The 284,494-nt window shown below is 47.1% G+C and overlaps 8 protein-coding genes across 17 annotated transcripts; 4 read left to right on the forward strand and 4 right to left on the reverse strand.

Moving 5' to 3' along the window:
- Positions 1-18,478: 18,478 nt before the first annotated feature.
- Positions 18,479-44,662, reverse strand: Adprhl1 (ADP-ribosylhydrolase like 1). Its single transcript, XM_051182039.1, has 9 exons — positions 44,272-44,662; positions 39,341-39,505; positions 37,255-37,380; positions 36,665-36,805; positions 33,693-33,820; positions 33,415-33,547; positions 30,420-30,573; positions 21,000-22,798; positions 18,479-20,933 (listed from the first exon to the last, which is right to left on the reverse strand). Exons 1-9 carry the CDS (start codon positions 44,480-44,482, stop codon positions 18,619-18,621), a joined length of 5,172 nt encoding a protein of 1,723 aa, XP_051037996.1. The 5' UTR covers positions 44,483-44,662; the 3' UTR covers positions 18,479-18,618.
- Positions 44,663-46,216: 1,554 nt separating this feature from the next.
- On the reverse strand, positions 46,217-74,595 carry Dcun1d2 (defective in cullin neddylation 1 domain containing 2). 6 transcript variants are annotated; one of them, XM_051182032.1, is made up of 8 exons: positions 74,490-74,595; positions 66,679-66,895; positions 64,327-64,495; positions 61,494-61,624; positions 52,058-52,140; positions 49,283-49,379; positions 48,238-48,294; positions 46,217-47,484 (listed from the first exon to the last, which is right to left on the reverse strand). In XM_051182032.1, the coding sequence occupies exons 1-8, from the start codon at positions 74,490-74,492 to the stop codon at positions 47,453-47,455; spliced, it is 789 nt and encodes a 262-aa protein (XP_051037989.1). In that variant the 5' UTR covers positions 74,493-74,595; the 3' UTR covers positions 46,217-47,452. The 6 variants fall into 6 exon arrangements, with proteins under 6 accessions (XP_051037989.1, XP_051037991.1, XP_051037993.1 ...); XM_051182034.1 differs by having other exon boundaries at positions 46,217-47,546; XM_051182036.1 differs by lacking the exon at positions 49,283-49,379.
- Positions 74,596-74,814: 219 nt separating this feature from the next.
- Tmco3 (transmembrane and coiled-coil domains 3) lies at positions 74,815-117,191 on the forward strand. Its single transcript, XM_051182041.1, has 13 exons — positions 74,815-75,072; positions 81,024-81,539; positions 82,112-82,291; positions 83,349-83,540; positions 84,483-84,611; positions 86,875-86,967; positions 100,070-100,256; positions 105,915-106,032; positions 107,805-108,000; positions 112,261-112,411; positions 114,547-114,626; positions 115,480-115,629; positions 116,460-117,191. Exons 2-13 carry the CDS (start codon positions 81,096-81,098, stop codon positions 116,571-116,573), a joined length of 2,034 nt encoding a protein of 677 aa, XP_051037998.1. The 5' UTR covers positions 74,815-75,072; positions 81,024-81,095; the 3' UTR covers positions 116,574-117,191.
- A 10,809-nt stretch (positions 117,192-128,000) lies between these two features.
- On the forward strand, positions 128,001-168,191 carry Tfdp1 (transcription factor Dp-1). Of its 2 annotated transcripts, none has more exons than XM_051182022.1 (12): positions 128,001-128,130; positions 128,823-128,898; positions 146,410-146,476; positions 154,336-154,442; positions 159,172-159,293; positions 160,320-160,485; positions 160,704-160,847; positions 161,175-161,243; positions 161,799-161,950; positions 162,309-162,475; positions 163,438-163,516; positions 166,876-168,191. In XM_051182022.1, the coding sequence occupies exons 2-12, from the start codon at positions 128,887-128,889 to the stop codon at positions 167,021-167,023; spliced, it is 1,233 nt and encodes a 410-aa protein (XP_051037979.1). In that variant the 5' UTR covers positions 128,001-128,130; positions 128,823-128,886; the 3' UTR covers positions 167,024-168,191. The 2 variants fall into 2 exon arrangements, with proteins under 2 accessions (XP_051037979.1, XP_051037980.1); XM_051182023.1 differs by lacking the exon at positions 128,001-128,130 and adding an exon at positions 128,193-128,637.
- Positions 168,192-175,362: 7,171 nt separating this feature from the next.
- Atp4b (ATPase H+/K+ transporting subunit beta) lies at positions 175,363-182,637 on the reverse strand. Its single transcript, XM_051182038.1, has 7 exons — positions 182,526-182,637; positions 179,341-179,469; positions 178,567-178,680; positions 178,257-178,456; positions 177,246-177,302; positions 176,151-176,261; positions 175,363-175,524 (listed from the first exon to the last, which is right to left on the reverse strand). The coding sequence occupies exons 1-7, from the start codon at positions 182,635-182,637 to the stop codon at positions 175,363-175,365; spliced, it is 885 nt and encodes a 294-aa protein (XP_051037995.1).
- Positions 182,638-189,352: 6,715 nt separating this feature from the next.
- On the forward strand, positions 189,353-200,558 carry Grk1 (G protein-coupled receptor kinase 1). Its single transcript, XM_051182021.1, has 7 exons — positions 189,353-190,051; positions 191,282-191,409; positions 192,651-192,808; positions 193,197-193,280; positions 196,782-196,906; positions 197,994-198,195; positions 200,260-200,558. Exons 1-7 carry the CDS (start codon positions 189,353-189,355, stop codon positions 200,556-200,558), a joined length of 1,695 nt encoding a protein of 564 aa, XP_051037978.1.
- Positions 200,559-217,526: 16,968 nt separating this feature from the next.
- Positions 217,527-239,555, forward strand: Tmem255b (transmembrane protein 255B). Of its 4 annotated transcripts, none has more exons than XM_051182028.1 (9): positions 217,529-217,709; positions 221,765-221,907; positions 223,028-223,090; positions 230,675-230,764; positions 231,760-231,840; positions 232,714-232,799; positions 233,986-234,145; positions 234,980-235,123; positions 239,308-239,555. In XM_051182028.1, exons 1-9 carry the CDS (start codon positions 217,655-217,657, stop codon positions 239,473-239,475), a joined length of 990 nt encoding a protein of 329 aa, XP_051037985.1. In that variant the 5' UTR covers positions 217,529-217,654; the 3' UTR covers positions 239,476-239,555. The 4 variants fall into 4 exon arrangements, with proteins under 4 accessions (XP_051037987.1, XP_051037985.1, XP_051037986.1 ...); XM_051182029.1 differs by lacking the exon at positions 223,028-223,090 and adding an exon at positions 223,166-223,228; XM_051182031.1 differs by lacking the exon at positions 223,028-223,090 and adding an exon at positions 223,166-223,228 and having other exon boundaries at positions 217,648-217,729.
- A 3,593-nt stretch (positions 239,556-243,148) lies between these two features.
- Positions 243,149-275,341, reverse strand: Gas6 (growth arrest specific 6). Its single transcript, XM_051182020.1, has 15 exons — positions 275,069-275,341; positions 274,654-274,820; positions 265,586-265,610; positions 260,925-260,987; positions 256,083-256,205; positions 255,327-255,449; positions 254,079-254,201; positions 253,106-253,227; positions 251,970-252,088; positions 251,571-251,760; positions 248,493-248,657; positions 247,432-247,600; positions 245,707-245,879; positions 244,360-244,588; positions 243,149-243,635 (listed from the first exon to the last, which is right to left on the reverse strand). Exons 1-15 carry the CDS (start codon positions 275,145-275,147, stop codon positions 243,481-243,483), a joined length of 2,025 nt encoding a protein of 674 aa, XP_051037977.1. The 5' UTR covers positions 275,148-275,341; the 3' UTR covers positions 243,149-243,480.
- Positions 275,342-284,494: the final 9,153 nt, after the last annotated feature.

Raw genomic sequence — 284,494 nt, forward strand, 5'->3', positions numbered from 1 at the left:
TGTTTTGTTTTTTGAGACAGGGCCCTTCTATGTAGTCCTGTGTCCTGGAGCTCACTATGTAGACCAGGCTGGCCTTGAATACACAAGAGATTCTCCTGTCTCTGCCTCCCAAGCCTGTTTTCTGTTTTCTTCCCTGAGATAGGCTGTTACAGTCAAAACAAATAAAAGACAAAACTCTGTCAATTCTGACAGCCCCCCCTCGTCCCTTTTCTATGTACTACTGGCACCCTCTCTCCAGCAACCCAGCCCAAATGGCATCTTCAACACCCCTCTATCTGCAACTCTCGTCCTTCTATTGATGGAGCTTGGGAGTCCCATCTCAGTCCTTCCTGTGGTCTTGGAGAAAAGCCTGGCCTGTGGCTCTGATGCAGACTGGGAAACATCCATGATCCTCCGTCACTTGAACTTGAGAATAAAGGCATAATCTCCACTGTGAGAGTTTTGTGGCCAGCTATGGCCATAGGGCTGGATGAGGCACTAGTCAGTGAGATAAGAATATCTGTCCTGTGGGAAGGCTGGGGAAGGAAGATACAGGGCTCCAGTAGAGGGTGAATATGACCCTTTTGTCCCACGAAGTACCCACACGGAAACCTAAAGGCCATGTGCCCCTGAGGGAGCCCCATCCCCCACACCAACTATCTTAACATAGCCTGAGCCATGGTGCCCCACAGTGATAGTCCATTCCCTCCCTCCCCAGTCCTAAGCCACCCTTTGAGGCATGAAGTCACTCTAAAGCCTTGGATGGGCAACACTGGGCAGTGAAGTCTGAGAGAGACCTAGCCTTGCTTTAGGAGTTAAGCATTTCTGAGGCTATTCCCTCAGACAGGTCCAAGATGGGTGGGTGGATGGTGGGTGGCTGGGGGTGGATGGTGGGTGGCTGGGGGTGGATGTTGGGTGGGTGGGTGGGGCCCTGGTGTAGAAGAATGAAGATGGCAACAACTGAATCCACTGGCATATCTTCAGTTCCAATACCTAGATGGCCAGCCAGGCATTGTCAGCTCCTTGATGCCCTCCCTCTCCCCTCCCCCTGCCCCATCTTCCTTCCCTATTGCTGTGAGGACACCATGATCACAGCAACTTATAAAAGCAAGACTTTATTGGGGTTGCAATGCCAGGGGGTGAGCCCGTGGCCATCGTGATAGGGAATATGTCTGCAGGTGCAGCACTGAAGCAGTACCTGAGGCCTCACACCTCACAAGCAGGACGCAGGGAGCTTGCCAGGAAGGGCCTGGGCAGGAATCCTGGAGCCCACCCCCAGTGACACACCTCCTCCAGCATGGACAACCTCCTGATCCCTCCCACAGTCCCGCCAACTGGGACCAGGTATTCAAATATGTGAGCTTCTGGAGGCATTCTCATGGAGAGCCCCCCCACCCCCTCCCCCCCCCCCACGGGTGGAGGAGGCAGGGCTGTGGGGACTGAGGGAATCGGAACTCCTAGGGCTCCTTGAATCTGGGGCCAGTCTGTCTCTTGTACACCAACCATTACAGAACTTTCAAAACAGGTAATGGGGTGGGCTGCCTATATTTTCTTCATATAAATTACAGAGTAAAATGTCTGAAACCCTAGGGGCTACAGGTTACATTGTGTGGCACCGTAGGTCCTTTTCTTCCTTCCTTCCTTCCTTCCTTCCTTCCTTCCTTCCTTCCTTTCTTTCTTTCTTCCCTTTCTTACTTTTAAAGATTTATTTATTTGTCAAGTATACAGTGCTGTGTGTGCATGTACCCCTACAGACCAGAAGAGGACACCACATCTCATTACAGATGGCTGTGAACCACCATGTGTTTCCTGGAATTGAACTCAGGACCTCTAGAACCCCAGCTAGTGTTCTTAACTACTGAGCCATCTCACCAGCCTGGCACTGTAGGTCTTAATGCTATAGTGTTACACCAGGGTTTGGGGATCTGTAGAGCCTGGTTAGCTGGTCTTTGGACATACTATCTATGACAGGCTATAGGACCTGTCAGAGGACCGATGGCATAAAGGGAGGGGCAGCTATTGTAGCTTAAAGGAAGCTTAAAGTGCTGTGTGTGGCGGTGGGAGGGGAGGCTACAGAACCAGAGGCAAGATTTACTGGCCCTTGGAGACATGCCATGCTGGACTCTGGGATATGGGGCTTAAGGAGCCACACATCTCTTGAGTGTATGGATGGTGCAGAGACAAGGTATCCAGCCTGCTTATTTGGTGAGTGTTTTTTCATGTGTGGGACTTTATTTTTGCAGTACTGGAGGCTGAATGTTGGGGTTCATGCTTGCTGAGCTGATGCTCTACCCCTAAGCTATGCACCCAGATCACTTTTTACTTTTTCCCTAAGTTGGCCAGACTGGCCTTGAGCTCACTCAGTAGTCCAGCCAGAGGTGCATTTGTGATCCTTCTGCCTCAGCCTGGGATGACAGACCCAGCTGATTTTGTTGTTGTTGCTACAGTCGGAAGAGTCTGTTTTAGCTCATGGTTCCAGGTATAGCCATGATGCCTGCAAGTCAGGGCAGCAAGGATTTGAAGCAGTTGGTTACATTGCAGTGAGGAAGGAGAAAGCAGTGAATGTTTGTACTCGGCTTATGTGGTGGTTTGAATGGGAATGGCCCTCCAGAGATTCACCTGTTTGAGTGCTTGGCTCCCAGTTGGTGGAACTGTTTGCAAAGGATCAGGAGGTGTGGCCTTGTTGGAGCAGGTGGGTCACTGGGAGTGGGCTTTGAGGTTTCAAAAGACCAGGCCATTCCCAGTTAGCTCTCTCTGTCTCTTACATGTGGATCAGGATGGAAGCTCTCAGCCACTGCTCCAGTGCTAAGTCTGTCTGCTGTCATGGTGCCCACCATGATGATCACAGACTCTAACCCTCTGGGACTGGGATCCCCAGAAAACTCATCTATAAGAAGCCTTGGTCATAGTGTCTTATCACAGCTTACTTTCTCTTTTTTAACAAGAAAGTATTTGTATTAATTCTTTGAGAATTTCATACATTCATGCAAAATATTATTATCATATTCACCCATGAGGACACCACACAATTTTCCCACCCTTCCCAACTTTGTGTCCTTTTTTTTTTTTTCTTTTAAGACAACCTCACTACATCACCCTGGCTGGCCTAGAACTCTCTGTGGAGATCAGATTGACCTCAAAATAACAAAGACCCACTTGCCTTTGCTTCCCAAGTGCTGGGATGAAGGACATGTGCCATCACACCTGACCTAAAGTTTTTTTTAAATGAGCATTTTGCACATACATACATATGTATGTATGTACATACATACACATGTAGTGAGATAGTCCGTCTGTGGCGCTGACCACGCCCATTGGGGGTGGAGCGATGGGCGGAGTGACCTGGGGAAGGAGGTCGGAGGGGAGCCACACTACATACACATGTGTGTGTGCACGCACACACACATAGAGGCATCCTATTTGGATGGGTATCATGCATGTGCAGGTTCCCCTGGAGGTCAGAAATAGTGCTGGATCCCCTAGAACTAGAGTTACAGGTGATTTGTGAGCCACCATGTGGGTGCTGGGAACTGAACCCAGGACCTTTGCAATAGCAGCAAATGCTCTCAACTTCTGAACCACCTCTCCTGCTCTCCCCCTTTCCTTATAACCCCCCAGACTCTATTTTGTACTCATGGGTGTGGGGCCATCCAGGGAGTGTGACTGACCTTCAGAAACTGGTCATCCCTCCTCCAGAAGCCATTCACCAGCTTCTCAGCTGTGGGTGGAGACTTGGGACCCCTTCCTTCCTCTTCAGCTAATTATCTTTAATAGAAATTGATGTTGCTGGACTTCATCTGAGCCCTTAAGCTTGGAAAGCAGATGGATAAAGAGTGACCCCTGATTTGTGTTATAGGAAACATCTTGCATATATGCTGTGGATGAGCCTGGCCATGGGTCATGTGACAGGCCAGACATAGTCCTCCAGCCTCACCCTCTGCTTCATAAAGCCCGTGTAGGTGTCTTTGCTGATCCACATGCCTCTCTGTCCCTCACGTTTACCCTTCCCTGAGCAGGGCCCCTCTGGAGAGCAGGTTCTCTGCTAGTCCTTCCCCACCCCACAGGCTGCTCTTCTGATTTTGAATGCCATTCAGAAGGAATCTCTTTCTGTTGAGCCTGTGACCTTACAGCCAGGATGGCTAGAGCCTCCACAAACTACTGTTTTCTTAAATTTATGTTGATCCCCTACTGCCCCAGCGACCAACCACCTTTAGCTCTCAGCATCTGTGGGGTTGGCAGGTTCTTTAAAAACTTGACGAAAAGCCAGGTGTTGGTGGCACACGCCTTTAATCCCAGCCCTCAGGAGGCAGAGGCAGGCAGATCTCTGTGAGTTTGAGGCCAGCCTGGTCTACAGAGCTAGTTCCAGGACAGGCTCCAAAACAATACAGAGAAACCCTGTCTCGAAAAACATAAACAAAACAAAACAAAACTTGACAAAAGAGAAGAATGTAGAGACTACATGTGGCTTTAGAGATGTTCTGACTGATGGCAGCTGGGGACAGTAGTGGGACAGTGGGGTCAGTGGACAGGCCAGAGGGAGAACATTTGTCTATGACACCCAACATTAGGACAAACAAACAAACAAAGACAAACATGAAACCCTTCATCACCCTCTTTGAGGCTGGATAATGAGCATCTGGGAGATTTTTATCTGTGTTTGGAATTTTCCATCATTCTTCTTGGAACAAACCATTAACTTCCACTCCAGCCCTGGTCCCTGGACAGCTTCCTACTGTAGAAATGAGGCAGAACCCCAGAAGCCCAAATGCTGGGGCCCTGAGGATTAGGGCAGACATCACACTTTTCTCTGCAAAGGGCTCACTGTGTTGTCTCATTGCTGCTGTGACCAGTGCAGTAGGGTTAGAGCAGCACCATGAATAAGGAATAAATGGATGGGCATAAGGAGGGCATAAGGAGTAACCTTAGAAAATTCCCAAATTTTGCATGTCTTTAATCCCAGCACTTACAAGTCCCAAGGTAAGTCTGTGAGTTCTAGGCCAGTTTGCTCTATAGTTCCACATACTGAATTCCCAGAGCCTGGTAGAACTTGGGCCTTTCCTTCAGAGCCCGGGAGCTCCCTCTTAACACTTTACATAAGGTCTAAATAGGAACCAAGCTACAATCATTGGGGCCTATGTGGACTGGCTTAGCTTAGCTACCTGTGAAAGTGGCTTCAGCAGGGTCACCTGGCTCACAGACTAAGAGCAGTGGTGGCTGTGTGGCCAGCCTTGGGTCTCTTGAGCTGGTGGCTTTCTCCCTGTCAGATGCTCACCTCTTTAAACTCAAGGACTTCCCCATCTGATGTGATCCAGAAGGAACTCGCAGAGCCTGACAGCCCCTCCCTGGGGATTGAATCCTGGAGTTTTCTTGGAAGTATCTAAGAAAACAGGTTTGGAATGGTGAGTGGGTGGAGCTTGGGGAGGATGGGTGGGTCCAGACCTGCCAGTTCCCTGAGCAGAGTTCATCCTGCACCAAGGAACTGGCTCCACATGGTGCTCGTAAAGCAGACTAAGCCTTTCTTTTCCATTTATTAGTGTATGTTAGTCATACAAAATCATGGGTTTTCTTCTGATATGTCCATTCTGTGTAGAATGTGGACTATAACCTACTGGCCCAGAGCCATGGAAGCAGACCCCATTTCCCATCAGCCTCATGCAGCCTAATTATCCCTGAGGTAGAGAAGGAAGGAGGCAGGGAACACGCATCAACCCCCTTCAAAGACACCACACTGTTTTGATCATATTGTCGCCTGGGCTAAATATCCCTGACAGCATCTTGAAGGCCCTTGATAGAGATTTGAGATGAAAGTCCCAAAGCTGCTAATCCCGGACTTGCAAGGCAGAGGCAGGGGGATTGCACGTTTGAGATCAGTCTGGGCAAGACCTTGTCTGGAGAAAAGAAAGAGAAGAAAGGCAGAGTTGTTCTTCCTAGGAACGGGGCGAACAACCTCTTGAGAATTCCTTGAGGGAAGGAAGACCTTCCCTCTCGCTCAGAGTCTGAGTCACCGGGGTTTCTCTCCTCTGTATAGCATGGCCAGACAGACCAGAGGCCAGTGACCAATTTTCACCCAAGCCAGAGGAAGAGCAGTTTGCCTGGTGGCCCAATGGAAGGCCTAATCTCCAAATACTTAAGCCACACACTTAGCACCCCCTCCCATGGCTCCAGGGTACCTGGAAGATACCATATTTCTGGAAGTTGAAAACTACTCTAGTGAGTATGTGATTTTGATAATCTTTATTTTCATATGAACTGAGTTCATTCTGACAGAACATATGCTTAAAACATAAAGGTGGCACACACCTTTAATCCCAGCACTCGGAGGCAGAGGCAGGTGGATCTCTGAGTTCGAGGCCAGCTGGGTCTAGTGATTAAGTTCCAGGACAGCCAGGACTACACAGAGAAACACTGTCTCAAAAAACCAAAAACAACAATAATAAAATCGAACAATAACAAAAAACATTAAAACCCTAAACATGCTGTATTGAACAGTCTGCAGTCCAGACGTTACATTCATTATGAGACATTTCAAGTGTCTGGAGCAGCAGATGGATGTTAGCTCACTCCCCCTCACTCTATGACTTATTTCTTTCTCAAGAGCAGGCATAAGCTGTGTGTGGAAGGAACCACAGTTGAAGGCTAGCCTCAGGTACATGTTCCCTCTGGAATGCACTCTCCAGCTTCCAGCAGCAGCAAAGCTGAAAATGCCTAGAGCAGGGCTTTTCCATGTTGCTATAGCAGCAGCCTTCCCATGCTTCCACCAAGGTATTTGAGAAGCATCTTGATTTGTTTTTATGACTTTCACTTATTTACTTGTGACTTCACTCTGTTACTAGACAAACTTCATAAAACTGCTTCCACCCTGTTACAGGGGATTTAGAGTAAGTTGTCCTCTGACCTTCACGCGACTGCTGTGGCATCCACACTCACATGAGCACACACTTGTGCACACATAATAATAATAATACAATAATATGTTGAAATAGATTATGCATAGCTGGTCATGGTGGCTCATACCTCTACTAAGGATGCTGAGGCAGGAGGATTATGAATTTGAGGCCAGCCTGAGCTATTTAGGTGTGCCCGGATAGCCTGGGCCATGTAGTGAAACTGTATCTTGAAGACAGAAAGTACTGAGAGGAGCAGGGAAAAGGCTTCAGCTGCTATCTTCTGGGGCTGCGCAGCCAGCCTTAGCAGTGCATGTTTAGACACAGGAACAGCACTGTGTGACAACATTGCATCTGGCTTTCTGGCCCTGCCCCTGAACAGTGACTAAGCACATTGGAGATGGTAGCCAGTGGAAGAAAATACTATTTGTGTGATACTTAAATATGAAACCAATCATGTTGCAGTATTTATCAGCCTTGAAAATGCCATAAAGAGGCACAGAGTAAGGCTTTACCCAGTTCCTGGGCTGGGTCTGTGTCTGGGTGGGTTTAACAGAATGACGGGTGATGTCAGGCCTCCAGAAAATGTGGCATTGTCAGCCTCGCCCTGTTCCTTGGAGAAGTCACCTGCTCCTCCCTACAGTGAACATCAGGGCCGGGTCCAGGGGCTCCTCCCACACAGAGAGCACAGCTTTCCTTGCCCCTCCTCTGACAGCCTGCCAAGCATCCGGCTCCTGTCCAGCCACACACTTTCCCTTCCTTCTCCATTTGGCGTAAGTGTAATTGAATAGTTTTGACTTGCGTGTAAAGTGACAGGTTTCCTCATGGCATTTTCAAGCATACTTATTTTTGGTTGACCAACACCTCAACCTATCCCTGTCCATCTGCCTGATTTATTTTTATTTTTTTACATTTATTTGCTTTATGTAATTATTTTGAGTGTATGCGAGTGAACACATGGTTCATGCCCAAGAGGCAAACATGCACACTCACAAACACACGGAGGTCAGGGGACAGTTGACAGGAGGGCAGTTCCCCTTCCAGTTCCCTCTCCACCTTGTGCCTTTTGTGGATCAGACCCCTTGGGTCAGACTTGGTTGCAGGTGTCTCTACTCAATGAGCCATCTGGCCTGCCCTGTTTTGGTTTGTGTTTTTGAAGTAGAGCCTCACTATATAGCCCCGGCTGGCCTCCAACTTTTGGGGATTCTTCTGCCGCTGACACTTGAATGCTGGGATTGCAAACATGCACCACCATAGCCAGCTGCATCCTGTGCATAATCTTGGGAATAGGTGAGACATTGAAACACCGTCCAAACATGGTGGACAGCTTGGCCATTTGTCTGGGACCTGTAACAGCAGCCTGGACTGTTCTTGGTAGAGGCTGGAACTGGAGCTTGGAGGCTGACTCAGATGAGGCTGAGTTGATGTGGGTTCCTGTTCTTGATGAATGGTCAAAGCATGATGCTCAGGGCGCCCCACAGGGGCTGCCTGCACTCCCACAACTTGCCGAGGCGATCTCACTGGAGACTAAGCGCACGAGTTCTGAGCACCAGGTTTCTGGGCTGTTTATTTTTAGAAGCTGTTGACATTTGTCAACAGCCAGTTCCACCCCTGCCACTCCTTAAGCCAAAGTCTTACAGCTGTCCCCATGCATAGGAGGAGATAGTGTCAGCCTTCCCCAGGATAGAAGATAGTTTCTGCTCCCTTCCTCGCCCACCCCTGCTCAACCCTGTCCACCAAAGTCAGCGCTGCACTGTCCTTTTTTTCTGTTTTACATGTGTGTGTCCAACCCTAATCAGCCCTGGCTACCAATGTCAGGAGTCAGGGCTGTACTCTCTCTCTCTCTCTCTCTCTCTCTCTCTCTCTCTCTCTCTCTCTCTCTCTCTCTCCCTCCCTTCCCTCCCTCTCCTCCCTCCCCTTCTCTCCCTCTTTTCTTCCTAAATATATTTATATGTGTGTGTGTGTGTGTGTGTGTGTGTGTGTGTGTGTGATGGTGTGTATGTAGGTCTCTGAAAAGGCCAGAAATGAACATCAGATCCCTTGGAGCTAGTTACAGGTGAGTCACTCAACATGGATTCTGGACTCCAAACTCCAGTCCTCATGGCTGAGCAGCATGTGCTCTCTAACCACTGGGCAATCTGTCCAGCCCATGCCCTCTTTACAACTGGCAGAGAACATCCAACAATGGGTGGAGCCTCCTGAGTGTGGACTCACACAGCTGTGCTGCTGTCGCCACCATCCTCATCTTCCCATGTTGCAGCTGCCAGCATGGCCACTCCCGTGTGGTGTGTCCACACCAAGAGGCTCACACGATAGAACTCCACTCACTTTCTCTTGTCTCCCGCACTTTCTTCTACCTCCTCATCTTTTCATTATGAAGCGTGATCTAATGCTAGGCCACAAGGCCTGAGCACGCTTCTGTGGTTTTGTCTCAGGGGGCTCACCAGATGCACACTAGCTGGTCCTTTCCTTCTGAGTTATTGGACAAGCTCCGCTTGGCAGGTAAGTGAAACCTGCATCAGAGGAGACGGTGAGGAATGTCCCCAAGGGGTTCAGTGACCCAGGAGAATGCTAAGTGTGCAAATAAAATACTCCAATTCTCCTCTATCAGAGTCATCAAAAAGACAGGCATATTTTCATCTTTAATTTTTTTTATTATATTTATTTGTTTTGAGGGGACACACTAGAGTCTTTGGAGAAGTCAAGAAACGACTCTCAAAAGTCACTTCTCTCTTTCTGAGGGAGTAGAAGCTAGAAAAACACCCTGGCAGGCAGGCAGGCAGGCAGACAGACAGACAGGGAAAGGGTCAGAGAAAAAACCAAGATGGTGAACTTCCAGCTTTTTTCTCATCCTCCTGACCTGAAGACAAAGGCCTGGGGGTTGGGGCAGGGATGGGGTCCAGCTGGTTAGATGTGTACAAGACCTGTCCTGAATATGTTTACCTAAAGCTGTTGGCCTATCAGCTCCCCTTTCTTTGTTTAAACAGACCAACCCAATATGAAGGGAGGGGAACTTACCCTGTGCTAGCTACCAAAACAACAAAAAACCCAGACCATCCCAGGGGATTTGGCTGTTGAAGGAAAAAAAAAGAAATAAGAGGAAAGGACATGACTGCTCCTAGGGATGGTGGAGGAGAAAGTCTATCTCAGGGGCGCATGTGGGAGAGCATAGTTAGAGTTAGGGACATCTGGGAGAGTCCAGAGTGGACATGACCAGGCTGAGCTGGGCCATACGGGAGTGGGGTGAGGAAGGAAGGGAGGAGAGCAGGGAACCAGGTGCAGCCGCCAGGAGGCCAAAGGTCCAAAAGTGCAGGGAACCAAAATGTCTGGATTATACAGGCAAGACCTCTGGGGAAGGGCAGCCCAGCCCCAGTGCTGGAGAGTTCAGGGTAGAGGACGGGGTATGCCAACCACACCCTGTGACAGGGAGGGACTGAGGGATGCTGGGAGAACCTGGAGGCCAGGCCCGCTTTGATTATGTTAAATAGCCACCTCAGATGTTGGTTCTTGGTTTGAAACTAAACAGCTGTCAGTCTCCTCTCTGTTTTGCAAGGAGTCTTTCTCTCTGTGCTTCTCTCTCTCTCCCTCTCCATGGCATGCTGTGTGTGTGTGTGTGTGTGTGTGTGTGTGTGTGTGTGTGTGTTTGTATTCCTCACTTGTAATAAAATTTGTTACTTCTTGCTGTGTCTGAGACTTTTTTCTTTTATGAGTGTTTTAATGTGTGTAAGTGCATCACAGGCATGAAGTGCCCAAGGAGGCCAGAAGAGGGCATTGGGTACCCTGGAAGCACAGTTGTGAGCTGCCATATGAGTGCTGGGAACTCAATCCAGGTCCTCTGCAAGAGCAGCAAATGCTCTTTGCTCTTAGCCACTGAACCATCCATCCAGCACCCTCCCTTTTAATGCCAGCAATTCCTCACAAACTCCTAGCAGAATAGAAATTCGATTCTTACACAATGAAATTCACCCACTAGGAGCTCCCAGTTGCAGGGTTTTGCTGTGCCTTTGCTCTGTGAGCGTCAGCAGCAAAGCCTGGAGTGCCTGTCATGACAGTACACCCTTCCTCACCGATGGACGGTCATCACACAGAGGTCTTTCAAGGACAGCTGTGCACACTGACCAACCTGTCTGGGGTACTGTGGTTTCTGCAGTCACCAAGGCTGTGTCTTCTGTTTTCCTCCAACCACAGTGGCATTGTCCTAGCTTGTGATTTTGTCTTCTGAAGAGCAAACTCCACACAGTCCCTGAGCTTGAGTAAGTCCCCTTGGTAGTGAAGTCCCATGGCCATTTTTGCAGTCTCTCCCATGTAAGGACTCAGGCATTATGCTGGTCTGCCCTGGGACCTTGCAGAATACACCCAGGCAGTACCCTGGTCAGCCCAGGGTTCCATGACTACTAGTCTGCACGCAGGTGCAAAGGGCTCCTTTAAAAGAAAGACCACGCACACTTGTGCTCTCTTTCCCTTTCTCTGTGGTTCGTCTGGGGCAGACAGGACTTTCCTCTCTCCCTCTTCTCTTTTGTCCTCTGTCTCTCTGTCTCTTTTCCTCTTTTCTCCATCCCCTTCCCATTCTAATAAAACTTCTCTCTTAAGCTCTGTCTGCCTGGCATGTTTGTTCCCTGCCTCAGTCACCCTCGCCTGCCATGAAATCCAGCCTGAGTGCATTCTGCTAGGTGACAGGCAGGCCAGCATAATGCCTGAACCCTTACAGTCACCATGACCTAGCGTATCTGAGCTTGGCTGTCTCCTCGTTATTCTCTAGCTACCGTGTGGTACCTGCTCATTGGGGTGCACAGTGGCTGCAGACCTCAGACAACTACTTCTGCCGCTCTGCCTTATCTGTGGTGGCTTCACCTCATCCTGTGGCCTTCTGCCTAGCCGCTCTGGGCACTGAGGAGGCCTGCCAGACATCAGGAAGAGGTGGGTAAAAAGAGAGGACTTTTCCACCCCCCTCCCATGGCAGAACCACAATACTCACATCTTCCACAGAGGCCATCACGGAGGGCCAGGAAGCATGTCCCTCCACAGAGAGGCGGGTAGCTCTAGAAGACAACATTGGGCCAGGAAGGCCCAGCACTGTAGTGAGTGCTGAATCCTAGGTATTGCACCGTCTCCCTAGAAACCCAGGCAATCAATGACCTTCCAGAGCATAGAGAAGGGGCAAGAGACTCAGATGGCAGCATCATCATCAGAGGAGTCCTTGCCTGGTTTGGGGGACCTTAGCTGAAAATAATGACACTGACATGCTGTGAGTTTGTGTGCCATGCCCCCCCCCAATGCATTCACTCCTCTCAATTTTATTCTGGCAAAGCCACTGGGCCATGGACACTGGTAGCAGCTGAGTGTCCTTGCTTGCTGAGTTTTCACAGTTGCAGCTGTCCTGGATGCCTGCCAATGCTACCATCTGGAGGCTAACAGTGCCCCCTGGTGGCACCGGTGCAGAAACGATAGCCACAGCTGGTCCGCCACATGACCTCAAGGCCTGACAGGCCCTTGTGATGTCCCTGACTCCAGCTCAGAGAAGACAGTCCAGATGTAAAGAGGCTGAGGAGAGGCTGAGGATGTGGATGTGGAGGACTTTTCATGCCCTGCGTGGCAGTGGGACTGACCCATTGAAATAGTCCTAGCCAGAGTCCTGCGATGCTGCCTGCTGTCCTTCGTGCTGTAGGGCAGGTGTCTCAACACATTCTCAGCAGGGACCCGCAAGTGGACTTCCTAGTCAGTTGTACTTCACCCGGTGGATTTAGAGATGACATTCATGGATGAGTTAATTAGTGGTGGGCTTTTGGCTATATCGAGCACCATGCCAGGTAGCAGTGGCACACACCTTTAATCCCAGCACTAGGGAGGCAGAGGCAGGCTGATTCTTGTGTGTTTGAGGCCAACCAGGTCTACACATAGAAACCCTGTCTCAAAAAAAAAAAAAAAAAAAAAAAAAAAAAAAAGTCCTGTCTGAAACTCATCACAATCATAGTTAGCTGAATCGTAGCAAATGGGCCAGAATTCAGCAGACAAACACATACATGCACAGTCCCTGGTGTGGTCAGTTCTTCTTCATACTGTTTAGGAAACTCATTACATCAAGTGTGAAGACTTCCAATAAGAGCATTCAAACCCATACATATCCTATAGAAAGTTTGTATTGTGGCTCAGTCATGGGCCTTTCCTCTTGGAGTAAGAAGTCCCCAGATCTTCCCAAGCTCTGGTGACAGATAGGTCCTCAGCTCCCAAGGTGCTGTCAGGCACAGGTGAGGGCTCCCACCCCGGGAAAGAGTACTTTCTCATTTCAGAGTGAAGGGTCCTGCGCCCTGTACTATCACAGGCAGGGTCTGACTGTCTTGGAGGAGGGTTACATTCTGTGGACTTACTCATCTGTCATTCTTCTCACTCCTAGTGTCTCTTTGGGTGGCCTAGGCTGCATTGATGTCATTGTGTCCCCACTGAAGCAAGCATCCTGCACCTAAGTGTGGCCTTGAGACATATCAGAGGAGCCTGCCTTTCTCTGGCTAAGAGTTAACACTGTCGAAAGTATTGTCAGTTGATGATAAACTGTTGATGTTGTCTTCACTGTAAGCACCCCTTTTGATGTTGAGAAGAGAGGTCCCTCCTCCCCCGTTCCCCTGTTGACAGCTGTTCCCTGGCTAAATTGAGGAAGGCAGTGTCAGTTGCATAGCCAGCTGGGTTTTCCTTATGCAGTACCAGCTGCTTTAAGCACTCCAAAGAAGGCTGGAGGAGGCCATGCGACTCTCACAGATGCTTTCGGCTGAGGTACAACTTCATGCTCCTGAAGACAACAGCCTCAACTCCAACTGTTCTATCTGTGACAGACTTTATGCCATTCTAAGGGAATTCTGCAGCCTCTCTAACCTACACCAGAGAAGGAGCACCTCTGCTGGTACAGCAGGCCTGTGACTGGTGAAACTCTCCCTTGTTTGCATGGGAGGACTGCTGTGATTGGTCCAGGTGTATGTTCTCATTTACATGAGGGGCCATGCTACAACTGTCTCAAATACTGTTCTTTTCATAGGAGTACAGATGCCCTTTCCTTGGCTATCTAAGCAGGCTGGGAGGTAGCTTCCTAAGTGAATTCCCTGGAGATGCAAATTTAGGCTTAATAAAATGCTTTTGATACGTGGTCCTGTTTGCATTTAATAGAGTTGGCTGAGCTAAGAGAGGAAGAAAGAAGCAACTGCAGAAAGATCGGTGACCACAGGCCCAGAACAGTGACATTTGCTTAGACAACTGTATAAGGGGTAGCGCTATAACATCAGTGGCAGCAGCAGCAACAACAGGGTCCTGATACACAGGCCCAGGAGCTTTGATGCTAGTCGCTGCCAAGGGCTGAGGGATCGAGACTTTTCGCAGCGATACAAGACCTATCATTCTTGTAGAGCTAAAGGTTTATACCCTAGGTAGGGCCAAGAGCTGTTAACATTTGTCACCCTGGGGACAAGGGACTCTGGCACCCACACAGGGTTTCTTCTTCTAGTCCTGTCTGCTGCCAATGTCAAGTGCTGAAGTGTGGGTCCCACAGATTTGACTCCATTCAAGACTTAACGTCAGAGAGGTCAAACCTATTAATGATTCTCAAGACCAGATAATAGGATGTTTGATCTAAGGTGTGGTTACTAGATGTTTTACTCCTCAAGGCCAAATGGTGTGGGATTGTTTAGCAAAGGGTGTGGCTACTGAATGCTTTGAGAATTAAGGAAGTAATTACACTTGTTTCTTCCTTGTATCATGGTAAGGAAGTCTTTTGTTCTTCCCTTTTACTTTGGGTATAAAAAGCGTATAAAAATAAAATCTGAGGCTGCTGCAGTATTTACTGAGAGCCCTCCTGACTCTATCTTCTGTCTCTTTCTTTTCTCAATCCTCACTCCCCATTCTAGGCATGTTCAAACAGACCAGCAGTAGGAGAAGCTTCCTGTCTCCCCACAATTTCCTTGCAGGCATCAATCAGTCAGATGCCTGCAGAGCAGCCATATGAGCTCTCTACACAGGCCCAGGGAAGATCCTGGCATGGTGTTGCTCTTTTCCCCTCAGAACACGCTGAGGACTTCTCTTCCCACACATGTCACCTCTGGACAGAGCCTCCATCACCTGCTGGTCTGGGGCCGATATATCATGGAGTCCTTCATGCCATGCATGGCCCAGGCTTTGCCATACTGAGTTTTCTCCTCCCTTCATGGCCATTTCCTATGCCATGCCTGCTTCCCTTGTGCAGCACACCCAAAGATAGTAAGAACTATAATTGCTATGGTCCACTTTTAGTACTTGGTGTTTGTAGAGTTCATCAAAGATTCATAGATTGGCAGGAGGAAGCTGAGGCCTCTCTCCCCTGACTGAAGGTGCCTGCTTGTCTCAGAACCCTGAGAATTAGAAGGTTGCAGCCAGTCTACTAGGCTACTGGGCCCACTGTGAGGAAAGAGAGATCTCAAGTCCTCAGAACATTCATTAGATAAGGCTCTGTGTCCTGAACCAATAGGTTATGCTAGGGTTGTCTGAATGACCCCCACCTGGAGTGCCAGTATAAGGGAAAAGAACAGGAATTTACCATGATCTGGGGCTTAAAAATATCAATCTTGTGCCAAATCCATACTTGTCATTCCCCCCCCCCCCCGGTATGCCAGTGTCCCTTTATACAGAGTTTAAAACTTTAATTTTCTCGTCAGGTGGTGGTGGTGGCGGACACCTTTAATCCCAGCACTCAGGAGGCAGAGGCAGGTGGATCTCTGTGTTCGAGACCAACCTGATCTGCAGAGTGAGTTCCAAGACAGCCAGGGTTACAACAGAAATAACAAAACAAAAGCCTTTCACTTTCTCTAGTCTCAAATTTGTTATTACAGAGTGAGGATCTTGTTTCCCACAGATAAGAGATTTATAATTGGAAATATAATTTATTACCTTTTACAAAATTCCAGCTATACAAGGTTAGTACAGACTCAAAGGAAACAATATAACAAAATGTTTTTCCTTACTATTCCATTTTAGAGTTTTTATATACAAAGGATAGAAACAAAACTTAATAGGTAGTTATGGGTTGACACAGCACTAAAATGACATTTGCTTACAAGAATGAATGGTGTTGATTCTGCCTAATTCTGAGGGTGACAGTCCTGAGTGAGTGTCTTACAGTGTACAGCATCTCCTGGCAGGCTGCATAGCACACTGAAGAGCTCACTCACCAGCTATCCTCCCTGGGCTGCAGGTCAGTAAAAGCCTTGAAAGCCTGCAGCAGGGTGTGAGTGAGCCAGTGGCTCCTGCACCTTAAGTGACCCGATGAATTAGGAGCTGAAATGAGTGGCTTTTAAATTTTGGATCTTATGGGGGATGGTCTGCACACCACCTTAGGCATCAGCTGTTTCCACCCAGGAGTGCTGCAGGTTTTCCCCATCTCAGATAACCAACCGTCTGCCTGACAGATATTGCATTGAGCAGCCGGCTGACTGATTTAGACTTGGCAATAGGGACTTGCCCTCATTTCCATTAGAGCTGTATCAAATCACTCACAGTCTTCCTGAACACTGGGCAGAGCTGTGTCTCCCTCAAGTCTAAAGGCACAGGCGATGTCACAGTGGCTGTGTGACCATCAGGGACAGGCTGACCATCCTGTGCTACTGGCAAGGGTCCTGTTGTACGACTTTACTTGCTCGTGCGTCACAACTTTCAGGCTTGTTTAAAAATAGCAGCAGAAAAAAATCTTGAGGGTTTTTTTTTTTTTTTTTTGCAAAATTACTCCAACTTTAAAACAAACAAATGAACAAAACCCTTCATCAAAGTCCTATTACTGGTGGTTTTTAAAGGGATGCCCATTAGCACGCAATGTTTATTGCCTCTGTCTCTCATGTGTTTTATCAAATATTGTCTCACGTCCTTTGTGGAACAAAGTCTATAAAGAAAGAAAACAAACTAGTTTTGCACCTGTCTGGAGGGAGAGAGCCATACCTGGGCATTTAAGGGCTGCAGCCACTTTCTAACTCCACCGTCAGTGGTGTGAGTAGATCTTGTTGATAACTGTGAAAAAGCCCATAGGAGCTCTGCCTACCCTCCTGTCTCATAGTCCCTAGGAGCTGGCTTCATAGAGACTCTGGGTAGGACAGGGAATCACTGCACAGAGACTCCTTTGTACCCTCAGTATTGACTGGGCTTGAAAAACAAAAACCAAAGCATCTATCTCCTCAGGACCCCAGGATACAGGAGATGACCCAGGGTGGAACACAAGGGGCAGTGTTCAGGAAGTTCACATAACACCACCACCACCCCCACCAATGTCAGCAAAGGCTCAAGATGAGTGAGGACCCCTGCCTCCTGCAGAGGGAGCACTGAGCTCGATACACAAAAACCTTGTGCTTCCTGCTTGATCAGGAGCTCAGGTTACTGTGCAATGTCCCATTTGTTCACTCAGGTGTCCTGAGCTGGGGTGAGGACACCCATAGTCAGCCTCCTCAGGGGCAGGGCAGGACAGGACATTCTTGTGGATATTTGAGTTAGAAAACAAAGGAAGTCCCAGAGGGTAGAGGGCTGTCTCCAGAGCAGAAAGAGCATTTTAGGAAATTTCTAGTTGTGGGGAAAGCAAACAGTGAGTCTCCAAAGGGCAGGAGCTGAGGAAATCACCACCCGAAGGAGAGCATCCTAGGATGCTGATCACCACCTCAGCTCTTCACTGTTGTTGTGGAGCGTGATAACCAGAGCTTGAGGAGGGGCAGACGCTCAGATGTGTACACAGAAACGCCAAGGGGCAGTCTGGAGATTATCTGTTAATGAAACGATCCTGGGCGGTGTTGCACCAACTGACTGTCACCATCCTCATATACTTCGGGAGGCAGAGGCAGGCAGATCTCCATGAGTTCGAAGCCAGCCTGGTCTACAGAGCAAGTTCCAGGACAGCAGACTCCAAAGCTACACAGAGAAACCCTGTCTCTAAAAACCCAAAACCAACCCCTCCCCACAAAAAAAAAAAAAAAAAAAAAAAAAAAAAAACAAAACAAAAAGAAAAAAGAAAGAGAGAGAGATAGAAATGCAGTCAGCAGTTGAAAAGTGGAATCCCATGCAGCGTGGCCACTGGCGGGGTGGGAGAGCTGCCACTAGGGGTGCTAGGTGGTGACATAGAAGTGACAGTCCTTTTTTTAAATTACCACCCAGTTCTAAACAAAAGCATTCATGAAATCGTGTGCCCCAAATCAACATTGGGGAAGCCCCCATTGGCTCCTTGTGGTCTCCTCTCCTGATGTTAGCCGAAGGGATAAGCCAGTCCATCAGTCTGTGACCCCAAGGTTCTGCCTGCTGTGATCGGCAAGACTCTGGTACCAGCTTAGAAGTGGAACATGGCTTAGGCACTCATGGCATTTCCCACACAGGTAAGGTTCAGGTTGCAGGTCATAAGTTACAGGCACTGACTTTGGGGAGTGTGTGTGGGGGCATTGGGAAGCTTTGGGGACCAGAGGACAGACCATGGCTCTGATCTCTCCTCTGCCAAGACGGGAGTGAGTGGGCTGTGTCCTCCACGTCACAGAGCCGGTCACACATCACTCATGAAAGAAACGAGCCACAGCCAGCAGCCTTGGGTATCCGACTTCTTCCTCATCTTAAGAAGCCTCACAGTTGCTTTGAACAGGGGCAGGCGCCTCCCATGTGCATCCCAGGAGTAGTTCATGTGAAGTGGGGGGAAGGGAGGGATGCTAACAGCTATGTCCTCTCTGTAGGGCATGCTCAAAGTCATGTTCATCTGGAGACAAGCCTGTTGGCTCAAAGTGAGTTCTCACTTCGGGGGCTCAAAGGTATCACCGGCCCTGAGGACTGTGGGCCTAAAGGACAGCTCGAAGGCTTTCTGGTCACTGAAGCTTTGGGCAAGGTATTTTGCTAAGTGCACCGACCTGCGGTGTCTATGGTCTGGTAGGTCCTTTTCTGCCCTAGGGGCATTTGTGGGCCCATCCTGGGCAAGGGTTTGGAAGAGCAGGTGATCCCCAGCATTAGGTGTGAGGGAGGGAGGGTCAGCTGCTGTGTGGAGGGAGCAGACTGTGGTCCTGCTTCTAGCCAGGGACTGGCCTTGGGGCAGATGCAGGGCACCCAGGCTCCGCTGACTGCCAAGTATGGGGCTCAGACTTGGAGGCTCCCCGCCTGTGCCAGCAGGGGGTCCCTTTTCAGTTGTGCTGTCAGGTTGTCCCCAGGCTGGAGGTAATGGGTGGCTGGCCTCTCCCTGAGGCATAGCCAGGCCACAAGGCTTCCTTGGGTTCCCAGGGGTGGCTATCTTATCGTCATCCTGAAGGCTGTCTCTTTCAGTTGGGCTCCTTTCCTGCTTCCCCAGTGGCCTCAGGAGATGCTCCTGACCCCTGTCCCTGTGCTGGTAGGGAGTCTCTTCCACTGGCATCTTTTCGTTCACTGTGAGGTCCCGAGAAGCCCACACCTGAGGCTCTGCCACACACAGCACGTCTAACTGTCCAGTTTGGTGTAATCTTGCATATCCTGAACCAGTTTCCTCTGATCCAGTTTGACTCTGTGGCCTGCCCATGTCTCCCTGGGTTGGGAGACTCTCTTTGGCTTTATTCCCCAAGCTTTTTGCCTGGGGGACACACCTGGGCTCTGCCTTCTGTGTGGGGATAGGAGGTTCTGAATCATAGGCTGGCTCCACCTGCCTGGTCCTCCCCTTTGTGGCTGGCCTTAGAGGATACGTAGGGGAGTGTGCTGCAGGGAAGTGTTGTTCTCTCTCAGGGTACTTTCTGTCCAGTGCCTGTTGGCCCACAGAAGGCAGTTGTGAGTGGCTCGGATACTCTGCTGGGTACTTTTGTGGCCTTGGGGATGCCATGCTCTCCATGGCTGTAATTTTGTCCTCTGTTCCTGAACTGCTTCTCAGTGCTGGCTCACTTGAAAAACATACTGGAGACTTGACAAGCCCTGGGCAAGAATCTGCAGCTTCCCCTAGCTGAACAGTTGGGGCTGCCGACATCAGGACACGGCTCTGCACCAGGTCTTCTGAGATGCTTCCTTCAGTGGCTCTACTCTCGCCCTTCGGGGACCTGCTTGACACCAAAGGATGGCTTCTGGGTTTTTGTGTTTTCTTGTCTTTGTAGTCCGAGACACTACTTGACCGTGGCGTTGTCTTGTTTTTGGGCCTTTGTTCACCATCCTGGCCATCACTGACCTGTGCTGTCATCTTGTGCTCATTGTCTTGGGTACCACATGCTTGTGGCACTGTCTTGTGTTTAGTACCCTGGGTACTGCCTGGCTGCGATGTTGCCTTTTGTCTAGGGTTTTGGGCATCACCTGTCTGTGACACCACCTTATGCTCAGGGTCCTGAGCATGTGGCTGTGGTATTATCTTTTGTTCATTATCCTGGGTACCACCTGGCCATTGTGTCACTTGTTTAGTGTCTTGGGTACTATCTTGCTGAGGTGTTGTCTTGTGTTCAACGTCCTGGGTGCCACTTGGCCACAGTGCTGTCTTGTGTTTAGGCTCTTGGGAAGTACCTAGATGTGGTGTTATTTTGGGTTCAACATCCTGGGAATCATGAGGCATTTTGCATGCATTGTTCTGGGTGCCGCTTGCCCATGACATCTGCTTGTCTTTGACATCATGGACACCACTTGTCTGTGGCATTTTCTTGTGCCCAGCATCCTTGGAATCACCTGTTTGTGGCATTATCTTGTGTTCGATGTCCCGAGTACCAGCTGGCCATGCCATTATCTTGGATTCAGGGTTCTGGGTACTACTTGGCTGTGGCATTGTGAGGCCAGTGACAGCCCCTATAGTTGTCACCTCTCCAGAAGCTTTGATACCTGTAGTAGGCTGTTTATCTAATGTGGGCTGGCTGCTATTGCCCAAATCATGGCTGACATTTTCCTGAGCAGTGCTTGGGGGTGAAGCTGATTCGTTCAGGGTCCGTTTGCACTCTTCCTGCCCAAACTGGATGTTCTTGCCTGATGCTATAGGACCCATAGACCTTATGCAGCCCTGGGGTGGCACCGGCGCTGTGGGGGATATCCCTTGCTGGAGGTCAGTGGCCAAGCTGGTGCCCACTCCTGCATGGCATCTCCCAACATTGGGATAACTTGAGGTGCCATTGCTAGGTGTAGGGGCTTTGTTTGACTCTGGACATAGGTGCCTTTCCCAGTTGAGGTCAGAGATGTGCTCTCCCCCAGTGCCAATGCAGTTCCTGATGTCACATGAGTCCTCAAGGCTGTGTTCTTTCTCTAGCCCACCAGGAACAGTCTTTGAAGGAAATGGAATTAGGAACGTCTGTGAGGCATCACCATCCACCTGAGCGTCATCTCTCATGTCTTCCCGGAGTCCGTCTGCTGCCACAGGCTGGAGGCTCACTGGCATCCCACGAGGTTTACTCAGTATTGTTGGGGCTTGGCAACCCCTCCCATCCTCATTCACAGTGGAAAACCCTGCTTGTTTATTTTCAGTCACATCCTGTCTTCCTGAAAGTTGGGAAGGTTTGTCTTCATGACTTGTTGCATGCCGCAGAGGGCTGGGACAGGCAGGCATTTCGTGAACAATGGGAAGCTGCACTGTTATTTTTGGAGGCTTGATGGCGGGCTGTGCTCGCCGCTCAGCCTGGACTGCTAAAGGGGCTAGGAGGGGGACCTGTGACACTGCCTCCTGCTCTGGCAGGTGCCACTGGAAGGCAAAGAAGGGCTCTCTTTCTGAGCCTGAAGGTGTCCTTTCTGCTTCATCCTCAGAACTGCACACAGTCATGGTGATTTTAGGGACCCCCCTTGCATTTTCCTTCTCTTCCTGGGTGTCAGCTGCCGCCTCTTGTGTATTGGGCTCTGCTGTCCTGTCCTTTCCGACTAGCCCAGTATCTCTGGGGCTGTCCAGTCCAAGTGGGTACAACAGTGGTACATGGCCAGGCAGGGCTTGGCCTTTGGTAGACATTCCAGAGAAACCCATGTCCACAGCCATGTGACCATCCACATGAGCCACTGCCTGGGACACTGAGGACTGCACTTGTTCCTTGTGGCCCTCATTCATGAGTCCTTCTGATTTGTTTCCTTCGGGTTCCAGGTTTTCTGAGCTGGAAGACGTTCTGGTTTCTCCAATGGGCCAGCGTCTGGACTCTGAGTGACTAAGTTTTGCACAATGGGACAACCAGCTCTGGGGGCCACAGACAATGGTGGCAATGCTGAGGGCTGGCAGGGGCTCGGCTGTGCAGGCCAGAAATCGGGCAGGGGGAGTCCTAGTACAACTGGTGGCCATGGTAGCTATGTGGAGTACCCGTACTTGTGGCCTGTGCACTTTCTTCTTCTGTAGGCCCTTGCTCTTCCGTCCTTCCCTGTGCAGGGGCAACACTCCAGCTTCTGAGTGCAGGCAGCCACTCTGTTCAAATCTTTCTCTCAGCTTGGAGAGGATGGAGTTCCGGCCCACAATTCTTGGCAGGAGGCCCCTGGCAGCTCCAGGCCGAGGAGCAGGAGGTTTCTCACAGGCTTCTTTCTCCTTAGCTGCCTTCTCTTCTGCAGCCAAGAACTTCTTCAGGATGTTTTTCACATTGCTCTTCCCACCTGTGGGACTCCACCGGGGCTTCTCATTGGCTGGGGTCCTCTGGCCGGCACGGCTGGCTCCTTCCTTAGTCTTCTCTAGGAGCTTGTTGATAGTCGCATTTACAAAACTCCTACCAGGTCCTTGCTTGTCCTTGGAAATCAGCCGGCCCACTTCCCGGGTCTTCTTGAGGTGGGGCTCCCGCCCAGTGCCCATGAACTTAGCCTGGAGAAGCTGGAAACGTGTGGGTCTCCGACCCACGTCCTGGTGTTGGGATGGGTGGATGGCCCTACTTACTCTGTCTTCTGCCTTCTGGGACCCATCTGCACGGTCCAAGACATAAAGCAGGAGGCTGTTGAGGAGAGTGCGGGTTGCCTCGTCACATGTCCTGCTGATCTTTTTCTTCAAGGTCTGTGCATCGATGGCCATCTTCTCACGGAAAATCTTGCTGTTCTTGGAGCTGTAGGAAAACAAACAGAAAACCTACAATGGTCACATATTTTACTGTCATTTTCATAAGATTACTCTTATCCTGGTTAGGTTTATGTCAACTTGACACAGCTGATAGAAGGGAACTGCAGTTGAATAGCAATGGCTGTAGGTAGACAAATCCATAGGGCATTTTCCTAATTAGTGATTAATGGGAAAAAGCCAAGCCCATTGTGAATGGTGCCACCCCTGGGCTGGTGTTCCTGAGTTCTAAAAAAAGCAGGCAGGGGCAGTGGTGGCACTCAGGAGGCAGAGACAGGTGGATCTCTGAGTTCAGTCAGCCTGTTCTACAGAGTGAGCTCTGGACAGGCTTCAAAGCTACAGAGAAACCCTATCTCTAAAAACAAACAAACAAACAAACAAAGCAGGCTAAGCAAGCCATGAGGAGCTGCACCAGTAGTGACCCCTCCATGGCCTCTACATAAGCTCTTGCATCCAGGTTCCTGCCCTGTTTGAGTATCTGTCTTGACTTCCTTTGACAATGAATAGTGATGTGGAAGTGTGGGCCTAATAAACCCTTTCCTTCCCAAATTGTTTTGGTCAGGTTTATTTCATGACAGTGATAGCCGCCCAAACTAAGACAGCATGAGAGCCCCTGGAGGACCCCTAGGACTGGGTCTTGGAGTTAGGACGTATTGCGCCTTTGGGCTGGTGCTGGCCCTGAATACTAACCAGGGACAAGGAGGTCTGTCCACACCTGAGACCAGCTCACTCAGAGAGCTGGCATACAAATAGGGGTATTAACAGGAGCTGCATCGTGAGTACTTGAAAAGCCTTGGCGGGGCATGAGCAAGCACGGTGCACAGCAATGACCACGGTGTAAAAATAACTAAACCAAGCAGCAGCTGTGCTGTCCACCACTAAGAACGCCATTGTTCTGAGTAATCGGGACATGGAGGCCAATCCTGCCCACTGGGAAGTGGCTGCTCTGCGTCCTTGCAAGAGTAAACCAATCCTGGGGCAGCCCCAACACTCCCTTGGGCCCCCGAGTGGAAAGACACACCATTGGTCTGCTTCAGAGTTGAGAAGCCAGCAGACTCAGAGCTCAGGCTTAACCTGTGACAACTGGTTTTCACAGTCCTGCCGCCTGAACTGTCTCCCATCCAGATGGCCTGTGGACATGTCTCTCCAGACTTATCTCTCACCCGTGGAAGCTGCCCTGAGTAGAGAGAGACCTCCTTTCACCTGAGGGTGGTCAGCACCCTGGGGGCAGTATCAGCTGAGTGATTCTTAGGGGTTTGTGCATCCTGTAAAACCACCAGCTCGTCTTCACAGCTGCGGAGGGAATGGTGTGGGGGTGGGGCTGGCTATGTGTCGCAGCTGGGCTTGAGAAAAATCTATGCACAGTTGCACAGATGTGAGGGGTCCCAGATTTCCTGCCTCTGAGGTAAGATGGTACTGTCTTGGAAGTGGGTTGGTTTTGGTCCCGGGTGGCATCTTTTCCTTTTCCAGGGCATCTTGGAACTGGTGGCCATTAATTTCTACATCTTGGGGTTGGCCTTTGGCAGCTGCTTAGATACAAGCTTCTGTCTGGATATCTTGGGTCTCACTGGCACATTGCATGCTCATGAACTAAGCCCTTACACCTCAAATTCTTCTATTAACCTTCCCCTGGGACACACAGGATCTTTCCTAGCCTACACCCCCTATAGCCACAGGGCCCTACAGCTTTAAGACAGGTCAGACTGTCACTGGCCCCAGGAAACATTCCCGGCCCCTCTTGAAGGCTTGCCTGCCTCACACGCACACAACTGAACCTGACAGCCTGACAGTGTCCATGCTCTTGATGGCCACATGACCAGAATCATCCTCTGCCAGCCACATCCAGCAGCCTCTGCTCTCCTTGGCTAATCTTTGTGCTGCCCAGAGGACACCATCTCTGATCCATACTGCTCTAGATTGGGTACAGTCACACTCTTCCTGTGTATCCTTGCTGCTGCCACCATCCTTTGTGGGTCTGGTTTCAGGATGTGTCCACCATTAATTCCATCATGAATATCTGCACATACAATCTCAAGTGGGGTCTGGACTGACCTATACTTACTTCACTCTACAGTCTCCATATGGAATTACTGACAATTATTGACACCAGCTCCCAACTAAGTGCCCCCACCAAGCCACCACAGCCTCCTTGTGTGAGTTCCTAGGAGTCACCGAGCTTGTGGGGATAGGAAGGTCTTGCTCCCCAGGCCTGGGATGTGGACAGACTCACCTGGCTCAGGCGATATGAGGAGGCTCAAAGGCCCTGGTACCTCTTGGATCTTTGTGGTCACACAGCTTGTGAGGCTGGCTAGACTATTTCAGCTGTCTTAATGACTTCAGGTGAGTCATTAGGACGACTGAAATAACCATAGGGATGACATATAGTGAGGTACTCTGACCCACTGACTAACGGCCACGAGCCCAACATGCAGGACATTGAGTGTCATTCCCAAGTTCCTCTCTGGGGCCTCCTGAGCCTGTGGTCTAAAGGGAGAAATGAGAAAACAGGGGCATTAACTGTCCCCCTTCTCCCACCACAGAAGAGACAGCCTGACCTCTCCACACATCCCATGCCAGGATTCCACAGCGCCTTCTGCTCTGGGCAGTGTGTGAGCAGGACACTTTGAGGGAGGCTTGCTGAGTGTCTCAGATCAAGAGATTTGTTGTTTCTAAACACATCCTGCTGTCTGGACCAAAGCCACACCGCATCACATGTCAGCTCATAATCAGTTAGAAGCTAGCATGTTGCCAAAGTGTTGTCCAGCAGCTCACCACCTGCCCATCACCAGGGACCAGCACTGAGGCCGCTTGCCGCCTTCAGTTTGACTTCTTTGGCAGACACGGAAAGGGGATTTAGCAAGCGGCCCCAGATGGAATTTCAGAAAGTTACCCCAAAGCTCCCATGATCATCTCAGATAGTTCAGTCAGGGCAGACACTTTCCTAAGAGTTATGGGCCAGGATTAGCAGATTAGGGACTTCAGTTCTTTCCTAGTGGGCCATGCTTGGTCCTTTCACACCATGGCCCTGTCACACCATGGCCCTGTCACACCTGGCCCTGTCACACCATGGCCCTGTCACACCAGGTCCTGTCACACTTGGTCCTGTCACATCTGGTCCTGTCACACCTGGTCCTGTCACACCTGGTCCTGTCACATCTGGCCCTGTCATAACCTGGCCCTGTCATACCTGGTCCTGTCACACCTGGTCCTGTCACACCTGGTCCTGTCACACCTGGTCCTGTCACACCTGGCCCTGTCACACTTGGTCCCATCACACCTGGTCCTGTCACATCTGGTCCTGTCATACATCTGGTCCTGTCATACACCTGGCCCTGTCATACACCTGGCCCTGTCACACCTGGTCCTGTCACACCTGGTCCTGTCACACCTGGTCCTGTCATACCTGGTCCTGTCACACCTGGCCCTGTCACACCTGGCCCTGTCACACCTGGTCCTGTCACACCTGGCCCTGTCACACCTGGCCCTGTCACACCTGGTCCTGTCACACCTGGCACTGTCACACCTGGCCCTGTCACACCTGGCACTGTCACACCTGGCCCTGTCACACCCTGGCCCTACAGCAGAAGATTTCTGTACTGTAAGTGCTGAGTAAAGGGGGTTTTCACAGCTCACTCCAATGAGTCAAAATTGTGTTTGACCATCATTATGAACCAGAATTCCCTCCTTTGTGTGGATCTTTGCTCTTATCATCCCCCAGGCCATGCACTGTGGCTGTGAGTGAGCTTCTGTCCTCTTCCAGGACACACCCTCTGATCTTTAGGCCCAGTCTTTCATGTACTTCAAACTCCTGCCAGACTCAAGATGAAGTAAGCCTCGGGAAATGGGTTCTGGCCTGGTCTCATCTCGATATCTTTGCTTTAGTGCATCTGCCTGAGGCACTCTGTTCTTGAAACAGCCAGTGCCAGTGCCAGTGCCTGGGGACACAGCATCATTGTGCCCTTGTCAGGGCAATTGCAGGCTCATAGCCCATGGCTGCTCCCAGCACACCATCGGGCAGCCAGTTACCGTGTGACCGCTTTGAGTTCCTACTTCAATTTTAAGAGCCATTCTGTTTGGGCCCACAGCCCCCTGCTGCACGTGGCCTCACGTGGGTAGATGTTTGTTTTCTTTCCAGTGCTCACACTCTTGCCAGAACCAGGGACAGCCTTGGCAGATGACTGTGGTGGGAGTAGTATGGCCCCTGTGAATAGCTGGCTCACCTGTCTCTGTGGCAACTGTAAGCTGCACACGGGGCGGCCCTCCTACCCCTCTGCTCTCCTTGCTCTGGCACCAACCTTACAGATCTGTTCCTCCTGAGTGGTGTAGCTTCCCTCTACACTGGCATGTTGCAGCTCACCCTCTGCATGTCACTTCAGGGCTTCTTTCAAGGTGTCTTTCCTAGCTGTGTGTCCTCTGCCACAATCCTATGGGGATTTCTCTGTGCTGTTTCCCGAGGCCACACCATCTCTTGTGGTCTCCTCCCACCCACCCCAGGCCTGAGCTGCTGGCACCCTTGGCCTAATCTATGCCAGAACATCCCTGAATCCTCACACACACACTGAAGCCCCAGGATAGCTTGTGGGGCCTTGCACGGCCTGTGTGAGACAGTCTTCACTCAGCCGCCGTATGTAGACATGACTAAGCCCATTTTCCACGTTCTTAGGTACTTGGATGAGCTGGTAGAGCCTGGCCCAGGAGGGAACGCAGTCTTCTCCTCCATGGCCAACACAAACAGGGGGCCCATAAACCTTCCTAATTTAGGCATCAGTGGCAGGCAGGCAAGGTCGTTTAGGACAGGACATTTGTCTCTGGACACACCCAGGCTGATCAGCCCTAAGGAATGCCACCATCGCAGCTTCCTACTGAAGAAAGTGGACAGCAGACCTCAAGCCCTGCCTATCCCTATTTGAAACCATGCAGTCTTGGGTCAGTCCAGTTCTGCATCATGAATCTAATTGGTTTTAATAATAAAAGCCTGGAGTCAGATATAGGGGTAAACACTGAACGATCAGAGAGACAAAGGAGTAAGCCACAGCCACTTCTTACCTCAACATCTCCTCAGCCTGAAAAAGGGGGTGGGCTCCTGTCTCCTCCCGCCTTGTATTCCTCTGTTTGCCCAGCCACATCACTTCTTGTTTCTTCCTCCCCAGTGCTGGGATTAAAGGCGTGTGCCTCCCAAGTACTGAGATCAAAGGCATGCGATCCCAACTGCTGGGATCAAAGGTGTGTGCCAACACTGCCTGGCTTCTATGGCTAACTAGTGGCTAGCTCAGCACTCTGATCTCCAGACGAGCTTTATTTGTTAGAGCACAAACAAAATATCACCACACAGTTCCTCATCAGCTATGGTAAGTTGAGCCTCATTGGGCTACCCATGCTCAGGGGCTATGCCAGGGTAGATGGACCTCACTGTGCTGCCCCACAGTTAGAGGCTATGCCAGCATGGCTGGACTCATAGCATCCTCTGGCAGAGTGCACCTCTGCCTCAGTTTCCTTGCAGGAGAAGAGAGGGCTCAAATAAACGTCAGGGCTCAGAATAGCTACCAACTATCCATCAGAGAGACTCCTTTCTTAACCTGCTAGGTCACCACATCCTGAACCATACCACTACTGCAGGGCACACAGGGGCCATGGCAAATCATAATTTATAAAATATGTTGTGGTCTCTACCAATTGTCAGGCCATGATGCTACCATTTCCTACCCCCATCTGAAGAAGCTGCTTCGTATGCATTCCCTCCATAGTGACTGAAGCTGCCTTGCAGTCACTGTACTAACTTGTCTATTTGCCTGTCCGTAGTCTCTCCTTGTAGCTCAGCATGAGACATCCATGTCAGGATGCTGTGTGCCCAACAAGGGGACATGTCTTCATCAGGACACATCTTCTATGGATTGTTTTCTCTGTCTCCTATTTAGCTTCTGCTGTCAACTTCTGCTATAGAGCCCAGTGTTATCTGGGGGAGTCTGAATTGTGGGATTGCCTCAATCAGACTGGACTATGGGCATGCCTGTGGAGCAATTTCTTGATTAATAATTGATGCATTAGGGGCGTGCTAGGAGGTGCCACCCTTGGGCAGGTGGTCTTGGGTTGTATAGGAAGCTAGCTGAGTGTGACCCAGTGAGAAGGTCAGTAAGCTGAATTACACCATGGCTCCTGCCTCTGAGTTCCTGCCTTGACTTTCCTCAATAATAGATTGTGATCTATAAGCATAAGCAGACAGTTCCCTAGGATCGAGAAAGAAGAGAACAGGGTACCTGGGATGGAGCAACTTCAGAGGTCCCAACACATCCTGTGTCAGTGACCTTTGCTAATGAAGTCTGCAGCCACTTGTCCTGCTGTCTGTCTGGACATTTTATCACAAGGGAACCATATCCTGTTCAACCATCCGACAGAAGCACCTGAGGCCCCTGGAGAGTTTGCATCCTAGAGGCCCTGCAGAACCCAATGGTGAAAGCTTTCTGCCCTAGCCCCACCCCCATGCAGAGCTTCCCGGATCCGCCAGCTTCCCTTAGCAGACAGTGTTGGCTCTTAGAGACAAGGCCTCATGTGAGAAGAACGCAGCACCAAGACAGCCCAGCTGTGCTGCCCAGGCCCAGCACAGCCAGCTATCATCAACGCCCACAGAGAAAAACCCACATCAAAAGCCATGGTTGGAATTGGAGCGTGTGACCACCTTCCCCACACTCCCAGCTAACCCCTGCTGGTGAGTCTCTGTGGAGCAGAATAGGGTGGCTAAAGACTTCCTCCTACATGGAAGATGCATCATGCGACACAGGAAATTGTCTGGCTTTCTCAGGCAGTTAGTTGTTCAAAAAGATTTCAGTAAAAGCTTAGTGACTAAAACATGGTAAGGAGGGGCTGGAGAGATGACTCAGAGGTTAAGAGCACTGACAGATCTTCCAGAAGACCCAGGTTCGATTCCCAGGACCCACATGGCAGCTCACAACTGTCTGTAACTCCAGGGGATCCAACACTCTCACACAGGCAAATAAAAATAATAAAAATAAAAATAAAACAAAACACACACACACACACACACACACAAAATGGCAAGGAGGTTGAATGACTGCCTTGGGTACATCTTGAAGTCACCAAGCCTCTCTACTATGAGGCACAAGCACATCTGACTGCTGAAGAGAGATGCCCCACCCCGCATCGTGCCAGCGGGTAGCAGGTAGAAATATATAGCTAGGAGGCGGAAAGACTGAGGAAGGTTCTCAGCTAGAGGGCCACGGCTATTAGTGTAGTTCCGATAGGTGAACAAGCAGCACCCAGTTTTTGGGGCAGAAGAAAATATACCAACTGTCCAGGAGACAGTTTGTCACCAAGCATCTGGTTTGCGAGCAGCAAACACGAAGCATTGGCAGCGGTGTACCAGGCTTCAGCGAGGGTAAGGAACAATGTTCTCTTAGGACAAACAATGTATTTTATATAGCAAACGGGGCTTGGAATTGGAGGGAGAAGTTACAGTTGGATTACGGCCCATGAGGCATGTGTTTCTTAAGTGGAAACTGCACATGTATACCCTCTACTGGAAGGCTCTAAATCTGAGTGTGGGCACTACTACGGGGCTGCCCTCTGGGAGGGAAAATGGCAGAGAAACACTTTACTTTTCTTCTGTGGACAGGCGGTGCAGGGCTGTGCCCAAGTCCTCTAGTCTGCCCTTGTGCTCCAGTTCCTGGTACAAGCCCCGTGGAACGGTGGCCAGGCCATGCAGCAACCCGAACAGGCAGCCAGCGATTGTCCCTGTGGCTCCGCTCTCCCCTGAAATGGCAAACACAGGTGTGTCCTGGGTGGGGTGTCCCCACTGACTAAGCCTGCTCCCCCTATATCTCTGAGAACATCCTGGAGAAGACAGGCCTAGTCGTGGTAGACAAGTTGTAATCCTAGTACTCAAGAGGCTGAGGCAGGTATTGACTCATGTTCAAGGCCTGCCTGGCCTAGGAAGTATCAGGCCAGCCAGCGACATGCTGCGGTGCCCTACCTCAAAAAAAATGGGGCTGCCCCGCACCCTGGCTGCCAGCTACTGAGGCAGCCACAGTTCTAAGCGTTGCTCCCTTCTTTGCTCTGCTCCTGCTTCTCTTCTCTCCCATGTAGGTGACATCTTGCCACCACAAACCGACCCAGTGATATTAGGTAGCAGATAGCCGTGAGCAGTCAAAAATGGAGTATCAACAGATAGCCCAGGCCCTGTTCCTGTTTGTACAGCCTGGAAGTCTGAAACGGCCTGGCCTCAGCTCCCATAACAAAGCCTTGAGTTCCTTAACTGATCGACAGCCATGGCATCCATCTTTGGACTTCGAGCAATCTCATAAAGGAGTTAAACTTGAGTTTGTCAAGAAAATGTGCCTGCATGCGGTAGCTGTCTCCTGATGGTCAGAGCCTCATTGTGGTCAAGCACACTTAATATACAGTTAGTTTGTTCCTCTGTATCAGAAAGGCAGGCACCAGGGCACTTTCCCAATTGTCACACATGTGAGTTTGGCTTCATCATACTGTGCTTTTCATCTACCTTTTTTTGGACTTTTCTAGTGGGTTGTGGGAAGAAATCTCCTAAAAGGGCGATCTGGCCCATCATGATTGGGAGGAGAAAAGAGTTATCTTACTCCATAATATGCTACTTACCTCTGAAATACTCATAAAATTGTCCTTAAACTGAATCTGCAGAACCCACTGGGCCGCTGCCTAGGTCTGACAGCTGTGTGCTCTCTGCCTTTCCATCTCTGCTTGGCAGTCAACACACCCACAGCCACTTTCACTTGTGGTTTTTTAATATTTGTTTTTATTTTGTGTGTTTGAGTGTTTTGTATGAATGTGTGAATGCATGAATGTATGTGAACCATATGTGTGTCTGTTGCCTGTGGAAGCCAGAAGAGGGTGCAAAGCCCCTGGAATTACAATTCACGATGGATGTGTGCTACTACTATATGGATGTCAGGAGCTGAACTCAAGCACACTTAACTGCTGACCATTCTCCAGTCCATTGTTTTCAAGTCAGGGTCTTTCACAGCCCAGGGTGTGAAACTCACTATGGAGCAAAAGCTGGCCTTGAACTCCTGATGGTCTTGACTGTACCTTCTTAATGCTGGCCATACAGGTATATGCTACTACCACACCCAGTTTGTGAGGTGCTGGGGATTGACTTGAGGGATTAGTGCATGTAAGGCCAGCAATCTACCAGCTGAGCCACACTGCCCTTTCTTCTCCCGTTTGTAAAATACTTTTAGTACATTTATTTATTGATTGCTGGTGTGTGTGTGTGTGTGTGTGTGTGAGAGAGAGAGAGAGAGAGAGAGAGAGAAAGAGAGAGAGAGAAAGAGAGAGAGAGAGAGAGGAAGGGAGAGAGAGAGGATATGATTGGATGAGGCTGGGACCACAATGGTGGATGGAGTGGGAGAGTCAGGGAAGTTGTTCTTGGCATAGATATACCTAGAGCCCTGGGGGCTGGTCCCAGGAAAGGCCTGAACACAGATATCCAGGAACAGCATTACAGCAAAGAGCCACTCTAGCCTGACTTCCCACAACTGTTCTTTCTCTCCTTCCAGTAAAACCTGCTTCCAGGATAGCTCTGATACCATCTGTTCATTCTCAGAGGAAAGCTGAGAGAAAACCGAGGGACACAACATGGTTTGTGGAACAAAGTTCTGGTCCCACACAGAACTTCCCATTGGCAGCTTAGGGCTCTGGCCACACACCCAATTGTAGCCAGATGCATCTGCTTTGGGACAGTGGTCAGTGGCAACAGCAAGGGCAGTGACTTCCTTGGCAGATTCTCTCAGCCATGCAAGTTCATCTTGTCTCTCTTGGCCATGCCAAGCCCTCTTTGTCTCACAGTGTGCCTCAAGTGAGTGAATTCCAGATACTCTGCGTTCACTCTACCCCTGTTTGCAAGGACAAGGGGATGTAATTGTGTGCATTTTACCTCCCTGTCTGTACAAGATGTTCTGACCATATGAAGTGACTCCACCAATTTTACCCCAACCCCTTTTGCCCTCCTCCTAGCCTGTCTCCTCCGGATGCTCACAGATGGCTCCAGCAGTGTGGGCTTGGGTTATCCTAGTTGAAGGACTGCAAACACTAGCGAGCCTTGTATTTGTGGAGTCCTGCTTAGGCAGGAAAGTAGACATCTAGTCTCACCACTTGTTTTCACACTTGGCAAGCCCCGGGAGTGGGGCCACCAGGGAGCTGTGGGACTCAGGAAGAGAAGATTTTCACCCAGCCCCCAGAACCTGGCTGTAAAATGTGTGGCTACAGAACTGTAGTGGGAAGGAGCCTGGAGGAAGACCCACCCATCTGAGTGAGCAGCTGGGAAGGGAAGAGTCCCTGCACCTGCACCTGGTCCCGTTCCCTCTGACAGTGGTCCCCTGTGAGACTGGCAGGCTTGTGGGCCATACCAAAGTAGGTTACTGCAGCCATGTTTGTGGCCCCGATGCTAGTATGTGTGCTGTAATCAGAGACTCCAGAGTGTGTCCAGCAATGGAGATGGGCCTGTGTTCTGGGTCTGTGGCTGAACCCCATGTCTGTGGACCCTAAACACCTTAAAGAGCTTCAGGGCACAGGGTCTGTACCCTCTGGGAGTATCCACCACAGAGGAGGACATCTTACCTCCATGAAACATGGCCCGCTGGCACAGTTCGGTCCAGTTGCTCCCTGCAGCAAGGAGGGCATCATAGGCTATCATGGGGGCATCGTGGCCACGTCGTCCCCCTCGGCCTTCTGAGCTCCACTTCTTGTATGTCTGAAGAGAACCATGGATCAATGTAAGTCTGGCAAAAGCCCCAAGTCTGTCCCTGTGGCTGCTGCTCGCCCACTTGCTCACTCACTCACTCTGCTGGCTGAGTTCCATTTGCTCAGGCCCATCCCAGGCCTGGGGCTAGACTTACTTTGTCTCGCTCCTCAGCATCGTAGTTGTCAGGGAAGGTGGCTTTGTTCTCTGTGTCCTCACTGATTTTTCTTTCCTCCAGATAAAATTGCCATTTTGCTTCGAAGTAAAACCAGTGCTCTTGGTACTCTAGGTGCAAGCACAGAGCAGATGGGCTGATGGTGCCTGGTGGAGGTGGGCATGGGGGTGGGAGAGGTGGGCAGTGCCTTCTCCCTGCTGTGGGTATGGGGGGACAGAGTACCTGTACCCAAAATAAGCAGCCCTGAGAGGTATGGCTGCTTCCATCAGCAGCACAGAAGATTAGGAGAAGCCAGAGTTATCTGCTCTCTGGGGCAGAGAGTGATCATGGGATGAGTATGAGCCTATGATTTTAATTAATTAGGTGTGGCAATGTAGTTCAGGGTTAAGAGTGCTTGTCTGGTAAGCATAAGACACTGAATAAAAAAAAAAAAAAAAGAAAGAAAGAAAGAAAGAAAAGGAGAAACAAAGAAAAATTTCCCAAACAAAAAAGACCCAGAAATCCAAAGCAAAATCATCAGGGAATTCTGTATTCTCATTAGCTTAAAGCTGGACCTGTACAATAAGAAGAGAGGTTTCATTATTACTGATAGCCTGAAACCCAAGTTGCAAGTAAATGGCTACAGGGCGGTGAACAGAGGCTGCAGCAGAGAGGCAAATCAGAGGTGCTGGGACAGCTTCTCCGACTTGCACACTGGGATTCGGGATCCACTGGGCTTCACAAAGCTGAATACTTGAATGCATGTCTACCTGAATACCACTAAAGGCAAAATGCCTGCATGGGCAGCACTGGCCCCAGCACCACCTCCACCCAGGGAGCAGGTGAGAGCAGCTGGGGAAGGCAGATTTCCAGACCCAGAACCCAGGACCAGCTAGGTCTGTCTTCAGGGAGGGAGCTCCAGAGTACGCTCTCCAAGGATGCTAACAGAACAACTTATTCTGGGTGAGCTTAGACTCTATTGAAAGCTTGTGTCTAAGGAGCTCCTAAAACTCTAGTTAAGCAAACTTTAAAAATCAAACAGATATAACAGGACTGTTTCTCAGGGGTCACCTCCCAGAAAAAGTTAAGTCCCCAGATGACCTGGCAGTGAACTCTGTTTTCAGGTTCATGTCCCCATGGATGGCATGCTTCAAAAATAGCCACCCAGGTTCTGGACTCCTGGGTATCCCTTAGCAATTCGATGCTGTACTGCAAGGGTTTACTCTATCATAGCAACTGCCTTCTAGTCTTGGGAGGCATCTGGTGACTCTGCTCAGATGAGAGAAACAGTCCACTCTCTGTAGGCAGCATTGGGGGATCTTCAGGGGACATCTGAGCCCATTTGAGACACAGGAACCAGGGAACGATTGTCAGGGAATATAATGTTAAGGGGTGTGACTTTTGTTTATGCTGCATTTGTTTAACTCGGTGAGGCTGTGATTCTTTCCTTGTATAAAACTCCTGATGGCCCTAATAAATAGCTGAACGGCCAATAGCAAGGCAGGAGCAAGGATAGGCGGGGCTGGCAGGCAGAGAGGATAAATAGGAGAAATGAGGAGACGAGAAAGAGCAAGACACAAGGAGAGGAGGACAGCAGGGGCCTGTCACTCAGCCAGCCATGGAGTGAGAAGAAAAGTAAGCAACACAGAAGTAAGAAAGATAGAAGCCCCAAGGGAAAAGGCAGGCGGATTAATTTAATTTAAGAAAATCTGACTAGAAACAAGCGAAGCTAAGGCCAGGCACTCATAATTAAGAATAAGCTTCTGTGTGTGATTTATCTGGGAGCTGGGTGGTGGGTCCCCCAAAAGCAAAAATGTAAGAAACATAATTCTACAAATGATGGCTTAAACTAAGCAAACATAAATGAAATAAATGTCCCCCAGAGACCAAGTGAGCAGGGGATGGACAGTTCAGAGATGAGCTAGCTACAACGCCAAGCGCCGTCTGTTAGGACCAATTTCCCCCAGTGCTGAGGCCAGTGGTTGTTCTCCTGTGTGTTGTGCATCCTTGTAAAATTGCCCAGGAGATCCTCAGGAGCCTCCCTGCCCCCCATCCCCCATCTTGTGGTGACTTTGATGACACTCAGCTTCATGCTGTTTTGGAGAAACAGTAGCCTTGGGCTCACATCCTTCCTTCTTTGGATATCCTGGATGGCTTGTTTTAGAAAGTCTGCTCCTACTTAGGTGCAATGAAAGACACATGGTGCAGCCCACACTCTCCACTCACACACATCCCTCTTAGAGGGGGAGCAGCCCTGGGGTAAGAGGGTCTTCCATATCCTCCCTGACTCGGGGAGCCAGTCCTGAGTTTTCTGGTCCTGCATTTATGTCTCTGTGTCTGTGTCTATTGTACAGCGCTCCCAAGTCAGGTCTGGGAGGGTGAGGTGTATTTTGGTCTTGTGTGTCTGAACACTGGAAGCCCATAGTGTTCCCAGGGATTTTGAGTAGCAGGTTAACCATGTCCAAAGGGTGACAGGCTCTGGATTAATGAGGGCAGATGGAAACCTTGTGGTCTCTGGGGACTCGAGGCATGGGGACCCACCTTGGTGCAGATGGAAGGGTGTGGCAGGGGATATATCTCTTTGGTCAAGTAAAGGTTAGGGTGTGACTGTGCGAAATGTAGGTGCAATCTATTCCTCTATGAACGCAGAGATGGTTCTCTATAGCACTAGACACTTGGTGTCAGCTTGGAGATGCGGAGGGTGTAGGTGTCTCAGAGACCTTAGGCTACTGGGGAAGTAAGCCACCCATGTGGTTCTCCTTGAGGTCCTGGTACCACTTGGAGCAGGTGTCTGCCCTCTGCCAGGTGAGGACTTTGTGAAGTCAGATCTTCCCATACTGACCAAGGACTTCTCTAGGCATTGCCTTTGGGTGAGCACCTAGAGTTGCTGGGTGGCGGGTGTAGGACTTGAGTTGGAATGTGAGCACATGTGCTTTGGGTGAGTGGAGAGTAGTAGGGCAGGAAGACAGGCTCACCTGCCATGTGCCGGATGGTCTTCCTACAGTACTCCTCGGCCAGGGGGACCACCTTCAGCATATCTCTTCCCCATTGTACAAGTGGCTTTCCTTGTACTGCATAAGAGGCAAACAGAGCGGTGCACATGGACCCAAGAAAACCTGGAGGACAGCAGAAAGAGAGAGAAAGCTCTGTTACCTGGGCCAGTGGCTGCCTGAGTCCAAACAGACTGTCCCCAGAGCTGTGAACTCTGCCTCTCTCTCTCCCCCCCCCTCTTTCTCTCTCTCTCTCTCTCTGTGTGTCTGTATATAGGAGGCCAGACATTTACCCTTTCAGGCTTCTACAGGACCTGGAGACTAAGCAGAGAGGCACAGGCCAGGCCATGGAGAAGGGTGGCAGCCCATAGGACTGATGTTGACACCCACTTGGCCTGGAGCCCAGTTTCCCCTCAAGATCTACACCTCCCCTCTTCTGTTCCGACATGAATGATATAGGAACCTTGAGGATTTTCCCCTAGTGTGGCTTTGTTAGCACCACACATAATGGCAATTCTGTTTTCAAGTGGAATGCATCCCCACAGGACTTGCCCTGCCCCCAGCACCTGCTTTACCTGTGGGATGGTTGTGGGTCATTCTTCCACACTCAATGCTGACTTCAACCAGGGTCTCCAGCCGTTCTGGCTTCCAGTACCGCATCCCGATGCACATTGCTTTAGTGGCAGCTCCAAATCCTGAACCTACACGGGTGACAGACACCTGAACTCTGATTTGCCCACATAACCCCTGGAAGTCTGGCATTTACAATTCCTAAAGTATGACATTTAGGTAACAATGTGCCATTAGAATAGCTTTAGATGAGTGAAATAAACAAGCCACCCAAGTCCCAGACAATAGAAGAGAGATCTGTGGGTCAGGTTGCAAGAAAATGGAGCTATTTAATCCCTGAAAATGGGCAGGGTTGTAATGAGTGAGCATCTACTTGAGGAACATCAGAAGTGGTGTTGCCCAGATATTGCTGTTTCGTTCCTTCTTCCCTCTCTCTTTAGTTGTTTCCTTCCACTTTCGAAACAGTTTTGTTATACGGCACTCTTCCTGGGAACTTCTCTTTAAAAAGAGTGTTATTAAGTTATAATTGAGTCCTCCTCAGGCACTCCACCTTTGTGGTCATTTCCATACATCAAGACTCTAACGTTGTTTATTTCTGTTGTCAAGGCTCTCTGGTCTTTTGTGGAGTTTCCTGTATGGACACTCATGCACACTCTATGAACTCTCTTCACATGCATATGGGAATGATGTAGAGGACTGCTCAGAATCTTGCTTTTTCTACCAATTTATAGCAGAGAATTTCCACACCTCAACATACAGATCTGCTCCATTTTTTTAAAGAGCTGCATAGCATTCCATTGTGTAGATACAGAGTTTACTTTCCCATTCTCTTACTGAGAGACACCAAGCTGCTTCCAGGGTTTTCCTAGCACAGATGATGATGCCAGGGTCATCCTCATACACACCTTTCTGCCATTTGCTTTTGTGTGTTGTCGTTGTGGGTCTTTAAGACTTTTAGAAATAGAATAACACACCAAAAGGCATTTTCATTAAACAACTTTGACAGATAACGCTGGATTTCCCTCTCAAGAACTTGTATCACTTTTGCTCTGCCTGGAAGGAAGCCTCTTGCAACACAGTGATGACCCTGAAGTCCTCCTGTGCTGTAATTGTGATGGTCAATGTTAACTGTCAACGTGACACAATCTAGAATAACCTGGAAAGAGTCTCAGTGAGGGACTGTCTACATTGGGTTGGTTTGTAGGCCCATCTGTGGGGGTTGTCTTAGCTAAATTAATTGATGTGGGAAGACCCAGTCCACTGTGGGTGGTACCATTCTTAGACAGGGCATCCTGAACATTTAAAAATGGAGAAATCAAGATGAGATGCAAGCAAGCAAGCAAATATGCATGCATTCATTTCCGTGTGCTCTTGGCTGTGTGATGTGACCAGCTGATTAAAGTTCCTGCCTTGAGTTCTCCATATGATGGAACTGCAGCTGAAACAAACCCTCTTCCCCTCTAAACTGTGACAAGGGTGTTTTATCACAGTAGCAGAAATGAAACTACAACACCAGTCCTGCTATACCTGCTTAAACTGCTTCTCTTCATAGTGACACGTTTATACCTGTTCAAATGATCTCGTGGTGGTGGCATCTACACCTCTCACATTGAACCTTCTATTGGGTTGTTCTCTCTTGAAATTCCTGGGGTTTCGGAGCAGCTGACCTGGTCTTGTCTGTGCTCTGCTCCTCTTGTCCTGCCCTTCAGAGAGACTCCAGGCTTTAGCACTTCCTCTTCTGTTTGGGAAGAGTGAGCCCAGGTCCCCAGATTGATGGAGCTGGCCATAGGCTGACAGTTGTGGCCACCACCGGGGAACAGATGCACTCTGTCCCCTTCAGGTAGATACTGAGCAGTGGTTTCACTATTCTTAAGGGGTCCCAGGAGACCTGGCCAGCAGGGGAGGAGGTGGGAGCTGGGGCTGCCTACATGCTGAATTGTGTGAACAAAGAGAGTGCTTCTTGCCAAAATGCATGCTTCAAGGAAAGGCAAATATCCCTTAAAGTAAATTGGAGATGGGTAACAAAAGCCCCTCTGCGCTCATACCCGCCAGACCCCTAACAGCAGCTCTGTGAACAGAAAGCTCTCTGACCCTTTTCACTGAAAGGCGTATGCCAGGCGAGGAGGTAGTTATCCGGTTTCAACTTTGAGCAGCCCTCAATTGTGGAAGGGTCTGGCCGATGTTCTGCAAGCTTTTCCACTGTCTCCACATAGCGCTTTACCATCTCCCGGTACAGGTCATCCAGGCACCAGTAGTCTATGGAAGAAGGGGTGGGGACAGATGTCAGTGAGGACAGAAAGTGTGAGGTGCTGGGCGTGGGAATGGCTTCCATCGATGCCAAGGACGCATGAGCAGGCTTAGAGGAGAAAGTTTGATATCTCTGCTGCTGCCTGGATGGATTTTAGGCCTTAAGCTGACCACTAACTCCTATTCTGGTTGTCTTAGGGTTTCTGTTGCTGTGAAGGAGACACCATGACCACGGCAACTCTTATGAAGGAAAACATTTAATTGCGGTGGCTTACAGTCTAGAGGTTCCATTCGTTGTCATCATGGTGGACCATGGCAGTGTGCGTGCAGAGACGGTGCTGGAGAAGTAGCTCAGAGTTCTACATCTTGCAGGCAACCAGAAGTGAATTGAGTGTCACACCAGGCAAAGCTTGACCAGAGGAGACATCAAAGCCTGCCCCCACAGTGATATACCTCCTCCAACAAGGCCACACCTATTCCAATAAAACCACACCTCCTAGTGTGGGGGAGCGTTTTCTTTTAAACCACCACACTGGTGTCCTGAGGGTCTAGGGAACACCTACCACCCTCATTTTTACTAACGGTTTTGTCCACTCAGAATAAACGAGACCACGCTACGCTCTGCAGAGCAGTGTTCTGAAGGGACACCAGGAGACAGGGTGATTCCTCTGAGCTCTTGCTTCCCCTCCCCCTTGGGGACCCCAGGCTCTGTATGGCTGCTATTGCCAAACTGTGCCTTGCTCCCTTGAAGTGTGTGTGTGTGGTGTGTGCGTGAGACCAGAATGAGTCAAACCCTGAACATCTGCCTTTGGCCAGCACGGGGCCTGGCCCAGCTCTGCCTCCTGTAGCCTAGAGCAGCCATCATTTTCTCCAGGAAGACACTACCTGGCTAGAGCTCAGGAGACTTGACTGCAAAGCCAGAGATTTTTGGTCACTAAGTTAATCCGTAGCTTGGTGGACAACAGTCACATACACCCAGGTAGTAGAAGCCAAGGAGTTTGATCATCTGGCCATGGGGGATCTGTCTTTGCTGAGGGCTTGGTAGTTAGAGATGGATGGGATACAAGGGGCTGGTGGTCCTGCTCCAGAGAAGAGCAGGCTGGAAATCTCAGACTCCCTTGTTGCCAAGAGAAACAAAGTGCCCATCAGAATTGCTCCCCGTGTAGGAGTAGGAGCTGAGCCTCTACCCCTAGCTGTAAGCTCCTGGAGAAGGAGCCTTTCTTTCACCCTGCCCTTGAACAGAGGCAGCCCCCTGCCATTCTTCTTCTAGGGCCAGGCCTGGCTAGGAATTGGGGCAGGAGAAAGGATGGGCAGAGTTTTGTTTTGGAGGAGGGAGTGCCATATGTTCCAGCCAAGCTTCTGGTGGCAGCCCTACAGGAATAAAATTAGCTTTGTCTGCCGGCAAACCCCTGCTGGGAGGCAGGACCTGTCCCGTGGCCAGGCTGTTGGCCAGGCACCCGGTTACCAGTGCTATCTGCTTACCGACCAGGGCAGTTTCCTCCTCCGTCCTGGCAGCCCAGGCCTCCCCAAGCCCTCTAAAACAATTATTATAAGACCAGATGCCACGAAAATCTCTGCCTTCAACTGGAACTGAGCTTTTCCAAAGTAAAAAAGGTTCATGAAAATCCAGCACCCTATTTTGACTACTACACTTATTGCCATCCTCCTGAAAGGTGAGTCACTTTAGAAAGCTGGCCAGCAGGGGCTGGAGAGATGGTTCAGAGGTTAAGAGCAGTGGCTACTCTTCTAGAGGTCCTGAGTTCAATTCCCAGCAACCACATGATGGCTCACAACCATCTGTACACATAATACACCATATACATAATAAAAACACTGTATACATAATAAATAAGTAAATCTTAAAAAACAAAACAAAACAAAACAAAAAAGACCAAAACACAAAAAACTGGCCAGTAGCTCTCAACTGACATGATTAAAAAAAGCAAAACTGAGTTTGAAGCAATATACCTATGAATTCCACAAGATGGCATCCACTTCCCCTCACCCTGGCTCTGACCTGTGTCTGCTCTAACTCTAATCTGAAGAGAAGGAGTATGTCTGGCACACCAGTGTTCTGCTGGTCTCAGTTTCCCTGCAGGCTGCACACTGAGACACTTCCTGCCCTCCTCCTGTCCCTGCCTTACTGATTGGCCCTGAAAGTCAACAGTCAGCCAGAATGGTGTAATTACCCTCAGTGGCACAAGATCCTCTAGAGCCTGACCCCAGCCTGGTGGCCTTGCATCCTGTGGCTCTGTTTGACTCCCACACCCACAAGGGTTTTAAGGAGCATGGGTGTGAGCACCTCACCACTTTTCTAGGCTCAGCAGCAGCTAGTGGGAATGTGGAGCTTCGAACGCAAGCCCCAGAGCAAACGGTCCTAAAATGAGAAACACTCAAAGCCTGGTGCTTGCCTGGTGACCGAGGAAGTCGCCTCGGTCTTCGCACTCCTGAGTTGAGGTCTCAGCTGCCGCACCACTGACGGGTCTTGTAGAACATCAGACAAGGCCTTGCCTTTGTTTCTGCTTTCATGTCCTGAATGAGCTGTGGTCACAGTGGCAGCTAAGCCATGGCCTATAGACCACATAGCCACTGCTGGGTGATGGAATCATGAGTGACACTTGTTTAAAAGTGCTAAGAGGGGATCCATTCTGGGAAGCAGCCATAGGGCATCCAGCACTGTAATTAATAGTTCTGTGGCCACCTTGACCTTAGGCAGTAGACAGGGTACATGAGAACATGGCCTGCAGCCAGGTTGCCTGGATGTGCTCTCACATGGCTCCAAGTGTCCATCTCACCTGTGGAATGGAAACCCCGAAGCCACCTTTCAGAATATGAAGATGACATGACCTTGGGACAGTGCATGTACGTCAGTTGGGGCAGCTCATTATGAACTTTTACTGAAAGGAGTTGGGTCCTAAAGTGGGCCTGGGCTGTTTAAAGTCAAAACCTTGAGTTTAGTGAGCAGAAAAAAAAAAAAAAAAAAAAAAAAAAAAACCATGCTTGGTGTCTAAAGTAGTGTCTCTCAACCTTCCTGACGCTGACACCCTTTAATATACTTCCTCATGTGGCGGTGACCCCAACCATAAAATTATTTTAGCTGCTACTTCTTAACTATGATTTTGTTACTCTTATGAATCATAATATAAAATATGATATTAAGATGATCTTAGGCAACCCCAGTGAAAGGGTCATTTGATCCCCAAAGAGGTCACAACTCACAGGTTGAGAACTTCTGGTCTAGAGGATCAACTAAGGGGGTGTTCGACAAGTGTTTTCTCATGATTTACAACAAGAGGCTCGATGGGGCACAACATAGCAACACATGCTTGGTACTCCTGGTGACTGGCAGGGAACTCACTTTTCCCTCAAAGCCAAACCAAAAAAAAAAAAAAATAATAACAATGCAAAATGGCCCAAACCTTACCAAATATGCATACTTCATCTTGGGTGGACTTTGGCCCATAGATGATCTCAAGTCCCTGTGTCACTACACAAGACCTACCTTTGTCAGGGGCTCTCCAGAGAAGACAGATACAGGCCTAGCACTTGGCACTCTCAGAACACCCATCAGAAACAAGCTGTGCAATGGCATGCACACAGCATCAAGGAAGCAAATGTCAAAAGTTAAGTACCAACTGCAGTTTTGTTGGAAAAGTCATGTTCTCCAGAGGTGGTAAGATGTGGCAGGCTCTGAGCTGTAGTATTGACCATAAAGGCATGTAAGTAAGGCCAAAAATATCAGAAGACATAAATAGTTGGAATTGATAACTGTCTCTTACTGATGTGTTTTACTTTCCCCTAGTTATCTGGGACTAGCTGGTGATATTCCTATACAATGACGGCAGAATCCATAAATACTGGCTCCCATAATTATGCCCACTCAGAAAGATGCCTCACCATTTCAACGAGCTGTGACACCGTATCTTATCAACGTACTTCAGCTCTATTTAGGGACATGACATTGGTGGCATTCCTATACAGTGACCACAGAACTAAGCTGGGCTTGTTCACAGCAGATGAAAAGAATGGTGAATGCATAAGTGAGATCTGTTGGCTTAACTGCTGCCCTCAGATCTTAATTTTGAATTGATGGCATATGAGACCTGCAGGACATTAGCATGCCTTGCATAGCAAAGACACACTGTGTTGGTATATGCTCTATCCTCTGACATCTAGGTAACGTCTTGTTGATCTTAGCACCATCTGCTCCTTACTGAACACACTTTGTTTTCCTGAATTCAAACTGCTCTTTCTTATAACATTTACACACAGTCTCCAAACTGAATCACTCCTATGGATATTTTCACCTTAACTCTTTGGAATTAGGATGCAATCCCCAAATAATGTTATTTCAGTGGGTCCAAGTTTCAAGCTGGGTAACACATTCTTTTGAAATAAATTTAGGACAAGACACTCACTCATCCTCTGCAGTGTGAACCTCTGCCTGTGCTTTGATCCCATCAGAACAGGCAGCGCCCAGACGTTTGTGCCACAGCAGAAGCAAGGGAATGTTGCTGTTTAGAAGCTGGAACTTAATTGTCTGCAAAGTGCTGCTGTGCCCCAAAGACACACACAGGAGAAACATGACCTGCTGCCTGTCAGGCTCCAGGTCTTGGGTGAATATTAAATCACCACCTTCAGCGGCAGTGTCAGGTAACACAGCATGAAAGCACCATCTTCAAGGTTCTTGGCGCTGCTTTGCTGTCAACACAGGAAGCCACACACCCATCTTTCTACCCCAACACACCTGTGGGGGGGGTGCCAGTCAGTCCTACCTGTGGTGAGGGCCTCGGCGGTTGCCATGTGCATGATGGTGTTGTCACTCACTGGCCACTTTCCAGGTGAGAGCACAAGACTGTCCAGTCCTCCCGTCTTTTGCAGCTCCTCCTGGATGGAGCCTAAAACACTGTTCTCCCTGCAGACGTTTCCATAGCCGAGTGCATCACCAACACTCCCCAACAACATTGCCGCCTTGAACTTCTCCATCTTAGAAGAAGGTGACTCCTCTTAGCCTGCAGTTGCCTTTGTCCTTTCCTGGCCACTCTTAGCCAGCCCGACTGACATTTATAGTGGTCATTGTATCACCATCCAGCACTCTCCAAATGGCCAGGCGTTCCTTCCCTGCCTTGGCAGGTGGCACCAATGAGATAAAGCTCTGAGCTCACCACGTGGGAGCCGTTTGCACAGCACAGGCTCTCCAGCAAAGTAGCCTGCTGGCACGGGTCCACACCCAGAGCCGCTCAGAGCCCTTGAGCCACGCTACTGTGTCAGCTCCTTAATGGAATATGCCCCCTGCTGGCAAAGAAGTGCATGTCACCATGTAAACATTACTGCTCTGTCTTTGCCATTGGCTCTTGCCCCCCCCCTTCAACTAAACACACTTGTCTTGCCATTACAGTAATACATCATGTGGCCCCTTTTCATCCGCCCTCTCTCACTCAGTATAATGTTGAGATTCATCCATTGTAGTTTTATGCTTTTAGAAAACCTTTCTCATTATGAAATCGTGAGGGCAATGGGAATAGCACCATGACAGAGCAAGTAATCTGACATACATGAGGCCCTTGGTTGAATCCTCAGCACCATTTAAAAAAAAAAAAAGTCATGAGAGAAAAGTTTCAAAGATGCAGCACTCCTAACTCCTGTGAAGTGTTGTCTCACACTTTAGTGTTCAGTAAGGGGCTCCAATGCTGGATTTGAGACTGCGCATGTCTCAGCAAGCTTGGTCTTGTGCCACCTCAAGCTTCATGTGTTGTGAACATTCCTGCCTGCTCGTGGAGTTATTAAATAATGAGACTGGGTACGTAGGACACACTTTATAAAGCCAGGCCTCTTGGTTTGAAATGAACTAGGAGGAAGACCTCCCTATTCCCTCTCAAGCACAAACCCTGCAGGCAGACCCCAGTTGGCCTTCCTGTGACTTGGTCTGCTGCATGGAGAATTGGCAGGGGACCCCTTGGGCTTACAAACAATTGGTAAGCTCTTTAGTGTGTAGCAAGATGCCTTTCCTGCTGGCACAACTCTCAGTGTAAAGCAATCCCTCACAACCAGAGTGGAAATGGTTTCCACCCAAGTAAGACCAACAGCAGAAGTCAGCAAGAGACGCACTTCAGGTGGGACAACTAATGAGCTAAGTTCAGGGACTCCTGGGAGAGGGAACTTTGTTAAGGACATTTGGGAACAATGTCCACACACTACTTGGCCAAAGTCACAAGATAAGGTGGTCTCACAAGTTTGTCTATCTGACAAACATTCAGATCCCTGCTATTACAGGATGCTGGACACAGCAAGAGATGCCGAAGGCTTCCTTTTGTGCCTGCAGAGCGTCAAGTTTGAAACACAGACAACACTGCACTGGTGTCACTTACATGGGGCGATGTTGTCCTGAAAATCATGGCAGGTACTAAGCAGAGCCGATTACATACATTTCTTATACCTGTTGTGTTCCGTAAACGGGTTTTAAACGCAATTATAGCTATATTAGTATTTTCTGCTATGCAGCTCCCACTGCCCAGCACACTGAACTGAGAAATAAACCTAGACAAAAGAAGCTGTCTGTCTCCAATACACTTATTTACTGGTGGGACGTTAAGAGGCAGTGTGGCAAGGGCTTGCTGTTGCTGTAAGGGACCTTACTTCTGGTCCAAGCCAAAAAAAAGACCAGGGTCTTGATGTGCACAGGTGGGTATTTGTGCAACCAAGAATAAAGGACACCACGACACCAGGGAAAATACTTTATTTACTATTTCTGAAGTTTTCAGCATTTCTGTAACATGCACAGTTCAAGTGTAAATAATAGAACAGAAAGCATAAGTCTCTGAAAAGCCTTTATCAATCACTAGTACTTCACAGTCTATTGACAATCCCATAGAATTTAAAATTTTAAAGTTGCATTTATTTGTTTAGTTTATTGTGTTAAGTACATGTGTGTAGGGGGAATACATGCATTTCATGGCACATGTGTGGAGGTCAGAGGACAACCTATGGCAGTCTGTTCTCTCCTTCCACATTGTGGGTCCCCTGGACTGAACTCAGGTTGTCAGGCTGGGCAGCACATGCCTTAACCTGCTCAATCATATCACTGGTCTTCCTGAAGAATTTTAAATCTTAAAAATAAGAGCATATTGCAGGCCTTCAAAATTTAGTTATATGTATCTATAAATTTCTCTGAATAGAGGTTAAGTGCATGTCAGGGACCCACAAGACCTAAAAGGACGCTTTGTTTTCCAGGTTTTTGTTCAGTCAGTTTGTAATCATACATACATTCCCAAAGATGTTCTAGTTTTCCCTTTTACAGATCTACATTCACAGGTCCCTAGTGATGTCATCTCACACAGTGAGGGTTGGCTTTGTGGAGACTGTCCTCCTGTTCCAATCCTCCACCTCCTCTGTGAGATCCATGTTCATCATCAGTCCATCTCACCGTAGACTGTACATGCCTCAGAATGTTTCCTAAGTCAGGGGCATGTCCCATTACCAGAAGCTGCCCCAACAGCACATCTGGGACAGGCTTTCTGAGTGTGGGCATTTGACCAGTCCCCAATTCTCAAGTGGGTCCAGCACATCTGCCCCATGGCCACGTTGTAGGCTGGGCAGCAAGGCACGCTTGTGACACCAAGTCTTGGCAAATGTGAGGTAGGGTCAGCACAGTGATGTTCAGAGCTTGACATCAGATGAGCAGATAGTATCCAGGCCCTCCATGCCTGTGTGCATGAGTGGATCTTGACCAGAGAAACACCAGAAAAGCAGACGGTGACACGGCACAGTGACCTGGTGCAGTCCCATGATGCAGACAAATGAGACAGAGGCTTTGGGTGTAGACTCTTTTGGATGACATGTTTTTGCTTGCAAATGCATATGGCTATCCAAGGGCTGGACACTGGGCACTGGGCACTGTAGACATTGTAGACAGGTGAAGGGAACCAGTGCATTTGATTTGTAAATCTAATTCACCATTCAAAAAGAAGTATTTCTCATGGAAAAATGTCCTTTTAAATATAATAAAATATATTAAAAAAATAAGAAACTTCTCAGGAGGCAGCATCCAGGCCTAATAATAATAATAATAATAATAATAACCTTATTAGAAGTAAAACAGGCCCACCAGCTTGTAAACAGTTTGAAATGAACCTGCTGGATTACATCCTGTAACATCCCTGTGCAAACTGCAACAATGTCTTCTAGAGAAAAATAAAACAAACATCTAGTAAATCTAGAGATTCGATAATTCGAAACTATCAATCTTGAATACCAAGATTAAAAGCAGTAGGCTTGACAAGGCTGTCTTCATCAGGGCACGTTTTTAACAGCTTCGACTTGTATAGAAGATACATCATTCTGAGGACACAGATGCTATTTTGAAGCATAACTGCAGTGTGATTCCACAGCTTTGGAAACCAGTGGTGTTCACCTGAGCATCATGGACTGACTGAACAGCATGCTTTTGCTCTGCAAACAGGCTCTATGCTGCTCTCTGTAAAGACAAGTAAGTCATGCAGGCATCTCCTAAAGCAATAGCTCTGACGACGGGCCGGGGCCGTCCCTAACATCCTGAGGGTTTCTCCATTCCTACATGGCAGCCTTTAAGCGGAGTAAGGATTTGTTTCATGAATGGACGAGGAAGACTTCTGAAGTCAGCAACAAATGCACACAGCAACCAACCCAGTTGTCTCCTTTCTGGATCTGTCTCATTCACCTTCCCCTATCTGATGTTTCCATTTAGAAAGGGCCACGTTTCCCACCTGTGACCACTGGTCGTGCATACTCTACAAAGTCATCAATAAGGACAGGCCAGGCTCCTAAAGGAAAACAAGCAACTTTTTAAAATAAGTCTGTGATAACACTATGTGTACATTAAAAATGTTCTTTCCCCAAATCTAACATCTAAAGAAGCAAAACAAATCTGAAGCTTATGCAGCTTGTGTCGAATCAAATGCCTTGCTCAAGTCACTCGGTTCTTCTGCTGCAGGAAGTAGGACCAGTGAGTGGTGTGTGTAATGGCCTTGAGGCCATGCTCTGGGCCTACAGGGTGGCCTCTCAGGCCTCAGCCAATTTATGGGCAGTTAGACCCTGCCGATTAGGAACAGAAAGAAAAGGACTTACCGCTTCCTAAGGGCTGAGGAGCATTACTCCTTAGTCATGGGCATTCTCTCTGACTCCTTACCAGACTCCCAACCAAATCTACCCCGTGCAGGTCACCATAGCTCCTCAGCCACACTGGCTGCCTCATATGCCGTCTCCTGGCAGACAAGTTAGTTTTACCAGGGACAGTTATGGTTCGTGAGAACCAAGTTGTTTACATCTATCCCTCCTTTTATACAAGACACTTTCATGAATCATTTGTACGGGCACTGTGTTGAGTAGAAAGGACATACAAATGAGGGACATGACATGAACCGGATGCTGTCAGTGAAGGGTAGTGGCCGAATACATGAGTGAAGATGTCCTGGACAAAGTCCTGGTCAGGTACATTTAGAGGGGAGACAAGGTATCCAGGACCAGGCCCCTCTCAGGGAACAGTGCTACTATATGGAAGGACCTTAAATGTCTCTAATGTGGGGTTCTCTGGCATTAAGGGGAATATATATGGATTTATGATAACATCTCCAATCATCCTAACCAGGTTTTATGTGGTTCTAGAAGCTGATAAGCAAGTAAGTCCCTGTGGGTGGGTGGGTGGCCCTTCTGGGTCAGTGTCTGCCCCCTCACTCTGGAGGTAGTCCATTAGCATCCATAGGAGGTGTGAGCATCTCTGGTAACCCTGAGAAGTCCTACAGCTTCTAGTACCTTCTTCATCGTAGTTAGACAAATCATCTGCAATCATGTTTCCAAAATCTAGGAGAAGGTTCCAAGTATCCCTTGGAATTGATCTTTTGTGATGTTCCTAATACATAAGAGAAAAACATCCACCAGGTTAAGGTTCAGATCTTAACTCTCAGATACGCTAGTGGCTGGGCGCACTGCATTAGCAAGTGATCCTCCTTATGGTACAAATTCACAGCTAGTCCTTCACAGCAACTGCATGTGCTCTGTGCCGTTAAGTCCAGATAAAGAACACTGACTCGTTTTTAAAATATTTTAAATATTTGGCTTTTTTTTTTTCTTTTTAAAAATAAGTACATACAAATACAGTTAGAAGCATTTGTTTGTTTAACCTTTGTTTTTTTTTTTAAGTTGAAGGTGATAATTTTCTATATAAGATGAAACTCATGTCTACTGAAATAAGCGTAATTTTAGCTATCTATCAACATTATATTTTAAAACCATGCTGTGGAAATACCACCTGCGTTCTGTCATTTGTCAGATTTACAGTACATTTTTTTTCTTTTAGCATTAAATGAAGATAAAATAGGGAGCAAAAATATTTATATATTTTAAATATTAAAATTACATATTGCTGTCTGGTCAGACAAAAGGCCAGTCTCCAATGTCCTTCCTCCCCACTTCCCTAACCCTGTTCAGAGATGATGCAGGGCAATCTGGAGTCCTATTTCCACTTATTTCCTCACATTTACACTTCTATATCAAGGGTCTCTTGGGTGGGTAGAGGTAGTTATCTAAAATAATCTTTGTTATTCAATATTCCGGTCACATCAAACACATGGAGATGAATACAACGCCCGTATCACAGAAAGGCAAGTTCCGAGGCAAAGCTGGGCCTCGGTAGCACCTGTCTGAGCAGGTACTCCCCTCTTCACCTAAAAAGCACTCATTTCCTCGAACTTACCACTGTCATGCCAGCTTTTACATGCCAATACATGCATGTAACATAAACAGCTTCTATGCTTGTTATGTGTGTATGCTATCTTTAAATTTTTTCACATTTATCTATTTCTATGCATGTGCACAGGTTAGAGAACAACGTGTGTGTGTGTGTGTGTGTGTGTGTGTGTGTGTGTGTGTGTGTGTGGTCAGTTCTCTCTTTCCACTATTTGGGTTCTAAGGATCAAACTCCAGTTGTCAGACTTGGTGGCAGCCACCCTTATCAGCTGAGCCATCTTGCCAGGCCTTATTTTGTATATTTATTTATTTGAAGCCTGTTGTTTATTTACTTGATTCTTTAAGAACTTCATATCGTATATTAAAACGTCAACTGCTAGATTGTCAGTTGTTCCTACAATTTGTTTCCCCAGCACATTAGGCCTGAAAAGTGCATCTGACATGCCAATCTCGCCTCCCTGCTCCGCCATCCTCTGTTCTACTGGGAAGCCTCTCATCTCTCTCCGTCCTCCCATCAGTGGCACTGGAGTGCTCTAGCACCCTGCTGACTCCATGATGCAGCAGCATTTTCTTACTCCTATACACATGGCAATGTCTTGTAGTTTGTTATGTAACCCAAAGATGAGAACCTGGTGAAATAGGCCAGTAATCCTAGGCACTGAGTAGTCTAGACAGGAAGATCCCAAGTTCAAGGCCTGCTTGAGTTCAGCAAGACCCTGCTTCAAACACAAAGTGAGCTGGGGGTGTACTTCAGCTGTAGAGCACCTATCTAGCACGTAGGAAGCTGCAGGTTCCATCCCAAGTGTCACAAAAAGTAGAGGAGGAACTGGGTGCTGCTTTATCAACCACTGAACATTCTATAAGACACATGACACATGATGGGATGAGCCCCTTGACAGGAAGGCCTTTGGGCTACTAAGACATTGCTTGTCTTCCACAGGCCATGCTCTTGAATACTATCACTGAATAAAGAAACTGAGGCACATAGAAGCAATGTTCCCAAGCCTACCAAGCCAAGGCAGAGCAGGGTGCACGCCAGCTAGGGTCACGAATGGAGAAGAGGGAGGGGTACGGCCAGCCTGGCTATAGGGTGTGCTGTGGGAAGCATGACCTTTTTTCATGGTTGTGACAGTGTGGGCGTGGGTATCTCTGCTGTGACCAGGACCGTCTTTTGTGGATCCAGGACATGTCCTTGCACTCCACTCACTTCAGATAGCTCACAGCTAAACTGGCTGTCCCTACAAGACAGGGCCTAGCACAGACACAATGCCTTCCTTATGGCACCCCAGAAAAGCCCCCTGTCCATATTTGTGTGGTATAGTAGATTACAGTCACATATGATGACAGGGTACCTCTGGACAACAAGATCTGGTCCACACTCTAGAGTCCAGAGCAGTGTGCAGCAACTGTGGTCTTTCATGGATGTGAAGTTCCTCAATAGCAATGAAGAGTGACTGAGTTTGGGAAGTCCTCAGAGGAGATCGCAGGTTGAGAGCTGTTAAGATCAGCTGAAAGCTTATTGACAACATCCTAGAAAAAGTAGCTGCCACCTGCAGGCGGCTCTGCTGCTATGCTGTGGCATTCTGCAAGTGGCGAACCTGTGCAGCCCTTTGCCTTTATATTCATCCTTTAGTCAGGTGACTACGTTCAGATGTAGATGTATATATATTCTCACTATGTAGACCAGGCTGGCCTTGAACCCACAGAGATCCACTGGCCTTACCCTCCTGAGTGCTAGGATTAAAGGCATATACCCTTATTCGGGGCTCAAACCTTAGCATTTTAAATAAGAAAAACTTCCTCTTGATTGGGCAGCACGCAAGACAAGAAACAGTCACTTACCAGTAGAAATGTGTTCCAAAGATCTAAAAATTTAAACCTTCCAGACAATACTAACTTCCAATATGCAACAGCCATTTCTAAATCTGTCAGAGAGAAATGGGAATGGGGGGAGAAAAAAAGAGGAAGGGAAGGACAGAAAAAGAGAAAAAGAGGGTGATTAATAAACCTCTTTTTTCTCCTATAGAATAAAAATAACTACTTGGCAATCTTACCCAATCTCTATGCAAGTGTTTCTGGAAATGACATATATCTAAATTTATGAGTCAGGAAATTTCTTAGGAAGCACTTGTATATTATTTGGACATGCAAGTAGTTGCCCCCAGTTAACTAGTTTTGGAGACTTGCATTCCATGTGTGTCGGACATAGCTGTGCCTGACCCAATCTATTATTACTATTAGTGTAGATCAGTTATTCAGAAAGTAGACCGCTGCTCTTTCCAAGTGATAAGCTGAAAATTAAAGGACTTATTTCCAAGGGAGGGATCAGTTTCCTCCAGCAGACCTGCCTCATGGTCATGTGAACTAAGAAAGATCGCTAACTTAGAACTACCGATTCTCAATCAAACAGGATGGTCTAAGGACTACGAATTTCTCACTGCACAGTTAAGACAGATTTCTACATACAGAGAAAACTATTTTCACTGCTACAAAGATAAAAAAAATTTGGGTTGTTTATCAATCAAAGCTAATGTCCTCTCCCTCAACTAGAAAACAGTGAGTATTTCACCATTCTTAAGCTCATGTATGCTATAAGGTTTATCTAAAGCTGTGTATCTAATGGAAAATGAATGCTGGGTTTCCAGGAGGCTCTGGGACAGACTCTTGTCAAAGTTTTCAGGACTAACTATTCCCTGCTCACTGCAAACGTTTTCGTACTTCTTTTTATATGTTGGACACAGCAAGCCTATCTATTTTAATCATGATGAGTACTGCTCACCACAGGCAAAAAACAGGTAGCTATGCCAAGATAATCTCCTAATTTTATTTCTGAACATATGTCAGATAAAGCAATATGAAAAGCAGACCAACAACTACATTAAAAGAACAGATTAGTTTAAATTTGATACCCACAAAGAAGCACCTTCCTAGACTTTCTCCCACATGGAGAGAAATGATTGATGTAAGGGCTCCAATTAGAGACTTCAAGGGCTGGTCACTACTAACGCTAATAAGCTAGAGACGAATGGCTAGTGACCAACATTGAATAGGACTCTCATTCCCTATGGGCTTATGTGGTACGCTACAGGCCTGATCCGTTCTAAGCACCCTGGAGTCTCCACAGAAAGGAGAGCATCAGAGAGGTCTAGTCATGGTGTGTGGAGGGCTTACTAGGCCTTACCTATGGGACCCGCAGTGTAAGGCTAAGACGATTAGTCTTGTCCTGCTTATAAGTCTACATCTTTATCCCTTAGGAAGAACATTAAGTGAGATCTAGATTCAACTCATCTTAATGATGTAAAGCGCTCACACTGGGAAATGGAGGAGAACCTGAGGAGGAAAGAAAAATAAAGTTTTATGGCATACTTTATAATCTAGTTGAGTCTGGGTTAGTTTTGGTCCTAGAAACCCTTCTTATAAAGTACCTCATCTGGAAGTGCATGAGTTACATGACTATAAAGTAAATGTATAAATTTCCAACATTTAAAAGTCCTATGTAAAACATGTCATGCTATCCAAGTGAACTTGGGCCATCTGAAAAATAACAAGTACAAAATTACCCAACAGTAGACCTTGAGACTGAAATCAGGGGCCATAGTTACTTTGGAATGAGAATGTTCTGGCATCAGTTTCTTTTCAAGAACTTCTAACAAGTCCAACTCTTGATTAAGAAAATGCTAGAAGGCAAGGCTAGTTAGAATTATGTGTGTGATGCTCCTCTAGACAAAGAAGCACCCTCCGTTCAGAAGAATAAAGTTAGTAGGAAACTTCATTTCCTCAAAACTCAAGATTCTCCAAGCTAGCTGATTTCCAATGTTAGCGGCATAAAATCACTTAAGTGTCTGTACTGAAACGAAGTCCTAAGCTCAGATGCAGCTCAGCAGCTGGGTACTCACCCTAGCACATGTGAGGCTCTGAATGAACACAGGAGCAAGCAAATGTGTGCTCAGGCATGTGTGTGTGCACATACACAGTTAACTATCTGCTGTGTACAGAATGAAGAATGACATCAGGGGAAAACATTGCAGCTGGGTGCAATGGCAGTAAGATGGCTGAGCTGGGAACTTTGGGACTGGTATGGCCAACTAAGGAGCATTGTCTCAAAAAACACCAATACTGTACACATACTGTTGGCATGCACAGCCTCAAAAGCACAAGGGAAGAAGAGAACCAAGCTCTCTTGATGTCACACCCCACAGCAAGATGTGCCTCTTGGAAATGCAGAGCCATGCCTGCCGACCTCTTCTGCTTGCGCCAAGTCTGTAGTAGACAGACAGACTACACAACAAGCCTGACCTATAAAGGACAAACTGACAGTTCTATTTTTCATCTATAGACATAAAGTGATTCATTTTTTTAGTTCTTTTGAAAAGGCCCTCAAAAAACTTTGTCAGATAATGTGTACCTATTTGATGAGTTCACATTCCCTAATCATGCTCTTGAAGAGGTTTTATATTTCTTTTTTTTTCTTGATGTTTCTTTTATTGTCTTCATAACAAGATCAGCTTAGAACTGGATCACTTGGCCCTTTCTCTTCTTATCACCTCCCAGTTCAAAATACTTGCATCTCTTAATAGCCAGCATCCGCTTAGATCTGCAGTTAGGCTCAACACACTCAACCTCAGCACAAACTTCTTTGTAGTTTTAGCCATTTTGCGGAAAATGGGCTTAGTCTGCCCACCATATCTACTCTGTTTCCTGTCATACAGAGAGTCCTTGCCCGTCTTGTACAGCCCCACTTTATGGGGCTGGTGCTTTTCACATTTCTTGCAGAACGTCTGGCGGGTCTTAGAAACATTCACCATGTTGGCGGGAGCGATATCGGCACAGAAAGAAAGAGGGCGAGGTTTTATATTTCTTAACACAATTTTGTTTTCTCTCAATTTGTAAAAGCAAAGACACAAACTCAGTAACTTGTAGCTTTCTGGTGAATGATTCCAATAAACAACTCAGTGTTCCCTAAATAAGCAAGCCGGTCCTGTGTTCTCAGCAAAGGACTCGTTAAATTTGTTGTCACTTTTGCTGACCAATTCTGCCATCAAAGGCTATGAAAATGTATAAACGGAGGAACGAAACATATTAGACCTGTGACTTTAAAGCTTTCTGAAGACCCCTTACCCTTATAGTGAACTTTTCTGAAATATTCACAAATAGAGAAAATAAATTTTATTATATTTATTTCTTAGTTGTTGCAATGCTGGGGAAGGAACTGATGGCCTTATGCATGCTAGGTAAGTGCACTACAACCGAATTACAATCTTCTGCCCTAACTTTACAGGCTTGAAGTGGGCAGTGATTTTAGATTCTAATTTATGACCACTTCAAAAATACTAGGAAATTAGAATTCATATTGAATATGAACACACTGACTAGAAGTGATGCTATCTATAGGAGTAGCTGCCTGCTGTTAAAAAAACTGGTGGGAGGCACATGGGAAGAAAGCAAAATCTATCAGCCCAGCCATGGTCACCCAGGCAACAGGCAGACTCTAATTGAGTCCTGCCTGAATCCCAGACCCAAAAGACTAGGAGCTCTAGACAATGACAATGTGAGGCCACTAAGCTTTGAGGCATCTTGTTATGTGTTGGTAACTAACCCAAACAGTGCATCTGTGGGTTACTTAACTCAAACAGAATCTGCATCTCTTTCTTTTTTTTAATTAATTAACTAATTAATTAATTAATCAATTAATTAATTAATTAATTTTGAGGCAGGGTCTCAATATGCAGCCCTGGCTGGCATGGAACTCAAAATATAGACCAGGCTGGCCTCAAACTCACAGAGATCAGCCTACTTCTGGCCTTCTGAGTGCTGGGACTAAAGACATGAGCCACCATGCCAGGCTGGATCTTCATTTGTTGTTTGCAAGGACACTGAGGTTGTAGTCCTATAGGAAACCAAACACAAGGGCCTAGAAGAAAGCCTGAGACTGTACTGTATTTTAAAGTTAAAATGACATTATAAGACAGAAATTAAACACATGAAAGTTTAAATGAAACACTGACTTTAAAAATACTTTTACTTCATTAAACAGAAGGAATCTGCTAAGATTGCAGAGTATCAGTAATATGATTTCTTTATTTTTTTTCCCTTTGTCATTTTGAGACAGGGTCTTGCTATGTGAAGCCTGGGTTACACCTGACATGCAGCAATCCACCTGCCTCCCAACTACCCAGATTATACATATTTAAGTCACCATGCCTACCTTCAAGGATTTATTTCAAATAGGAGCTTAATTACTCTAATATAATACTAAGTTACAAAACAGAAGGAAACAGAAAAACAAAGAAAACCAAGCCTGACATGGACTGAAGCCTCAAGTGTCCTTTTCTCATGACCACTAACAGAAAGTGATTGCTGTTACTTAAAAACCTGGACTAGGCTAATTATCATTCTGCAAAATAAAACTAGATAAGCCTCTAGGAATTAAACTGCTGGAAGTAAAGCACCACCTACTTTCCCAGCTGATGAAGATGGGAATAGCACTCTGACTGTACTCATTACCATAGGGGCAGGAAGCTGGGCAGGCAGGACTTCCTGTGCAGGCTAAACATGACCAGGGAAGCTGGGCTCAGGAAGAAGAGTTGGTGAAGGATAACTAAACCTGGCAGTGTAGGATGAAGCAACAGCCCAGCAGAATCAGTTCTGCTCCAAACACAGCACTGCCCCTTGAGGAGTGACCAGACCTTCCCTTAACCGCTGAGCTGTCACTCCAGTCCCCAACATTTGCTCACAGACAACCTAAAGCCTGAGGGAGCCCCAGCCCAGTCTTCTGTTAAGTTTCTAGAAAACTCCAGCAAATTCTGATGATACTGAATGGATGACTAGGTCCAAATTAAAACAGAATGCAAACATAACATTCTTCTTAGTCCTTAGTAAATTGGGGAGGTGAGAGAAAGATAAAAGCTAAGAGTTTTGGCCCTCAAAGTAAAATCTCAACTCCTCAAAGCAAGGATTCTAGAGCGGTGGTACCCACCTTTATCCCAGTAATCAAGAGGCAGAGGCTGTGGCAGCCAGGGCCACATAGTAAGACTTTATGTAAAAGAAAAAAAAAAATCTGGAGACATAATAGGTCATCAGTAAAGCACATGTTAGGAATGTGTGAGGTCCTACGTTCAATCTCTACCATTGGAAAACAAATCCCTTAAATATTATGATACAGCTGAATAAACAGAAAGTTCCAAGCTATCAGTACATGCCACAAACAGATCCACAAAAATGGTCAAATGAATAACTTTCAACTGTAAAATAAGCAAAAAAGCATTAAGAAATAAAACACCATAAAGCATAATTTAAAGATTAGATTAAGGGACTGTGTACACTTTAATGATAACTTGACAAAAGCTAGAGTCATTTGGGAAGAGAAAACCTCAACTGAGAAAGAGCCCCCATCAAACTGTGGGAGGGCACAGCTCACTGTGGGTGGGGCCAACCCTGGGTAAGTGAGCAAGCCAGGAAGAGCAAGCCAGTAAGAAGCACTCCTCCACTGCCTTGAGTTCCTCTGCTCTGACTTCCCTGGATACTGGACTACAAGCTATAAGACTAAACAAACTCCTCCCCAAGGTGCTTTTGGTTATGGTGTTTTATCACAGCAACAGAAGCCCTAACTAAGATAGGGACAAAACCCAAGAACTAGAAACAAAGGGGAACTGTCCCTGAGATCTCAGGAGAAAACACCCCTGAGCAAGTAAGTTCAGACACAAATGACTTGAGAGAAAGGACACGCTGACAGGGTTAGTCTCTGTGAAGACCAAAACTGTAGGAGCAGGCCCATTTATAAAAAGGATTAATTCAACACTCTTTTCCTGGGGAGGGGGTCCCAGCTCCCTGAAAGAGCAACTACAAACAGGAAACCTACTGATTCTATTGTTACCTTAAGCCTTGTCACCAAAGCACAAGAAGGGACATGCACTCACAGTACAGAGAAAGATCAGCTGAAAACTGTAGCCATAATTTGCAATCCGAAACCAGAATTAAGACTGTTAGAACACAACTACTGAGACAGCAGCTTGTAAAGGTGCTTGCCACTGTCAAACTGGTGGCCAGAGCTTCATCCCTGTAACCCACATAAGGGTGCAAGAGAAAATAACTCCACAAATTATCTTTTCACCTCCAGATGGAGGTCATGTCACATGCCATCTCTCTCTCTCTCTCCCCCTCTCTCTGTCTCTATCTCCCTGTGTCATAAACACACAAATAAAAATTGAAAAAAAAAATAAGGATGCCATCATAAACCAGTAGCTATCATGGAAAGCAGTACAGAGGTTCCTTAAAGAATAAAAAATAGAACTACTATATGGCCCAGGGAGTGCATTTGGCCAAAGGAGTCAAATCCGCTTACAGTAGAGACCGCCTACCCATGTGTATACTGCATGGTTCACAAAAGCTGACACGTACCTATGAAAAGATGAAGGAATGTAGAAAAGATGCTATACGTACATAGTGTTAGTAAGTCTTTAAGAACAAAATCATGTTTTCAGGTAAACAGGGAACTGGAGATCATATTGAGTGAAATAAGCTAGACTCAGAAAAACACACTTTATCTCATTTGCAAAATCTACTTTTTTTTTTTTTTTTTTTTTAAAGAAGTGGGCTGGGCATAGTGGCACAAACCTTTAATCCCAGCACTCAAGGACACAGGCAGGGGGTATCTTTCTGAGTCTGTGGTCAGCCTGGTCTATAAAGAAAGTTCCAGGCTAGCCAGAGTTTCATAGAGAAACATAGAGTCAAAATAATAAAAATTTAAAACGAGGAGGTGGTCCAGAGACTAAAGTGTGAGGATTATAGGATTAGGAGGTGTGGTCTTCTTGGATAAAGTATGTCACTGGGGGTGGGCTTTGGGGTTTCAAAAGCCCATGCCAGGCCCAGTCTCTCTCTCTGCCCACTGCCTGAGAATCAGGATGCAGAATTCTCAGCACCATGTCTGCCTGCACACAGCCACACTCCCTGCTGCGATGATAATGAACTAAACCTCGGAACTGTAAGCCAGCCCAATTAATGTTTTCCTTCAGTAAGAGCTGCTGTGATCAAGGTGTTTCTTCACATCAGCAGAACAGTGACTACGACAACCAGTAAGAGGGGAGGGCGATATTGGGGTAAATAGGTCGTTTGTACGAAAATTTCACAATGAAACCCATTACTTAGTACATTCAATATATTCTAATATAAGAAAAAAAAGCACCAGCATGAGGTTCTGCTTGTCAAAGAGGTATGGAAATAAAGGTCAACCAATCATTAACAGGTACTAGTAGTATTGAGACTCAATTTTTCAGATCCTGGTATAGATGTCTGAACGGCAAGAGTCATGGCTGAGGAGGACTGGTTGGTAAGATTCTTGTTGCCCCAGTCTTATTCCTAACACCCAAATGCACCATTAGGATGACTATTGTTCTGGCCCAGAGTTTTACTTTGTACCAATACCACTGGGAACAGCCAAAATTCTAACGTCACCAGAATCTTGTTGTCAATGCCTTGGTCTCCAGACATATTGCCTTGAGGACCCCTGGCCTCCTTTTGCCACCAGGAAGACTATGTAAGAATTTTCCTGGGCATGCACTGATTGGCCATAGGACACCTAGCCAAAGAGCTGTGTCATCTGGCTGGCTCCTTTTTCTCAGTCAAATAAAGGCTGGTCTCTACAAAGGGGTAAAGGGGCTGCAGAGATGATCTAATGGTTACCAGTACTGACGATTACAATCCTAGAACCCACATGGCAACTGGCCACCATCTGTAACTCCAGTTCCAAGGGGACACGACACCCTCACCGGGGCACTGCATCAGTGTGCACAGATTTACACGCAGGCAAATCACCCAAACATATAAAATAAAAATAAATCTCAAAAAAATGGGAAAAATCAGAAGAGCAGAATATAGGACACCCCCTTTTCTTCCCCTGACCTGTGACACTGTGGGCTTTGCCATGCTTTCCTCCTTCGCTATGAGGACCAGATCCTGCAGTGCAAGGTCAGGGTACACTTAACCACAACCACCTCTTGCCAAGTGCTTCACTTGACTGTGTTGTATGACCCATGAGTGTGGGATGGTACCAGCCTCCTCTCTTTTGTTTACCCGACTCTCACAGTTTTCATGCTGTGTCCAGGCTGAGACGGCAATCTACCACTGCACCACACCCCTTAGCATCTTTTGGACAGGGATCAATACATGGTTTTCCCAGCAGCTATTTGACAGGAAGTGGTGGCATTTCCACCTTCTGAAATTCCAGTGTATCTGTTCAGACAAAATTCTAAATGCAACTCTGAAGGCTGGCCCGTCTTTGGCTCCTGAAGCACTGATCTGAGAGGTGGTATGATCTCAGAAGGGGATCATACAAGCCTGGAGGAAAGGGAAGGTTGGCCATGGCCCAGTACATTAACGTTAAAACAGCAACACCAGAGAAAACAAACAAGGCCAAGAAAGCAACCCTAAGGGACTGCTCTAGGAGATGTAGGAAGAAAATCTCTTGGCTGCTGATTCTTTGGACCTGTGCCATTCAGAGCAGGAGGCTGGGGGAGGACAATGATGGCAACAGGACAGGAGATGGAGCAGGAAAGACAGGTGTGAACACGCACAGATGCACACCCGTGCATTGGCATGTGTGGCAGAACAGGTTTGAATGAGAGGCCTTGCACAGGCTCCCACCTGTGTGGTTTTTAGGCCTCCACGGTACTGCTTCTATTCACCAGTTTTATCTTCTGAATACACCTTCTCACATGTAAGAGATTTCACACAAATACACAGGGCCTTTTATACATCCCATGCAAGTTAATCATGGGTTGATGCATGCTATTCTTAGGAAGAAACAAGCAGAAATAAGCCAATACTCAGATGCAGAACTAAATAAAACCCCCCAAATAAATCCAAACCTCAAACTGGAATTTTCAGCTAAAAACTTCCCAGATGTGTACGTCTGCAGTAAAGTGATACTGACGGTTCTGGAAGGAATTGTGATGCACTTTGGTGTATGGCAGAGCTGTTTCAAGGCCTGGCTGGCAAACCACCATGCAGAGAACATGGCCCATACATTCAAACTGTTAGCTGATTGACAGTAACAGAGATTACACGAAACACAAACTAGTTCATATTTTAAATTTAAAATATTTATATTTAGACGCCAAGAGTCATTATCAACTGATACTTCTAGTTATACAAAGGTTAAGTGGAACAAAGAAGCTAAAATAGTGACGGCATCGTCATAGCCATCTGTGCTGGAATCACAGATTCTGTCCACTTACAACAGGAGTCAGTTCTGGCACCTTGCAAACCTGGCATTCATACTCACCTAGACCCTTCTGCCCAGGGTTCTTGGCGAAGGTGAAGGTAAACTGGTAAAAGTCCTTAAACTTCGCCGGGTCCTTAAGCTCTTGCTCCAGCTTAGGAAGAAGAGATTTTAGTTTCTCTGTGCTGTCACACCTGCAACAACAGAGAAAGGCGTGTTACTTGTGATCTGCCTTTCTATCACTCCTCTTCATTTACAGAAACCTCACATCCCAGGCTCCCTTGCCAATGCTGTTAAGATCTTGTAGCTGTAGGGCTCTGATAGCAATAAAGCTTCTGGCTGTGCACACTGAATGTGTGAAAGAAGGCACGTGCTGTGTTTGCTTGTTTTTGAGACAGGGTTTATCCATGTAGCCCAGCCTGTCCTGGAACTCACTCTGTAGATCAGGCTGGCCTTGAACTCACAGAAATCCTCCTGCCTCTGACTCCTGAGTACTGGGACTAAAGGCATATGCCACCATCACCTGGCGGTACATGCTGTAAAGTTAGGATAAACCAAACAAAACGTGTGTACTCTTTAAAGGGTGTGGCTCATGCTGCAGCTCTGTCCACAATGAGGCCATGTTCATTCTCTGACCACAGAGCTGGGACACCCTGTCAGCCTAGGCCATCGCCACCACTGTACAGCAACGAGGGAAAGAAGACTTACTACTTATGCATTTAACTTTAACTGTTCAAGTTTAGTTTGGTTTTTGAACCAGAGTCTCTCTATGTAGTATTGGCTGTCCTGGAACTCACTGTATACATCAGGCTAGCTTTGAACTCACAGAGATCCACTTGTGTCTGCCTTCCAAGTGCAGGGATTAAAAGAGTGCACCACCTTGCCCAGGCTGTACTGTTTTAAACATTGATTCAGCCTTTCAGGAAGTGCTGGTTCACATCTCTCATCTGTCAGATCCTCTAAGAGGTGGGAGCCTTTGTCAGCAGGCAGCTTTAAAGGGCTCTCACCTGCAGTTTCACTATTACCCCGACTTCCCAGTTCTATTTTTCTACTTAGAGATGGATGGATATTGTGCTTACTAGTTTTATGTTTACTTGGCAAAACCCAGCATCATTTGGGAAGAGGGACTCTCAATTCTGAAAGTACCTCCTTAAGATGGCCTGTAGGCAAGTGGGTGGGGTATTGTCTTCGTTAGTGAATGATGTGGGAGGGCCCACTGATGTGGCACCATCCCCAGAAATGTGGTTTTCATGGTATAAGAAAGCAGGCTGAGCAAGCCATGGGGTGTAAACCATTAAGCAGCACTCCTCCATGGTTTCTGCTTCGGGCCCAGCCTCCAGGCTCCTGCCCTGCTTGAGTTGCTGCCCTGACTTCCATCAGTGAAACTCTTTCCTCCCCAAGCTGCTTTTGGTCATGGTGTTTGCTCACAGCAACAGAGACCCTAACTATGATAGATAACTTTGTTAATTGCTCACCATTGTTCTTTCTTGAGCATCTGAGAAGCAGAGCTCTACACATTGTTAACGCCAGCACTGTCTTGATCATTGTGCTGGCTAGCTATTATGTCAATTTGACACAAGCTAGAGGCACCTGAGAGGAATGGACCTCAATTGAGCAAATGCCTCCATAAGGTCCAGTTGTAGGCAAGTCTGCAGGGCATTTTTTAAATTAAATTAGTGATGTAAGTGTGAGCTTTAGGAACAACTTTACAGGTTTTCAGTTTTTCAGCAACTCAAAACAATTGATTCTAAAGCATCAACAGTGAATCAGAGTGTTAGAAGTATTGGCAAGTAGAACGAGCTGACCTTTATACCACCTCACAAAGTAGCTCAATTTTTTTTTTTTTTTTTAAGTTTTTCGAGACAGGGTTTCTCTGTGTAGCTTTGGAGCCTGTTCTGGAACTCACTCTGTAGACCAGTCTGGTCTCAAACTGAGATCCACCTGCCTCTGCCTTTCAAGTGCTGGGATTAAAGGCATGCACCACCACTGCCTGGCTAAGTGCATTTTGTTTTTTAAAATGATTTATTTTTATTTTATGTGCACTGGTGTTTTGTCTGCATCTATGTCTATGTGAGGGTATCAGAACCCCCTGGAACTGAGTTATAGATAGTTGTGAGCTGTCATGTGGGTGCTGGGAATTGAACCTACGTCCTCTGGAAGAACAGCTCTTAACCACTAAACCATCTCTCCAGCACTGGTGTTCAATAAGTTTAGTAATTAAAAATATTTCTTTTGGGTGTTTTCATTTACTTCTGTTAAATAAGCAACATCTTAAATCATTAATCAATAGAGAAACAAAAACCAAAATGCTATTTTATTGGTATTTAATACAACCATATAACAAATTATACATTTACTAAAAATATAAGTAGTTAAAATTTTCCCCTGCTATCCACTGTTAATTCAAACTTGAAAGAATATTTGTTTTAAAAATTTGAGCTTTGCTTTTAGTAATTTAAATTATGTACATGTGCGTGTGCACACATACATATGTGTACATGTATGCATGTATACAGATACCTGAGGAAGCCAAAAGGGTCAGATCCCCTGGAGCCTGAGGTACAAGCAGTGAGTGTGAACAGCTTGACATGGGAGCTAGGATTGAACTATGGCCTCTACAAGAGCACTGCAAATTCTTAACCACCAAGCCATCTCCTCTCATCAATCCAATGGAAGGGGTTTTTTAAATTTAAAGAATAAGAAGATTGAAAAAAAAGAATAAGAAGATTTACTGTGAATAAAGATAGTAGATTAAAAACTTGTGTTTGAAAAGAAACCAATGGCTTAGAATACACAAAGAAAATACATGTATATGAAATGAGTACTTGTAAGTAATGGAAAAATGATCCAAGTATTGTTCCTTCTGAAAAGTTTAAATTGAGAATACTGTACTTACCCAAGCTCTGCCATGCCATCCACAAATTCCTTTTTGCTAAATTCACATTGAGTGGCAGCCCTGAACTTCCATGCTATGACCAAAACACTAATACTGGCAGGGTCCAGGTTCAAGTCATCACAGAACTGCTGAATCCCATCGACTCCGATTTTGTTTTCATCCTGTGGATCTGTTGTTGAAATTGGGGGGGGGGGGGGGAAACATCATACTACATTGAAAAGCAACCTAAACTAGCTCGTTAGAATCATGCTACTCTGTTATACAGTTCTATCAATCAGTGAACAACCATTTTCTATTAAGTATGAAACAAATATGGAGCATTAAAAATCTATCCAGAAAACAGTTGTGTCCTTAAGATCTAGGTTTCTGTATTTTAGGGAAACAAAAAACAAAAAACAAAACAAAACACTGAAACTCTTGTGAAGAGATGTCATCATCAAGAATTAATTAATTAATTAATGTAAGGGTGGAGCACACACATGCAGTGGAGGGACATTTGCATGGTGTGCTTGGGTTCTAACATCCACACCAGACAAACTAAAGCCAAAGCCAAAGCCAAAACTCTGATCTAATTTCTAGCTAGGATGAAGCTAAGTAGCAAATGTTTGCTCCGCATGCACAGGCTGGGTTTATCTCCAGCTCCGTCACTGGAGAAGGGTGGAGAGGGAAAGAAGAGGGTTCATATTCTGCCAAAGCAGAAGTGATTGGTTGTTTTCTTTTTAAGTAATTTCACTGGCTAGCTCTAATGCTGTGGGACAATAATTACCCAAGTTAGTTAGCTTAGGCACCCAAATTCAACAGCTTAGAAATTCACATTCCCTATCTCACATGTCTAGTTTAGAAATAAAAGAACTTGGAGTCTGTCTATAAAAAAAAAAAAAAAAAAAAAAAAAAGAAAAAGAAAAAACAAAAAAGAAAAAAGAAATGGTAGATTATATTAAAGACACTTCAGCAAGATTTCAGAAACTACATTTTGTCATTTTTGATGACATATGTATCATAATACATCATCATAGTATATGTGTGAATTCTGTTGGTCCAAAGATACAAATGAAAAAAACCCATCTCCTTTGCCCAAATAAAGACTGTCCTTCACAGAAAACTTACCTTTGCTAACTCAAGTATTATATACAGCACTGATTTTTATAAATGATGCTAGCAAAGAAATTTGTGTGTTGTATACATGGGCATGTGTATGTGGATGCTGGCAGTCAACCTCAGGTACACCCCCTTACTGCTCTCCATGTATTGTTTTTAATGTTTTTACTTTATGTATATGAATGTTTTGCTTATATTAAATCATGTGCATGCCTGTGGCCAGCAGGAGCCAGATGAGGGAACTGGAGTTACAAAGGGTTGTGAGGTACCACACAGATGCTGGGAACCAAACCCCAGTCCTGTAAGACCAGCAAGTCTTATCTGCTGAACCATTCTTCCAACCCCACCTCCTTATTTCATGAGACAGGACCTCTCACTGAGCCTGGAGCATGAAGCTCTGTCTGAGTTAGCCAGCCCCTGGGATCCCTCTGTGTCTACTCTCCCAGGAGCAGGGCTCCTGGCGTCAGTCTCCACACTTGGCTGTCACTGAGCCATCTCTCCAGCCCTACTCCTCTACTCTGATGTACTTGTCTTTTAGGATAGGGTTTTGCTGTGTATCTAGGCTGGCCTTGAATTTGCAGCAATCCTCTTGCCTCTGCTTCCCAAGTGCTGGGATATGTATTCCACCATGCCCAAAGGCAAAGGGAAATTGATGACAAGTGAAATGAATGAAAGTAGACATTTCTAACTGCACTATTTCCCCCACCATGCTTATGGGACAAAGGTTCTATTTAAAAACAAATAAATAGCTGGGCAATGACTGTGTACACCTCTAATCCTAGCACTTGGGAGGCAGAGGCAGGCAGATCTCTGTGAGTTCAAGCACAGCTAAGGCTGTTACACTAAGAAACCCTGTCTCAAACAAAACAAACAAAAAACCCAAACCAACAAAAAACTGTTTCAGCAGGAACAGAAGAGCTTGAGGGGGAATACATTAATAGGTACAGCATAGCTGACACAACAGCCTGCAAAGTAGGTGCCTGCTTAACTGTCCTCAGCATGGCACTCACTGCACAGGAGGACAGGGATTGAGTGTTTAGGTGAAGGCAAGCCTGTTAATCTCCAGCCTTTCTGCTAAGGAGAGTGGGCCCTGGAACTATTCACCAGAGGAGGGCGTCTGGAACTTGTCCACCCATGAGCACCATCCGTGCTATCCATCCAACTAGCATCATGCGAGCTGCTCATCCCTCCAGCGCCACCCGTGCTTATCACTGCAGAATGTTCGGTCAGCTTTGCTGCCATTTCACGCCTTACCTTTGTACCTGCCATACAGCTGCTCCAGCTTCTTCTGGTCCACAGTGCTCTTCATAGACTCTCGGTGGAAGGCCTCTGGGTTTTGGAAGAAACTGTCTGTAGCCTCGTCTAGTTTCCATTCATTCTGTGTCAGGCAGTAGATAGCAGTTTTCTCGCTAGTCTGGGTGCATGACATGAACTGGCGGACTTTGTCCTTCTGAGTTGATTTAAGTTTATGCTTTGGGATGAAAAAAAAAAAAGGTGGGAAAGCAAATGAAGTCATGTTTGCTCAGCCTATTTTCTTTTTGTTTGTTTTTTTGAGACAGGGTTTCTCTGTGTAGCCCTGCCTGTCCTGGAACTTGCTCTCTAGACCAGGCTGGCTTCAAACTCATAGAGCTCCACCTACTTCTGCCTCCTGAGTGCTGGCACTAAAGGCATGCAACACCACCACCTGGCATGCTCTATTCTTGACACCTACATTTTAACTGGATTTATTTATCTTGTTGGACTCAACTTTCAGAATGGCAGGAACCAAAACCTTGCTCTTCATCAGTTCAAAAGCCTGCAGTCTTCTGGAAATGGAAATGACAGCATCTCTATAGTAACAGATAAAACTTTAATCTCCCAAACTTTTAATCAATCTTTTATAGAAAATATACTCCAAGCCAGGAGTGGCTCTGCACATCTGTACTCCTAGAACTTGGGAGCCAGAGGTAGGAACACTATGGACAGGTTCAAGGCCAGCTTCTATGCAATGAGGTCTAAGGTTGTCAGGGACTATACTGGGAGACTCTGTCTATAAATAAGTAAGTAAGCAAGTAAATAAATAAACAAGCAAGCTAGCCAAGTATGGTGGTGCATACCTTTAACCACAGCACATGGGAAGCAGAGGCAGGTGGATGTTCAGAGGCCAGCCTGGTCTACAAAGAAAGTTCCAGGACAGCCAGAGCTATGTAGTGAGCCTGTATTAAAAAAAAGGAAAGAAAAACATATTCTTATCTACTCAGTTCCCTTTGTATAAAATATAGCTTTATTTTCCCTTTAAAACATTAGCATAATATCTGGTCCTCTGTCAACAACACAGGTACCTGATGCCATCCCAGGGGCCCACCTGCAGAGTCACTAACTTCCATTAAGTTCAGGCTCTAGTGAATAGGGAGAATATGGACAGTTTGGAAGCACTACTGTTTCACAGCTTTTCCTAGTTTAATAGTAGGACTGTGCTGATGGAAATACATAAATAACTAAGAGTTACACTGGAGGTAATTACAAAAGTGCCACAAGTGCCACAAGTAAGCACAAAAAGTGTTCATGATGAAATGAAAACGATTACTGTATGTAAGAGGAAAAGTAGGGCAGAGGCTGTGGGTAGGTAATAAATAATAACACTGCCAAGTGATGGTGCTATATATAGTTTATAGTGAAACAGGACAGTGTCTTCACATTTGCAGACTAGCACGGCTACTTCTCTCAGGTAAGAAGTGATTAATTAGTTCATTTCTAGAAATCAAAAGAGTCCATGATATACAGGTTTCTTTCTTTCTTTGGCAGTACTGGGGCTCAAACCCAGGGCCTCATGCGTGCTATGAAAGTGGAGAACCACAGCGGTGTATCACCAATCCTGAGGCTTTTTTCTAAACAAGAAGCTTTATTCAATAATAAAGGAACAATTTTTACTTAAGAGGACTACACTCATCTTGTCTAAATAAAGATGAGAATTTATAGCAACACAGAATAAAATTTAACTTACAGAAATACACAATGAATTGCAAGATGCTGGTGAAGACATAAAGGGGGAAAGGCAGGAATGGAACTAGAATAAAACACATGCATACCATATACAAGAATTGAAAATGGGCCGAAAAGCAGGCTCTGAGCCTCCTAGCTGCCACAGCAAGGAAGAAAATGTGACTGAGTTAGGGAAATCTCTTGTAATAACATATAAAAATCTGCCAAATGGATCCACCTGTGCTCCTGGCCTCAATCTTGAGGAAATGGTCCTTACAGCCCCTTATGAAATAAGACATGTGCAATGTCCCCTGTAAAGACACAAATACCAACACACAACAGAGCACGCCCTGGAGTCGCTCTAAGCAAAAAAAAAAAAAAAAAAAAAAGAATGCTCATGTCAAAACACCAGTGTTGGCCCAGTGGGCAAATGAGCTAAGTGTGAAATACAGCCTGCTTGAGTAGGCACTGCAGATCCTGGGTGCTGAGACCCTTTAGGGGCTCACAATAACAAAACAGACTCTAGAATATCACCAGTCTCATACGCTTCATGCTAATTAATCTCTGTATGGTTCCAATTTTACTATATGTGCTGCCGAAGTGAGCAGAAGAACTTCTCTCTTACAATCCTGGACAGTAAGATACTTTCACAGATGTGAGGCAATAAAAATGTGTTCACTATTGTAACCCCTTCCCCCCAAAACAGGGTCTCTCTGTGTGTAGCCCTGGTTATCCTAGAACTGGCTCTGTAGACCAGGCTGACCTTCAACTCACAGAGATCTGCCTGCCTCTGCCTCTAAGTGTTGGGATTAAAGACAGTGGCCACCACCTCCTGGCTGCAAATTCTTTTTCAAAAGGTTTTGGACATTTTATTTATTCTTTCCATGTGTTTTGCTTACTTTATTTCTGAGCACCATGTATGTGCTACACCCATAGTGACCAGCAGGGGGTGTTGAACACCCAAGACTGGGGTCCCAGCTGCCAGCTGGGTACTGGGAATCAACCCCAGGTCTTCTGGAAGAGCAGCCAGGTACTCTTTCTTGGCAGCTGAGCCATCTCTCCAGACCCCACTGTTACAAATCCTAAAATATGTTTATTTTAAAATTTAAAGGAGTATATATTCATCTAAATTTCTGACATGGTAAATTCTGATGAAAACTATTACTTATACACTAAAAATACACAGGGTTCCTGAGTCAAAGGCATAGATAGTGAATATCACAAGCTATAATCATACAGTCTCTCACATATACTCTGCTTTACAGAGTATAAATCAACAATTCAGATATTATGTACATGCAAATAAAACTTTATGCAGGCCTGGCTTGTTGGCTCTCATTTGCTATCCCAATATAGGTTCTGGGGGAATACATTCCACATACTATTCCTTAAAGTTGAGCCTTTAAAAAAAAAAGGACAAAGAGTCCAAGATACATTCTTGACTAAGATCAAATTTAGTTAAATTAGGACAGATCTTATACACTATCATAGTTATCTGACAATCTTTTTTATGAATCTGACAATCTCCCTAAGGGAAGACTAACAAAGCCAGAAATACTTAAAAAGCCTTAAGAGAAAGACAAATTTGCCCTGCCAAAATGGCCCCCTATTAAGTATAGACATGTTATCTTTACTGTGAAATAGTCATTAGTGCTAGATTCAAAACTTCTGTCATGGCCATAAAACTAAACTTTGTATATGTGTATAGAGTATCATTCAGTCATAAAAAAGAAACAATGACAAATGACACAATGTGAGTGACTCTCAAAAACACTGTGCTCAGTGAAATGAGCCAGACACAAAGGGCCACATTGTATAGAAAATGTTATATGCTATATGGAATGTGCAGAATATGCAAATCTGTAGGTTAATGAATACCAGGGGCTGAGGGGGAGGGAGGAACTGGGACATACTTATGGGTACATGGTTTTCTTGGAGGTGATGAAATGTTTCAGAACTAGATAAAGGGGATGGATGGCTGCACAATATTGGGACAATGCCAATCACTATAAATTTGTATACACGCGGGCGCACACACACACACACACACACACACACACACACACACACACACACACACACAAAATCAGCATAGGAAGCAAGAGCATATAAAACAATCCACCAGTTATAGCCCCTGGAACAGCTGCACCATGTGACAAGTGTAATATCACAGTTACACATCAAGAAACTGTAGATGTCTGAAAGACAAGATGATGCCTGTTTTTGAGCGTATGACTCCTGAAGTCACCTCTGTAGGCCTTTTCCAGTGTATGACAACTCAGCTTTATCTAGTGCAGTGGTTCTCAACCTTCCTAATGCTGTGACCCTTTAATATGTTGTGGTGATTCCGCCCATATAATTATTTTGCTGCTGCTTCATTACTGTAATTTTGCTACTGTTATGAATTGTAATGTAAATATCTGATATGCAGGATATCTGATTTGTGACCCCTGGGAAAGGGTTGTTTGACTCCCAAAGGGGTCATGACCCATGGGTTGAGAGCCACTGATCTAGTGCAAAAACGTATGTGATAGATGCAAGTATACACCAGGCACTCAAGAGGTGCTAAGTGACCTCCACATTAGTTAAAGAGTGGGCAGCCTGCAGACAGGGGAATCTATTAAAATTGGCCTGTCTGTATAGGATACCCCCACCAACTGCAGACCTCAAGGGAAGGCCAAGGTGCTTGACCAGCAGGAGCAGCAGCAACATCCACCAAGGAAGGGCAAGGCGTTGGTAGCATAGCCATGGTTTGATGTTAGCCCTTACAGACCTCGGTGTTAAAAAGGATACCCTGATGCCTGTCTGGCAGTTCAAGCCTCTAATCCCAGCACTTACTTGACAGGCAGAGGATAGAGACAGCCTGGTCTATATAATGAGTTCCAGGCCAGTCAAGGCTATACAGAGAGACCCTCCCTGTATCTGACCCTCCCTTCAAAGTGCCTGGCAAAGGGGCTCAGTGTGCTCACCACACAAGGCTGACAACCTGCGTTCAATCTCCAAAAACCATGTAAAGGCCAAAGGGAGGAACTGATTCCACAGATGTCTTCTGACCTCCATATATCTGCCTCGTAATAAGAAATATTTCTTACAAGATTTATTTTTATTTTATGTGCATAAATGTTTTTGTCTGCACATCTGGTGCCCATGAAAGCCAGAAGAGGGTGATGTCCTGCAATCGGAGCTGAAGACAGTTGTGAGCTGCTGTGTGGGTGCTGGCAACTGAACCTGGGTCCTCTTAACTGCTCTGAGCCATTTTCCAGCCCCAATAATAAATGCTTTTAAAAACCAATAATAAACAGCTAAATCTAAAGAGTGTTTGCTTTGTGCTAAAAACTAGCTAAGAGAAACCAGGTGCACGCCTTTAGTTCCAGCACTTGGGAGGCAGAGGCAGGTGGGTGGATCTCTGTGAGTTCAAGGCCAGCCTCATCTACAGAATGAGATCCAGGATAGGCACAGCTATACAGAGAAACCCATTCTCAAAAACCAAACCAAACCAAACCAAAAAAAAAAAAACCAAACAAACAAACAAACAAAAAAAAAAAAAAACCAACAACAAAAAAACCCAAAAACCAAAACAGCTAAGAGAACTCAGGTTCAAAGGGAAGAAAGGGGAATTGGTAATAACTTTCTTAAGAAAAATGGCTTACAAACTAAAAATTTACAGGGACATAAGAGCATTCCAAGTCTATCCATGTAAGCAGATGAGAAACTCATGCCAAGATCTACTCAGGCAAGAGACTTTAGATAAAGCTTAGCATGTTATAGGAACCAAAGTACTAGAGGGAATTTTTCTGTCTCATTATTTTAGTGTTTAAGATGCACAGAATATTTTAGTGTAAGTTTTTCACATTATTTATTTTGTGTGCATGTGCTTCAATGTGTTTGTGCATGTGCATGTGTGTATAGGTCAGACAACAACTTGTAGTCTTCGGCTGTGTGTGTGTGTGTGTGTGTGTGTGTGTGTGTGTGTGTAGGTCAGAAAACAACTTGTAGTCTTCAGCCATACCAACCTGAACAAACCCAATCTTGTCTGATCTCGGAAGCTAAGCAGGTTCAGCCCTGGTTAGTACTTGAATAGGAGAAAACAACTTGTACTATTGGTTTTCTTTATTCACCATAAGGATTCTGGGGATTGAACTTAGGTCATCAGACTTGGTGGCAGGTGCCCTCATCTGCAATACCATCTCACTGGCCCCTAAAATGTACAAAATTCTTGAAATAAAAACTGGGAGAGTCCAGATGACATGACCTCAAGAATTGGCTGTTATGATTAGAACTATTCCTGGAAAAGACATTTCAAAAGAGATTTGTTTTATGTTGAAGAACACACACACAAGAGGCGCCATGCTGAATCACACACACACACACACACACTCATGCACGCACGCACGCGCACGCGCACACACACACAGGTGCTCCATAGATGCCAGAAGAGTGCATCAGATGCCCCGAAGCTGGAGTAATCAGCAATTAAGCAGCCTGATGCTGATCCTGGAAATTGAACTCAGAGCCCCTGGAAGAGGGGCAATTACTCCTAACTGCTGAGCTATCACTTCAGCCCATAGTGGTAGATTTAACTTGTGTTAACCCTTCTGGTCAACTAAATTGCAGTAAGATTTTCATTCTAAGAAAACCATCTCAAGAAGAAACTAATGGAACTCCTTCAGGGACACCCTTTTGGGTGCATGCTCTGCCTAACATTTCCAATGGCCCATCTGCACCGCTTTCAGATGTTTCAAAACCACATTTACAGTAGACCACTGTTAAAAACACCTGAAGCCACTGACTAGCTTTCATAGTCTCCCACGGAGCTCAGCACAGTGCCTCACATACAACAGTAGCCGTTCAGAATTGTTTCAGTGATAAACAGTGAGATACACAGAAAACGGGACAGGGACCTTCTGAACAGCGAAAGCTGGAATGAAAAAGCTTCCAACACTTTGTGTTATCTTGTGAAGAATAACAAGAAATTTAGGCACAAGGGTGCTCCTATATAAGATTTTAAAAATCATCTGTAAAATGTCCTTCCAGGGACACTTAGCAAAATACCTCCACTTAAGGTTAACTTACAAAGGATTCACAGGACAACTGTTTGGACAAATAAATAAACCTGTGGCCCACTTTAGGGTGACTGTACTTTGGCATGTGCAGGCCTGGAGAGTGTGTCATCAAATTCAAATGCTTCCGGATCTTCATCCTCCCAACATTTCCTTCTCAAGTTCCTTGTTCACATGTATAGGTGGCAGCTGGGTCTGCTAGCCGCTGGTCGGAAGAGTCCTCGGCCGCTCTTCTGAATTATTTCTTGGTTTCTGTGTTCTAGTTTTCCAGCCTCGCCCTTCTCGGTACTCGTTCCATCCCCTCTTGCCTCCCTAAGAAGTCCTCAGCCCTCTACTTTCCCCTACACAAACTCCAAGCAGACATCTCTCTAGGGACAGAAACAAAACTTGTCTTCCTAGGCTGCTATCCGCTCGCAGCCTCTCAGAGTACGGTTACCCCAAGGTCCAGAGAATGGGGTTGTCCTTTGCACAGCTCTACTAGTCTAACTCTCCTCTCCCTCGGGGTCCTGCCCGTCTCTCCTGTCTCCAGGATCCCCAGCCTGATCGTGGCTTTGGAAGAGAGCGGACAACTGGTGACATCCTCTCCCGGCTCCAGCTGCGCGGATCGCAAACCATCCTCGCCCTGCAGAGCCTCGCGCACCACCTCCCCGGGATCGCTTCCTTCCATCTCTCCTCCCTAAACCTCCGCGGACCGAGTTTGCACAGCTCCGCCAGCTCCGCCCCAGTCGGCGTCATTGTCCACTCAGACGCGGATCTGCTCCTCCCATCAGGCAGGTGTCACCCGTCGCACTCCCAGCCCTGTCCCGCCCTCCGGTCCGGTCAGCACTGGGCTGACCGGGGCACGCTCGACCTCCCGGAGACCCAACTGGGCTCCTCACACCCTCCAGGCAGGGCCATGCCTCTCCGAGTCAACTGAGCCCTTCCCGCAACACCCCGGCGGGCGCACCCGGCCTCCTCCGTTCAGTTATCCTGAAGCCAGCACAGAGTGTTGACCTCCGCGCCTGGCCCTGGCCGCACCTGCCAAGCGCAAACCCAGCCACCTACCATGCTCCCCAACGCTGCCGAAGCGGCTTCAATTTTCTGCGCAAGCGCACGCCGCTCTCCGCTGCGCAGGCGAATGCTGCCGCTGCCAGCAGCAGATCCTCTACGCAGGCGCGGTATACTGACGCTCACTTTGGCAGACTGAGAAATTCGCCCAGGCTCCGGCTCTCGGCGTGCGGCCCAGAAAGGCGCCCTTCAGGCCCGGGGCACGGCGTTTTGGGCAAACCGTGACCTCCCTTTCGGAGGCTGTTGCGGTTTTCTACCTCTTAGGCTACGCGCCCCCCGGAAGGAGATTGGCCGAGCGGCTTTAGAAACTCCAATTTCCAGTGTACACCGCGCCGCGCAAAGGCCGATGGAGCTGTCCAGCGGCAGCCTGCTTAAAGGGGCCGCTACTAGTTTTCAGCTGCACGTCAGAAGAGCCTGAAATCAGAAGAGGGCGGTGCCGTCCTCCGTGTCCTGGTCCCACGCCCGCAAAGGGGATGTGGGCAGGCCCACGTCTGTCCTTCTGCTCGGTGCATAGGGGAGCTCCCGACCGGGGACAGTGATGCTGAGGTCTCATGTCCAGAGAGCGGCCTCCTCCATCGGGGTGAGCTCTGCGGGAGGCTCGCTCCACCGGGTCCCCATCCGGAGAGCGCAATCCTGGGGACTCCTATCTGGGGATCATTCATGGTTTGGCTCATCCAAAAGTGGGTGCTCCCTTGGGGGCTGCTTTTGTCCACTTTCCTGTGGGGGGGGTTCCTTCGGGAAGTTCCCCATTCTAGTGGCTTCTTTCCTCAGGCGCGGGGCGGGGGGCAGGGGCTCCTCTTTCCAAGATTTCACCTAGACTCGAGGGTTCAGCTCTCCGAGCCTCCCGTTTTTGCTAGTCCCTGAATTGCTGGGCCCTGCCTTGTGAGGTAGTGGGACAGATAGCCTCTTTTTAAAGGTATATCTGGAAACGGACACCCGAGAATGTCTCTCATAAGGTAGTGCGGTGCCCTGCAACACTCGATTTAATCTTAAACAGCATGGGAGGTGTCTTCGTCAACAAGCAACTGAGATGGTCGACCTATTCTCGAGGGAGTCTTAATTTAGAGGGTGTGTGTGTGTGTGTGTGTTCAAGTTGAAAGTAACCTGAAAGGTCACTCTAGCACAGTAGGTTTGTGTGTGTGTGTGTGTGTGTGTGTGTGTGTGTGTGTGTGTGTTCAAGTAAGTTGAAAGTAACCTGAAAGGTCACTCTAGCACAGTAGGTTTAACCTCTGGCTCCAGCCTCTTGCTGCTGTTCTTAGCATCAGCCAACTCTGGAAGGAAGGGAGGACCACGTAGATCCTAGTGGCTTTGCATTCGGCATCCAGCTCATCTATCTGGGGCGCAGTGTAAACTTGCTTACTTACCAGAGAAACATTTCCTGCTGATGAAAGGGACTCTTTCTTTACAGTCTTGTTCTCCTCCTTGGCTTCCCTGACTGCAGAAAGAAAAAACACTAGCAGCTGGCTAGGGAGTAGGCGTTGTCTCCTTTCTTTGTGGACTTGAATCGGTACCTCCGGAACAAATAAAGTAACTATTTGAACAACCCTTTGGACACCTTCAAGACGCTTTTGTTGATAGGTTATAAGGCAAATAACTGCTCAGCCTCTTTTTCTCGTCTTTCTTGGACCCATGACATCTTAGTCCTCTTCCACATTATGTACTTTAGAATTTAAAACGGGCTTTGCTGTTGGTGGTGCACACCTTTAATCCCAGCACTTAGAGGGCAGAGACAGATGTGAGTTCAATGTCAGCCAGGGCTACGTAGTGAGAACGTCTCAAAATTAAGCAAATAAATAATAGGCTTTAAACCAGAGGGTCAAATTCAGTAATTACTTTTCCCATTGAGACTTTTTCTTTGCTATCTCATCCATCTCTTCCTCTTTAGCTTCCTCAAATACTGTCTTATAAAGAACTTCTACCTTGGAGGCTGAGGTAGGAGAATGAGAAGTTTGAAAGTAGCCTGACTTATGTATTAGCACAGTGTTTCGATACTAAAAAAAAAAAAGATTTTTTCTTCTTAATAAGTTTTGAAGTAGATTTTATGATTTTTTTGTTTTGTTTTGTTTTATAGTGAGATAGGGTTTCACTATGTAGCTCTAGCTGTCCTGGAACTCACTATGTAGACCAGGCTGGCCCAAATTCACATAGCTTCACCTACCTCTGCCTCCTGAGTGCTGGGATTTGGTTTTTGTTTTTGTTTGTTTTTGAGTCAGTCTTGTTATATTTCTCAGGCTGTACTTAAGCTCGTGGCTGAGATGATAGAAATGAATTATGATGCCTGAAATATTATGTGATCCTTTTACTGGAAGTACTGGTGTTGCTGTTCTAAATGAATAGTAGCCATAGATTTGACTCTCAGAAAGTTTTTTCCTCAACCAAAAAAAAAAAAAAAAGTAATCACCCACCTTAAATTCCAGAGAAGGGGGGCGGTCTCTGAGTTTGAAACCAGCCTAGTCTACAGAATGAGTTCCAGGATAATGAGAGCTACACAGAGCAACCCTGGACCCTGTCTCAAAAAGAAAGAAATCAGAAAAACAAAAAAAGAAAAAAGTCAAAGTTTCCTCATGCAAATGTAAAACTGTAGGGAGCTTAATATTTTGAGTTGAATCAGCAGTTAAAAAACACTCGCTGTTCTTCCAGAAGACCTGGGTTCGATTCTCAGCACCCATATGGCAGCTCACAGCCATCTGTAACTCCAGTTCCATGGGATCTGATATGCACATCCAACCTCCATGAGTACCAGACACACATGTGGTACATATACATACCTGCAGGCAAAACACTCATACACAGAAAATAACAAAATAAATAAATCTAAAATTTTAATAACTAATATTTTTAAAACTCATTTTGTGCTGACTGTAGATTCCAGCATGGCTTTAAGTCTAATAAGAGAAATTAGGTGGAGGAGACTCTTCACTTGGTTTCTCCAGGAACAGTATTTTGCCCTCTGGTCTGTATATAAGCAGAAAGTTGTCAGGAATCAAGTTTGGGATGTTGTTCAACTTGCCTAGTTGTGCGAGCCCTAGGTGAGTAAGTGTGTATAGCATCTTTGCCTTTATCTGTTCCAGGCTTGTCTAGCTCTTAGGAATCCCTCCTACTACTTTCAGCAGCCATAGCCACCATCTCTTGCCCCATACCCTAATGACCACTCATCTAATGGGCATTCCTGTCATACTTTCATTTTGAGAACATTAAGTGGACTTTACATCCTTTTGTCTTTGGGGGATCTCTTCAGTCAGTGTTGTGATCTATCTAAGCCATTGTATATGGCTGTTCAATATTACATTACAAAAAGCCAGAGTGTCTTTTCATTTTATTATTATCAGTATTGCTTTTTGGGGGAAGTGCTCTTCTTATGTAGCCCTGGCTGACCTAAAACTTTCTATGTAGTCCATAGTGATCTTGAACTACTTCTGCCTTAGCTTAGCCTCCCGAGTATTGGGTTTACAAGTATACACCATCACACCTGCCATTTTAGTAATTAAGAATAACAACAAACTAAAAATGTTTACTGATTTACTCAATTAAAAAATACTATAATTTACTAGTCCATAGGATTCTCTAGGCAGATTTGAAAGTAAAATAAAAGGAGCTTATGTAAAAGGTGTTATATGTATTTAAGGTTATCTAGATAATCAATATCGTTTTTTTATGTTATAAGTATCTCTTATGAAAAATGTTACTGTTCTCACAACTGAATCCTCATATGTTGTCATAAAAATTAGCTCTCTCCTGTGAGCTTGAAGGGATAACTGATTTCAGGAACCTGGCTAAGGAAGGGAGCAGAAATGAGTGTAATATGCCATACTCACAAGCAGTTTTCCTGAAGCACGAGATCCATAAAATAACCACATTTGGAGACCTCTTTGGGGGTGAGTGGTGAGAAGCATGAACAAGGGTCCCATGTTCTTACCCTAGTTCTGGAGAAGCCCCTTGGGAGCAGGAGAGGGGTAGCCACTGCAGGAGGCTTAGAGGTAATAGATCCGGTTTAATGCCATGTAGGAGGAAATAGTCAGTGTGCTTTTGAATTGGTAACCGTGTGGGTAGAGTAGTGTTGACACAGGCACAAAGTAAAGCTACTGCAGCAGCTACTGCAGCAGTGAATTCTTTCTCCGTGCGTCCCCAGCCAACCTGAGCAGCCACACCATTCAAGCCCTGCTGAAATCGGACAGTTTGCCTTCAACCAGAATGTGGTCTTTTCTCAGTGATTCCTATTTTTATTCTGATCACAGTGGTTCTCCTCTGGTTTAACAGTGTGCTGACTAGTCTTATGTCAACTTGATCCAAGCTGAAATCATCTGAGAGGTATGAGCCTCAATTAAGAAAAAGCCTCCATAAGACCTGGCTGTAGGCGAGCCAGTAGGAGATTTTTTTAAATTTATTTATTTTTATATGCACTGATGTTTTGCCATATGTATCAGGTCCCCTGGAACTAGAGTTAAAGAAAGCTGTGAGTTGTCATGTGGGTGCTGGGAATTGAACTCAAGTCCTCTGGAAGAGCAGCCAGTGCTCTTAACCACTGAGCCATCTCTCCAGCCTAGGAGATATTCTTAATTGGTGATTGATGGGGAGGTTCCAGCCCATTGTGGCTGGTGGTCCTGGGTTCTATAAGAAAGCAGACTGAGCAAGTCATGGGAAGCAAGCCAGTAAACAGCATCCCTCCATGACCTCTGCATCAGTTCCTGCCTCCAGGTTCCTACCCTGTTTGAGTTCCTTCAGTGATGAATAGTTATTTAGAAGCACAAGCTAGATAAACCTTTCCTGCACACGCTTCTTTGGTCATGGAGTTTAAGAGAAACTGTGTTTTTAGAATTAACCTGTTGACATACCTGCACGCAGTAGCCCTCTGTAAATGACCAGGTTCTGGGGTTTTTGAGCTCTCATGTTTTGTTTTATTGTTTGCTTGTTGTCTGACACAGAGTTCCTCTGTGTAGCCCTGGCTGTCCTGAAACTCACTTGGTAGATGAGGCTGTCCTTGAACTCAGAGATCCAAGTTCTCATGTTTGTGTTTTGTTAGCTAGTCTCTATTGGCTTTCCTGCCTGGTTTTTTCAGGATGCAGTCTCTAGAAATGCCACCTTTTATTTTTGTTACATCTAGCCTGCTTTGTTTGGAAAATCATTGAGGTTAGCAGGGAGATGAAATGTTGGTGTGTTTGTGAGTAGAGAAGTCTTATAGGCATGACAGTCAGTTGGAAGTTCTGTTCAGAGATTAGGTGGTGTATATCAATGTTTTATGGGTTCCTTTGAGTGATAAATTGTGTGAAGGGGTTATACTTGACTTTCTCTGTGGGCATAGCTCCTTGTGACCAGGGACCCACATTTAGCTGATTCCTCACTGGACCTCTCTAATCATTGTTTCTCTTTGGTCTGTTTTTCAGCCTCCAAGGTTACTTTTTCCCAGTGATTGTTACTGAGCACTGAGCCACCAACTTCTAAGACACTACTCCTACCTGCCCTGGGCAGGGTTTCTAGTCTCTCAGCCACAGCTGGTACCAAGACTTTTCTCACACCTCAAAGCAAGACATCAAAAACCAGGTCTCTGCTCTTTTTGCTGTACACTGACATATTTGTGTTAGGCCTCCTTTCAAAGGAGAAGAAAAAGAGCCTGAATTTCAGTTGTGGAAAAGGTTTGAACTTTTGATCAAGTCCTAGAGTGCCTGGCATGGTCAGAGTCTTGTGAATTTTTTCCCTTGGTTTTTCCAGACAGGGTTTCTCTGTGTAGCTTTGGAGCCTGTCCTGGCACTTGCTTTGGCCTCGAACTCACATAGATCCACCTGCCTCCACCTCCCAAGTGCTAGGACTAAAGGTGTGCACCACCACCACCTGGCCTCTTGTGACTGTTTTTAATCCTCATGTCTTACTTCATTATATGGTTGACTTTGGAAAGTTGACAATTTGCTAGAAGGAACTGGAAAGCAGACAGAGTGGCTGATCATAGCACTCAGAGACCCAGAAGACGGTGACTTCCCATGAGATAGGAACATTAATTTTTCTTTTCTTTTACTTTTTTGTTTGTTTGTTTTTTGAGACAGGATTTCTCTGCATAGCCCTGGCTGTCTTGGAACTCACTCTGTAGACCAGGCTGGTCTTTAATTTCACAAAGATCTCCCTGCCTCTGGCTCCTAAGTGCTGGGATTGAGGGCGTGCACCACCACTGCCCAGCAGCATGTGGTCCCTCTTAAGAATAGTTTTTGTCTTTCACACATGGTCAGTTTGTGAAGCTATGTGTGATTTACTTACTGTTTTAGTTGTGTTGTTTTGAGACCAGACATTATGTGGCATAGGCTGGCCTTGAACTCCCAGTCCAGTCTTTCTCTTTTCCTCTCCGGAGTCCTGGGATTGCAGGCATGTGATTGCAGGCATGTGACATCATGCCTGGAGAGGCTGTGCTTCAAACTTTAAGAGCCATCTCCAAAGTCAGACAAAACACCTTTTCTCTCCGCTTGTGGTTCCTTCGTATTCAGTAATTAATTGTGATCTGAATGCAATAATCTCAGAAGTCAATGTGATATCCTATTTCTTTTTCAGCTGAGAATGTGCATGTAAAATGCAAGCTGGATGTAGCAGAAGACTCCGCACCCTGCTGCTCATCCTTGGACCATGAAGGTCCTGGATGAGAGTCTCTTCTGGATGCTGCTTCCTTTCTTCCACCTGATAGCCAGTGCTGCCGAGCACGAGGAGGTAGCAAAGCATGCCATCAAGTTACACCGGGGGAAGGGTGCCACTGCCACTCAGAGGAAACAGTGGGTCCTGGACAGCTGCAGGAGGCTCACTGGGCTGCTACGGCAGAAGAATGTCGTCCTGAACAAACTGAAGAACGCCATCAGGGCAGTGGAGAAGGATGCTAGCCTGTCGGGGGAAGAGAAGCTCTTCCAGGTGCACACTTTTGAAATTTTCCAGAAAGAACTGAATGAAAGTGAAAATTCAGTCTTCCAGGCCATCTATGGATTGCAGAGAGCCCTGCAGGGGGATTACAGAGATGTGGTCAACATGAAAGAGAGCAGCAGGCAGCGGCTGGAGGCCCTCAGGGAGGCTGCCATTAAGGTTAGCCACCACTCTGGGGGAGGGGGGACCTGCCCTGTCCAGGCATCTGTCAGAGGATGGGGGTTAGGGGTGCGGTGACACACAAACTTAGGAAGGCTGGCTGGAGGGAATGCCTTTCTCGAAGTCTGTCTGTGTCATCATTGCTCCTAGGAGGCACCTGCCCATGTCATGTTAATCCTATTGCTCAACTTAAACTGTGTAGGATGGAATTGTACCCACCTGTAAACTCAGAGAATGCATCTGTGCTTTCATGCATGGCAGCACAATGCCTCGCAGCGCTGCTGTGCTCAGCACATGGTTTCTTGTTAGTAGAGGACCTTCATGGGTGGTGAGCAAGCCCCTTTACAGTAGGATGCTTTCTTCTTCGCTATGTTTCCATGTTGCTGGAAGCTCAGCAAAATGTTTAGGATGCTTGACTCCATCTGCTGGTCAGAGTTAGAGTTGCACCCGTGGAAATGGCCCATTGACCTAGAAAACTCCTAGGTCAACTCCAGATCAGAGCCTTCAGTGAACTTGAGGAAGTCATATCTTGGTGTGACCCTTACCAATTTTCATTTCTTACAAATCATTAGGAAGAGACAGAGTATGTGGAACTTCTTGCTGCGGAAAAACACCAAGTGGAAGCCCTTAAAAACATGCAGCATCAAAACAAGAGTCTATCCATGCTTGATGAGATCCTTGAAGATGTGAGGAAAGCTGCGGACCGTTTAGAGGAGGAGATAGAGGAGCATGCCTTCGACGACAATAAATCAGTAAGCAGCACTGCAGAATGACTCCTCCTCTGCCTGCTAAGCCAGTCTGATGAGCACGGGCCCTAGCATGCTCAAGATGCACACAGAAGTGTGTCTCGGTGAAGCTGAGAGTGAGGATACACTAAAATGCTTCTGTGCTATATTGAAACTCATATGACATGTCCTCAGAAGTGAGCTCTCTGTTCTGCTTTCTCTTACAACAGTCACAGTCACTCCTGGATGAATGGCTTGTCTCATGTCCTAGCTCTGCCACTCAGCTTGGGTTGGAACTCTAGACTCAGGATTTGGGGTGGTTGAATTTCAGTGCCTCCCTATTGGGGATTCTGTTAAATCTTGCAAAAGACAGGCTTCTAGCAGAAATATGACTCAGGCTTCTCGTTTGTCTTATGTTGAGATCATAAGGGAAAATTCATACTGATGCCAAGAATTGTGGGTCTTGGGTGGACCTATAAACGGTTACAGAGAAAAAACAAATCAGAGTAAACACACAACTGTGTAGGGAGAATAGAAAGTATGGAGGGAAAGGGGTGCTTAATACATCCTAGGTTTTCCTAATTATTCCTAGGGCTATAAACATTTGAAAGAATATACCATAAATCAAGTAAAGCAGACATTTGGAAGTAGCATAAGTCCTAATATTTTTATCCCTAAATTTTTTAGTCAAAAATTCCCTAATTCTAGCTAGTGGATACTGTTTGGTTTGTTTGTTTGTTGGAAGTACTGGGTATTGAACCCAGGGCTGTATATCTTACTAAACAAGTGCTATACCCCTGGACTACACACCCAGACTTCTTTTCACTTTTATTTATCATGAGATGGGATTTTGCTAAGTTGCCTACTCTACCCTTTAGTTCACTCTAGATTCCAGGTGGGTCTTGAACTTGGGATCCTTGTGCCTTACGGTCATGAGCTGGGATCATAGACCCTGGCTCCAGACCTAGTGATGTTTTTGTCACAGGACACTAAAACGTTTTGGTTTTTCTTTCAGCCTTTACTCTGTAGTTGTTGGTGTGAAAACATTTAATTCTAATTGTATAATACTTGGTCATGCTCCCAGGTCAAAGGAGTCAACTTTGAAGCAGTTCTGAGAGTGGAGGAAGAGGAGGCCAGTTCCAAGCAGAATATCACAAAGCGGGAAGTGGAGGATGGCCTGGGCCTCAGCATGCTTATCGACTCCCAGAATAACCAGTATATTCTCACCAAGCCCCGAGATTCGACTATCCCCCGCGCAGACCACCACTTCATAAAGGCAAGCCGTAGTCAGCAGCCTGGGCTGGCCAGCGAGGTCGAGCTGTCTCCTGCCTCAGACCAGATGCCACCCTTCTTGCTGTCACAGGCCCCACTGGAACACTCACATCTGTTCTTTCAGAAGCCTGCCTTGTCTCACTTTAATTTTTTGAGATCGGCTGTTACAGTGAAGCCTGGGCTGGCCTGGAGCTCACTGTTTGGTATAGTTTGGCCTCAGATTCTCGGCAGTTCTCCTGCCTTAGCCTCCTGAGTGCTGGGATTACAGGCAGACAGCACTACTTTTGAATTTTAAACAGCCTCTCTGGATGGGTAGAGAAGCCAGGATGCCCAAGGGCTCCACCCGGGTGCTAATTCTTACTGAGAACCATGCTCATGGCAGGTGCTGCTGTCCATGGTTATGACCAGAATAGGTCTACAGAGCTGATTTCACAGCTGAGACCATCAGTACCCTCCATGGAGATCGGGGTTCCTCTGAAAAGTTTTCTTCCCCTCCTTTTGTGATGAATAAAGAATTTCTGTGAAATGCTGGAGGCTGGATAAATACCCTGTCCCAAGTCTCACTCACCTTGGGGTTTCAGCATCATGCTGGATCTTACTGTATCAGTTATTGGATGGTGAGAAATCCAACAGTGAAGGTATCACAAATTAACACGTGATCTCTTAGGACCCTGGGACCAGAACACTCAATGGAATTCATATATTCAGGGGTCATAGAATGTTTTTTAGAGAGGTTAAACAAACAGACAAACCTTTTTCAGAATTGAACTTCATCTCTTAGAACACGGTCCTCAACTTCTGTGTGAGATATAGCAGTAGTGAGAATTCTCCCTCTGACTTTGATCGCAGGCTTTTTATTCTCATGAGATGAGATGAAATTGAGGCCGTTGTCAAGTTTCACCCTCACAGTCAACCACGTGTTTATCATTTTTTCTTTCTGTGTTAGGACATTGTGACCATAGGAATGCTATCCTTACCTTGTGGCTGGCTGTGTACAACAATAGGATTGCCTACGATGTTTGGGTATATAATTTGTGGTGTGCTTCTGGGGCCTTCAGGACTGAACAGTATTAAGGTGAGAATAATTCTCTTTTAGTATCTAACAAGATACAAAAGAAATATGAACAAAGACTCAAGACCTACGCTTGAGTCAGTGAAGGTACCAGGCAAAGATGTCCTTGATGCATTCTTTAGCCCATGCGTTTCTTAATGCAAGGTAACTTGATGACAGGCTGTCTGTCTCTTTAAATTATATTAATATTAAAAATTCTGCTGATGTGATGGCCTGGATTGTCCAGACCAACATTCTGACAATAAATCAACAGGAAATGTTGGTCTCAGTGTAATGGTATGCAGCTTCCATGGTTTGGGGAGCTGACTGAGTCCCAGTCTCAAGAGGCAGTAGAGCTCAAGGCTTCATGTGTGGGACAGGGTGATAGTCCCTGTCATATGGAAATAAACACACTTCCGGCAGGAGAGAAAGTGTTCCTGGGCATTTCTGAGTACGTCCCTTACGTATACTAGGGCAGACAGTGGGAAGAGGATGATCAGAGAGGGTGCTATGAGTTTAGCATGAGGGAACAACCAAAGAGAGCTCAGGACCAGGCTCAGAATGATCCTCTTGTCACTGAGACCCTAAGGGAATGGAAGGAAGTTGTGCGCAGGGGACTGTAGGGTGCTCAGGTCTACAGCTCTTCAACCAGGTTGGAGGAGCTCAGTGACTTCCCAGGGCTGAAGTTTGACAACCACAGGAGCTTGATCTTAACAGCAAAGGATCTTTGGCCAGAAAAAGGGCTGTCTGCCTAGCCTGCTCAGGCTCCAGGCCTGGTGCCTTCCAGGAAGAAGTCAACCTGATACGGAGGCAGCCCTCCATCCGGGGAGGGTCTCAAAGGCTTCACAGCAGTGAGCCATGCTCCAGGTTCATATCCTGCACAGATCTTTCCATGACTTAGGACAGTATGATAATATTAAGGAGACAATCCCTTTGCCTCATCCCTTGCCCTTCTAGAGTGTCCAGGCTAAAAGCAGGCACTCAGGAGCAGAGATGGCTGTTAGGTCAGAGTGACTGGGCCATACAACCCCTGAGTACTGGGGGCACTCCATCAGCTATACCACGAGAAGGGGATGTGACTGGGAGTAAAGATCCAAGAGCATCCTAGCTAAAAGTGGGATGTGTTCAGTAGGACCAAAATAATAACCTTTTCCTATAGGAATTTGATAGGCTTTCATTACCAAGTTGAGAAATGGACATTTAAGTATATTGTTTTGGCATCATAGCGATGGTCTGACCAAGAAAAGGGAAGAGAAATAAAAGGAAAATAGAAGTAAAGTAAGGAAGCATAAAAACAAGACGGTGTCAAGGAAATAACAACATCTGGCATAACAGTAAGTGGAACAAGTTCCCATGTTGAAAGGTAGACTTGATTAACAGCGGTATCCGAACAAAAGTACATGGTAAAAGTAGAGCAGTAAGAAAGGTTGAAGGTGAAAGGTGCAGATAAGCAGAGCAGGACACTGCAAACTTAGTTCATGCTGGGTTTGGTATAGCACAGGGATTCAGGAATACCATACCAACCACATGAACACTTTTAAAAATTAAAGCCTAAATATATTGTCCTGATTCTTTTCATTTAATAAGACAGTATTAAAGCCAAATGACAAATATATATATATATATATATATATATATATATTCATATGTTTACATAAAGATACATACATACATATTAAACCTTATATAACAAAACCTGTGGGATGTGGCCAAATGTGAAAGTTCACCTCATGAGAAAAACTTGCCTACTTAGACATGCTCATATACAAGAAGTCAGTGTGAATTGGTCTTAAGTACAGCTTTGGTTCCTTTTCCTTGTCCACGAGGTGATGGGAGGATAGGAGGGGTGGGGAATGGGGTGGTGGGTGCAGGTGGTGGGCGTGAGGAAAGGAGTATCGAAGACAAAAGTGGCCACGTATTTGAAAGTCAGTGAACTCAGTGAACCCTCACAGCTGCTTCTCAATAGAAACTGTAATGAAAATAAATATTCCTCTGGCAAGTCAAGAGAGAGAGAGAGAGAGAGAGAGAGACTGTGTGAGTATATGTGTGTGTATGTGTGTATGCGTGTGTGTGTGCACACATATATGTGCACAGTTAGGAACTCAAAAAGACCTCAGATATAAGGGAAAGTCACAGAATTTGTTTATTTTTTTTTAAAACATAGTTTTCTTGCGGTGGGGGGGGGGGTGAAGGGCTAGGGACTGTGCCTCTATATATCCGAATGTGTTCTTTATCAATGCATGCTAAGTAAATAAAGCATTCAATAATAAGCTCCCCTCTTTTTCAGTCCATTGTGCAGGTGGAGACCCTGGGGGAATTTGGGGTCTTCTTCACCCTATTTCTTGTTGGCCTAGAGTTTTCTCCAGAGAAGCTGAGAAAGGTAAGGACCCAACCCCTCTGCCATTGCCTGGGAGCAACTTGCTCTACTCACTTTTTTTTTTTTTAACTCACAGAACATCCACTTGGATATTAAGTGGTTTTTGTTTGTATTTTAAAGTAATTTATTAAAAATAATAATTAAAATAAATTTTATTTAAGAAGAAGTAAATTTTAATTTGATTTTTTTTTTAGAAAATGAATTTGAAAAAGTTAAAACTTAGTAAGTGGTTTTTATGGGTCCCTCTAAGAAAATGTGAAACTGAGGGTAAAATATGATAGATATTGAATATTCATTGTATTTGTCTAGAATAAAGTTCTTAAGATAGAATATGAATTAGAGATTTTTCTTTTACCTCAAAAAATGAGAGAAGTAACTTCTTAAAGATTGAAGGTATTGGGGGATAAAATCTAATACTCTCGGAAGCTGGGCATGGTGCATGGAAAGTGAGGGTCCTTGGACTTGCTGACCAGATACTCTACTGTAATTGGCAGCCTCCAGGCCAGAGACAGACCCTGTCTCCAAAAGTGTACAGATAGTACAAGGAATGACACCTGAGTTTTTCCTCTGGTCAGTGCTTATATGGGGTGTTCACCTGCACAAATGCATGCACTGCCTCCCCTCCCCCTAACTTGTACACCCATATGCATACAACTTTACCAACAAAGGAGTTTTAACTCCTCATAGCAAGTAACAAGTTCAACAAATGTTGGAGGTGTGGTGGTGCATGCCTTTAATCCCAACACTCAGGAGGCAGGAACAGGTAGATCTCTGTGAGTTCAAGACTAGCCTGCTCTGCTTAGTAAGTTTCAGAGCAGTCAGGACTGCACAGTGAGACCCTCTTTCAAAACAACATGAAAAGCTAAACAAAACAGTACTGTTGGGGGCTGCTGAGACAGTGCAGCATGTGAAAGGTGCTTGCCACCAATCCTGACCATCAGTTAGAGTGCCAGGACCCACATTGTGGAAGGAGAAGATTAGTCTTCAAGTTGTCCTCTGACCTATATAGGCAGGCTATGGTACCTCACCACAAATCAGTTGTAAATAATCTGAGTAACCAATGGCTGAGCAGTAACTGCCTGATGGAATGTGATGTAGCCACTAAACCACTAAAGGACAGAAACAAAGGAAAGCGTCTGTTATAACATTAACCTTAAGCAGAATTGAGGGGCTGGTGAGATTGCTCAGTGGTTAAAGCTCTTCTGCCCTTGCAGAAGACCTGCATTCAGTGCCCAGCACCTACATCAGATGGCTCATGGACTTGGAATCACCTGTAGGAGGATCCAGCATAGAGTGCAGGTGCACCCATGTGCACATACCCACATGCAGACACACATAATTAAAAATAAACAAGCCTTTAGAAGAAAGAAAGAAATGAAACTGTGTACAGCAGTATGAACCTGTAATCCTAGCTATTTGGTAGGCCAAAGTGGGAGGATTCTAGCCTGAGCTGCAGATAGTCATACCTAATGCAGTGGGGGGGGGGGTTTGGAGCACATTACTTGATAATAGCATTATAGAGAGGCAAGCACACATAAGGAGACAATAGGGAATAGCCATGGTCACGGAAGCTGCTCAGGTGATGTCATTAGGAGTCAGTTTAATGCTGTGTTCACTCAACAGAGTAACAGTAGTAGGTTCTCCCCCATAGCCTATGTTCTGTCTAGCCACAGGTTCTTGGCTCAGTAATGGTGCCAGGTTTGGGTTGCATCTTCTGGGATGGGGCTTGAGTCCCATCAGAAGGTGGCTGGTTACCTCCATCATGTTTATATCACATTGCACCTGGGCATGTCTTGCCAAGCCAGTGGTTATTGTGGTTTGCGTGATTCACAGTCGTTTATGATTAACAATTTATCTGCTCTCCCAGTAGCTTGCATAGCACCTTCTAGCACTATGAAAGTATGTTGAATTTTTGTTGTTGTTGGTTGAGACTCCCCTACAGTCTCTTGATAGAATCTGATATTCACTATGTAGCCCAGGGTAGCCTTGGCATTGTGACAATCCTTCTGTCTCTGCTTCCCATGTACTGGAATTATAAATGTGTGCCACCACTTTACTGCAGGCCCTGTTAATCCCTGATCTCACTGCTTGAGACTGACATCTCAAGATATGCTTCTTCTTGAGGAGTTCTGAACTGTGTTAGTGTCACCTTCCAGGGACTTTGGTCTCTTCACGTGCTTCTTACATCATAAGTCATATGTGTTAATTTCTAAACTCAAAATTCAAAAAAATTAATCATTCTTTTAGGTTCTAAACAAAAAACAGCATCATTTTTCCTATGCATTCTCTTGAAGAAGATGGGTAGGGAGGGAATAAGCTTGGGTAGATGGGATTTCTGGGGTGCCCTGCTTTGTTAGAGTAAGTCAGGACCAGCTATCACAGGTGCCATCTTGGGCATGCCTCATGGAAACGTGTGACCTCTGTTTCCAAGCACAGTTTGGGATATTATAACTAGAGACATTCAATGCAAACAGTGATTCATAGAAAGCAAGGCAGGTAAAATTCCATTTCTCTGTAATGAGCAACAAAATCTTCAGCAGGGCTCTGACGCTTCTTGGATTTCAGTTTGGGACATCATCTGTATAGTAGAATTTTGTTAATGTTTCTCCTGGTTTTCATAATTAAACTTTTTTCTGTAGTGTTCAAGGGTTGATGGTGAAATGACATTCTGTGACACATTGCTAATATCATAGTTAATTGTAAGTATTTCTAGTTCTGATTAGTGATATCTGGGGGCTTTTGCCCTTGTGATCCAGACATGGGGAGAGCCTGAAGGAAGAAGGGCTTAAGCAGAGGGTGCACCTGATGAAGGAGAAGAATGTTGGACAGAGACCTGCGTTTTCTTGAGTTCTGATTTGCCTTCAGTGAATGGCCCTATGCAGCTCTCCTCTCCCCTGTTCCCGGAGCCCTGGACCTAGACATGCACCTTGGCTCCACAGCTTCTTTGTCAAGATACAGCTTGTTACTACAGTTGCAGTTCCTGGTTTTGGATGCAGCAAACCACAGTAGAGAGGACATTTTCACCTTCCCTACCTTCTCATGAAGCCACAAATGACAGGGGCTTTAGGACAGCCTAAAGTAGGGAGAGTGAGCATTTCTCACCAGTATGTCTCTTCCATGTAGGGGCTTATGTTTGGTAGAAAACATCTGATAGTGTTTTCCAAAAAAACAGTAGTAATTGCGGGGTGCTCTCTCAGGACTCTTGAGTCCTCAGAAGGGCTGATTAGAAACAGCTAACGTTCCTGGAATCTGGAAGAGCTTCCCAGAATGTCAGAGAATGCAGTCTTCCTACCATGAGTGCCCATCCCTGCTGACTGCTGGTTTCTTGAACCTGCCAGGACCTTCCTCGACATCCTGCTTTGAAATCGATTGTTCTCTTTGTTCTGAGACAGGGTCTAACTCTGTAGTTAAGACTGGCTTTGAGCTCTTCCTACCTCAACCTCCCTGGTGCTGGGGTTAGAGGCATGTGCTACTATACCTGTCTTTGGACCATTTGTGTGTGTGTGTGTGTGTGTGTGTGTGTGTGTGTTAATCTTACGTTCATCAGCTTCTATCTCTTGCTGAATAAATGATGACTCATGGAGAGGCAGAGTAGTTTTCTTCTTCTGTCTTTCTTCTGCTCTTCTAGTAGGTTCTTACTGTACCGGTGGTGCTCAGCCCCTTAGCAACTGTGGGTATGTGCATCATGCCCTGCCTTGTTGCTTGACTTTAGGGTTTTGGAAGAATATGCCCTGAGAAGGAAGAAACAGAATCCTAAAATATCCTGTGGGGCTGGTACCCAGTTGTTTAGGGATTAGAACTATTGTGGGAAGTTTGCCAGTATTAGCTTCCTAATTCTTTTTTGCAGAAGTCACCTGGGGATAAAGCCCACATGGTCTGCATTCAAATACATTCTGGATCTCATGCTGACTGGGAACTTCTGACTGAACTCACTTGTACCTGAGTCTATGAGCTGTATTGCCCCCCCCCCCAACCTCCCAAATGCTGGAGAATTGCTAGGGATAATCTACTCTTGACAGGACCCCAGAGTCCTTCTGTCTGAGAGATCAGTCTCATTGTTCCTCCCTCTAGATATGGAAACTCAAGCTGAAGAGTCTGTTACCTGAGTTCATGGCTAGTGATTGACAGAAGCAATCTGAGGGTGGGTAAGACTGTTTAAAAAGAAGTGCCAACTTTGCTCGAAGAAATAACTACCCCAAATTTATGAGCCTGAACTGCTGAGTTGGCTTCCTAAGGGGCTACATGAGATGCAGCCCAGGACATTCCTACTGTTTGTGGCAGGAGTGTTATGGAGTGAGTTATCTCAGAATACTATCATGACTGTCAAGTATAGGACTGGAGAGAAAGGACTCTGAGCATCCAGGACCAGCCTGTGTGTGACTGTCCATCTCTATCCATGAGTCTATTTGAGCTACACAGCAAAGGAGACCAAGCAGCTCTTAGACCTAGTCATTTGGCATTGGCCTCTGTGGTAATCACATGATCTATATGTGGGCTTGTTTGGAAATCTCAGAGACCTTTATTTCTGAGTCAGCCCAGCAAGTTGGTGCTGTGCATTGTGGGAGGTCAGGTGAGTGCTCACTTGACTGCAGTCGGAAATCTTAGGAGTATCTCCCCACCTTCCCAGTTCCAGAAGAATGAAATTGTTACCCCAGGAGTAGAGCAGAGATAGGGAGATAATAGGCTGCAAAGCATTTGAAGGAAAGCCATAGGAGGCTAGCTCTGTATAAAGCCTCTGTTGGCCCCGCCTTACAGCTCCTCCAAAGAAGCAGGAGGATCTTTGTGAGTTCAAGGCCAGCCTGGTATACAGAGTGAGTTCCAGGGCTACACAGAGAAAGCCTGTCTCTAAAAAACAAACAAACATGTCTATATACACACTGGAGGAGACAGAGAAGTCATGAACATAGATGACCCATAGTCAGTTTTCCCAGTTGTGGTTTCTTCACCCATGTATTCAGCCAACTGCAAAAATGAACATATTTAGAAACAGATTATTTCTGTACTGAATATTCAACAGACTTATTTTGTCATTAAATCCCTAATTAATACTATATAAGCACTTGCATATCATTTATATTGTTTTTTTTTTACATTAGGGTTTTTAGTTTATTTTTTTAATTTTTTAATTTATTTTATATAACAAAGTCCATTTAAATGAAAACAAACATTTATAGACAATATTTGGGAATTTGGGCGTCGTTCTTTCCAAACTACTTCCTGCTTGTAAGGGGCGCTGTCATGGGGGATTTGAAGAAGATTCAGAAATCCTGGCTGTAGTCTGTAGGGCTGCTTTGTCCAGCTGTTTTGAATGTAGGATCACCTGGTACTCTGTTTCAGGCGGTCTGGCTTGATCAAACCACATTAGTCTGGAAGGAATCCACAGCTTTTCATTTTCTGTGGAAACAAAAATAGAAATCCTTTTCCCCAGTAACTTGTCCTTGAACTTAAATTTTGGAGTCAAAGCATTTTTTTTAATTTAATTTATTATTTTACATGTCGATCCCAGTTCCCTCTCCTTCCCTCCCTCCTTCCCTCCCTTCCTCTCTCCTTCCCTCCCTTTTACCCTCTCTGCCCTGTCACATGCACCCTAACCACCCTCCCCTCCCATCCCCCCATCACAATTCCATATGTAGGGGAATGCCATCCAGTTAGGGTCATGTAGATCTGACAGGTCATGTGAAGTAGGGACTAGGGCTTTTCTCCTGTCTCTAGATTAAGGCAGTTATCCCTCCACGGGGGATGTGTTTGCAAAGTCCTTTTGTGCACCAGGGATACATCCTGGCTCCACTGTCTGAGGTCCCTTAGACTGCTCAGTCCTTCTGGCTGAGACCCATATTCAGGGGCCCTGAGTCAGTCCCATGCTGGCTTCCCAGCTCTCAGTCTAGTGGCCATTAGCTCCTCCTTGTTCAGGTAAGCTGTCTCTATGTGTTTCTGCCGCCTGGTCTTGTCCTCTCCATCTGCATCTGGGTTCTAGTTCGACTCAGTGTTTATATATGGGTGTTTGATCCTGTTTCCAACAGGCATTAGTTGAGGGCTCCATGGATAAGTTAGTTGTTGATCTCACTCTCCGGGAAGGGCATTTATGATAGCCTTTCCACGGAAGCTCAAATTGTTAGTTGGGAGCAGTCTTGTAGTTCTCTAGACCGTTCTTTGTGTTCAATTTTATCTTCAAACCAATATTGGCTCCCTCTTTTATGTTCTCTCTCTCTCTCTCTCTCTCTCTCTCTCTCTCTCTCTGTCTCTGTCTCTCTTTCCTGTCTTCTATTCCTAACCAGGCTCAATCTTGCTGGTCACACATGTTTTCCTTTCTTCCCCCTCATTTTCTCCTACTTCTCTCTCCATTCGCTGCCCCCCCCCCACTTCACCTGACTTGTCCCTTCCCAGTTCTGTGAGGGACTTTATATGAATCTCTTAGAATACACCTTGTATCCTAGTTCCTCTGCTGGTGTGAATTTAAGGCTGGTGATGCTTTGATCTAGGTCTAAAATCCATATATGAGTGAGTACATACTGTGTTCCTCTTTTTATGACTGGGTTACCTCATTCAGGATGGTTTCTTCAAGTGCCATCCACTTGCCTGCGAATTTCAAGATACCATTATTTTTTTTTCTGCAGAGTAGTATTCCATTGTGTAGATGTGCCACATCTTCATTAACCATTCTTCAATTGAGGGGCATCTAGGTTGCTTCCAGGTTCTTGCTATTACAAATAGTGCTGCTATGAACATAGTTGAACAGATGTCTTTGTTGCATGGATGTAAATCCTTTGGGTATATGCCTAAGAGGGGGATTGCCGGGTCCTGTGGTAAACTAATTCCCATTTTCCTGAGGAACCGCCATACTGATCTCCAAAATGACTGTATGAGTTTGCACTCCCACCAGCAGTGGAGGAGTGTTCCCCTTTCTCCACATCCTCTCCAACATAAGTCATCATTGGTGTTTCTAATTTTAGCCATTCTGGCAGGGATAAGATGGTATCTCAAAGTTGTTTTGTTTGCATTTCCCTGATAGCTAAGGATGTGGAGCATTTTCTTAAGTGTCTTTCAGCCTTTTTGATTTCCTCTATTGAGAATTCTTTCTTTAGTTCTGTACCCCATTTTTTAATAGGGTTATTTGGTGTTTTGTTGACTAGTTTCTTGAGTTCTTTGTATATTTTGGAGATCATCCCTTTGTCAGATATAAGATTGGTGAAAATCTTTTCCCAGTCTGTGGGCTGCCATTTGGTCTTGTCCACTGTGTCCTTTGCCTTACAGAAGCTTCTACGTTTGAAGAGGTCCCATTTATTAATTGTTTCTCTCAGTGTCTGTGCCCCTGGAGTTATGTTCAGGAAGCGGTCTCCTATACCAATTTGTTCAAGGGTACCTCCTACTTTCTCTTCTAAGAGGTTCAATGTGGCTGGATTGATGTTGAGGTCTTTGAACCATTTGGACTTGAGTTTTGTGCATGGCGACAGACATGGCTCTATCTTCAGTCTTCTACACACCCTCATCCAATTGTGCCAGCACCATTTGTTGAAGATGCTGTCTTCGCCCCATTGTATAATTTTAGCTGTTTTGTCGAAAATCAGGTGTTCATAGGTATGTATTGCGGTAAATAAGGATCAGGATAAACAAATAGGCCGAATAGTGTTTATTCAGGGAGAAATAACTTACAACCTAGACAGATGAACACCAGGAAATTCAACCCGATCCTCTCCTGTCACACCAGAAAGAGAGAGCGCCTTCCTGGCCCCCTCCGACCTCCTTCCTCAGGTCACCTCCACCCATCGCCCCACCCCCAATGGGCGTGGTCAGTGCTACAGAAGAATTATCTCACTACAGGTATGTGGGTTAATATCAGGATTTTCAATTCAATTCCATTGGTCTACCTGTCTATTTTTATGCCAATACCAGACTGTTTTCAGAACTATAGCTCTGTAGTAGAGCTTAAAGTCAGGAATGGTGATGCCTCCTGAAGTTTTTTTTTTTTTATTGTATAGGGTTGTTTTGGCTATCCTGGGTCTTTTGTTTTTCCATATAAAGTTGATTATTATCCTTTCAAGGTCGGTGAAGAATTGTGGTGGGATTTTAATGGGGATTGCATTGAATCTGTAGATTGCTTTTGGCAAGATTGCCATTTTTACTATGTTTATCCTACCTATCCAAGAGCATGGGAGATCTTTCCATTTTCTGGTATCTTCTTTAATTTCTTTCTTTAGAGCCACAAAGTTCTTATTAAATAGGTCTTTTACTTGTTTGGTAAGCGTTACACCAAGATATTTTATGTTGCTTGTGGCTATTGTAAAGGGTAATGTTTCTCTGATTTCTTTCTCTGTCTCTTTGTCATCTGAAAAAAGTAGGGCTACTGATTTTTTTGAGTTTATCTTGTATCCTGCTAGTTTGCTGAAGGTGTTTATCAGCTGTAGGAGTTCCCTGGTAGCGTTTATCAGGTCACTTATGTAAACTATCATATCATCTGCAAATAGAGACAGTTTGACTTCTTCCTTTCCAATTTGGATCCCCTTGATCTCCTTTTGTTGTTTTATAGCATTAGCTAGAACTTCTAGTACGATATTGAAGAGATATGGAGAGAGAGGGCAGCCTTGTCTTGTTCCTGATTTTAGAGGAATTGGCTTAAGTTTCTCTCCATTCAGTTTGATGTTGGCAGTTGGTTTGCTGTATATTGCTCTTATTATGTTTAGGTATGTTCCTGTTATCCCTGACCTCTCCAAAACCTTTATCATGAAAGGGTGTTGAATTTTGTTGAAGGCTTTTTCCGCATCTAGGGAGATAATCATATGGTTTTTCTTTTTCTGTTTGTTTATATGGTGGATCACGTTGATAGATTTTCGTATGTTAAACCATCCCTGCATTCCAGGGATGAAGCCTACTTGGTCATGGTGGATGATTTCTCTGATGTATTCTTGAATTCGGTTTGCCAGTATTTTATTGAGTATTTTTGCATCGATGTTCATCAGGGATATTGGTCTGTAGTTTTCTTTCTTAGTTGTGTCTTCGTGAGGCTTGGGTACCAAGGTTATTGTGGCCTCATAAAAAGAGTTTGGCAATGAACCTTCTGTTTCTATCTTGTGGAACAGTTTGAGGAGTATTGGTGTTAGCTCTTCCTTGAATGTCTGGTAGAATTCTGCATTGAATCCATCTGGCCCTGGACTTTTTTTGGTTGGAAGGTTTTCGATGACTGCTTCTATTTCATTGAGGGTTATAGGTCTATTTAAGTTGTTTGTCTGTTCTTGATTTAATTTTCGTAATTGATAGTTATCCAGAAATTTGTCCATTTCCTTTGAATTTTCAATTTTTGTGGAATACAGATTTTCAAAGTATGACCTGAAAATTGTCTGGATTTCCTCTGCGTCTGTTGTTATGTTCCCTTTTTCATTTCTGATTTTGTTAATTTGCATGCTCTCTCTGTGCTTTTTCATTAATTTGGATAAAGGTTTGTCTATCTTGTTGATTTTCTCAAAAAACCAACTCTTCGTTGCATTGATTTTTTTTTTTTTTTTTATTGTTTTCCTGGTTTCTGTTTTGTTGATTTCAGCCCTCAAGTTGATTATTTCCTGGTGTCTACTCCTACGGGGTGAATTCGCTTCTCTCTGTTCTAAGGCTTTCAGTTGCGCTGTTAATTCTCTTATGTGACTATCCTCTGTTTTCTTCATATGGGCACTTAGTGCAATGAACTTCCCTCGTAGCACTGCTTTCAAGGTGTCCCATCAGTTCGGGTATGTTGTATCCTCATTCTTGTTGAGTATGAGAAAGTCCTTAATTTCTTTCTTTATTTCTTCTTTGACCCAGGAGTGGTGCACTTGCACATTGTTCAGTTTCCATGAGTTTGCAGGTTTTCTGCTATTTGTGTTGTTGTTGAATTCCAATTTTAAAGCATGGTGGTCCGATAAGATACAGGGGACTATTCCTATTCTCTTGTATCTGTTGAGGTTTGTTATGTCACCTAGTATGTGATCGATTTTAGAGAAGGTTCCATGTGGAGCAGAGAAGAAGGTATATTCTTTTGTCTTTGGATGGAATGTTCTATAGATGTCTGTTAACCCCAGTTGAGACATAACTTCTGTTAATTCTTTTGTTTCTTTGTTGAGTTTCTGATTTGTGGTCCTGCCTAGTGTTGAGAGTGGTGTATTGAAGTCTCCCACTATAAGTGTGTGAGGTTTTATATGAGCTTTGAGTTTTATTAGTGTTTCTTTTACGAATGTGGGTGACTTTGTATTAGGGGCATAGATGTTCAGAACTGAGACTTGTGTTGATGGATTTCTCCTGCGATGAATATGAAATGATCGTCTTCATCTCTTTTGACTAATTTTGGTTTGAAGTCTAACTTGTTAGATATTAGGATAGCTACACCTGCTTGCTTCTTATTTCCATTTGATTGGAAAATCTTTTCCCAACCCTTTACCCTGAGGTAATGTCTATCTTTGAAGCTTAGATGTGTTTCTTGTATGCAGCAGAAGGATGGATTCTGTCTTCGTATCCATTCTGTTAGCCTGTGTCTTTTTATAGGTGAGTTAAGACCATTAATGTTGAGGGTGAGTAAGGACCATTGATTGTTGATGCTTGTTTGATTTAGGTTTGTTGTTGGCAGTGGTAATGTGACTATATTTGTTCTGCTTTACCCTTGGTTTCTGGTGTAGTTGGATTATCTGTTGCCTACATTTTTGTGGGCGTAGTTACCTTCCTTAGGTTGGAGTTTTCCTTCCAATACTTTCTGTAGGGCTGGATTTGTAGATACGTATTGGGAAAATCTGGTTTTGTCATTAAATATCTTGTTTTCTCCATCTATAGTGATTGAGAGTTTTTCTGGATATAGTAGCCTAGGCTGGCATCCGTGTTCTCTTAATACTTTTAGAACATCTATCCAGGACCGTCTGGCCTTGAGGGTTTCCATGGAGAAGTCAGGTGTAATTTTGATAATTTTGATAGGTCTGCCTTTATATGTTACCTGGCCTTTTTCCTTCACTGCTCTTAATATTCTTTCTTTATTCTGTATGCTAGGTGTTTTGATTATTATATGTCGAGGGGTCTTTTTTCTTTGTTCCAGCCTATTTGGGGTTCGGTATGCTTCTTGTACTCTCATGGTCATGTCCTTCTTCAGATTTGGAAAGTTTTCCTCGATGATTTTGTTGAATATGTTTTCGGCACCTTGAGCTGGACTTCCTCACTTTCCTCTATGCCTATTATTCTTAGGTTTGGCCTTTTCATGGTGTCCCACATTTCCTGGATGTTTTGTGTTAAGGATTTGTTGGATTTATGATTTTCTTTGGTCAATGAATCTATTTCTTCTAGTTTATCTTCTGCGCCTGAGATTCTCTCTTCCATCTCTTGAATTCTGTTGATTATGCTTGTGTCTGTAGTTGCCGATTTTTTTTTTTTTTTTTTTTTGCCCAGTTTTTCTATTTCCAGCATTCCTTCAGTTTGCGTTGCCTTTATTTTTTCTATTTCAGTTTTCAAGTCTTGAACTGTTTCCTTCACCTGCTTAATTGTTTTTTCTTGGCTTTCTGTACTTTCCTTAAGGAATTTGTGCATTTCTTCCACTTTTTTGTTTGTTTTTTTCCTCCATTTCTTTAAGGGATTTTCTCACATCTTCTTTGAGGGCCTCTATCATTTTTATGAAGGTAATTTTTAATTCGTTCCCTTCTGTTTCCTCTGCTTTGTTGTGTTCTGTTCCAGTTGGTGTAGATTCCCTGGATTCTGGTGATGTCATGCTTGTCTTTCTGTTGTTAGGTGTTCTCCTGTATTGCCTTCTTCCCATAGCTTCTTCCAGTAGGTGTAGGTGGGGTCTCCCCCTCTCTCTATGGTCCTTCCCCGATGGGCTTATGTGGGTCTGAGATTCAATATCTGTAGCTCTGTGTGGTCCAAGCTCTCTAGGAGGTTTCTCCGCAGACAGGGACCCAGGGATGGGGTCAAGGATGAGGATCCAGTAGAAGATGCCAGCAGGTACTCACAGTGGTCCGGCAGAGATAGGCGGATCTCTGGGAGGGGCCCGGGACTCCAGCAGAGGACTGGAGGTGGGGTCAGAGACCAAGCAGGTGGAAATTACAGGTGGTCCGTGGATAGTCAGGTTTCCTTTGTTCAGTGTTGCTCCAAGAAGTCTCCAAAGTAGGGTGGACTGTCGGCTCCACCCTCTGTCCCTGTGCTCAACCAGAGAGGCAGGACCGTGGGTAGGGTAGGGCACAGGGTAGGGGGGGGGTAGGCTTGCCGTGGGGATGGGTGGGGGTGTATCAGAGCTCCAAGGGTGCTCTTGATAGAGACAGGAGCAGCAGGATCAGGGGCCAACCCAGGGAGTTCGGGCAGGGGTGGGGGGGGGGGAAGAGGTTGTAGGGGACAGGCAGCCCCAATTGGGCCTAGACTCACCTCTGGGCAATAGCTGGCGGAAGAGGACAAGGGCTGAGCTGGAACTTGGGAAGGTTTTGCAGGACAGTCGGATCTCACTGGAAACTGGAACTCTCCAGCTGAGGCCTCTTTCTTTAGCAGAGGCCCAGATTTGGGGGTAAAGGATCTTGCCCGCAGGAACTCCGCATATCATTTATATCGTATTGAGTCTTTTAAGTCATCTAGAGATGATTTAAAGTCTATAGGGAGGAATAAATGTTACACATTCTTAATAGGAAGATTTGAGCTGGAGAGATGGCTCAGTGGTTAAGAGCACTGGCTGCTCTTCTAGAAGACCAGGTTCAATTCTCAGCATCCACATGGCAGCTCACCACCTTCTGTAGCTTCATTTTCAAGGCACCTGACATGCTCTTCTGGGCTCCATGGGAGTCTGGCATGAATATGGTGCACCTACAAACATGCAGACAGAATACCCATACACATAAAAATAAACAAATAAAATTTAAAAATAAAAGATTTGAGTATCAGAGGATTGCAGTATCTGGTATCTGTTGGGGTTAAGGGGACTATAACCAATCTCTAGAAATACTGTGAAATGACCGTCCATGGTACCTGTGTCTGAGTGTGTTGCAGTCTGGGATGTGTGTTTATTATGTTTGGGTGTGTAGTCTTCGAGTTCCTTCCTGAAATATCAGTTCTCCACCCTGTATCTCTAGTTCAGAGATGGCCTGTTGTCCCTGGAATGTGTATGAATCTGTGTGTTCTTTTCAAGGTGTGGAGGATATCTTTACAAGGACCTTGTTATATGACACTACTGATGATTGCCTTTGGCTTGTGGTGGGGACACCTTCTGCGGATCAGACCCACTCAGAGTGTCTTCATTTCCACCTGTTTGTCCTTGTCAAGCACACCCCTGGTGTCCAGGTTCCTCATGGGCAGTGCCCGGGGTGATAAAGAAGGTAGGTAAGCATCGTGCTCTAAGTATGTGTGTAGTTAATGTCTGTGTGTAGCTCACCTGCCGACTCATGACTGGAGGCCTGTAAAGGGAAACTAAGTTCTCCTTCACAGGGTTGCCCAGCTTTACTGGCTCCTCAGGTACATGTTCAACACTTCAAGGAACTATCATACTGCTGTGTTCAATGCCTCCAGGCTCCCACTTCTCAGTTGGGTTGAAAGGAACACCCATTGTGTGCTCGTGTACTTAGCATCCTTACAGAGGTGGTGGCTTGTCAGAGAGGCCGGTGTTACTGTTGGTTCTTTTAGTTATGGCAGCATTAGGAGCTAACACAATTGCTGAATTTTTCTGTAAAACCAGAATGCTATGGCAATGACAAAACTACCAGCTCTTGTTCTTGACTCGGTTTGTTCTCTCTCTCTCTCTCTCTCTCTCTCTCTCTCTCTCTCTCTCTGTGTGTGTGTGTGTGTGTGTGTGTGTGTGTGTGTGTGTGTGTGTGTGAACTGTGAACTGTTGGCATCTCAGAGTCACTGCTTAGTATGTTGAGACCAGAGCAGCATGAAGTAGTCACAAGTGGCCTTGTCATCAAGCTCTGCATCTTTGGCAGCATTAACATTTTCATATATATTTGGTCATGGGAAGTCACTGTTTACTTTTTACATTGTGAAAGCAGAAAAACACAAGGCCAAAAATGTCATGGCAGGCAGCATCGTGTTGATGCCTTGAACATATCTGGAATAGAAGAGGAGAAGTAAGAAAAACAGAAGACATGGCTAACTCCTCTAGTGAGATTGGAACTGTTGTGCTGAGCACAGGGAGCAGTGTGGGACAGTGTGTGGAGCCAACCCCAGCCTCCTGAACTCTAAGCTGGGTGGAGCTCTGGAGTCCTGGCATTGTCCCAAACCCTCATAGTATGACCTGGGGGTAAGGGGCGTCTCACTGGTGAAAGAGGAAACTGTCAATTCTACCAGGCCCTATGGAACTCATGAGATATGGGTGTAACACATCCTTGGGTGACTCACCTTGCCATCACTACCTTAGTGGCCACATCTATGGTGATCCAGCAAGAGGTCCAATATCCTTGTGGATGATAACCTGGCGTACAGGACTGAGAAAGTGGAGCGAGTGTTGAAGTGTGAAGTAGCCTCTGACTGATGTCCTACACACAAAGAGCTGTCAGCCTCTGTGAATCCCTCCCTCACAGAAATGTTCACAGACTACAGTGGGCAGGATCAGATGACTGAGAACGTAAACGAAGGTGTCACATCTGTGTTACTGGATCACATTCAAAAAGCTTAGAACAGACAAGAAACATTTAGATGCCTGCAGATGAGATGGGAAGCGCGGCATGTGTGTAGGAGAAACTAGTGTGTAAAAGCTACAGAAAACGGCTGGTGATTTCCAGGCTTGGAGAAAGACAGGAAGCTTGGGTTTAAAGTACATCTCTAAAACTGAATGGGAAAAATGAAAAGTTTGCCCTAGTCATGTCAAAATACAGAAGCATTTCCAGTCCAAGGAGATCTCAGCACTCACCAGAAGAGACAAGTCACTTGAAGACATAGCATGTGCCTTCTCTGTACCGCAAGGTCACGTCAGAATGTGGAGAACCTGCGGCTGTCTTGGAAAACATGTCACAGATGCAGAAATGCAACTGAGGGCAGAGCTGGTGGAGGGTCTTCTAACATCCTCACATCCCACGCTACAGGAGAGCAACATCGGAAGGTCCAGAGGGGTGGGGAACAGGCCAGGGAAACAGTGAGGAGCATGGGTTTACAGAGCTGGACTACCAGGGACTGCTTGGAAAGGAAGCTGTTTTTGTTTTGTTTTAAAGGCCACAAAGGTCACACCAAAACTGCAGAAAAGGTCAAAGGACATGCTGCTCTTGGTGCGTGTGACAGGGAGGCTGATCCACCAAGGGATGTAAACTTTAACAGGAAGTTTATTGTTAAAAAGGTGGTGCACCTGTACTGTCAGGAGGTGTGATTGAGGAGGGGCCAATGTCTGGGAATACAGCTCAATTGGTGGAGTGTTTGCCTAACATGCATGAAGTCTTGGGTTCAGTCCCCAGTACTGTGTGAACCAGGCAGAGCCGATTGAGCCTGTAATCCCTGCACTAGGAAGGGAGAGGCGGTTGGTGTGTGTGTGTGGGGGGGGTGGAGATGTGGGGATTGGTCAGAAATCCAAGGTCATTTTTAGCCACAGAGGCCAGCCTGAGCTAAAGATCTTGTCTTCCTTTTTAAGTTTTAAAGTAAAATAGTAATGAAATATATAAGAAATTTAGGGATACATCTCTCAAAAGCTGTGTGTTATCCTTGAGTGAGGAAACACACACACACACTGCAGTATTACTGAAGATTTAATCAGGGAATTTGTCTGTGTTCATGGATAAAAAGGCCTAATCTGTAAGATATTATTTCTCCTTGAATGTATAAGCTCACAGCTATCTTAATAAAGCAACCTGCCAGTGTTTTAATGAGATTTGGCAAAAGGAACTTCAGATTCATTAGAGGCCAAGAGGCCAGAAATGGCCCTTGAAGGTTTGAGTGAGGAGGGGCTGGAGAGGTGGTTCAGGGGTCAGAGCATGTGCTGTTCTAGCAGAGGACTGGGGTTTGGCCCCCAGCACCCACATAAAAGCTCACAGCCTTCTCCTTAGCTTCATTCCTGGGATCCAGTGGCCTCTTCTGGCTTCCTAGGGCACTGTGTGCACACAGCAGAAATACATACACACAGGTAAAGCACCCAATGCATAAATCAAAATAAATGAAAAAGAAAAACTCAGTGAAGAGCCCTCCAGGTAACTGGACTTTCCATGGCTGTGACAAGGTAGTAAATAGAACCTTGCCGTGAGCAGGTTAGGACTGAACAGCCGAGGTGCTGCAAGTTCGAGGGAGGAACTGGAGGGTCACTGGTGAGAACGGCTGCCCTGATGGAAGGAATGAAACCAGAGCCCTTCCCCCGCCTCTGGAAAAAGGGGGTTCGGCATGGGTTAACAGCAGCACACAAGGGCAGAGCTCGAGAGAAGGACAGAGGGTTATCCCATGACCTTAGTGTACAGCCCCTAAGGTAAAAACACCTGAAAGAAAACACTGATATCCATGAGCAGAGTAAACTTAGTTTTCTTTTAAGGCTTTAAAATGTAGTCTGGGCATGGTGGCACATACCTTTAATCCAGCACTCCGGAGGGAGAGGCAGATGGATCTCTGTGCATTAGAGATCCTGGTGGTGAGTTCCAGGACAGCTAGGGCTATTACATAGAGAAACCCTGTCTCTAATTAATGAATTAATTAACTAACTAACTAATAAATGAGCGTAGGCTAGGGGAAGACTTTGGCTCACTCATAAAGCACAGGTTGTTTGAGTTACCCTCCTTGTTGCTATGATAACAATAACCCTGACAAAAGCAACTTGGCAAGGAAGGGTTTATTTTCGCTCACGGTTTTGGGGTTTTCGTTCATGGTAGCTGGTTGTGTCCACAGTAAGGAACAGAGTGCAGTGGATGGTGCTGTTCAGTTCCTTTTGCCCTGTTTTCAGTATAGAACCCAGCCAGAGAGAGGTCTGTTCACATTTGGGGTCGAGTCCTGCCTCCACCTTATCAAGCTACTCCTTCACAAGCATGCCAAGAGGCTAACCTCATCTAAATAGTTTCCTGACAAGCATGCCTAGCAGCTTGTTTCTTAGTGGCTCTAGACCCTGTCAGGTTGACAATGTAAACCACCATTGGGCTCAGAGCAAGAACTTTTCTAAGTTCATGCAAGTAACTACCCATGGGAAAATCTGTAGAACGCAGCTTGTGGGAGAGGATACCCATGTGAATAATTAGGAAGATTCCGTTTCTTATGAGAACCCTAGAGACATAAGCTAACACCACCATAATGCTGTTTCTACTTTTGAGTGGAGAAGATGCCGAGATGGTATTTCAAAATGTAGCACAGGCTGTCCTCAGATTCACAGTCTCCCTGCATCAGCTCTCCTAAATGTTGATGCTAACCAGAATGGATGGAATGTTGAATCTCAGGAGCCACTGAATTCTCAGTGCAACTATAAGTGGACCCAACCTCTTTGGAGAATGAATTCAAAACAGAAAATTCTCTAATTGTGTTCCCTAAAAAGGTCTTATAGAAGAATATTAAAGACAGCATTACTTTCAATAACCAAAAAACAGCTAATAATGTTAAATATTCAGTAATAGGCCATGCCATCAGTGGTGTATTCACAGGAATACTTGAATCCAGTCTGGACTAATCTCAGGATCAGAGAAGAAACAGAGATGCAGAATGTGTCTGTGTTGCTACTATGTAAAGTTTGAAAGCAACCTAAAAGAGACAATGGTAAACCTGAATATTGAATGCCATGGCTTTTCAGAGAGGAGAGGGCTTGAGACAACAGCAGCAGCTTGGACGCTGGCAGCAGATGCCACTGCGCATCGGGAGGCACTCTGCTTTTCTCCATCCACAGGGTTTTGCAATTGCTTGTAAGAATGAAAGGTAACCGCTAAGGTGGAAATGCAATCTGTAGTTCTGTTTTACTGCTGTGTTTAGGAAGAGCCCCTTCCTGTGGAAGAACATGCTGGGGGAAGGGGAGGAGCTTACTCTAGTGGCATGCAGAATGTGGGAACCTATCACAGAAGGGCTGAGTCTGGCTTATTAGGGGCTGGGGATAAGGGTGGAGAGCTCACATTTCTGTTACCCAAGCATGTCACCTTGTTTGCCACAGAGTCTTTTGGTAATGATATTTTGCTGTATTATATTAACAGTAAGCCACAGAAATAAAGTTTTGTTTTTTGTGTGTTTTTTGTTTGTTTGTTTTTAGCTTTTCGAGACAGGGTTTCTCTGTATTGCTTTGGAGCCTGTCCTGGCACTCACTCTGTAGCCCAGGCTGGCCTCGAACTCACAAAAATCTGCCTCCTGCTGCCTCCCGAGTGCTGGGATTAAAGGAGTGCATCACCACCGCCCACCACCACTGCCCACCACTGCCCACCACCGCCCCGGCAGTGATTTTCTTTATAAAATGTTATTTGGGCAATGGTGTGTACTTGTAGTTCCAGCTACCTGGAAGACTGAGGCAGGAGGATTGCTTGAGCCTAAGAGCAAGACTGGGCAACATAGTGAAACCTACCTGCCCCCATCTCAAGCAAAACTAATACAAATTTTTTCTTTTAGAGTAAACACTGATTTTAAATGTCATAAACCTTCTAAAATTTGTCTTGAGCTAGGCCTTGTTATATTGCTCACGATGGACTCCAAGCTCTTGTGCTAGGTCCTTCTGCCTCGACCTTGCAGTAGTTAGGACTACAAATGTGTCCCACCTGCTGCTCCAAAGAGATTTTTGAAGTCTTTAATTAAATTATGAAGATTTTTGCTTTTAATTTTACTGTTTGGGTGTGTGTGAGCATGTGTGTATATATGAGTGTGTGTGTGTGTGTGTGTGTGTGTGTGTGTGTGTGTGTGTGTGTGTGCGTGCTGTGGCATGCTTGTGGGGCTCAGACAACTCTGTGGGGTCAGCTCCCCTCCCGCCTTGCCATAGGTTCTGGAGGTTGAATTTGGGTTGACTGGCTGGTGTGTCTTGCCTTTGCCCACTGAACAGTCACAGTTGCCAGGGCCTGGGTTTTGACTGGGTACTTTGAGCTGTTGAACCTTGTTCTGAGCAGCTGTGTCACCAGCAGGTGACATCGACTACAGCACAGTGCTGCTTGGCATGCTGGTGATGCAGGATGTGCAGCTGGGGCTCTTCATTGCCGTCATGCCAACGCTCATCCAGGCAGGAGCAAGCACATCTTCCAGGTAAGTGTCCAACTCAGATTCATTTGTTTATAAAAAAAAGAATTGCTGCATAAGGAGGGGTGGGGTGGAGTGGCCCACACCTTTAATCCCAGCACCCGGGAGGCAGAGGCAGGCAAAGCTCTGATCTCTGAGTTTGAGGCCAGCCTGGTCTACTGAGGGAGTTCCTGGACCACCAGGGACACAGAGCAACCCTGTCTCAAAAAGTCAAAAATAAGCAACAACAACAACAAAAAAAAAAAAAAAAAAAAAGAAAAATGAAATAAAAAGGTATTGCTACACCAAACCTTCCCCAATGTGTCCCTAACTCATGTCACATATGTCTCTGAGCTTAAGCTGTGGTGACACCAACAAGCTGATTCTGGCTTTGCTGTATACCAACTCTTGGACTGGAATATTACACAGCCTCACTGCTCTCCACTGAGACCATGGAGGGGGGTGGTAGCTCATCTGTTCTAAAGCAATTCATAGAATTAAATGTGTCAGTATGTGCACATGCTGAGGATAACCTCTGGAAAGCAGGGATACATGTGTATCTGTGCACACATGTGTTGTTCCCTGTGATGATGCATAAGGTGTTATGGTGGATGTCCTTGCCTGCCATTGTCACTACGATGTCCTCCATCCTTTTTTCCATTGTTTCTCCAAACAGCCCCAAACCTGCCTGCCCTTGCTTAGTCCATATAGAAGGAAGAGTCAACTGGGGAAAATTAACTTGACCAAAAAGCTTTTGGTTACATTACAAGTTCAGCTGGCCTCTGGGAATGCCTGCCTGCCAGGATATAGGGAGCCCTGCAGAATGAAGAGGGGAGAGGGGGAGGGGGAGAGGAAGAGAGAGAGAGAGAGAACTTGATCTTGCCTTGAACAGACATGCTATAACTTATTCTTGTAAACTGTGTTTATCTCCAGTAGACAATTAAAATCCTTCTGACTATTGTTTTGTCATAACATCTACAGAAACAAAAAGCTGTCAATTGAGATGGTGTGTGTATGTGCATATGCATATGTGTGCATGCACACATATGTGTCTATGTGTGCATGTGAATGTATGGCATGCATCTGTGTATGGTATATGTGTGAGTGGTGTACATGAATGTATGTGTGTGCAGTGTACTTGCACATGGGGAGGGTGTGCATGCAGAGGAAGATATCAAGTGTCCTTTATGACAGACAAGGCCTCTTACTAAACCTGGAGCTAAGCTGGCACCAGCAAGCCCCAGCCCTCCCCCATTTCTGACTCCCATAGCACAGGGGCTGTGGGCATGCACATGGCCAGCCACACCCAGCTCTTGAAGGTCATTGTTGTTTGAGGCAGGGTCTTGCTATGTAATTTTGGCTGTCCTGGAACTCACTTGTAGAACAGGCTGACCTGGAACTCCCTGCCTCTGCCTCCCTAATGTTGGCATTAGAGGTGCATACCACCACACCTGCCTTTTTTAAAATGGGTGTTAGTTGTTTGAGCTCAGGTCTTCATGTTTGTGGAGCAAATGTGCTCCTCTGCTGGTCTCCCCAGTCCTAGTGGAAACTCTTTACATCCTCAAAAACTTCTTACTACAAAGCAAAGATCCCAAAACAATTCACTTTTGAGTTACATGACTTCATTTTCTAAAGTAATGTAATGTATAGATTTTATTGTAGCAGTTAAAAATAAAAAATGTGTACGATTCAGTCATTTATTTTGTAACATGTTAAAGAGAAATATTTTAAGGTTTTTTTTAATTGACTTTAAAGAAATATGTTTGGAGGTGAAATGCCATCTCTCTTTTTTTTCCTAGCGTTGTCATGGAAGTACTACGGATACTGTTTCTGATTGGACAAATTCTCTTTTCGCTAGCTGCTGTTTTTCTTCTCTGTCTGATCATAAAGACTTATCTCATAGGACCATATCACCGAAAGCTGCGTGTGGAAAGCAAAGGCAGCAAAGAAATCCTTATCCTGGGAGTATCCGCTTTCATCTTCCTGATGTTGACGGTAACTCTCAAATACCTGTGTGCAGTCTGTCTCACTAAAGCCTGTGATAACTCTACCTTTTCACTTGAGAAGTGGCTAAAACATTACAGTTAGGAGTGTTTATTTCATACACAGTTTATCCAGTCATGGCTGAACCTAGCATTACCAAGCACTCTGAAAATACAATGTGTGAGTGCTGCATGCTTTTGTTTTTTGAGTCTGCATTCTTAGAAGCAGATGTGTGCTCATGAAAAGGCATATAAGTACATTACTGTGTGAAGCTTCACAGTCAAAATAGCAGATCAAGTTTCAAACTACTTTTTATCCTTTCTGGTAAGGATGGACTTGGCTGTGACTTCCGTTGCCATAAAGAAGACCTTAAAAAAAAAAAAAAAAAAAAAAAAAAAAAAACAGAACCTATGTATGTATTTGAAAGAGAGCAAGGGAAGGGGTAGTAGAGGGCTTAGGGGAAGGAAGGAGAGGGGAAATGGTATAATCTTAAAAGAAATAAAAATAAAAACAAAACAAACCAGATTTGTGTTAGAAAATAGACTTCCCATGAGAAAGCCAGGGAACACCCAGAGACATCCCTAAATAGTCTAAATAGTAACAGTGGCATTGCCACTAAATAGTCTAAATAGTAACAGTGGCATTGCCCCTAAATAGTTACAGTGGCATTGCCACACCGCCACTCTATTGCTCAGCAGCTATGCCACTCAGCATTGACCCCAGGAGAGTGAAGGTGTGTATTCACTCAGAAATTCATGGATGGCCATAGCAATCTGGATTATGATAGGCAAATCCAGTGCAATTGTCCTTCGGGATGAATGATAAGAAACTGTAGTATATCAGGCTGGGGAGACAGTTCTATTGTTAAAGTGTTTGCCTTGAAAGCACAAGGCCCTGAGCTTGGATCCCCTGCACCCACTCAAAAAGCCAGGCAGCGACTAGTTCTGTAATCCATGAGAGAAGGCGCAGTGGGGCTTGCTTGCGATGCAGTCTAGCTGAACAGGTAAGCTTGAACTTCTGTGACACACCCTGTGTCCAAAAAAATGCACGAAAAATAAAAGGGAGCGGGAGTGAGATTTAATAAGGCACCTGATGTTGACCTCTGGCCTCCATAAGTACACATTTACTCACATCAGCATACATATACTAAATAAATAAATAGAAATTATGTCCGTAGCAGTTAATGTTGCCCTACAGTAAAACTGCTAGTCTACACAAAGCACAGGGAGCCACGCAGAGTGAAAGCCATTTTTCCAAGCTGTGTGTGGCTGAGTGAATCTATGTGTACAGTATTTATTAAATACCAATTTCAGAAATTGAGGAAGGAAGTGATCGCTAAGGATTGGGAAAGGCTGGCAGGTAGTCTGGCCAAGCCACGGAGCTAGACAGGATGCTGCCCTGGGGAACCTAAGTATTCCTCTTCAAACTGTATCTATCTTGAGAGGAAAAGTTTCAGAGTTTTAAAAAGTAAGTCAGCAACCTCTTTCTATAGGTGCGGTGTTATTTTATAACCTTGGGGAAGCTTCCGCTCATGATGACTAAAATTATTTCAAGAATGTTCCTTATCTAAGAATTTCCCCTGGTTTTATCCATTCCAGAGTATTTTGTTTTTGAAAGTAACTGCCGGCAAGGTTGTCTTGTCTGTGAGGTGTGTGTTGCCTTCCCCAGGGATGTAGCAGCCAGCGTGGCTCTTCATAGGCACTTGGTTTTTCCCTCTGTTCACTCAACATTGTTTGTTGGGCACCTGCTGTCAGGTTCTAGGCGGGACATGCAGGCCTTTTGCACTTGGGGTGTTTGTACAGCACTTGCTGCTGCTGCTCCAGTTAGGGATGGTGTGAGAGAGCTGATGTTAGTCGTCCCCCATGGTTTTGCTCCCAGATTTAATTTGTAAGGAGGTGAAATTGCTGGGCTTGGAATGCACATCTTGGTTACCTTCACTGCTATTCTTGTTTGCCCAAAGCCTGATCTGTGACGAGATGGATGGGACCCAGGTTCATCCACACCCTCCCCACGCTTGGTGTCGTCCGTCTTTTATCTTAGCTCTTCTGTTTTGTGTGTTTGCATACACATGTACAGTGGGTTCTGATTCCCATTTCCTTGGGGCTGCTGTACTTTCACATGATACAAGACACCTGGGATCTGCTCTGGGATGCATCTTAATGTGGTCTGGTTATTTCTCTATGGGACTGGTAATTTTCTTTCTCATATGTAAAAGATATTTTTGGCAAGTTTTTGCCCCATTAAAATAAGCAGCTATGAAATTATTTAACATAACCTTCACATTTAAACATCTTCTGTGTGATTTGGTGGATCCCAGGGTGCTAACACTGCTGTGCCGCTATCACTGCTGACAAGTGGCAGAGCATCCTCCTACTCTCCTCTCCACCCCATCCCCATAAGCACTGGTCTATTGTCTATCACTGTGGGTGCTGCTGCTTCCCCATCTTCAAAGGCCTGGTCTTTTGTCCATCGCTGTGGACTTAATGCTGCTTCTTGGCATTTTTATCTAAAGTTGAACAGACATCAGACAGCAATTATCATGTGGCATCTTCCAGCCTGATGCCATATTCTGTGTAGATGTTTGCTACTCTGGGTCCATGAAGATGTTCTGTGGTATCTTTTGCAAGTATCCTTGCTCCTCTTTTCTTGTTTTGATCTACAATCCACCTGGGGTATGAATTCCATCCTTGGTGTGAGGTTTCTCACACATATGAAAGAGCCTTTGCCCATTGCCTTGTAGGGTAGCCTTGTCAGAATCCAAGTAGCTGTGCTGTGAATTTGTATGTACGTGTGTTTGAATTCATTCTTGTACCTGTTGTATGAGGTGTACGTGCACATGTGTGCTTTTGTAAATACAAGCAGGTAGAGTATGTATATATTTGTGTGTGTATCTACTGGGCTGATGTGTACACATGTCTTTACTAATGTATCTGGGGAGTTGCTCATACATGGGTGGGGTTGTTAATTTGATTTGCTGCTGCTTTGCCTCTTAATCCGTGCCTGCTCTCATACTGTGTTGTAGCCTGACATCCAGTATCGTCTTGGCCCAAATTTGGTTCTCTGTCAGGATCATCATAGTTTCACTTGTGATTTCTTCAACTTCCTCTTTCATTTTTCCTGCATGTTTAAATCTCAAGGGCATTCCCAAGTCTGTCCATGAGTTGAGGGGGTCCCAACACCTCCTTGGTGCAGAGTGTCTGTATCCTCACTGTTGGGCCCTTTTGGCACCTCAGTGGTATCTTGTGGTGGGTATGAAGGTCCCGCCATTTTGTGTCATCTGTGTCTTGATATTTGATGGTGTTTTTGATGCCATTGTAAGTGGTACTTCATTTTAAAGGCTTTTATATTGGAATGTTGCTATTTTCTATAGTTTCAAAATACCTTTGCAGCTGCAAAGGTGACCTTCCAGAAGCCAGTCTTGAGCTCTGTGCATAACAGGGCAAGAATTAGAGAGCTGGCCCATGATGACCATCTGCTCTGTCTGAGCTGGTTCGCTAGTTTATGTTTCTCATCTTCTCTGTAATGGAGCGTTCTCTGTACCCTGTCAGTGTAGTTGCCTGCTGGTGGCTATCTGTCCTCTCTGTGAGGATTGAGGTCAGTAACAGTCTTAGTGCTGAAGTCTGGCTCTCTCCTTATGCAGATATTCAGAGTAAAGGTTGGAGGGGCTGGAGAGATGATTCTGCAGTTAAGAGCACTGACTATTCTTCCAAAGGACCAGGATTTAATTCCCAGCACCCACATGGCCACTCACAGCTGTCTGTAACAGTTCTAGGGGACCCAACACACAGACATACATTCAGGCAAAACACCAATGTATATAAAATTTTTAAAAATGTAAAAAACTAAAGGTTGGAAAATATCCTCATTTAAAAATAGACAGTGGCCAGGCAGTGGTGACACATGCCTTTAGTCCCAGCACTTGGGAGGCAGAAGCAGATGGATCTCTGAGTTCCAGGCCAGCCTGGTCTACAGAGCAAGTTCCAGGATAGATACACAGAGAAACCCTGTTTGGAAAAAAAATTTTTTTCTCTCTCCAATTATGTTTAACTCAACCAGTGTTAGTCTGTTTTGTGTGTTCTCTCTGGCCACTTGTGGGCTCTCCTGGGGCCACATGTAGGAACCTGAATCTGTGGAGTGGTGCTTGGGCACTAGCCATTCTTGCTGTGCACTGTTGGGTTGAGGAGTGTCAGGCAGAGTACCCTCTGCCCTCTGGCAGTGAATAGACTGGGCCATAACATGTGTTCCTGAATGAAGCTGATTCCTCACTCTCAGGTCACAGAGCTGCTGGATGTCTCTATGGAGCTTGGCTGCTTCCTGGCTGGAGCACTGGTCTCTTCACAAGGGCATGTGGTCACAGAGGAGATCATGACTTACATCGAGCCTATTCGTGACTTCCTGGCCATCATCTTCTTCGCATCCATAGGTACTCCCCTCAAAGCTGCAATCTCTTTGATAAGAATGTGAGAATCATCTGTTATGTCTGCATATAAATAGGCTTATTTTAAAAGAGGAGAAATGGGCAGGAAAAGAAAAAGGCAAGAATTTTCTGGCTGCTTGTCAGGTTTCATCAGTGCAAAGGTGAGACTATGTATAGACATGTAAGGTGACCTTCAGGAGCCTAAGCTTCATCTTCTGATCCCAGTGACAGGGCCCTAAGGACGCCATGCAAACTGTGGGAGTGCAATGGGCTCTGATCCTAGAGCCAGGCACCAGACAGAGGGCACCCTGGCCTCTCTCCTGTCCATGCGTTATTGTTGGAGGTTCGTGTGCTCTGCCGTGGTCTGCAGATTGAGTGCAGGCTTTAAGATTTGGAAAGCCAGTCCTGAGATTCACATGGTAATACAAAAGGCTATACTTAGCTATGTCCATCTTGAAGGAGAGGTTCACATTGGGTCAGCCTAGCAGCTGTAAGGGCTGCAATGAGACTGTTTTACCAGTCTTAGTGCTCTTAGGTAGGCTTTTGGTTACAAGACATCAGCCAAGTGCAGGACGATCCACACAGAACTCAACCCATCTCTCACCTCTCATCAGTACTCCAGCTTCACCCTGTGACACCCACTGAGCTTGCTGACAGCTGGCTAGTTCCGACTCTCTGGACTTCTGTTCCCACAGGATGATCCATCTTCTTTGAGGCAGGCTCCAAGTTTTATCTGATGCATTTCCATATTCCCCCAGCTCACCTGGCTCATGTGTGCTCTGCCTCCGTATCTTGTCATCTGGAATCATTGAGTATCCATATTTTGTTTGTTTGAGACAGGGTCTCTTTATTGTAGCCCTGGCTGTCCTGGAACTCAGTCTGTAGACCAGGCTGGCCTCATACTCAAGGAGATCCTGCCTGTCTCTGTCTCTTGAGTGCTAGGATTAAAGGCTAGGAGTAAAATTGAGTTTCTAAATTTTGATTTGCTTTATTTTTATTTATGTCTTGTTGGTATCTGCTCATAAGTACAGGTGCTCATGAGGTCAGAGATGTCAGAAACCTCCAGAGCTAGAGTTGGTTATGAGCTACCTAATGTAAGTGCTGGGAACCAAACTCAGGTCCTCTGCAAGAGCAGTAAGTGCTCTTGACTGCTGAGCCATCTCTCTAGCCCCAAAGTATGTCTGTTTAAACCTAGAGTTCTGCCAGGATGTTATTTGAACTCCAGGGGCCTGTCATGGGCCTAATGGGCCATGAGGACCATTCAGGAATGTGGTGGGAAGAGGGAGGAGCCAGTGACAAGTTAAGGCAGCAGTCTGACCACCAGGCATGACTGACAACAGATCCCTAAAGGGGAGCTACACCAGAGGGAACCAAGAGTTGGGGAGAGAGCCCCAGAAGGGCCTGGGATGTCCAGCTGGAGAGGCTAAAGGGCCTGGTAGATACATACCAGAGTCTGAACCACTTTCAGGAAGCATCTCCATGTCTCAGGAAGAGGAAGCTGTCTAGGAAAGAAAGGGAGCATTTCTACCTTCATGTTTGTGAGTAAAACAGAAACATGGTCTGTAGGAGCTGAGGCTGTGGTGTCTGCTGAGTGGCTGACTCCCAGGCCAAGAGCTTCTGATGGGGAAGGAGGTCTTCAGGTACTGGTGTTTTCCTGAGAAGATAACAAAGCTTTGAGTGGGCAGAGATGTTTCCATCTATAGCCACCTGTCCCTTTCCAGAGGGATAAGGACAATGAGAAGTACCTAGGGCGAGTTGTGCCCATGTTTCTTCCTTGTGTGAGCCAAGTGAGAAATTACAGAGACTGTGTAGATGTGGAACCTTTCCGGACCCTTCCTATGGCTGCCATGTACACACAAGCTGTGTGTGCCCTAGTCCCCATTCTACAAGGAGTACTAGATCCTGTGTCTACCTGGGAATTTTGCTGCATTCTCTGCAGATGTGGTCTGATGGAGGAGGGCTGACCTCTCTCTTTCCCTAGCAGAGGGAGAGGGTTTTGTTTGCTAAAGCATTCAGAAGGACTTGGGCTTTAGGTTAATTCTTCTGTAAGATCAAGTTTAATTAGTATGGCAGAGTGGTAGATATGCCATTGAAAGCTATCTGGAGTGTGCTCTAAGGTGTCCTGTCTCTGTCTCCCACAGGGCTTCATGTGTTCCCCACCTTTGTGATCTACGAGTTGACTGTGCTGGTATTCCTCACCCTGTCTGTGGTTGTCATGAAGGTATGAGGCTGACTCTTAGCACTCAGAGCTGGTCGAGTCCACACTGCTCTGTCACTTAATACACAGCAGAGCACTCCCCGTTGGCCCTCGTTTCCAGCCGCCACTGCATAAATCCTGCAGAGCCCCAATGACACCTGTGTCTCCAAGTTGCCACTATGCAGAGACGCTCCCCATCCATGCCCTTGGCAGAGCCAAGGAGGCAGGTCTGGGCCAGTGGTTTGGATGCTAGGATGATGTGGTGTTTCAGAACTGAGGTGTTGGGAATTAGCACAAGCCAGGTTGAGGTCTGCAGGTTTTGGGGTCTTCAGGCTTGTTATGGATAAATCTGATGGGCTGCCAATACCTCCTTCCTGATGGAGGTGTGTTTCAGAAGACAGGAAATCCAGTGGGCACTTCCAAATGTCCATCCTCATGGCCACAGATTATTTCGTGACCTGTACTGGAGCCTAAGTCACAGTGTGGCTGCCTGTTTAGCAATATCTGGTGAGTTGTAGTCCTGTGCTGCCTGCCAGTTCCAGGCTGTTCACCAGAGAACATCTCATGTATGGAATGAACCAGTCTTGAACACTTAATATTTAATGTTATAAATTGAATGTGATAGGGGAGGCTTATTTTCTGTCAGTGAATCCAAACCTTTCATTTTGCCTTCCTATTCTGTATGGATTTAAGATAGTTTCTCTCTATTTGGTGCCTTCTGACTATTTGGCATGCTTCTGTCTGCACTTTCCTTCTTGATTCACGACTAGAAGCAATGGCAGCCACTGATGGTTTCCATCGAGGTTCTATATTATGAGCATAATTTTGTCTGGCCTTTGGTCATGAGTAATGACTTGATAAACTATTCTTCTTACAGTTTGTATTGGCCGTGCTGGTCTTGTCTCTCATCCTGCCAAGGAGCAGCCAGTATATCAAGTGGATTGTATCAGCGGGGCTGGCACAGGTCAGCGAGTTCTCCTTTGTTCTGGGGAGTCGAGCACGGAGAGCGGGCATCATATCGAGAGAGGTGAGTCTATAATTTAACAGGTGTGACAGGCCCATGGGGCACATCAAATGCCTCAGTGCAAGCATTTTCTGGCAGAGTGAACACTCCCCATGACTCCCACTGTGCCTGGCTTGGGAGTCCAGGCATACCAGGCCTTGGGGACACAGAGCTGGCCTGGAAGGAAGCCTTTGATGGGAGTCATGGAAGCTAGACCTGTGTGCTTCCTTTTCATTTAAGGTGTTGAATTTCTTGATGCAAATAGCTAGTTAATCCTGCTATCGTCTTTTATGCTTGATATTAGCGAAGATGTGATGCCATTGTCTTTTACAGTAATTATAATTAACAGGCTGAGGAAAATAAAAGATGGGCTGTTATCTTGAATCTACAGTAGATGCTCCCAGTGCAGGACAGGGAAGCTTATAGAGCATATACTGTTCAGTGGTGGTCTCTGTGTGTGAGCAGTGTGAGCACAGTAGAGGCCTCCCTAATGAGTGAATGAAGCATCTCTGAACCCAATGCACAGCTGTGTCATGGGGAAAGCGTGGGTCCAGTTTGAGTCTTCCTGACTTGTGTGGAGCCCTGGCAGGTCACTTTCAGGCTAGCAGAGAAACTAGGCTGCTACCCTGGAATTTTTCAGAATTCCCCACAGATTTCCATCAGTGGTCAAATCCCAGTTTCTCCCACTGCAAATGTCCCCTTATTCCCTCTGGTTGTCAGTGTACCTCCTGATACTCAGCACGTCGGTTCAGTGTGCTCACTGAAAACCAGAACTTCCTGATGCTTAGTGAGATGTGTGGGCTGAGGCTTTACCTTCTGGAACTCCTGTGACCATGCCCATTTATCTGTTGCAGGTGTACCTCCTTATTCTAAGTGTGACCACACTGAGCCTCTTACTTGCCCCAGTGCTGTGGAAAGCGGCCATTACAAAGTGTGTACCAAGACCAGAGAGGAGATCAAGTCTCTGACGGCACCAGATGACGGATGAACTGTGGGGTGGGGGCCTTTCGGGAGTTTGGAGTCCTGAGACGGTCTGTTGCTGCACCATCCTGCTGGCCTGCTGTCAGAGACCAAGCAATGTGGTCAAAGAGGCACTGTCCTCATGTTTGCTTGCCATTTCAAAAACTCTCCTGGCATGTTTTTTCCGGAGTAATTTATTTGCAGTCAGTTGATTATGTACAGAGTTTTGACACTGCATCTTACAATCACCTGAGCTATTTTGCCTGGATGTGCCTTTTTTAAAATGAAGATTATTAACTTCCTATTGTTAGTTCATCAGCCCATGAGTTTTTGGTAAAGAAGAAAAATTAGAAAGCCTTTTTTAATTTATTGTACAATTATAATCTGTTGGTCAAATATTTGTTATTAAACATAATGGTGATTCGAGATTTTATTTTTGAGCTTGGAAGCTTACTTTTTGTCTTTAAAGACTTACTGTCCTCATGCCTCTTGTAACTATTTTAAGTAAAACATTTTCATGTTGGTTTTTATTAGTTTCACTTTAAAGATATTTGATTTTGAATCATAAGAATATGCATTCTTAAATAAAGCCCACTTGTGGTCAAGGCATAATTACTTGAAACTCACTGAGAATCTTGCTTTTTAAATTAGATTTCTGTGTTGAACTAATCATTTCACAAAACCTAGCCAATGTTTTTTAATTTTAGATTTGTTTACATGTGTGAGTGCTGCATGTATGTATTGTGTATATATGTATGTATGAATGTATGTATGTTTATATGAATGTATATGCATCATGTGTGTTCCTAATGCCTGAGGAGGTCAGAAGAAGGGGGTTAGTTGCCTTGGAACTGGAGTTATGAATGATCATGAGCCACTATGGAACCAGCACAACAAGTGCTCATAACTACTGAGCCGTCTCTCCAGCCCCATCAGACTCTTTCACAAGCAATATTCATGTGTCATCATACTGTTCTTAAAGACCAAGTGAATGCATTTAAAAATGTCTAACTTCTGACTTTGGAATTTAACTGGTACATTTACTTATTAGTGCCCTAGAAATGAAGTCTGGCCCTTGCCAGAGCGTCCCTGAGTGGGTATAGTCAATCTCTCCGTGAGGACAGCATGGCCTGCGGCTTCGTAATATCAGCAACTGAAATCTGTCTTTTAATTTCAGATACTCAGAAGCACAGGGAAGGAGGCTCTGTCCCTTTGCCTCTGGGTGGGTGCCTCTGGGGCTGCATGCTGCATAGGGATTGCAGAGGGAAAGCCCACTCCCAGGAGCTTGTGTATAGCATAATTAGTCCATCCATGAGGGAGAGTCCTTCCTGTTTTAAACTTTCCTGGGTCCTACCTCTCAACACTGTATTGAAGATTTAACTTGTTAACACTTGAACTTTGGGTTTGGGTACAAAAATAAATGTTCACATATGGTAGGTACTTTATTTTTTAATTGCATATATTTTCTGTTTTAGTTGACAGTGACAATTTTATTTATATGTTTGTATGTATGCATATATATGTGTGTGTGTGTGTGTGTGTAAATGTATGTATGTGTGTGTCCTGTAGAACATAGCTGTTACTGTTAACAAGAATTTCTCTGTAAATACTGTTTTTAAGGACAGATTGACTGTCATACCGAGACAGAGGGACAGAATATTAGGTATGATTATGTATTATGTATGCATATTATGGATTGCCATAATATAAACTAAAGCACTGAAGTCAGTTGAAATAAACTGTGTCTTCACTAAATGGAGAACAATACAACAGAGGCTTTTAGGAAACGGTTTGATCCTCTTTCTAAGTGGCATCAGATTGCTGATCCCACCCCTCCCCCATGTGCTTGAGATGTGCTAAAGGAGTAAGCTGGTGCAGGCGCCGCCTACAGGTGCCTAGAGAATGTTTTGTGACATCTGAAGAAGCCAAGGGTTGCTTGGAGAGACTGACTGGGAAGGGGCAGAGTCAGGGATCCAGAGAGAACTCAGAGAGGTCATGTTCACTGCCTTCCAAGAGCTTGGTCATCTACTGCAAGGCATCAAGACTTCAGAATAAAATGTATCCGTGGAGATTGCCATGGCAAACACTGCTCCTCCAGTTACAGGTGTGGAGGCACATGCATCCAAGAGCCTATGTTCCCAGAAGATGGGGTGCTGGTAGAGGAGGACATATTTCTCTAGTGTTCACCAGACTATATCACCTTGGCGCCGTCTACATGCTTCATACTGATCAAGACAGGGTTACATAGATTCAGAGTTAGAAATTTTTTTCTGTCACCTATTTGGGCCGTCTTGAGTAGCTGAGGGGATGGAGCTGACTTACTAGCCTTCTTGAAGTTGGTTCCAGAAAAGCCAAGGCTCTTGGAACACTTGGAGTCCCCACTAAGAAGATAAAGGGAAGGAAGGAGAGATGTGTGTAGGTCTAGGATGGAAAAGAAGATGCCTGTAGGCACTTTCCTCCTGTGTTCATGAGGTCTGGTGATGATGACATGACCCCTCACGAAGGACTTCATGTTCTGGAAAGGAAGGGATGATAGATGGAGCTGCATCTAGCAGCTCCAGGTAGGGAGGAGGAGCCTGGCCTGGAGGGACAAACGCAAGGCATAGTGTTCCGGGATGTCCCCTACCTGGCTGGACTGGGCAGGTCCCTGTCTTTGGAGGGTAGAAAGGACACTGCTTTACACAGTGAGAGACTGCCAGGTCCTCGGGCAGATAGGGCTGTGGAAGGGCTGGCCCAGCCGGTCCCTTCCTGGGGCTGAATGGGATGGAGAGTGTCACTGATCCAGACCCCCCCTCCCCCCCCCCCCCCGTCACCACTGGAAAGAACCACACTGAGTCGGGAGCCTAGCAAAGCAGTGTCTCCTTTTAGTGCATCAGGCATGCACTTATATAGCATTGAGAAAGAGGGTGGAGACCTCAGGGGTGAGGTGTAAGGGCCAATAACATTTCACCACACTAGCAGTAGCTGGGCTGAATCACTCCTATGTGGAAGTGAGAGGCCAAAGACAGGTCCACAAACTCTAGCCAGGCTCCGGAAGTTCCACTAGGCCTTGCCTCTGCGCCTTTTTATGCCCAACAAGAGACATCATTCACCGAAGGGGATTTACTGTGTGATGATGTTACAGAGAAACAGGACAACGGGCATGGGAGATAGCATCAGATTTAAAATTCTGTCCTTATGGTGCTGAACTTGTATTGGGATCTCTTTTCCTCAAAAGTATGTTCTTGAAAGGTAGACTATAGTTACATTTCAGAGTTGAGAGGTCGAAGAGGTAGAGCATGGTGGACAGGCTGAAGTGGCGGCTCACTGAAGGGGGTGGTTTCTGTGAGCGGCAGGTAAACAAGCCAGCTAGCTAGAGCTAGTCCCACAGCTCTGGCTGTATCTCGGCTGGTCCTCAGGCTCACCACGGAGAACACCCTGATCCCACGAGGTTGTCAGTTTCTGCTTTGTTGCTCATTTCAGCCAAGTGACCATTGGTCCGGTTGACCCAAAAAGTTCAAGGGACTCCACTGTGGGCTAAATCTCAGGCCCACAGGAGTTGCATCCATTCTTGAGAGATTTCCAAACAGATACCTTTGGGTAAGTTCCCTTAGCACCCCCAAACACACATACACATGTGCACACATGCACATAAGCATACACATCTGCACATATGCACACACACACACACACACACACACACACAGGAACAAGTTGATCTGGAAGTTTACCTGAGCCTAGTTTTCAGCTCCTCATATCCTTCACACCTCTCACAATACAAAAAAAAAAAAAAAAGAAAAGTGAGCACATGATATAAAAATTTCTTAGTTTTTTTTTTTTTGCTTGATGTTTTCCTGCAGTGCTTTTTTTTTTTTTTTTAATCTATGAGACTATATAAGCATGACCTCAACATTGCTGCCCATGATAGGTATCAAGCAGAACAGTGATTTCTATTTTCAAGTTTTCAAGCATGCATTTGACCCACATTCATGTTTGCTAGTTAGAATAAAATCTAATTTTTGAGGTACCATCTTGCAACCCCTTCCCCTTGGTGCCAGTGTTCTTGTCATTTATATTTTCTCTGACCCAGCTATCAATTATTCTGAATACACACAAAAAAGATTTAATTTCCTTTCAAAGAAGGTTTGCAGTTCCTGCTAAAACCAAGCATAAATCACCATCCAACCCAGCAGTTATCTGCCACTCACCTAGGTAAAATGAGAATTGTGTCCACATAATCTGCAGTGGTTTAGAGCAGATATTCATAATTGTCATCTTCAGTGAATCAATAATCTGTGATGCATCCAGAGAGTGGAACATTCATCACACAAACAAACAAAAACAAAAGAAAAGAAAAAAAAGATGATCAAATTATAGAAATACCTAAGGGAACTTTAAATGATGTTAAGAGAAGAAACCAATTTAAAAAAACGCTGCATACTTTGCATGTTGTCTCATTTCAGCTATATGACATTCTGAAAAGGTAAGACTATTGGGACTGTAAAAAGGTCTGTGGGGCCTGGGAAATGGTGTGTGAGGGTGGGAAGCAGGCAGTGAATGGTTTTAATAAAACTATTAAGTATGGTGTAGAGGTGGTTCCATGTCAGTGTGTATTTGTCCAAACTCAGAGTACATAACAGCAAGAGTTAGAACCTGCTAAACTTGGTGGTACACATCTTTAATCCCAGCACTCTCAAAGCAGAGGGAGATCTCTGAGGTGAGTTTGAGGCCAGCCTGGTCGACACCACCAGTGCCAGGGCAGCATACTGACACACTGTCCCAGAGGGAAAAAAAGAGTAGAACTTGTTATAAACTATGAACTCTGGGTAGTAATTACAGATCAGTGTAGGTACTGATTGTGACAAATGTACTGTTCTGAGGCTACCTACTGGGAAGACACTTTCCTATGGGATGGCCATAGGAAGATATTCTGAATCTAACACTCTTATAAAACAAACAAACAACAAAGTGGGTTGGGGATATAGCTTAGCATGTTCAAGCAGCATTGCCATTAGAAAAGCGAACAAACAAGGCATTGTTATTCTTTTGAGAAGGAGATCACCCATTGCCAAAACTGTTTTCCTACCTCCCTCTCCCCTACTTTGGATCAAAGGTACATAGGACCACACCTAGCACATTAAAAAAAAAAAAAAAAACAGATTGCTAAGTTTTAGCAAAACATGCAAAGGCTTTATTGAGATATCATGGAGCCTCTAGGATAGTTTAAGGGCAATGGCCAACTTAACAACAGAGAGTCCCCAAATCCACCAATGTGGTTTGTGTTTATATTTTGATTTTTTTTAAATCAATGTTTTACATTTTTTTAAAAAAAATCTATGAAATTTTACATATCTGAATTAATTTTAGAGTTCTCTTGTGTTATTTTATATTTAAAATATACTCCCAATAGATTATTGTTCAATAGAAATATACGCTATTTTATATTTATTTATTTATTAATACAGCAGACTGGGAACCAGGGGGCTCATGTATGCATGGCAAGTGCCCCACCTCTCAACTATGTTCTGGCTCCCTAAATGGCTCTCGTATCACAGAAACTGCTTAATTAACTGATGGACTGTAATAGATTTCTTAACTTCCCATCTGAGAATCCAGTATTTATGCCTTTCACTTTTTGTCTTTTTGGTGGGGTATCCCCCACATGTTGGCGTAGTCTATCCCCTATGGTGTTGGCGTGAGTGTATGATGGATATGTGACAGAGAGAGCATGGCGTGCCAGGGTCCTTGTGGGCAGGTCAGAGGACAAAGGGGTCTGTTCCCTCCTTCCCATGTTAGGACGGGTCTCCCTGGCTGGTCCCGTTGCTCACTCTTTCTGCCGAGGAGAGCTGGCCTTTCAGCTTCTGGGTGATCTTCCTGTCTCTACCCTACCACTGCAGGAGTGCTGGGGTTACAGACACAAATCTGTGTTTGGCTTTTGGGGTTCTGGGGATTGAACTCATGGAGTCAAGCCTGTGCAGGCAACATTTTTACCCACTAAAGCATATTGCCTGCCCCCTTTTCTGTTTAGGACTTCTTGATGTATGATGTAAAGAAGAAGTTGGAGCATAAAATACCCACATTTTATTTTAATTTTCTTCTTTTTTTTTCTTTTTGAGAGACAGGGTGTCTCTGTATATCTCTGGCTGTCCTGGATCTCTCTTTGTACTAATAGAAATCCGCCTGTCTCTGCTTCCTGAGTGGCTGGGATTAAAGGCCTGTGCAACCACTGCCTGCATCATATACTCACATCTAAGCAATTATTATCATATTTTATCTGAACATTTGAAGATAGATTGTCAGTATCATGACACTATGCTTAATTTCATAACCACGTTTTTGTATGAGAATAATGTTACCCAATGAAAATACCACTGTTATACCTAACAATTGTCCTTTATAGCTTTAAAAGGTGTGTATTGAAATACATTTAATTAAATAATTGTTATAATAACTAAATTCACTTATTTAATGTGCATATTGGGTTTTTCCTTTTTTTAACTTTTAAAAACTTTGATACAAATATATATATATTTTATATATATATATTATACATATATATATATATATATATAAAGCTTATCATTTGTTTTTAGACAAGGTATCTCTACATAGCCCTGGCTGTCCTGGAACTCACTCTGTGGACCAGGCTTGCCATGAACACAGAGACCTGTCTGCCTCTGCCTCTCAGAGACCTGTGCTGAGATCAAAGGTATGCACTGTCACACCCAGCTGAAGCTTAAGTGTACAATTTACTAGTGTTAAATGTACAATGTTGTGTAAACATTACTATCATCTGCTCCTAAAAACATTGTCATCATTGCAAACAGAAACTCTGCAATTACAAGGAGGGACTACACATTTCTTGCTACTAACAGTGCTAGTAGTTATTTTGACTTTACCTATGCTAGTAGACTCACACAATATTTATTCTTTTGTGTCTGGCTTATTTTACGGTATAATGTCTTTAAGTTCCATCCATATTGTAGCATATGTCAGAATTCCATTACTTTATATGGCTGAATATGTTCTTTGTGCACATATACCCTCTTTTGTTTATTCCTTCATTTGTCAATGACAGGGCTACCTTTGTATATCCAGGATAAATTTAAAATGGTCATTATTACAGGAGTACAAATAGGGGGCATGGAGACCTTTGTGCTCACCAGGGGGACCTGGAATGTTAAACACAAAGGGTTGTTCCTTCCAGGAAAGGAATGCAAAACCTGTTTTACACCCAGAAGGCTGGAGTGGACATGTTTTGTAGCTTGGTGACCTTTGCGCAATCGGCATGGCCAAAGACTTTCTGGCACCAGCCCCTCCTCCAGACCCTTCTTGTAACCTGGTTTTTCTTAGTCAATGCATGGAACTCATCTTTATACAGTTAATCTATAGAACCCATCTTTAGGGAAGGTCACATTTGCCTTGCAAAGAGTTTCATTGTAGTCACTTCTCTGTATTCAGCTGGCTTTGTTTCTCAAAGAGATTTAGACATGCTTTATTTTGCACTTGGGACTGAGTAAATCTTCATAGGAAAAGTTTTCACCAAATTGTGCTGAGTTTAAATATGCCCAAATTAAACACCTGGGAAACAGACTCGGCCACTGAATCGTGTCAAGCTGAACTGCCTCCTTGCCTTCTGTGGTTCATATCTCTGTTACCTGTGAAGACTGCAGAGATACCTCCCTGAATGACCCAAAGACAGCTACATCATTAAAGACCACCTCGGAGACAACTCTTGGAAACTGGAATCCCACAGCTCATTGCACAGCTTACAGGCATCTCAATGGCTGAAATGTGTACGTTCCAGTAGCTCAGTTGGTCAGGGTCTCATCCAGACAGCTGGGCTTGTCCGGGGTTGTCTCTCAGCAGTCCTTGCTGCTTATATAAGCCTGGGGAGGAAGGAGCCTAGTATTTGATTTCAGGGACTTCCTGAAGCTCTGCAGTTGTTTACTGCCTGACTTTTTTAAAGATTCATTGTGTGTGCGTGTGTGTGTGTGTGTGTGTGTGTGTGTGTGTGTGTGTGTGTGTGTATGCACGCATGGGTGTTTTGCCTGCATGTATCTATGTGCAGCATATGTATGTCTGGTGCCTAGAGGCCAGTAGAGGGTACCAGATCTCCTGGACCTAGAATTACAGATGGTTGTAAACTGCCATGTCCTCCACAAGAACAGCAAGTGCTTTTTAACTGCAGGGGCATCTCTCCAGCCCCTACTTCCTGAGTCATAAAACCCTCCCTTCAGAACATTAGGGATCTTCCCCACTGGTGGAAACACTATACAACAATCCCATTTTGTTCTCTGCCTCTCAGGGGTGAAGGGCAGCTCTCCTCTGCTACATTCTTCTTCCTACATGTGTTTGGGGCCAAATGACCATAAACTGAAACTTCTGAAACTAAGTACCGAAGTATACACCTCCCTGCTGAAGTTAATTCTCTCTGGTGTTTTTGTCACAGTGAAGACAATGGTAACTCAGGTACATATTGGAGAGTATGTCTTCTTTGAAGTCCAAGAAACAGGTCTGTCTATCGCAAATTATAAGCAGAAATCAGGAAATCAATCCATCTTGACCCTTCCCCCAAGATCACCCATTTCAAGCGATCTCTGGCTCCACTGTTCAGCCTGATTTCTAAATCCTGTCAATATGGCTTCCAGAATGCTTTGAGGTCTGTCTGCATCCTCCAGTAAATTGAGTTAATGGCTTTCTGGAACAACTGCTTGTTGAAGGCTGTTGTCATGTGAAGTCACTCTAAGTAGTTAAGAAATTTGTCCTTGTTAAATGTACACGGGAGGCAGGTGCCACTTCCCATCATAGACTAAGATAGGTGGTTTTCTTGTTTTCCTGTTACCTGGGGGAGGGGAAGACACAGGAGGGGAGGAGACAGAAGGGGAAGAGAAGGGAGTGAAAATTGGAGGACTCTTGGCCATTTGAAGGCCTCCATGCATGATTTCAATTCTGGCACGCAGAACCAATGTTAATTAAATGCTTGACAGCTTAAGAAGGTGGGGCTTGGCTGAAGTGGTAGGAGCAGGTGTAGTCAGCACAGAGGTGGTTAATTGTAAAGCCACGCAAAATAGGGGTGTCCAGTAATGATACGTTGCATACGTCTGAGAGAGGCCTTTGGTCTGTGTTCCTCAAGGCTCTTCAGAGATGTTAATTAGCCCAGCACTTGGTACATACAGCTCTTACCTCTCTATTACTAATCAGCTGGCTGGGGTCATTCTGCTTTATCCAGATCACATGATTGGGCAAGGAGATTCTCCAGCTCTAGTAATCCTGGCCCTTACATGCCCAAAGTTTATGGGATGGACTGGCAGATCCAGAGGCTTACAACTCTGTCCCCCAAGAGCAGGGGGCCTATTGCTACATGCCTCAGAAGCCAGTTACTGAAGTTGGAGGTTGAGTACTCTGTGCTTTAACCACCAGCAGCCACTACACTGGCAGCTCCTAGAATCCTTAGCTCCCATCAGCAGCAATGGGCAGTGTCTGCTAGCACTGTAGCTCTGCATGGATGCTAGATGCTGGGAACCTCAGCACCTAAGTGACTACTGCTGCAGCTTTCAACCCTAGATTAAGACTGCTACCCTTCTTCCAATGACTGGTACCCAGTTTCTCCTCTCTGCCTTGGCATTGCCTTCGTCGTCCAGCTCTTCATCTTGTGATTTCTGCTGCCTCTTGCCTCCACCAAGTGAGTATGCTGTTGTTCTTGCCGCACTCAACTGTCCGGAACTCTTCAGAGTTCCCCACATGGCTACCAATGCTCCATTGGTGCTTATAGCTTATGTCATCATATTACCAGTCTACCTTGTAAAAATAAAATAAAGAAAATGTGCATGAACACCAGAGGGAAGTCTTTATTGGACAAAAGACTCACCTAACTTATTGAAAAAGTGAGCCAACTAGCTTGTATAATTATATAGTCAGGAATGGGGCGTGGCAAGGACGTTTGCACCAATCATAGTCCTGCTGGGCCACTAGAGGAAATACTCCCCCACGACCCCCAACTCTTATCATGCCCTGGTTGAAAATGGTCACTAGGGTTTAGCAAGGCCTGTGATGAAAGAAATCTGGTGCAAGCTATTGAAGTAGCCATGCCTTGATATTGCCTTCTGGAATCATGGTTTTGCTTTAGCAATAAGCAGCTGTGGTTGCAGTGTAGCTTCTTCATGCATCTAAGAGGTACTCAGAACAGGTTATTAGCCAGGATGGTTCAGGTCCAGTCTCATGCTAAAGAAGAGCTGTTTGGCTGAGTCCCGTGGCCAAGGCAGCTAGGCAATAGAGAAGGATGTGTCAGTCTGGGAGTCAAATTGGCTTGGCCCTCAACAGCTTATTTAAAGGAAAAAGGAACATTTAAAGGGTGCTTACACTAACATCGTGTCACTCACTTTCACAGTTCTTTGACAGTATTTAACAGCAATCTGCTCTTGAGTCATATATCTTGGGCAAAGCTTGGTTACTTTACCCGAACCATTTGGACTGATTTGCGAGGCCTAGCCTAGTCTCTTCCCAGGTTCTCCAGCTTTAAAGTAGAGGTCTCCAAGATGGTCTGTCTTCAGGGGCTCAGGGTCTACCAGACCCCTCCTGGAATGAAGCAGACAGACTCTGAAATGACAGGAGCAAATCCACTGGTGGTCTTTCAGCCTGCTTCCTGCCCCTAATCACTGACAACCCACTATCAGGCCATGTGGCTGTGGACATCAATAGCTGAGTACTGGCAGGGTCTCCAAGTCTCTGCAGTGTCCAATATGTGTGTGCATCCCAACAGTCTTCTCTATGACCTGTGTAAATGCACAAAATTCCTCAGCTAGGGGTGCACATACAGGTACTATAAAGCACTCCCACAACTGACCTCTTTTTCCTCATGTAAGCTGGCCCTTGTATCCGTGCAGACATTAAATACAAATATACATATTTGTTTGCACAGAGGGTTCTCTGTATATATGTTCATGCGTGCACACACAGCTCATACTTAACGCATTACCACGTGTATACAGCTATACTATGTGCATATACACAAGTGTTCCCACACGTGACCCTTCTATGTGTACCTGCAGGTATGGCACACACCACAGATCTTTCTCCATTGGCAGGTATCACACACACACACACACACAGAAGCAGACACGTGGCCCTCTATTCCCTGCGCATGCACACAGATATGCATACAGTTGGCCCTTGGTGTACACATAGAGGCGCGCACACACGTGGCCTCCATGCGCACACCCATGCGCGCGCAGAGCTTTTCAGTGCGGGCGGTCTCCAGCCGAGTCCCGCCGCACGCGCACGCGCGCACAGGCCCCTCCCCTATCCCAGGGCGGGTAGCACCGGCGAGAGGCGCGGGAGATGAGCGGCGGGAGGAGGAGGAGGGCGCCGAAGGCGCGAAAAGGCGCGCAGGCGCGCTGCGCGGAGCGGGCCCGCCGCCGCCCACGTCACCGCGCCGCGCGCACGTCACGCCGGCCCGACGCTCGGCCCAGGGTGAGCCCGCGTCCCGGCGCCGCTGGCTCAGGGCAGGGACCGCCAGGGCCGGACCTCCGGGCCGGCGCCCCCGCGCCCCCGTCGTCCGCCCCGCGCGCCCCGCCGGCCAGCCAGGTGTGGCGGGGGCGCCGGCCGGCTGAGCGGGAGGGCGCGGGCTGGGCGCGCGGCCCCGTTCCCGCCCCAGCCCGGTTCCCGCGTCCGGCTGCATCCCGCCTGCCGCCCAGCCTCAGCCGGGAGTCGGCCTCGACGCGGCGTGGCGTGGGCGGCGGGCAGGGGTCCTGGCCACCCCCAGGCTTTCTCCGCGCCAGCGCGCGGGGCTGGTGGCCGGGCCTAGTGACAGGTGGGGCGGGCGGGCGGCGGGGAGCCCACCTGTCAGAGTGGTCGGCGGCTCCTTAGGGTCTTGGCAACCCGAGGGCCTGCTGCGGCCCGGGCGGAGCCACGCAGTGTCGTGTGCCCAGGCTGGGGGCCTTGTGCCTCGGTGGGGCCTGCGGTCAGACGGGGCCCGCGCGCCCAGGTGGGGTGAGCCTGACGGCTGCACCTCGCTCTGCCAAGGGGTCGGGGTCTGGCCCCGCCGCGAGTGGGAGCTGCTGGTGGCCGCAGGGAGCATTTCCATTTGGAGAGGTGACTTAAAATCCCAGTGTGGGACCTGCTTGGCTAGCTCTCTCCTGTCGGGATTGTGCAAGAAAGGCCCCTGCTGCCTGGAGGCCTGCCCGGTGCTGGTGGGGAGATGTTTCCTTTGAAATGCGCTGTCTGTTCAACTTCTTTTTTCATTGTCACTCATTAATTGTCTCCTTCCTTTTTGCCAGATAAGTCCGGTTTTCTTCTGTGGAGGGTACGCAGTTACAGTCTTGATTTCCTGGATCTGGTAACATGGCAAAAGATGTAAGTATGATTGCTTCGTGCTGCAGACATGTTAACTAACTGCTCATTGCAGTTTTCTCTTTATTTCAGAGTGGCCATGGGTGTATGGCCGTGGTTTATCCTCACATTTTACTCGCAGGAGCTGGGATGGAGGTGAGGGATGGAGAGTCAGTAGGTGGGTGCCTCCCCTTTGCACAAGTGTTCTTTGTCATCTGTGGTTGGATGATTCGGTCTTGATTTTTCCCTTAGCCTATCTAAACTGTTTAAATTAAAAAAAAAAATTGAATACACCTCTCAGTTAAAATGAATGTGTGAGGGGGTGTTGTGTGTTAGTGGGTTTCCACACAGGACAGCTGTCAACGTGGAACTTAGGCTGTACTTGTTTTATGTAGTATGTAGGACCATAATTTAGCTTTGATGGATTGAATAGCAACAACTTGTTTGGGCATATTTTTCTCAGCAATATGACATCTGGTGATTAATGAAATGCTGGTTGGTTTAGCTTTATATTCATCTTGAAGCACTGGATATTTTGAATAATTTTTTTTGAAACAGATGTGGAGAGCTAGGCTTTTAGGCCACAAAATATAATCTGTGTTGTTGGTCACATAACATTTTTGTAATATCATTTTAACTCTTTCCAGCACTAATGGTCCCCATTTTAGTGTTTCTCAGCATTCACTGCCCTGTGGTTGTTGGGTTCATGAATTCTCTGTGCAACCTCCAAAATTCAGGCAGACACGCTTCGTCATCTGGAGTTGTGCCCAGGTGCAGTGAAGCTTCATTGATGGTGTGGGGCCAGGTACGGGTGGGTGCCGGGTCCTGTTACTGACTTGAGGCCCTAAGGACTCAGTTATGCTTAATGAATGACCCACATGGGTCATATGGTGCCTCTCTCCCTGTCATCAAGCACTTGGCCAGCTCTTGGGAGTCATGTCACACCCTGGGAGACCTTGTATATGTCATCTGAAGTCACAACTGTGTGTGATACTGGCTTGATCTTGTTATGTCCAGTTGTTTATACCCATGCCCCCACTCTCTTCCATATGTGTGCCCTAACACATATGTATGTGTGGGCTCAGCACATGCCCACAAAGTAACCGGATTTGGTAAATGGTTTGTAAATGGGAACTGGCCACCATTCTTTGTGAGGCCATGGTACCTGGCATGGTATCATTGCATTTTCAGTGAGTCAGCCTGCTCAGAGACTTGTCATCTTAGTTTTCACATTATTCACTCCCTTTCCATGCGCTGTGTCCCTAGGGAAGGGGGTGGTGCACTGTAGTGACAGGTGGTCAGGACCTCCCTTTACCCTGAGAGTCTGGGGCCAGCTGGTTTGGGGTTATCCATTGTGAGTTTGGGCTGGTACTGGAGCTGAGTCCTGCAACACATGCTCACATACCATGAGCACCCAGACAGGGGAAGCAGAGACTGTACAGTCAAGGGTGGGCCTTTCCTGTAGCCAAGCATGTTGTTATGCAGGATGCAATACTTGTGTTTTAGAAAGAGGCTCTGCAGTGTGTGCTGGAGGAGAGGAAAGAGACACCACTGAATTAATTCTCTAAGCACTTGATGCTCGATGAAATCCAGTTAGAAAGTATAGGCTGACACCTGTGAGAGCAGAGGGACTGAAGTTAAGCTCTGGGTCATGAAAGAGGACCAGGAAGGGTAGAGAGAAGACAAGGAATAGATAGCATAGCTTAGGGGCTTCTTTCTGCCCTAGCAGATGCCCAGGTTGGGGGTGGGGGGACAGCAGGTGAGTCCAGTTCCCTGTGAACTGCAGGTTGTGTGGCACAGGGCTAGCAGTTACCAGTGAACAGGATGGGGACGGCAGGAGCCAATTGTGTTTTCCTGGCAAAGAATTTCTCCCATGAAGGATAAGAAAGCTGATCGGAGAAGGCGTGGGAGTGGGCAGGAGAGTGAGGAGTGATGGTGGAAGGGGTGGTGGTGGTGGTGAGTGCCTGCAGGTACTCAAGGATGCCTGGCTGCAGAGCTTTCCTGTGATGTTGCAGGTTGTCCTTGTGGAAGGCATGATGACCCTGCTGTAGGGACTGGAGAGCCTGGTATATGGGGGTATGTTTTAGAACATGAATGTCTTTTCCAAGGTCAGACTAATGCTCACTGCCTGGGAAGTTTGCTGTCTTACTGGGAAGACTGCATTCTTGGACTTGGCGGTCTTCAGAAAGTTTCCCCCTCATAGTCATGCCCAGAGGAACGTTTCCCAGATGACTGTAAATTCGGTCATATTGACAGTGAGGATTAACTATCACAGGTCTATCCCTTGTCAACCTGACACCGGACTCATTTTAAATTTAACATTCCATCTTTAGAGGTTCATTTCCTAAGGCAAGATACTTTTATATAGTTCATTGGCATGAGTCTTCACAACCTTGACATTTCTAATGTTCAAAATTCTAAATCCCAGACTGCTGAGATGGCTGACTTGTCAAACTCGAGTTTGCTCCCTGGGACCTACATGGTAGAAGGAGAGAACTGACTCCCATAAGTTGTCCTTTGATTTCCATGTGTTCACTGCACCCTCCAATAGAGAAGACCAGACCAGTGCAGGAGCAGTGCAAACAACAAACTCTGCATCTCCATGCCTGCTATCTCTGGTGGTGATGCGCCTGGGTCGCCTTGCCCCTTCAGTACCACTGCCTGGAGCACTGGAGGCTTTCTTGGGCCTGCTCCATTTTGTGCCCAGCAGCTTGCCTTGACAGATGTTCCTTGGTTTGCTCCTAATACATTCTGTATCCTGAGGTCTCTATTGCAACCTAGGTTTTACCTTTTCAGCGCCATTTGGTGGCCTCTCAGACTATTTGCAAGGACTTTAGCCCTGCCCCCACCTATATTTTGCATGCTGCAAAAACCTTCCTGAGGACAGTGTCAGGTTCCGACACCAGCTTGAGATAGGTGGCCCTTTCTACTGTGGCTGCAGCAAACTTCTGTGTCTTGGGAAAATACTTCCCTAAGTGGTTGTTTTCATTTGATGACATTCTCAGTTCAAGCTCTTTCTTTGAAATAGTTTTCATTTTCTTAAAAACAACAACAACAAAACCCCACTATTATTATTGTGTGGGAGAGGATACTAAGACATGGATAACTTTGTAGAATTATTTCTCTCCTTGCCTCTGTATGTGGGTTCCAGGGACTGAACGCAGACTACCAGACTTTTACCTGCTGAGCCATCTTGCCATATGGAGTTGGCGTTTTTAGCAGTTGGATCTTTCTGGGAGTGAGTCTTGCCCTACGGATGCTTTTCTTACTGTCTCAGTGCAAAGTGTGAGATGTCTTCTCAGTTACAGATGTTCTGTGTGCATCTTCCTGGCCTGCAGCTTTAAACTCATTCATGTTCTTTATCTTTATGCTGCTTCTCATCATCTGACTAAAAGCAGTTAGCAGTGACGTTGCCATAGCCTTGATGTCATGCGGGCTTGAAATCTCCTCCACCAGACAACTTAACCCATTGCTTTTATATTTGGCTTCGCTCTGATTTAAAGGGCATGGCCAGATTGTTTGCTAGAAGGTAACACAAGTAACCTCTAGCCCAGTTCCCAATAGAATCCTGGTTCCTCTCTGAAACTTTGTGAGCCTGGCCCTCAGTGTTCACATTTCCATTGACATTCTGCCCATCAGAATGGACTAGTAATTTTTGCATTCCAGGCATTCTCTATACCACAGGCCTGCAAGTCATGGATCGAGTTTGCAATAGCCAATTCCTCAGTGCCAGTTTTCTTATTAGTTACTTTCCTCATCATTGTGACTAGGCAGAGGTTTACTTGGCCTGTAGTTTGAAGGGACCATCATGCCGGTGAAGGTATGCTGGAGGGTGTCTGTGGTCAGTATGCAGAAAAATGAATGCAGTTGCCAGCTACTTGTCTTGTCCCTTTTATTCGTTGTGAGACCCCAGCCCGTCAAACGGTCCTGCTCACATTCAGCCTGTGGCCTCTAGTGAAACCTCCCTGAAAACAGACACCCAAAGGAGTACCCCTACGACATTTCAGATCCAGTCACTCTAACAGTGGCAACGAGCCATCCCAGTCTTCCTGCAGGCAAACTTCATCATTGTAGCCTTGTTCTATACAACTATCATACCTATCCTTTCTGTCTTTTTAGTGGTAGTTTGACATGTTGTAGAATTGTAGACAGTTGTTATTGAAGAAAAGTTAATATGGGGAAAAAAACTACAATGTAGTTCAGACCAGTGGGAGCTGCCACAGCCTTTATTTGCAGACCCAAAGCTGCTTTTTGGAGAGTGAGTTCACTTGCTTCAGTTTTCTGCATGCATTGTCCCTAAGATATCCAGTTCTGATTTTGTGGATGGGTAGAGAGCAGAAAGACACTTGGACATGGCAGACCCCTACACTTCAAGTGATCCAGGCTCTTGATAGCGAAGAGAGCTGGTGTTAGGGTGGATAGGGCCAGATTTAGCTGCTCAAGTCTGGTGTGTAGACATTGTTCAGGAGAGGGCCTGTTGACATTAGCATTCTGGGAGGCTGGGATTGAGGAGGAAGACCCCTGGCCATTTGCCATGAACATGTACATTGCTAGGGGTTCTGTGGCTTCCAGGGTCAGTCTCAAAGGGTTACAAATCCATTGTGACCCTGAGGATAAATCCTTGGAGGGTGAATGTGATATGTGTGCACATCTGTACATGTACTGTCTCTGAGTTGTCAGATTTGTTCTAGAAAGACAGTGCCAGGTGACCACTGTGAGTGTCATCAAGCAGTTGGAAAGCACCTATTTTAACTTTCCCTCTCCAGGATAGATTTCAGCAGCAATACTTTAAAAGTTGCAAAATTGCTTAGCCTGATGTAATATAAATAATAAATTGTATCTTGTAAAAAAAATTGTAGGGGGTTGGAGAGATGGCTCAGTGGTTAATAGCACCCAGGTATAAATCCGAGCACCCACATGGCAGTTTAAAACTGTCTGTAACTCTGGTTCCAGGGGAATCTGACACCTTCATACTAATGCATATAAAATAAAGTTAAATAATTTATAAAAAAAAAATTTAGGAATGTGCTGGTTATGGTGGCATATATCTTTAATTCCAGCACCTAGAAATAGACCAGCAGATCTCTGAGTTCAAGGCTAGCCTGTCCTCCATATAGAGTTCTAGATCGAGGGCTGCATAGAGAGACTCTTATCTCAAAAATAAAAAGGATTTAGAGATTAGTATTTTCCTCATTTTTTTTTTATTTTTTGTATACTTGGGATTTAAAAAAATGATGTATGAATATGGGTATGTATGTGCATTCACACACACATGCATGTGTGTGCATATACCATATCATACATGTGGAGATCAGAGGACAACTCTGAGGAAGCACTTCTCGGTACAACCACGTGAGCCCTAAATATGGAACTCAGACTTGGTGACAGGTACCTTTACCCACTGAGCCATCTTGCCAGCCCATACCTTGAATTTTAACATAAAATACTGATGATTTGTAGGGAGGAGTTGGGTGTTCGTTTTGATTTGTTTCCTTTTTACAGTACAGGAGGTTGAATCTAGTGTTTTCATTATGCTAGATTCTGTCGCTAAGCTACATTGCCAGCCTTCTTTTTTCTTTCTTTTTTTTTTTTTTCCATTTTATTTGAGGCATAGTCTTAAGTAAGATTCCCTTCCAGTCCCTGAATTCATTCTGTAGTCTCTCTGGTCTTGAACTCCCAGTCCTTTTGTTTCAGCTTTCTGAGTACTGGGACTATAGGCCTTTGTCATGATGCCTGGCTATTGACATTCTTCTTTGGCATGACTGTTAAGATTTTCTGAGGCTGGAGCTGGAGAGATGGTTTTGTGGTTAAGACTACTGGCTGCTCTTGCAGAGGACCCAGGTTTGATTCTCAGCAATCACATGGTGGCTCACAACCATATGTAACTCCAGTTCAGGGATCTGATACCCTTTTCTGACCCCCATAGGCACTAGGCCTGTATGTGGTGCGCATACACATGCAGGCAAAGCACTCATACACATAAATACATCTTCCTTTCTCTTTTTGAGACAAGGTCTCTGTAACAGTTCTGGCTGTCTTGGAACTTGCTGTGTAAATCAGGCTGGCCTTGAATACAGATCAGATCCTCCTGCCTTTGCCTCCCAACTGCTGGGTTTAAAGGTGTGGGCCACAATATCCAGCACAAAAAATCTTAAAAAACAAAACAACATGGTTCTCTAAGGCCTAGTTCATTCTAGTGGTTACATATGCAGGGTGGTGGCCTATAAAAGCATTGTAGCTGAGTCCTTGAAGGTCTTATTTGTAGACTCTGTTTTGCCTTTTAAGAAAAATCAGGTTTGAGGCCCTAGGTTCAACTCCCAGTGTTGGGGAGGGGACATATTTTGCTTTTCAAGGTTTGCTTATTTATGTATTGGTGTTGGGTGTTGGGTCTCATGCATTCTGGGAGTGCTGTAACTCTGAACAGCTCTCTCAGTTCCTGGGATTTGAATTAAGATACCTTAGTGTGCATGGAAGAAGATGAAAAGGGAGAGACTGGGAGTTCCTCTTTAACCTCTTCATGTCTCTGTGGCTAAGTTTGGAGTCAGCTTCTAAGTCATACCTGTCTCTGGCCTGGTATGTTTTTGGGCCAGTCAGTTATTGAAGGTGACTATTGTTTTAGAAGATGTTTCAGCAATCTTGCTAGTCTTACTTCAGTCACTTTTGTGGCCTAGAAGTCAGACATTTGCCTCAACATCACAGAAATGGCCTGAGTGCTGATGCTTGGTTGGGCCCTCCATTTGTGGCATTTGGTGTATTCGTCAGTGTGTACTCACAGCCTGCAGATGTAAGACTAAACTCTTGAGTTCTGCATATCTAGGTTGCTGTTGCAGAATGTAATGCATGCCTGCTTTAGGTAAGTGGTGAGGACCAAGGCAGTTGTTGTAATTGGGCAAGAAAGTGAAGTCCTGTGCTGTGGGGCAGCCACTTCCTGCCTTAGCTATTCCTGTGGTAATTGCCTTCTATGTCCTAGCCATCCACCGTTGGTACTGCTTCATTCTCCCTTTCCAAAGCTGCCCTGTGACATCAGGAAGTGGAACATATCAAACCTGGACAGTTAGCTACCTGGCAGCTCTCCCAGGTAGTTGTGCATTTGGGTCTATTGCATAATGAAGTATCATTTGGTGTCTTCTGGCAGGAGCTAGTTGCTTGCAGGAAGTTGGTTGGATTTGAGGCTGCATCAGATTCTGTGGCCTGGCTCCCTGTCTAGGAAGACCAAAACTACAGTCATAGCACCCTGAATGCATATAATCTTGTCAAGAAGGACTGAGGCTGGGAGGGAGCCCTGAACCCAGCTATACTCAGGCAGCAGAACTAAAGGTGACTTGGGACATTGGGCTTGGTGGGCCTGTGTGAGGAAAATGTGAACACTGCTCTTCTGTAGGTGAAGTCCTCGTAGTGCTGAGGGGGCCATGTACTGCCAAGCAAACTGACAAGGGTTTGCTGATCTGGCTTAGGGTCTGTGTGTGGGAGGAGATGAAGGCAGAGACATGCTTGTGAGGGATGGTGCATGGCTGTTTCCTTCACCCCCTACTCTTGTGTTTCTTTTGGGAGAACTAGGAATTGAATCTAGGCCCTCACCCATGTTGGCCAGGTGCTCTTACCACTGAACATAGATAGCTCCAGCCCTCTGGCTGTGTTCAAGGGCTCTCCTTTGTACATTGTGGATAACTCCCTGATCCTGGCATCCTGTGCCTCATCTTAACCTTCTTCAGAATTCTTGTGGGTCTCCTGCTCTGGCAGCTCTTGATGCTAGCCCACTCCTCTCTCTTCTCCAGAATCTGGAAAGTTCCCATCTTTATAAATACTTTTGAGTTTATCTCCTAGCCATCAGCTCACCTTCATTAGATCCTTCCCTGAGGACATGGATTCTTGCTTCCCATGTGGGGTGTGAGCTGCTCTGGGTGTTTCCTCAGAGCCCTTCCCATCTGGACCATGCCTTTCAGACCTGTCCAGTTCTTCCTGCTCACTGGACATGCTTACTTGCTATCTCTAAAGCTATCCCTAGCCTCTCTGGACATTCCTGCTTGTTCTGTAGGAAGGAGATGAGTCTGTTTCTGTAGACCCTGCAGTTTTGGTGGATGGCTTAGCTTCCTCCTCATGTATCCACACCCCACCAAATCTTGCTCTGATCAGATCCCTGCCCTTTCTTACGAAGAGAAATAGCCTAATTGTTCCAGTGTTTCAGGATTCAAGTGGTGCTGGAAGGAACCAGAAAGGCCAGTGGTGGGGCATCCAGAGTCACTGCTGAGATTGCTATTGTACCAGCTGTGTGGGATAGGTACAAAGATTTTTAAAATTTTATGTGTATGAGTGTTTAGCTTGCACATATGTATGCGCACCATGTGCATGCTTGGTACCTGTGTAGACCACAAGAGGTCATTGGATGCCTTGCAACTAGAGTTAGCTGTGATTACCTTGTGGATACTCAGAACCAAATGTAGGTCCCCTGCAAGAGCAGCAAGTGAGATCTCCAGCCCTTCCACAGGCACACATGTGGCAACCACCAGAGGTGTGTTTAGATATGCCTATATGGTACGTGGTTTTACCTCAGTGCATTCACACTTTGTTGCTTGTGGTATTATTCAGCAGTTTGCCCTGGGTTTTTTCATAACAGCAAATGTAAATAGATGGTTAATACTCTTTATGGAATTTACTCTATTTTTGTTTAGCTTTTGAGATAGGCTCTTGTTATATAGGCCTCGAGCTCAGGATTCACCTATCTTAGCCTCCCTGATTCCCTGATTCTGAGATTACCAGTGTGTACTATCACTACTGGCTCTAATAACGTGCTTGTGTGCACCTATGTGTCCTTATGAACATTTGTGCACTTGTGTATAGAAGTTAGCCTTGGATGTTTGTCAGGTGGCATCCACTTTGTCTTTTGAGGTGGGGACTCACTGGAGTTTGCCATTTAGAGTAGGAGTCCACCTGACTGCTTCCTCAGTACTGAGATTTTGCACCTGTCATTTTTGTGGGTTCTGGGGCTTGAACTCAGGTCCCCATGCTTGTGTGCAAGCAGTACTGAATGAACCTTTCCTAAGCGTTTTAAAAATGCTTATAGACACACAGAAGTTGAGAGATTGTGCTGGTGGCCCATATCCTTGTTGTCTTGTTTTAGAATAGCCATCAAGTAGCTATTGGGATAGCTTTAAGATATTCCAGGCATGCATGCATGGCTCAGGTGTGGTGGACAGGTGTGACTTGGCAGAAACTACTTGAGTTCCCCTACAAAAACCCAAACAGAACCTGGCTAATATAACCCAAGGCAATTCATTATTATCATATGGCAGCTCTGGGACTCCCCATGGTTTCCCAAGTTTGGCATTTGAATGGGCCTATATCTAGATCATTTCCCGCAACTGCTTTGGAGATATTCTTGTTGACTCTGCCCTCACTGGGCTGTTTGTTACTCCTGTACAGCCTTCTCCCAAAGGTGATAGAGTTGGGAAGGTATTGAATGAGGTTATGAGGTTGGGCACATCTTTCTGATTAGACCCCTTAGTGAGGCCCAGCCACAAGGCAGCATCTGTACACCTGATCCTGGTCCTGATCCCAGAATGCAAATAAGTGCTTGTTTCTAAGATGGCCATTATCGTCTGCCAAGGAGGTGATATAAACATTGTCTGCTGTAGTCCCTTGATTTAAGCAAGTCTTTGGTGGATGTCCTTGTAGAAAAATGGGACTTGACTTCTGTGGATTCTTGGAAGTAGCATTTCCAGGTTAAGGGTCAAAGGTGGGGAGAAGGAACTGCCAGGGACAGCATCAGTTCATCGTGGAGGGACCTGCAGAATTTCTTCAGTGATGGCAAGGAGGACAGCTTGTCTACATTTTCCTGTCAGATACCTGCCTCTTACTTAGTGGTGGTTCTTGTCTGTGAACTAGGTTTGACTGTTGTTTGAATCGAGTTGGTCTTTATTTTTAAGTTTCTGGCCTCCAGGGATGTTTTGGTTTTGCTAGTAGAGTCCTTGCATGTAGGCCAATTGTATGTGATTTTTAGCTCTTCAGAAACTGCTGCTGTCAATGGTGTTCGTCTCCCTTATGTTTTTACTGATTGTGTATTCTTGTGACTTAAAAATGCCTTCAAGTGAATAAAATGTGCTGTAAAAGGCAGTGCAGAATCTTTTTGTTTTTCAAGACAGGGTTTCTCTGTGTAACTCTGGCTGTCCTGGAACTTGCTCTGTAGGCCAGGCTGGCCTTGAATTCAGATCCACCTGCTTGTCTCTCCCAGGTGCTGGGATTAAAGGTGTGCTCTGAGCTCTGAATCTTAAAAGGCTTTTGTACTGGCTTGAGTGCGTGCTGGTGTGTGCATGTCTGTGCCACACATGTAGACATCAGTGGTTGACACTGGGTGTCTTCTGCTATCACTCTGCACCTTATGTCATTTAGTTATGTATTTTTAAGGCAGAAACTCACTATATAGCACTAGAGTTTACTATGTAGATTAGGTTAGCCCTGAGCTCATGGAGATCCTCTCTATGCCTCATGAGTTCTGTGGTTAAAGGCATGTGTGGCTGTGCCTGAGTTAATACCTTATTTCTTGAGATAGTCTTTCCGTTGCCTGGCAATAGACTGGGTGGGCCATCAAGCTCATAGGGTCCCGCTGTCTCTACCTCTCACTTCTAGGATTATATGTTGGTCAGAGCCATTTGGTAGATCAGCTCATGCTGCAGGCACAGATGGCCTTCAGAGGTAACAGTGGCTTCCTGGAGGCTGGCTTCCCAGGTAGGGGCTGTGCCAGGTTCTTTACTCAGGCGCCTCATGGCTGCACAGTTCTCCCTAGCCTGGGCTGTTGTGCAGCATTTGGGGGTAAGGAGCATACTGAAGTATGGTTTCAGGAATTATATTGTTCAATCCTGTTGAAGTGAATGTCTGTCAGGTTAACAATGCATAGAGAGGAGGATTATGGGACATTCCCCGAGAGGAGTGATGACCAACAGAGTACGTTTCCAGTTGCTGGAGTCTAGGTGCTCCGGAAGGAAGCTGCTCCTGAACAGTGCCATGTGACCGAAGGTGGATGTGCAGCTTCATATACTTGTGGAGATCAGACTGACCACCACAGCAGTTATGTTGGGACTCGGGACAATGCTGAAGGTGGTGGCTATGTTGATACCATGAGTGGAGATTAGCATGTAGTGAGCAGGCCCAACCTTGCTAGGGCTCAGCTCTCCAGCAAGCTCTGAAATTTGCATGTATTTTATGTATAGTGAGGTCAGTGGCCAACCTTCCCTAGGGTATGTAGTGACTTCAGTCTTCCTTACCTGTGGGGTCTACAGAGGCATCACTCAAGAGAGATGTGACCACGAATCAGGCCATGCACATGTACAGTCCTCTCAAAACTGTGGCATGCATGGTCTGGCACCTGTGTTGGAAGGGGTTAGTGTGTGCTGGTCTGTCTGTCCTGACATCTGAGGGAAAATAACCTCTCAGTTGCCAGACAAGTGAGTAGATTCCTCAGGAGAATCCAGTTTGGTGTTTCAGGTTCCCTTACAGGCTGCCTAGGGGCCTCCTTTCCAGGTGTCCTCAGAGCTGGCTTCTTGACTCCTTAGGCCACCCACACACCTTGAATTGTTGCTGAGAATGTATTTCTGACATGATGTGATTTTTTTTAAGGAGGTTGTAACATTGTCACAGTTGTTGTAGAAGGGATTTAATTCTTAACTCTTCTCTTAGGTTTCGGCTGGTAAAACAGGAAACTACTGAGCTAATACTTTTCCTAATAGTTTTTATAAAGGCATATATTCATGACCTCATGTCTCTAACGATGAAATTGAGAGAACACGGGACAAGTGGGAGGCTTAGAAAGCATCACAACAGGGAAGCCTCAGCAAAGGATTCCTGTAGAAACTTTCCCTTGCAGGTTCTCACTGCCTGACCTTCATGGTAGGAACACTGTCTTATGCATCCCCCTCATAGTCAACATTGTTCCTGGCCAGAGGTTACAGTGTCCAGGCTGCCAGACAGTGCCCACACCCATCAGATAGGTGTCTTGCAGAGAAGAGAGATGGACAGTAGAAAAATGAATCAATTATTAACTGGGAAAGTCTTAGGGAAGAGTTGTACAAGGCAATCCCCTGGGATCGTGCCTGGGGAGAACCACCTGGAATGAACCCTAGGGTGTACCTGGGAGGGAGTGGCAGCCCCTCCGTGCCTTCTGGCTCCTTCTTTCCTACTTAAGTCTGCATCTGATAGGAGTGTAGCTGTAGGGGCAGGATTGTGGTCACCGGTGCATTTATAAAAGGATGCTGGTGATGACCACTCTGGGCTGTCATTGAGGCTGGTACTGTCATGTTTGTGAAAGTTGGCCATTGGCAAGCACCAGCAAGATTTGCCAAGTGAACAGAGTGGGTCTCTGGTGTTTGCTGTTGGCAAGTTGACTGTCCATCATTGTACTCTGGAAGGGGGTGGTTATGGTTGTTGTGTTCATTGTGGTCATGGTCATGTGCTGTTTCTTACAGTACAGTCCTGCCTAGAGCAGGATAGAAGAGACCAGTCAGTGTCAGCACACAGCTTTCATTTATTTATTTATTTATTTATTTATTTATTTATTTATTTTGATAATGTTGCCTCCCTGGAAGTTGGCTGGGCTCTCCAGCTTAAAGGAATTGCACTTAATTCCATGTCTAATGTACTAATGGAAAGTGGACAGAGGGGTGGAGGTGTTGCTGGGGGGGGGGCTTGTGAGTCATGTGGCTACTCGGGTCAGTTACCACCCTTAGATATGCCGCTGGCCAGCTGGGACTTGATAGCCTTGGCTGTACCTGTTGTGACCGTGGAAATGCTGTGATCAGGTCACAGTTCCTGTAGAGTACGTGGTTGGTGCTTATGAGTGACATTGCTGTTCTTTGCCACATTCTGCCACAGTAGCCTTTGGCTTCTACTCAGTGCTCTTCTGTGGGCCTAGTTTGGGAGGTGAGGGGAGTTGCATCAGGCCTTTTCTATGCTGCCCTTCCCACCTAGAGCCTGGAACATGCAAAGAAGGGTATGGCTCAGGGAGCAGCCACTCCTGCTGTGATGCTATGTGGCAGTGTCAACAGTCCATGGGATGGAGTTGAATTTGCATCAGCGATTCTCTATTCCATGGAAGGCTAAGGATGTTTTATGCTCTCTGCATTCCTGTTGCCCTTACCATTGGTCAACCCATCTGGTACCAGCATCCTTGGTAATCACCCCCAGGCAGGGCAGGTGCAGCTGTAGTGTGCATAGGTGAGTGTAGCTATGCACTCCTGTCATAGAGTCCTGGAGCTGTGGTGTTACAGAGTCCTCCTGATGTCTCTGTAAAGCTAGACTTAACTCAGGTCCTTTCAGAGTATGCTCAGTGACTGCTTGGCCACTGTTGGTCATCTGGTGCTGTGCAACAAGCATCCTCAGAGATGAGTGGATTAAGGTGACAAGTATGCATACATTTGTGCAGTGAGTGGTGACATACATAGGAACTTATGTCTGGGGTTGAACACTGTACAGATTTGAAGCTGTCTGGAGGCTTGCCTACCTCTGTGACAGCATCTCCCCTGCCCACCACAGGCTGCCAGTTTCCCAGAGAGAGCCAACAGGGCAGAGAACGTGCTGACTGCAATGATTGCACAGTTGAGTCAGGCTGGGAGGCATCTGTCTCAGTCCATTTGAGCTGCTATAGTAAAGGTATAATAAAATCTACCCCTTACAGTTCAGGTAGCTGTAGGTCCAAGAGCAAAGGCAGATTGGCTCAGTGATGGCTTATGGCTGCCCCCACCCCTTTTTTCTTAAGTAGATTGGAGGTAGATTTATTAAGGAAAATTGAGAAAAGGAGGCTCCAAGGGAGTAAAATTCTTCTTGCTGTGTCCCCACATGGTGAAAGGGCAAGCAGCTCTTGACAAGGGCTCTGTCTCGTGGCTTTGTCCCCTGAGTGTCCTACCTCTCTTCTTGAAGGCTGCACTTAGTGAATGTGGCAAGCTGTGGTGGGCCTCAGCTGGCCCAGCAGCCTTCTGCTTGTTCTTTTGGGGTAGATTTTTCTCTATTGATCTCAGACCTCTATTTGAAAAGGGGGCTGAGGATAAAGCTGTGTATTTAGTGCTTGCTTTGGGACACAAATCTGTCAGAATTCTCATGAAATCATACCCAAAGCCAGTGGCTCTCAACTGAGGGCAGTTGTGCAGTCTAGAGATAATATTGTATGTCACTCTGGGAGGTATGACAGGCACGTAGTGAGAAGGAGTCTGGGGGATGTTGCTGAACATACAGTGTGATGAAGGATGACCCCCCTCCCGGAGCTCTCCAGGGAGTTCTCCAGGGACCCTGTGGCTTACAGGTGTGCATCTAGAGTCCAACCAGACATTTCGGTGGGTAGTTAGTGAATGGATGGGCCAAGGCTTAGGTTTCCATCCAATTCTGATGGTAGCTTTCTCAGCAAAGTGACAAAAACACCCAGGCATCATCAAGGGATTTGCTTGGGTTTCAGGGGAATACAGTTACTCTTGTTTGCAGACATGGCTGGGACAGTGGGTGGCAGACTTTAATTTGGCAGTCCTATGTGGCTTCATGTCACTTCTTTCCTGTGTCTTGGTAGATTGCTTCCTGATTACTTTTGAGTGTGATGGCCCCAAACTGAGACTTGTAACACAAATAATAAAAAACCCAGAGACAATCCGGGTTCAAACTTCAAGCTGAAGATCAGAAAAGCAAAGCAGCTGCTCTCTAGTTCTTAGTCTGCCTCATACTGAAAGGGCTGATCCATCAACGAGTTCTTCACCAAGCCTCAGACTGCTGCCTCTCCTCAGCATGGCTGGAGAATCCTGAAACTTCAATATCTTCCTATTCTCATTGTGGCTGGAGAATGAATGCCAGCTCTGAGACCTTGCTCCTTTCTCCTTAATGCTGGGATTAAAGGAGTATGATCCCATGTGCTGGGATCAAAGGCATGAGCTCTGTTACTCTTCATTCTTGTGTAAGCCATGATTGAACTAACAGAGATCCATCTGCCTCTTAATCCTGATTCCTGGGATTAAAGCTGTGTACCAGCACTGACTGATCTCTATAGCTTGTGGCTGACTTTGTTCTCTGAATCCTCAACAAGCTTTAATAAATCATAAATAGTATATCACCATAGAGACTTGTGGAGAAACTCTGCCTGTTTGTTACATATCTGACTTCTTAAGGGTTCTGCTGGCCATTCCTGGCCAGTGAGCTCTTTGGAGCCTGCTGCAGGAATCAAGGGTTGAGTTGATGGGAGGGACTCTCCTGGAGCCAGGAGGTTGGCAGACCATCTGAGTTTGTAGGATGTCTCCCTGTAGTGATGCAGCATCCAGAGTTGGGATGGTGGGTTCACATCAACGCTGACTGTGACCCTAGAGGCAGGAGGAACATAGCTGGCGAACTTCTGGGCAGTCTGTCCATGCCAGCTATGTTTACCTCAGGGAGGGGGTCTGTGCTGTGGTGAATGTCAAACTGGTTTCTGTGAGTGGTAACATAATAAAATGTACAAACTCAAACATGGCATAGCCCTCTATCCCTGCACTGGGCTGTGTTCCTGTGTGGTAGATTCGTCAATGGGCAAGGAAAGGTGGTTGTGTCAGCATCTGTCACTGTAGCCCATAGAGAGTCTTGTCTGCCAGAGACAGCAGATGATGCTGCCCCAGTGTGCTCTGCCTTAGGTCCTCTTGGTGCTCAGTGGTCAGGAAGGAAACTTGCAAAGATGTAGCGTGCTGACTTAGGAGAGCAGCTCCGTAGAGCCCCACAAGGCTTGTGTGGGGAAGTTGGGCAATATGGTGAGTAGGTGCCAGAGAATGACAGAAAGGGGTAATGCCATGGGCCTGCTTGTTCAGCCTGAGGATGAGTCTGTTCTATTTGACCAGGCCCAGCCAGTGTGATACATGGGGCAGACACAGGAACAGTGGTGTGTTGTGGCTTTACCAGGAGCCCCACCCCCTCCTAAGCCCATGGAGCTGAGGGAGCCTGGGAGAGGAATATTGCTCCGAGCTATAATTGCTAAAACTAGGACTTAGGATCACTAGACCTGTTCCAGATCTCCAGGCTCTATTACGTACCTGGCCAGACTGGTACTCAGTAGTTCTTACTCACTCGCTGGCCCTGGGGCCTTGGCCTTTGCCTTATTAGCCTCCTGGCCTGGCCCACCTGGTGTTAGTCTGGCCTGCCTCTGTTTAGCCGTTCTAATGCATTCAGCTTTTTAGCCCACGATTTTCCTGTGGTTTCCTGCTGGACTGTGCTAACAGTCAGCTTTCCCAGCTCAGATGTAACATCTTGGTTTACCCACCTCACCTTACTTCTGGCCTCCCCCACCCAACCCTAACCCCTTTGCCCTCGGCCTCTTGGACTTTTCCCTGGTTTTATTCATTGACTTTAACCAGCATAGCCTGTCCCCTGGGCCGGCCTTTCCGGGTTCTTTCCTTGTAGATTTGTAGGCAAGGCCTCATTCTCCTGCCATTACTAGCCCCAGGTCTCACCATCCTGCCCTAACTTCATGCTTGTCAGTGGGTTTTAACCTAGTAGCTTCCCTGTGCTTTTGGCTTAGGGGAACCTTACTACCTGGTGCTGTTTCTAATCTCTTGGCCTTACTCTAATGGCCTTCCCAACTTGGTCCTCCCAATTTGGCCCTCTTACCTAAAGCAGTTTTTAAATGTTTGCTTATTCATGTTGGTAGTGCTGGAGTTGGAGCCTGTACTTTGAGCATGCCTGGAAGCAGCTCCTCCACTCTTAGCCTAACTCTCCAGCCCGGACCTATTAGCTTTGGCTGCTACCTGTTCTTCTCTGCCTACGTACCTGCTGGGCTCATGTAGGTACCTACTCTCATCCCTGTTAAGTTTTTGCATTAAATACCTCCCTGTGTCTCCTAGCTTTACCCGCCTGACTTCAGCATGTTAGACTTTCCTGGAGTTTATCTTAATTCCTAGCTTTAAGCTCGGGCTTTACATACCTGGATTAGTCCTCTAATTTACTAACCTGGCTTTCACCTGTCGCTTTTACCTTCCTGGCCTTACTCATTCTTAATAGCCTAGTGTGCCTGTCTGTGCACCCATGTTACTATGGGATTTTGTTCAGCCTCCTTTCCAGCCTGGCCTTTCCAGACTCAGGTGATTTTTTTTTTTTTGCCTCAGTCCTCTTGGGTCCCTGGCCTGTCTTGCATGTAGCTCTGTCACTGTCCCCAGGACCTTTGGGCAGCTCACTTTCCTGTCTGTAGGAGACTGGGATCCCGCTGGGCTTTTCTTGGCCACCGCCCTCTCCTTCCCTTCTGTTACCAGCATTTTCTTTTGTGGAAGAATATTTGGATGAACATTCATTCAGGGCCTCCATTGCAGCCTCCTGTCCTTTGCCTCAGGCCAGTGGCCATCAGGCCAGTGGCCATGTACAGTTAACCTTGTTGTGGATGACACTTCGCCCTGGGAGAGCCTAGTCATGATGTCCCTTACTGGCTCCACCTTTTGTTTGGTGAATAAGCGTTTTCCATACAGTTTCCTGGAGAAGGGTGAGATGGTATTTTTAACAACTTTGGCTGTGTGGCTCTTGAGATGTTGTATTCACTGTTGTTGTTGTTACTCTCTGCAGGCCAGTCTAATTGAAGCCAACGGAGAACTAAAGGTCTTTATAGACCAGAATCTTAGTCCTGGGAAAGGTAAGGGAGCCTGTTCTGGAAATGTAAGTCTGCTGATGATTATGTGGTATGTCGATACCTGGCTCACTGCGGGCCACTGCTGTGCTTAGAGATGTCAGGAAATGCAAGAAAGCGTGAAGAGGGGACTTGGCATGTGTGATCTCTGCCTGGGAATGGGTGCCTCACCCCATGAGCCCCAGTGCTCCCGTGTGGACTGCATGTCTTCTTAGGCTTGTTTGTGTTTAGTGACTCCTACAGGGAGCTGTTTTCTTAGGGAGCCTGGTGCAGCAGTTGTTTGCCAGATGGAAGGCTAATGTCCAGCGTATGAAGACCCCACAGTGTGTTTTTAGCTTTGGTGTCTATTAACAGCAAACAGCTGCGTGTTTCCTGCACACTCCCTGGGTTGTGGTGTGTGTGTGTGTGTGTGTGTCCAGTTCCTGCAGCACCCCATCTCCATAGCACTGAGCTGTTTGTGCAGAGCGCTGCCTGTGGCACTTTAAAGTCCAGATTTGTGGTAAGGTCCTGTTGGTCCCCAAAACATTTCCTTTAGGCCAGGTGAAGATCCTATGGAAGTACAGCCTGTCAGGAGCCAGAACCGTGGCATGTGAGGGCTCTAGGTTCTGTTCCTTATTTCTGGTTTCTCTTAATTGCTTGCAATTGTAAAACTTTTCTTCTTACTAGTGAGGTTCAGGAAAGTGACTCCTGCCTGCAGAAGAGGCTCTGAGGTCTTTAACAGCTGTCTGGCCCTTATTTGGCCTTCTCTGTGTTTGCCCAGTCATGCCATTTGTTTCTGGTGGTTTACAGTCCACATATATTGGAGCTCAGGGATTATCTGTCTCCAGCCCCCCAGGGCCAGGTTCTGGGCCACTGCTGTATCCTCTCTGTGACTTCTCTCACCCTCCCCTCCTGGCTCAGTCTTTGGTACCGATGTCGTTTCTGCCTCTCACAGTGGACACACTGGCCCCTCAGGCATGAGTGCTGTACAGGGTCTGTGTGTCTACCGAGGCTGGATCCTTCTTGTTTGTTTAGTCAGAACGGGGCAGTATCTGCAAGTGTGGGTGCTTTTTTTCTTCATGGTTGGCAGCATTCTCCTGTGCATACAAGAAAGGAACTTGAGTGTCACTCATGGGACAGTAGGGTCTCCATCCAAGTGATGGAGCTGAAATAGCTGTGACCCCTCTTCCCCAGGAGTGATGCTCCCTGCTGGTGTTCACTTTGAACTCAGCTATGGTCTGCCAAGTCATGCTTTTCACACGTTGTGTGATTAGAAGCACACAGGTCTGACCTTTAGACAAAGTTGACCTGTAGGGAAGGTTAGGGTATAAGATGTGTACTCGGGTTGTTTACTTTTGCTGTCATTTATCCCTGGCTTTTGTTGTCAGCTGTGATGAACAGGCTCTGCTCCTGCCCGAGCTTTGGGGCAGGTTGGTGTTCACTGGGTTGGTGGCACCCTGTGTGGATCATTACTCTGCTTAGTTCTTAGGGTCATGCCACCTCACATGCAGTGGCTTGAACTGACTGTTGTGTAGTGCTGTACATTGATGCTGTTTTGGAGTTCTAATGTTTGGAAAATGCACAGTGATGTCTCCCTTTACTCCAGATGTTTTCCTTTCTGAAACGGAGCATTGCGATTGGTTTGTGGTGACCATTCTAGAAAATCTGTCTGTCTGTGGGATATGCAAGCCTTGCTCCTGGCAGGTGTCCTGAGCAGTGGAAGTGGAGTTTTCAGAGAGGCCTGGGTGGACATAGAGGGAGTGCCTTGAGGTTCAAGAGCCCAGATACTTTAGCATGGTGAATTCTTGGCCCTGTGCTGTCCAGACATGACCCTTTAGCATATGTTGGGCCTTTAGCATATTCTGTTCCATTGCTGATGGTGCAACAGTAGGATTCCACCCAAGAGAGGGCTGAAATAACTGTCTTAACTAGTGAGTTCCTTTGCCTTTGCTTTTCAGCCTAGGAGTGCTGGTGATGGAGTGTTGTGCTGCCTCTGGATTGCTCATTGAGTTTTCTTAGTTGTTGGTGTAAAAAGCCTATTGAATCATTTATTGTCACTACATTGGAGATCTCTCTCTCTCTCTCTCTCTCTCTCTCTCTGTGTGTGTGTGTGTGTGTGTGGTGTGGTGTGCTGTGCGCGTGTGAATGTGTGAGTGAGGTAGAGCCCATGCCACTCACTAGGCAGGTGTTCTCCCACCACTCCATGCCATGGTCTCAGAACATTCAGCAGTGCCTGTCCTGCAGACAGAGCAGGGCCCCAACCCTCACTTGTACCTTGTAGCCAGAATAACCACAGCGGTTCACACTGTAGGCATCTCCAGGAGGCATTGAAGGCTTGGGCATATGGAGGCAGGACTTGCCCTACATCCTGCTACATGTTCTCTTTTCTGGCTCCTATGGTTATTTCACAATCTCCTCAAGGCCCTAAGGCCAGGTACATTCTGAATTTACCAGGGGAAGTCACTGCACAGAATTCTGTGCATGGGTAACTTGGCTGGCAGTGGTATGGCCTGTCTAAGAGAAGGGATCCCTCCCTGATGAGATGCAATTCCTGCTTTGTTGTTGCTTTGATGCTGGTGAACCTGGATAACTGCTGGGTCCACCTCCTAAACCCAGTCATTCACGCCTTGGCCTCCCAGCCCTGTGAGGGGTCTAGGGATGCCTGTGCCATCTCCCCCGACCCTTTTTCTGATGCTGCAGAGGGGGCCGTTTTCAACCTCATTGTACGGGTCATTGTCCTCTGGAGAAACAGTGATGGAAATGTTCATATATGCACAGAGAGGTTTTGGTTGTGGGGCAGCAGGTCCAAAGGCTCATGACAGTGTGGATGCTAAGGTCTTAAGGATACAGCTTCACCTGGTTAGACATGGCCCAGCATATAGACTGTCTTGCTTCTAGACAGGTGTGCTGGAGAGAGGTGGGCAGTGCAGGTACATGGACCTGACTTGGAGTCTTTGAGACTCAGAGTCCCTTTCCCCCAGAAGAAGTCGTAAAACCCATAGCATTTGCATTTCCAAACTCAGTTTGGGCAGGAAATGTGGCACAGTAGGCTTTCTAACACAGCTGTCTTAGTGCGTCTGACTTGCTGCAGTGTGGTGTTTGGTAGATTCTATCATGCCATGGTGTCACTGTGTGGGCTTACTGCTCCTGGGTAGGGACTTGGCTTTGGAGCTGTTGGGGCCTGGGGCCATCTGTTGCATCACTACACTTCCTTTCTGCTAGTGCCTGGTGGGTTCCAGCTGCTCACATCCTTACTGGCCTGTGGTGCTACTGAGTTTTCAGATGTCTCTGCTACCTGTGACTGTCCTTTGTGACTCTGAATTGCCTACAGGGTTCTGCCCTGAGGAAGGACCTGTCAGAGCTTCCTCCTAAACACATACGCTGTTGGACTTCCTAACATGCCTACCTAATGCTTCTCATCTCAGTGTCTTTCCTTAGGGGCATCTCTGGCCCAGTAGCTAAGGGATTATTTGCTCCCTGCAGAGCCACCAACCTGTCCATGTGTGCATGTGGAAATGTACACATGTGCTAAGCTTTGAGGCCCTTCCCAAACTTAGTGCCTGTGCTGGAAATATCTTTGGGATGACAGTCTCTACTGTGATTTCGGTTTCTGGGCACTTGGCCCTTTTACCATAGATTCTGAGGGTAGTGTACTACCATTTACTGCCTTTTATAACTCACCTTTTATCTAGAGCTCTGTCTCTTGTTTGGACATTAGTCTGACCCCCCTTTTCCAGAGGGTCTAAGGTTTCCAAACTCAGAGTCATTGTAGTACGAAGTGGCATCTCCAGCCCCTTGCCTGCTATAGGTTCTTGTACTGCGAGCGGCCTGGCTTCCTGCCTCTCTGGGGTCCTGAGTTAGCGTGCCTTTTCTCGGGCACTCCAGATGTGGCCCACGCCTGTGGCTCCTTGTCCTCTGGCTGGTGAGTATCGCTTCGCTCCTACAGTGTGTCTGCTCCCCCCCCCCCCCCTTCTGCTTCAGGATTGTTTCTTTGGCCTCAAAATGAGACTTAAAATTGAGAGGAAATGTTAATGATTTGTATGCCAGAGCCTAATGTGGTCTGTGTGTTCTTGGACATGTGTTAGCTACCATGGTAAACTGCACCCCAAATATGGATCAGATTTATTATTGTCTGGCTTTGATTTGATGAACCCCTTTTACAGCTAACCCTCTGGGGTCAGGAGAAGCCTCAAAATTTGTGTCTTTCCCTTTGTTTTTAACTTCATTTTCCATTTTTAGTACCACAGTGACATTTTTTTAAGATGTAAGCCTTGTGTGAGGAAAGGGATGATGACCTTTGGTGATGTGCTGCTCTAGGAGCCAGGGTCTGTGGGATCACCTAGAAGTCATAGGTGCCCTCTGTTCTGTGTGCCTAAGTAGCATGTGCTGTGTGGTGATGGAGGGTCCCTATTCTAAAGAACAGCTGATGGCATTGACTCAGCCCACCTCCCTCAGCCCGAGAGATGGGACAGGTGAAACCTGTCTGTGTGGGGATGGTGTCTCCTGGAGACTCTTTGAAGGAAGAAAGCTGTGCTGCAGATGTGCATGCACCCACCAGCGCCCATTGTGTAGGTGGGTTCCTCAGGGTCCTGGCAGCACTCTGGTCCTGACAGATCAGCCAACAGTGCCTGTAGCACCATAGGTGAAGTATCTCTCACTGTAGGCTTCAAAGGAGACCCAGATGGCCAGGAGGTATGTGCGATCAGTCTTGTTTCTGACCAGAGCAAATCATAACCTGAGATGCCCACACTCAGTGGGCTGGAGAAATGGCGCAGCAGTTGAGATCATTGCTCTTCTGAAAGTCCCTTGTTCTCTTCCTAGCGACCACACAGCAGCTCCCATCCATCTCTAACTCCAGTTCCAGGGGTTCAGATGCCTTCTGGCCTTCTTAGGCATGCCATGCACACAGTGCACAGATATAAAAGGAACTGTAGAGGTCTTGCTAGAGGGGTGAGATAGCTGAGATCCCTATGCGTGTTAGAAAGACCAGCGTGCTCCCTGGGGGACCAGCCACTCCTCCTGTGGGCTCTTCTCAAGGGACAGAAGGTCACTATTGTGAAGACTGCCCACTATAGTGTTGCTCACAAGGTACAGAAACAACTTGTGCCTGTTAGTGGCCGAATGGATAAAGAAAATGGGGGAATTATATGTTCTGAGAAAGTCCAGGTTCTCCATTTGCCACAGTGGAGGGAAACAGGAACATGTTACACTGAGACAGTAACCCAGAAAAACACTCTGTGCCTCACCTAGATAGAATTAAAAAACAGAAATGAAATGTGCGGAGGGGGTGTAGCTGTTTGCCTGGGGCTGGATTAGAGGGAGAGGAAGTGAGGGTGTGGGTGAAGGAGGGTGGTGGGTCCCCTCTGTTGACATGAGGTATGAGGCCTCATTTCTGCTGAGATGGATTAGTTTTGTTTTGTTTTTTTCAATTTTTTTATGTGTATGGGTATTTTGCCTCCGTGTTATGTCTGTGCACTGTGTGCATGCCAGGTGCCCAGGAATGCCCAGAAGGGGGCATCAGACCCCTTGGAACTAGATTTATGGATGGTTGTGAGCCACCGTGTGGGTGCTGGGAACTGAACCTAGGTCCTCTGGAAGAGCAGCCACTGCTCTTAATCTCTGCTACCCCTGTGTTAGCTGCTCTTGCCCCTAAAGCAGTAAGCATTGGTCTCTGAGAGGTATGGTATGTTACTCTGGTGACTTTCTACCTTTTGGGTGTGTCCAACACATCACATGTATTTCTTTATATGCATGTGACTAAATATACAAAAATAAGCTGAGTAGTAGAACACTTAACCTGGCATGTCCATGGTCCTGGAATACATTCCCAGCATTCACTTTTTAAATTTCCTGTGTATGGGTGTTCACTTTCATGAATGTATGTGTACCACCTGAGTGCCTGGTGCCCCTAGAGGCCAGAAGAGACCTTAGATTCTGTGGAGTTGTTGACAGTTGTGAGCCGCTTTGTGGGTGCTGGCAACCATATCCAGTCCTCAAGAGCAGCAAGTGCTCTCTCAACCACTGAGCCACCTCTCTAGCCCCTAGTGTTTTTTTCCAGACTTACTTTTATGTTCAGTCATATGTATGCATGTGTATGTGTGTGGCTGTATGCACATGAGTGCAGTACCCAGAGATCTTCTGCACTGATTTCCCTTGTGACTGTGTGAGCTCGCACCTCACCTGTGGTGCCTAGAGTTTGCCTCCAGCATTTGTTACTCCATTTCTTGGCAGTGACCATTCTGGTGAGTCAGATGGAGTCTCGGTGTTTTGATTATCACTCTCCTTGGCTAAAGTTGCTGAACAGTTATTATTATTATTATTTGGTATTGACTGGCTATTTCTACTTTTGAAAATTGTATAGCTCATTTGCTCAGTTGTTGATTGGTTTATTTGTTCCTTTGATGTTGAATTTTCCACTTCTTTTCCGTTGTGATGTTAATCCTGTTAGATGAGTAGCTGGCAAAGATTTTTCTCCTATTTCTCTCTTCACTGGCGATTGCTTTGCTCTGAAGAGACGGTTCCATTTCATGTAGTCCTGTTTGTCAGTTTTTGGAGTGGTTTCCTGTGCAAACAGTTGGAGTTCTCTGAGGAAGCGCTTGCCTGTCCCCTAGCTTCAAGTGTTTATTCTCTCTTCCCCTGGCAGTTTCAGAGTGAGGCTCTGCGTTAAGGTCTTTGTTTTGTTTGAATAGATTTTTGTGCAGGATTATTTAGCTTCTTTTGCACATAGAAATCCAGTTTTCACAGCACCATTGGAAGAGGCTGCTTTTTTTTCCAGTGTATGCCTTTGGCATTTTGGGGGGGGGGGGAAGGAGGTGTCTGTAGACCCTTGGATCTCTGGGTATTCCATTCTAATGCATTGATCTGTGGGTCTGTTTTGTTGCTGTGGCTCTACTCTGAGATCACCAGCACTGCTCTTTCTCTTAAGGTTTTCTTCTAGCTCTGTAAAGAACATTGTTAGTATTTTGGATCCATGCATTTCTTTTACTTAAAACCATTTTTTATACTGGACTTTAGATGGTTTGTTGGTGTGGTATGTGTGAGGCTTTGGGTTTAACCCCTAGGCATGCACTAAAAGAAAAAATCAAACAAAAAACTTGGGAAAACTCACTTGTTGACCTTTTGACTAAGGTCAGGTGGGGGAACTCTTGACTTGTCAATCTCTTGTTGGGTTGGGTAGGAGGACTCACAGCCCTTTGTTTGGTCAGGTGAGGGAATACCAGGTCTTTCACTTTCATAATTTGCTGCCTTAAATCTGAAGATAGGAAGAGTGTGCTTACCAGTTATAAAAATGTGAATGTAATGTTTTAGGATATTTTTCTGAATTGTGGCAGTTGATACCATACATACAACTATATTTAACAACATTTGGTTTCTTTGAAGATCTTTATAGTTTACATTTAGACACTTTGTTTAGTGAGAGGTTGCTCTAGTCCATGTTCTGCTTATTCTCATATCTGAAAAGCTAGCCTTCCTTGAGGACTCTGTGTTACTTACTCTTCATGTTTGGGAAACAGCTGAGGTGTTCTACTTTATTTTGCCACATTAAAGCAAAGAGATGTCCATTTTATTCCTAAGACAAGGGGGTATGGACAAGACATGGGCTGTTAGCAGTGACTGGAGCAACCATTGGGGAGGTGCTGTGGCAAGTCCGATGCCTGCTATAGAATGAACCCTGCTAGTCCCCAGACTCAGTACCTTCCTTAGCCAGTGCCCAGGAGAGGGAACTGGAGTGCTCAAGGCCAAGTTTGGGACATTTGTTACTGAGCTATCAGTCTGTAATGTTAAGACTAGGGTTCTTGATAGAAACACCATCTTCCTGGAACTGTCCCTGTTAACCTCAGTTCAGAGAAGCAGCTTGACTCTTAACCTGTGCCTTTGTATTCCAGGTGTGGTGTCTCTTGTAGCTGTCCACCCATCCACAGTGAACACACTTGGAAAGCAGCTTTTGCCAAAAACCTTTGGACAGTCCAATGTCAATATCACACAGCAAGTGGTAAGTGGTAAGACACATGAATCCCAGGTGTATAGAACGGGCTAGATGTGGGCGGTCTTGCTGTGGCCATGGTGTTCCTGTGTGGTGGAGATTGCTTGCAGGAGTGATTCTCCTCTCTCGGGTGCATTCTGACTCCTGAAAGTGTGCACTGTTGTCTGTTGTACCAACATAGTGCTTAGTCTTGGTGTCTTCAGTGTGCCCTGTGTCGGGGAGTGTTTGCAGCCCCTATACACACAGCAGTAACCTAGAGCATATAGAAAGATTGACCAAGGCCTGAGCAAGCTTCCTGCTCCATGGCTTCCATTGCCAGAGCTCTGAGCCCAGAGTTGACTTTGTGTTACAACTTCTGTGGCCGCCTTTTATAGCCACTGTGTCTCCTAGATGTGAAGGGATGAAGGAAGGGTGTGGCTGTGCGGCTGTGGCCACAGGAAGGGACAAGCACCATCCCTTCCTTCATTGAGTAATGCCTCAAAGATGAGGAGCCCCTGTAGGGCCTTGCAGGCTTCCTCAGTGTGGTTCAGCCTCAGGTCAGTGGAGCGGGCTTACCTGTAGCTGGAGCTTTATTCAGGATGTTTTACCACAGACCCAATTCCTGTCTTTCATCCAGGAGCCTACCTTCTTCATGGCTGTAGATTTTCCTCCCAGCCTCTAGATGTTTTGGCTTCTCCTGGGAAACCCAAGCCTTAGTGACACGTGTGCCTTTCTCTGTCCTTGCCCATATGCTGCTTTCTCTCACAGTGTCTTACACCCACTGGTCTCATGTCTTCTGAGGAGGGCCTGGAACCCTCCCTCAAGTAATCATGGGACCTAAGGACTCTGTAGCTGAACATTTTTTTTTTTTCTTTCTGTTTTTCTGTGTATTAGGTGAGCACTTGTGTGGAGGTCAGAGGACAACTTGTAGTTGTCCTCTTTTTCTCCACCATGTGAGTTCTGGGGTTAGGACTCAGGTCATCAGACTTGATGACAAAGGCTTTTATCAACCGAGCTACTTCACCAAACCCCTCCACAGTTTTCACAGGTACCCCTAGCTGTCCCACCATCCTCTGGGTTTCCAGAGGCATCACCAGGTATTCCCAGATCCTAACGGCTGGATTTTATGCAGCTTTTATTGGGGCAGTTTTACAGCGTAGTCAGTTTTCTACAGAGAAACAGTCACCTCATGGGTTTTCTGACATGATGTGCTTCAGCTTTACATGGGATGTGCCAGTATTCGCGCTAACTGGTATCCTCTAAGTCTCTTCAGTGGATTCTGAGAGTTTGGGGGTTTGTTTTTAAATTTTTACATTAAAATTTTCCTGAGTGTTTTTGCCTGCATTGTATATGTGTGCCTGGTGCTCAGAAGAGAGCATCATGTCTCCTGGAGCTGGGGTTATAGGTACTTGTGAGTCACCATGTGGGGCCTTGGCAAGAGTAGCAGTTGGTTCTTCACCACTGACCTAATTTTCAAGCCCTTCATTGTTTTTGTTTGTTTTGTTATGTTTGAGATAAGGTCTCATTATGAACCACTGGCTGGCTTGGAAATCATTTTGTGTAGACCAGGCTAGTCTCCAATTCCTGGAGCTTTATTTTCTTCTGCTTCCTCCTCCTTAGTACCTGGATTAAGAGTGGGTGCCAGCACACCTGGCAAACATTGGGGTTTTAAGTGTCATGGCTGTGAGGAGAGAGCCCTGGGCTCTAAGGACCCTGCAGCTCTGGTATGAATCTGTGTTCTCCTGGGGCGATGAGAGAGCACTGCACAGAGAGCTCGAGCAAGTTTTCTTTGCAAAATGTGTGCCCCAGTGGGTGGGGAGAGGGTTAATGTTATTGGTCTGAAAGTCAACATCTGATTTGAATTGAACTTCATTGGAGAAGTGTAGTGATTGGTGTTTTATACTTTGCAGATTAGTAGTGGGCCAGGGCTCACATGCTGCAGGTGGGTCAGGGTGCTGCAGGTTGAGCCGGGGCTCGCATGCTGCAGGTAATTTTGTGTTTTGTTCTTTGGTGCTGGGGATTGAACCTAGACCTCATTAGTTTTTTAGACCTCAGGCGTTTTAGGTAAGTAGCATATTACTGAGCTGTATTCTCAGCTTGGCATGTTCCAAGTGATCTGTAACTTGTCTTTATGTGAAAGGTTTAGGGAAATAGCTGGGTTGACTCTAACATACAGATGGTATTTAACCTTATGTGCATGTGAAGTGTGACCAGGTGTGTCTCTGGCACTTGCCCACCAGGGGCTAGAAGCTCTAGGGTCAGCCCTCCTCTTTGTTTTTCAGTGTGAAACAGGGATTGACCTAGAGGTGGCAACCAAAGCACCTTTGCAGAAGTGGCTGTGGTATCTGAAGGGCTAGTGTCCCTGGGACCTTCTGTTTCCTCCATGTTGCAGTACATGTATGCAGATGGTGGACCATGTGCACACCTAGGGTAGTGGGCTCCTTGCTCCCAGTGTCAGGGTACAGATGAAATGGGACTCATTTTCCTGCCTGATGACTGCTCCCCAGAGCTTTGTCTGCAGCCTTTCGATCTGGCCATGCCAGCTGGGAGTTGCTGCTTTACAACCCAGTTTTCTTCTGTCTTCTTTAAGGCCTGGGCACCTAGCTCTCCTCTTGCCTTTTGCCTCTTTCCCCATCCTGCTTGCTGACATTTCCTTGGTTTGCTTCACATTTTCTCTTTTGCCTCCACGGCCTCCTGCTGCTGCAGTTGAACTTTGTTTCTGCTGCTCCTGATTACAGCAGCATGTGCACACAGAGCCAGAGCTTATTCCAAGCAGTGTGTGCACATGTGCAGAGAGCCATGGGCACCTTATTCTAATCAGTGTCAGCATACATGCAGAGTCACAGACATCTTACTCTAACCAGTGTGTGCACACTTGCAGAGTCACAGACATCTTACTCTAACCAGTGTGTGCACACATGCAGAGTCACAGACATTTACTCTAACCAGTGTGTGCACACATACAGAGAGCCATGGGCACCTTATTCTGATCAGTGTGTGCACATGTTTACCAAGCATTCTGTGTATGAAGGTGGAGCATAAACTTATGGAGGCTGGAACATGTGCTTGCCAGGGGTGCAGATAGCTCCTCTCTATGCACAGCCTGCCTTCTTTATGCTGTCAGATCCACAGAGGTGATATATGAACCTGAGGCTTGGGCAGCTCCCTGTGTGCTATTCCTGGGATGTGCACAGGGCCTCTGGGCAAGCTTGTGTCTGTGTGCCCTGATGGAAGTAGGTCTCAGTGAGAAGGGAGGCTGCCTGTGGGGGGCCACCTGACCTTCCTTGGTGTAGCATTTCAGGAAGTGCTGTTTAGAGGAGTTGAAGCCGGGGAGCAAGTTTTCTTCAGACCCAGTAATTTGGCAATTTCCTTGTGGGCAGTGGGTAAGCCAGACACAATGCCCTCTTGCACAAGCAAAGCTGCCAGATGCAGGCAGGTGATCCCAGTCAAATCTTGAGTCTCACTGTGTGTCTTCTTCCTGCTGCAGAATAGACTCAAGTCTCAAGCCATGAGCCCCAGGCCCTTCTGCACAGCTGTCATGCTCATGTGGGATGTGTGAACATGGCCAGCAAACACTGCCTGGGGCAGAGCATGAAGCTCCTGTTGTAACTGCTCTTGTGCTCTGTGAGGATGAGGAGGATCTCCTAGGCCCACCTGAGAGAGCGAGCCGAGATGCTGTTCCCTTGCTATGTGCATGCATGCATTGTGACTCAGTGTTCCCAAAGTATACCCACACCTTCACTGGACAGAGGAGGGGTACTGGGGATCCAGGCATCTCAGTCCAGTGTCTAGAGGGGTTATCCCCATAGAATTTGGTCATTGAGGGACTTTGTGGTTTGGGATTTACCAGTGTTTTTTGACTTAGAGTTATGTATGTAGCAAGATTTTTGACATATTGAGACATTAGTTGTTTGTGTAGGACAGTGTCTGTCTCCAGAAGAATGTGTTTGTGTGTTAACTGAGAGAATCAAAACAGTAGATCATGTCCCACAAGACACCAGAGGCAGGTATTGCTGAGTCAGGCAGGCACTGCTGAGTCCTTACGGGTGCTGTAAGAGTGGTCAGCACATCAGCCTCGTGGTAGAACTTGTTACCTTGATGCCCAAGAGCCTTCACCTCTGAGCAGGTGGACTGTTGGCTGTGTGACCAAGGGAACCACTTGTCCCTGGGATCCTGGGATACCCCAGGAACTTCAGAGAAGTGTCACAGGCAGGACAGCCAAGTACCAGTTCAGCCTGGATGGAGTCTGGTGCCACTTTGGGGCTGGAGGAGGGATCCATTGCCTGTCCCAGTTTTACACTTGATTTGGCAGCTATTTTGTTCACTTCATAATTTATACAACCTTTTTATCCTTCTCATCTCATTAAGAGTAAATAAGCCAGAAATGTATTAGTGTCCTGTTATTAAACTAGCTATCAATAAGTTGACTGCTTTTTGCCATGGGAGACCTGCCTTGTCCTCTGCAGCGTCTACCCCTCTGGTCTTCTCTGTCTTCTCAAGCATGCCCACCTGGCTGAGGTGTGCTGATGCTTATGTTGAATGGAAAGGTGTCTGAGCTGGGAATAGTACCATGTGAAGAGCGCCTGTAGCGATAGTGGCCACAACTTTTGATGTTGCTGCCATGGGCATTTGTTTCTCTGCTGTCTTCTCACCTTGGCTGATGAGGTGCTATAGTGGCTGCCGATGTAAGCAGATGGCGGAAATGGCAATACCATGATATGGAGGTGTCTGATTGTTCTGAATTCTCTTTTGACTATAGGTGATTGGTACGCCTCAGAGACCTGCAGCATCAAACACTATTGTGGTAGGAAGCCCACATACTCCCAACACTCACTTTGTGTCCCAGAACCAGCCGTCTGACTCCTCACCTTGGTCTGCTGGGTGAGCACCCCCACCCTAGGGTGGCAACTGCCTAAATGTCCCCTCATTCCTCTGGCCATGGTCATGTGGTCTGTAATGGGCATGCCTGAGTACATGGAGTTCAGTGTTCCCATCTCATCCCTGTGTGGGTCAGATAGCAAGGTGTAAGCCCAGCTCGTTCCCCATGGCCATCTGGGGATTTGGAGCTCTGGGCAAAGATGAGAACCCCAGACTCTACTGTGACACAGCCACTTGCAACTTCTCATGGTTCAGTCTGGGCATAAGTGTGCAGATTTGCCTGCTGTCACAGGATTTGATTAATACTGTGTACCACTTCAGGGCTCTGTCCTCGGATGGTCCCTCCAGAGCTGTACTTCCACTGAGATAGTAGCAGACATGGAAGTGGAGTGATTGTCTTTAGAGGTCACTGGGTGTCTTTTCTTAAAAATGCAGAGTTGCGAAACCATGTCTCTATTGCTTTAATTTGAAGTTGTCTGTGCCCGAAACTGCGGAGGAACGTGGTGACTGTTCCTGATGTGATCTAGTGAGGGTGGCACATTTGTTGTGTTCCCTGACTGGAAGCTCACATCATAGTTTCCTCTTGTTATCACATGCCCCATCTGAGCACTTGCCTTACTTATGTCATGGTAGCCTGCTGAGATTAGCCCTGAGAATCCCTAAAGTTACGCTAAAATGTGCCATGATCTGATGCCAGCAGACGTCTTTAGAACAGTGGCGCCTAGTGTGTGGTCCGGCTCAGACCCATGCTGATTTCTGCCCTTCGGATGTCTGTCCGTCTTCCCTGGCATTTAAAGGCACAGGTGTGTGAACTGGCCTCGTATATCTTCTTTTTCTGACCTGAGAAACACTAAGACTTAGCAGTTCCTTGCAGTATTAGGGCAGAGTCCCTGCTGCGTGTGGTGGGGTTGTGGGAGAAATGGGCCTCTGGGGGGCTCTGCAGCCTTAGGCCTTTTCCCTGAGAGTGTTTGGTTTGTGTCTGGCTCCCATGACTCCTAAAGGTGTCTTTTTTTTTCTGGTGTTTGAAAGGAAGAGGAACAGAAAAGGCGAGAAGAATGGCAAGGGCCTCCGGCACTTCTCTATGAAGGTGTGTGAGAAGGTGCAGAGGAAAGGGACCACCTCCTACAATGAGGTGGCTGATGAACTGGTTGCAGAGTTCAGCGCTGCTGACAACCACATTCTACCAAATGAGTCAGTAAGTCTTCTGGATGTACACGGGGCTTGGGTTGCTCAGCCGTTCAAGCTGGAACAGTGGTAGATGATGGAAAATTCCTGGTTCAGTACAAGAAGTGAGCTGGGTCATCTGCAAGACCAGTGACACAGAGGATGGCTCAGGAGTGTCCCCTTGGGACATGTTTGTGGTCTGAACCTCAAGCCATGTAGTCATCCAGAAGCTGTTGCTTTGTCTTCTAGGCTTATGACCAGAAGAATATTCGTCGGCGTGTCTATGACGCCTTGAATGTGCTGATGGCCATGAACATCATCTCTAAGGAGAAGAAGGAGATCAGGTGGATCGGCCTGCCCACGAACTCAGCTCAGGAGTGCCAGAACTTAGAGGTGTGCTGCCTAAAGCGGGTTCTGCTTCCCTTAGTTACTCGAGAGGGCCATACCAGGTGGCTGGGTCCATTTGTGTTTATTGGCCTCCATTGCCAGTGTGCATACACATATATATTTATATAACATTTCTAGCTCTGAGAAAGGAAAAAAACCAAGTGTAATGTTGAAGTTGCAGGAACCCTGGCCTTATCTGGATCTTCTGCTGTGCCTGTATTTGTCAGTTTCACTGTGGCTGATTTCTTGGTGAACTAGTGCCTATGGGTCTGGCAGATGCAGTTTGTCAGTCTGCATGCTGACGTGCATCCCTCCCCACTGCTCTGTCTGCAGGTGGAAAGGCAGCGTAGGCTGGAGAGGATCAAGCAGAAGCAGTCACAGCTCCAGGAACTCATCCTACAGGTAGCAGCCCATCTGAGCACACCCACATTCCTCCTTGGAAGTAGGCTGTCGGCCACATAGGCCTTGTTCTCAGAGAGGTTGACTGAACAAGTGTGTATGAGCATAAGCATTCCTTGGCTTGACATGCAAAGGGTTGTTCAGCCTTCATTGGGCACCAGGCACTGCACTGGGCATGTGGACTCTGATTGCACTTGTCTGTATGGCAGCACCTCCCCTGTAGGAAGAGGGAGCAGTGGGGTTGGTGTGTGGTCACTTGAGGCACTGGTACACTGACTCTGGGTCCATCCCTGCAGGACTGCAGAGAGAGGTCCTTCATTTCATGCTCTACCAGGAGAACTGTTAGCTCAGAACTGCCCTCTCGCAGGTGCTTCCTCTCTACAAGTATGGCCAGCATGGGCAGTGTCATTGTGACTGCCTCTCCTGTGTCAGCAGATAGATGTCAGGACTGCTACAGGCTGATCTCTCATCACCCAGGTTCCCACTGTCAGAGGAAGGACAGCGGTCATGGTACTGGTGTTGACATCTACTGTGGGGGGGGCTGTTGGTCTTTTTCAGCAAATTGCCTTCAAGAACTTGGTGCAGCGGAACCGCCAAGCCGAACAGCAGGCACGCAGGCCACCTCCTCCCAATTCTGTCATCCACTTGCCCTTCATCATAGTCAACACCAGCAGGAAGACTGTCATTGACTGCAGCATCTCCAATGACAAGTTCGTCCTCAATGGGTCCTTCGAGTGTAGCCCTCTTGGGGGGGACAAACTTTGGGATACATTGATAACAGCCTTGAGGCTGCTTAGTAACAAACAGCATTTGTGGTCTCTGGTGGCCCTTATAATCCAGTGCCAGTGCAGGCAGCGTTGTCTCAGGCCCAGTGATATGCAGGCAGCACTGTTACCGAGCCATGCCTAGAGCAAGACAAGTTTGCAGAATTATGCAGTATCTTGTCTTTCATTCCCTAGTTCAAATTGTTATGGAGAAATTCATTTACAGGGTCTAAGATGGAGGGTGAGGTGGGACTGCTACCTGTCCCCACCATCCCATAATTCTCACAGTCCCTTTCCTCCACAGATTCGAGTATCTCTTTAACTTTGACAACACGTTTGAGATCCATGATGATATTGAGGTGCTCAAGCGCATGGGCATGGCATGTGGCCTGGAATCGGGGAACTGCTCTGCTGAAGACCTCAAGGTGGCCAGAAGTTTGGTACCAAAAGCTCTAGAACCATATGTGACAGGTCAGTTGTGCCCTGTGGCTGGCCAGGCTATGACTTGCTACATCTCTAGGACCTGGGCTTCTGCTGAGGTCTGGCTGAACATCAGTCCCCTTGGTATGATACCTGCTGGACATGTGGTTGTTGGGTTCCGTGAATGGAATTTGTGGTTTCCTTGATGAACATGTTATGGAATGGGAATATGTCTCCTGAGGGGGATAGGAGGTGATGGGCCTGAGAGACGTATTCCTACGGCCATCATTTGGTCCTTATAACCCAGCAGCAAGGACGGCCTTGTGAGCCCACTGGCGCTGCCAGTTTTCTGGACTTCTTACTTTGGTGACTTTGCTGACACCATTGTGATGGCCCAGTGATAATTCATTTAAAAAAGATCTTGTTAACAGTCAAAAATACACAGTGTATTTGCTTTCTGAGACTGTCAGGGTCTCCTTGTGTCCCAAGAACTCTGTCCCAGATCAAATAAGCACCTGCCCTGTCCTGTCTGAGAATGAGGACATTAGCCCCTGTCTGCACTCAGCCTTCCTGTAGCAGATGCAGGCTTGACACCTGGGCTGGGCCCTGCCTTCTTGTCCTGCTCTTGTAGAGCTCTGGGTGTCTCAGGTGGAAGGGGGGACAGGACACTGCATTCATGCTGCTAATGCCCGTTTCTGCTCTCTTCCTCTACCGCACACAGAACTGCACTGTACCCTTCCTGGGGGGGGGGGTGGACACATGCTGAGCTTGCCCTGCCTGCCTGGAAAGCAGCCAATCGAGGTGTCCAGAGATTCCCCAAGCTGTGACTGCCATGTAGACTTTGGCTTCTTTCTTATACATTGGGCCTCTCAGGAGTTTGTTTTGTTTGAGACGGTTTTACTGACTGGCTCAGATCCCAGAGATTCCCCCCCCCCCATGTGTTGGTGTTAAAGGCAGTTGCCACCATGCCTGACTTCTCAGTTTTATTCCCGTTTGCTTCTCTCTCTTTTCAGAAATGGCTCAGGGATCCATTGGTGGAGTATTCGTCACGACAACAGGTTCTACGTCCAATGGCACAAGGCTTTCTGCCAGGTGACAACAGCTGGGGTGGGGCAGATCTATTGTGTTTCATATGGGCTGGGCTGGGCTCAGGCAAGAGCACACAGTGCTTATCTCCCACAGAACAAGCTCCCCCCCCCCCCCAAAGAAATGAGTAAGTGATTAGTGTGTGTGTGTGTGTGTGTGTGTGTGTGTTTTGTTTTTAAAGTATTACATAGTAAGGTGGGGGCAGACCTACCCATGTCCCACTGGAAAGTGTCAAAGGTTTTGTTTGGGGGGGTTGTTTTGGGGGTGGGGGTTTGAGACAGGGTCTTTTTGTGTAGCCCTGGCTGTCCTGGAACTCACTTTTAAGCCAGGACTCTAACTCAGAGATGCAGCTGCTTATGCCTCCCAAGTATTGGAATTAATGGTGTGTGCCGCCGCCTGACTGGTGCTTTTTTGCTTTGGTTTTTAATAGCTCCTTAGTTGTTTTTTAAAATGTATCGATGGTACAGTGTGTATGCAATTTTATTTCCCAGCTTCTATGCACTATATTTTTAAAGCATGTTTTGTCTTATTATTTGCGTGTTTGTGTGTATGATACATGTGGGCATGTGTGGAGGTCAAGGAATCTTGTGGAATCAATTCTTTTCTACCTCTTCATGGTGCCAAGAGTCAAACTTGGTCTCCAGACTTGTGTGGCAAGTGCCTTTGGCCCCAGTTTTTAAAAATCTGTTATTGCGAGTATGTGTGCGTGGGTATACATCGTGGTACATGTGTGGAGGTCAGAGGACAGCTTTTACAAGTTGGTTTACTCTGTTCGTTGGGGTCCTTGAAGCAAACTCGGGCCATCAGATTTGTATAGCAAGAACTGTTGCTTTACTGTCATATCTTGCCAGTGGCCCCTCTCCTCCTCTTTTTTTAATTAGACAGTTTCACTATACAGCCAGGCCTGGTCGCACGATCTCGATTGCTGGAATTACAACTCTCTCTGTACCATGCCTGAGTCAAAATTTACTAATTTTTGGTTTTTTTAAAAATATATTTTATTTAATATTGATACATGCATGAAATGTATTCTGATCAAATCTACCCATTCCCACCTCTCCAACTCTTTCCCTGTTCTACCTCACTTTTCCCTTGTGTGTGACTGCTTGCACTCTCTCTCTCTTTGCCTGTCTCCTTCCCTCCCTCCCTCCCTCTTATCCCTCCCTCCCCTTCCCTCACTCCCCCTCGCCCTCCCTCTCTCTCTCTCACACTCACTAAGTTTGCTTAGTGTTGCAGGTATGGGACCTTCTCCTGGAGCATGGGTGGCCTCTTAGGGCCCACATCCCTGAACAAAACCGTCTTCCTTCTCTAGTAGCTTTCAATTACCAATAGCTCCTCCACCTTCCTGGGGTGTTGGTGTTTTGTCTGTTGTGTGTGCCCATGTGTGAGTGTGTATCAGTACATGTGCACATGGAAGGTATCTTCTTCTATTGCTTATTTTTAAAAACTGTCTCACTGAACCCAGAGCTCACAGATTTGTTAAACTGGCTGAAGGAGCTCTAGAGATCTGCCTGTCTCTGCCTCTGGCCCCTGGTTTTAGGGTTACTGCCAAGTGTGACTCCATTCATTCATTCATTCATTCATTCTTCATTCATTCATTCAGTTTTTCAAGGCAGGGTTTCTCTGTGTAGCTTTGTAGACCAGGCTGACCTCAAACTCACAGAGATCCGCCTGCCTCTGCCTCCTAGTGCTGGGACTAAAGGCGTGTGCCAGCACTGCCCTGCCCTGCTCATGGCTCTCTCTCTCTCTCACTTTTTTTTAAATATTATTTAATTTTGTATGTTGTATGGGTGTTTTGTCTACACACGTTTGTGCACCACATGTGTGCCAAGTACCTGTGGAGGCTATAAGAGGGTAACAGGTTCCCCTGGAACTGGAGTTGCAAACTTGTGAGCTGTTATTGGTGCTGGGAACTGAACTTGGGTCCTCTGTAAGAGCAGTCAGTGCTCTTAACCTCTGAGCCATCTCTCCAGCATCACCAAGCCTGGTTTTATGTGGGTGTTAGTGATCTGAATTCAGATCTTTATGTGTACATGTTACAAAAATGGCTAAGCCATCTCCATAGCCCAACGCTTTGTGTTTCATTGCATCTCTTTATGTTCTGTGTTATTGGAGGACCTTCATTGACCTAGGATTTCACAGAGGCCAGTGGCATATTTTATAGCTAGCCTTAAGATGGCCTTTATAGTGAATATGAAGAACCAAATAATGGGTATCATCTATTAAATTATGTTATAGGTATAGCCTTGTGTCCTAGAGGGTTGCAGACAGACTGCTTGTGAGACTTCCCATGTGTAGTGTGTCAGCTCTCAGAGATCAGCTTTTCTCTTGTCCTAATGTTTGAACTCAATGGAAATGTGTTTAACAAGTTACTTTTTGAAGTAGAGTGTGTTTTAAAATATTTTCTCTTTAGTTTGTTTTTACATTGTATGTGGATGAACATTTGGAGGGCAGAGGGCAGCTTCATGGAATTTATTCTGTCCTTTCACCTTCATGTGGGTTCTGGGTATCAAAGAGCTTGCCAGGTTAGTGAGGTTAGTGTCTTTACCTATTGAGACGTCTGCTGACCACAGTTGATTCTTTTTCTGGCTTCCCACTTCTCACCATGAGAATGAGGCCCTTCCCTGTTGTATGGAGTGCCTATGTTGGGATTGTGGTGTTTAGCACACGATATGTAAGTTGCCTACAGTTCCTGGAACAGCCCAAAGGGCAGCCATGGCCTTGACTGTATTCTTCTAGATATAGTAGCCCATCAGAAGGTTCAGTGCTTGCTTTGCTTCCTGTACAGTGCTGACAAGTGCCAATGACGGCCACTAGGATACATGGTTGTGGCTTTACATTAATTGACAAGCACTGGATGCTGGGAGTGCATCATCACCTGAGCCTACGCTAAATATGGTGATGCTGCACAGTGAGTCCAGGTTCTGACTCATGTTAATATAGTGTGTGTCAGAGAGAGAGAGAGAGAGAGAGAGAGAGAGGAGACTAGGCATTAAGAGAGTGTATGGTGTATGTGTGATAGACACTAGGGATTGTGTGTGTGTGAGAGAGACAGACAGACACACACACACACACACACACACACGGGATTGGGTGTAAGAGAGAAAGACAGATATTAGGGGATGAACACTTGTGCTTTATAAAGGTAATGATCCTTATTTGGTATTTGATGCCCAACTCATTCTTTTTTTCTGGACAATGATCTTTGTGTCTCAAATATCTCATGTGAGTTCTAGTGACCAGATGGTGAAAACTTTACTTTTCTGCCTTATAATAAAACAAAAACCCACCCCTTATTGTCATATCTAGACTTTCTTGGGCTGGACAGAGCTGGCTTCTCCACACTGACTGGTCTGTCTTTGCAGTGATTTGAGCAATGGTGCAGATGGAATGCTGGCCACAAGCTCCAATGGGTCTCAGTACAGCGGCTCCAGGGTAGAGACCCCTGTTTCATACGTCGGGGAGGATGATGACGACGATGATGACTTTAATGAGAATGATGAGGAGGATTGATTGCTCAACATGTAGACCCCATCTCCCCTTCAAATTCAGCTTCAGGAAAAAAATATCTAGAGAAGAAAAACTTTTAAAATGGGACTTTCTGTTCTTTTTGGCCTACTCCCAAGAAGATACCCATGAGTTATGGAGTTAGATGTGCACCTCCAGTAAGGATGCGCCGCGTTGCAGATGTGTTTTGAAGCCAGCGTGCTGATGCAGAGCCTGTATTTACTTTTTAGGAGTTTTGGTTTCTCTCTCTCTCTCTCTCTCTCTCTCTCTCTCTCTCTCTCTCTCTCTCTCTCTCTCAAGTTTGAAGTTTATTTTGCCCCTCAACAGTTGTTGCTGGGTTTGCTGAGGAAACTGCACTGCACCCACACCAGTGACAATAATAAAATGCTAGCCTGCCTAGACATCCAGCACCCAGTTTGTGGATAGTCAGGCTTTAGGATGAATTTTCTTTCTATTTGTTAAATCATGCAGTGTCCAAAGAACCAAGCCAATAGCAAAGCTCTACTTTTTAAACAGTAAGCGCCATACGTCTTATTATGACTTTTATTTTTTCTTAAATTATATTGACTGTTTTAATTCCATCAAGTTTGTACACTTTCTCTATTGCAGCAACAAATTGCAAAGTAGCTTTTTTCTTGTTTTTGTTTTGTTTGGAAGAAGTTTACTGCCACGCTGGTGCAGCTATGGAAATTGTCTAGAAAGTTTGCTTATGGTAAATTTGCCTGATTTCTTACAGGCTACGTTTGGAAACTTTTTATTATATAGTTGTTTACATACTTATAAGTCTATCATTTAAAGACGTGTGCTGAAACAAATGTTGTATTTGTTTCATAAGCATCTTCCTGTAATCTATTATAAAGTTGAAATTAAACATAGAGAATGTTTTAACAGTTTTTTAACTCAAAATTTGTCAATCATTTTTAATAGTTCTTTTTTTATAAAAAGAAAAAGGAATTTAAGGACAGGCAATAGTCTCTTAAAATTTATTCACAAAAACTCGTTAACTGCACAGTTGCTCTTAGCTGCCTGTTCTAAAATGATAGTCTTTTTATTGAAACACAAATAAACTTTTCTGTAATATTTTATGGAATATAAAGAGACTTTAATTGTTTGACTTGTTTAACTCGGCACTGTTAGTTTTTATTAATAAAACGTGCATGGGCATTTTAAACAAGCTCTGTGTTTCTGTAACTTAGGACTAGGACTGTACTCTAAAATTACCCTGGATTCTTGTAAGTGGATAGGTGAGGTGACAGCCCAGTAGCAAAGTCCTGGTGTGTCTCATGGCCTCACAGTCCTCCATTGTTGGGCATGACTGGGCCAGGAAGTGGAGAAGGAGATAAAGAGGGAGTAGAGTCATCAGTGTCTACCCGTGTGTTCAAGTACTGAAATTTGTTCTTTCACTTTTCTTCTGTCCTGAAAGTAGAGGCATACTTTGTATGGTTGACTTTCAGGAAAACTATAAGACTGTCAGCATTCTGGAAAGATGGGTGGGTATACCAGTAGTCTCTCTGTGCCTTGACAATTGCAGTGGTAGAATCTGCCAGACACACTACTTAGGGAATATTTGAAGTAGGTACAGACAAGAGATGTTCTTGACATTGGAGCTGCATCGTGACTTCAAGCTCTACCCTTTGGCTGACTAGAGTTCCAGAGATTTAAAGGTTGATACCTTCTTTGCTACCCCTCCCTTTCATTTTTCTCTTCCCTTTTGGGGATCCAGACATTGAAGACTCAGACATTAAAAAATAGCCTTCTGTTTGGGAAGGTGACTAGCCATGCCCAGGGGAGGAGGCACAGAGTTGGCTTGATGTCTCTTTATAGCTATAAAACTCTGACTAGAACAAGCAGCTAGAGGAAAATTGCTCGTCACACATGTACATTCCTCTGTAACATCCAGAGATTTGTCATCTGTGGGGCCACAAGGCAATAGGCCAGTACCTTCATAATGCTAGAAAGAGTAAGGGCATCTATCAAGGGTCCTGTCAGCCCATGAAGCACTTGTTGTTTAAGCCTGGTGACCTGAGTTCAGTCCTTTGAATCCATGTAGAGAACATGAATTGTTCTCTGACCACATGTGCTTCTTCATCACATGCACATAGATGATAATACATTGTAAAAATGTTCTCAAGAATTTATTTTCCATTTCATATCCTGTTGCTGGATAGGCTACAGAGTAAGATCCTGCATCCTGGACTCCCTCCTTTAAGATTTACTTAGAGGGAAGAAATGAAATTCTGGAATGACAGGTGAGGGAATTCATCCCCACTATCACTTTTCTGTAGTCGGTGATCACAAGAGTCCGTTGGTAAGGTAAAGGACCAGAAACCAAAACCGAAGCACACAGACCTCTATCAGTGTAAACACAGGAACAAGAAAAACATTTCTGGCTTTGCAATTCCATGCGCATTAAAAAGAATAGCTACTGTGAACTAACTCCTGCATGATCATCTCTGATACAGAAAAAGCATTTTATAGAATTCAGTAACCTTTTTGGTAGTCAGCAGATAAAGAATAGAAAGAAATGGATATAAGGCCATAAATGAACGGCCACTGAGCCTGATACCCAGGGTGAGGTACTGATCAGAACAGGTTAAGGGGCCACTGTTCTTTCTATTTATAATACTAGAAATTCTGGCCAGATAAGTTAGGTTAAAAAAACAGAACTGTAAAACATCTCCATTTGTAGATAATGCAATCTTATGTATTAGGAATCCAAAGGAATCCACTAAAATACCTTTAGGACTAATAAGGATATAAGATGTAAAGTGCATTAATTACTTTTGTGTAGCTCTCAGGGTTCGAGAGGAAGAGAACTAACTCATAGAACAAACATTGCAGAGATTGACACAAAATGGACTGGTTAATCCCCAACAGTGGCTATCTGTCTGCTAGGGGTCTGAAAGTCCTAGCAGTAACTGCTTAGTTCACAAGGCTGGATCCCCCTCTGGTTCTGGAGGTGTAGAGGATTTCTGGAGAGCCACTATCTTGTTGAAAGGTTGAGAAGTTGGGTTCTGCTGTCAGTTAAGGATGACAGTGTAGATGAACTCACAATAGGGAGAATGTGAAAAAAGTGTTTTGTGTTTTTTTGGGGTTTTTTTTGTTTGTTTGTTTGTTTTTTTTGCCTCTGACTTCTATATCTGGGCTGCTGCAGAAGGTGTTGCCCACCCTGTGGAAGGGTCTTCCCCATTCAGTTCATCTTTCTAAAAGAACACTCACTCACCCATTATCGTGCCTCTTAAATGATCCTCAGCTCTGTTCATGTTGATAAGATTAACCATCAAACTGCAACCAGAATACCAGAGAATAACACAAAGGTATGCTATTTGGGCTTGGCTTCAGAGATTTCAGTTCATAAGTTTTGGTTCCATTGATCCTGGGGCCCTGATAAAGTAGAGCATCATGGCAGACACTGGAGGGGAGGCCACCTTCTTGTGGCAGACAGGAAATGAGCACAGGTGGGGTTGGGGATAAGCTGTAACCTTCAAAGGACCGTGCCCAGTGATCCTCCAGACTATCACTTTCCCAAATAGTCTTTCCAGCTGCAGACCAAACATTCAATACATAAACCTGACAAGGACATTTCACATTCAAACAAAAAGGCAAAGTGACAAGAGAAAAATCTGAAAAGGAAATGAAAATAAATTTACATTAACATAATAAAGGATAAAATTCTTCATAACTGACTTAGCCAAGGGAATGAAAGACTTAGTGAAATCTACAAAACTGAAACTTCAAAAGAGTAATGAAAACACTTTGCAGGTGGTCTAGAAGATAATGCTGTTAGAACATCCCTCAGGGATCTTTACCCAAACCCTAATAATGGGGTTTGCAGATTAGGAAGACCCACCCCAAGTCACTCTGAATTTCTGAAATAATCTTGAAAGTGAATAAAACTTTTGAGTCTTCAGACTTCCTAATTTCAAAGTCTACTGCTGCAAGATGACAGTAATCAAACACTGGTGTGGGCAGGAAGCCAAACAGACTACTGGACTAGCAAGGGGGGCGGGTACAACGACGATGGGACCCACAGATTTGATCAAGACAGTGATGCCAAGATTGTCTAATGGAGGAAAGCATACTTTTTTCAACAAATGGTGAGTACCTACATGCAAATGAATGAAGTTGGATTGATGGGATATCATCTAAAAAAACTAAAAGGGGACTGGAGAGATAGCTCAGTGGTTAAAAGCTCTTGCAGAGGACCCAGATTTGATTTCTAGTACCCATGTGCTAACTCACACACCTGTAACTTGCTATATAGCTGAAGGTGAGCATGAACTTCTGTTCTTTCCACATTCAACTCCCAAGTAACTAGGATTACAAGCACATGTCACCACGCCGTGTTTATATAAACTGGGGTTCTAACCCAGGGCTTTGTACAAGCTGGGTAGTGCTATCAGCTGAGCCCTGTTCCCAGCCCAAGGTTCATACAGACCAGTTCTTAGTGTGACACTTTGGGAAGTTGGGGGTTTTAAGAAGTGAGGCTTAGTTGGAAGTCTTCAGGCCATTTGGGGACCTAAGCAGACTCCTGGGGTTTGAGACTTTTTTTCTGCTTCCTGACCATGTTGTGACCTGACCATCTCTATGCCTTGCCAAGATACTGTGTTCCTACCAGGCACTTGTTAGGCAATAATCAGCCTGGTCAACCTGAATGCCACAACTGTGAACCTTTGTTCTTTACTAAATGGCTTATCCCAGGTATTTGCTATAGCAACAAAAATCTGAACAACACATACATGTTAGTTAGGATGTAAGAAATTGAAGTTCTGTTGCTGGAGATGGGAGATGGGGTCACTTCAGTGGAAAACAGGGGTTCTATCCTTTAGAGAATTAAAAACAAGAATTTGGTATATGTGCAAAGCCTTGGAAGCAGATCTTGAAAACACAGTTGAACACTTGTGATCAAGGCTCCATTGGTCACCAATAATAGAAAGGAACAAACGACCTGAATGCCCACCAGTTACATAAATTGTAAGCAGTAAGCAGGCTGTACTTTATAAGATGTGGTATACACACACAGTAAAACTTTAGTCTTGACTGAGAAGGGAATTCTGACATATGATAAAACCTGAAAGAGTCTTAACATCAATCAGTCAGAAAGAAATACTTTATGGTCTCATTCATATGAGGCCCCAAAGTTAGACTCAAAAAGATGGAAGGTGGCAAAGTCAGGGCTTGGGTCTGGGTAGTTAGTACTTGGTGGGCACGCACAGTGTCTGGGGGGGCGGGGGATGAGGACAATGGCTGTGAAGCCCCGTGAACAAGCAAATATCCCTAGCTTTCCTTAAAATGTCAAATTGGCAAATTTTATGGTTGGTGGGAGAGAAAGACTTCCAGGCATGAAAGATGAAAGTTTTACATCAACTTGACACGAGCTAGTATCATCTGAGAGGAGGGCACACCAACTAAGAAAATGTCTCCATAAGACTGGGCTGTATGCAAGCCTGTAGGACATTTTCTTAATTAGTGATTGATGGGGGAGAGCCCAGCCCAATGTGGGTGGGACTGTCTCTGGGCTGGTGGTCCTGGGTTCTATAAGAAAGCAGGCTGAATAAGCTATGAGGAACAAGCCACTAAGCATCCCTCCATGGCCTCTGCATCAGCTCCTGCCTCCAGGATCCTGTCCTGACTTCCTTCAGTGATGGATTACAATATGGAAGTGTAAGCCAAATTAACTTTCTTCACCAACTTGCTTTGGTCCTGGTGTTTCATCACAGCAATAGTAACCTTAACTAGAGTAAGTTGATACCAGGAGTGGGGTATTGTGACAGACCTGACCACATTATTTTGGGGAGGATTGGGGAAGGACTTTGGAACTTTGGGCTTGAAAAGCCATTGTGTGTTGAGAGGTCAGTGAGCTGCCCTGTAGGAAGTTGGAATATAAGAATGTTGAAAGTAGTGCAGAGGATGAAGGCCGGGCTTGTGAAGATTCAGAGGGAAGCAAAGACTACTGGGATTTTTGAGTTATGAATCTGTGGTTCTAGTTAGTTGGGGCCAAAAAAGTCAGCTGTCATGAACAAGATACCAGAAACAATACAGTAAAACCCATGCTTTACCGAGACAATAGAAGCTGGCCAGCTGGAGCTGAGTAATTATTGGCACCACTAAGCACCAGCACCACTAAGGTGATAAAGTCTTCTGGAAAGTGTTCCTTAGGGTCAGCACACAGAAGCTGTGTTCCAAGGGTGGCCAAGGTCGTACCTTATGCTGGCAGCTGAATTTGGTGGTGTAAGAGCCACTCAGGTGGTGCTTGCTGGTTTTGAAGTGATAAAGGGGTCATGAAAAGCAGCTGTGGCTTGGACTGTGGGAATCCAGGAGAGGCCACTGGAGAAGCTGTGACCTCCATAGTAGTTGAAGCCCCAGAATTGAAGTGTTCCCTGAGGTTTGGCTCCATGAAGACAGCGTGTTGTTTAAAGTGCAGTCCAGTTGCAGCAGAGGACACCAGCATTTTGGAGATGCCAGTACCATGGGATGACTACCAAGAATAGTAGCAGTAATGTAGAGGAGCCAGCTTGAGCCTAGAAGATGAGCTCAGTGCTGCAGAGGGTGAGCTGGAGAAGTGACCAAGCCCTTGTGAGTGGACCCAGACATTAGACGTTGCTTTACTTCACTGTTGACGGTTTGGTTTGGTTTTGATCTGATTGTTATTATGCCTTGGTTCTTCCCTCTTGAAGTAAGGAGAATATTTTTATTTTTACAGACACAGTTGAGAAATTTTGAACTTTGAAAAGAGATTTTGGAGTTTTAAAGAGACTGGATATTTTAAAGGGCTGAACTTTTAATATGTCTGAATTTGTAAAGACTGGGACTTTTAAGTGTTGTCTATGTTTTCAATGTGAGACCTCAGGGATGAATGAGAAAGGAAAGGTTGTGACTTAATGTTGACATGTTTGTGTGTGAAGTAAAAAGGGGTTAGTTGGCTAGCTAGTTTTATGCCAACTTGACACAGGCTAGAGTCATCTGAGAGGAGGGAACCTCTATTGAGAAGATGCCTCCATCAGATTGGGCTGTAGGCAAGCTTGTGGCAGATTGTCTTAATTAGTGATTGATGTGGGAGGGATTGATGTGGGTGGAGTCATCCCTGGGTTCTATAAGAAAGTAGGCTGAGAAAGCCTCGAGGATTAAATCAGTAAGCAGCACTCTTCCATGGTCCCTACATCAGCCTCTGCCTCCAGGATGTTGTCCTGTTTGAGTTCCTGTCTTGACTTCCTTTGATGATGGGTAGTTTTATGGAAGCGTAAGACCAACACTTTCCTCCCCAATTTGGTCACAGTGTTTCATCATAGCAATAATAACCCTAATTAAGACAGGGCTAGATGTTTTACTTGGCTTGGTCAAATCTGTGGATGTTTCTGAAAAACAACTGTTTGCTTGCTAATGGAAATGAAAATGACCCTTTCCCCCAAATCTTGAGTTACTGTAAAATATTCTATGGGGTGTAGAGCATGAATGGTCTGTGTAGATAAGTGCCTAGGTCTTACACCCCGGGAAGCCCCGTTCCTGTTAACACCACGCATGTGCACATGTGTTGTCCTGAGCTGTGTTCTGTCTCAGCTTGGAAAAAACAAATACATGCTCTTTTGACCTTCTGTTGTGTGAAAAGGAGACGATATGAAGTGTGAGCAACTTGAAGGAAAGGGCTTGAAACCTTGGAGCCTGAGACTGGTGGTGGCAACAGCGTAGGTCTGTGGGCAAAGTGGCAGGCTGTTTGTGTGGAGCTCTCTGAGCATCCCTGTGCCTTAATCCATCTCTGAGATGTCTGCTCCAGTGGCTGAGGTGCTAAGGACACTAGTATTGTGATTGAAACTGTAGAAAGGCTCTAAAGAAAGGAGCATTTGGTTCTTAGTAAATGTTCTTCTGGTTCAGGAAAGACATTACTTTTCCAGACAGAATAAGAATAACTTTAATATAGTTTGTTTTTATGGCATAGGGGTTGTAGTCTCAGAAGCACAAATTGGGAATGTGTCATGCCAGGGTGACCATTATTACACTAATACGGATCCTCAGTTCATATTGCAGTTCAGGAGATACAAGGGATAACAGGGGGGCAGTAATACCAACAGATGGGTCACTCTGGGGTCTCTTCGGTGATAACAGGACTCTGGGTTCCTTTTTTAACCCCGCAGCTATAATAGATTGCAACCACATAAGGATGTAGTAGAAAGCTGGTAATGTTCAGGGGAGTGCTGGACAGGAGCACTTTCTGGTGTCAACAGATGGGCAGTGGTGTTAGCTCTGAGCCATATTTGAATGGCTGTGCATGCTGGCCGGCAGAGGATGTGCAGTCAAGAGGGAGTGGCTGGCTGGGCCTCTCTGTAGGTGTGGACGACCACTCCAGCTTCTTACTTTTGTATTGTAAGTTTGAACTCCACTTTCCCTTCATATGGGTCATGGGGATTGTCGAAGGTCACATGATCTGCCAGGATCTTGCACACAATGAGGACTTCTGTATTTTTGGGGATGTTGAGAAGCTTTGCTGCCACCAGAGGGTTACTGTAATGAGGCTGAAGTGGAAGCACAGGGGAATGAGATGCTTGGGGGAGGAAAAAAATGTTAAGAAAAACAAGACTAATTGAAGCATGAAGGATTCTTCTGTGGGTCTGTCTTGAAGTAAAGCCTGTTTGGTCCAAAGGAGCCCTTGGATCACAGAAAAACTGACTGCTGCCCCAGGTGGTAAACAGAAAGTAAAAGGGGGAAGGCTTACAGTGTGGAGGAAATGCTTTGGAGGGATACATAGATTCTAGGAGGGTGTGGGAAATCCAGCACTGTAAGGGAATCAGGTTGATATTCATGGTTTTTTTTTTTTTTTTTTTTGAGGGGGGATGCATTTCTAGGTACATAAAAGAAGTGTCTGGAACTGGCTAAGTCATGTCTTTCATTGTTTTTTGTTGTTGTTTTGTTTGTTTCTTGTTTTTCCAAGATAAAATCTCATGCAGGCTAGACTGAACTTGCTATGTGGCCAAAAGGATCTTAAGCTCCCAATCCTCTTGCCTCCTCCTCCCAAGTGCTGGGATTACAGGTGTGTAGCACTTTGCTCTGCCTTTGCCCTGTCTTTATAGAAAACGGCTTTCTTGTTGCTAAGTCTGAAGTAATTTCACAAGTGCATTAGGACAGGGTGAAACAGACCTACCTGGGCTTTCTTGCCATAGTAGGGGAAGTAGTGGAGACTGAAGGTGCCATTGGGTGGATAGTACTCGACCTGTAGGGGCTCAGTGTCTTTCCGGGGATTTCGGGGATCATCCTGAGGCAGAGAAACCACAGCTGAGTCTAGTAAGCACTGGGGCACATGTTCACTTGTGTAGAAGTATATATGTGAGTTATGGGTGTATTGTATGTTGAACACTTTGCATGTTAGTGCAACAGAATTAGCCTTGCACCTAGTCAGCTTTGATAGTCAGGGCTTTAGAGCCTGGCAAGGACATAATTCCTCAAAATGCCAAACCTCAGCCACTCTTACCCTGCACATTCCATCTTTGAGTGTTGGGTGAGGGCTGAGACTGAAGAGGCCAGTGATTGCTTGTTAACGTGTGAGGTGAAAGCTAGCCAGACCAAGGGCTCATTCGCCAAAGCCAGGTTCAGGGTTTGTGCAGTTTTCTGATTAAGTGTAAACACATGTTCCTGGGATCTGTTTCCTTTTATTGTTGGAGTCAGACTTGCCCAAGGGGTAGCTTACGCTCATCAAGGAACAGCGACCTCTCAATTAAGGTCAGCTTGTATGTGTGGCCAAAATCATTTAAAAAAAAAAAAAAAAAAAAAGTGAAGAACAAACACCAGAAGCCCTAGGGACAGAGCTCTGGGGGGACATATGTTCCTTGGATCACCCATGAATGTGCCCTTTTGAGATGTCAGTTAGGGCTCAACATTGAAAACAAGCCTGGGAAAACATTTAGTGAAGGCAACTTTAGTATTCGATATTGTACTTAGTAATTTTGTAAGAGGCATCTCTGAGATTAATGTCACTGAAGTAGTCATGCGAAGCCCCATTAAGCAACAGTGCTGTTGGTGATCTGGAACACTTTTATAAATAAAAAATATAGAGAGTGTGGCAGTAGAATGATGGGTCACCCACATCGATGTCAGCTTTCTGGATAGTGAGTCACTGCGCAGGCCTGATGAGGGGGAGTCCACGGCTACAGCCATCACTCCAGGCAATGGCTGACAGGTGACATTGGCATGTGCCCAGGGTAACTTGGGCCCCACCCCCTCTAATCCCAGCTGTGCTCACCTGGAAGGTGCAGTCCACTCGGGGGGCTGTGTTGTTGCTGGGAAGGAACTTGACAATCTAGAAGAAAGGCTGTGATGTACCCCTGATGGGCAGGTGTCTGAGCCATTCCCCCAAGGTACTGCGGTGTAGGAGGACAGCTGGCTGTGGCAGAGCTGGGACAGAGCGGCCCTAGTCACAGGTACCATGTTCAGGTCTGTTGTGGTGTTGTGTAATAGTCTTCCTTGCTGCAGAATGGGTCTACTACCACTCTCGGTGGTCCCTACAGCCTCATATTCCTCCCCTAGAGTCTTGAGCCTCAACCATTGCCTCCTGAACTCTGAGCAGGACCTGCCTTTGGCAGGAGTGTCAGCTACCACATGGACTGGTGCAGCCCTGATCACAGCCTGCTTGTCAGGCAGCTCTGGGGAGACCTTCCCAGCTGTAGGGCTTCGTGGTAGATATGGTGCATGAGTGTGTGGCTTTCCAAGACCTTGTAAGATGGAAATAGGCAGTGAGGTCAATTGGGCCTTTACCTGCCACTTACTCTCTTGAGCAGTGACCCTGAGCCCCTGTTGCCCGAGTGCCACTCAGCTTGCCTTCATTTCTGCCTCTTGCTTACTGTGTCTGTTCTTAGGGCATTGGTGGGACTTGCTGCCACTTGACTTCAGATACCACTGAAGTCCAGTGATTCCTTGTAGGACCCATCCTCAAAGACTCCTCTTTCTGGGGCAGAAGAAGACCATGTAGAATGTCCCCGGTTTCTCCCAGTCTGAATCCACAATTCAAGGCCACTGCTGGCCAAGATCTCTTTTTGATTAGCTCTGTGTTGAATTTTTACAATATTTATAGTTGTAAGGCTGGCAAGACACTGTCTGAGTAGAAAGTTTTAGATTTGTGTTTAATAGCTGAGCATGAGGAATGAGTATGGAGTCAGGGTGGGGCCCAATAAAGGGTCCAGGCCCCATGGTTAAGTGTGAGGGGCGGCTCCTACCACTCCAAAGACATCTCTAGAGTGGGGTCCTCCATACTCACCCTGTTCATCTTAATAATAAAGCAGGGCTTTCCCTCCCCAAAGCCGAAGCTGGGGTCCACCAGGCCTGAGCAGTTCTGCAGTATGTCTGCAGTGAATTTGCAGGAGAACTTGGTGTGGTTTGGAGCTGAAAAGCTCTCCTGGAAGAAGTACTTTTCAGAGGTACAGTTGATGCTGTCCTGCTGAGAGGCCGGGGTGTAGCCTGTGGAACACATATGTTCTCATCAGCCAGCCCCACACTGTCATGGAGGAGGTCCCGGGTCCCCAGTGATCTCTTAGGAGACAGACACATTGCTGGTTTGTGTCACCCACCTGCTAAGAAGCTGTGGAGGGTGTGTGTGAGGCCAGCCCAGGAGGTGTTTTCAGAGACATTGTAGGAAATCTGCAGCCCTCTTTCCCCGTACACATCAGGTCTCAAGGTTACCCCTGGAAGGAAAGAAAACTTCCTAGATCACTTTCTCCAAGCGCTCACTTACACTGAGCCTTGGGCACCGAGGTTGTCCAGTCTTACACAAGCCCCAACCACAGTTACATGCATCTGAGGTGAAACCAGTTCTTACCCTCCTAGGTGGGAGCTGCGGGACAGGTACCCTCTAGCCAAGAAAGCTTGGCAGGAACACTATAAAGAAGGGCCCAAGGACTCTGAGGACACTGGTCCTGGGGCCCCTGCTGTCTGCAGATACAGCACAGTGGGCATGAAGGCCTGTCCTGTCCCTGAGACTCTGAATACCCAGGTCCAGCATTAGTGGTGCATGTTCCACAGGGGGACTTGGGCATGGGGAAATCATGAGTAAGATTGCTGCAGTGGACGCTAGCCTCTGGGGAGTGCCCCACATAGCCTGCAGGTGGGTCTCTCAGGGAAAGGAATCTGAACACACAAGTGTTTCACTTGGGAGCCGGTGTAGAGGCACATGCTTTAATCTCAGCACTCAGGAGGTAGAGGCAGGCAGATCTCTGAGGTCAGCCTGGTCTACAGAGAGATTTCCAGGACAGCCAGGGCTGTCTCAAAGGGGAAAAAAAAGAAAAAGGCTTTTCACTTGGGTGCTAGAAAGATGGCTCAGTGGTTAAGAGCCACAGGCTGCTTACCTGGTGACTTTAACTGGTCCTGGTAGTCTGGGGTGTAGGGGTCGATGGTCTGCATCAGCACATAGATGCACAAGGCAAAGAGCCCCGTCATGACCACATAGAAAGCTGCGTAGTAGAGGCTGATCCACACTGGAAGAGAGAGTTGGGAGTAGCAGCCCCAGCTGTGGCAATGGGCCTGGCACAGGTCTGCTGCTTTCTCCAGCACAGAGTACAGCTGGTGCCATGCAAGGCACTCATGATGCTGCATCATCAGCACCGCTACTGAGTTCCAGAATGTTCTCATCTGAGTGGAATACCTGAGCTCTTTGGCACCCTCTTACCCTCACTGCCTAGCCCTGGAACTCACTGTCCATCTCTGATCTCCCCGCAACACACACACACACACAAAGGAACTATAGGGCATGTTCACAGCCTTGTGTGGACTCCTGTCAATCCCCTTGCACCTTAGTGGCAACTATGTGTCCTTGGTGCACTGATCACTGTATCTGTAGCCGTCATAGCAGGACCTCAGAGCTTGCTCTGGAGTTCATATTGCTTCCCACACTACAGGAAGGGAAAGACAGAAAGACGGCTATCTGGGTTATGCTCTGAGGACCTGGCAGGTACTTGCCCTGTGTCCCACAGAGAAGGAGGTTAGCAGGCATGCTGTGCAGGCCCAGCTCCTGTGGCTCCTGGCACTGTTGTTCAAGCATCAGTGGAAGGAGATGTTCCAACCCCGGTGTGAGTCAGGCTCTATGGGCTCCCGAAAACCCCTTTGATGACATTTCTTTTGAGTCAGATGCTGGGGGACCACACCCCTCTGGGGCATGGCCTTGAACTTGTGCTACTGTGAAATCCCCACAGTTGTGTTTTAAATGGCCTCTAGCCAGGGGAGACACTGCTAAGAAACATGTTGTCAGAAGAGGGTCTTTGTGCTGACTGGAGCGTTGGTCTTCCTGGAAAGGTCTCTAAGAATGTGGACTGCTCTTTCCAAATGCATTATGTAGGTGTGGCTTCCAAACAGTAAGTCTTTCTTTAGTGACCCAAAAAGTGACTATAGGGCAGGACCGAGTCACAGCTATGAGTCTCTCTCTCTCCCTCTCCCTCCCTCCCTCTCTCCCCCTCCCTCCCTCTCTTCCTCTCCCTCTCCCTCTCCCTCTCCCCTGACAAGACCTCCCTGGAGGGCCAGCACAACAGTAGCCTGTTTCAGAACTGTGGTTCCATGGAGACCTGGTACCCTATGTGGGTTTGGATGTTGTAGTGGCTGATGGCTTGAGCCTGTGCTTATAGGGTTGTCAGGGCTGTACCCACTTAGCTTCATGACCTACAGGGGTGAATGCCCAAGCATGTTCAGGAAGAGCCAACAGGAGATTTCCCTTTGCAGGGCTGACATGGTCACTACAGGTTCCTACCTGATGTGGCTTCTGTCTAACTCATCTACCTTCCCGGGACCTGAGCTCCCACATTTGCTCCTTGTCCGTCAGCCTCACATGTCCTCTTCCTGACCTCGGCTCATAGGTATGAGCCAGGCCTCAACAGCTCCCAGGTGCAGATGAAGGGTCCCAACTTTTGCCACATCAGGCTTGGTTTCCAAGTGGGAAATGTCATGAAATCTCCTAACTTGAGAACTACTGGTGGTAAGAGTTCCATGTTGCACTGAGGAAGAGTGTGGCCCAGGTGGCAGGGTATGCCCCAAGTCACTGAGACATGTGCTATTCCCAGCCTATGGTCTCCAGCCCCTATTTTCTCTAAGCAACACGTGCACCTCTTCCCCTAAGAGTAACTTGCCCCTTGCGTTACTTCTGTCATTTTACTTGAATGATACTTTCTTCAGCCCCCAAACCTCATCCCCAGACACTGAGGCCAAGTCCTCAAGTTAGGCTGTGAAACCATTCCAGGAAGTTCTCAGTGGCATTGTAGTCATCAAGGAGGTTTGCAGGAGCCTTGGCAGCTAGAATAGCCTATTGCGCAAAGTTCCTGAGAAGATGGCTGGCAATGTTGTCATCTGCCCCCAGGGGCCTATCTGCTGTCCCTTCTTCAGGTGATCTACTTCCTGGGATGGTCCCAGTACCAGCTCTGTTCCTGTTTCCCGCTGGTGTATGGTGCCCTTGTGTTTCCTCTCTGCTCTGGAATTGGTTGTATTTTCCCTACGTTGCCAGAGACTCAGGGGTGCTCTCTGGCCCTGGGAGACCCCAGGGTCTTGTGGAAGGTGTGCCATATCTCCTTCTACATGAACAGTGTATACTTTTTATGTGGTAGCCTGTTCAAGCTGGGCTGAGGCTAGCTGAATTGTCGCACAGTTGAGTTACTGGCTACCACCCTCTGTGAGTCTGCTCTCATCCTGGTCTCATCCCTGAGATGAGCGGTAGAGGTTAGCCAAAACATCCTTTACTGTGTGCACAGCTCTGAAGGATCTTGGACTATATGTATCCCCATATGGCCTCTGTGGGAACCAAAGGGAACAGGGCCTGGGGCTGCCATCTGAGGAGTAAGGTGGCATACATCCTGTATCCCCAGTGATGTAGCCTTGCAAAGCCCCCACTGCATGCCTCCAAGTTCTGTCTGTAACTGCCATGTCATGGGTCCTGTAGAGCTTGAGAGGTATTCTCTCTTTGGGGTCTCAGGAGTGCATCCTGTTTGTGGGAGGCATACTCTGTGAGGGGATGTCCTGAACAGGCACACAGCCTTCCAGTCTGTGAGGATTTTCTGTTCCTATGGTGGCCCCAGAAGGAAGGGTCTCCAGGTCACCACAGGGCAGCCATAAGAAAGGAGCTCTGTGGATATGTCTACTTAGCTTATCTACACCACACTTGGGAATGATAGTGTCAGCACCTCAGATACAGCCTGGAAATCAGGGAGGTCTCCCAATGTGCCCAGAATGTTAGTCATGGCAACCCTCACAATAGAACAAATCCACTGAAGTAAATCCCAGCCTCTCAAATTATCTAAACAAGAAACTACTTGCTATAACTTAAAAAATTGTTAGTTTCAGAAAGAGTTTAAAATTATGTTTCAAAGTCATGGATGAAAAGGGGCCAGTCTTAGACCTACACTGCAGGTATTCTAGAGTTCTGAGGCTCAGGGCCATCTGGGGACCCTCTAGGGATTATGACTTGCTGTTCCCAGGTGTCCCAGCAGGGCCTGGGTCCTGCTAGCTGCTAACCCTCTGTTTCACCCCATGCCCCCTTCGCATGGCCCACACCTACCCCACCGGGCTGGGGTGCGGCCCAGCATCTGCCCAGTGTCCGGGTTCCAACAGTAGTGCCGGAATTCGGCCATTCTCTGGCTGCATGACTTCTTCTCCTGCAGGGCTGCCATGTCCTCTCCTGCTTGCCTGGACTGGGCCCAGGAAGTGTCCTCTGGGGCTTATAGTCTCCTCTACATGAGGCCAAAGGCATCACAGCCAGCTATCAGTCCCTCACTATCACCTCTACAAACACAAGGGAGGGTCAGGGCTTTCCTGATATCTGCCCTCTACTGTCCCAGAAGTCAGCTGCTCCTTGGGATGCCCTTGGCTGACAACTTAATCTGTCCTGATGGCAACCAAAGAGAAGTGCTTCTGGTATGAGCAGCCTTCCACGTTGTGCCTCATCTCCCCTTCAGGCGGGAAAACCCAAACTGGCACGTCCCAGGTCAAACTCACAGCCTGAGACCTGCTGCCCCATCACTCATGTCCCTGGATCCTCAGCTGCTTCCTTAAGTCTCCCTTCCTCTTTAGGGTGGTGGGGAAGTTGCCTGAATTGTGCCCACAAATGCCTGGAGTGGCCCTACAGCCCTGTCTTTCTCAATAGTTTTCACCTGCGGATGGTAGCCGGGGCAGAATCACAGAGGGAATGGGTAAACACCAGAAAGGATAACAGTGAACCAAGATGGAGGCGTTGTCAGGGAGGGAGGGGTCCTGTCTTCCAGTCTCTGCCACGAGGATGACATTCTCCTGCCCTTTGCTGAAAATAGGACCAGAGTTGCCTTTAAGATTCCTTGTGTCTCACGGGGTCTGGAGGTGCCCCTAGGTTTTGTTTGTTCTGCCCAGCTTCTTGCTGATGAGGTTCTGATATTGCAACTACTGGGTGGAGTGTTTCTCATATCCTGATGGGCTGCTGCCAGCTGGAGGTACTGCTAAGGTCCAAAACAAGAGTTTACACGGATAGCGTAAGAGGGCTAAAATGCTGGATGCCTGTCCCCACCTGGCACTCCGTAGGTGTCCCTCTGCCACTGTCCTGTGTGCCAGATGGGAAGATCTCCCTAAATGCTCTGAATGTGGAGCCAACTCAGGTTGAAAGCAGTGGCTGCTGGCCGGGTGTCTACTCCTGAAAGGGAAGGATCAGCCAAGGAAGTGGGCTGGGCTTTGCATCTTTTCAAATGCACCTAGGACAAAGCCTGGCCCATGTGAACGGTCCCCATTGGGAACTCATTATGTCACATCTATGCAGGCTCCTTTGGGAAGAAAAATAACTCTTAAAAACCGTGTGGCTTTTATTTTGTGTCCCCCAAATATGATTTAGTTGTCTGCAAACAGTCTAAAATTTAAATGGGTTTACATCCTTATAGCTTGGATGCTTGTAATGTCTCAGTGAACCAGTCCTGTGTATTCTCTTTGGCACACATTACTTACGATGTTAGGATTTTAAAAGCAAGTGAATGTCATTGGCTGAGCTCTAGCTGCTCTCACAGCCTGGGGGTCTGGGGCCTGTGTGTAGGGGCACAATGGTATCTGTCACCCTGGGGCCAGTTTTATATGGGCCTAAAGGTGCCACACTGAAGATGTGCAACATCTGGAAATTGCCTGTAGGCCTGGAGCCAGATGTGTAGGCACCCCAAGATACCCATGGAGCTAGTGCTGGCATGTGTAGACCCAAGCCTGGGGAATGGCAAACGGGGTCGTGAAGGCAACTGAGCACCTAGCCATCGTGGGAATGTTCTATGTGTGAACCAAATGTGAGCTATTTCTGAACCTTGTTGAGCTCCATCTTTCCCCTTCTGAGGTTCTGGACCACATGCAGATTGTCAAAGTGACCTGACCATGCGTCTGTGGGAGCAGGGGCTGAGACCCTGGTAGAGGGCAGCTTTTCCATAGTGTGCACGGAGAACATGGAACTGGATGCCCCACCAACAGTTCCAGAAAAAGGAGCCCTAGACTTTTTACCCAGGCTGGCAATTGTGAAACTTTCTTTCCCTTCACACATGGCGTTAGAGGCCAGAATAAATTTCACAATGATTTTACAGTGCTGAAAGAGGGGACTGAAGATATGGCTCAGTGGTTAAGAGCACTGGCTGCTCTTACGAAGGACCCAGCTACGCCACTCTGAGTTATGCACACACAGGACTCTAAGTCAGCATATCCCGGAGATCCTCACACATCTATGTTTACTGCAGCAGTGTTTGTAACAGCTGAGATAACTGGGCAGTCTAAGGGTTCAACAGCAGAGGGATGGTTTTTCAGCCACACACACACACACAGAAAAATAATGTCATTTGCAAGGAGAGAGATGTACCTGGAGATAATGAAGTGGGTTAATAGCCTCTCTCTCTCTCTCTCTCTCTCTCTCTCTCTCTCTCACACACACACACACACATACACACACACACTCTCTCTCTCTCTCTCTCTCTCACACACACACACACACACACACACACATTTCTTACAAAGAGAGAGTGGTCCTGTGTCTGGCCATGGTGGGAGTTGGAGCAAAGTGTGCTTAAATCTTTCTCACCTTGAGATCTCATGCAAAACAAAACATGGGCACATTAGGCTTTCATGGTACTATTTCTACTATGTTTTCTGTAAATGAAGTAAATTTGCAGGTTATTTGTTCACAAGGTTTATAGCTCCATGTTTTTAAAGAATGGCTTTGTAGGTGCTTCTTGGGCTGTATTACACCTTGTCAGAAGTGAATGTCTGTGTCAGGGGACACTGTGCTGCCTGTGTTCCCCTGTGTGACTCATTGCATTTGTAAATTTTGATTCAACCAGTCTCCTCCGTTAGCAAACCCCAAAGCCCTAAGAGAAACTAGTGTGTGTACACGTGATGGCGTCTTTGAAGAAAGAGAAAATGTGGCTTTTGCAGACTGGTGCCTTCTTTTGATTATCCTTTCTTGCAGTTTTAAAATTGCATTTTTATTTATGGGGAAGGGGTCACACATATGCAAAGGCATATGTGTGGCAGAGGGCAACTTGAGGGAGGGGATTCTCTCCTTCCACCATGTGAATCCAGGGGTCAAGCTCAGGGTGTCAGGCTGGCAGCAAGCACCTCTTACCCACTGAGCCAGCTCGCCAGCCCAAGTTATTGCAAACCCTGCTTTTCTTTTCATTTAAAAATTTAATACTTTAATATTTATCATTAATGTAAATGTTTGTGTATTTGTAATGTGTGTTTATAGTGTGTATATGTGTGTTTATAATGTGAGTGTATGTGTGCTATAATGTGTGTGTGAATAGTGTGTTTATAGTGTGTGCGTATGTAAGAATATTTGTGAGTGTATGTGTGTTTACAATGTGTGTGTTTATAGTCCAAGAGTGTGTGTTTAAAGTGTGTGTGTGTTTATAATGTCTGCGTGAGTGTATGTGTGTTTATAGTATGTGCATTTGTGTATGTGTATTGTGTGTGTGTTATAGTATGTGCATTTGTGTATGTGTATTGTGTGTGTGTTATAGTATGTGCATTTGTGTATGTGTATTGTGTGTGTTATAGTATGTGCATTTGTGTATGTGTATTGTGTGTGTTTATGGTATGTGCATTTGTGTATGTGTATGTGTTATAGTATGTGCATTTGTGTATGTGTATTTATTGTGTGTGTTATAGTGTGTGTTTGAATATGTGTATTTATCGTGTGTGTGCACACATGTGTATGTGTGAAACTTTGTGGATTTGGTTCCCTTCTTCCACCCTTACATTTCAGCAAATGGTGCTGAAGTAGTTGGATCTTCATTAGAAAAAAGAAGCCTCAACTAAATCTCATACCTTTTACAAAAATGAACTCAAGTGGAATATGAACGTGAATGTAAAGGGAAACTATAACCTTCAAGAAAAGACATGGATGGAAGTCTTTGAATCGAGGGCTTGGACAGAACAACTTCTGCCTGGGAAAGCCCAAGTGTAAATAAAAAGACATGTTGCCACTGGAGATGACATTTGAAAAGCACCATCTGAAATATGCAAAGGATGCTTCAGATTTAGTGATAAAAATAACCCAGCCCCATGATTAGAATACCTTAAGAAGATACTGGAAAATGCTATCCAAAGTGGAGGCTTGGCTGGCATACTGGCCTGTAGGAAAGTAATCTGTATGGTTAACCCCAGGGGAAAAGCAAACTAAAACCAGACTAAACTAGGGCTGGAGAGATGGCTTAGTGGTTAAGAGCACTGGCTGCTCTCCCAGAGGACCTGAGTTCAAGTCCCAGCACCCACATGGCAGCTCACGACCATCTATAATGGGATCTGATGCCCTCTTCTGGCGTGCAGACATGCATGCAGATAGAACACTCAAGCATTTAAAAACCACATAAATAAGAATTTAAAAACCCACAAAGACCAAGAAAATGAGTGGAGCTGGATATTATCATGTTGAGTGAAATAAGGCAGACTCAGGAAGACACATGTTTTCTGACATACTCAGAAGCTAGCTAAAACAGAAACAAGGGGGAACTATTTGGGAAGGATATTGATGGGAAGAGGAGGGGAGTAATTACCAGAGAGCAATAGAGGGTGAATATGTTCAGAGGACATTATGTGTGTGTGAAAATGTCTCAGCGAAACTCATTTTGTACAATTAATATATGTTAATTACCCGGGCAAGATGGCCAAACAAGCAAGCTTCCAATCCTGTCAAAGATGTGGATGTGTGGCTTCAATGACTGCTGATGGGAATGAAAGATCAGCACATCCCTGGAAATCAGTGTGTCAGTTGTTTTCAGAGCAAACACATAGCTCCCCAGATTTACACTCTTGGCTATTTATCCCAGAGAAATAGAAATTTACATACAAAAATACAGTAATGTTTGCAGTAGCTTTGTGTATAACAGCTCAAACGTGGAAAAAATTCCAAAGTCCTTCTCTGGGTGCCTGGTCTGACCATGGAGCATTTCCACAGAACATGGAATGGTATTCAGGCACAGGAAGGAAGGAGCTGTGGACATCTGCCATCTACTTCTAGAGAATTCCCTGAGAGGGAAAAGCTAGTCCCCCAAAGGTCCCACGACCACACAGCACCTTTCACTGGTACAATACAACCAGAGAGTAGCCCTGTGGGTCCCTTGGGGCTGAGGGTGTGGGAAAGGCTTTTTCCTACAAAGGACAGCTCAAGGCTCCTGGTGTCATGGGTAGCCTGAGTCTAATGGTCATGTCAGATACCTGCTAAGATGCTATGCTGAGATTTGCAGAGCTATTACTGTTGAGGGATCCCTCTCCTCCTTCCCCACACCTCTTACCACCCCCAAGCTGTATGTACTCTGCCATTTCCTCTGAAGTTTAGCTGAACAAGGATACCCAGAGGTGAGTTTAGGAAACACTATATACTCCAGCTTATCAATATTCTGGGCCAGGAACCAAACTTCTCCTACTTTGGTCACCAAATTCTCCTCAGCCCCTTCCACAAGAGACCTTCCTGGTGTGAAGGCAGTCTGGAATTCTTCAGCCCTAACCCTCTCATGGTCCTGTCCTATGGCTTCCATGTAAAATACTCAGGAACCTGTCAGAAATGGAGGCCTGAGCTCCGCCAGGCCCTCTGAGGCAGGTAGAACGTGGATTTCAGTGCTCTGAGAGGCTCTGCTTCCAAGGTACCTCATGTTTGAGAACCATGTCCGTTTGGTCCTGATTGGATATGGTCTATCCAAGGTCACCAGCTGCTGAGTGGCAGGGCTGGTACCAACATGGGTCACTTGGGCGTGGTGAGATATTGTTTACCTCAAATATTTACTTGCCAATCTCCTTGTCACAAGCTCTTGCTAGGAGGTGGAGATGGGGGAGGGGGTTGGCATTTCACCAGAAGGTTCCTGCAGTCACAACAGGAGACCCTGTCTCCACCTGAAGCACCCTTGGTGGGCCGAGCACTGCTTTAGCCCCCTGACTTGGGCTTTCATTCATTCTACAGGACTTCTCTTTCTCCTGCCTGTAAGTGCTCCCTCCATGTGGCTCCTCCTCAAACTGCCAGGAGCATCTACAGACATGACAGTTGTGATTCCCAGATGATGGGGACATGCCCATAGAGTCTGCAATTTCCAGGTGTGGCCTAGGTGTGATGACTGTCTAAGCTGAGCCCTGAGTGTTCTCCACATGTGTCCCTGATAGTTTCAGGCTGTCTCGGGTATGCCCACCTGAATCCCTGTGTCCCAGGTGCATCACAGGCTAGTGTCTCCTGAGTCTTCTCATTTGACTGGGGACTCCCGGCATGTGATGGTCTGTGTCTCTCCTGCACCCTATCTTTGTCTTCTAACCACCTTGTGATAATTCTCCAAGGAGGAGACTAGTTGTTCACCATCAAGGATCCACGATCTCACCTACTCACTGGGTAGCTTCTCTCCTTCTCTCTTAAGGATACACATGAAGCACGGTGTGGGAGAGCAACCCAGGTTGCTACCCTCTGTTGCAGACCCATGTCCCAGCAGGACACAGGTCCTGTGCACCTGCCAAGGCTGGGGAAAGGCAGAACTGTTCCCCTGGGCTTCCAGGGGTCTATGGTGTGCCCTTCCCCTGGGAGCACAAAGGCAGCACCCAGAGAGAGAGCCAAGCTGAACTCTAATCCGATTTGGGGCAGCTTAGGGGATTGTCTTTTTATGGCACCTGCTTGGTCACCCCTAAGGTGTCCTCAGTGACCCCGGGCTGGATTTAGCTAGCTGCTTGTTAGCCCTGGTCTTCCTGGGCTTCTCAGTGGCTCCCCAAGCATCCTGGCCACAGCTGCATGCCTCCCTTGTCCCACGAGGGCAGAAACAGGCCATAGGCCAAGGGCACAGGGTCAGGCCTGGTTTGGCTGCAGGTGCCGTGAGCTTCCCTTCAGCTTATGGGTCCTAACACTTGAAGTGGGCACGAGACATCATCAGGATGGATTTCGGGTCCTTGGAGACTGTCGTGGCCAACTCTGCCTTCATTGCTGCCCGTGGTAGCTTTGATGGAAGCAGCACCCCCTCTTCCCGGGACAAGAAGTATCTGGCCAAGCTCAGGTTGCCCCCACTGTCCAAGTGCGAGGGTCTCCGTGACAGCCTCAACCTGGAGTTTGAGAGCCTGTGCTCAGAGCAACCCATTGGCAAGAGGCTCTTCCAACAGTTCCTGAAGACAGATGAGAGGCATGTGCCGGCCCTGGAGCTTTGGAAAGACATTGAGGACTATGACACAGCTGACGATGACCTGCGGCCGCAGAAGGCACAGGCCATCCTGGCCGACTACCTGGACCCACAGGCCACACTCTTCTGCAGTTTTCTGGACCAGGGCATGGTGGCAAAAGTGAGGGAAGGGCCGACAGGCAGCCAGGACGGTCTCTTCCAGCCTCTGCTGCAGGCCACACTGGACTACTTGAGTCAGGCCCCCTTCCAGGAATACCTGGAAAGCCTGTACTTCCTGAGGTTCCTCCAGTGGAAGTGGCTGGAAGCCCAGCCCATAGGCGAAGACTGGTTTTTGGACTTCAGGGTTCTGGGGAAAGGGGGCTTTGGGGAGGTGTCCGCCTGCCAAATGAAGGCGACTGGCAAGATGTATGCCTGCAAGAAACTCAACAAGAAACGGCTGAAGAAGAGGAAGGGCTACCAGGTAGGAGGGAGCCCAGCAAGCAGAAGATGCTTTTGGGATGGAGGGATGGTAGAATGCATGCCGGCCACCCACCTGTGGAGCTCTACACAGTCCTTGGCTACTGTGCATGTATCCTGTCATCTGGACACCCCCTTCCCCTCACCCCAGCTCAGGAAACCATTGGCAGGGGGCCATTATCCATCTGCACCACACTCGGGAGCAGTTCACAGGGAGAGCCAGTCACAGGCAGCTGCTGTCTGGAGTGTGCACCTGGCTATCTTGAAACCTTCTAAGTGTGGTTCCTGTTGTGATTACATACAGGAGAAAGTGAGGTCGGCACTGTTTACAGGAGGCAGAACCCATCTGTGATGCTGGCGTGCAGGACTACTCTTCCTGAACACAGGTTTCCAGGGGACAAGAATGACTGGAGGACATAGGCAGGCTGCCAGTATTTTATTTCCTTCTGTTGGCGTCAGTGTCTAGTTAAGGCAGGATCAGCATAAGCAGCTTATTGTCCAAGGGACATAGCTCTGCACAGCCCTGAAGTTCAGTATAGCTAATGCTGTGAAGCTCTTAGGGATAGAGCAGGTCCTGAGCCTTCAGTGAAAGGTCAAACATTAGGTGCAAACAGCAAGCGGGGGTGTCAGACAAATCCAGGTACCTTTAGCAGGGGCCTTGGCGACCGTACCTCATGGTGGACTAATGTTAGTCTTTAAGGAAGGGCTTTATGCTCAGGTGTGGTGGCACACACCTTTAATCCAAGCACTTAGGAGGTAGAGGCAGGTGAATGGTCTACATGAAGAGTTCCAGGAGAGGGTTACATAGACCATGTCTCAAAAATAACAAACACCAGTTTATGGAACTATAATTTGAGTTCTGGGTCACTCACATGGAACCCAATACAACCTTGAATCTTTTCTGACTTCAGTGACCTTGTGGGACATATGCAGAATGAACCGGCTTGACCTACTGTCCTCATCCTTTCCACACGTTTAGAATCAAGATGAACAATAAAGCAGTGTCTACTGGAAACTTGGGCTGCATCAAGAGTTAGTTGGATACAAGCCTTGGTGGAGCGAGCATGGTGCAGGGTGATGAGGTTGGATGCCAAGGCTGAATGAATGAATGAATGAATGAATGAATGGAGTGGCAGATCTCACACATTGCAAGCCTGTCCTGTGCTGTGGCCAGCATGCAGGCTGCTCTCCACAGAGCATTCCTGAGGACTGAGGATCACAACTCTGCTTTCAGGGTGCCATGGTCGAGAAGAGGATTCTGGCCAAAGTACACAGCCCGTTCATTGTGTCTCTGGCCTATGCATTTGAAACCAGGACTGACCTCTGTCTGGTGATGACCATCATGAATGGAGGTGACATAAGGTAATGGTGTCTAAACCTGGGGTTAGTTCCAGCTAGGTTATCCAGTTCATGTCCTGTGGGCCCCAAGACATAGGCTGTCACTGCACACTCTTGAGTGTTCCCATGATTGTTGGGGACAGATGACAGGGGATGTGTGGTGCTGGATGGCTGTGATGGGTTGAGAAGACTAAGAAATAAAAATCAACAATTCCACCTGTACAGTCCTGTAGGGATAGAGAGATGGAGGACCAGCCAGGGCCAACTTGCCTGTCGCCTGCATAGGACAGTGCCACTCTGATGGTGGTTTGAGGTTGTTCCTGCATCCTTGGGGAGGTCAGGTGACTGGGGTCAGCTTTCACTGACTTGGTGGCTTCACCACTCTTTACCTCAGTTTCCTGTTGTGTAAAATAGAAACGAATAATAATGACTAAGTCAGTGTCAGGAGGGTGAAGTGGGGGGACCCTGGGGTAACTGGCACACAAAGTTACAACGATGAGATTCTTGGGTACCTGGTGCATGAGGCTAACATAGTGAGACCCTGGGGTACCTTGGGAATGTAGGGCTCCACTAAAGGGAGCTATAACTTGTCATGTCCATGCCCTTTCCTCTCTCTGTCTTTATTTACACCACTGCACAATCAGAGTAATGTAAGGTTTAGACAACCAGTCTGTGTGAGAATCCCATAGAAGGGGAAGAGGGCTGCAAGGGATGCTGGGCGATTCTAGTGTTGCAGGTTGTTCTATCCCCACTCCCAGGGGCCTCTGGCTATCTTCCAGGCCCTTGGTCCGCACCCACCCTCCCTGTAGCTTAGGTCATTCATGTCTTCTAGGTATGAGCTTTGTTTTCCTATAGAGTGTTGATCTACCATGGATAAGAAAGAATGTAAAAAGGGGACAAACTTCAGGGTTGTCAAATCCACCAAAGGGTTCAAGGTTTGGTGGAGCAGATCGTGGTGTACTTAGAGAGTTGGGGGTCGCTTGTGTCTTAAGGAAGAAGGGCTGAGTCACCTCCCTGTCCTGGCACTGCTCTGGAGTCAGAAGGAAGGAGGTGCTGAGTAACAAGCTACATGTCCTCTAACAGTCATGGATAAGGTGTGAGCTACCTGAGGCCTCTAGCCTTGGTTTCTCTAAGTGAACATTGATGCCTGGTCGCAAGGTGACCATTCTGTGTTGATACATGTGTGCCCTGAGACCCTGGATCTTTCTCTGCATTTACTGCCCTTAAGCCCTGGGTGTGTACCTCCTGTGGTGTTTGGCCCCCAGGTACCACATCTACAATGTGGATGAGGAGAACCCTGGCTTCCCAGAACCACGAGCAATCTACTACACAGCACAGATCATCAGTGGCCTGGAACACTTGCATCAGAGACGCATTGTCTACCGCGACCTCAAGCCGGAGAACGTGCTGCTGGACAATGACGGTGAGCCCTGGAGGGATGGAGGTCATGGTGGCCTGAGGGGCCCAAAGCATGGTTTCTTCAGCTTCTTGGAAAGTCACTGCAGAGGGGCATGGTGGGTGTTAGGGTATAAAGGACAGTGGTATAAGCTGTGTGGTGTGTGTATCTGAATGTCTGTCTGTTTATGTATGCATGTGGCAGGTGTTACATGTTTGTGTGATATACCTATTATGTGTATGATACATCTTTGTGGGGAATGGCATGTGTGTATAGAGTGTGGTGTGGTATGTGTGTACATAGAACATGTACAGTGTGCTTTTCTACTGTGCAGGGGAGCATTGCCAAGCCCTGGGCTCACCTGGCACCTCTATTCTGTGAAATGTGTGTGACTTCAGCTTGTATTTACCTTCAGGCAATATCCGAATCTCTGACCTTGGATTGGCTGTGGAGTTGAAGGAGGGACAGAATAAGACCAAGGGCTATGCAGGGACCCCAGGTAAGACCAGCATTGAGAGAGGGGCCTGGAGAGGCTTTGCACCCAGGAAGAGGCCTGGGTCATCCTTTCTTCCAGAGAGAGCCAGAGACAGCAGGGTCCCCAAGATCTACGGTGGAAATGGGGGGGGGTTGTGGAGTGTGGCTCTCTTATCACAAGAGCAAACAGTGGCAATCAGGTTTTTCCCAGCAGCTCAAGAACTGCATGTTCCCTGCAATGACAACACCTACTCTGCCTTAGCAATCTCACTGGCTTACCCTGTGGGGCAAAGCTGCCCCCTGGATACCTTGGTGGGCAGAGAGAAACAGGACTTGCATACTAAGTGGCTTCTTGGGCATTAACAAAATGAGTTTATCCAGGGTGACTCATGGGAGAGCTGGAGCCATGGGGTCACTGTATGGGTCACATCACAAAGCACTGAGGACAGAAACTTTCCTCGGGTAGCCCAGGCTAGGCTTCAGTAAAGCCCTGGTAGGTACCCACCACTATACAGGGTATGCACATGTCTGTCTCTCTGTGCATACATGCTACCTGTGTGAACACACATTTTCATATGTCACATTCCTACATGTATGCTTGCTTTCATGTAGTGTATACAGTTGTATATTTTGCAGGTATGACTGCATGTGAACATGGACACCTTTATGTCTAAATACATGTGTGGATGAGCGGGAGCCTGTACATGCATTTGCATCTGTGAACATCTGTGCACATCTGTTTGTACATCTATGTAGTCACACACACACCTCTTTTGTGCATACATGCATGTATGTATATGAACCTGTGTATGCATGCACTCATGATAGTCTCTGTGTGCATATATGCAAATGTGTACATATTTACAAATGTGTGTCTGTGCATGCACATGTCTATATGTGTATGTATTTCATGCATGAACTGGTAGATGTATGAGTGGGTGTATACAGGCATCTCTGTATACTCAGTATCTATGCATATATGGGCATGCATCTCTGTATGCGTGCATGCTTTGTGTACATACATGCACACTTGCACATATATGTGATTGTGCATGTTTTCACGTCTAAGTGCACATACACTTGTGGCCATTTGTGTTTTTCTTCCTTCATCACTGATCTTCTTTCATCCTCCTCAGAGAAAAGGAAGGAGGCTGTGCATGCAGAGGGGAGAAGCGTAAGTCAGACGGAGTAGATGCATGGTGCAGGCCCATGCTTAGTGGCTAGATCTGCCAGAGCCTTTGTTCCTAACACTTGCCACATAGGCTTATGAGTCTGTTGAGTAACACTATGCCCCTGGCACTTGCCTACAGTAGACACATCCTTCCTGCCTTCACATTCCAGACTCTCATATTCAGGTTGATTTCTGACAGGATTTCTTAGGTATTTTCCTTCTTCCCTGAGATGTCTGGCTTCAGACAGAACCTAAGTTGGGATGTATACATATAGGACCTTGCTTTGTTCCCTGTGTCACCAGGACCCTGTGCCACAGGTACATCTGAGGCTGTCTCTGATGCCATGATGGGTAAAGGGACAAGAGCTTTCCCCCCAAATTCCGGGTAGGACAAATCCATATTGGTCCTCAGGAGGCATGGAGCTGTCTAGCCTGAGTCTTGGTCACTGGTGGCTGCTGAGGACCCTGTTTGGGCCCAGGATGACAGAGACCTGAGGGGTGCTGAGGGCCCTGTGCAGACACGGGGTGAAGGAGATCTGAGGGGTACCAAGGGCTCTGTGCAGGCACGGGGTGAAGGAGAACTGAGAAAAGGATTCTGGAAACAATTCGGCTTGGAGCATTCACACAGTCTCATGAAGACATGGCTACACCTGTTTTCATGAACTAGTCTGAACTTCACTTGGATCTCTTCAGTCCACTGCAAGCCCTGGATCCACGGATGTGAGATTAGAAGAGTTTACTTTAGGACTAGAAACTGGTCCTGCTCAGGACTCAATATGAGGCCAAGATGGCCACAAGAGGGCGCCATTGCCTGCCCGATCACCAAGAAGCCCAGCTGGTCACAAGAGGGCACTATTGCTTGCCCAATCACCACCTCACTGAGCTTGCTGTGACTGGCTCTTCCTGGTGGATGAAGAGGCATGCCTACCCACGTGGGAATCCCTGGGCTGGGACTCCAATATAGGCCCTGCAAAGGCTGAGTTAGGAGGCAAGCTAGAAGCAGCTATTCCAGGAACCAATTGTTCTAGACAGTTCTCCTGCTCTGCAGCCTCCCAGCTCAGGCCACAGGTGCCAGTTGTGCATGGGGGAGGTTCTTCTGGATATAGGAAAGGCGGGCTTCTGTCTTCTGCTGCTGCCACGAAGGGATGACATTACAGAAGCAGAAATCCCCATGCTCCCTCATCCAATAACTCGTGCTCCTTCATCCAATAACTCACAGGTGCTGGCTCTGCAGCAGCAATATTATTCGTAAAAATAAATATGAAGGCAAAGGATGACATAATCAGGGTTTAGCTTGACAGCATTGGGAGTGGAGAAGTATCATGCATGACTCAGGAAGGTGCAGTCAACAGTTCACCCTCCAGAAGGGCTAATCTTCTAGGCTTATCCTCCCACTGGTCCAAAGATGAGTGGGAAAAGACAGTTTAGAAGCTGTGTTGTAGACTCTGGGCATTAACGTGTGGTGAGTGGCAGGGGTTGAGACTCTCATGCAAATGGCCAAGTGTGGTCAGACAACTAGGAGGACTAGGGAGGGCGTGTCTGTCCAGAGGCCACACAGCGGCTGTGTGACCAGGTACTGTCTGTGAAGCTGGACTTGTGGCACTGTTTGCTCATGTCTGTGTTGTCCTCAGCAAGTTCCCTCGTTATTAGGCTGCTCCCTGCCTTACTTCTCATCGCTGAAGGCTCAGTGTGACAGGTGTGCCCTGCATGTGGCCATGTGGCAGGGCCACGGGGGAGTTCAGCCGTAGCTTCGCAGTAGACACTAAAAGAAGGTTCTTGTTGCCAGGGACAAAGTGTCTGAGGAAGGCATAGGACTGTGACCTCACCAGAGTTCTTTGAGCTTTGGCCACAGCACCTGGGTCATTGGCCCACTCTGGAATAGGGGGCACAGACCCCACTTGCATGTCCTTGTAAAAGGAGAGGGGTCAGAATGTCACAGCAAGGTCTGTCTGCATCTGTCTAGCCAATGAGTCACATGCAGCGCGCTGTCCTGTTTTGTGTTGTCCCGAGTCTGAGTGGAGGGAAAAGGAGGTTTCATATCACACACTGGGAATAATATATCATGAGAGGAACGAGATTCCTAACCCTGACAATTCTGCCCCTAAGAATCTTCGGCTATGTTGGAAAACATCTTTGGTTGTCACAGCTATGGGCATCCAGTGGGTAGTAGCCAGGGTTATGTTCAATGTCTTTCAAAAACAACAAAGAGGTTTCTGTCCTTCAAATCACTGGTGGTGAGATACCCTGCCACCAGGGGCCATCACAAGAGCTTCAGTTGTTCTGTGATTACTAGGTAGGGACCACACTGTGAGAAAACAGCTGCATCTATAAATCTACACATGTTCATGATGGCAGGTTTCATGGCCCCTGAGCTCCTGCGTGGAGAAGAATATGACTTCTCTGTGGACTACTTTGCCCTGGGGGTCACGTTGTATGAGATGATCGCAGCCAGAGGACCTTTCCGAGCCCGAGGAGAGAAGGTAGGTGCTGCCTGGCAGGAAGCCTCAAAGGGGTCCATTCTGGGGCAGACATGGATGGATGTGTGGGTTGTGCCTGGGACTATATAAGCGATGATGCAGGCTCTGGGGTCCTGCTTCTGTGAAGTCCTGTCCCAACACCTGCCTGCCCTTGAGACTTGTAGGTGGCGCTGTTAAGAGAGAGTCTGTCTTTTTGCACCAGAATCAGCAGGTGGCAGAGCAAATGTGCGCTAGCTGAGACTAGGCATTTCTCCCTGGCACAACAGCCGGCATCTATCATTGGGTCCTTCTGGGGTTGACTCCACAAAGAAGGCCACTGGTGGGTCCCTAGCTAACTGTGGCCACTAGGCCACTGCTCTTGGGACTTCAGACAACCACCCAGACACTCTCATTTCTGTTTACACAGAGGTTGGTTTGGGCCAGAAGCCAGGGGTTGTCTCCTATGTCTCAGTAGCAACAGTGTCCACTGCTTGCCACTGCCTTGCCCTCGCCTGAGCTTGCAGCTCTATGAGTGTCTCAGGCTCATGGGCCTCCACAGTGACAGGCATTTCGGCAGGCTTTGTGCCTTAACAGCACTGTTCATTCAGGTTCCATAGGCTATACTAGTCTGTCTACGCCTGCAAGACAGATGGTGAGGCTTTACAACGGGGATGTATGGGAGTGAGTCACATTGTGGATATCAGACACTGTGTGTGTGTGGGGGGGGGTGGAGCTTTGTTTGGGAGACTACAACAAAGCTGACCAGGAGCGAGGCAGGAGTGCGGGGCGGGAGTGCGAGGCGGGAGTGCGAGGCAGGAGTGATGCTCTCCACCTTAGGTTTCTCTCCATCCAGCCAACTTTCCAGCAGCAGTTTGCCCTGCTAGCCATTTTCTGCTGCAGTGGATTAGCTGTGTAAGCCGTGTGGGTAAGGTGGCTGGAGGCTTCACCTTGGGACTTTCGTCTCTTTGTCCTGAGATCTGAGCCTTTCAATGCCAAGCCACGTGGGAGGGGCCACCAAAGTCATCTCACCCCAGTGAGCGTGAGCATGAAGCCCCAAGGCTTGAGGCTTGGCCAGGGCTCTAGTGAAGCGGTCCATTTGCTCACCACGCAGGTAGAGAACAAGGAGCTCAAGCAGCGCATCATCTCAGAGCCTGTGAAGTACCCAGACAAGTTCAGCCAGGCCAGCAAGGACTTCTGTGAGAAGCTGCTGGACAAGGACCCAGAGAAGCGCCTGGGCTTCCGGGATGGCACCTGCGATGCACTGAGGGCAGACATCCTCTTCAAAGACATCAGCTGGAGGCAGCTTGAAGCCGGTATGGTTGGTACCATAAGCCCGAAAGGGTTTAAGGGGTGATGCTATGTAACCCTTGATGGTCCATCTTACCCATGGGGTCAGCCATGGACTGAGCTGAGGACTTGCAGGACCCCAGCTAGCCCCTGACTGCTTATCCAGTCCTCCATTCATCTCCAGTGTCCTGGATCTAGGCACTAGGGACAGGCAGGTTGAAGTTAGGTGGGAACAGTGGGTAGCAAGCCAGCATTAAAGCTGTAGATTTGCTTTCTGGTATTTTCCTCCCATACCATGTATTCTAGAGAGCCAAGGATTCAAGAGAGGCAGAGTTTGCCTGAGAGAAGTTCATGTACTCCACACTGTTTGTCATGAGATCACTGCTATAGATACTGTGTGTGTCACATGTGTACATGTGCCTCTGTATCCATGTGTGTCTAGCTGCTCGTGTATGAAAACATGCATGTACACACACTCATGTGCCTGTACTTGCCCATACATGTCTAATGTCTGTGTATGTTGTGTTGTGGTGTACATGTGTGTATGTGTGTGTGTGCATGTGTGTGTGCATGTGCATTTTCAAGGGTAGGTATAAAGTATAGCCTTGCCCTCCAGGAATCTGTGGTTGGGGGGAGAGCTAGGTGGCATTTTCAACACAACTCTGATAGACTACAGGATGACCTAGGATCCAGAGAGGAGCACAGACCTGATAGGCTGGAGTTACAGGCTTGTGTACAACAGTGTGGCAGGGCAGGATCAACTGTTCAGAGGAAGCCAGGGCAGGAGGCAAGGTGAGCAACCTCTGGGCTCTGTAAGAACGACATTCTGCATCTTGAGCTTCTGTGAAGAAGTGAAGCTGCCTGGGGAGGGAGGATGCAGAGTTCAGTTTGACATCTGCCACTGTGATGCCTACCTGGGGCCAGGCCAGAGCTCTGAGCCTGGGATTCAGAGAAGGTGTGGTTGCTATGTGAGGGACCCTGCTTTCAAAATGTTCACAAGGAGACTTTGGGAGAGAGTCTGGGGAAGATAGAGGAGGCAAGTGCTAGAATTAATTTTAAAAGGTTTCCTAGCTGGCATAGTGAATCAGACTTGTAACTCTAGCACGGGGGAGGATGAGGCAGCAGGACTGTGACTTCAGGCCAGCATTAGAAACACATAAACACACCCACACATGTGCACACACATGTGCACACACACCCACACACATGTTCACACATCCCCCCACACATGTGCACACACACCCCCACACACGTTTGCGCACACCCCACACAGTGCACAAACACCCACACATACGTGCGTGCACACACATGCGCACACACATGTGCGCACACCCACACATGTGGACACACACCCACCCACACATGGGCACACACACCCACACCCACACATGTGGACACCCCCCACTCACACATGTGGACACACCCACAACCCACACATGGGCACACACACCCACACACACATAGGTACACCCACACACCCACACACCCACGTATGCGTATACACACCCACACATGTGCATACATGCCCCCACACACCCACACACATGCACACCCCACACACATGTGTGCACCCCCACACACATGTGCACACATGCCCCCCCACACCCACACACGTGTGCACCCCCCCACATGCACACTCACACACACACGGGCACACTCACCCACACACATGTGCACACACATCCCCACACACATGTGCACACACCCACACGTGTGCACACATGCACACACACATGCACCTCCCCCACATGTGCACACACACCCACACCCACGCGCACACACTCAGGTACATGCACACACACATGCACACACATGCTCACACACGTGCTCACACATGTGCACACACATATGCACACACACACGCACACACACGCACACACACACCTTTCTAACCAGATCTGGGCATCTTCCACTCCGTCCATCATCCAGTTTGTGAGCGCTGAGCACAAGAATCAGGGCAGCTTCGGGATGCCAGCTTTTTCTGTTAGCGTTAGGAAGAGCATCAGGTATTTTGTATGTCTGTGGGGAACCTTTGGAGCAGCAGTGTCCTCACCATGGGCATCTCTGGTCTGTTTCCTGTTTCTTCACAGGGATGCTGATCCCTCCGTTCATCCCAGACTCTAGGACCGTCTATGCCAAGAACATACAGGATGTAGGTGCCTTTTCCACAGTCAAGGGTGTGGTTTTTGACAAAGCAGATGCAGAGTTCTTCCAAGAATTTGCCTCTGGCAACTGTCCCATTCCATGGCAAGAGGAGATGATAGAAACTGGTATCTTTGGGGACCTGAACGTGTGGCGCCCAGATGGTCAAATGCCGGATGACATGAAGGGAATCATTGTGGAGGAGGCAGCCCCTACATCCAAATCAGGAATGTGTCTCGTCTCCTAGCCGAGTATCTGAGGAGAGCATGGAGCCGGTTGTGTAAGGAGAGGAGAGTGTACAGAACTCATGGGGGAAATGTGTACTCACTCACTCCACCCAGGTCACCATGCAACTGTGTCTCCTTGTGGAGCAAGCAAGACTTGCGATCTAGACCCTACGGACGAGGCAGTCCATTTCTTTTGTCCCATTGTATTCCAGAGAGACGAAAGGGCACACATTCTCAAACTCTGTGTATAGATGTGTGGCCAGGAGCTTGGATGGACAGAAACCCACATCCAGTAAGGATCTCCTGGTACTTGGAGTTAATACTTCAGGGCAGGCCTGTTTGCTCCTGGTCGGTTCAGAGTTGCTGGCACTTACACATCCCTAGGGGTCCACCCCAGACCTCCTTGCCTGGTTCCTGCCTCCTCAGCTGCCTTTACTGGTTACCACCTGCTTCATAGACCCCAATTTGGAGCTATTGAGTCTTCAGAGAGTAGAAAGGATAGAGTGGCCTGGTCTTAGCTGAGAGTCATTGCCTCTTATCAAGAATTGAGACAGCTACCTCAGACAGCTATGGTCTCTGTCCTCGGTTAATACTTCATGTGGTATATACTCAAATTGTCATAGTCATGTCACATGAAACCCAACTCTTTACATGCTAATGTCATGTGTGGTGAATGCCTGAGCAAAGACATACCACCATATGTAGTGTGTGCTCAAGTCCCCACACAATCATTATACCTGTAGTGGATGTCTGTATTCTCAGGTCATCTCTGTGCGCCAATATCTCCTTGTTTGTGAGGGAGGTGACCTATATATACCCAGTAATTTTGGAAACTTGCTGGATGAAGCCAGCACTGGAATGCAACACTGGACCAGAGTCCCCCAAGTTATGAGGGATGTAAACATCTGTCAAGAGCATGCCACCAATAAAATCCAGGCCAACTGCATTGTAGAGGATTCCAGATGTTGCTACAGCTGTGCCTTGCACACATGATATCCTGGGGACTAATATTGGATGCTAATGAAGTCCATGCCAGGATTCTGCTTTCCTCAGAGAATCTGACACTGTGGAATTGTGGGGTGATCTAGAAGAGCTGCGGAGTGGTGTCTATATCTCCTGGACCATGGCCTGGGACCCCTTGGGACCCACTAGTCCTGTGGATGATTAGTGTGGAGTGCTGTAGATAAGGCAAATCTCCTGTCATCCCTTTCCCCTTCATTCTATAGAAGCTCCCACATGTTGAGCATGGCACATGCTCAAATACTGGATGGACATTTTACTTCATTATGCTCTGGAGCATGTTTCATTCTAACATGCTCTCATTTGAAGACCCTGGCAGTTGGCTGTCTGAGGACTGTGAACAGGGTGGGTTCCAGCAGCCACAGCAGGTTTGGGGGAGGCCTGGTCCTAGTGACATTAGCCATCATCCCTGTATATTCATGGAGCTGATGGTGGAACCCATGTAACTTGCATAGGCTCAGTGCCAGGTCCCTCCTCACCCTGCACTACAGACAAAAGAGCAAGACATTCAGTACAGTTTCGGCTTCAGACAAATAGTGAACATCTTCCCAGTGTAAGCATGTCTTAGCAGTATTTGGGACATACATAAACTAAAACTATTCATTGTTTGTCTGGAATTCAGATTTAATTGGATGTTCTGTAGGTCTTCCTCTAAATCTAGGCACCCTGCTGCAGGCCCATCAACGAGCAGGGGTGACATTGGGAGCCATGACGCTTTGCTTTGCTTTTTTCTTGGGGTCTAAGCGGGGGAGGTCTCTTCTCACTCTTGAGTGTCACTCACTCACATACGCTTGAATGTCACTCTAAGAGACATTCTACAGCTTAGTGAGCACAGGCACCCAGCAGCCATGGTCTTGGCTGTACATCGGGGAACTGCTAGCATCATCAGAGGAGCGCTACTGGGTGGAGAAGGAGGAATTGCTGGCTCTGTGCTCACTGGATGGACATTTTAACCAACTCTGTCCTAGAGGCTTCTTTGACCATTTTAGTGGCCTCCACAGTAGGTGTCTCCTCAGGGACAGTGACCTTTTGGCCTAAAGAGTTTGTTCATTCTCACTATTCCTCCTAACCCCTAGCATTCATAAACTCCGGGTCCTAGAGTTCAGGTCTTGTCTGGACACTGACCTCAGGAAGCTTCAATCACCCGCTTTGGTTCTGACTGTTGCCAGCCACCTTGTTTATAATCTCCCAGAAGACAGCAGAGGACTAACACCAGTTTTGGGATGTCATGGATGCTGCTGCACAGGCCTGTGCTAGGGCCTCTACAGGAAGGGACCTTTTTATCTTCAAGATGATGAGATACAGGTTGTCTTGTACCCAGGTTAGTAGCTGGGTACAAGTACTACAAACTTCTCCACTGTTGACTATTCAGAGATCTACAACTGTACTGTGATTCATTTCCTCAGTGACTGTAACTATTCGTCACCCTCAGAAGAGACACCTTAGACTAGACAGAGAGGACTCTGGGAGCTGGAGGCCACCCAGTGAAAGGCAGGAACTTACCATGAGCGTCAGGGCCATGTCAGCCTTTGCAGTGTTGTATTCAAACTGGGTTTGGACTTTATTCTGCAGCAGGCCCTGAAACTCTTCCCAAATCCAAAGTCATGTCGCAAGTGGTCTGTGAGGCTAAGCACCCAAGGCCTGGCTGTAGTTTGATGAAGGTTTAATGCATGCCCAAAGGTCTGTGTTTTGGAAGTTGTACCTCCCGTGAAGTCATGTGCATAGTGGTGAGGCCTTTAAGAAGTGGGGCATAGGAGCTGGTCTTTGGGGAGTGACTTGGAAAGGCTTAGCTATTTCTGTGGGGTTCTGTCTGGGCTGTAAGAGAGTGGGTTCCACTACAGGCATCTAACCTCTGAGTCCCCTGGCTTCCTGTGTCTTTCACGGCTACAAGTGCTCTCAGTGAGTCCATTGTGCCATCTCCAGAGGCCAAACAAATGGGGCCACTCATTTTGGCTTTCCAAAACTGGGGGTTAAATAAACCTCTTCACAAATTACCCTGTCGGTAGTATTTTGTTATAGCAATGAGAAGTGAACAAACTACATCCTTACAAAGTAGACTTCTGGTTCCGGACAGGATGGTTATTCACACATGATGGTGGTTTGAACAGGTATGGCCCCTATAAGTTCATATATTTCAATGCTTGGCCATTAGGGACTGGAGCTACTTGACAGTGATTAAGAGGTTTGGCCTTGTGAAGAAAAGTGTTTACTGGAGTTGGGCTTGGAGGTTTCAAATGCTCAAGTAATGTCGGGGTGGTTGAGTGGCCTAAGGTGCCAGACTCAAGCTCAGCCTCCTTTCAATACTCAAGCCAGGCCTAGTCTCTTCCTGCTGCCTGTTGATTCAGATGTAGAACTCTCAGCTACTTCTCCAGCACCATGTTTTGCCTGCATGTTGTCATGAAGATAATGTCCTGAACCTCTGAAACTAAGAGTAAGATCCAATTAAATGCTTTGTTTTATAAGAGTTGCCATGGTCTTGGTGTCTCTTCCCAGCAATGGAACACTGATTAAGAACACTAACACAGGGTATTGCTGTGACAGGTCTGGCCACACTGCTTGTTGGGGGAATGTGGACTTTGTGACTTTGGATTAGGAAAGCAGTTGATTGATTTTGAGGTCTAATGGGCCATGAGCATGGAGACAGTGGTGCTGAGTGCAATGTACATTATGAAAGCCTGGTGTCAAGTGTTTCAGAGGAGAAGAATATTAGTAAGTGGCCTAGAGATTGTTCTTGTGATATTTTGGTGAAGAATGTGGCTGCTTATTGCCCTTGTCTGAAAAGTCTGCCTTGGGATAAGTATAAGAGTTTTGGATTAATGGCATTGGCAGAGGAGATCTTAAAACAGCCTGTTATTGACCGTGTTGTATAGTTACTCGTGGCCACTCTTATGCAGATCTTAACTGAAAAAGAGCAATCTGAGCAAGGAAAAATTCAAAATGTAAAGTTTGAAGAGAAAAGGGGCTCCAGGAAGTGGAATGGAGCTAAGTTCTGTGCTCAAGGAGACAAACAGATTTAAGAGAAGCCTGATGCTAAATGGAATAAAGTGAGTGGTGATCTCAGAGCAAGACCCCACCCAGTTAAGTTTCCTGCTTGTGAAAAGGAATTAAATCTTATGAAGTAAAGGAAATATCAACAACAGAAAACTGATGTAGATTTAATTGAACAAGGGGGTCATGTTCCAGCTCTAGGAAGCTGCGGAACTTGGGAGCTTCAGCCACGTGGTTCTGGCTTTAGAGTCAAGGCCAGAAGAAAGGGATTATGGAATCTCCCTCTGAAATTAAGGGAAGTTTCAAGGCCAGGCTGTGTCAAGGGCATCCCTTCGTGGAGGCCCAGAGATGCCATTTCCTGAAGCTGTGAAGATGGCACCTGGATTGCTTTGGAGACCCCAAGATGTTGAAGATACCAGAGCTGTGGGTTACCTGCCAAGGAGAGCTGCTAACAGGGAGTGGAATCAGCCCAGGAGAAAAAAGTGTGCTGCAGTCAACAAAGCTGAAAGGAGCTGGAGATCTGAAGAGCACTTTGACGTCAGACATGGATGTGAGGAGTTTGGCCTGCTGATTTTTGGTCTTGCTTTGACCCAGTATTTCCAACTGTGCTCTCTTCCCTACATTTTGGAAAGGTAATGTATATCTTGTGCCATTGTATGTTGGAAGTATGTGATTTGCTTTTTGATTTTTATTTTACAGGGACTTATAGTTAAGAGACTGTTATGAGTCTCAGAAGAGACTTTGGACTTTTAAGTAGTGCTGAAACTGTGATAGACTATGGGGACCTTTGAAGTTGGACTGAATGCATTTTTGTATTATAACACAGTTACAAGTCTTTGGGGACTGGGGAGTGGAATGTGGTGGTTTGAATAGGAATGATCCTCATAGGTTTAAATATTTGAATGCTTAGTCATTAGGGAGTAGCGCTACTTGAGAGATTAGGAGGTGTGGCTTTGTTGGATGTAGCCTTGTTAGATGAAATGTGTTGCTGGGGGTGGGCTTTGGGTTTCAACTGCTCAAGCCAGTTCCAGTGTGTCTCTCTTCCTGATGCCTGTGGACCCAGATGTAGAACTCTCAGCTCCTTCTCCTGCGCCCATGTCTGCCTATGTGCTGTCATGCTACCCGCCCTGATGTTAATGGACTAAACCTCTGGAAATGTAAGCCAGCCCCAATTAAATGCTTTCCTTTAAGGTGCAGAGGTCATGGTGTTTCTTCACAGCAATAGAATACTGACTAAGATAGACTTTTTGCACTTCTTCAAAGAAGTACAGCTAAACCTTTGAGTGGTATGGATGAGGATACTTGACAGGACTGTGGAGATGGGGAGATGTGGGCAAATAATGACATTTCTAAGGAAAGTTGGCACAACTTCCTGTTCCTCTGCCTTGGTGTGCTCCTGGATCTTTCAGGTGAGTGTCATGTTTGGTGGCCACTGATGTCAGGTATCTGCATATGTGTGTCTTTCCTTCAATTCCCAGAGTATGGAAATACTTTACAAAGTAAAGAATAAGACAGAACTTACTGACAACTCAAGATAGGCAGGGCGTGAAGAAGGATGGAGATTCCTGGAGCCCATGGAGGGGACTTTTGGGGTGGTGTCCACACAGGCATGAGACAGGTAGAGAAAGATTTGCTGAGCTCATTGTAAGAGTAATTAATCATCCTGTGCTAATCTCCACTCTCCACCAGCAGTACTTACCAAAAGTGTCCCACAGCAGTGCCTAGCCCAGGCCCTGGCCCAGGGTGAAGAGAGATAAAATCCCGCTCCCTCATGTGGCTGATTCTGTGGGATACAGATAAATCAAAGACACACAGACATTCTCTAGAGTGTCAGATGATCACCACCACTCACTGTGTGAAGAAAAGAAAGGAAGGAGGTTTGTGATGGGGGCAGAGGCCAAGACCAAATCCACTAGGTGGCCATGGCAGAAAGTCCACTTCTCAGGAAAGAGCTGCAACAGCTAGTACAAGGGACTTCATGGTCAGTTTCTAGAAACATCTATGCTTTTCCATGGCTGACTTAGCTGGCCTCAACACACGGAGTTTTTTAAAACCCCACTGTGCTGCTTTAATGAGGATGGCCCCACAGATTCATGTTTGAATGCTTGGAAATGTTTGGGAAGGGTTAGAAGGCGTGGCCTTGTTGGAGGAGGCGTGTCCCTGGGGACCGGCTTTTAACTCCAGGCCCAGTTAGCTCTCTCCCACCTCATGTTTGTGGATCCAGCACCATGCTCCACTCTGACAGTCATGGGCTCTGTGAGCCCCAAATACAATGTTTTCTTGTATAAGTTGCCTTGATCATAGCATTTCGTCATGGCAATCGAAGAGCCACCAAGACACCCATGGAGTGATTTTAAGGTAGATTGTGGTTCGGAAAGGGCCGGATCAGAGCTGGGTGTCATGGAAGCTGATTGGACACCCATCCCTTAGTGCATGCAAGTGAGCCCAGATCTGCAAAGCTTCAGGGGAGGCTTCTCCACCAGCTCCCACTCATTGTAAAAGTCATCCAGAGAGGACAGGAGCTGGTAGCATGTCCTACTGGAAGCTGAAGGGATGAGGGACATGAGGGGCACTTGGTATCTTGTGGCTAACAGTCATTTCGTAGCTGCTGCCCTGGCACTGAACTCACCTGTTGTTAGCTTGCCACAATTTGTATTTGGTCCAGACCAAGTCTCTAAAATGCAAAAGCAACACGCAGCTAGTACTGGTCCCTCCTCTGTGCTAGCTTTTCCAAGCAACCAATCTGTTAGGTTTCAAACCCGGGTCAAATGGCTGAGGTATGTATTTAACATATCAACATGGACCTGGCTGCCACGTTCTCCCTGCATCCTCAGGTCTTCCCAGTTACAGGGTCCTCCCCACCCCCCACTGGGCTGCTCTTCCCCAGCTGCCCCTTTTTATATAATCCAACTATTTTGATTACCTGCTCTCTTCGTGCCTTTGGGTCTCCTGGCTGCTGCACCTGGTTCCCCTCTCTCCTCTCTTCCTCCTCCCGCTCCTCACGTGACACAGTTCAGTCTGGTCATGTCCATTCTGGACTCTCCCACATATCTATACTCTTCCACATATCTATAATAAACTTTCTCTCCTGTCACACTTAGGAGCAGTCACGTCCTTCCCTTTTTATTTATTTTTTATTCACCATCTACTCATGACACATTGACACATGTGTTTCATCTGTGTGTTCCATAAGGCCAACCTCACAGTACAGGTCTTGGTTCATACAATCTCCTGTCTTGTAAGTAGAAATGGGGCCTACTGGACCCTCTTCCACTCCCTCTACTTACCCTCATTAACCACTTGCAGTGTCTTTTAGTTCCTTCACTAGGTTCTGGTATCACCTGGTGGGAAAGTCAGGAAGGCAGGCAGGATGCTAAGTGACCCTGTTCAAGGGTCACTATCCCTGTGCCAGGTGCCAATTTGGATGCTGCTCTGGGCCTTGGTCACCTGTCCTCAGGGGTTCCTTTAGCATTTCTGGTAAAGCAAGCCAGCTAAAAATGACCCTTCCCCCATATCATCTTAGGAACTGCTGTATTTGTCTCCATTTGGGCAGGGTGGTTTGGCTGGATATGCAGCTATTTGATTGACAGCATTGAAAATGTTCAGTGCTGTGAATATGTCACACCCTGGCACTGTCTATGTTATAGAAAGTCAGTATTGTACATATGATGATATATGTATCCACTATTATATCCGTTGAATTCAGCTGATCAAATATCTTAGGCTAATAGAAACTAATCACACTGGAAGTTCCAAAACCGACAAGCTATAACTGTAGATGACATGGTTTCACATTGCTATCGCCACAGACTTCCTTAGAGGAACAATGGCTGTACTTGTGTACAAATGGCCTTGGGGACTTGCCTTCTGCCACCCTCCTGCCTTCATCTTGAAGCAGCTGTCCCTGACTGGGTAGCACCAGGAACAGAAGGCTACTTGCAAATCTGTCAGCAGGGGGTTCAGACAGTAGGGTCTGAAAAGGAGGCATTCCATCCCTGTGGCTGGGCCCAGGGATCTTGCCTTTTGCTGGGGAAGACTGGAGAAGGACAAGAAAAGCCTAAATGCTCAGGATGGTATCCAGCCTGGGTATGGCCAGGCCCCTACCAAAGGAACTGGGGTGAGGTTTGGGTCCTGTCCCATGAGCCAAATGTGGGTATCTCCTCCACTGGTCTGTTATGTTGTGGCACACTGCTGATTTTTCTTTAGTTGACATCTAGGGCTGTCAGATGCATACCATCCTGGACATGAGCGCTGCTGAATCGAGTCTCTGAGGAATGTTGTGTCATCACCCTACTGCAGCCCATTCTGTCACATTAGAGTCTGTCTTGTTTGCTCAGACCTGTGCGCCATGTTCCAACAGGAGCCAGGTATCATAGCCACAGGGCAGGAAGGGAGACATCCCTGAGGGCATGATGATGGAAGTAAATGTGATTACCTAGACATTCAAGATGAAATTTGATCTGGTGTTTTAAAAACTAATTCTAAAGGCCTAGCTACATACATAGCAATGTTGTTCTATGGTTACCTGGTCATTGCCAAGACCAGTGGGTTAGCGGTCCTGACCAGGATCATGGCGCAGAACTTGCACCCACTGCCCTTGCATCGCCCAAGTCTGTCCTCCTTGGCAGGTCAGTATTTGATATGCTCTGGGCACCCAGGTCTAGTGAGCAGCTGGCTCTTGTTTCCCACTGGCCAGTGCGTGTATTCTCTCCTTTCAGGGGTGGGATAGGGCTGTTGCACCCGGTGCTTTGTAGACTTTTTGGTTAAACCAGGAGGCATTGTAAAAACTGGTGGTTGCTGGGAAAGACCCCATTCAGTGGGATGGGATGGGAGTGGGGTGTCACTTGTCCTGTGGAAATGTGAGCCACTAGAGGCTCATTTGTGACTTTCAGCCAGAGTAAATGTTTCCATGTATCGCAGCTGCCAAATCCTCCTAGCAGAGCTCTGAATGTTATTAATTTAAAAAATTCATGTCTCCGAGGACATCTCATTTCTGAGCTCGAGTCCCAGCTGTCCATGCTGAGGGGTGGCTGTTTCTGTCTCCCTGGTGTTAAGTCTACATTATTCATCTCCAGCTTCATTTCATGGGCTATTGAGTTTCAGGAGAGTTTGCGTCAGCCCTGAGCCTGCAGGTGACATAAGGCTCTGGCCATTGCTGTCCAAACAACTGCTGACAAAGGCCAAACTGTGGAGGTGGCTGGGGAAAGTGACCACAGTTTAGTGGCTGATGTTGAGAGCAGATGAAGCCTGTACCTTTGTTTTAGGTTCAGTTGTCACCTGTCTTCTCAAATCAGGGGGTCCTTGGCAATCTGACTGATGTGGGACTCTGAGTCCTCGCTCTGGTCTCTAAATGTACGTACACGGCAGGTGGTAGAGGCGAAGCCAGAATCTGGGGGAGTTTAATGTGTTGTCCTCCAGCATATTGTTGGGTATCACTTGATTCAGAGTCCATCTAAGGAGCAGAAATGGAGAAAATGCACCTCCCTGCAGATCTACTCCAATCACAGGGCTCATCGTCTGTCACTACCCTAACATCCTTTTCTGCTCATGGAAGATAAACCTCGAGTATCAGCACTCTGACTTTCCTGGACACCTAGACCAGCTCCTTCCTCCCTCCCGATGTGGCCAGGAGACCTCACTATACACCAAGAGAGCAGACTGAATGCCCAGCTGGACACTGTACAGGGCACTGAGTTGCTGTGAGGTCCATGGCTTGTGGGGAGCTTGTAGCAGAGGGACAGTGGATATATTTTCAAAGCCTTTCACTTCTTTTCGTTCTCTGAAGCCTAAGCCCAGGGCAGAAATGAGCAACAGTAAAAAGACAGAAGGCAAGAGTTCATAGGCAGTGACAGACTTTTTTAAAACCAGGAAAGAGACTCCTGGAGTCAAGGAGAGATGCTGAGGACAGGGACCAAGACAGGCTCAGCCACAATAACAGAAGGAGTGGAAGGAGGTCACATAAACTCTGTGATCCCAGGTGAATATCAGGAAGAAATGTGTGGATCATGCCAGATGTGCCTCTGTCCAGCTGTCACTCACTGCTGTGACACATCTCTGTGTAGGCCTGGAACTAAGAGCCAGTCTTATGTATTAGCAGTGTGAGTGTGTGCATTCTGATACACGTGTGATCCTGTGTGAGAGCAGTGTGAGCCCGTGTGGGAGACCCACAGGTCAACAGTCAAACCCCAAGTCCCCAGTATCTTCAAATGCTTGATAGGAGCCAGGTCAGCAGGGAAATCCTCTTCTAGGATTTTTGCAGTGAAGAGCAAAGGCAAGAGGGGATGCCTAGGAAGTGTTGCATGGTGCAAGCCTGAGGGCATGGTGCCCGACACAGCTGTGCCTAAGGGCTGAGTGCGTGGTACCTGACACAGCTCTTGCTGTGGGTTCTTCCTGCTCAGCTCCATTCTTCAGGCCCAACACAAGCCACCTGGCCTTGGGATTCTCTGCTTCTACCCTGGCCCTGACAGAAAAGCAGGCACCATGGGTCTGACTGCTTATGGAGTCCGACTTGCCCCCAGAAACCATTTATATGCTCTACCTTGTACTGATACCACTTCCCATGTGACCAACCCAAAGCTGAGTTACCCGCTGAGCTCTTAATCACCCCAGGGTTGGGTGGTATGTGTTGGACTTCCTGAATGAGCTGCTGTGGTCACCTGTGCCTTGCTCTAATTGTAGCTAAGTTCTCAAAGGGTGGCTCTGTGTGGCTTATCGTTGCCACTCTCCTACTCTGTTGTGTATAGATAAAATCAGTAAATATGCTATTGGGTGGCTGAGTCAAACTTTAAAAAAATCAGTATTTGAGTGAGTACATGCTTTCCCCCTCAGAAGATGCAGGAAGTTTTGAGACCAGACCTACCTGATTTATAAATTGTACCTCCCACTGACCAACCTTTGCCTTTGGAAAGTTTATTCAATGCCTTGGTTTCCCCTTCTGTGCACAGCCCATAACACCAATGAGGATTAAATAGGCAGTACATGAAATGTATAGTTACAGTGTAGAGCACACAAAAGGTACTCTCCAGGGCCAGGCCTGTCTGCTTCTGACTCTATGGTTCCTGGAACCTTCTGAAGTCTGGGGGGCTTAGTTAAAGCTCTGGATATGGGAGCTGCTAGGAGGCTTGCTCTTAAAGCAACATCTAAGCTCGAGATCATGGAAAGGAAGTCTGGGCAGGAAGCCTGAGGCTTTGGTAAATACTCTGCTGCAAACAGGAAGGAATCTGGGGCTGGCAAGGAAGTGTGTGCCTTTGTCACAACTGCTTAGCTACCCTCCAAATGTCAAAGCAATTTACAGATCTCTGATTATCTTCAGGCCAGCAGAAGGCAGGCTTCTACATCTCTCACAATTGCTTGTTGGGAAATCTAAATTAGATTACATTTTAAAAATACCCAGATTCCAGACTATTGTTCCCCGTGGACTTAAACCTGCTTCAGCCAGGCTGGGCCTTGAGCATCAAGATGAGTAAGGGAGCCAGATGAGGATGTTGGCTGTGGCCTGCGATGTTTTTTCTGTACAGCAAACTTTTTCATATCGGTAAAAGGACATGTTCTAAAACATCAAGACATGTGGTAAACACATAAAAACAGCACAGCCATTTACCAGCAAGCCTTGTGCACTGTACACCATGACCAATGGTAGAGGCTTTTCCCACTTCTAATGTCCTGAGGAACCCCTCCCAGACACACCCATAAATAAGTCCCTGGAGCTATGATGGCATCCTTCTGGCCAGTCAAATTGATATCTGGAACAATTGTCATCAATATCCACAATATTAAGAAAAAGTTTTTAAGAAATGTTCCTTCTTTTTCCAGCTATGTAGTTGTGTGAGGCTAGATGATGTCTCCATGTTCCAACCAGCCAAGTCCACCCACTAAGAGGTGAGAGCACACGTCTGCATGGTGTTGAGTTCCTCCTGGAACAACCTGACCTCACTGACCATCCAAATGGCCCCTGAGTGAATGGATGAACGTATCGGTGCAGAGTGACACAGAATTGCAGCTCAGAGTTCTGAGTAGAAGAAACCACAGCAAAGAAGCACGTTGTAATGACTTGTAAGACGCTGTGCTGCGCTGAATTAGCAGAGAGGAAGGGGCTGTGAAGACAGACAGGAAACACTTGGGAGCGGCAGTGCTAATGGAGTTTTCAGGGTGCAAACCTGGGCTCTGGCAGTCCCAAGTGTGGTTTGGCTCTGGCAGTCCCAAGTGTGGTTTGGCTCCCGTCTCCAGCACAGCAATTGAAATGTGAAAAGCAGAGAGGGACTTACTCCATGTGGCCACAGCAGGAAGAGAAGCAGATGAGTGTGTCCAGTGACCTCAAGTCTGTCTTCAGGGTACTAATATGAGGGTTAGGTTTATCAGAGGGCATGAGGTAATCACTAAGTAGCCCCAATCCAATACTCATCGCTGGCCCCCCAGTCTGAGGGATGGTCTGTGAAGTTGGCAGATCTGCATGGGATCTCTTCCTGGGAGGAAAGTCCCTTCTTTGGCTGGCATCAGGGTTCCAGTCCTTCCTTCCCATCAACACCAGATTCTCAGGGAAGTTATAACTTTCGGGGTCCATCGATTTAATACTCTGGCGGCAAGACAAGTTATTTTTAAACTGTCTTCCTTCTTACCAAGACAGCTACAATGAATGTATGTCAGAACACGGTCCAAGAATGGAGCTTTGTGAGGAGGAGACTTTTGAGTGCTTGTGAGAAAACACCAAGAAAATAAGACGTGACTCGTGACCTCAGTGTCTTCTGAACAGAATTGTTCTTGGAATGTGGCTTCATGCCACTTCCATGTGTGACAGGAGTGAGTTCATGTCAGCTGTTGCAATTCATATGCCTCTATGGACGTGATTTCACACTTTACTCGGGTGACTCAGGGTACAAATGGTCTGATGCTCCAAATAAAATTTTTTTTTAGGCTCCGCTCTCCCAGGTTCACACCAACTCTAGAGTGGTAAACAATGTGCTCCCCATCATGACTGTGCTGACAATTTTGTAGGTGTGTATGTCAAAAGCTGTGACATGGGGCCAGGGACACGGCTCAGCAGGTGAAAGTGCTTGCCACCAAACCTGATTATTTGAGTTCAAAGCCCCAGATGGTGGAGAGGATCAACCCACACAAGCCCATCCTATGACCACCACACTCATGACATGTGTGATTGCATGTACAGATGCATGTATACACACATATAAGTAAATGTATTTTTAGAACCTATATTAATTTTCCACTTCAAAAAAGTACAGTTTGTTTTATGCTAATCACCTCCCCCCGAAGGAAGCTTTTAGAAGTGCACAGACACCTCAATGCAGTCTGCAAGAGGACTCCTAAGACCTACTAAGGAACTCAGCCACTGGCCTGCACCACAACCTGAACTTAGTTATACCGAGCTGTGTTGCTAATGTGTGTACACAACTCTTTAGACTCAGAACAGTCAGATTGTGGCCAATTTTGTAAAGTACTTGGCATGTCTCCCACTTCCTGGAGTTTGGACCAGGGTGACCAGGCATCTGGTGCCCCTAGGCAAGCTCCTGTTAGCACAGGCCCCGGGTCCTGCAGAGCCTGGTTCCTGCAGCTGCCTGTGGCACCTGCCTGTCCCCTGTCCTCTGTCATTGGCTGAATTGGAAACATGCCCAGCATCTCTTTAGAAGCCATCTGTCTCCACATCTGCATCTTACCAGGGTCTGGGATCCTTCAGGGCCAAGCAGGGCATTTCTCTGCTTACAGTGACTAGCTCCTAGCCAGGTCTGAGCATGCAGCACTCAGAGCAAAGCTTTGCATCCACCTTGCCTGTCTGTTGCTGCTGCCTCCATTTCTCCTACAGGTAGGGATCTCTCCCCACCCCAACATCCCAGGTGTCTTAGACACCATGAGTCCTTGAAGGCTTAGCAAGATTGTGCTAAGACCCTGGGTGCCCAGGGGTAGCAGATGAAGGGAGGCTGAGCTTCTGGGGAGGGTATGCTTGGCTTGTTCCATACAGACAGTAGAGGCCCCTTTCAACCTCCTCATGTTTGCCAGGAAAATCTCTCTTCCTTCAAAGGCCTTGGCTGGCTCTGTGGAAATTGGCACATAGAATAGCTGCTATGGGTCTGGTTGTGGGAAGGGACAGCACTCAGGGCCCAACTCCCCAGGACAAAATAATCCCCTTCCCTCTTCATTCTGCCAACAATTGGTGCTCTGGGAAGAGGCTCTGAAGGTGTTCCTGAACTGTTCTTATGTTTAATTGTTTTTAGGGACTGGAAACTGCTCAATGCTGCACCGTGACTTAAAACACAAACTAAAAATACCTACCTCTCTGAAACCTTCCAAATAGCATGTGTTGATGCATAGGCATCACAGACTTCTCTGTACCCTGACACAAATACTGGGCAAGGTTTCTCTCTGTAGCCCAGGCTAGCCTCAAACTCATGGAACTACTATTCCTTCCTTGGCCTTCCGAGTACTGGGATTACAGGTATGAGACATCATTCTTAACTTAATTCATGGTATTTTTCTCTATAGACATACTCAATGGCATTTACGTACTGGCCCCAGCCAACAGGGTGCTATATTACTGACTGCAGAGTCTCTGTTATGTACTAGCCTCAAGGTTTCTGGTAGTTACAAACCAGCCTCCAAATCCCTGGTGGTTATGTACTGGCTTCAGTGTCCCTGAAAGTCACCTGTTACAGCACCCCTTGAAGTCATGTACCAGCATGGTGTGTCTCTAACCTTGCCACGTCTCTCTCATCTGTGAATCTCCATCCTGGTCAGGCTACTGTCTCAGTTCATTGGATCATGACCTCCTTAACACATGTCTTGGCTCCTACAGTGGTCTCTCAGTGGCCTAAACAAACCCCAAAGCCCCCCCCCATACCCCTTAGAAAAGGGTCAGAGACCTTTTAGTTTATTATATGCTAGATTCTGCACTCTCTGGCATGCCAATGTCCCAGCCCTTGGAGAGGCACCAGCATCTTTATCTGTGTTATTCACTGATATGTCCCTAGTTGCTGGGATCATGTCTAGAACAAAATAGAGGCTCAGAAAAGCACTGAGAGGTTAGAAACTGCCCTGTACTTACTGTGGTCCCTGTATTCTGTCCCTGACATCTATTTAGATTGAGCTGTGTGGTTCCTGCACTTCAGATGCCCTGTGATTTCCCTGTACAGCTCAGGCTTCTTTCTTCCCTGGTGAAGGATGTTCTGTTTGGCACCATCTGTGTGGCTGTCTCCCTATGAGAGCAGCAGGGGTTCCCTGCAGAGGATGCACTCCCAGAGGCTGCCCTGCCTCAACACAAGAGTAATTTAAAAAGACTGGATGATTCTGGCAGCACCAGAAGTGTAAAACCACAGTTCTTCCTGAGGGCTTCCTGAGGGTCTGTTCTTGGGCTACCTGTAAAGCCTGCTGGATTGTGGGAATATCATCAGTGCCTGCTGAGTGGTTGTGCAGGGGCAGCCCACCCCCTCAGTGTGGATGCAGGTTGCTATGTTCTCTCCACTGTTATCAAGCTAGCAAGCAGAGATCCTCCACAGCCCCTGCTAAGTTCCTGCCTTGGCCTCTTCTAGTGATGGGCTGTGATGAGACATGCAAGCCAAAGAAACCCTTAGTGTCTTAACTGAAGCAATAGGGACCTGACTAAGATGTGCCCCTCCCCTCCTTCCCACAGCAGCCTTCTTTCAGCCTCCCAAAAGGGACCTAATTGTCCTCAACTGTGTCTCACTGAGGAACAGCATTCAAGTGCTGCCCTTGGTGGGGAGTCCTTGATTTTCATTACTCTCTCTCCCATCTTCCTTCCCTTGTCTCCACTGAGCTATGTAAACACTACCAGGGTGCTATACTCCTGGCTCTCAAGTCTTTTTAACAATGCATTAATATTCTTCAAAGTACTTACTTTCCCTTACTGCCACTATGCATGATGCCCAGGCTTGGTTTTTTTTTTTTTTTTTTTTTTAATTTGACACAAGCTAGAGTAATCTGGGCAAAACCACTATCACCTGTGTGCAAGACTGCAGAGCATTTTTGCCGTTAATGATTGATGTGGGAGGGGTCAAGCTCACTGGGAGAGGTGCCACCCTCCAGGGCAGGTGGTCAAAAGCAGGCTTAGCAAAACCATGAGGAGCAAGCCAGTTGGCAGATTCCTCCACTGTCTCCGCTTCCGTTCCTGCCTCGGTTTCTTCCCATGACAAACAGTGATCGTGTGTGTAAGCCAAAGAAACCCTTTTCCCCCAAGCTGCTTTGGGTCATGGTGTCTTAATGGAAGCAATAGGAACCTGAGATGTGCCCTGTCTACTCACTTGTTTCCTCGCAGCCACACCCCTTCTTCCCACAGCAGCTTTTACTCAGAACTTTAGTGCTGTGCGAGTGGGGTAGCAGGAGAGCATCCCCAGAGCTCCATGACCCTGGCGCCAGGTGGGGGCATGCCCACAGCAGAACCCATTTTTTCATGCTTTACCACAGATCCACCAGTACCTCAGCTGAGAAAACGCTCCCATCACATCACCTGTGTGCACGTCTGCAGAGCATTTTCCTAATGACCGGTGTGGGCGGGCTCAACTCTCTGAGGTCTGAAGTAGCCCCAGGCTGAGTCCTCTCCAGCCCCCCATCTCCCCCCCCCCAGTAGAATCCCTGGTCTGTTTCTGCTGAGTTTCTCTGCTTCCCTCTGTTTGGGCCACCCGGTTCTTGGTCCGTGGCCACCTTTGGTGGAGGGCCGGGCTCAGGCCAGCAGCCCACGGTATTTCTTCAGGTACATTCCTCCTCACTGGGTCGGTCTATCTCTGGCAGTGAAAGCTCAGGGTCTTTTTCCTAGACTCTGATTTCCAGGGGCTGGAGACTGGAAGGGAAAGAGAAGGGGAGGGAAGGGAGGGGGAGGAGGAGAGAAAACGGAGGAGGAGCCGAAGGCACCAGGACCTAGGAGGGAGGAAGGAAGGTATAGGAGATGGAGGGGGCAGAGGGGTGGTGGTGGAGAGGGAAGGGACGTGGCCAGAGGAGAGGAGGTAGGAAGAAGTGCCCGCGGAGTGGAGAGTGGACACAGGGCTGTGCTGCTTGCGACTGCTTCTGGGCCTCCTGAAACTTAACCAGACAGAAGAAGCCTCCAAGTGGCTGCTTAGAAGGCTGCCCTCCCAGCGGAGGGCACTTCAGAATGCAGCCTCTCCCGTCGCCTGTGCCAGGCCCCCTGGCCCTTCTGGATACCACAGGTTAGCTGACAGCATCGCTGGTATGTCTACCACCAGCAGGCTCTTTGGGGGCCCAGGAGCTGGGTTACAAGTCTCTAGATGGTCTAACAGGGGAACTATTGGACAGCTCTAAGCTCTGGGCCCAGGACTCCCTGGGTTGGGGCTGGGGATTCAGGTCTGGTTTCTTAAACTTCTAGTTTATGTGGCCTGAGCCACATAACTTTCTGCTCACATCCGCTCCTACTCTAGCCTTTCATTAACGGACCCGAGTATTTAATAGGTGCTGCCATCTCCAACTGATACCTTTCCAGTCCTTCTGTGTTTTTCAGTTCCTAAACTTTGCTGGGAAGAACCAGGGAGCACTTCCTTCCCCAAGAGAGAGAATGGTGCTCAGGGCATTTTAGTGTTGTTGCAGGCGAGGACTTCCACCGCCTCACTACCCAGCCACTCCATTTCTAATTGTTTGATTTCCCACATCAAGCCTGAAGCAGCTGAAGCCAGGTCTTTCTGGGAAACCAGGAAACCTGTTGCAGGCTCTGGCTCCAGCCGCTTGGGCTTGGGTGCTCCTCTGGGAAGTAGCCAGGCCCTGGAAGGGTGCCAGGCATTGTTCCAGGAGGGCAGAGGGTGGGAGAGACTTGGAGAAGGCTTTCCACTTTAGGTGACCCTCTGGATGGGATTAAAGGATTGATGGGGGAGGGGAGGCTCTGGCTGATGCTTTCAGAGCCAGGTGACACCTTCTCCCATTCTGAGCTGGACACTGGTATCCTGAGAGTGAACGGCATGGCTCTGCCTGGCTGCCTTCTCCTTGAGCTTGAGCTTGGTCATCACCCACAGTAACTAACCTGGAAGCAGTGGTTTAATTAGCAGCCAGGTAGTCTATGCACAGGATAATGACGCTTTGTTGATGGGATAAGGGACAGAGATGGCGCATTAATTGTTTGGATGTCTGTTAATATGTGAGAAATCTTTTGTCTCCAAAACCTGGTATAGAAATGCTTGCATTCTGGGATTTCAAAGACTCCTCACCTTCTTGTCTTGGCCTTATTTACTTCCTTTTATGTCATACTGTATTTAGATGTTTTTTTATAAAAGGCTCTTTGAGCAGGAACATCTTGGAACATCTCCTTCCCCCTGTAAACTCCAGGCCAAGTGGTTGGAAAGCAAAGCTTAACTACCCTGTCCATCGCCTGGCCTAGCTCATGTCTGTTTTTTTGTTTGTTTTTTAAATTATGGAATGCTCTAGCACAGTGGCTCTCAACCTGTAGGTCCCAACCCCTTTGGGGAGGATGAACGACCCTTTTACAGGAGTTGTGTATCAGATATTCACATTACAATTCATAACAGTAGCAAAATTACAGTTATGAAGTAGCAACAAAAATAATTTCATGGTCAGTGGTCACCACAACACAAGGAACTGTATTAAAGGTCACAGTGTTAGGAAGGTTGAGAGCAAGAGCATGATCTCAAGAGCCTGACCTTTGGCCAAGTGGCTTTTCTCAGGCTGGAAGCCATTAGCTCAACAATGCTAAGTGCCACCAGTCTAGGATGTCATGCTAATTGCTGTGAGTGGGTGAAAGATGTTTCTGCAGAAGGGTCCACCCAGATGTCAGCCATGCTGGGTCATTATTAGTTCTTTGAAATGTACTTAGGAAAAAGGAATGTAAACCCTTTAGATGAGGAAACCCCTGCATGGTTCACTATATACCTGTTCACTCAGTAGCACTTGCTTGCTAGGTATGACCAGGTGGTAGTTGGGCCCATCCTACTTAGGTGGTCCCAGCCTTCTGGGGTTGCTCCTGAGGCTGAATGTATGCAGGTGCTGGCCAGCTCTTGGCAGGGCTATGAGCACGGTGGGGAAGCCAGGAGCTGCTTCCTGCTCCATGTTCTGCTGAGTGTGCTGTGTGCCCTTTCCTGGTGCCTTCCGCTGGCCCACCCTCACACCTTCACAGGCCTGAGCCATCCAGGGTGGACTCCATCCAGCCCACACCACTTCTCCTTAATTTGCTCAGATGCAGGAAAATGGGAAATTAGAGTGTCTCCCTTCCTGCTCACCTGGCTACAGTAGCCTCTCCAGCTCCCTGTTCCTGTAGCACCCAGGCTGCCCACTTGCCACCCACCAACTTCAGGGCTCTCTCAGGGCCATCTGGACCCACTCCCAAACACCTCAGGGTTCATTTTCTGGGAGGTGTTGCCACACTTCTTCCTGAATTCTCCTCATCCCCCAGCCCTGACTGATTTCTCTATTGAATTCAGCACTTTATGAAGCCTCTATGTATACTGTGGCTCATCTTAGGTGTTGGCCTTCTTTTCAAGACCAAAAGCTCTCAGTGTGGGCAGGGTTCACCTTGTGTTCATGGTAGTATGTCCGGGATTTGGAAGCATCTGTACCTAATAATGGCTCAGTTAAGTGAGGAATGGGGGGTTTGGGAGAAGACTGTGAGAATGACTAGGAAATAGCATAGGAATGAGTGAACACAGGTGGTATTTCTGCAGGTGACATTCAAGTAAACCCATAGGCCAGGACTTGAAGAGCCTGGTCAGCAGGGATTCCATCCTCTACAACCCCTTGGGGATCTCAGCAGTGAGGCCTCAGGTAGAGGGCCACCCTTGCCAGCTCCCAGGAGCCAGTGACTCCTGTGTTTAGAAATGGTAGATCTGTGGGGCTGAAGGGTGGCTTAGGATAAGATTCTGAGATGACACCTGCCACAACCTGGTCTGGAGAAGGGTGAGAAGGCTGAACAGAGATGAGTAGGGCCTCTGTAGTGGGGTCTTTCTCCTGGAGATGTGCCCTTGCTGGGTCAGCCATATAAAAATGCCTTCCTCCGGTCAGCTCTGTAATGGGGTCTTTCTCCTGGAGATGTGCCCTTGCTGGGTCAGCCATATAAAAATGCCTTCCTCCGGTCAGCTGAGTCATTTGGAATGTGAGCAGTCATACATAGTTCTTTGGGAATTTATATCTTGAGTTTGTAAAGTCCCTTTCTTGGGTGACATAACCTTGACTTGCATTACGCTTCACTGGTGGGATCAAAGATGTGTGAAATGCTCAGATGAGCGCTTCTCAGAGCATGAAAATTGCCTGTTCAGATGCAGTGGCTATTTGAAGGGGTGGGTGGTGGTGGTATACTTGGGTAGGCAAGCCACCTCCTGGTGAAGCAGACACTGCACTGTGTGCACACACATATCAGCACAGATGAATACACATACTTGCACGTGCATACGTACTCAAAATGTTGACTTGATAGGACTCTGGAGTCAGGAAGGCCACCAGATTTTCCTTCCACCCCACTTCTGTCTGCAGTGGCTTGGGCAAATGCCTGGCTCTCACTTGGTTTTGGCCATAGCCCGTGGTTCCGGTGTGTGGCTGTCTTGTGATCAGGGGAGGCAGGTGTGTGTGTGGCAGTCAGTGGAAAAGCTGTTCTAGCCTCCCCAGATCATGAGGGGAAGAGTCAGGCTCCAGGAGGTACAGCGGACAGCGAGCCCTTTTCTGAGAGCTGTGCAGCACACGGAGCTTGGTTACACAGAGCAGGCTGTCCAGAGGAGTGTTTTATGATGCTTGGGCTTGTCTGATGAAGGCTGGAGATGGACACTCAGTGGTATTTCTGATGATGTTCTCTGCCTGTGACTCCATTCCAAAATGGCTGCAGGGCCTAGACATTGCATTTGTATCTCAGGCAGGAGGCAGGGGCAAGGCAAGCCTTGATGCTCTGTGAGTCCAACAGTCTCTGCCTAGCTGCAGCATGTGCAGAGCTCAACCTCACAGCCTGCAGCTGCAGCTGCAGCCTTCTGGCTTGGTGGGTAGGTCCACACCCAGAAACCCCAGCGGCTGACAAGAGGGGGCCGCATCTGGGGCACAGCTGTCTGACACTCAGGGCACCTCCTCTATTCCTTACAAAATCATTCTCTTCTTGGCCTTGAGATGGATGAAGACAAGCCACTTTCCAGCCGTAGGCAGTGACCCCCGACTGTGCTCAAGGCTACTGAGAAGGGAGGAGTGGATGGATGGGCTGCTCATCTGCCTGGCATGGTTGGGACCAGGTGTGTAACCAGCTAACTAACACACTTCTTTGCCACTTCAGAGGGCTTTGCAAGGAGAAAGAAGATCTCTCTGTGGTTCGTGGGCTCTCTGCTGCTGGTGTCCACTCTCATCCTGACCATCGGCCTTGCTGCCACCACCAGGACAGAGAATGTGACCGTGGGCGGCTACTACCCAGGGATCATCGTGAGTCAAAGGCTCATGGGGGATTGAACAGGTTGTTCAGGGTTCTGCATAGAGAGACAAATTCCCTGCTAGTCCATGGTGGGCAGGGCCATATTCCTAAGAAATTTATCCCAGACTGATGCTTAGTATCTGAGAGTATTCTACAAAGACAGAGGACTAAGGGCTGCTGGCCAGAGTGCCGTAAGACAGGCCATCGTCTTTCACCATGCTGGCAGGCCAGTGTCATCAGACTAGCACAGACTCGGAGCATGTAGAGCATGGTTGGAACTTGGACCCGGTGCCCCAGCTTTAAGATGAGGACAGGTGCAAGCATATGAGCCAAACAACCCGACTGTGCCTCTGTCAGGGAGAGACCCTAGACCCCAAACCTCCATCCTGCCTCTCTCCATGCCCAGGCTGCCTGCTGTCCCTGCTTCAGTCTGAAGCCTCTAGTGTAGGCAGGGCCCTGGTCTTATCAGCTCTTCACTGAAACCCCATGGATGTCCCAGCTTTAAACTTCTCTCCATTTTTCTTGGGCTGGCCAGAGAGGGCATGCCAGAGCTCAGTGTGAGATTCCTACAAGGTGTACCAAGACTGGGTCCTGTGACCTAAAGGCAAACTGATCTCACAGAAGCATAAGCCCCTGTTTCTAACCCACCAGCAGGCTTCGGTGGGTGTGCAGCCCCTTTCCAGGGGCAGTAACTACCTGCCCTGTGGTGCTTCCTAAGGTGGGAGTGGCCACACTCTTCTCCTGACAAAGTATTTCATTTTAGATTTAGTTTTTATTTTTTCTAAAGACAGTGTCTCATTTGGTAGCCCAAGTTGCCCATTCTCCTGCCTCAGCCTCTCAACTCCTGGGATTATAGTTTTGAGCTACCACATCCAAGTGAACAAAACATTTTAAGGGTGAGTTATTAAATATTTAAAAATTGTATAATATAATACTTGTATTGGTAGAATGTATGCTATGGTACATGTGGAGGGGGTCAGAGGAATAGGTTTTTACTTCTCTCATGTGGGTGTTTGGGCTTGAACTCAGGTCATGAGGCTTGCCAGCAAGTGCCATCTCACCAGCACAAGGGGCATTAGCAACTGTGATGGGTCAGTGTGACGCTAACCAAAGTTCTCTCTTGTTCTTCAGCTGGGCTTTGGGTCATTCTTGGGAATCGTTGGTATTCACCTAGTGGAGAATAGAAGACAAATGGTAACCAGCACAAGGGGCATTAGCAACTGTGATGGGTCAGTGTGACGCTAACCAAAGTTCTCTCTTGTTCTTCAGCTGGGCTTTGGGTCATTCTTGGGAATCGTTGGTATTCACCTAGTGGAGAATAGAAGACAAATGGTAAGAATGATCTCTTTCAACGGGGGTTGTGGGAGTGTTGATCCTTCAATATAGGATGCTACAGTCACGGCTAGGGTTTCCTTTCCACATTCATCTGAAACCCCTGGGCCCTATATACTACACAATCCAAGACTTGGCCTAATTGGTGCCGTTCACCACTTGGTCTAAATGAGCATACCTCACTGAGGAACAGAGAAGTAGAGATGAAAACAGCCAAGGACACTGGGTCAGATCTTAGAAACATAGTTACTGTTCTATCACTTGAAGAGACTCTGTAACCAAGGCAACTTACAAAAGAAAACATTAACTGGTTGCTAAAGTCAAGCTTCAGCAGGTGGAAGAAACTGGACAGGAGAGGCAGAGCCTGCCCTACTAAACACATAGACTTACCTGAGGGAGCAAAGGTTAACAATTCAGTTTTTCTTTCTTCTCCAGTCTCTTTATTTTTCTCTTAATCCTTTTATAGTATCTAAGACAGAAATTTCTATGAAGGAAGAAATTACCTTGCAACCACACATTACATATTTTCCAGAAACAGAAATCATTATTATGCTCACAAGTTACATGTTTTTCTTAGAAGCCTACATTTTCCTTTGTATTATTTCTCCCACCATAAAATCTTCACCCAAAGCAATGATTCTTTTATTATTGATTAACAGAGTTTTAAGCAAGCAAAGTTTATCTCAGCCGGTTCCTCTTGTACTAGCAGGCAGCTATTTGCAGTTTCATTATAGCCAATTCCTATCCTATTTCTACTCTACAAACCTTAAACAAGTGGTCTAGATAACCATTTTGGTTTTTCTTTCTTTACACACATTATGGTCATTTAATTTCCTTCCATAACTCTGTTTTGTTTTTCAAGGTGCATACTGAAGCTTGTGATTAACTCTGTAACCTACGTGACCAATGAACTCAGATCTAACCGTGGGTGTAGGGACATAATTGTGTTCTTTGATCATCAGCCTGCTTTTCCACAGGCAGAATATTTACTGTCCTAACCCCCTGCAAATTTAAATCATTGATGCAACCAAGCACCATTGCTCTATAAAAACCAACTCCATTATTGATCTGTGAGTAAATTGCCCCGTGAGGGGTGGGATTTTCCCATGAAGCAATCACAGTACACTAGACACAGTGGGATTCTTTCACATAGTAACCACAGCATGCCCACACAGTAGAAACACGAGAGCAGCGAGCAGGAGAAGGCACAGCAGAAGCAAGGGGCACTCTGGGGACAGTGCCCTTGGGGCCTTGCCTCTCCGGAGTGTCTGCATGGTAGCCATGCTATGCAGTGAGCTCCACTCCAAAAGTCCCCTGGATGACTGCAGCTCCTCTGACACGGTCACTGCCTATGGTAGCTTGCTTACAGTTTCAGAGGTCAAGTCTAGGGTCATCATGGCGGGGTGAGTGGCAGCAGACACAGGAAGACATGGTGATGGAGAAGCAGCCAAGAATCTACATCTGATCCTGAAGCACAAGGTCATGGTGGGATGGGGAGAGCGGTAACTGGGGATGGCACGGGATTTTTAAGCCTCAAAGCCCACTTTCAGGGACTCGCCTCTCCCAACCAGGCTGCACCCCTAATCCTTCCCAAGTAGTTTCACAATAGATGAGCGTATGGGGGTGGGCATTCTTATTCAGACCAGCGCAATAGTAGACATTTAGAAGATGCTGTTTGTCCAACATGTGCAGTACAGGGGACTATAGACTGTGTTTGTTGGTGCCCTGTTATGGATTATTGTGGTAAAAATAAGTGATTATCACTTCTGTTTAAGTCCTGTTAGGGTGCTCTGGGGATCCCCCAGTCTCAGGCTAGTGTTACAGGCACTTATCACCATGTCTTGATTTTTACACAGGTGCTGGGATGTGAACTCAGGCCCTTATGCTTGCATGGCAGGCACTTTACCGGCTGTGCTATCTTGCTAGTTCCAGCTTTTGATTTTGAGGTGGAGGTTTTTTTTTGTTTTTTGTTTGTTTTTTGTTCATTTGTTTGTTTTTTTGTTGACAGGGTTTGTTTCTGTAACCACTCTGGCTGTCCTGGAACTCACTTTGTAGATCAGGTTGGCCTTGAACTCACAGCTGCCTCTGCCTCCAGAGTGCTGGGATTAAAGGTGTGTGCCACCACCGCCCAGCTGAGGTGGAGTTTTAACACTTCATTTCCTTCAGGTTTTGACCCACTCTAGTTTGTTATACATGATGTGAAGCACAGCTTTCAGAAATTCCTGTTTTCCTCATTGTCTAAACACCATTTGTTGGGGTCCCTATTTTGAAAGTAACTGTAAAATATTAAAATTTCTCATTAAAAATTAAAACATAATTTTACCCCATCCCTTTCCTTCAACCCCTCCCTCCTATAACCCTACCTCATTCTTCTGTAGTAGAGGCTGGGCTAAAGAGGTGCTGAGGCAGAAGGTAGAGAGCTCAATCCTGGGAACACACCATTCCCTATTTGTCTAGCATTTTTTTTTTTTTATAACTTATTTCACAAATGTTTTTAGTTTGTGAGTATGAGTTTTGTTCTTTTGCTATTAACTTTATTACTAATTTTATTATGAGGATACTGTGTGGGCATTGTTTTGGAGGGCTCATTACCACTGACTTTTGCTAAGTTCATTCCAAACCGGCAAGCCATAGAGATAGCTCATTTGTTGTTTCTGATAGCTTTTCAGTGGATTCCTTGGGATTGAGTGTCCGCAAGATTGTGTCACCTTGCAGACAGCAGCTTTACCTTTCTTGGTTCGGTCGAGAAAGCCCAGCCATGGTTACCCCTGGGTCTGGTGGTTTGCACATAGAGGTGATGTAACAGGGCAGCAGGCCCAGCAGTGGACAAGTGGGTCTGGTCCTGTGCCCTTAGGTTATCCTGATAAGCAGTGTGTGGTTCCTGCATCATCTTGCTTCTGCTCTTGTACGACAGGCACACACATTTCAGTATAACGCAGATTTATGGTTGGGTACCTTACTTGTGCACATCTGGAAGTTTCACCCCCCACTGACTAGCTTTCACGGTGCAACAAGGTACTCTGCATGACACAAGCAGAAAAGTAATCATTGATGTCACCCAGCTATAAACCTGTGACCCTCAGCAGTGGTCTGCTTGTGAGATGCACGGGGACACACTGGTACAAGAGTGTCTCAGAGGCGGTAGGAGTAACCAACCATCTTTTTTTTAAGGCCCAGTCCATGAGATGGAGTCCATACCTGGCACTGATATCCTGAGTAGGTTCTGGGCCTGTAGGAAGACTACTGTGGGAATTGCTGTAATGCTTGGGAACCGAGCCACTCTGGACTTCAATGCTGTCCTGGCAGGGCTGGTGCCTGAGGGAGTATTTAGCACAGAGCTGGCTGTGGTGAGCATTCAGAAATGGGGGCCACTATTTTGTGTCTCTAGGGGGCATTTAGGTTGTTCCAGGAAATGGCATCGGGCAGGCCAGCTTCAGCCAAAGAAAGGATAGCTATGTTTCAGCTGTGTAAAGTGATTTTCTTTTGATTTCTCTTTATTTTAAAATTGTCCTATAGAAAAGTTCAAGCATATGTAAAAGTAGACAGAATAGCACTGTACACCCCCAGGTGTATTTATCACCTATCAGTCAGGTCAGCCCTAATCTGTTCCCTTCTGTACGTTCCTTCCCCTGGGAGGTTGAGGCAGATCCTGTTTGAGCTTGCTCCAATCTGTCCACTCTGAGGGTTAAATCTAATTAGAAATGATTTCACCATCATCTCTGTCTATTATTGTGACAATCTCTAGAGGAAGTCAGACTCAGAGGGAGGGCTCTTCTACGAGGAGGAGAACAAGTCACATTCCCTGGAGAGGGCTCGTGTATCTGCCAAGCCTTCTCTAAGCATTGCTTCTTTTCTTCCTGCTTTCCCTTCACTCCATAGTTCTCAGCCTCCAACTGACTCAAAGACGACCCTTCTGTGTCTGTGATGACTAGTACTGCCACTTTGAGACTTTGTCACAAGAAGTACACACTACTACTGGGTCTCTCCCATTAATAGAACCTCCTTTCCCCCTCTCAAGGCAGATGTGGCCTGTGTGTTCTTTCTGAACCCTTTAACACCACACTGTAGCTGTAAGTCACTGGCTTGCTCTTCTTCCTCACAGGGGCTAGGGAAGGAGCCTCATTTTGCCAAGATGGTCTGCAACCCCTCAGTCTTTCCTCCCTCCCTCCCTCCCTTCCGCTCTCCCTTTCCCCCTTTCAATTTTTCTCTTCTTGTATTTTTGTCTGTTTCTCTCTCCATCTCTCTCCCCTGTCTCTCTCTCCCCTGTCTCTCTCTCCCCTGTCTCTCTCTCCCTGTCTCTCTCTCCCTGTCTCTCTCTCCCTGTCTCTCTCTCCCTGTCTCTCTCTCTCCCCTGTCTCTCTCTCTCCCCTGTCTCTCTATCTCCCTGTCTCTCTCCCTATCTCTCTCTCCCTGTCTCTCTCTTCCTGTCTCTCTCTCCCTGTCTCTCTCTCCCTGTCTCTCTCTCCCTGTCTCTCTCTCCCTGTCTCTCTCTCTCCCTGTCTCTCTCTCTCCCTGTCTCTCTCTCTCCCTGTCTCTCTCTCTCCCTGTCTCTCTCTCTCCCTGTCTCTCTCTCTCCCTGTCTCTCTCTCTCCCTGTCTCTCTCTCTCCCTGTCTCTCTCTCTCCCTGTCTCTCTCTCTCCCTGTCTCTCTCTCTCCCTGTCTCTCTCTCTCCCTGTCTCTCTCTCTCCCTGTCTCTCTCTCTCCCTGTCTCTCTCTCTCCCTGTCTCTCTCTCTCCCTGTCTCTCTCTCTCCCTGTCTCTCTCCCTGTCTCTCTCTCTCCCTGTCTCTCACCCTGTTTCTCCCTGTGTGTCTCTCTCTCCCCTCTCTATCCACCTCTCTGTCTCTGTCTCTCTGTGTCCATTTCTGTGGTGGAATTAATATGAATTACCACTGCTCACTTTGGCTCTCCACCCCCGTCTGTCCCTTTCTCTCTTGGATTGGCATAGTGAAGGGTTTCTTTACTTTCTATTTCTTCACACATGTCCATGACTTAGGGGATGGGGATGAAAACTCTGGTTGTCTTTTTCTCTAGTACACTTTGACTTGGATACAGCTCAATCACTCACCAGCTGTGTAGCTACTCTGTCTCAGGTGGCTGGAGGATTGACAGGTATCATAATAGCCAGAGTAGAAATACTGGCTTCCTGTGCATGGGACTCGGGTGCCCAGCTGTGGCTGTTTTGGGAAGGGCTCAGCTCTCTGGAAAGCAAGCAGTGCTTGTAGTCTTTTTTCAGCACCTGGAACAGCTCCCACCACAGCCCCAGCGCTGCAGGGTGACAAGTGCCTGTGCAGAGGCTTTGCTTTCTCCCCAGGTATGTGGGACGCCCACCTCCCCTCCGCCTCTGTGCCTCTTTTGTCTAGTACTTGAGCTTAGTCTCTGGCTGCGGTCCTCAGGTTCTGGGATGACTGGTGACCTGGAGGGTGAAGATGAGAGTGCTGGTCAGGGTAGTCCCATATGGTTGACTGGCAGGAATTGTGGAGAGCAGCCACCATTGGCTAAAGGTAGAATGGTAGCCCCAGAGGTTTCTGGATGAGGTGTTCCCATTAGGGAAGGCTCCAAGTTGTCCCTGTGAGCTGTGTTTTGTGTCCTCAGCTGGCAGGGTGGGTTGCAAAACCCTGTGACTGGATGGGCTGTGCCTGGGTGGGTAGCAGTGTGGAAGGTGGAGAGGGATCTTCATCACTGTGGGACTCACGTGGATTGACAATGTGGAAGGTGTGTTGGAGTCATGTACCCAGCATGCACACGGCACATCTCAGTTCCCCATGAGAGGCGTCTAGTTTCCCCTAGGCAACTGTCATGGTCTTCACAGTGCTGTGTGCTCTGATGTTGGCCAGAAGGCTAAGGACCCTGGGGCTGAAACCTGTTTCCAAGGCTGTTGGCCTCCTGGTGACTGCTTGTTAGTTGACGGCTGCTCTGGAGGCTGAGCAAAGGGTGTGAGCAGCGCTCCAGCTGCTGCTGCGGTTCAGGTTGATCTTGAAGCTGGGTGACTAGATCAGGATAGAGGTCACACACATACGAGAACATGCGTGGCAAGCTTGGAGGAGGTCTCTGGTCTTGCCTTCCTTACAGTAGAGCTCTGATCCGAGATGAGTGAGGAGGGAGAGGAGGGGGGTTGGCAGAGGACACTGGAGGGCAGTGCCAGCATCACCAGAGTACAGCTGTATTATCAGTGCATGGACCAACCCCGTGCCCAGGACTTCTGGCTCTACCCTGGGCCTAAACAGAGACCTGCCTGGGGCTTGCTAGACTTGCTATTTCCTTCTTTTTCTTTTCATGTTTTTATTTTTCCCTTTTGAGACAGGGACTGTTTAATTCAGTCTGGCCTCAAACTCACTATATAGGTAGTACTAGGCTGGCCTTGAACTCAGATCCATCGTCATCTGCCTCCTCCCAAGTATGGGGATCATAGGTGTGTAGCACCATGATGACCTTTGCTTGCTATTTCTTGGTGGTTGCCCCTCTCTTCCCTGCACTGGTAATCCCAAGGGCTTTATGCATCTCCCAGGACCAAGCACTAAACCTACACATGGAACAGATTTCTCCTGCTGGGGGAGGAATTGAAGATAAGATGCAAGTTTGTTTGCTTGAGATAGGATCTCACTGGGTAGCTGAGGCTGGCCTTGAACTCACGATCTTTCTGCCCCATCCTTCTGAGCACTGGGACACTAGAGTCCAGGACACTAGGGTCCAGGAATCCTTGAGTTTATTTTCCTGTATGTTTGGTTAATCTAGAACTGTGTCACAAGAAGAACTGAAAATAAATGTAGTTGAAATGTAGTTGACAACTATAAGAAGGTTTCCAGCCTCATAGCCAGAGAAATGCAAACTGAAATATTAGTCAGAAATGTAAATTGAGGCAAACATCTCTCTTAGCACCAATCTCATGTCATTCTGGAAAGTGGACATTCTGCTGTCAATGGCTATGTTTGTAGAACAGTGTAGCATCCCTTGTTAAAAATTTAAAGTTCAAGGAACCTAAATAATGCATGTCAAAATACTGGGTTAATATGTTCAAGGAATTTCTCCTACATAAACACCCATTTGTGAACATACATACTTTTATAGTGAAGAGCATTTGGATTTCTATAGCAGACTGTTTAAATATCACCGACAGTCACTGGGTAGCCTGTGGCCAGATGTGACTCTGAGCTCCTGCAGGCTAGGATGGTGCAGACTGAATCTAGTTATGTTGGAGGCAAGTACTTGTGTGTATGAAAATGGGACACATTGCAGTTGGGTATGCAGTGGTGAGGGCAAAGAGTATACTTCATGCAGTGGTTCAGAACCCACAGAGGGTGCCACATGGGTGAGTATGTGGCTGAGACACTGGTGGGTGAAGTAAAGCAGTGATGGTCCAGCCAGGGGCCAGAAACATCCACTAGGACTCCGATTGTGTCCAAGACTGTTTTAGGTTGAGATTCCATACTCCTCTCTTCTACTCCTAGTTGGTGGCGGCCATTGTGTTCATCAGTTTTGGTGTTGTGGCGGCATTCTGCTGTGCCATAGTCGATGGTGTATTTGCAGCACGGCACATCGTGAGTACTACCTTTGACTGGTATGAAGTCTGTCTCTAGGGCTCAATGTCCACATGGAAAACAAAATTTCAGTTACACAGCCCATCTCTGACATGTTCACACCAGCTTTAGCTGAGCCTGCCATGGCTGCCTTTTTGCCTAGATTGGCTCCAGCAACTGGAATCCACTGCCTCCCACAAGTCTCTTCTCTCTCTCTCTCTCTCTCTCTCTCTCTCTCTCTCTCTCTCTCTCTCTCTCTCTCTCTCACACACACACACACACACACACACACACACACACACACACACACACCACAGCAAGGACAAACACATACCACATACAGCCATACACAGCACAAATACAGCCATACACAGAGAATACAAATACCCACCACACACAGCAGGCACAAACCCCATACACTGCAGACATAAACATACACAACCACATACAGTAAGCACAAACTCACACACCATACACACATAGCAGACCCAAACACACAACAGATACAAACATTCACATCACACAGTGGACACAAACATCCATCATTATTTTGCCCCCCCCCCAACCCAGTACTCCCTAATCACTAAGGAACCCTTGTCGGCGCCTCCTCAGTTCTGGAGCTCTGTGTCCAGGTGATTGTCCTCAGCTCCTTCACATTTAAAGCAAAATGCACTGTGGAATCTGACTTCACTCTTACACATGCTTATAGTTCCACAGTCTCTCTTTGAAGACTGTCACTTAACGTGGGGTTACATATATGAAAATTCTTTTTATCTACAAGAAAGACTTCAAGAGAATGCAGAGTCCTGCTACTGGCACAATTATGAACAGAGAAAGGAAGCTCTGTTTTCATGTTTGATCTGTAGCTAATCTGAACTTGGCCCCCACAGAGAACAAGCTTGCGTATTTACCTGTTTAGCAGTTATAGGGCCAGGCAGGTTTCCAGGTGCCATAGGCAATGATGAGCTACCTGGTTGGGGGTGACCTTTTCATCCCATCTACATTTGTTTCTCTAGGAACCGAGGCCTCTCAGTACAGGAAGGTGCCAGTTTTACTCCAGTGGGACTGGGTACTTGTACGATGTCTATCAGACGGAGGTGAGCCCCTTTGGCCATTATGGCTTCCATATCCCCCAAGTCTTCTGTGTCTCGTTAAAATGGCTGTCTTAATTCTCACAAATCTTGCTGCATGGCTATGAAGGCATTGTAAGCTAGGAGCTAGCCTTGACAGTTCCGTGCATGACAACATTCTCTTTGGAATCACAGCTGCACACTTTCCTCTTTGACAGTGTTAGGATTCATCTGTCCAGTTCTGTGTGGTCAATTAGCATCTTAATTAGCATTTTCACTGACTTAATCACTGCCCTGTAACACTGGGGTAACACATGTGCAGTGTTCCCCTGGCTTTCCCTGGGCTGGGGACAGCTGTAGTGTGACCTCACTCTTTTCCTGAGTGAGACACCAGGAAGAGCAAATGCACGCAGCAGCTGACCTAGAGGCCAGCCCAAGTGGGCACTGGAGTGGCTCAGTTGGGCTGTCTACACCAGCACTGTGGGGATTTGTGGGCTTAGCTAAATAAAGCTGCTCACACTGAGTGCCAATGCCAGGGAGGGGCAGGAATCAACAAGTGGGTAACAGTCTCTTCTCGGTCTGTCCTCGGAGTCTTCAGACATGTAGAAAGTTGAAAATATGTGTTGGGCATTTCAGAAAAGGGATATCGATGTTAGATTCTGACTGCCCTGTCTCGCCCAGTCCTGCTCTGATCTGTCTAGCGCTGTCCTGTCTAGTCCCATCTTGTCCTGCTCTGTCCAGTCCTGCCCTGTCTCGTGCTGTCCTGTGTCCTGCCCTGTCCCACCCCACCACACCCCGCCGTGAATCAGGGAGGGTCCTGGCAATACAGCCCTGCTTCTGGACCTAAGCTGCCTGCTGCCTGTGTAGAATAAGGTGTGAACCTGCCTGTCTCTACCACAGGTCACCTGCTACTCTCTGAGTGGAAGGTGCCAGCTGAAAGTGAAGAGCAACACATGCTACTGCTGTGACCTCTATGCTTGTGGGAGGTAAGGCTGCATCCGGCATCTGTGCGTGCACACGCGCGCGCGCGCGCGCGCGCACACACACACACACACACACACACGCACGCACGCACAGGTGAGACCCTGCATGAGACATCTGTCCATGAGAGGCCTCTGTTTCTCCCTTCCTACATCTCCTTGTGTTTTCTGCTTCCTTCTCTGGACCCAGTTTCAGCCATGAAAAAGTGGATTTGGTCTCCACCCAAAAGCACACACAGAGTGTACAAGTATTTAAACCTGGCTTGGCCCCTGTTTATTGCATACCTTAAGGCAGCTGGCCAGCAGGTGGCCACCAGCACATCCCACTTCTGCCTTGTTCCCTCTCAGGGCTGAGACCCACCTGCAGTTTTCTGTTAGGATACACATGGAAAATGAGAACACAAAATGCTTGCTTATTCTGGCAGGGAAGTTAGCTCAGCTACCATCCAGGCTGGCCATTAAGGGCTCAAGGCTAGTAAATTGGGATATCCTGTATCCACTTTCCACTTCCACCCCTCTGTGAGGAGGCGGAACCTCCTTGGCCAGTCCCACCAAAGGTACATGAATTCCCAGAAACAGAGAGAGGTCTGTAACTTGTCTGAGAAGTTCTCACCTGGGTGGGAGGAGATAATAAGTGAGCACTAGAGGCCCCAGGCATGGCGAGTTCCAGGGTTTCTGGTGTAGCTTGCTTCTCAGGGTCTATCTATGGGGCTCCCCACCCCTCCCATGCATTTTCTTCCCATCCTCCAGGTCTCTGGGGGAACCACAATGCTTTGTTCCAGGCCTGACCATCTGCTGCTCTTCAGTGGTTTCCAGGATCACTCTAGTGTGATCACTGTAGGGTGTCCATGAGTGGCAGTCTGAATGGTGTCTTGGTGATTGGGAAGAAGTGGCACTATTTAAATGGTCCCCCTTTAACTAGCTTTCTAGATATGTGAGGATGAGAGTTAGGCTTAGAGCTAGAAGTAGAATTCAGGCTGGTATTCGAGTTGGGTTTGGCATTAAGGTTAGAGTTAGGTTAGGGCTAAGGCTAGGGTTAGGGTTTATGCCATGGTTCCTACACACAGTTTAGTGTTCTGGTCATGGATCTGACACTTCATGATAGTCTTCTAATCACAGCTATAATACTTGGGGATGACCACCCGACCATGGTCTGACAATGAGGGCAGGAACTTTGTTCTTCCTCTTGTAGCACAGAGCCCTCACCTGCTTACTATGAATTTGTGGGTGTGCGTAGCTGCCAGGATGTGATCCACCTCTATCGGCTGCTCTGGGTGTCCACAGTCCTGAATGTACTGGGCCTGTGCCTTGGCATTATCACAGCTGCAGTCCTAGGGGCCTTCAAGGACATGGTGAGTAGTACCATCCTACTTGTCCCCAGCCAATGAGTCATAGCCCAGAGCTTGGAGGCTCCCTTGAAAAATACCTGCATGTCAGATGGTAACCATTACTTGCCTTGGAAACAGTACTTGATCACCTGCTGGTTGAATCTTTTCCCACTCTCTTAGTCAGGCAGATCTGGTTGCCCTCTGAGAAAGAAACTAGCTTGCAAAGCTACTCTGTCACTGTAAGTTTCACTGTAGCATGGGTATGGTTCTGGGCCACGTTGTAATAAGCTGGATGGGAGAACTGAAATTCACCCAGACCTACTTCTCTCTGAGCCAGCCCTACTGAACCTGCCCCTGAGCTCTGGCCTGCTACCCTTCAACACTGGCCAGAATCTTCCTTCTGTCCTTTCGGGGTCCATGGCCAACCCTTTGGGGTTCTTCCAGATCCACAGGGCTGCAAGACACTTTTTTGGTGACTTGTCTTGTGATTACCCTACCATCCCAGGGGATTTGGCTTTTGGCTGCAGCCTAGAGTCGCTGCTTAGCTCTTTGGTGTCAGGCTTCTTGTTGCCAGGGAGATTTAGAGATGTCTTGTTATGACCTGACTTCCCATAGTCTAGTTCTTGGGTTCTACCAGACTGCCTTTTCTGGTGGTAGCTCCAGGTAGTGACTCCAATCCAGAGATCATATGTAGAGGATGCTAGAACTTTCTGTGAAGTCATGGAGAGCTAGTGGATTGGCCGGCTTTTCATGGCTTGGGTTAGGGCCCCCCAGAGAGTCAGGGTGTAGATCCGAATATGGTCTTGAATGGGTTTGATGGTGCATTGAGTTGGGTGGTCATTTCCCCTTTCTTCACAGGTCCCTCTGTCTCAGCTGGCCTATGGCCCATCTCCACCACCTCAGATCCTCTACAACCCCGCCCAGCAGATCCTAGCCTACACTGGCTTGTGCCCTTCATCTATGACTGTGCCAACCTGTTCGTCCTACCCTCTGCCACTTCAGGTAGGCAGCTGTTACCTGCTGGGGTCAGGCATACCTTGGAGCCAGTGGTACTTCAGTGGGCTCCTGAGTAGACAGTGTAGGGCTGTGGGTAGAGAAGGGTGTGCTTTAATCTAGATGATGGGGACTGGGATCATTATGGGGTGGGCCATGTCATTTTCAAGATACACTGCTGCTCTGGCTCTAGTAACCTATGAGCATGTTCTTTCTACCAAAAGAACTTTTTATTTTATATACTGCTGTAGCTGGTTTATATACTGTCTATGTTGGCCAGGAACTGGCCTTGTACAGGTCAGGGGGATAAAGGGTGCCACTGGCTACCTGGGTTATGGACACTTGTATGACACTGAGTGCTTTAAGTGGAGCCAAGTGCATGCCACCTTCCACTGAAATCTGTCTACAGAGCTGCCAGCCCTGTGGGACACCTGTGCCCAGTGCTGTGGACCCTGAGGCCATCAGGAGAGCAGGTGTGGAATAAGATCTTTGCCTCTATTCACTCCTGGCTTTGGCTTGTTCATGTCCTATGAAGTTCTGGTGGCCTGGTTGTCCAGTGGTACAACATTGACTTGGATGTGGCATTGTGGACTTGAGATACTCCTGGCTGGCGTCTTAGCACTGTGAGGTATCAGGCAGGACCTGTCCTCAGCCTTCCTATGCAGAAACCCTTAGTCATGACAAGCAAACCCTCTGTAGATGTTGTCCAGTGTCTCCTGTGGGACTATTGAGAACCCAGACCTAGATAAATCTTCTAGATGGGGTGATGACTGCTCATGTGCCTGGCTGCTCAGTGACTTGTCTTATGGCACTAACAGAAACTTTTATGAGACCCACAGAGCTGTATTGAGCATATCTCTGTGACATACTATACTGATCTGTGGGCCCTGGTGAAGTCAATTGTTTTGACATGTCCTCAGCTATTCCCCAGGAGACCTGCCCCCAGTGAGCCATACTAACATAAAGTGAGCCAAATGACTGCTTGAGGAGGGCTTGAGTGTTGAGCTCTGACCATCTAGACTGGAGGAAGCTGCCAGGGCCCCATGACTGAACCAATGTAGTGACCAGGTGTAAGCAATACTTGGAAGTCTTTTGTCCACCTGGGCTCTACCTTTGTGAAGTGGGGGCTGATGGTGTGTACTACACCACACCTGGAAGAAGGCATGGGAACCCCAGTGTCTAGGACCCAAAAGTACAGCTTCATTCTGTTTTCCAGGGCTCACTGGTGCCCTGGACTCAGCTGAGATCACTGTACCACAGCTCCACCCCCTCCAAGGGGCAGGCCCCTTTTCTCTGTACTTCAACTTCCTCTCCTTATCTGGAAAAGGCACTAGCTGGGGGCTATAATTCCTGGATTACTTGGGTCCTTTGGGGTCTGGAGGAATCTACAGTGGTTCATTGCAGTGTTGGGGAGTGGGTCTGGACTCTGTGTGACATCCCCAGGCTGAGCTAGTGGGAACTTCCCAAAGGGGACTGGGCCCTCATCCTCTGAGTCACAGGGGACCCCCAAATCAGGGAACATAAAGGCTTCATTGGTGAAGCTTGCCTCAGGACTGAGTCTCCCCTCTCTGGAACATTGGAAACAGCTGTGTCTAGAGTCAGGAAATGTGATGGTACAAGGGTACCAACAGGAGCATCTCCAAGGCCTCTACTTTCCCATGGAACTGCCTGCATTGGCCTGGAGAAGGATCTCCCTGGTTCACAACCCAGGAAAGGCACTATCCTTGGAGGCCACAGTTCATCCCGGGACCTGCTCTGTTCTTCTGGTCTTTAGTCAGTCAGATGCACATGTAGGACTCTTAGACTATCTCTGGGTAGACCTGGTGGGGCTCCCAAGAGCATGACTCCAGAGCACAGCCTGTGTGGGTTGTCTTCTTTCAGACATGTGATGTTCCATGGGGATGACGACGAAGATGGGATGTGGGGTTCCACTTTCTCCTGCCTGGTGTTAGGGTATTTGGGCCAGTCCTGGTGCCTGCCCAGCTCTCCATCTTGAAGGCCTGGCCTGAGGAAGAAGAGACTGCTGCGGAGGGGCTGCCAGCCTGCTCAGCAGAATGTGAGATTCTGCATGAAGTGCCCTTCTGTTCCACATGGGAAAGGACAAATGCCCCCTGTGGCAGTGTATAAGGGACAGTCCTTCACCATGGATACACTTTTGGGAACCTGGAAGGATGACCTGCCGAGTCCCATGGGTGCTGGCTCTTCCACCTTGTGGGGCCTTTGTTTTGCAGATAGTGGGTACTTCCCTTCCTCCCAGAGGAGGCCTGGGAGCACTGCCCTCTGGGCCGAGCAGCTTTCATGGAAGCATGTGTGGGAAGCATGTGTATAATCGCCACATGCACTTACTAATCAGATATCTGTGGAACAGGCATATCGGATGAGCCCATGTGTTTCCTAAGAGCTACAGAGTGGATGCTGTGTCCACTGGCCAACAGAGATGGAAGGAGGCCTTTTAAGTGTCCGTTTGAAGTCATTAGCAGCCAGCAAACACCCCTGAATAACTGGAGGGGGTGAGATGGCTGTGGGGGTGTTGCGTGAAGTTACTCAAAAGGAAAACTTAAAGGGGTCCCTGTCAATACCAGCAGTTTGTTCAGTATGACACTCAAGGTTAGCCTGAATGCTATGCTGTGGTGGCCTTCTCCATGTGAACAGGGTCTGCCTTCACAAGGCCTTGTTTAGTGAGACAGTTTCACCCTCATTTCCTAGTGGTTTACTCTGAGGTTCCTGGTGGTTTTTATTCTGTGGTTCCTGGTGGTTTTATCCTGTGGTTCCTGGTGGTTTTTATCCTGTGGTTCCTGGTCATTTTTATCCTGTGGTTCCTGGTGGTTTTTATCCTGTGGTTCCTGGTGGTTTTTATCCTGTGGTTCCTGGTGGTTTTTATCCTGTGGTTCCTGGTGGTTTTATCCTGTGGTTCCTGGTGGTTTTTAACCTGTGGTTCCTGGTGGTTTTTAACCTGTGGTTCCTGGGAGCTTGCTCTCTGATTTCTAAGGGCTTACTTCGTGGTTTGTATATCCACTTATTTTCAGAAAAGAGCAGAATTGACAGGGTGGAAAGCTTATCCTAGTAGACCTAAAAGGATGACCTTCAGACATGCCCTGGCCCCTGTGGTCAGAAGGACACACATACAGATTTGAGGGAGAAACAAAATTCCTACATCAGCTGTTGAATCTTTTGTGACAATTGTCTCCACTAAGGGAGCCTTTCTCAGTCTAAGCTTGTCCATGGGAGGCAATGCTTTTAGAACGGCCATGCTGCCAGAGCCTGACTCAGTACCCCAGATGTGGCCAGTAGGAGCATCACATTGCATCCGGGAGTCACTTTAAAAACCTCATTCCAGAATTTGCTTTATTCTTTTTAATACTGATTTTAAGTTTTAAACTTTTAGTACTGAAAAGGGGGAAAGAAAATTAAAAAGAATTAGTAAAGATTTACTTCAGATCTGTGCTGTTCCCCAAATTTCTCTTCTCACATAAACTCATTATGATTTTGAGAGGTGCCTGTTGGGGTTCTTCAAAGACACAATACCGAAAGGTGTATATACCTAAGAGATCTGTTTTAATAACCGACTCTCATGAGTGTAGTAGAGGCCAGTCTACTGTCCTCAGGACCAGGGCAATACTGTTGGAATTGTAGCCCATGGCCATACTCGGGCAGGATTCCTTTCTCCTTGAGGGTTGCTGCCTTTTTTTTTTTTTTTTTTTTTTTTTTTTAAGGTCTGCAACTGATTGTACCAGACTCTCCAACAACAGGGAGCTGTTTAAACGTTAATTGCATTTGAAAATACCTTCCTTAAACTGACCACATTTGGTCACTGACCTATTAACCAGAATGCTGTGTTGGGAATGTTAATGAGCTTGTTCTTTAGTGAGTGCCAAGGACCTGGCTTTAGGCTGTCCCTGGCTCTTCTAGTCAGTGCAAGTGACACTTGATTGTGCTAAGTGGGCCAAGGGAGTCTGGAGCTTTGGAGACCTCCCCCAGATGTCCCCAGCAGCTTTAGAAGCCAAGTTTGTGCCACTCAGGTACCAGATAGGATGGCACTTGACTTCTATTGGCTCTTTCTAGACCTGGAATGCTTCCTGGGGGTCTTGGTGAGCTGGTAGTTCCTAGTCTGGTAAGGTGTTGGGCATGTATTCTGGATAGCATAGCTGAGTGCCCCACCTGCTGATCGAGGACACCTCTCTGTTTAATTGCAGCCCTCCAGTGTCCTGCCAGCCTCATCCTCTGCTGACCTCTCTCGGCCTGAGGACACAGAGTCTCCCTCCCAGTGCAACTCCAGCCATGGGCATTCTCCCAACGCTCCTTCACTGTGCACACCAACCTACTTCCTCCCCGGGGAGAAGCCTCCTCCCTACACACCCTGACACGGACATAGTAGGTTAAAAAGTAACTTGGTTTGGGGGTGCCAGAAATAAAACAAAACTTATAAAGCCATATATAGAAAGCCTGCCTCTGCAGGTCGCCTCACAGAAAATTCAGAAAGTGTCTCACTTCTCTTGGACATACCCTCTGCCAGCATAGGCCAAGACCAGAGGCGGAAGGAAAGCAGACCAGCTGACTGGCAATGGTATCTTTGCAGTCGCTCTCTCCCCACATGAAGATCAAGAGCAAACCATACTAGACCCTAGCCTCATCTTCCAGAAAGGCTTTTCTGTACCTGCTGTCACTCACAGCTCTGTTATCCTGCACAGGGAAGGTAGCCAGTTATCTCTTTTGGTAAAGATTGTTGCTTCAGAAAATGCATTACAGGTTGACAGGCTTCTGTGAGCATGTCCCAAGAAGAAACAGACCAAACCACCCCTGAGCTCTACTTTTCTGATTTGAAGGAAAACAAGCTTTGGGCAGATACCCAAAGCTACTTCTCGAGGCCTTTGAGTTCTGCCTCTGTGCAAAATCCACCTTTTGGTAGACTCCAAATCTCTCACTCATTTCCCCCTGGGGTGCTCTGTTGATTTATGGCCACTGGTTTATTAATTAGCTGTTGTGTGGATACTGGCAACTTGCTTCCCCTCTGAGGTCCAGAACTAGCAGGTGGGGGTGGAGGGCTAGCCTGTGAAGATGCAGCTCCTGTGCCCCCTGCTGGCCAAGGCCAACCTGTCCAGCAATCTAGAGAGATTTTCTAAACAGGGTTTTCCACAAAGGCCCTCAACACAAGTTCATGTAGGAAGGGAACAGGTCGGTCTGTGGAGAAGAGGTACTACAAACCCAAGAGCTGCTCACTGATCCCTGAAGGGCTGAGATAGCTATTGGTCTGAGGACTGGTCATTGTACACTATCATCATTTTATTGAGTTTGGCCTTGCAGCTTTGAGAAAGAGACCAGCTTGGTTTCCATTAGATGCTTCTGACCTTGGATCCAGCACAGTCTTGTTTCCCTGCAACCTCCAGGAGCCTGGCCTCAGCTTCTGTATGACCCTACCAAACTACTTTCTGCTGACTTATAATATATATATATATATATATATATGGAACAGGACAAAATCCTCTCTCGATTTGGAGGGGAGCCATGGGCACTGCTGCTTGACAGGATCAGAGTTGGCTCTGTCCCCTGCCTTGAATCTACCGGAGTGCACAGTTAAACAGCTTTCACAAGGGGGCATGGGCATGTCACAGTGCTGGCTGGGGAAGAAGGTATCCTACACAGCAATGGCAAGATTCCTGTCGCTTGTGAGTGTGAGGTTCAGGAAGATAAGGCAAAGAGATGCACCCTTGACAAAGTCGCATCCTGGGACAAAGAGTATCTCACCCATGCTGTGATTATACAGAGAAGAGCCAAATTCTGGAGGCTGATGGGAGAAAGGGCTTTTAAAGCCCCAGAGTATCTCTGGCCAGGGCCCCACACCTCCTGTTTTATATTACAGCATTCCAGTGTTGTATTCAGTTGTCGTGTGTCCTGGGCTCCCTGGTCTCTGAAGAACATCAAAACTTCATGTCTGGTTGTGGAGCCCATACCCACTGGAGCAAAGAACAGTTAAAGAACTTTGCATGCCAAGGTCAACAGTTCTGTTCATTGCCACAAAAATGTCTTTCTCCATTGTCTCAGCCAGAGAATGTAAGGTCCTGTACCCTAGGCGCCAGAGCTGCCCCCACAGTTCACACTAACACACACTGTGGGCACAGATACTCTTGAGTGTCCTTGCCTTTGTGTGAACAAGGCTGGGAAGCCAGCTGGAGCCTCCATGCTCAGTGGCTTGTGGCCTATCCCTTGATGACTTTGTCTCTTTGAATGTCACCTGAGGGTCTGCTCTGTACTTGGCTTCTGCTCTGGTTGGTGAGATTTGTTCATGGCCATCTGTTTTGTCACTGAATATCACTTCATCTGCTTTTTGGATTGATGAGAGATGGGTTGCCCTGGGTCTATGTATGGTACCAGCTGATTGCTCACATGGGTGTATGTGGGGATGGGTGTAGTAGGCCACGCCCCTCTGGTGAGAAACACTGAGCTCCTCTGCTTTACCAGATCAGTCTGGCTGAGTCAGGGTTCCACTTGCACCATCTCCTCTGTGCATCACAGAGACATTATAGCTCTGCTTCTCAAGATGCAATATCAATAACTTTGTAATGGATGGCACAGGTCCATAGACATGCTTCTGTGTACATTCACTTTTTAAGCAGCAGAGGATGTTCTATTGGGCCTGCTTGGGTCTCCTACTTGCTTCTCTTTCGGATGCTCACTGTTTGTAGGAAGTCATTGTCTGTTCTGGACAGGAACCCTGTGATCCTGGGCATCTCCAATACCTTCCAGTTAGAGCACATAGTCTTCCTTTAAGTTTAAATGCATGCTCTGTGGGCTTTGTGATGAGAAATACAGTGAAATGGTCCCCTGCTCTAAAGCGGTGGTTTCTAAAAAATGACTTTGCCCTAGGTACATGTGGAAAAATCTGTAGACAATTTCTTTATCAGACTATGTTGTGGGAGGAGTGTGATGGACCTGAGGGAGGACAGGGTACTGACAGGGGGCCTGCATGCACAGTAAGATCCTAGGTTCATGAAAACATGAAAACAGCCTCAAGAAAATGCAAAAGAAATGGTAAAAGACCATCCCTAGGAAAGGGACGTTGCAATCAATCAGGCTCCCTGGTGCTCCCCTGGTTGCTTTGTAGTTTGGTTACCTGATCCCGGGGAAGTGAGGATACCATGGTGGGAAGCTGGCAGATGATTATTGCTTTGTTTGACAGGCGATGGTCTAAGGCTTGGTGCCAGGCAAGGCTGAGCATCAGGGAAGAGAGGTGTCTACTCTTCCCACATAGTGTTTTTGCCTCCCCAAGGCAGGCAAGGAATGCCAAATATGTGCCCCCACTGCCCTACTTGTCTGTGTGGTCTAGCTCCAAACCAGCATTTGTCCTATTCTGTTCTTGGCTTCATGACCTTCTGGAGAGAATTGGGGCTGGTTGGAGGATATTCATGGGAACATTCCATGAAAACATTCCAGAGTTGCCTCCAACAAGGAGAAGCCAACGAAGGTCTAGGGATGCTGCCTCACTGGTTGAAAACAGATCAGGCATCTAGACAGCTGTGGGCTTCTGAGGCTGCCTGAGAACAGAGGCAGTAGGGAATCCTGGGCAGGACTGTACTTCCTACCTTCTTGGAGCTGTGTTGAACAGTGTTGTTCTTGTCCTGTCTTCACAAGAGCTTACAGGATGCTGGGGTTAAAGAAATGACAGCTCAGGCACTGAACAAGCTCACTCTTTGGCTCCTGCTGCCCGGGGAGGGTACAGTTCCCTGAGCTCTGCTCGTAGCCTTGAAACAGAAGGACCAGACCTTTTAAATGGAACAGGGGCAGCCAAGGGAAGCAAAGGGCCAGTATAGGAAGAGAAGGGAGAATATGCACAGGTGCCACTCCTACATAGTGGGTGCCAGGTGGGCGTGCTGATGGCAGAGCCATGGAGGACTGTCTCCATTTGCAGGGTAAACTGAGGCTCTGCAGCGCTGGTGAACTCTGGCTCCAGCCTGTGCCGTGATGCTCTCAAAGCCCATTTGCCCTTAAGGAAACTCAGTTCTGAGACACCTCCAAGACAGACAGTGACCAACCCCAGGGTTACAAAGGTTTCTGTAAATATTTTATTTTCCATATTTGAATCAGAAGCACGTGGTAATAAAAATAACAGAATTATTTTCTTCAAATCCACTCAGCTGCAAAGTGCCAGTCCTCTAGCCCAACCCTTGCCAGCCAGCTCCTACCAGGCCAAGGGGATCTATGAGCAGCCACTGACCTGGTACCGGTCCCCCTATGTACAGACATGTTACAGGGCAAAGAAATGAAAAAGCAGCCGCAAGGGCGGTAGCCCACCTGCTCCAGTGTTGCAGGACCTGCTCCAGAGGAGCCAGTGCCGTGTCCATACCTCTGCTTCCCTTTGGGTGCCAGAGCAGCTAGACAGTGGTGTGCTCCACAGGTGGGCAGGAGTGTGAGGTGATGTCGCTGTGCTTGTATGAGGCCTCATCCAGGTCCAGGCTCTTCCGGTTTACCTCCAGGGTCATGCATCCACGGAAGAATGCTGTGACAGGTGCCGAAGTCACTGGAACATCTGAGTGGTGGAAGACCAAACACTGAGCAGACAGAGCTAAATCTAGGGCGTACTACTCACTGCCCTCTATATTATGGCCAGGCCTGCCTTCATTCTCTGTGCAGGGCGTGCGTTTTTCTTCATGATACCATCCCATGGGGATACAGATCTGCACAGCCATAATGAATCTTCACCCCTCAACCTCCCAGGCATGCATGCATCTATCTAGTTTGGCTATCAAGGAGTATCACTGTACCTCATGAGTTCCCATGCTTCAGGCCCTTAGGCTGTTATCTCGCTTGGAGCCTTATTGTTTAAAAAAAAAGTGCCAAAGAGCCTGTTTGCTATAAGTAAAGACCTGTGCTAACTAGAGGACTTGGGCCTCTCTCCATATCCGTGGTCCACTTGAGGACCTCTGAAAGTTGGCTGCCCCTGATAGATGAACTGGCAGACATTGCCAGCTACGCAGGCTGCAGGTCTTGGCAGTAGTAATTAGGTGGCTGTCTCTTACATCACCTGCTAATCCTCCCCTGTGTTTGGTCTCCTGAGCTCCCAGACAATACTTCCCAGTGAGTGACTCAGAGAGGGGACTGAACTACTAAGACCTCTTACTCCAACCCCAGCACAGAAGCCAGCCTGCATTTATATTTCCTATACCTATAACCCCATCTCAGTCATTATCACAGGCCATGTGTGAAGCAAGGCAGCCACACTGGTTCAGAGGACGAGGTCAGGGGGCTCCTACCTGGCAGGCCTCCAACAAAGGTGAGCACAGTGCCTTGCAGATGTTTCTCAAGTGTGTCCAGTCTCTCCTGCAGCTGGGTAGCACTCACTTCACTCTGGCCTTTGGTACCATCCACTTCCAGGGTGGCCTCACCGTCCCGAAGGGAGACAGTGACTATGTGTTCCTGGCTATCACACACTTTGATTTCCATCAGTGCCAGGGCAACATCCTCAACTGCCAGGACCACCAACTGGAGGAGACACAAGTACAGAGCTCAGGGGACACAGACGCATAGGAGGTACTGTCTTCATCGACTGGCCACCTCAATGCTAGCCCCTTCTTAGGGTTTATGGAAACCCTGAAACTTTGGATATGAGGAGGTCTGGGAACCCTGGCACTTTCTTACCCTGGGGCTCAATTTCTTTGCATATGAAGCAGGGAGTGGCTGAGGTGATGATGCAGGGGGATGGCTCAGTGGTTAAGAGTACTGGCTACAATTACAGAGGACTTGGATTTTCTTGCCAGCATCCACATAGCTCACAACCACCTCTAACTCTTTGTTCCAGGGCATCTACAGGCACATAGCACACAGACAAAATATCTCTATGTTAAAAAGGTTTCAAGTTCCCGGGAAACTGAGAACTTAGTCACCCAGCCTGAGCTGGCTTCTCAAAAGGATGTGTCATCTGTAGTTGCGGGCCCAGCCCCTCCAGGGTGAATGGATGTGCTGGCAGGGGCCTTGGGCTAGGGGTGGGTTGAGATGACCAGCAGTATGAAGTCTTCTCCCTTTGGTGGTATGTATCATGGAAACCAGTCTTGTTCCTAGTTAGTATAGGGGCCTGGGCAGGTTGGGGACAAAAGCCTCCTCTCTAAGCCACATTCCTCTTTGGGACATGAGAGGGGAAAAAGCCTCATGTTCAATAGGAGAATAGTGGGAGGCAGCAAAGTCCTCAATGAAGGAGGGTTCTGCCTGAAGGGGCAGCTGAATCCAGGGCTCCATTAGCATCACCAACAGTAAGCATCTGATAAGTTATCAGAGCTTATAGTGAGTCACCCTGCACCTATGGTCCAGCAGGAGCTTGCAGGAAGGTTTCAGACTCTAGCTGCACCACCAGCCACTATGGCCAGTAGTAGTTTCACTTCACAGTGCCTTTGTGACTGCATCACAGCCTTGGCTCCAAAGCCAGAGGGCACCGCCTAGCTGCGTACACTCGGACCTGGGAAGGAGACCCCAGGCAGGGAAAGATTCAACAAGTCAATATCCCAGAGAGTGGGCAGGGCCTTAAACGGGAATGATGGAGGGTCAGGGTATCCTAGTTAGAGCTGGCCCTATATTCTAGCTGCTTCTGAAGCTGCATTGAATTCTACCTGTTTCTTGAGCTTCTTTGTCGAGTGGTAGTCGACCAGGGCCACAGAGAGGGGGACGACTTGGTTGTCACCCACCAGTGCTAGCAGCACCCCTGTGTCAGTGGCAGGGCGAATCCGAGCCACAACTTCTACTTCCCAGGTGGTTTCCGTGCCGACATCCAGTGATGTTCGGGCTGCGATGAAAGCGGCACATTACAAGGCAGCAAGTGGCAGAGAGGCGAGAGTGAGAAGAGGGAGTAGCGACTCAGACTGGTGCGCCACAAGAAACAGCACAGCCTGGGAGGGGACCTCCTGGTAAAAAGGCAAGTGGGGAAGGGTGCAACAGGCTGCGCCTTTAAGATCTGCCAGCGTCTCGACACACAACATGCAGAAAGGAGGGGATTGGATGTCAACACTGGGCCATTGGGGATGGATGCTCCCCACTTCAAAGTGCGCTGCTGCTGCTCTCCAGGTGACAAAGACCTACACAGGGAGCCACCAGGCCAGCACCAGGGCCATCCACTGCCTCTCTCCCACTTCTCCCTCTGCAGCCTCCACAAATAACCTCCACAACTCCAGGCAATGTGCTAACCTCCCTCCTGCCGGCTCCAGGAGACTCCGAAGCATGCAAGTGGGCATGAACTTACGAGGCCCTCTCCCAGCAAGCCCTATGTGTGTCTGTGCCCTGGGTGGCATGGCTTGGCATTGCAGAGCCTCGTGGCGTGAACTCATTCCCACACATGGGTGGCATTTCATGTCATCTGTATCTAAGGTTATGCACTAAAGCAGACAGGTGGGTTCTGGTTCTCCCAGGTCAAACAGCTTGTATTCCTCGCCATGTAGGAGTCCTTAGCTGACTGGGAGGCCAGAAGACACCATCAGTCTTGATATTTAGGTCTACCCCTCACTAAGAACTCTATAGTTGGCATATACTTGGTCAACTTCCTTGCTCTAATAGTGTCTCAGGCTCTGAAGCTGGCCTGTTCCACCCTTCCCTGCAATCAATAAATCAACTCCCCTATCCTGTCCTAGCTGACATCTATAGGGCTTAATTCTCAGTAGTGTGCTGAGTATATGAACATAGCTTTCAAAAAATAATAAACACACTTTGTCGTGGTAGAAGAGGAAAAGTGGAAAAGTGTATTCTACCTGGCAGGTGTTTGATGAAGAGTTTTCTAGCATGGTGACTAACAGGCATTGTTTCTTTCTCAGAACTTGGGGTTCAATGACTGTAATAGTTTTGTTATAGTTTAAGAAGTGATGGGTTCTGCTTTAAAGGAGCCTAAGACCTAAGTGTCCAACCTGTGTGTGCTGGTGCATCCCAAGAGGCCAGAGGTGGCTATGGTTCCAACACTCCCACTCAGCAAGGAGATGCTGATCTCATGCTTCCTCCTCCTACCATGGCCTCGAGAGGCACAGCAGAACACACTTTTGCCAGGTCCCTTCCTGCTTTCTCTCCAGATGGGCCTGAGACCCTGCTGCAGTCCCCTTCCAAGGGTGATAAAGACTGGCTTCATTCACACCTCTAAACCTTCTCTGATCACTAAGCCTCATGAAGTCATTGCCCAATAAAGGCCTGGCACACTTCTGAGAATTGTCACATGCATTTGGACATGTCCAGTGTTGATGTTCCAGATTTTCTTTCAGGAAGCTCACTTCCCCCAGGCCTGTCCATCCTACAGCTTTCTAACCATTGGGCCATGTCTCCATCATTTCCTCTTCCCCAGGTAGGGCAAACCCACTTACTGTAGTTGAGGCTGTAGAAGGCAAATGCATTCCCAGGGAAGAAGGAGCCCCTCTCAGTCACAGAGAAGCACTGCATCTTTGTGTTTGCCTTTACTGTTTCCTGGATGGCACTATCTTCCCCATTCAGCCAGTTCCAGCTCCTCATGCACCCATCCAAGCGAGGGTTGATCTGGAAAGACATAACTGCTGGTGGCTTCCTGAGCCAGGACACCCTAATGGTAGACTAGAGCAGGAGAGGTCGAGAGCCTGGTGCTTCAGGACCTGCTGGCAGGGTTCTCTGGCCTATGTGCATCTAAATCTATAACATAAAAACAATATAGGGAGGAATTTTTCCCCACAAAAAAGAGCTCTTTTCAAGCATTTCAGGGCACCTGTATCCATGCAGGATGAGAACACCCGCAGCAGTGAGGCAGCCACCTGCTCTGTCTGCCCAGTCTCCCCATTGTAGGCAGAGGGACAAGGTCCCTGCAACCTCAACGCACAGGCCAGGGATGCCAGTCCCTGCTTGACCATACTCTCACTGTGTGCATGCAGGCTGTTATAGAATCAAACCAGGTCACCCTCATCTTGTGTGTTGAAGACCAGCAATGGTGCATTTGATGCTCTCACCCCCTTGGTGAGACTGAACGGTGGTGACTGAAATCAACCAACTACCACACAGATTTTCCATCTTCAGTGAATGCTGCCACCCCAAAATGAGGGTTCTGACCACTGGGGTAGAAACAGAACCAAGGCCAGGTGTGGGGAAGGACAGAAAAAAACAGGACTTTGAAAAGTGACCAAAAAGAAAAAGCCACCTCCCACTTGGAGCTTCCCCCACAGGAAATCTGGGTATGACTAACAACCCAAAAGGAGGTGTTTAATCTTTACTGCAAAAACGGATGTTTTTGTTCAAGTCAGATAAAAACTTAGATGGGGTACCATGAGCAGAAGTGACCAGTTATTGACAGACAATGACTGGCTGCTGGCACAGGCAAGATTGTTAGACTCGGGTAAACCCCTTTAGGCACAGCCAAGCCTGAGCTTGCTGCATTTCCCTCCATGGTCGGTACTGGACTTACAGGTTGGACGAGGTCATTCTCCTTGAAGGGAATGCCACCCACAGTCAGATTCAGGTGATACAGGCCTCTCTCCAGCTGGAACAGCTCCCCAGCCACTGCAATCTTCATCACAGCATCTTTGTTGACCTTGATTACAAGGTTGCGTTCCAGCTCCTCCACAGAGATCTGAAGGGGTCAGGCAGGGAGGTCAAGTTAATGGTCATTTCTAGAAGGCCCCATAGCATATCACCTGGGTTAAGTGCACCACACCGCACCTCAGGGTAGACTTGCCATGTTACTTGCCCAACCCATGAGACTACACCCATGTCACCTGGGCGAGAGACACTTGACCTCAGTGGGGGCAAGCCATGTCACCTGTGTTTAGGAGTCTTACCCAAGAGACCAAGGCCATGTCACCTGGGCCAGTGGCCCCAGACTTCAGGGGAAACAACATCCAAGTGTCTGGTCCAGAAAGAACCTGACTTCACAAGGCCACACCCATATCACTTGTGTCCAAGAGGAACTAAACCTTGTTAGAAGCCATGCTCACTCACCTGTGTGATTTTTCACACACCCTTCCTTGCTCAGAGTCACTACTGTGACTCCCCTTGTGAGCTCACAGGTCAGGGTTCAAGTGGAGACAAGATCTAGCATGTGAAAAGGGCTAGCCTTTCCCACACATTTGGGTTTAAAATCAACAAAACAACACCGGATTTAGTCTAGAAGATAGTCATAGAAAGCTCCTATTGATGCTTAGTCTGGTTTAAAAGAACCAGATAGTCATGTCTGATATGGCACAAACCTTACAAGAAACTGCAGCCTGGCAGTCTATGGTGCCTGCTCCGAGACAAGCATAGCACATTAACTGCAACTCAACTTGTCTCGGGTAAAGTGAAATAAACTCTGTTTGCTTGCTCTCAGATGTTCAAGCCTCAGACCCTGGGCTGGCTTGGAGTGCTGCCTCCGTGGCTGTGTGTCTGTGTGAAGAACTCCCAGACCACAAAGTGGAAAATGAATCCAGCCAAATGCTGGGTCAGAGCCAAACTGAAGTCTAACATGAGCTCCATGTTTGAACTCTCCTCACATGTGACACAAACATAGTGTTCGGTAACAGCCAAGTAAAGGTTTGTAGAGTCAACAGCTGCACCCCAGGCCTCATGTCCTGTACCAGACTATATTGTGAAGGGTGCTGTGACCCTCACAGGCCATATTGTGAAGGGTGCCAAGATTTGTTACGAAGCTAAAGTCCCGTGGTTAAACAAGGTCAGTCTCTCAGTTCTGACCCCAGCAAGTACAATTGCTGTGGGCAGGAGGGTTATCAGCACAGGCTGGACATAAGCCATAGCTTACATCAGTGCTGTAAGCCCTGGGCTGTTTTTACCACACATTGCAATGGGGCTTCTGTCTAAGCCCCAGAGGACCAGAACATACAGCTCCTGGATGCCCCTCACACAGTGTCACGAAGATGTTGAGTTTCTGTGCACCAGTACCATAGCTGACTCACGTCCAGGAAGTAACCTCTCCTAGAAGAACCCCACTCTGGGAGACTTGCATCCCTGAAGTGGGTGGGTGATGCACTTTTGACTATGCCCAAGGTGACCACAGTGGCAGACGCTGTGCTGGGCATGCAAAAATGCATTTTAGTTAATGTGTGTTCTCTATGAGAATGGATTAAGCGATGAACTATCAAAGCATCAGGTGGTCTGACACACAGGACAGAGCCCAGGTTGTCTGCTCACCTGGCCTGCTGGCAGCCAGCTGGCCAGCACACCTAACTGTGGCTAGTTGCCCATAATGGTCCAAGGGGAATGGGACAGTTATGGTGAGAGATAAGCCATTACTACCTCCCTGCACATGCCTTTACCGGCTTCCAGGTTTTGACAGAAGAAATCCTGACATTTCCTCAGTGAAGACTAAGCCTGAACGCCAGTTCACTCTGGGCCTCCCATTGGTGTGTCTACTCAACCTCCTGCCTCTGCAGCCTAAAAAAGACCCTACAACAGCCCCACCACTGTGGCCTACCAAACCTCTCTACTATTTACAAGGTGCTCCAGGTCCTAATGCCTGCTTCCTTTGCTTATCCTTGGCCCAGAAGTATCCCATCAGTTAGCAAGTTGTCTATATCATGGCTCTCCCCATGCTAGTGCTGTAGTTGGAAGAACATACATATTTCAAATTATTTCTTAACTCCTAACAGTGTCTAGGATGAAGTGAGGTTGAATGATCAAGCAAATTTCTCAGAAACTTCATACGTAGAGCCTTGAAGCCTGTGTGGGAATGTACACCAAACATGGCATGGTTCCTGTCTTCCAGAACATTGGGATCCTTTTTAGCTGAGGTGGAGGAATACTTAATGTCCTCCTGCATCTGCTAGAAGAGCTGAGTTATGAATGACTGGGCAGGGAACCCTGAAAGGGGCATAATTTGGCTTCCTAGGATGCTCTGTCACTGACCCATGAATTCTGTGTATGAGTTGCCACCTAGATAGCACCATGTCTAAGCGACTTTTCCCAGCCAACAGTCCTGCCTGGGTCCTAGTCCAGGCTTGTCCCTGTAGAGGGAACCCTCTCCCTGGGCTCCTCCTTTCCTTATGGACCCTCCCCTGTTCTGCTACAGAGACCCTGACCCCTCAAAGGCAGGAAGAGGAACAGACAGTACTTGGTAGCTGGAGAAATGACAGGGGCCACACTTATCTGCAAAGAGGAACATGGATTTTTCATTTTGTCTTCACGGCTAAGGGAAAAACCCATGTCTTTCTGTTTTTCTTCCAAACATTAATTCCCAAGCCTGTTTTACTGCCTAGGATATAAGATGTGGTTCCCAAGTAGGAGGTCATTGTCCGTCACCCCCCAACTCTAGTGGGGAAATCATTCAGAGCTGGGGGCAGAGGAGCAGGGAACTCTGGTCTCAGTGGCTTATGTTCATGGGTGATTTTTACTGGTGCCTTACAATGTTTGGGCAGTTATCACAGGAAGTCCTTTCTGAATAAAGCCATACCCAGTCAATGAAGCAACAGTTCTGGGCTAACTAGAACAGCCTTCCTACCCACGGGCCACATCCAACACCAAATGCTAGGGATAGCCTTGGCTTTCCACTTACTGTCTGCCACATGCCATGGTTGATGATTGGTCCACTGCTGGTGATACGCCCAACACCATTGTACCTCAGCTGCAACTCAAGCCGCCCAGCCCTTAGGCCCAGGACAATCCAGGTGCTATCTGAACGGCCTCCAGCAAAGAAGAGGACTCCTTCAGGGTCAAAAGTTCGGAAGTCAAACTCAGCCAGCAGCCTGTAAATAGACCCAAGAAACAACATGGCGCACAGAAGACAGGTGGTAGAGGGCTGGCTAGTCCCAGGGCCTTGACCGCTCTGACACTTTCCAGGACATGGGGAGCTGGTTCACTCAGAGATCTTGAGTGGCTTTGGGCTCCTGGAAATTAGGAGCCCTAGACCAGCCTTCTCTTCTGGGTTTTGCTGTCCTGTGTGTCTGGCTCTCACCTGGTGGGTTGAAGTCTCTTGAAGCGTAGTCTGATCACTGGGGTGCCACTGAACATGCGCCCCAGGTACAAGGACTTCACGCTCTTGGCCATGGTGAAGGGCACACATGGTAAGATGTCCTGCCATGAGATAGGAAGGTGTTGGGGGTGGGGGATGTCTTGTGGATGCCTTTTAAAGAACTTTGAGGTCCTGGTCACATTTGAGAGATCCCAAGACTAGCCTATCCCTGGAAATCCCAGAGTCCAAATGACTCATCCTATGTCGGTGCCCTCAGGCAAAGGCCCGGGGTTGTGAATTCGTCTATCACCTGCTTCTTTCTCACCTGTTCTTATTTGCAAGTGGTGTTTAAATTGTGAAATGCTTCAAACTCACAGAAGAACAGGAACTCAAAGATCAAAATAACAAAACATGAAAGCCTTGAAGACTATGGGTCAAGAAACTTCCCTGATGTATGGTGTATCTTCCCACTGACCACAGAGAAGATGGAATTAAAGCAGGTTGAACTGGCCTCCAGGGGGGTGAGACAGGAGGATCCTGCACTGTCACACAGGCCAGCAGGGAACTTGAGGAAGAAACCACACAAGTGCAGATGCCCTATCCCCTCAGGAAGGCAATATGTCATGCAATGGGAGCCCCACATAGTACCTAGACAACTTGGGCTTCAGGCTGATAATCGAAAAAATGCTTCTCTCACTTCCTAGGTCTGTGACTTGCCAAGTCATCATGGTATGTGGTCACTTGCTGTTGTTTTCCAGAAAATGCCATCAATGCACAACTCCCCTGCAGTTTATTTAACTTGATACAGAGCCCTGGTGAATGGTGTGTGTGTGTGTGTGTGTGTGTGTGTGTGTGTGTGTGTGTGTGTGTGTGTGTGTATGTATGCATATCCTGGTGTGAACACATCACACCTTGGGTCTGCACCATCAGCCTTCATGGCTACGCCAGTGTGGTGTTGCTATGGAGATTTCATCAACACAACCAGAGTTTGGCTAGCTGTGTGGCACTGAGAGCTAGGAGTTTTCAGTCAACCGTCTCCAGAAACTTTTCTTCTACAACTTGTTACTAGCTAAGGGTCGTATACCAAGCCCAGCACTGGGGTTCTACAAGGCCATCTAGTGGGCACTAGGGTCACCTACCTCACAAGTATCCATGTCTGGGGATAGCTTTAGGCCCCCACGTCCATCACAGTGGCATGTATAGCTGCCTGGGGAGTTGACACAGGTTTGCTCACAGCGTTCCTGCTGGCACTCGTCCACATCTGCCGGCAAAGGGACTCATGGTAGGCATGGGGAAAACTCCAACACTGAGCAACCCACTTACTCTTCCCAGAGACACGCTGTAGACATCCCTGTTTAGCTTGCTATCTTAGAGGCCTGCTATCTCAGAGAGAAAGGAAGAGCTGAAGATGTCCAAGGACCATGCTCAGACTGACTGACTGTATGACTGGCCCAGGATGGAGGGACCAAGAGTGTCTGTGTAGGTTCTGGAGAATGGTGCAGGGAAGGACCCTTAGCTCCAAGCTCCCTTCCCTGGGGGCTCAGTTCTTCTCCAGGGATCCCACAGCTGTCTCTCAAGAGGCTTTTTGCAGCTCCCAGAAAGGTGTGACTATAGGAGGAGGCAGTTTCTGCCCTCAGGACATGATGAGCCTCCAACTTGAGAGAATGAGCCAGTCATTCTCTCATATACTGCAGACATACAGAGGGCTGGGAAGAAGCCCAAGTCTACCAAGGAATTCAGGGTCTTCACATACTCCCCTGAAGGCTTTACAAGGATAAACATGCAAGAGTGTGCTCACTTGAGTACACACTGGAACACATTCCCATGTAAGAGCCTTGTGTGTGACACATATGTAGGAATACAATGGGGACAGGCAAAGGGGAAGAGACAGAGAGCTGACCTTAGGGGTCATCTTCAACGAAGGTACAGAGACTCCCAGGAGGTCCTGGCATTTCCCCAACCCTCACATGGTGTGTACAATGACTTCCTGGAACGCTTGGAGCACTGGTTGCCAGCAATAGAGCAACACAGCCACATTCAGGCAGTGACTAACGTGTGTCCTAGGCTAAGGGTCAAAGAAGGAAGCAATCTGGATAGCTGGAGCATATGTACCTTGGCAGGCCTTCTCCTGGGAGCTGTATGTGTATCCCTTGTCGCAGAGGCAGGAGTAAGAGCCCGGCAAGTTCTTGCAGCGTGCATCCCCACAGGTGTTCGGGTCTGTGCACTCATCTATATCTGCAAGCAAAGCCATCCAGGCCAAGGCTGTACAGGTCGGTCTGGGACAGCTGCAGCGGCCACTGGGGATAGAGGGCGAGAACAGCCCCGAGACAGGAGGAGGCAGGCACAATGCCTTCGCCGTGGGTGTCTAGGGATGGTGGCCCAGCGACCACATGGCGCTCACCCCACACTGGGTACACAGTAGACTTCATTGCTCAGGGTCCACAAAGCAAGGTAGGTCTCCTCTACCTGCTACAAAGTGTGGGGGCTGTGTCCCTTGGTCAAGACCAAGGGACAAGAGTCACATGAGAAAGCCTCTGTTTCTGGAATAAGGACATAGGAGGGGAATACATTCCCAAATGTATTTCCTATACATTTCACATAGGTAGAGGGCACAGTGGCTGAGTGTTCCCATACAATCACACCGTCTAAGAAAATTCTTGGGGATTGTCGGAGGTGAGCTCTAAGCTGGATGAAAATAAAAACTTTTTACCCCCAAAATGGGTGAGGGAAATGGTCATTTGTTTCATCAGGCTTGTGCCCAGATTGTGAGTTGACCCCACCTCCTGGGGCCATCTAGACCATCCACATAGGCTGCTGGGGCCCAATCCTAGTGAGGCTCATTTACTCGGGGACACTCTGGGCACATCTGTGTTGGAGCAAGGTCAAGTGTCATTCCTCTATGGCCTAGAGCAGCACGGGGGGATGAGGTGGACCATGCACTTTTGGGGTGATTTCTGGGGTGTCCTCAGGCTTTCTGCTCTGGGCTGATTGGAAATGGGACCACACAATGAGGAGGGCCCATCTGCTTCTGTGTTCCTGGGGGCAGGGAAGAGGCAGTCTGTGCTGGGAGGGTCTGGAAGGTATGGCAGGTGCACAGGGTTCCTGGGGCCTGCCACCTTGCCAAGTTCCCTGCAGTCAGTGGCAGAGATCTAGGCCTGGTGGCCACACAGGCTGTCCTGCAGGCTCCATGGGCTGGAAGGGACCTGAAAACACCAGAGTGAGTTGGCATCTCCAGCCCTTGTCCTTGCTCTCATGGGGACTCGTGGACACAAGTCTGGACTGGACCATCTTCAAAGGATGCTTACTCCCTCCCCAGGATAGGGAGGCAGGGGAGGCACAATGGCTCTGCCGGGGACTCACCTTGGCAGTTCCTGCCATCCGAGGCAAGTGAGAAGCCACCGTGGCAGGCACATTGGAAGCTTCCTGGCTTATTGTGGCAGACCTGGCTACAGCCTCCATTCTTCTGGCCACACTCATTGACATCTGGACGTGAAGAAAGAGGGAGAGGCTCCTACCTGGACACTTCCCTGATGGCCTCATGGAGATAAGGTAGACAGGGTGAGAGCCAGAGAGATGTGAACTGCTGTTGATGGGGATAGCCACAGACTCAGTTCTGAAGGTCTCTAGGTGACCAGGGACAGGGTGGAGGATGAAACAGACCCACCAATCACTGCTTAGCAGTCACAAGACCGATACACAGCCTAGTCTGCCACCCTGAATAGAACCATCCAGATGACCTGTGGATGTAGCTAGGCTTCCCTGGGCAAAGGGCTGAGCAGGTTCTGCTATCCTGTTTGTAACTTTACCTAAAGCCTCACACCTACACCTAAGTAAATCAAGATAGGGTCCCTTAGCTGGGGCGCTAAGACCTATGTGGCATTTCCTTCTTTTCAATCCTGGTCCTAAAACAGCTCTCTGGCTGCTTTAAGTCTCTAGGAGCCTGCAACTCTGGTGACACTCAGGACTGCTGCATTCCACCCTGCGCCTGCAGAGTTCCCAAGAGGGTGTCCACCAGGGCCTTTTCCCAGGACAGACTACAGGTACTGCTGAGCTTCCAGCCGTGGGTAGGGTAAGGAGTGGGTGGGGCACAGAGAGGGCGAGGCTGTGGGCTCTCACCTTTGTCACAGAGCCGGCCTTCCCAGCCCGCTTTGCACAAGCAGAAGAAGTTGCCCATGAGGTCTTGACAGAGTTGAGTGCCCTTCTTATCACAAGGGTTTGGGGTGCACTGGTCAGGCAAGTCTGAGTTGGGGATACAAAGCAGAAAGTCAGTCAGGGTTTCTCTGTCAGGGCTACCAGTGGAGGCGCGGTGGAGTTCCTGGGGGCTCCAAAGAAGGCTAAGCTGTGATGGAGATCCCCACCTTGGGACAGGAACAAATGTGAGGAACTTTTAAGGCACTGGGATCAGTTCCAGCCACTCCACCCATGTCTACTGGGAGGGTGTGACAGTCACTGGGCCAGGCAAAGAGCAACTTGTGGCTCAGGCCCCCAGGGAATGGGTCTTCTAGATCCCCTAGAAGGGCTTGGGTACATTCTCTCCACAGGACAGAATTGGTGGAGCCCACTGCATGGGCTCTTTTCAGACATCAGCCCCGCCAACAAACATGCAGGAGCCCAGCACCAAGGTATCAAGTCAGACCAGGACATGGGTGACTGAGCCATTGGCTTATAGGTGTCACAATGTTAACTTCTCTCTATGGAGTACCTTAGGGGCACAGCCTCAACTATGCCTTGGGTGAGGGCAGGAAAACTCAAGGTTAGGGAAGTCACAGAAAACCAGTATTATATCCCATTCTCAAAGAATCCTTTCAGAGGTTGAACAGATGTGGCCATGACCCAGAGCATAGGAGGCCCGTGTCCTTTGTCTTGCCCCATCTGAAGGATCCATAGTCTGCCAGGATGGGGTAAGGGGTGGGGTGGCTCCTAACTACCAAGAGATAGATAGTTCTAGAGCAGCAGTTCTCAACCTTCCTAATGCTGCGACCCTTTAATACAGTTTCTCATGTTGTGGCAAACACTAACCATAAAATTAATTTTGTTGTTACTTTGTTTACTGTAATTTTGCTAATATTATGAATCCTAATATAAATGTCTGGTTTCCTAGTGGTCTTAGGTGACCACTGTGGAAGGGTCTTTTGACCCCCAAAGGGGTTGCAACCCAAAAGTTGGAAACTGCTATCCTAGAGGTTCTAGAGACGCATGAGGGTGTCACTTCCTAGCTCTGGCCAGTCTCCACCTGCTTAGACAGTATGCAGGCTGGTGTCCCACTTGGACTGGCATCCCATCGCCGAGGCATTTTGCCGCCTCCACTAAACATCTTGATGCTCCTCTGCTTTCTCCTCCTCGGTGTAAGTCTTCCCCGCCAGGGTCTGAGTAAAGACTGGCTCAGGATTTTCGCTGTTAGAAGGTATGAAATGGAGAGCAGTGCAGACAGCATAGCCGGGCTCTGATTGGATGAGGCTAACCCACCCATTTCCCTCCTGTCCTTGAGTGTGGTCACTGTCATCTGGCCACCCAAATCTCAGATCTGTACTGGTGGACAGGGGTCGGGTGTGGTCCAGCACTCACTCTTAAAGCACAACCACACTTGTGTCCCTCAACACCAGCCCATGCCTCACACCAGCAGGTGATGCTGTACTCCTGGGTTCCAATGGAAGGTCTGAGGACCAGGAGGAAGGCTGGGCTGACTCTCTTTGAGGAAGCAGCTATGAGATATGTATTCAGTCATCCTCCTCCTCCCTCCCTCCCTGTGCGTGTGCTCTCTGTAAGTGCGTCTGTCTGTGCGTGTGTGTCTGTAAGTGCGTCTGTCTGTACGTGCATCTGTGCGTGTGCTCTCTGTGCGTCTGTAAGTGCATCTGTCTGTACGTGCGTCTGTGCATGTGCTCTCTGTGCGTATGTCTGTGCCTCTCTCTCTCTCTGTCTCTCTCTCTCTTGTTGGTGAACAGCCATTTTGAGTCTCATGACAATTCACATCTCGGACTTTGACTCTTGGGCATTTCTATCACTCTCACTGCCAACATAGGTCTGAACCCAGCATTTGTTCTTTTTTGATTTACAGGAACAGCTTCAGGCCAAGCCAGAAGAACATTGGGAGCACTGGCCAACGTCTCCTGGAGGCCATCCTGGCAGGATGTCAAGTCTTCCAGGTAACCCACATCTTGAGGCTCTCCCCACAGGCTTCTTGCTTCCCACACCTGAACTCCAGACAAAGAGGGTTCTCGCTGCCTGGCAGGGATGGGGGAGGACCTGGCATCGGCGAGGCAGCACAACCTCTGGATTTCCCAGATGCATTCCTTTGCTCATCTAGGGCTTTCAGGTCAGCCTCACTGCTGGCTGCTCCTACTTGCACAGGGCCAGGCTGGGCTAGGTGCCGAGCCCACAGCAGGCCTGGGAAACAAGTCTAGGCTTCTCAGGGAAGCTCTTCAATCTAACTTGCTTGCTTCCCCCCCCCCCCCACCGTGGTCTTTCCACATTTACATCCAAAGCCTGCTGGGTTTGCACAAACTACAGCCAACGGCAAGCCTGTGAGTCTTCAAGTATTTTTGACACTGTTGCAGAGTAGTTTCTGGCAGATCATTATAAAATGCCCTTTTTTCTTAAGCATGTAGGGGCTGGGGGAAGTCAGAGCAGCCCGTAAATAAGGAGTCAGGATTAGGGGTTCTCATTGTTCTACAAGTGCTGTGGACTCATGGGAGACTGCCTGAAGCCAGAATACAGTGTCCAGTACACTCATGTGTCCGGTTGGAGGGTTAATTTTATTTCTAAAGTATACACTAGCAAATTTGGCACGAGGGCTGGTTAACTTGGCCAAGAATGCCACAGTCACCCTTGCAAAATCTGTCCTTGGGCCCAGGGATGGTGCAGTAATGTTATTTTTAAAGGGTCCCCAAACACAGAGCCAACACCACAACCCTTGTCCCTCTGTCTCAAGAGGAATACCACCTACTACCCATCGTTTTTCTTCCTGTTGGAAATTTACCAAGTCCAATGTTTGACCCTTGGCAGGTGCCCAGAGATTTCTGCTGTGAGACTGACACATTCCCAAAAGGTAAAAGAATGGACAGTTTTACAGGCACTGTGGTAGGTTCCCCAGGTAGGTTCTATCCTTTTCTTTTTCCAGACAGGTTTCTCTGTATAGTTATGGCTTTCCTGGAACTCTCTCTGTAGACCATGCTGGCCTTGAACTCACAGAGATTGGCTGTTATTCTTAACACTCTATCGTGGCTTTTTGTGTGGCTGTAGGTGGAGTGTAAAGTGTGAGCTGGCTTTCCAGGTGGCAAGTTAGGACCTGGGCAGCAGCCCTGTCCAATCTAGACCCTTTGTTCTGAGCCCGTAAAGAACCCCTGACCCCTGGAAAACCCTGATGACCTGACTCATCTACCCTGCCTGCTGTACGGTGTGGGGAGCCATCTTCTTGGCAGCATGTCTGTCAGAGGGTCCCACTGGACATGGCAGAGAGGCTGGAATGGTTTATAAGAAAGGAGAGAAATGGACATGAAAGCTTTTCTTGGCATCAAGAGAGCACAGCCCCATGCCTAGTCTATGACTTCTCTCTTGTCACTCTAGTTGCTGTTGACAGCATGATCAGCCCCCATAAGGTGAGCTGTTGGGCTCCCAGAAGGCCTGTTGGGGCAAAGGCTTTTCTAAGGTGATGTCTAAGCTCTCTAGGAAATGCCAGAATGTGGCCTGCAAGACTTTTGCAGTATTCAAGATATCATGGGCATCGAGGCAAAGGGCAACAGCCTGCCTAGTTGGTGGTCTTGGCTTGTAGCTGTCTTTCCATGGTTCAGTAGAAGGATATGTGGGTCGCAAGGGCACTTTTGTACAGCCACCATGAGGGGACAGAATGACAGCTCAGGCGCATGATCATGGGATATGTGATGAACAGCACCAGGCAGGATGCAGCTATGTGTTAGGGACTTTGGCAAAGCCTCTGCCGTGAGCAGTCAACCCATCTGGCAAATGGTTTTAACATATTTGGCATCAGAAGGCACCGGAGGTTTATCATCTAATCGGCTCTGGGACAGGCTCCGGGGGGGTGGGTACAAATCTTATCCCCATCGTCCAGGCCACCTACCACCATGGATGGTAGAATCTCAAGTTCCACCAAGAGGGTGTCATTGCAATTCAAAACATCTTAAGAGGCTCTGAAACCATAATATCAGCCACCAACCAAAGCAATAGAATAACTTCACAGAGCACTGGGAGCAAAGGCTAGTGTTCATGGTCAACGAACTAACCCATCATTATGTCCCACTTAGAGAGTATAAGGAAAGAAATTAATATGCTTGATATAGCAAGTATCAAGAACTAAATTAAGGAGAGAGGTACAAAATTAACTTAAAGAATAAAACAACAAAATGGTGACAAAAACAAGTGCTTTTCCAATGGGAAAGCAACACCTAAGTTACAGACATCATTCTCAAAGGGAAATATGGATGTAGGTTTGTCCCTGACCCTTTCTTGGGAACCAGAACTATGGACAGACGCAGAAGACATCGTTCTGTTTTTGTACTAACAAAATAATCTCAAACCTGATCAGCTTACCTGGGCTAGCTGAGCCAAGGCAGCTGATATCTGATGGGAGATGTGAATGCCTTTGCCCCGGAAGGGACTCCAAACAAGGGAGTAACTAGGGATGGGGGTGACACAAGTGTGCAAAAGCCATGTCTGTACTTCTAGGTACAAGCAGAGAGCTGGAAGATGGTCTTGCCTGCGTGATGAGAGGTAGGGGTACACTTCACACCCTATGAAACAGTCAACCCCCTACAACAAGTACATTTATTGTTCACTTAAAAAACATAAACAAGATGTACTTTCTTTAGGAGAAAGTTCAGTGCGCAAGGAGTAGACTCCTGGAGGACCTGACAACTTGTCATGCTGATGGGATACTTATTCCAACCATAGCCAAGCCACGGCTACCCAGTATGTGCTTCGAGTGACACAAGATGGGGCACTTACTCTGAACGCAAGGTGCAAACTTTGGGTTTTTGTCTTCAGGCTTGCCATATTTCCTCATGCATTCTGAAAGAAACAGGCAACATGGTCACTTGTCACCCCTGGGGTAGAGTATGTGGTGGTAGCAGCAGGAAGGTACCCACAGTGTGACAGAATACTGACTCCAGAACAGGTGGATGCTGGGACCTCCCATCAACACAAAACACCAAGAACTTTGTCACAGTCTGACTATGGCCAAGGAACTAAGCATCAAGATCACAATGGTCTGGGCAGGGAACATTGTCCTTAGCTGCCCCCTCAAGCCTGTGGGGCACTAGACCTGGTAGGCACGTGTGTTCCACAAGGGATCCAGGAGCTCAGCATTGGAACATATACAGTACACGTGGCTATGTATGATGGTGTTCAGTCGCTGTCCGGTCCTTTGGGAAGTCATTGCTGATTGTCCACAAGACAGTGTTAGCAGTGAAAGTACAGTCAGGATGCATGGATGGGCTAGCCATCTCCCTCTGTTTTGGCACCAGAGATGGCCCAAGGCTTTTTGGAATAGTGTAGGAACCAGAGGAAGGTCTGAATGAGTGACATCCCAAGTAAATGTGTATTTTAATATGAGCAAAGCTTGCCAAAGACTCTAAGGCCGAGTGATCCATGAGAAATCGGCAAAGCCATTGCCCATATGGCCCAGGATCGAGAGAAATGGCAAAGCTTTCCTTGAAAAGGAGTATTTATGAATAACTGATCAGTGTGTACAAAGGACTAGCATCCTCTTCCCAGAGGCCTACAGCCTGATGCTGCTACCCTACAGAGGCATCTCAGATTAGCTGGGCCCTCCCTCCCTTTGTATTGTATCTAATAAATGCACTGAGGTTCTGAGATTTTTTTGCCTTAGAATTCCAACAGATCCCAGCTTGACTGTAATTATGTCTGTCCTTTCTTTGTTCCCTTGTCTCCCCTACCCAAGATTCTGGTACCCGAGCCTGGAGCATCACAGCAGGCAAGAAAGTCACCAGTCCTCCGTACTATTTCTTGATACAGATTACAAGCAGGTGCCTCTAGCATCTTACCCAAATATGTCGATGAGTCCAAGAACACGCTCTTCTTATAAGCAAGACATCCAAAGTACTTTGGGTGTTGCTCAAATAGCACTCAGAATTTTAGCTTGAGGGAGCAAAGTAACTGTCCTCCAGACTAGAATCCTACTTTTTGTTTCTCCTATAAGAGCATATTGGTATTTCCCATGCCATTATGTGCCTCACTTCCATGGTTCAGAGTATGTGTGTGCTTCTGTTCAAACTATGTAAAAACCTTATGCAAGGTTCTAAGTTTTAACTGATAATAGAGCAAATATGGATAAACACAACACACAGGGGCAAAATTTTGGGGGAGGAATGGTCAATAATCTTAGAAGTACAGAATCCTGAGACCAGAAAGTTTGAGGGCACTCAATTAACCTACTTCCAGATGTGGACAGGGCCTAGTCAAACAATATCTGCAAACAGCAGAATGAGGCTTAGGCAACTTGAAGTAAAATCAAAATAAAAACAAAAGACCCCCCCCCAACCACACACTCATGTTTTGACCCATGTGATGGGAGATGTCATTCTGTAAATATGTTTCTCATATTGGTTAATGAATAAAGCACTGTTGGCCAATAGGAAAGCAAGATAGACGGGACTAGGAGACAAGGAGGATTGCAGGAATAGTAGGGAGGAGTCAACATGTAGGGACTTGAGAGAACAGAGGTCCGAGCCCTCTCTCTGGTAAGATAAGACCACGTGGAAATACTTAGATTAATAGAAATGGGTTAATATTTAAGACAGAGCTAGCCAATAAGAAACACTAGTAACAGGCCAACAGAATTATATCTAATACAGTGTCTCTGTGTGTTATTTGGGGCTGGCATGGCGGTGGGACCAGATGGCCAGAAAAAGCAATTCTTAACAAAATGTTGTCCAACGTGGACCAAAGAACTTTCACTTAAAACTTAACAAAAGCTTAATAAAGGGTTTTAGGAACAAAAGAACAAAGACATGCAAGACTTCTTGGTAGCAGCATTTTTTTTGGTTGGGCTCTGTTTTGCTAGAGACAAGCAGAGATTTGTGCGGCTCCTTTAAGGGAGGTTCCTGACTCAGCATAAGCGGAAAAAAAAAAAAAAAAAAAAAAAAACAAAACCCACAAGGCTTTTAAAGAGCTCTGCTAACAACTGAATGGTGTGTAAGAGAGCTGGCAATGTCAGTGACCACATCTCCAAGCCAGCAACATGCTGCTGGATGGCAGCATAGACCAAGGCAGTGAGCAGAACGCTCAGTTCTGGCGGTAAAAGTACCCGCCACCATCTTGGATAGGCCATGGCTAATACAGTTGTGGCTTTCATTTTAGCAAATGTTGTTGTTTACCAGATAAAAGAGATAAAAGACTCCTGGCCAGAAAAAGATAAAGACTTTTAGTAAAGACAGATTCAGATTAAGAAAAACCTCTAAAGATTTACAGTGTGTTTTAAAATATATGTAGGTTTGGGAGAGAAAAAGAAACAGGATACAATGGTTTAAAAAAGAATAATGAAATGACAAAGAGTAGCTTGGTGTGGTGGCACACGCCTTTAATTCCAGCACTTGGGAGATAGAGGCAAGCAGATCTGTGTGATTTCAAAGTAAACCTGGTATACAGAGTTAATTCCAGGACAGATAAAAAAAGTTACACAGAGAAACCCTGTCTCAAAAAAAATGAAAAAATAGAAGTAGAAGAAATAGAGTAATAAAAAAGCCATGTAAAGATGGAAAGCACAGAGAGAATCTGGATACTATATGGTATTATGTTGTCTTTGTATCATTTGACTGCTGAAGAAATGACAGCTGTTAAGAGAAATGCTGCTGAATTAATCCAATTTATTATTTTAAAAATGCTTTGACTTCAAAATTTAAGTTCAAGGACAGGTTACTGGGAAAAAGGATTTCTATTTTTGTTTCCACAGAAAATGAAAAGCTGTAGATTTCTTCAGACTAACATGGTTTGATCAAGAAAGACCTCCTGAAACAGTGTCCCAGGTGATCCAACATTCAAAACAGCTGGGATAAGGCAGGCTTGCAGACCATTACAGCCAGGATTTGTGTCTTAGGATCCCTATGACAGCGTCCCCTACCCAGCAGGAAGCAGTTTGGAAAGAACAACGCCCAAACTCCCAAATATTGTTTATAAATGTTTATTTTCATTTATATGGGGTTGGTTATGAATGGTTAATGACCACAACTAATTTCTTTTTAAAGGTAAAAAGAATTATGGTATAGTTATGAATACTTCGTTTTGGAATGGATTTTCATTTATTGATACAAATTTAAGGTCAATTTTGTGATATGTATATTTCTCCTCTTGTTTAGGTATTGTGTTTATATAGCTCATTTAAAAATGTAATGTATAATTTAGTATAGATTATAGATAGTTACCTATAATAGTCAAAACTTTAGTTGGCTGAGTTAGGTTTTCTAGATATACAGAGATGTATTTGAGATGAATAGGCATTCTTCAAACCTTTCAAAGACCTACAGAATATGGCATTTAAAATGGTTTAGGGTTTTTCTTGACAATGAGGCACAACTGCTCCTGGCAACACCTGTGTCAGAAAGGATGATGGACATTGAAGAAACGCGTTTTGGAATTTGCTTTCAATATGGCAAGAGTAGCCATTTAAACAAGATACCGCTCTTATCTGGAATGTTTGACTTTATGCTGTATAAACTGGACATACAGGACCCACAGGAAAATGACTGCTGATACAAGATGAACATTGTTACAGGGTTCCTGCTTCATGGAAGAGATGCCAGACAGTCTGCAGGACACAGAGAAAAGTGACTGACAAATTGCCAATACAGATAGACAGTTTAAAAGTTTCCTTCTTTGCTGAGGAGTCTGCCAGACACACTATGGCCTGTAGGCTAAAGATGGAACTTTATAGAAGAACTTCCGGTGACTGATCAGGCAGTGAGTTGTCTCTGTCATTTCTAGAGTTTATATTTTATCCTTCTGTGGTCTTTGAGGGAATTGAAGACAGGTAGTTATGGTTATAGTGATTAAAGATAAGTTACATATGAGACTTTAGACTCACAAAGATAGGATAGATGAAATATTTTCTTTAAATCTTGCTAAATGTTAATGGACTAAATTTTGTTAATTATGGTACTTATTTAATAACTGTTTTGTTATATATTTTACTATGTTAAGGTTAAAACCCTTTTTATTTTAGACAGAAAAGAGATGGTGGGAGATGTTATTCTATAAATGTTTCTTGTATTGGTTAATGAATAAAGCACTGTTGGCCAATAGGAAAGCAAGACTAGGAGACAAGGAGGACTGGAGGAATAGTAGGGAGGAGTCAACATGTAGGGACTTGAGAGAACAGAGGTCCGGGCCCTCTCTCTGGTAAGATAAGACCACGTGGAAATACTTAGATTAATAGAAATGGGTTAATATTTAAGACAGAGCTAGCCAATAAGAAACACTAGTAACAGGTCAACAGAATTATATCTAACACAGTGTCTCTGTGTGTTATTTGGGGCCATGTGCTCTCCACAGCTCTTACCCTCACAGCTTCCTCCTCCCAGGAGTAACAAGGCAATGGGATTTTCCCCTGAGGCCTGTATGACAAGGACGCTACAATAGTAACTTTAACTTACCTTGGTATCTTGGATAGAAATATTCCTGCAGGGAGAGAGAGAGAAAAGGGCAACAGTTAAATGGCACAGCATGGGGCCTCTTAAAAAGGACTAACTGTTTAATCAAGCCTGGAGACAGAACACAGAAGCAAGAATCTTGTACTGCTGCTCCCTCAGTGGCAGAAGGGCTTAGGAGCCCTGCTCAGAAAGGATGGCCATGAGAGAGGTAGGGGGTGGGAGGCCTGTGCTGACTCAGCTTCTGCAGGATGGCTGACTGCAGGGCATGACTGTGTGGCCACCTCCAGGAAGAATATTCACCCATAGCTAGTTAGAGATTGCTTCCCACACTTCCTGAGAAAAATGCATGTAGGATAGGAACACTCCAGGTGGCCCAGTTTCAGTCCAAGGACCCTTAGTTTGGGTTGCTTCAGTGAAACACCATGACCAAAAAGCAAGTTGGGGAGGAATGGGATTGTTTGGTTTACACTTTCACATTGTAGTCCATCATGGAAGGAAGTCAGGACAGGACCTCAAACAGTTCAGGAACCTGGAGGCAGGGAGCTGATGCGGAGGCCATGGAGGGTGCTGCCTACTGGATTCCTCCTTCTGGCTTGCTCAGCTTGCTTTCTTATAGAACCCAGGACCACCAGCCCAGTGGGAAGGGCTGGGTGCTCTTTCATTAATCAATAATTAAGAAAATGCCCTATAGCCCAATCTTACGGAGGCATGTTCTTAATCGAGGTTCCCTCCTCTCAGATGACTCTAGCTATGTCAAGCTGGCACAGAACTATCCAGCACAATTGACCCCTTGTCTACTTGACACATAGACACATCAACAGTAAGTCACACTCCTTCCTTTCACATTCATTCCCAAGATCTCACATTAAAATCACAAATAACTTTAAAAGTCCCAGTCTTTACAAACTCAAACATATTAGAAGTTCAGGCCCCTTAAAATTTCCAGACTCTTAAAACCCCAAAACCTCCTTTTAAAGTTTGAAATCTGTCAACGCTGGGCTCCCCCAAAGGGCTTGGCCACTTCTCGGCCTCTGCCCTCTGCAGCACAGCTGTCTTCTGGGCTCCGGCTGCCTCCAGTCCACAGCCACTGTTGTTCTTGGGGGTCATCCCATGGCACTGGAATCTCTGAAAGGTGGGGCTTTTCTGCTGCATCTGAGCGGTATATTCACCAATAGCCTTTCCTGGGCTCTCTTCAGGAACACCAACCCTGCCACACAGTGCTGTCTCAGCTGCTCTCCGTGTCCCTTCAAAACTAGCACCACCTGGGTGACTCTGACACTACACCAAGTTCTACTGACAGCACAAGGCACAACCTTGGTGTGCTGACCCTCAGGAAACACTCCCCAGAAGACTTCACCAACGATGCCAGTCTCTTTTTAATCATCACTAATTCTCAGCTCCAGCTGACCAGCACCCCAGCAAAGCAAATGTTTCACTTGAGTAGTTCCAGTATCTTGTTAATCACAGCTGATACTTCAGCCCCAGATACCATAACCCTGGAATCTTAGTTCAAAAATAACAAATGGCCCTGATAGAGTTTTTAAACTTCCTTTTGAAACTTCACAAGCCAGGCCTGCATTGTCCTCAACATAATTATCTTCCAAGCTCCTACAGAACAGCTCACTGAGATCTCAATACTCAGTGGCTTTTGTACTTGAAAGTTTCAAACTCTTTCCACAATCCTCCCCAAGACACGATCAGGACTCTCACAGCAACACCCTCCTATCTTGGTACCAACTTCTGTCTTAGTCGGGATTTCTATTGTTGCAAAGAACACCATGACCAAAAGCAAGCTGGGGAGCAAAGGGTTTATTTGGCTTACATTTCCATGTTGTAGTCCATTATTGATGGAAGACGGGACAGGAACTCAAACAGGGCAGGAACCCAGAGGCAGGAGCTGATGCAGAGGCCATGGAGGAGGACTGCCCCTGGCTTGTCTGTCCTGGGTTGCTCAGCCTGGGTTCTAGAATCCAGGACGATCAGCCCAGGGATGGCCCCACCCACCACGGGCCGCCCTGCCCCTAATCAATTACTAATTAAGAAAATGCCCTATAGGCTTGTCCATAGCCAAGTCTTATGGGGGCATTTTCTTAATTAAAGTTCCCTGCTTTTGGATGACTCTAGTTCGGGTCAAGTTGACATAGAACCATCCAGCACAGTTCTCTTCGGCTTTGGGCCCTGTCATTGGTTTTAATACATTGTCTTGGTAAAACAAGTTTTCTGGTTAAGCAGAGGCTGTGCATGAGGGTCCATTCTGTTTATGTGGCCCCACACTGCTCACAGGTGTCCCCACACTGCTCACACACAAGTATACACAAGCCCCCTGGTCATTCTCAGCCAGTGATAGCCTGCTCAGGAATGTTGTGAGCAACAGGCAGCCAGACAGGCCCCAAACCACAAACCTCCAGCAGAGCATCCATGCATGCACACCTCCCCACACACACCTGCAATGGGAAAGGTGTCCCTGTTTGTCTTCTCTCACTGGTGAGGTACTATGTGGATGAGAACAGAGGTGGCAGGGATGGAGTAAGATTCCCCATGACTGGAGGAGGGCGGGACCTCAGATGCTTTCTCCAGGTTTAGAGAGAATATCAGGAATGAACTTAGATGACAAAATAGCCTTCATGTCATAGTGCCAAGTGTGGGGAGAAGTTTGTGGTTTACATGGCTAGGAAGAAACTTTTGCAGCCATTCGTATGGAAAGGTCAGTGGTAATAGAGCACTGGTCATATTCCCCCATGGTACTGCTGTAGGGTCTGGCTTCCGGCCAGCACAAGGCCAACTTTTCTCATGGAAGGATGCAGCAATCCTGACATCCAACTCAGAAGGACCCAGTGGCCTTTGTAGCTTCCTGAGAGTGACATAGCCCAGGACTGAGCTCCCTGTCCCCCTGCACAGGAGCCAAGAGGCATCATGTCCATGGCTTCCAGGTATCATTCTTCCTGGCCTCCTTGGAGGGCCTCACCAGCCAGCCTGCAGCTGGATAGCTTCAGTGGCTGCCTGATCAGACTAAGTCTGAAGACAGCTTATGCTCCAAAGACAGACAAGACCAATATAAGAGGACAAGGTTGGATGCATGCATATCAAGATGGAGAAACATCTGAGCCCTAAGTGGGGTGAACTGACATCACATTTTATAATCACAAAAAGGACACCCCAACTATCACCCCATGCCACCCAACTGGGAAGGTTCTAGTTTCATCTACACAGCTGCTACCTGTAGGACATAATTCTCATCTGAATCTATGAGGCCTCAGACTTAGAGGCCAAGACATCTTGGCCTAGCAGAAATGAGGCAGTGGACAAGAGTCTGGGCTTTCAGTCCTACTCTTGACTTCCTCATGGCGGAGGTGGGGGGTGGAGCATGTTACACAGCATCTTCAGCATACACAGGCCTCAAAAGGCATAGAAACCCCCTCCCCCCAACTCGCTTCCACAGACAGCATCAGGCCTTACATCCATGATGCTCACACCCTACACAGGCCCCAGGAATGCTCACACCCAGACCATTGGTAGGTCTCTGGAGTGCTGCTTTCACAGACAGACTTCACGGAGTGCTAATTCCCAGTAAACTTTGAGCATCAGTGGCTCCATGTGGAATGAACCCATGTTCTGACTCGCCAGCTCTGTGCACAGAGTGTGAAAGTGTGAAGATGTAAACAGTACTCTTTACCTGAGTTTGGGGAACATTCTGCACACACAGTACCACCTATGGCTCCCAATGTAGTCTCTTATCAGAGCAGAGACTGGAAGGCACAGCTGCAGGGGAGAGCTTTACAATTCTGCAGGGGGTGGGAACCCTTGAGCTTCTAAAGGTAGATCAACTAATCAATTCTGCAACAAGCAGTTTTGGCCCTTGAAGTCTGTGACCATCCATGAAGAGCAAAGGTCCCAAGGAAAAGACTCTGGGCCCACTGAGGTAGGAGCTGCTGGCTCATCCCTAATCCCTCTCTGAGGACAAAGTCTGTGAGTGTAGAGCCTGGGCCCAGCAGTTCGCTTTGTGAGCTCCAACCAAAACTAGGTCTGCAGCAGATTTGAGAGTTCATGTGGTTATGTGCATTTCATCGTCATGGGCATGAACATTAAAGCAGACTCCGGGTAGTCTAGTACCCATTGCTTTTTTCACATATCACATGTCCATGCAGCCCAGAGGAAAACGGCTGATACTTTCAGCTTCTTCCCCTACCAGCTCCTATAAAAATCCCTTGAAAATATAAAAACACTTTATAATCTGTCAAGGTCAAAACCGAAGCCTGTGCAGGGAAGGTGCTGGCGCGGTGACTGTCAACAGACAAAGGCTTCTAACACCATCCCCAAGACTCAGACAGGAGCTCTGGGAGGCAGAAGTCACTACAGCTTCCACCGAGCATGTCTAGTAGTCTGTGAGCATGAGGGACCTGTCCAAGAGCCACTGGGTGAGTAACCTGGGAGGGTCTGACTTGTTGAGATGCCAGCTCCGATTGTAGAGCTCTTCACGGTGCCTATTCCCGAAGGATATTTTCTAAACACCTTTGCCCCGGTAGACTCCTGGCACTACCAGCCATATCACGCAATGCCCATAGAACCAGAGGGGCTTGTCTCCTTTCCAAGCTTACCTCCAGGACCCTAGGAGGCTAGTCCTGTCTCCTGACCCATTTGCCAGACTCAAGCCTATTCGAGGCCAGCTCTAAATAGTGACAGACAGTTTGGCCATCACTTGGTCTGCAAAACCCTACCCTCAAGGCCTATAGCAGCAAAAGCCATGAAGAAATGGGTGAGGAAAAGGACGTCTGGAGAGATGGGACTCAGAGGAGGCAAGAGTGTGTGCTTATATATATCTCATATATATCTTTGTGTGGGTACATGTGCATCTATGTAAGCATATGAATATGTACTCATGTTTTGAATGTGTACACATGCGTTAGGGGCATGTGACCAGGTAGAGTATTTCACCTGGTGTCCCATCTCTGCCAAGCCCCACAGGGCCTCTTTTGCTGCTAGGACGTCCCCTTCCTTAAACTTCCTAAACTTGTCCCTGTTGTGTAGTGTTCTAAGAAGAAGGGTGGGGAGAGAGGGGGCACCTGCTGTCCTTGGAGAGCCCACCATCCAGGGAAAATGTCCTTAGGGTAGACATGGTTTCAACATGGTCGCCTAGGTCTGAGTTCAGTGCCAGAGGAGGGCAGCTGCACTGGTGGACAGGCAGGGAGAGTGAACTATCAATACTGAGACACAAGGGACCGTCGGGAAGGAGGGAGCTGTCATTCTGCTCCTGGGGTGTTACTCCTAACAGCCAGCCAACCCCAGCAGGGCAAATGTTGCAAAGCTGCACTTTGTATCTTAAATAAAACAAGGTGCCAGTCATCAATAAGGCCCCTTTTCCTGCCAGTAGATAAGGGCCAAAGCATGTGGCAGACTCCAGCTGGGATTAACTTCTTGATTAGGAACCTCTAAAGGCAAACATTTTAAACTGGAGACTCAGCCTTAAAGGATTAGGTAAATTACTGAAGAGACTCTGCAGGCTCTTACCTGGGTCTGGGCTACAACCCCAGGGCCTCTGAATTAGCAAGGGACACAGGGAAAGCAGCCCATGAAGACGGAAGTGCCCGGAAGGGACAATAACAATAAAAAGGGAAAGCAGATAAGAGAGGAGCTGTGGGGGAGAGAAGGGACAGAAGGGAGTGATTAGAAGTGGCCAGGGCCGCCACCACAGGGGGGCAGCAACTAAGGGATGTGTGTGTGTGTGGGGGGGGGGGGTATTGCCGGAAATGTGTGGAGGGGGACCTGCATTCCCTCCCAGGAGAAAATTAACAAACTACCAGTGTCAGAAGAAATCCTAAGCCAGCAGAGAGTCAGGTTCTTCACATAAACAGTAGAGGGGGAATCCCGTGGTTCCTCCCGAGGCGAGGAAGGCGGGGCTGCCAATGGGTCCAGCTGCCTAGGCCTACCCAATTTGGACAGCAGGATCTCATTCCCATCTTAGGGCCTGAGACTGACTAGCAAGGGTAAGGAGCCACAGGTGTGCAGGTGTGTGTAAGCTGCAATCGGCCAGGACACCACTCACAGAGACAGTAAATACCATAGGACTTTAATTTGGCACAGAATACCATTATAGCAAGCACTGGGGCTTCAACTAAGAAAACTCCTCATCCAGGCCCCCAAGAACCCGGACGAAGGTCTGGAACCTCCACCTTCATTTTACATTTCCTTCACTTCAGATCACTGACTTAGTTTTGCTTGTAGGCATGTTAATTACCCAAACATTGTCTACAGAAAGCTGGAGATGCACACCTATCGCAACCCCTGAAAGCCCAAAGGCACAGGAAGGATCTGGCAACATGTTGTGTCTTTTCCCAGACCCCAGGCAAGTTAATGATCTCAAGGACCAACAGTGTCAGTGAGATCACAGAGATCTGGTCCCTGAGGACCACCTCGTCCCCACAAGGAGTAAGGATGTCTTCCAACCACTTCGCAGAAGCAGAATTGAGGCGGTACCAATCAGATCACACTTGTCAAGCCTCGATTAACAGCATACCTCATGCTGCAAGCCTTCCATTTAAACTCAAAGCTCATGTCACTATCCCAAAGACATCACTGAAGCCACCAGACCCCTTGATCTGTTCCCTTTCTTAGTGCACACTGACTAAATCTGTTTCTGGCCATCTCTAGTTTCCATGAGTACAGTTGTACAGATGACTAAGCCCAGGTCTTTGGGACTCCAAGATCTGGCTCTTTTGCCCTAACATTTCACTTACAAGATCAGTCCCTGCCTGGCTCAGTCAGGATTCCCTAGGACCATTGGGAGGAAACTGCCAGGTGTTCTGCAGCCCAAAGCTTCTCATTGTCACATACAACGTTCCAGGTAGGCCCAGGCTGTGCCCACTGTCTAGACTCTCATGAAATGAGCTACATTTCAAGGCCAGGAAGATAAGTCCCTTCTCACTCTTCCGAGGCCACGAAGGTGAGCGGTGCTTGCAGGACCAGTGGCCCACACAGGTTAAGGATCTGGAGTAGGGGAGACTGCAGCCAAGGATCCCTGCGTGTGGACACCAGGTGTCCGGAGTGTGATTTCAGCCCTACCCCTTCCCGAGGCTTGCCTCATAGTCCATAGAGTCATGGCAACAGGAGAAAAGTAACTGGCAGCCAAGAAAGAGCTTTGATTTGGAAGCCTGTGCACAGGGGCCAGGGGGTAGCTGGGCACCAGAGTCAGTAATTCCCACACTGCAGTCAAGAGATGCAGGTCAGGCACCCAAGCTGACTCAGGAGAGGAAAATTCACCTGCTGGGGTACAGGGGTTACAGAGGGGGAGAGAACTGTGGACAATTCTAGATGGCTCTGATGGGAACAGGTGTCTGCCAAGTCCTCATGGAGGCAGGTTATGACAGGACCAGAGGGGACTGCCTTTGCCAGCAGAATAGCCTGGAGTTTCACCCAAATGCAGACAAAAAGGGAGAACCCTCCCATGTACTGAAGAGAAGTTTTAAAGAGACGGGATCCTGAATACTTTACTCTTGTTCATGTCTTCATTTCACACCTTGGCAAATAAACATGAAAGCAATTAAAACCAGAGGGACCTGACTCAAGGAGAGCAGCCCCATGTCCAGGTTGCCAGGAGGGGCCAGCTTGGGCCTGCCTGCCCTGGCAGACAGGCTGCAGAGGGCTGGGACTCCACGGCTGGGCGGTGGCCTTCTTGCCTTCAACTCTTGTCACCACAAGCCCTGTCCACACTCTGAATGGCACAACACTCCATGGGAGGGTGGAGTTGTAGCACACAGACCCAGCCACCTAAGTCCATGGCCCCGGTGACCGAGAGCTGGTAGCCCTGCCCTAGACTTGGTAGCTGGACTCACTGGGTTGAGAGAAATCATCACCAAAACAGGAAGACAGCAAGAGTATAAAAAGTTCAGCGATCTGTCCCATACCACTGTTGATGCCTTGGGGGAGTAGCATGGGGGGGGCACAGCTTGTCACCTGATCTTGACTTCCACCCTGGGTAGCAGTGCCAACAGCTGTAACACTGGTATCCGAAAACAGCTTTGACAGGAATTGTCCAGTCAGCCGATTAGACTCAAGTCAAAGCACAGGCCCTAGAGGCTCACACGGGGCACCCTTTTGTCATGTGGTCCTTATGTCATCTCAGAAGAATTCTTTGAAAGGAAAATGCCAATGGAGACCAGAATTGTGAAATCATACCAATTTTGCAGGTGACAGGAGGTCCTCTGCATCCCTAGGGAGGCCTGTGTGCCTGGAGTTCAGATCTGAACCTCGGGCATGCCCTAATCTGGGGTGTGTTCCCCCATGAAGCCACTCAGCCCTCACATTCAGCTTCTGTGGAGACTCCTGTGCACACGTGGGCTGCTGGCTGCAGTTGGCTGTGTGCCTGCTCCGTTCCCCAAGGACATTATTAATAGAAGTTTGTCCTGGGCCAGCGCAGCCCTCACAGAGGCAGGTGCTGGTCCTTCCCTAAGTTCCTCCCCATCCGCCCATACGAATGTTCTTTGCACAATTCCAGCCACCGTATTTTTGGACCTGCTGCTGCAAGCAATACCAGCCTTGAGATCTTTCAATTCCTCTTTCAGGGAAACCTTGTGTCCCTCTGGAGGAAAACCAAAGAAGAGCTCCACCCCTCACCTCCAATCCAATTTAGGGACAGGACAACCTGGGGAACCCTTTGAGTTTCAAATCACTGTGTTTCTTTCCCATGGGCGCCTTTCCTTTGGGGATAGGAGAAACTTTAGTTTGAACATGTCTTCTTTCAACTTTCCTTAGTTACTTCTGCATGGGCCTCAGTGGACCCCCCCTCCTCCTGCTCCTGAAAAGGAGAGGACTTGGGGTCACCAAGGGAGGAGGGGCTAAAGAGTGGTGAGGTGAAAGGGGGTGGACACAAAGCTCGGTGTCTAAGAGTTCTGGCGTGCGCGCAGCAGCAGGTCGGCACAAGGAATCTCAGGCTTCCAGAATGGGTGCCTGGGATTCCATGGTTCCCCAGTCTCCAGGTCCTCCGGACCTGAGCAGGGTGGGAGTCAGGACTTGTGGCATTCAGAAGTACGGGTTCTGGGACGCACAGGCCCCACCCTAAGACCTCGGCGCCCGCTCACCGTCTCGGGGTCATTTTCGAACACCTCTCTGGCTTCCTCCTTGCTGCACACCTCCTCCACGCACTCCCGTTCCAGGTGGCCCTGCTTGGCCTCCTCGAAGACTTGGTAGGCGCGGCGCTGCCTGGGCCGCAGGAACTGCGCCGCCTCTCGCGCCCGCAGCAGCACAGCTGCAGAAAAAAGGGTGTGCAGTCAACCTGCACCCACTCGGGGGTGAAATGTCTGGGTTTGGGGTTTCCGGGGACCACGATGCCTGTGTGTCTGGGATGCTCCGGGATCGTGATGCCAAGAGCCTAGCGGTCCACGGCCAGGATGTCTGGGTGCCTGGGATACTCCGCACCAGGATGCTGCAGCCAGGTGCAGGCCTGGAGCCCCATTCCAGGGGGTGGTGGGGTTTAGGGGCCCGTGCGGTACTCACTGTGGGAAGACTCGGAGGCCAGCAGGAGCAGCAGAAGCGCAGTGCCCAGGGCGGCGGCGGGCCCGGGCGGTGGCGGCATGGCGAGGCCCGGACCGGGGAACCGGGCAGCCGGGAACGTGCAGTCAAAGCACCCGGGAGGCTGAGGCGAGCCGCGGATGCCGCGGGACAGGGGCTCTGGTCATCCTGGCCAGGAGGCAGTGAAGGTCACATCCCGGCGGTGGCAGCAGCGCCGCACCCGGCGCTCACTGCGGTTCTGGGCCGAGAAGGAGGCTGCGGATGGAGGCGGGGCTTGGGGCGGGTGGGGTGGGACCTAGGCCGAGTGGGGCGGGGCCTTTGGGGGCGGGGCCGAACTGGGTGAGGCAAGGCTGGCTGACTAGTTAGACTCCAGTATCTTCAAAGAAATTTCTCTGCCGTCATGACCTAGAATGCGGTAAAAATGATAGGAGAACAAGATCTGGCGCCCTGGTCAGGTGCAGTTTGGGTGTTTTCTACCCTCCTCTGCAGACATCGTTTTGGATTCTTCATTATTGGGCACATTGTTTTAAGATATAAAATTCACTCACGAAGGCAGTAACTGAGGTCATGTGCAATGGCATGGAGGTCCATAGTGCAAGCAAGATGTTATTTCCTCTATAATCTGGTTTCTACACCACTGCCTAAACGCAGTGTTGTGTGTTCTCCAGGGCCAAAACTCTCCAGTCTCTTGCCTCAGAACACTTTGTAAGGTCATAGGCAAACACACACACCCTTGTAGACCAATCACAGGATGCAACTATGCAGCAGCCAGCCAGATCCCAATAGGGGAATCTGCCCCTGAGACCCTCACCTCACCGTGCTGATGGGAAAAGATAGGGTCATTCTCTTTCCCTGGGTGAGTGCCACCCAGATTCTTGGAAGCACAGCAAGGTCATTACTGGTGGAATTCTTTAAGATCATTCGTTTGAAGGTGGAGTTAACAAATATGTTAATTTCAGAGAAATGAATGTCATGGGAGTAATCTTGAAAGGGAATTAAAAATTGAATAGATAAGCCATCTGTGCCTGCTTCCAAACCAGAATCGCGGCACTCCCATGAAACAAAGCCAGATGCTTCAGAAGCCAGAGAGCACCCCAAATCCCCAAGGCTGCTCCAGCCCTATAAACACCATCATGAACTTGGGAAGAATATTTGCCCTATTAATTTTCTGCCCTTTTTTTTTTTTAAAGAAGGAACACCGGTTCCAAAAATGTAGGTGGATATTCACGAATCCTTCCACATGTATACTCACTGGGAGCCAAGTAGAGTTCTGGCATTTCTGTCTACCATTTCCTAGGGTCCTAGGGCCATGGGTGGAGGTCAAGTGGTTTACAGGCTCTTTAGTGTCATCTACAGCTGCCACATGTGCCACCTGTAGAATTTTGGAGAAAAGGCAGTTTCCAGTTACTTGATTGACCCCATCCCCACCCCCATGAGAGGAGGCTTCTCTGGCTTCTAGGGTGTGGCCATGGCTCAGATAACCAAAAGCCAGCATTGCCTCAACTAGATGAAGTCATCCAGGTCCTCTGGCTCCTGTAAGCCCAGACCTCAGTCGCACTCCCCACCCCTATTCTCAGTGCAGACTTTCTTCTGAGTGTCCCAGTAAGAAGGCCTCCTGTTGTATAGATAATTGGTCTAAGAAAGTGCATTCACTTCCTGGTTTTGATTGAGAAAAATGGAGTGAGGAAGATGTGGGTGTAGAGGGTAGCAGGGGATTGATGACGGGAGTTCACTTTACAATTTTCAAATAAGTTACTAGGGCAGAAATAGACAACAGGTAAGAAACAGTCAGGTAAGTATTCCAAGTTGGATGTGTCCCGACCTGGGAAAGGTGAGGCAGATGACTCAGCCCCACAGGGTGAGAGGCTGATGCTGTCTGGGGTCTTGTAAGAAGGAAGGCTGATGGCTTCTCTTGTCAGGAACAAACTGGAGTGACTCGTGGAGATCTGTGGAGGCAAGGTGTCTGGACAGAACCAGTTCCACATTTTCCCGACAGCCACTTCTCTGTTCAGTACACATGAGCTATGGACCTCTTGTCCTTTTTTTCAAGGAGCTGTCCTGGGTGTAGATCAAACCAACATTGTATTTGGTTTCTATTTGCTAGTGGCTTTGATAGCCTTATCAATACACGGACATGCCAGTAAGCTGCGCCTCTAAGCTAGATTTTGATGTACCTGAGACCCATGCATATTCCTGTAATGGCACCATAGTCAGATGACACCACACATCTAAGTGCCCTGGACCCTTGTTCATCCTTCATTCTCTATGTCTCTCCTCCCCCAGAATCCCCCTAGTCTAGAAAACAGCTTTTGCAGCTATAGACTCTCCTGCAGTTTTTAGCATCGCATACAAAAGCAAATCTAAAGTATTTACATTTTTGCTTGGCCTTTTCAACCAGCATATTTTCGCTTTTGCTCAGTATATTCCATTGTATGGATATATACTACCTATTGATGGAAATTAAAGGGATGGGGGGCTGGAAATGAAACCAAACTGTGGCTTTCTAATTGAGAATGTATCCTTGAACTATGACAAAATTCTGGGGTAAAGGAGCAGGTTCCCTTTTTAGTAGACACCTCCTGTCTGCTGTTGGAACATGTCAATCATTTCTTCATTCTTCTTTTCTAACTGTACAGGTTTGTGGTTTGATCGTTACTCATCAAACCAGAATCTGATCTGCTCGTTGATAAATGTCGTCATTCACAATAGGCTTTCATTAGTTCATCAAATGCTATTTGCTTCTTAATCTTAAACTGCACCCACAACCATCTGCCCACCACCTTCAAATTAATATGACCATTGTTCTCGCTCTCAACTCCTTCCTTGGGTTTCTCTACAGTCGTAGTGAGCACCAGCATCTCCCCAGCTGCCACTTCACAAAAGTGGCAGAGGTCCCCACTGAAGGAGCACACAGGCAGCACCAGGAGTAGCAGACTAAGGAGGTAGATTGAACTATCTATCTATCTATCTATCTATCTATCTATCTATCTATCTATCTCTGTCTATCCACCTACCTATTGTGTGTGTATGTGTGTGTGTATACAACCTACAGAAGCCATCTCTTTCCTTCTCTCTCTGTGTGTGTTGCATATTTGCAAACTGTAGGAGTCTCTCTCCCCAACTATGTGAGTCCCAGGGACTAAACTTAGATTATTAGGCTTAGTTGCAAATGCCTTTACATCTAAGCTGTTTCCACAACCCCTGCTTTAATTTCTTCTTGGAAAATGCCTAAGAGCAGAATGGCTGTTTCATGTGGTAGATATTCATTTAACTTTTAGAGAAGACAAAAAGCCCTTTCCCAAAATGAGCATTCCATTTCCCACCCACCAGCAGTATATGAAGGTTCTTGCTCTAGACTTCAGCAATATTTATCGTAGTTTTTAAATGGTAGTAGATACACAGGGATAGCCTGTTGTTTAAATTTGAATGATTTTAAGTAAAGGTTAGTGTGATTTTGCCACCCAAATAACTCCTCTGTTGAAGTGTATGTTTAAATTTCCTCCCTCCCTTCCTCTTCCCTTCCTGTTTGAGATGTTTGCTTTTCCAATTGTTGTTTCAAGAATTCTTTAAATAGTCTAGATAAAAGTCCCTTATCAGATGTGTGGTTTGTAAATATTTATTTCCAGCCTGTGGCTTGTGTTTTTATTCTATTATTAGAATTGTCTTTCAAAGAGCAGGCTTCATAAGTTTGAGATGATTGCCCCCCTTTAATGTTTTTGGTGTTATATTTGTCCAATGAGATATAAAGATTTTATTCTAGAAATTACTGCCAAGTTAAGTTTTGTGTTTAGGAACATGGTCCATTTTAAAGTAGTTATCTAGGTGAATAATTATTTTGTCATAGGTAGTATTGACCTATTTATTAGTCATCATTCTGCATAAATGGTTAAGGTGTGGATCTCTGCATGTGTGTATCCACGTGGTAGCGGTACTCAGTTCCAGCACTGTGTACTGAAGACTCTGCATGTGTGTATATATGTGACAACTGTGCAGCTGTCCTAGCACCATTTACTGAAGACTATTCTACCTCATCCCTCAGTGTGGGTCTGGCTGTGTGTTTCTCACAGATGCCATTCATCAAGTTGGGAAAGTTCCTGTTTTACTTTGAGTTTTCTGTCAATCTTCCTTTCTAAATTAGGGATGAGGCTGGAGAGATGACTCAGCCATTAAAGGTTAGGCTCACAACCAAAATATAGGGATGGATATTGAAATGAATTAAATGCATCTTAATCACCTATTCAGGTGGCCATTCTAGTTATTTTCCTCTCTTCTACCATGTGAGTGGCCTTGATCAATCAAATGCTGAATGAACCCTGCATTGCTGGCATGGTCCTGCTTGGTTCTGATGAATTATCCTATTAAATGATTGTCATTTGTTTGATAAAAATCCATATTGTGAGAGGATCTTTTTTGTGAGGGGATCACTTTGCTGGTTTCACTTATCTTGTTTATCTGATAGGGTGACTGACAGATTCTGGCCTCATAGAATTATTGTTTACTCCTTCCATTTTAAGAACAATTGGTGTTACTTAGCTAAGTGATCAACACTGATTGATTACCAGTGATGCCTTGTAGAACTTGGCTTTTCATTGTGGAGATGGTTTCACGGGTACATTTGTTTTCTGTAACATGCACAAGGCTGCTCTCTCTCCAGGCTGTAGTGGGGAGTCCCCCCCCCCTTACCTTGTCAGTCTTTCTCAGGGTACACTCTCCTCTGTCACCCAGTGCCCGATTCCTCAAAAATGGTCCTTTCCTATGATTGTCTAACCAGTTGGTTTTAAAAAACAATTTTATTTTTATGTGTGTGAGTGTTTTGCCTGCATTCCTGGTGCCCAGAGAAGCCCAACGGAGGCATCCAGTCTCTTGGAACTGGAGTTTCAGATGGTTGTGAATCAGCATGTGGGGACTGGGAATTGAACCTGCATCCTCTGTAAGAGCAGACAGCACTGTTTATTGTGAGCCTACGTCTGATTTTTTTTTCTTCTAATGAGCATGTATTCCATTCTAGCAAGCATGATTTAAGAAGACCTGGGCAGCTCTGAGAGTAAGCTTGGACTCCTGAAGAAAGAGACTGGTATAGCAGCTAGGGCATGCTAGTCACATTAGAGGCAGGGGGCCTATAGCCCCCAGTATCCTACAGAGACACAGCTCTCTGGTGATCAGGAGGCTGGTGCAACTGTGGTCTTGGGCTGCAAAGGCTTAGTGGTGATGAAGAGTGAGAGACTGCCTTGCTCTCCTGTGCAGTGGCCCTTGGAGGGCTATGAAGACTCACCACATAGGAAAGGAAATTATCCATGGAGAAAACCAAGGTGTCCTGTGTAGTTCCCACAGTGAGATTTAGAAGCCATTTTGGATTTCCTGGCAAAAGCATTAAGGAAAGGAATTCTGAGCTCCAACCTGGTGATCGAAGTCACTTGTGGCTCTCTGGGACAGGAATGCAGGTGTCCTTGCATAGCCCATTGGCCTAAAGGCCAGCTTTGTATTTACAGTTTGTATAATAAGAATACAAGATAGAATTACAAAGAGTACACTAGACACCTCCCTCCGACCGGGACTGGAACACTGGCAGCTGTGCTTAGTTCTGCCCTTGCCATCTGGAAGAAAGGGATGTGCACAGGCTGTGAGGTCTTCTCTGTCCATGTCCATGTGTTTGTCATATCATCTGTCCTCTGGGGAAGGACTCAGGGCCACTGGCACAGGCATCACATGGAGCTACACGGAGTCTGGAATGCCCTTCATGGCTGGCTGGAGGCCACACTGGCTTGAACTGAGCCTATAGTGAGTCAGCCACACTGCTTAATAAAGCCAGTGCCCACAGGGATCAGGCCCTGGGTTGCGAATGCCGACTGAAGTGTATGTAGAACAAACAGCCAAAAGGAAAGCAGTCGGACTGTAGTGGACATCTCCTGTCAGAAGCTGTGGTTTGCTGATGTCTCCTGTTAAACTGATGAGCTTTGCATCATTGATTTAGAAAAAGGAACCTGGCTCTCCGCAGAGCCGGAAGAAGCCTACAAATAGTATTCTGGAGGGTATCCAAGGCATTTACAGCAATTGTACACATCTTTGGAACTGACACAGCTACTTTGGTGATACAGTATTGTTGCTTTTTTTTTTTTTTTTCTTTCTTTTCCCTTCTAGATTGGGCAGTCAGCTCTAGGCTGCTCAGGGATAGCCCAGCTCTGCTAGCTAGACCTACACATCCTGGCTCTGGGTATGCCAATGCCCTGGGGCAGCCAAGTGATCCATTTATGGGGGGGTCTTAAAACAGTAGAAATTTATTGTGAGTCCTGTACCCCCAAAGCCGAAAGTCAAGAAAGCCCACATCTCCTATGAGGTCCTTACTATCTCTCCAGCTTCACCTGTCCATGTGTCTCTGTGTTTCTAGATGCACACTTGGTCTCTGTCACTTTTTGTATGAGTTCTATGTCTGCACCTGTCTCTCCCCTTCCTAAAGAAACAGTCCTATGGGATCAGTGCCCATTTTACCCAAGTGTGAGTTCACTTTACCTAATTACATCAGCAAGGACCCGGCTGTGAGGTGTCAGCCTGAAATGCTAAGGGTTAGTAATGGACCTGCAAGCTTGGAAAGATTCGTGGGTTCTGACCTTCACTGTTGGCCTCTAAGACAGGATCCATGACTGTGTTTCCTAGGGGTGGCTGTGAAAGACCTGGACAGTCCTCTGGGTGCCATTGCCCTGGAGTTGCCATGGCCTGGTCTGCCTTTCCTTCTCAGGGACAAAAGTGCAGCTTTACGATCCTTAAACTTGCTTCTTATGCACACAGCACCAACAGGTGCAGAAGAATTACTAGCCGGGTAGTTAGTAAATAAAGGAGCCAGAAAGCAGATGGAACTGATTCCAGAGGTGACTTAAGGAACAAATGGCCACCCTCCAGATTAAAAAAGGGACCCGAGAGCCTGATTGCTGGGTCAAGCACAAAAGGAGTCCCCGTCCTTCAATGACATTGGATGTATAGAGACATGGCCTGTAAGCTTATTGACTCCTGTGGGCAAACACTGAGCGCCTCTTTACTGGAAAGGAGCTGTGGATTAATGTGTAACTTAGAGTCAGCAAGTATTCATAGCAAGTAGCAAGGTGAACAAGGACACCTGCCAGATGACAAACATCCTGGCGGGGCTGGCGACAGGGCTGTGCCTCATGCTCCCTAACCTGCTTTCCCAGTCAGGAATATTTTTCCAGACAGGTATGAGAGCCACTCTAGCTAAGAGGCCTGTCACACAGTATTTTTGGAGAACTTTTCACAATGTTGGGTATTCTCTGTGTCCTTTGTGACAGAACTGTTAATTCCAGACAAGAACATTTTAGGATAAGTTCCTTAACCGCCGCAAGTTCTGTTTTAGAATTTTATTTTTATGTATATGGGTGTTTCACCTGCATGTATGTCTGTATACCATGTATGTGCCCACAGAGGCCAGAAGAGGGCAACAGAACCCCAGGAACTGGTTGTAAGATACCATGGGGGTGCTGACAATCTAAACAGAGTCTTCTAGAAGAACAGCCAGCACTGTTAACCACTGAACCATCTCTCCAACCCAACCGCAGAGTCTTGTTATACAAATTTCCAAATGTGCTGATTTACCTGGTAAATTCAGTACAGATGCTCATGAAAATGCCCCTGGAGACCACTCACATCCCCAAAAGGCCTCCATGTTACATTTGCTCTTTGTAGGGAATCAGGGATTCCTGTTAAAAATGCTATTGGAAGCTAAGGGGAGGTACAGGAAAGGGTGCATCCAAAACCGAGCATGACAAGTTAATTTGACATCATGTGACAATAACATTCTTAGGGGGTCCCAGTCAACCTAACTTGCCCTCACATCTGCAGTGTACAATGGAACCCTCATTCCCAGGCAGGTGTCAATAGATCTCTTCTAAGCCCTGCTTATCTTCCACCCTCGATGGATGGAGCATGTTATCTAGGTCTAGTTCCCTTTGTAGAATTTGTTCTTCTAAGATTTTTCTCCAAGAGAAAGGTGGCCTCATGCAATGTGCATGCAACATGAATCCTTGGGTGCATTAGAGGCAGATTGTCACTGGTCACACCTGATCCCTGCAACTTATAAAATGAGGGACACAGGTATGACATCCTGCAGCTCAGTAGGAACAGATCTGGCCAGTAATAGAAACTGCCCATCAATTTTTTGGTCCTTGAACAGCCAGCTTTTGTCACCAGAGAGAGTGAAAGACAACTTGGATATAGAAGTCATTTGATCCAGACCTGGCACCTGTCCCTTCTCCTTGATATGGCCAGTACCTAACTTCTTACAAAGTGGAAGGGCTAGGAGCTATGAGTTGAAGGTTAAGCCATGAGCTCACTCAACTCCTCCAAGAAGCCCATAGCCTCAAGCCCTACTGAGAAGTGTCCCTGAAAAAAAGGGAGAGCAGCAAGACCTGAAGGACTGGGTCAGGGTGACCATGTGGGACTGGCTACCCTGAAAAGATGCAGGAATGAATCCCACATTTTCAGAAGTCACTGTGTTTGGCTCTTCTTTGTTCCCTGGTCAGTTCAGTGGCAAGGCTAGGACATAAGTCATAGCAGCTTTGATATAAGACATGTACTGGAGATGCTGCAGATGGATCATGGCGACCTTGATTTCCCAGGACTCCCACATGCCTCTGATAGCCAGGGTTCCAGTCCCGCCTCACTGGCTGGCTGGCTCAGGAGGGCACCTTAGCCTGCCCTTGGCCAAGTGCCAGCCCTACCACATGCTGTCCTGACTCAGCAAGGCTGGCATTAGGCCATGCTGCACAGAGTGTGTGTGTGTGAGGCTATATTTGTCTGTCGCTGCTGCAGAACTGAATCGTGACTGAGGTCTCAGATTTGGCTTCTTGTTCCAGTCTCTGAGACTTGGATATAAACTAACAGAGTGACCACAAATTCAAGGGCCATTGACATCTGTGACACGGCCAGATATTACAGAGGGAGGCAAGGTGGCATTGCCAAGAGAGGGAGACAATAGTAAAGATTTACATTTGTTTGACACTGTGGATGTGGCCTTTATATCTCAGGAGGGATTGGTCTCTGGGCTCAGATATGTTTGTGCTAGGACAGTCTTTCCACGCCATTGTTTCACTGCATAGCTGCAAAGCGAAGCTGGTTTCTGTTCTTCTCTCAACTGTTTGTCCTTCTCCCCATTTACCAGTTGTCATCAAGATAGTTGTTAGCATCTCCTGTGGTGACCTGTGCTGTTACTCTTTCCAGAACTGTTGTGAGCTCATGAAGACTGCAGTGCTGAGAATGTTTACTTTCACTGCAGACATTCACACTGTCCCCTCACTGATAGATAGGAGAGTGTTCAGAGTCCCTTGGCATATGTCTTGAGTAGTGTGTAATAGGCTATTCCTTATGCATAGTAATTTTCATGGCTGGGGTTTTGAGCATAGATCTGGA

Source organism: Phodopus roborovskii, unplaced genomic scaffold (assembly GCF_943737965.1).
Source record: "Phodopus roborovskii unplaced genomic scaffold, PHOROB, whole genome shotgun sequence".
Classification (NCBI taxonomy): domain Eukaryota; kingdom Metazoa; phylum Chordata; class Mammalia; order Rodentia; family Cricetidae; genus Phodopus; species Phodopus roborovskii.

Bases quoted from the DNA above. Each gene is read 5' to 3' on its own strand.
- Gas6 (XM_051182020.1), bottom strand. From the start codon at position 275,147: ATGCCGCCACCGCCCGGGCCCGCCGCCGCCCTGGGCACTGCGCTTCTG. The intron at 255,450-256,082 runs GTGAGAGCCCAC...CTTCACGTCCAG, and splicing joins AGGCCGGCTCTGTGACAAAG to ATGTCAATGAGTGTGGCCAG. The intron at 248,658-251,570 runs GTAAGTGGAAAG...TGACCCCTTCAG, and splicing joins ACCATGGCATGTGGCAGACA to ATCTCTGTGGAGGAGCTGGA.
- Dcun1d2 (XM_051182032.1), bottom strand. The intron at 61,625-64,326 runs GTAAGTACAGTA...CTGTTGTTGCAG, and splicing joins GATGGCATGGCAGAGCTTGG to GTGTGACAGCACAGAGAAAC. The intron at 49,380-52,057 runs GTAAGTGACTGT...CTTATGTATTAG, and splicing joins TTTGGAACACATTTCTACTG to GAACATCACAAAAGATCAAT.
- Tfdp1 (XM_051182022.1), top strand. The intron at 160,848-161,174 runs GTGTGCTGCCTA...CTCTGTCTGCAG, and splicing joins AGGAGTGCCAGAACTTAGAG to GTGGAAAGGCAGCGTAGGCT. The intron at 161,951-162,308 runs GTTCGTCCTCAA...TTTCCTCCACAG, and splicing joins TGCAGCATCTCCAATGACAA to ATTCGAGTATCTCTTTAACT.
- Tmem255b (XM_051182028.1), top strand. From the start codon at position 217,655: ATGCAGCCTCTCCCGTCGCCTGTGCCAGGCCCCCTGGCCCTTCTGGAT. The intron at 217,710-221,764 runs GTTAGCTGACAG...TTGCCACTTCAG, and splicing joins GGCCCTTCTGGATACCACAG to AGGGCTTTGCAAGGAGAAAG. The intron at 230,765-231,759 runs GTGAGTACTACC...TTGTTTCTCTAG, and splicing joins TATTTGCAGCACGGCACATC to GAACCGAGGCCTCTCAGTAC.
- Grk1 (XM_051182021.1), top strand. From the start codon at position 189,353: ATGGATTTCGGGTCCTTGGAGACTGTCGTGGCCAACTCTGCCTTCATT. The intron at 193,281-196,781 runs GTAAGACCAGCA...TCATGATGGCAG, and splicing joins GGGCTATGCAGGGACCCCAG to GTTTCATGGCCCCTGAGCTC. The intron at 198,196-200,259 runs GTATGGTTGGTA...GTTTCTTCACAG, and splicing joins CTGGAGGCAGCTTGAAGCCG to GGATGCTGATCCCTCCGTTC.
- Atp4b (XM_051182038.1), bottom strand. From the start codon at position 182,637: ATGGCAGCCCTGCAGGAGAAGAAGTCATGCAGCCAGAGAATGGCCGAA. The intron at 178,457-178,566 runs GTGGGTGACACA...TGTGTTCCACAG, and splicing joins CCTCCACAGCTTCTTAGCAG to GCTACACCCCGGCCTCTCAG. The intron at 177,303-178,256 runs GTGAGTATGGAG...CCTTTCTTCTAG, and splicing joins TTATTATTAAGATGAACAGG to ATTGTCAAGTTCCTTCCCAG.
- Tmco3 (XM_051182041.1), top strand. From the start codon at position 81,096: ATGAAGGTCCTGGATGAGAGTCTCTTCTGGATGCTGCTTCCTTTCTTC. The intron at 82,292-83,348 runs GTAAGCAGCACT...TCATGCTCCCAG, and splicing joins CCTTCGACGACAATAAATCA to GTCAAAGGAGTCAACTTTGA. The intron at 108,001-112,260 runs GTAACTCTCAAA...CCTCACTCTCAG, and splicing joins TCATCTTCCTGATGTTGACG to GTCACAGAGCTGCTGGATGT.
- Adprhl1 (XM_051182039.1), bottom strand. From the start codon at position 44,482: ATGGAGAAGTTCAAGGCGGCAATGTTGTTGGGGAGTGTTGGTGATGCA. The intron at 36,806-37,254 runs GTAAAGCAGGTG...GCTGTCCTCCAG, and splicing joins GACCCACAACCATCCCACAG to GTTTTCTTGGGTCCATGTGC. The intron at 33,821-36,664 runs GTGAGCCTGTCT...GCTTGCACCTAG, and splicing joins GACCATCCGGCACATGGCAG to AGTACCAAGAGCACTGGTTT.